This window comes from Pinus tabuliformis, chromosome X (genome assembly GCF_031772625.1).
Source record: "Pinus tabuliformis cultivar Carrire ecotype Pingquan chromosome X, CPIR1, whole genome shotgun sequence".
In the NCBI taxonomy this organism is placed as follows: Eukaryota; Viridiplantae; Streptophyta; class Pinopsida; order Pinales; family Pinaceae; genus Pinus; species Pinus tabuliformis.
Window position 1 is genome coordinate 1,704,890,427 of NC_142308.1, and position 265,186 is coordinate 1,705,155,612.

At 39.2% G+C, this 265,186-nt stretch overlaps 1 protein-coding gene across 6 annotated transcripts; it reads right to left on the reverse strand.

The window, feature by feature from the left end:
• Positions 1 to 26,106: 26,106 nt before the first annotated feature.
• LOC149146555 (protein TRANSPARENT TESTA 9-like) lies at positions 26,107 to 243,005 on the reverse strand. 6 transcript variants are annotated; one of them, XM_089449877.1, is made up of 21 exons: positions 242,439 to 242,995; positions 207,799 to 207,850; positions 207,494 to 207,570; positions 207,238 to 207,371; positions 207,000 to 207,096; positions 206,728 to 206,785; positions 206,236 to 206,344; positions 205,948 to 206,071; positions 205,663 to 205,852; positions 205,156 to 205,493; positions 162,707 to 162,795; positions 162,534 to 162,604; positions 143,695 to 143,805; positions 116,170 to 116,235; positions 115,751 to 115,891; positions 59,899 to 60,004; positions 59,733 to 59,804; positions 59,478 to 59,527; positions 59,038 to 59,197; positions 58,654 to 58,820; positions 26,107 to 26,918 (listed from the first exon to the last, which is right to left on the reverse strand). In XM_089449877.1, exons 1-21 carry the CDS (start codon positions 242,489 to 242,491, stop codon positions 26,619 to 26,621), a joined length of 2,565 nt encoding a protein of 854 aa, XP_089306003.1. In that variant the 5' UTR covers positions 242,492 to 242,995; the 3' UTR covers positions 26,107 to 26,618. The 6 variants fall into 6 exon arrangements, with proteins under 6 accessions (XP_089306003.1, XP_089306004.1, XP_089306001.1 ...); XM_089449878.1 differs by having other exon boundaries at positions 59,481 to 59,527; positions 242,439 to 242,992; XM_089449875.1 differs by having other exon boundaries at positions 59,478 to 59,530; positions 242,439 to 242,992.
• Between the last annotated feature and the right edge of the window lie 22,181 nt (positions 243,006 to 265,186).

A 265,186-nucleotide genomic window follows, 5' to 3' on the forward strand; every position in this document is an offset into this window, starting at 1 on the left:
ACAACAGAAAGATGTGATGAGTTAATGCCAACTTGAAGCTATCGAAACAAGAATCCTCCAATGTTTGATAAATCGATTTTTGAAATTTGTTTCCAAGTATTCCATTTTTTATTTTCAAATCTGTGTGAATTTTGTGAATTTTTGTTTTTTATATATATATATATATATTTTTTTTTTTTTAATATTTTTTTTTTAAACAACAAATTTTAAAAAGAAAATATTAAAAGTAATAAGTAAATGAAAACATAATTTTTTTATTTTTTATGTTGATTTTATTTATTTAGATTTTTCTTTAAACAATAAATTAAAAACATAAATTTTTTAATTTATTATTTAAGTTGAAATTTTTTAAAATCAACAAAATTTTATTTATTAAAACCTAATAAAGAAAAATTCTAAAAATATACTATAACTAAAATGAAGTTAGTTTTTTTTTTAAATAAAAATAAGAAAATCACAAAAAATTATTTTGTGTTGTTTTGATTTTTTTCTTATTTTTTTTTATTTTAATCAACACACAAAATATTATTTTATTTTTTTATTTTTTATTTAAATAAAAAATTAAAAATAGTTGTTTTGAATTTATTATTTATGTTGATTTTTTTAGATTTTTTTTTTAAACAACAAATTAAAAAACAAATTTTTTTAATTTGTTATTTAAGTTGAGATTTTTTAAGTTGAAAATCAACAAAAAATTTTAAGTAATGCACTAGATGTGGTGACAGCAAGTTGAGATGCAATGGAAAGAAGCTTCCGACCTAGTTGGAAAGGTAGAAAGATTACAACACCAAGAAATATCATGTTACTAGCCAGCACCGTTATTGCATTTTCAATCAAATGAAACACAGGACCTTGCATCCCCACAAGTTCATCAAATGGCACATCCTCAATACCATCTGCATCATCTCCACCATCAAACATTTGCTCAACATGTGCCTCAAGTCGTGCCACTTGCATTTCCACACGAGCCGCTACATTTTGTGCATTTCTCCTTATCAATTGCCCTGCACCAATGTTTTCCTGGCCAGCTCCATCTGGTACAGGTAGACGCCTTCCTGCTCTTTCCCCATTTTGCCTGTTGATGCCATCATCTTCCCTCTCAGGATTTGGCCTCTCAATTTCACGAAGATGTCTAAAGAACTCGCGCAGAGAGGTTGCACACAAAAATATAAAAACAATTAAAGCTGACATAAGGAATCCATGCAAACAATCTGTAAACAAAAGAGCAAGAGAAATATGTGTCGTGGAGATACGACTCAGAAACAAAAGACAGCTGCCAGATCCAGAAATTTATGAATGGTATAAAGATGAGCCATATAGAAAGTACAAAGGAAAGCCACAAAATGAAGTGCTGCCGTGCCAAGTAAAACCTCTCTGAAAGGTAATCTTGATGGTGCATTTTCAGCATAAACAGGAGAAAAACGGAAGGGGTGGTTGCAGACCTCACACTACCGCGCGTTGTTGTGATTGAGCCACTGAAGAAGGAAATCCTGATGAAAATATTTGATGCTTCCACTGCATGCACACGGGTAAAACAGAGGATTCTCCAAGTCTCCAGACGTTCTGCATATTCGACAAACATCTTCATCCTCCTCCGTTGTTTTGTTAAAGGAATTGAGACTCTGAGGAGACGAGTCTGATGCCGAAGTCGAGGGTTGGAGTCCCATCCCATCAGGTCCCCAAGTCGCAGGCCGTTCCTGCTGGGGCTCTTCAGCCGCAATTTCCATGGAAGATGGGCAGCGAAATAGCCCCTTCAATAATTCACCAAATCTGTATGGCTATTTCACCAAAAAGAAAACCCAAAACCGCCATCTATTCTGATAATTCCTTACCAAATGCGACTGATCTGAAAAATAAAAGGCCTAACCCTGCATGTCACTTGGCAAAACAAGCATTTGATGAAGCCATTGCAGAGCTTGATAAGTTCATATTGGCAAGAATAGCATGCATAATCCTCTTTGGTAATTGTAGATTTTCTTTCTTCCAGCCATTTAGGATATCGCTCTCTTATCTCCTTCATTGGCTCATGAAGACGCATCATTGTGTCAACAACAGATTGCATATCTTGGGTTCCACCGATCTCCTCGAATTGTTTGATGAGATTTTCAACCAGCTTTTCTTCAGCAATTAAATGCTTTGATTTTCACGGGATTTTTGTCAACCGCTTCCATCTTCTTCGTTTCCCTACTCACCCTACTTATTTCTCTGCAAATTTTATGGAATTTGTTGAGCGCTATGATTTTCAACAATTATCTCTTTGACTAAGAAAGTCCACAAAGGAGGTGACCCTACAACCTAAATATCATACCTATCTTACAAAAACTTCTCTCCCGCCTCAGTTCTTCAGTTGGGCCAAAATGTTGGGCTTATTGCAGCACCATCGCAGTTTGTTCCTTATCACCATTGTGGTCGTATGGGCTACACTCTGTCTCAATTGCAGTGCCTCGTCCACTGTCGCTCGGCCACCGCAATGTCGAGGAGGAGACCTCAGGGCGCTGCTGGGCTTCAAGGCCCGGATTATCGATGATACTTCCGGACGTTTGAAGTCGTGGAACGGCTCCAACTGCTGCCAGTGGCAAGGAGTATCCTGCAATAATCAAACTGGCTACGTTGTGGGGCTTCTGTTGCCGGGGCTCATATCTGGTGATGACTCCATATCAGATACCCAGATGAAGGGCACACTCTCAGACACCTTGGGAGATCTGCAGTTCCTGGAAGTTTTGGACCTGTGGGGCTTGAAACAGATCACCGGCTCCATTCCATCGTCGCTTGGGAAGCTCACGAGGCTGAAGAAGCTACGTCTCAACTCCAATAAGCTCGGCGGTTCGATCCCTCTGTCTCTGGGAAACCTCCACGATCTTCAGGAGTTAGATCTGTCGAAGAACGCGCTCAGCGGAGGCATCCCCATTACTTTTGGAGGTCTCATGAATCTGCAAGTTCTGAATCTCTACACCAACAGGTTGGCGGGTCCTCTTCCTACCACAATAGGCGGTCTCCACAAGCTCACCATTCTGGATCTTCATGGCAACCTTCTCAGCGGCTCCATTCCTCTATCTCTCGGAGGATTGCGTTCTCTGCAGACATTGGATATGTCTTACAATAGGCTCACGGGGAAGCTATCGGATTCACTTGGTATGTTATCAAATCAATCTCTTTGCCTCCTCCACCGCTTTTATACTCAGATTCACGACGGCCTTCACAATCTCCATGGAGTTTGGCTATTGAGATAATCCAGGAAAGCTCGAAACGGTGGATATGCATATTGCCTTGTGCTTTTAAGTTTATGCATATTACATATGTGTTTGTCCATATTGCGAATAGTTTATAAGCTTAGGTTATTGCATTTGTCCTTTGTCATATTGCGCATTATGCAAATGGCTTTCCATATGTTTAAATATATTCAAAGATTTGCATATATTCAAATATATTTAAATATATTCAAATATATAGCGCATTTATTCCAAAGATATGTGGACACCCTTATTATAATTTTAAAATGACTATCTTGGGTCATATTTAAAATTATCACCATTTCTAATCATCGAATTGTATGTGCAAGTTGAATAAAGGTGGAAGGCTGAGCACTAAAGAATGAAGCCCGAATTTCAAACTGGCAAAGAAAAAGAAAGAATTTTTTTTTTTTTTTAATGTTTTGCATTTTTTTAAATATCTAAAAAAAACAAAAAAAATAGTTAGTTTTTTTTGTTTTTTTTTTTTGTTTTTTTTTTGTTTTTTTTTGTTTTTTAATAATATGTGTATATATGATACATATATTATTATTATTCGTGGAAATTTTTATTTTTTTAAATTTAAAAAAACTAAATTTCATCTAAAAATTTAAAGATTTTTTTTTCATTCACAAAATTCTTTATTGTCTTTTTGCAAATTAGTTCTCCAGCAAGAGTATTTTTATTTGAACAAAATCAATAGATTTTCTGATCTTCCTGATCGCACGAAGCGCAGGAAGAGAGCATACTAATCGCTTGATTTGTTTTTATTTATGCAGGGGGGTTTTTTTTTTGAAAAGACGAAATTTAAAACTAGCTAAACACTAAAACATCAGAAAACTCAAACTTAAACTCCTTTGTGAAGATCCTGTTGTCACCAGGTTTCACAAATTATTTTGTCTAAAGAAAAATACTAGTATTGAATTAAATTCCTAATGCCTAATCCCTTAGCACCATCCCCGGCAACGGCGCCAAAATGTTGGGCAATTTATTTGCTTAAATTGCTTTCATTAAATTATCAACCAGGGAAACTCGTAAGCTTGTGATGGTGCCAACAATATATATGCAGGAGTAGGCAACTAACTCTATGTCTAGCTAAATTATTTACGTTTCAATAATAATATGCAAGGGAAGAGGCTCCTAATTAAGGAGGTCATGGTTGTCCTTCCCTATAATATCATAGAGAAATCATTGATTACATAAAACCAAAATACTTGAAATGAAGACAAGAGAATGAACTTTAATTGTTGTTTAGATTCAAAGAGAGAAAAAGACTAACTTAGTCTCTTGATTGTCCCCTCATATACTAATCCAAACTAAACTAAGATTCATTCATAAGCATAAGAAATGAAATAACTTGAAACTTAAAATCAAAAGAATGAATTTCAATTATCATACAAATCAAATGGAGAGAGAGCCTAACTTAGACCCGTGGTTATCCCCTCATATGATACTTGAAACATAAAAGCAAAAAGAATGAGTTTCATTTATCATGCAAATCAAATAGAGGAAGAGCCTAACTTAGACCCTTGGTTGTCCTCTCATATGTTGATAAGATTTAAAACTCATTCATCAATCACAAACAAATCCTCAAACATCTAAGCAATTAAATGAAATAAGATCTAATATGAAATAACATGTTCCTTTGATCCTTCTAGAGTGAACTCAATTCTCCTAAGAACAAAGTGACAAGCTATTCCATATACTACATTAAGGCAACTTATATCTAAAACTACATAATGGAAATATATGTAAAATGAAGCTTTATTCTATTCCATCATAAGTTGGATACATGCTCCAAGAGTCCTCCCTTTGGAATGGAGGAGGTACTCCTATTTATACAATGGGATGAGATAACAAACTCAGAATGATGATCCACTAATATCTTTTTAGTTCCATACATTTCTCAACCATCTAGACACATAACCCTATCCTCCATGATCTCCTCCATGAGGTCCATGATCTTCTCCATGAGATCATGATCTTTTCCATGAGGCTTATCTTATCAAATTCGAATTTGATCATTCAAGGCCACATAAAGATGCCCTGGAAGCTTCCTTTGTACTTACACATGTCAACAAACTCATTCTAATTGTTAGGTATAAGTATAAGCATATTATTTTCTAAAGTTTAACCATAAATCCAATTTAAAATGTTAAGAATTAATAAACTTTGGAAAAGCATAGTTATAACCCAATAATGAGGTAAATGTAATGATGTGGAGGTGTAATGGAGGTGACATGAATGTAAAATGTGAAGGTATTGGTGAATAATGGAGTGAAAATAAGGACTATTTTGAGGCCCAACATAAGAAGATCTAATATGAAATAACATGTTCCTTTGATCCTTCTAGAGTGAGCTCAATTCTCCTAAGAACAAAGTGACAAGCTATTCAATATACTACATTAAGGCAACTTATATCTAAAACTACATAATGGAAATATATGTAAAATGAAACTCAATTTACAAAAAAAAAATAAAATAAAAAAACATATATAAAAAAAAAAAAAAAAACATATACAAAAAAGCATATATAATGGAAGCATAGGTGAAAAATGTATGGTAATGAGTGACATTTTTGGAGCCCAACAAACTGTCACCTCACAAATGACCCTCCATGCTCTTTAAATAGAGATCATGGATCAATTGGGTGTTAAGCCACGGATCAAGTGTCGGTAATACGAAGAAGAGAATGAACCATCGAATCACTTCATGTCTAGAACATATCGTGACCGTCGGATTCTAAGTTACAAAAAGTACATATTAAATAAACACATTTTACCTAACTATACATCGAACCAAGTTATACTTAAGTTTTTCCTATGTGTCGAAATATCCTATCATCCCCCCTTAAGAACAACTTGGGATAGGATTGAAGGATGTACAAAGATGACACAATAGGAGAAGGAAGGAGGCATTAGAGCTTATCCCCCCTCAGTGACAACTTCCTGAACTTCAACCATAAATCGAATTTTAGTAAACTTCGCCTCTGTGAGAGCCTTCGTAAAGATGTCTACAACTTGGTCATTGGTTGAACAATATTGCACTTTAAGAACATGGTCATGAAGGAGCTTTCTGATGAAGTGCATGTGTAGTTCAATATGTTTGTTGATTTGATGTTGGACTGGATCATTTCCTGGTTGAATGGCACTTTGATTATCACACCAAAGTGTAGTGGGCTTCCTTACTAGCTTCAACTGCACCACGATACTTTGCTTCTGTTGAAGAAAGAGAAATGGCACTTTCTTTCTTGCAAGCCCATGTAGTAGGCCCAGAACCAAGAGTGAAGACATAACCTGCAGTAGACTTCTGATCATCAGGGTCATCAGCCCAATCAGAATCAGTGAAACCAACCAATAAAGGAGATGCTTTTGCACTGTAGTGAATCCCAAACTGAACTATACCTCGAACATAACAAAGTATTCTTTTAGATGCTCTCCAATGAATTTCATGTGGTTTTTTCATAAACCGAGCAACAAGGCTAACAGCAAAGGAAAGACCAAGACAGGTATGGGTCAAATACAAAAGTTTTCCAAAAATCTAACGATATAAGGTAGCATCAACTTCAGGGGAAGTACAAGTGACTAAAAGTTTGGCTCCATACTGAAAGGGAGAAGGGGCTAGCTTACAGTCTTCCATGTGAAAGTGGCGTAGGATATCACAAGCATACTTGGACTGGGAAAGGGAAATACCTTCTTTGGATTGCAAGACTTGAAGACTAAGAAAATAATGCAAGTGTCCTAAGTCTGGCATTTCAAACTACTTTTTAAGGCCATACTTCACATGGTTTATAAGGTTGGGATCACTACTAGTAAGGATAAGATTATCAACATAAAGAACAAGAATGATAAGAGACTTACCCACTTTCTTGGTGTAGACAGTATTGTCAGAATGACACCTAGAAAAGCCAGTATCTAAAAGAAAACTATCCATTTTGGCATACCAAGCCAGAGGGGCTTGCTTGAGACCATAAAGCGATTTCTTAAGTCGACATACAAGGCTGAAGTTTGTTTGTATAAAGCCAATAGGTTGTTCCATACAGATTTATTCATGCAAGTCCCCATGCAAGAATCCATCTGATGGACTTCCCATTTGAAAGAGGCGGCAAGGGAAAGAACAAGGCGGACACAGTTTATTTTGGCAACAGGGAGAAGGTTTCAGTATAGGCAATGCCTTCAACTTGTGAAAAACCCTTAACAGCAAGATGAGCTTTATTTTTATCAACTTTTCCATTTGGTCCAAACTTGGTTATGTAAACCCATTTGCATATGACAAGTTTTCGTCCCTTTGGAAGAGGAACAAGGTCCCATGTATCATTTGCTAATAATGAACGATATTCTTCATTCATAGTTGTGTCCTAATCTAGATGGCCTTAAACTTCTGCAAAGGTGTCAGGATCATAATTCGTTGAAGCTTGAGCCAGTAAAGAAGAGGATTTATCGAACTGAGAATGTGTACGACGTTGATCAGTAGGATCACCTGTTGCATCCCGAGTAGCACGGACCCATTTTGGAACCTGAGGAGCTGAAGGAGGATCCTGAGAAGGTGGGGGAGGATTGTCTTCTTCGTTTTCATCATCTGAAGAAGGAATATTTTCAGGAGTAGAGGGATAGAGAGAGGTGGCACATCTGTCGAACTAGGCTCGTAGGCCGATATATTTTCAGCAAACTTTACATCTCTTCTAATGATAACATTTTTGGATTTAAGTTGAAGAAGTTTATATCCTTTGACATCTTTAGAATATCCAACAAAAATACTTTTTTCACTCTTAGGTTCTAAGGCTTTATGTTTTTCATCTAGAATATGGGCCATGCTTCACTTCCAAAAACACAAAAGTGTCTGACATCTGGTTTAATTGAGCTCCATGCTTCTTCTGGAGTGATATTCTTTAAAACCTTAGTAGAAGTGTGATTTACTATGTAATTTGCACAATTAATTGCTTCTGCCCAAAAATTAAGACTAAGTCCTTTAGATTGAAGCATACAATTAGCCATTTCCTTTAAGGTGTGATTCTTCCTTTCAACTACACAATTTTGTTGTGGAGTATATGGAACAATAGGTTGCAATTGAATTCCATGCTCAGTGCAAAAGTTGATGAATTTGTTGTTAACATATTCTCTGCCATTATCAGATCTTAGCTTAAGAATTTGATGTCCAGATTGTTTCTAAACAAAGGCCTTAAAGGATAAGAACATGTTAAAGACTTCACACTTGAATTTTAAGAAGTATACCCAAGTGCGTCTGGAGAAATCATCAATGAAAACTAAGAAATACTTGTAGCCAGAGAATGAAACAACTGAAAGTGGACCACATAAATCAATATGCACAAGTTGTAAAGGGGTTGAGGCGTGTGAAGAGACACGTTTTTCAAAACTATCACCATATTTTATTTACATAGATTTTGAAGGGAGCGATAGTTTAAGTGACCAAATCACTCATGCCAAAGTTTGCTCACTTCATCATTATGAGCAACAAATACCGAGGGAAGAATAGATGACCCAAAGTTGTTAAACTTATACAACCTTGTAGAATCATCAGCAATGCTAGTAGCTAAAATTTGTCTAGGATCTCTTAAGTCCTTAATTACAACATCATCAAGTAAAATTCAACAGTTTTACCTTTACCTGAATGAGTTATCTGATATACAGATAGAAGGTTGCGAGATAAGGTAGGAACACATAATACATCATTAAAAAGACCATTGTCTAGATAAATAGTTCCAGTCCCTACAACATTAAGAGATCTATCATCACCAACATATATATTTTTGGTGTTACAACAATTTAGAGAAGATAACATAGCTTTGTTTTTGGCCATGTGATAAGGATCTCCAAAATCAATGAGCCACTCATGAGAATGAGAAGAAGAAGATACATTTAGTGTATAACCAAACCGAGATGTTTGACAACCACATGCAGAAAGTGTTATTCCTGAAAATGAAGTTGAAGTTGAAGAGTGCTCCAAATGGATGTTATGCTTCTTCATTGTTGCTTCAAGGCTTCCATCTTCTTAAAGAATTTGTATTCTAAGTGCCCATCACAATTACAAAAGTTGCAATGTCTATTAGTCTTCCCCCCTTTATTTTTAGTTGCCTTACCATTTTGTTGAATCGATTTTTCAGTGTGAGACCGAAATTGCTTAGGACCCTTGTTTGGTTTAGGACCATTCTTTTTAGAATGTTGCTTCTTAAGATTCTTTAAACTTGGTTGTTGTTGGGCTGTTAAGGCTTTCTTAGAAGAGTTTTTAACATTGAAAAGACCAAGATGTAAGAGTTTTTCTTGCTCTTTTATTAAAGAATCACAAAAGGCATCAAAAGAGGGGGACTTGTAGGCTTGTCCATGAGAAATAAAGACTTCTCTAGTAGAATGGAAGGTGGAAACAAACACAGAGTAGGTTGATCCTAACTTTAGCAAGAATGGAATAGATAAGGCTACCATCTCTTTCTTAACCTTAACACCTTCCAAGAGAAGTCAAAGGGTCTTGAATTTGGACAAAAAATCTTCAATGGAAGAAAAATTATTAGGGTCCAACGTAAGCAGCTCATTTTCAAGTTAATTAGATCTAATTTCATTTTTACTGAGCTTTTTCATTGCTTCATCAAGGGTATCAATTTCTGCGATATGGAATCTAAGGTTTGCAGAAATAGACATCCCTATCAACCCACACGATTAATATTTCTTATTTTCCCAGTTGGCTTGCTTATCTTCATCTTGAGGTTTAGACTCTTGGCCTGAGGTTATTCTATAAAGACCTTTACTTCTAAGTAAATCCACCATGTAGGATAGCCATTGGAAGTAGTTGGTGATGTTAAGAATAACTAGGCATCGACTTTCCATTTTAAAAGAAACTAATGTTGTATATGTTGAAACTAAGTGTTCAAATGGAAAGATCTCGAAAAATTAGGCTAATTAAAAAAAAGGGCTCTGAAAACAGCGTCCAAATGAAAAAGTTATGGCTTTTTGAAAAAAAATTGTTGAAGATACCAACAAATCACCTGAATGTTTGGAAGTTGATGATAATGTTATATTTAAAAAAAAAAATCCCCCCCTCCAAACTTAATCTAATTAACTCACTTTAAAAAAAAAAAATTACTTTATGTGACTCACTTTTATAAATAAGTGAAAGTCATTTTTGCAATGGTACCTTCTGAACTATCCACTAAATTGTAACTTAAATAAAAGATAAAGTGACTTTAAAATTATAAGTGACTCACTTTTTATAATGGGTGAGAACACTTTTACATAAAGTAACTTTAAAACATAAGTTACACGTGTTTTTTGAAAAAGTAACTCAACAAAAAGAAAGACTTGAACCCAAGACCTCTATTCTCATAAAGTAACTTTAGACCAAGTGAACTAGTCTAAAAGGTTAGTAATTGTTGGAAAGGAGGAAAGGGTTTTTTTTCCACTGAAGCTTTGGGGTGCATGCTTACTTGAAAAACCATTTTTTGCCTACAAAACAAAAAAAACAACCACACAAACCAAACAAACAAACAAAAATATCCAAACCTTACAGCTTAAAGTTAGATTTGGCCGAAAATTATATATTTTCCTCAATGTTTCTGATTTCCCGAGATTACACTAAAGAGCGGCAGAAAAGAGCATACGCATGAGAAAAACCCCTTCTTTCTGTTTTTGGCTTGCCCAGATCACACGGAGTCGCGGGGCAAAGAGCATACGCATAAATGAAAAGTATAGATCCAATAATAAAATAAATTATAGAGGACTATAAACCAAAATAAACATAGAGATAAATAAGTATAACTGCAAATAAAGATTGTATACTTCCATATCTTAAAATTGGCGTAGCTAGGGCTACCGGAAACTTTTTTGCGTGAAACAAAAGGGGTTCCTCACTAGAACAGATGCTCCTAACACAATAGAGTAGTCCTCACAACTCGAAAGCGGTCAGAAATAGTAGATCTAGGAAACGACACTCGGATGCAATTGCATCGGCTTTGGATTTGGATCACCAACGAATATGGCCCTCGAATAGCTCTGATACCATGTAGAAATTTACAGGGTAAGTTCCTTAGATAGAACACCAAATGACATCGCTCACAAACATATCACAGATCAGTACACCAGTGTTCTTGACGTAGTTAAAATCCTCGAAGAGGGAAACAATCCACGGTCTGAGCCAATGCAGCCACTTCAGGAAATTTATTAATGTAAAAGAAAGAAAATTTACATAAGTTTCTCTCATGAATGGTCACATAACAAATGACCCTCCATGCTCTTTAAATAGAGACCATGGACGAACCGGGTGTTAAGCCACAGATCAAGTGTCGGTAATATTGAGGAGAGAATGAACTGTCACATCACTTCATGTCTAGAACATATCATGACCATCGAATTGTAAGTTACAAAAAGTACATACTAAAGAAACACACTTTACCTAACTATACACTAGACTAAGTTATACTTAATTATTTCCCATGTGTCAGAATATCCTAACAATAAATATGCATAATTGGTACTCGTTGGATGTGGAATTTAATTCCTCATCCAACGAGTGTCTACACTTGAAATTTGAGTAAACCTATAAGGAGATCAGCGAAAAAAACAATTAAAAAAATAATTTTTTTTTAATTTTACCTCCCAAAGATTTACATGTACCTCTTTAAATTTAAAGGATTTTGATTGGTTTACATATTATGTACATGAAAAATTCATTGGCACTTTTAAGTTGAAATTTCCTCTAATGTCAAAAGCATGTAGAAATGTAAAGTTGATACACTTTGATTTCTATGGTCACATGCCTATTGTATTTTCCTTTTGTAATAAATATATTGTTACTTCTATTGATAACTACACTATGATATGTTGGGCTTATTTTTTTAAACAAAGATCTCAATCATTTGAGACTTTCAGAAATTTTCATATATGGATTGAAAATAAAGTTTAATCTCATAAACGCTATTCATACTGGTAATGTAGGGGAATACACTTCAAATGAATCTAGAAGATATCTTTGTCAACATGGGATCAAACATCAAGCCATTGTTCCATACAATCCTCAACATAATGCTATACTAGAAAGAATGACCAAGACACTCATGAATATGGTATATTCAATGTTATTTTTCAATAACATGAAGTTGATGTTTTAGATTAATGTGGTTATATGTCCAATGTATGTGAGGAATAGGAGTACATTTCATGCTCTATGGAACAAGACTACATATGAAATATGGTGCGATCACATTCATATCTCAAGGTCTTTGGTTCCACCTATGATGCCTTAATTCCTAAGGGAAAATAAACAAACTTGGTGCAATTAGTTGAAAGTCATCTTCTTGGGTTACTAAAAAACCACCAAGGCATACCATCTTTATGATGAGGTAAACAAAAAAATCATTCTTTCCAAAGATATGGTTTTTCTTGAATCCACTAGGACTGACAAAGAGTGTTGAGTGTTAACTTCATCATTGAAATAGATTCACCAATGTAAAGACATCACAAGTTTGACGATGAGATTCCAAATCTTGCAGAGGAGATCCCTGACTTGGATTAATCTTTGGAATCTCCTTTTGAAGTACCATCTCCCCCTCATGAAGAAGATCCTAAAACAAGGAGTTCAACTTGAAGATGTGATTGGAAGGATTGAAAGGATGAACCTTGATAAGAATTTAGCATCATCTCAATTAGTTGAGCAACTTGTATTATCACAAAAATGTTTAAAGTGACTCATAAAGACACTTGAAAGTGTTCATCTTAATGTAATTGAAAAGACAAGAACCAAAAGCTCGACAAGGCAAGATGTTGGAGGTAATGTAGATAATTTAAATTTAGGTGATTTGAATGATATAAATCAATGTGGAAAAAGTCGAAGTCAGGATTAATTCGGCAAGGGTCCATGTTAGGATATTCCAACACATAGGAAATAGTTAAGTTCAACTTGGTCTAGTATAGAGTTAGGTAAAGTGTGTTTCTTTACCGTTGTACATTTTGTAACTTACAATCCGACGGTCACGATATGTAGTGATCCGACGGTTCACTCTCACCTCGGTATTACCGACACTTGATCCGTGGCTTGACACCCGATTGGTCCATGAGTTCTATTTAAAGCGCATCGAGGGTCATTGTTCGGGTAATCCGTGCATGAGAGAAGCTTATGTAAATTTTCATTCTTTGATTAATAAATTGCCTGTAGTACCCACGTTGGGACAGGCCGTGGACTGTTTCCCTCTTTGAGGGTTTTAACCACGTCAAAAATACTGGTGTATTGATCTGTGATCTAGTTGTGAGCGGTGTCCTTTTGGTGTTCTTTCTGAGGAACTTACCCTGTAAATTCCTACATGGTATCAGAGCTATTTGAGGGCCGCGTCCGTTGGTGATCCAAATCTGAAGCCGGTAGAACTGCATGCGGCTGTCGTTTCCTAGATCTGTTGTTTCTGACTGCTTTCGGGCCGAGAGGACTGCTCTGTTGCGTTCGGAGCATCTGTTCCAGTGAGGAACCCCTTTCGTTTCACGCGAAAAGGTTTTCGGTAGCCCTAACTGCGTCATTTTTCAGATCGAGAGGTATACAGTGTTTTTGCAGTTTACTGTTATTTTCTCTCTGCTTATTTCGGTTTCGGTTTATTTAGCCTTTTTTTTTAACCGGATCTATACCTTTCATTTCTGCGTATGCTCTTTGCCCTGCGACTCTGTGCGATCTGGGCAAATCAGAAACAGAAAGGAAGGATTTTTCTCATGCGTCTGCTCTTTTCCCTGCACCTTAGTGTGATCTCGAAAAATCAGAAACATTGAGAAAAATATTTAGTTTTTTGGCAAAAGCTAACTTTGAGATTTTTTTTAAAATTTCTAGTTTTTTGGCTAAAGCTAACTTCGAGCCGCAAGGTTCGTTTTTCTTTGCATATTCGTGTTGGGTTTTGTGTTTTTTGTTTTGTAGGGAAAAAGAGCTTTCTCAAGGCAAGCACGCAAACCAAGGCCCCCCCCCTCTCTCTCTCTCTCAAATTTTTTGTATAGATCAATTGGTTCAAAGATATTTTAAGAGAGTAGAGGTCTTGGGTTCAAGTCTCCATCTTGTGGGGGCGGATTTTTTTTCATTCCCGCACATTCGTGCACTTTGCCGGCAACTTCAACAAATGTTTTTCAAAAAGCCATAACTTCTTCATCCGGAAGCCTTTTTCAGAGCCGTTTTTTTTAAAACAGCCTAATTTTTCGAGATCTATCCATTGGAACACTTACTTTCAGCATCTTCAGCTTCATTTTTTTTTTAAAATGGAAAGTCCATGCCAAGTCATTCTTGACAGCACTAACTACTTCCAATGGGTAGCCTACATGGAAGATTTACTTAGAAGTAAAGGTCTCTTCAGAATAGCCACAGACCAAGAGAAGAAACCAAAAGATGAAGACAAGGTTGCAAAATGGGAAAATAGACAAGATCAAGCACGTGGTTTGATAGGGATGTCTATTTCTCCTAATCTTAGATTCCATATTGCAGAACTTGAGACTCCTCATGAAGCATTGGAAAAACTCGCTAAAGTTTTTGGGATTAAAAATAAAATTAGAGCCCATCAACTTGAAAATGAGTTGCTTAATTTGGATCCTAATAATTTTTCTTGCATTGAAGATTTCTTGTCCAAATTCAAGACCCTTAGATATCTCTTGGAAAGTGTTAAAGTTAAGAAAGAAGATGGTAACCTTATTTATTCCATCCTTACTAAGTTGGGACCAGCCTACTCTGTATTTGTTTCCACTTTCCATTCTACAAGGGAAGCTTTCATTTGTCAAGGAAAATACTACAAGGCCCCTTCCTTTGACTCCTTTTGTGATTCCTTAATAAGAGAACAAGAAAAACTCTTACACCTTGGTCTTCTTAATCTTGGAAACTCTTCCAAGAAAGCGTTAGCCGCCCAGCAGCAACCAAATTCAAAGAATCCTAAGAAGTCATATCCTAAAAAGAATGGTCCTAAACCAAACAAGGGTCCTAAGCAAACTCAGCCTCAAAATGAAAGATCATTTCAGCAAAGTGATAAGACCAATAAAAACAAATGGAAGAAGACTGATAGACATTGTAACTTTTGTAATCGAGATGGCCACTTAGAATCAAAGCTTTAAGAAGATGGAAGCCTTGGAAGCCGCCATGAAGAAACATAACATCCATGTGGAGCATACTTCAACTTCAACTTCCGGAATGGCACTTTCTGCATGTCGTTGTCAATCATCTCAGTCTGGTTATGCATTAAATGTATCTTCTTCTTCTCCTTCTCATGAGTGGCTCATTGATTCTGGAGCCTCTTATCACATGGCCAAAAACCAAGCCATGTTTTCTTCTTTAAATGATTGTAACACCAAAAATATATATGTTGGTGATGATAGATCTCTTAATGTTGTAGGGACTGGAACTGTTCATCTAGACAATGGTCAGTTTAATGATGTATTATGTGTTCCAACCTTATCCTGCAACCTTCTATCTGTATATCAGATAACTCATTCAGGTAAAGGTAAAATTGTTGAATTTTCACCTCATGATGTTGTAATCAAGGATCTAAGAGATCCTAAACAGATTCTAGCTACTGGTATTGCTGATGATTCCACAAGGTTGTATAAGTTTCACAACTTTGGGTCATCAAATCTTCCCTCAGTATTTGTTGCTCATAATGATGAAGTGAGCAAACTTTGGCATGAGCGATTTGGTCACTTAAATTATCGCTCCCTTCAGCATCTATGTAAAGAAAATATGGTGACAGGTCTTCCTATGGTATCTTGCAGAGATGGTGTTTGTTCCGGATGTGTACTCGGAAAACATCATCGGGACAGTTTTGACAAACGTGCCTCTTGGCACGCCTCAGCCCATTTACAGCTTGTGCACAGTGATTTATGTGGTCCACTTCCTGTTGCTTCATTCTCTGGCTGCAAGTATTTCTTAACTTTCATTGATGATTTCTCCAGACGCACTTGGGTATACTTCTTAAAACTCAAGAGCGAAGTATTTAACACATTCTTGGCCTTCAAAGCCTTTGTTGAAAAACAATCTGGACATCAAATTCTTAAGCTAAGAACTGATAATGGTGGAGAATATGTTAAAAACACATTCATCAACTTTTGCATCGAAAATGGAATTCAAATGCAACATACTGTTCCATACACTCCACAACAAAATGGTGTAGCTGAAAGGAAAAATCGCACCTTAAAGGAAATGGCTAATTGTATGCTGCAATCTAAAGGACTCAATCTTAGTTTTTGGGCCGAAGCAATTAATTGTGCAAATTATATAATCAATCGCACTCCTACTAAGGTTCTAAAGAATATCACTCCAGAAGAAGCTTGGAGTTCCATTAAACCAGATGTAAGTCACTTTCGTGTTTTTGGAAGTGAAGCATGGGCCCATATTCCAGATGAAAAGCATAAAGCTTTAGAACCTAAGAGTGAGAAATGTACTTTTGTTGGATATTCTGAAGATGTAAAAGGTTATAGACTTATTCCATTTAAGTCCAAAAATGTTATCATTAGAAGAAATGTAAAATTTGATGAAAATAAATCGGCCTGCGAGCCTAGTCCGGTGGATGTGCCACCTCTTCCTATCTCTTCTACTTTTGAAAACATTTCTTCTTCAGATGATGAAAGTGAGGATGATAATCCTCCCCCACCTTCTCAGGATCCTCAACTTCCAAGATGGGTCCGTGCTACTCGGGATGCAGCAGGTGATCTTGCCGGTGATCCTACAGATCAGCGACGTACACGTTCTCAGTTTGAAAGAGCTTCTTCTTTACTGGCTCAAGCTCCAGTAAATCATGATCCTGACACTTTTGCAGAAGCTTCAGGCCATCCACATTGGGAAGCAGCTATGAATGAAGAATATCATTCATTGTTGACAAATGATACATGGGATCTTGTTCCTCTACCAAAGGGACACAAACTTGTTAGATGTAAATGGGTTTACAGAACCAAGTATGGACCAGATGGAAAAGTTGATAAACATAAAGCTCGTCTTGTTGCTAAGGGTTTTTCACAGGTTGAAGGCATTGACTACACTGAAACCTTCTCCCCTGTTGCCAAAATGAACTCTATCCGCCTTGTTCTTTCCCTTGCTGCCTCTTTAAAATGGGAAGTCCATCAGATGGATGTTAAATCTACCTTCTTGCATGGGGACTTGCAGGAAGAAATCTATATGGAACAACCCATTGGCTTCATACAAACAGACTCCAGCCTTGTTTGTCGACTTAAGAAATCCCTTTATGGTCTCAAGCAAGCTCCTCGGGCTTGGTATGCCAAAATGGATAGCTTTCTTTTAGAATCTGGCTTTTCTAGGTGTCATTCTGACAATACTGTCTACACCAAGAAAGTGGGCAACTCTCTTATCATCCTTGTTCTTTATGTTGATGATCTTATCCTTACTAGTAGTGATCCCAACCTTATAAACCATGTGAAGTCTAGCCTCAAAAGGAAATTTGAAATGACAGACTTAGGACACTTACACTATTTTCTCGGTCTTCAAGTCTTGCAATCCAAGGAGGGTATTTCCCTTTCCCAGTCCAAGTATGCTTGTGATATTCTTCGTCATTTTCACATGGAAGACTGTAAGCCAGCCCCTTCTCCCTTTCAGTCTGGAGTCAAACTTTCAATCTCTTGTACTTCTCCTGAAGTTGATGCTACCTTATACCGTCAACTTGTAGGAAAACTCTTGTATTTAACCCATACTCGTCCTGATCTTTCCTTTGTTGTTGGCCTTGTTGCTCGTTTTATGCAAAACCCCCGTGAAAGTCATTGGAAAGCAGCTAAAAGAATACTTCGTTATGTTCGAGGTACAGTACAGTTTGGGATTCATTACAATGCCAAAGCAGCTCCTCTATTAGTTGGTTTCACTGATTCTGATTGGGCTAGTGACCCTGATGATCGGAAGTCTACTGCCGGTTATGTCTTCACTCTTGGTTCAGGACCTATTACATGGGCTTGTAAGAAACAGGCTACCATTTCTCTTTCGTCAGCAGAAGCAGAGTATCGTGGTGTCGTGGAAGCTAGTAAGGAAGCCTTGTGGCTTCGTGAGATCCTATCAGAGTTTGGCTTTGAGCAGCAGCATCCAACCACACTTTGGTGTGATAATCAAAGTGCCATTCAGCTATGCAAAGATCCAGTCCAGCATCAGCGCAGTAAACACATTGAACTACACATGCACTTCATCAGAAAGCTCATTCATGACCATGTTCTTGAAGTGCAATATTGTTCAACAGATGATCAGGTTGCAGACATCTTCACAAAGGCTCTCACATAGGCAAAGTTCACTAAACTTTGATATATGCTTGGAGTTCAGGAAGTTGTCACTAAGGGGGGATAGGCTCTAGTGCCTCCTTCCTTCTCCTATTGTGTCATATTTGTAAATCCTTCAATCCTATCCCAAGTTGTTCTTAAGGGGGGATGTTAGGATATTCCGACACATAGGAAATAGTTAAGTTCAACTTGGTCTAGTATAGAGTTAGGTATAGAGTTAGGTAAAGTGTGTTTCTTTACCGTTGTACATTTTGTAACTTACAATCCGACGGTCACGATATGTAGTGATCTGACGGTTCACTCTCACCTCGGTATTACCGACACTTGATCCGTGGCTTGACACCCGATTGGTCCATGAGTTCTATTTAAAGCGCATGGAGGGTCATTGTTCGGGTAATCCGTGCATGAGAGAAGCTTATGTAAATTTTCATTCTTTGATTAATAAATTGCCTGTAGTACCCACGTTGGGACAGGCCGTGGACTGTTTCCCTCTTTGAGGGTTTTAACCACGTCAAAAATACTGGTGTATTGATCTGTGATCTGGTTGTGAGCGGTGTCCTTTTGGTGTTCTTTCTGAGGAACTTACCCTGTAAATTCCTACAGTCCAAAAGTTGAAAAACTCCTTAAAGTCGGGAGTTTTTTGAAAAAGTCGGCAAAATTATAAAAAAACACAAAATTATTCATTTTTTTAATTTTTTTTAACATCTAGAGTCGAAGTCATAGTTTAGAGGTGTTTTCAGTGTTTTACTACAATGTCATTCTTTACATGTGAATTCGATCACTAAAAGCATGTTACACTCTTGCAATGTGCATTCTAAGTGCATTTTATCACCAATGTTTTTCAACATTATCCACAAAAAATATGATCATAACAATGTTGATTCTTGGGAATGTTCTTCAGCTATTTACACTTGCTTGCTAGTCTAAATACTCCTTGTCCTCTTGCTCTTATGTCTCACAAGCATGCTCGTCGAGGTAGGTATGTGCTTCTTTTTCATAGTCTTCTCAGTTTTGTATAGCAAATTTCTGACAGCTTAACCTCTGGCTAATGTCTCTTCTCTGTATTTTTTTGCACATCTCATATAGATCCCTATTGTTTTGCAGACATAACATCCAGCGATACCAAACCAATAATAGCCCTATATGTTTCAACATTCAACAGAATATAGAAACTAAGCAATTAATTTTCTCAATAACACCAACCAACTATAATGCTCGAAATAAAGATTCAACAACAAAACAAATTGCACAGCACAACGTTATCATCAAATTTCTAGGGCTATGTTTGAAAGATTCCACTCTCTGCCTTAAATTAAATAGAAGAAAATTATATCATTTTCGCCTTTGCGACCTCTTTATCCGCGGCGTGGGAGGGAGGCTGACTTTTTGAGTCGACTCCCGATTAAATCGGGAGTATAACGATTAAATCGCGATTTTTTTTCTAAAAAAGTCGCCAAAAAGTCGGGGGATTAAATCGTTTAGTTTAAAAAATCACATTTTTAGGATTAAATCGCGATTTTTTGCAGACTTTTTCCACACTGATATAAATGTTTCATATGCTTGTGAATTGAATTTATCTGCTGACATTGAACCAACTTTGTCTGAAGAGGCTACTTCTCATGATGAGTGGAAAGAGTCCATGCATAAGGGGTATGCTTCTCTTGTCAAGAATAGGGCCTGGAAGTTGGTGGATCCTCCATTTAAAACCAAACCAATTGCCATCAAGTGGTCCTACAACAAGTACAAATCAAATGGTTCTCTTGACAAGCCTAAAGCAAGGCTTGGGGAAATAGGATATAGATAGAAACACATAGAATATGAGGTAACTGTTGTTCGGATATAAAAATGGGTTACCATTTGTGCATTTTTGGCTTTCGAAGCATAGAATAGGTCAATGATTCATCATATCGATGTGAAGAAAACCTTCTTGAATGGAGACTTGAAAGAGAATGCCTACATGTCTCAACTAAAAGGATCTGATGTGAAAGATCAAGAACATAATGTATGCAAGCTCATCAAGTCTTTGTATGGCCTAAAGTAAGCATATTGTGCATGGTATGCAAACTTAATTGAACATTTTTTCAACATTAATTCCAAGCATTTTAATCTCAATGATGCAACTTTGTTTATCAAGGAAGTTGGAAAAACTATTGTATATCTAGTGATGTTTGTAGATGATCTTTTAATAATAGGTAGCAATGACGCATATATTGCATCCATAAGGAAAAAATTAAAGACAGGATAGACATGGGCATCTTCTTTACTACTTGTATATTGAAGTAACTTAGAATCAAAATAATGTATTCATCTCCTAAAAGTACATTGGAGAATTGTTGCTCAAATTCAGCATGGTTAATTGTAATTTTCTTTACTCCAATGAAGAAAAATTTCAAGCTTATATCGAAAGAAGGGAAAGAATATGAAGATGCAACAAAATATATATAGCTTATGGGGAGTCTTATCTATATTACAATTACCATACCAAATATGTCTTTTGTAGTTAGAATGCTTTCCACATTCATGCAAAAACCTTGTGAAAGACACTGGTGTGCTACAACGAGAATTCTAAGGTACTTGAAGGGAACTTGAGCCTTTGGACTCAAATACTCTAGCAATATCAAGGAAAGTGTTTTTCAAGAAGGGGATTGGGTTTTGCTATATGATTCTAGGTTCAAGGATTTCAAGGGAAAATTGATGACAAGATGGTTAGGTCCATACCTGATAGAGAAATGTCATGACAATAGAGTTGTTCAAATCAATACCATTGATGAGGAAGGGATTCCCTTGCTTGTCAATGGCTACAGATTGAAGGTTACAAAAAACCTATGTTCAAGGAATAATTCATCAGCACCATCAGCAGAGAGGTTAATGTGATTGGAAGTGTCATATCTTCCAAGTCACAACATTCCTAGATATTGCTTTTGTTTGTGGAAAAAAAAAACAATAAAAAGCTTGGATGAATACCTTTATGAGGCATCTGAGGCCAACTCCTGGGTTTAAAACCTCCCTGAGGCATTCTAGGAGTAAAGAAAAAGGAAAGAATAAATATTCTTGGGTGAAAACATCCCTTGAGGTGCTTAGGGCAGGCATACAGGTTGAAAACCTCTCTTGAAGTAGCCTATGTCCCTCAAAAAAAAAAGAGAAAAAGAAAAAGGGGAATTTCATGACATGGATCCACAACCTTTCTGTCAATTTTTTTTGTCATTTTGCAAGTTTTGAGGATAGTGGCGAATTTCAGAGCTACATGGCCAACATCCTACAGATTTCATCCACTTCTCCCTCCATCCACTCCATATCCGCCATGCAAACCCATGTCCTCGTCACTCTCCACCATCCTAGTGGCTCAAAAATCCAATTTCAGGCCCTCTTTGGATTGTTGCAGAAAGACCGTAATTGCTACAGGAAGATCCTGTAACACTACAGGAAGATCCCAAAAATATACAGGAAGGGGATCCGATTGAGAAAACCACCAAACATGACCTTGACAAAGGTAAATGAGGTTCTCCCACCTTGATCTACCACCCATCCATCCTTCATACATCCCTATTCACAAGAAAAGTCAATATCTTTCAAAACTAACCCTCCACTCTATCTCATCTTGATTTTTTTTTTAAACACAGAGCACATTCCCTCCATTTTGACAACCCTACACTACTCAATCAGGGCCCTAACATCATCCTCCAAGCCCTCTACACCCTTTCTCATCACTTCCTTGAAGTTAAAAGACCTTGGAAGAGAATAAAAGCGCTGCTACAGGCCTGTGCAACCATTACAGAAAATCCAGAAGCCTAGTTTTTTCCTTCCCATCAAGTTGAGGGGATGATACCATCTCATGAGGCACTCTGCCACTCGAAGAAGGACTCTCCAGCAACATCAACAACACTTGGGATAACAACAAAGGATCTGCTAGTGGGTGGCTTCAAAATAATTGGATAGTTAGATTCATACTTTGATGGGGATAAGGAGAATTCAGAGTCTACTTCAAGATACTTCATAAGTCGTAGGTCAACAACTATCTCTTGGAGAGCATTCAAATAGTTCATTTTAGCATATTCCGCTACAAAGACAGAGTACGCAACTACTGCAAAAGATCCTAAAGGAGATTGTGTGGATCAAGAAGATACTAAAGGATTTACAATAGAAATAGGTGAATTCTACTACACTTTTGATTGACAACACTTTTACAATCAAGTTGACCAAGAATCCTAAATTCCACAATAGAACCAACCACATAAACACTACCACCTAATTCAACATCATGTAAAGCCTAAGACCATTCAATTGATACATTGTTCATCATGAGCAAATTACAACCATCTTCAGACAAGGGCTTGGAAGAGAAAACTTTAAAAAAAATAGAAAGAGGCTTGGACTTACAAACACCCCTTTGGATTAAGGGGGATGATATTAGATACCTAATCCTAGGTGTTACAATATATTGCAAGTATTCTTATAAATATTTAATTTAGGTAAATATGAAGAGTCATCGAACCTCTTGAAAAATGAAATCAAAGGTCACTTTATTTGTATTTATGTATACCTCATTTTAATGAAATTCTTTTCATTCATGGAATTATTCATCCCTAGCTTGTCAAAATTGTATCTTATTATAATGCCCTAATGGTACCAAAAGATTTAAAGACCCAAGGCTTTTATTCAAACCCTTTAGTGAGATAAAATCAAGTGGTCAACAAAATGAAAGTGGTCAACTTTTGTATATATGAACTTTGGCCAATATCATTCATTTTATTTTCTCATGTGTCCAATCTAGCACCATTTGTTTCTCATCCTCTTCAAATTGTTCCTTCTAAAATTGTGTTCATAGTGTTGGTTATCCAACTTCAAACTCATGTGCTTCACTTAATATTTTTTAGATCTTTCAATTCACCAAAGTACATTGTTTCCTTTTTTTGGCCGAGGGTGTCTAATATGACATTATCCTCATTTCTCCTCCTCATCAAATTGTCCCAACTGAAGTTGTTTTCTTAGTGTTGGTTATCTAACTTCAAAGTTGTATGCTTGATTAAATATTTTCATCATCCTTTTTTAATTCTCTAGAGGCAGAGCTTTTTTCATTGATGCTTTTCCATTTTTCGTTAATAGAATTTTAAATTTGTTTTTTGTATCAACAATGTTCTTGTGTTGCCCAAAACATTGCATAGACAGATTGTAGGAGTATGAGTTCTTCACATAGTGGCACAATTATTGTAGTAAATCAAAAACAATGTAGCAATGTTAAGAAGCATTGTAGCAACGATACAAAAACAATGTAATAGTGATAGTGATACAAAAACAATGTAGCAATGTTATGAAGCATTGTAGCAATGATACAAAGCACAATAACAGTGGTAGAGATCACTATGGAAGTAGTACTGATCAATGTCCAATGAGGGATTGGTTTTCTACACTTACACAACAACAAAAATGATGAAAAGACCAAAGCTCTAATACAAATTGTTGCATAGTTTTTAGTGAACATAATTGTAATTTGTCAATTTGGTTTTGCTTGGGTGGTTCGGTGGAATAGTTGTTATCTTCTCTAGGTAGGTTCAAATCCTGCAAAAGTGACATGTTAAGCTCTTGAAAAGAGTAATCTATGTAGCATTTTGAAATGAGTTTATAATGTGGCATTGACATGGTACCAACAAACTCACTCTTTCCTTCGAACTAAGAGAGAGGTTGATTTCTTTCTTCAAACAGTCCCCAATGCTCAAAATTTTGAGTCAAGTCAATTGGGTTTAACTTAAGTAGATGGAATAGTTATTATCCTCCCACCCATATTCAAATCTTGTAAAGTTCTATGTGGTGCTCTTAAATGAGTATATAATGTAGTGTTGGCATGGTACCAACAATCTCAACTCTTAAATGTGTATATAATGTGACCCTGGCATTGTATTGACAACCTCATTCTTGCCTTCAAACTGAGAGAGAGGCCAATTTCTTTCCCTCAACAATCCCCAATGCCCAAAATTTTTGCTTGGAATAAAAATATATACTTGTACACTAAAATATAGAAAGAAATAGTGCAATAAAAGTTTGACAATGAAGCAAATGTCCAATATATAAATACAATATGATAATAAATAAAAAAATTAATAATAATAATAAATAAATAAAAATAAATCATCTCCGGAAGTATTTTATTTTATATTATATTACCATCATTTTATAATATATTATCGTCATATAAAGTATTAAGAATAATATGTAATAGCCCCAAAGGATAGCTCAGTTGGTTGAGTTCATGTTGCTAAATACCTCGCCTATCGAGAGGTCACAAGGTCAAATATCCTCGACGCCCTTGGGGTTAGGCCTTGCTAGTTTGGCTGATGGGTAGATCTATCTAAATTTTCCCATGGAACGACCCTTAAAAATGTATAATTACGTAAGTTATATTTTCCATTTATAAAGTGCATATAATTTAGCTTATACCTAATTTCAAATTATAAAATTAGCATGAATCCTTTAATAGCCTGAAAATTATATTCCTTTATTAGTGTTTGATAACTAATTTCAGCTTTATTGTATAATTAGACCTAGAATTTGGTGAAGTTGAACTTAATTAGTCAAGTGATTCTATCTTTACTAAAGTTCTATCCAAATTTTCCCATGGAACCACCCTTAAAAAAGTATAATTACGTAAGTTATATTTTCCATTTATAAAGTGCATGTAATTTAGCTTATTACCTAATTTCAAATTATAAAATTAGCATGAATCTTTTAATAGCGTGAAAATTATATTCCTTTATTAGTGTTTGATAACTAATTTTAGCTTTATTGTATAATTAGACCTAGAATTTGGTGAAGTTGAACTTAAAAATTAATACATTATTAGTCAAGTGATTCTATCTTTACTCAAGTTCAAATCCCACAGTCACTGTGTTGCTTCTCATGAAGTAAGCATAAGAAAACTATGATTTACATAAATGGGAATCCTTAAACATAAGGATGATTAGACATTCTTAAACATGCGTATAGAAATTCTTAAACATAGGTAGCCTTTAAAAAGAGGTAACCTGTAAAGAGGTCCATTTGTAATTATTTTCATTTTACATGAGCAAACGTTCTTAAAAACTTTTTCCCCGTAAATTAGTTATTCGTTTGGACGAAGGCTAATCATCGAAGAATGGCATAAGCAATCACTAACATCTACTATGTTTTCATAGCATTTGTGATCATAAATAAATAACCAAGTTGAAAAATGACTTTCTTTCATAGTTTTTTATTTACTTTAAATCTAAAATTTCGGGATGGTTAGAGACCCCTGGTTTCTATATTTGATAAAGCGTTTTCTGAATTTAATCAATAAATACATTAGCTGAGTTTAGCCTCAAACAACTGAACAATGAACATTGACCCGACCAGGTTGATCAGGTGATGCAGGAACAAGTTTCACATCCTCTGTTCTGTTATAGCATGTAAGAGACAATTTTTTAGTAAACTTTCGTAGTGTGTTTGACTGAAAAAATGGTTATTGATGGGGTCAACAAAATTGGCTATATTACCCACAAAAAGGAATATTTTGATATTCATATTACTCGTAATGGTACGGCATAAATTAAACATTAAGATCTAGAGTTGCATTCTCTGCAGAAGAACAGAAAATCTACAGATATTAGCACACGTTAGAATAAAGCCACAGTTTTGGCATGGGACATTGTGAATAGGGGAAACTAAATATTATAACGTAAATAATTGACATTTGAAGAAAGATTGTATACATACAAATGTAAATAATTGACATTTGGAGAAAGAAAGTATACATACAAAACCTTCAGCTGCCAATAAAAAATACAGCTGGAGTACATAAATATTATTGTGGCACATGCCTCGTGAAAATAAATATCCAACGAAGCAAAAGTCGCATCTGAAAAAATTTGATACAAAGGAAACAGCTTCACCTCCTAAGCAGCCGACTTTCAGGCTTGCAACGGAGTTACCATTTCGATTGGAGATGACAGATTTCACTAATGTACAAAAGAATTTAACAACTCGCAAACTAACAATCCCACAAACTCCCGGAGAACAACACTCCAAAGGCTGCCTGGCATATAGGAAGCAACATGGTACAAACAATGGGAACAAAAATGCATTTGCAGCAGTGACATTCACTAGCTCCAACAGAAGTTATAAATAAAAGACAGGAGAAGGGGGGAAAGATTAACATACACAATACTTATGATAAATCTTCTTGTGGAAATTTTGCTTGACCATTTGCAGTTGCATCAAAGTTCAGTAAAGGTTCCAGTTCTTTCTGAACAGCAGAACTTTGCATCATCATCTCCTCAAGAACAGCAGACATTGCTGACTTGCATGCTTGCTCATCAGAAAAAGCGACAGTCCATCTCCCATCAACCACCCCCTTTGCTTTGGATCTCGCAGCACTTGTTCCAACTTTTCTAGAATTCAGAGAGGGTAAATTAAATGGTCTAATTCGTAGATGTAACCACCTTGGATGTTTTTCATCAATTCTAGGCTGTCATTGGACAGAATAAATATCAGTATTTCATACCATGATCTCAATCCTTGGTTTAAACATTTCAAATACGTATATTACGAATAAAGTCGGTGGATGGAATCTTTTAACATTTGGACATGGTCGATACTATCACCTGACATCGCCAAAAGGCAGATTGTTCAATTATACCCAAGAGTACAAAAAGAAGCCCATATGTAAAGATTCATAGCAAACAATTTCAAGAAGGAAATAACGAACTGTAATGCACTAACAATTGTTCAAAGCAACGGTAAATACTAAATACAGACAATCATAATGCACGACTGAAACAAAGCTTATATCATCATCCCGACTTAATGAATTAGATTTACAGGACCACAATCCTTGGATGTTGTAAATTAATTTGTGATATAAACACAAACACGTACGTGCATATCAACGCCTAGCAGTTGAATGCCTAGACGATCAGATTAACATCCCAACAAAACCTACAGGTATACATTAATTTGTGATATAAACACAAACACGTACGTACATATCAACGCCTAGCAGTTGAATGCCTAGATGATCAGATTAACATCCCAACAAAACCTACAGGCATACCGATAGGTAAAGGAAAACTGATTTTTTCAACCCAAGCCCAAAACCCAAATTGAAAAACCTATCGGATGATGTTGGCTTTAATAGTTGAGGACCTGTGATACAAAACGCATCTAATGTAGGTTGACGAAAGTATGATGGATAGAACCAAACTTCAAAGCCAGAAAACTGACATTATTGGAAAGCTGAAAGGGATCTGTTTTATACTGGATGTTTTTAAAGGTGATAAAGAATTGAAGCATTTTAGAAACTGGAATGTCTAAACATTAAAACCTATCCCTTGTTGGTGACTACTCGTGGTCTCAAAGGAGAATGGTTGTTCGAATTAAATACAAATTTACACTAATTAAAGTAATAGAATGACATATTGATATCTTCAGCATGGCTAAGAAATTTAGCATTCACAAGTAATATATGGCGAAGTGAACATACAAAACGCAATTGAGTTTTATATGTCCAACGAATTTAGATGACTTCAAAATTTCTCTGTAGTTTAAGTGCCTTTTTGCTAGCAAGTCCCTTGGAAGAAATTTTTCACGCTGGTAGATTTCATTAGGGGAGTTTTGAGGTTTAAAAAAAATCTCTTAACGAAAAAATAAAATAAAATAATAGTTAAAATAATAAATAATAGTTACAATTTTTTAAAGAAAATGAAGGAAACTACTTTTTATATTGTATTTTGAATTTTCGGCTCATCTCCTTGTAGATTTACTCGAATGTCAAGTTTAGACACTTGTTGGATGCGGAATTAAATTCCACATCCAACGAATACCCCCTTTGCATACTTCTGAGTAGACCCACATCGAACAAAATTGAAAATACATGAATAAAATGTGTCATCATATTTTTTCATGTATTTTCATTTATTTCGATGTGGATCTACTCATAAGTATGCATAGTGGATTCTCGTTGGATGTGTACTTTAATTCCACATCCAACGAGTGTCTACAGTTGACATTTGAGTAACCCTACAAGGAGACAATTCCACATCCAAATAGTGTCTACAATTGACATTTGAGTAACCCTACAAGGAGACAATTCCACATCCAACAAATGTCTACAATTGACATTTGAGTAACCCTACAAGGAGATAAGCTGAAAATACTGTTAAAAAAAATTGTTTACTTTTCCCTCCAAAATATTCTCTCCTATGAATGACATCATTATCTTGAATCCTATTGGTTCTTTTAAAGTTAATTTCGTTAGTACATTTTTGTTTTGAGACACATTTTTTACCTCAATATTCCCCTAATGACTTCTTATTCAACATAGTTAAACACTGTAGCGGTTGTTAAAAAAGAAGTTGCATAATGCATGAGGTATCGCATCATTGTGAAGAAAGGGTTGGAGGAAATATAATAGCTACAGAAAAAATAAAATTTTCAATGAATACCTAACTATTATTTCACTTATTTGAGCACAAATGTACCAATACAAAAAAAATTGGTTACATAGATACCAAAGGGTAATGACTAATTCATTTCATAGTTACAAGGTTAAGGTGATTTTCTAAGTTTCATATACCTCAAGGCTTGAACACTCTTGGAGCAAAAGTAGCAAAATATCAAGTTTCCATCAAGTTTCTAGGACACATAGATGTGAGAACAGGCGAAGGCGCAGACATCCAGGGCATATGTAGAAGCGCTCCCCAAATTTTAGGGAAATTATAGGGGACATAGGGTTCTTCAACATAGGGGTCCCCACTTAAAATACTAAAATGTTGAATTAGAATGAGACACTGACCATTATATTTTTCATTATATTTAGAAAATTGAAGAATCAAAGAATATAATATTTTTATAGATCTAGGTGTTCATATTAGTTGATAACTCAGACAAGTTTACAGCATGTATTAAGTGAAAATCAAAATAAATCATACTGAAATAAAAGATGTGAACTTTCAATCGGATCTATCAGGATTCAAAATTTTAAATCTCTTCAGACTTAAAGAATCAAGTCTCCCACAATGTCTCCAACTTAACACTGTGCAGCAGCAATCTCTCCACCAAATGTTGCACGATTGAGTCGTTGACTCATATAAGGCTCGGGAACGACACGTATAAGACTCGTCAAAGTACAAAAAAAACTTGAAATATGGTAAATTTTAAACACAAAAAAGAAACTAATGACAATTTCAATCCTTATAAGTCATAAAAACCACAATATATGCAATAATTCATAACATCATCTCATGTCTATAAGTTTTTTGAAATTACTAAAAAAAAAAACATAAATGAGAGAGAAATTGGCAGAGTACAAATTAGAACTAAAATTTCTATGGTTTTAATGGAGAAGATAAAATAATTAACTACTGGAAATTTTGTTATAGAATACCTGAAGTAGTTTCGCTGGCAACCAAATGTGAAGATGATACTCGAGGGAGGTGCTCAACAAGAAGACATAAATACGAGAGGAAATAAAGTAGTGTAAGATTCAAATTGAAGATTTTGAGCAGTAGTAAATGAGACTGCAAAGAGAAAGAAAAATTGTTGTTGTGAAACTTGAAAGTTAACATGGAAGAAGATTTGAGAAAATTGTCACAAAAGCAGAGTAGGACCCAGTCTGTGCCTCCTGAGGCAGGTATTTTCTGCACAATTTAAACAACAGACAGTGTGTAATAAATTATTAACTCTTTTAGAGTGGATGAAAAAAGTTGAATAGTTGGAGATTGATCTTCAATAATCTAATGGAAAGAGGCATCCTTCAAGTTGCTTGCTCAGTCCTGTGATGTTGAAAGTTTATTTGTCCTCTCCAATATCATTCAATTTATTGACTGCATACTTTGCATTTTGAAGCAGAATTTATCAAGCACATTCAATTGTTAGAAACCTGCAAAACAGTAGAGCCAGATAATATTCCTGGATTTGTAGACAAAGTCTGGCAGTTAAGGGTGGATGATGTTGTGGGCAAATGCAGATCCACAAGTCTAGGGTGCAGACAAAATATGGCACAACTACTGAAGAACCCGTTAGGTTTGGTTGTGGTCCATTTAACAGTTCCATGATTTCGTAAGGATAGGTGAAACCTAGAACGACCACAATGCTTGGTTGCAGATCAAAAGACACCTGCAAAGCTAGGTTGAAAGACAGGAAGAAGCTGCAATGTCAAATTGTGGACACAAGGGTGGTCACAATGGGAGATTGAGAATAGGCAGTAAGCAGAAAAATTTGTGTAGCTGGCATTCCAATTTTCACAGAATAGAAAATGAGTCAAATCGAAGATAAAAAGTACATGTATGCCTAGGCTCAAAAGACATGTTTTGTGACAGCCCAGTGTTTTTTGTGAAATTGTGTTTAACATTTATATATTTCTCAGTGATTAGAAAGGTAAATGTTCACACTCTCTGGTGTGCTCTTTGTGTTTGCTTGATGATCTATTATGTGGTTACTCAATACTGTTGATTGCATGTGACTGTCTGTAGTTAGGCCAACATAACTTATGTATAGCTTAGTTGTGAGACAAGTGAAGCAATGAATATCTCCTTTAGCCTCCTCCAAGAGCTCCTTCACTGTGCAATGGAGTCACTCAACACTCATAGGAATGAGCCAAACACTCAGATGACAAGTGAATGACAAATGGAAGGGAGAGAGGTGCTTATAAAGTATTTGCCTGCCTCCAATTTCCCCTTCCCTCCACCTCATTTCCAAAAAAAATAAAAATAAATAAATAAAACATATAAAATTGCCTTCTAAGGGTCGAAGAGTCTTATAAGACTCTGATATGAATCTTATGTGAAACCCGTGAGCCTTATACGGGTAGACGGGTTTAATGAAATACTCACTGAGTACGGGTCTTAAGTGTGGGTTCTATGTGAGTGACCTGGTTGGCTATAGAACCAGCCAAGACTCGCGGATCTTATGCAGGTGGTGCTACACTGCTCTCCACCATCCACAATCTAGTGCCCTCACCTGTTGAACACTCAGACAGCCATGAGTTGAAGGCTCAAGCATAACACGGCCATGGGTTGAAGGCCCTGGCTAACACAGCCCATGAAATCATCTGTATCTCATAGCGGTAATGGACTTAGGACCTAGGTCTTACATGGGTTCATGGGTTGAAGGCTGAAGCATAACACACAGCCACGGGTTGAAGGCCCTAGTTAACACAGCCCATATTTGTGATATTGTGCAATTATAAATTCCTTCATTATATAGGGTTTTAATCATGACACATATGCTTAAAGTGATTATTTCCCTGAAAATTCCAGTATTTGTGTTGAAAATGCTCCCATTTTGTAAGTATTCATCTATGTTACCCTTTTGTCATATTCTTGTAATTTTTGCAAAGAAGTCTTTTTCTATGACACCTTGAAATCTTTTAAAGAAACCGTCTTTGAATTTGGCTCAACTATAGTAAGATAATCTGGTTTTAGACTTCCACCACATACCAATTATATGCATGACCTTCAGGCTGCATAGAAGCATATTTTAGTTTTTTTTTGCCAAAGCAAATCTTATGCATTTCAAAATATTCTTCTGCTTTGTTGGTCCAACCTATGTTAGAAAATGTAACAAGGTTCAATCTTTATAATGATCATTGTACTTATATCATTGTATATTTAATGCAAAGAAAAAGAAGAAAAAGAATTTTATTATTATTATTAGATAAGCATGTTCTTCATGCTTCTAGACTTTTCTTGAGTCAAAGAGTCAAAGTCCTAATTAGACCTATTGTAAAGAAAAATGAAAAAGAATTTTTAAATATGTAATTTGGGTCAAAAACCCATCTAGATGCCAAGTCGGTCTACCTGTCAAGTTGGCCCAGCCCCAAAGGACATGTCTATTTGCACCGCTCTAGACAGTATATATAGAGGATAATTTCAGCTCATTTGGACACACACAGTTCTCTCAATTAGTTCTGAAATTGTAGAAATTTCTGTTTTCCCACCCCGGTTTTTAGTTTCTCCTTATTTCTCCCATATAGTTAAATGCCCTTTCCCATAACCATACATTTAACAAGCTGAAAAAAATAAATTTGCTGAAAACACAAATTCTGGAAATTTTACAGAATGCTGGAAATTGCAGAAATAAAAATCAACAGTAATAAACAGCGATTAAAACACATTTAAACACTGAGATTTTTTGTCAATGTGACCCTGAAAAAACCCCCTACAACTCTTGGGGAAACCCAGTTTGAGAGTTCTTCTTTATTTCTGAAAATTGCTTTTTTACAGTGAGAAATTTTCAGCAAAAAATCAGCAAGCAAATTTACAACTTATCTCTTTTCCCATGCTTCACAGCAAACTGGAAATTACAGCAAACAGGACAGCAATAAATACTGTACGGTCTCCTCGATTTTCGTGCCCACTTTCAGCATTAAATGCTGTTGTATGGCCCTCGTTTTGCGTGCAGAAAAATCAGCAAACTGCTCCTCGATTTTTGTGCAAACCACTCCTCGAAAATCCTGCCAAAATCTGTCTTTCACTGTGTGCTGAATCAGCTATACAAATCTGCTCAACTGTTGTCTTGGAAGGTGTGCCAAGCTGTTGTCTCTTTCTCCTCCCTGCTCATAAATCTCTCTTGCTCTCTTGCTCTCCTTCTCCCAATCTGCTCATGAAAGAATTGAATCGAATGTGATCTTTTCCTCCTTTTCCTCCCTTAATATAACTCCAAATGACTTTTGGGTGACCCAAGTGACTTTTGGGTGATCTCTAAATCCAATGGCTGAAACAGATTTAGATCAATGGCTGAGATTAAATTCTCATTTAAATCTCACTTTTTATTTTTTTTTAATTCACCCCACTTTAATAAAGACCCACTTAGTCATTTATTTCCAAAGTCACTTTTCCTTTCTAATTTTTCATTGACTTTATAAAAGTCACTTTAAAATTAGACTTAGTAACTTTATCACTTAAAGTCACTTTTAAATTAGATTTAACTTTATAAAATTATAAAGTCATTTTAGGAGAAAAATTAAATTCTTTTGGACACTTTTCCCTAGGCCAAAGATCAAAGCCTAAGGGAACCACCTATCCTCCGGTACCAAATTTCAACACTCCCTCTTACCGAGGAAGGTGTTCCTCACCACACCCATCTTGTCTCTGAAGTAGACATGCTTGCCCCGTGGTAAGGCTTTGGTAAGGATATCTGCAACCTGCTCAACAGTGGAAATATACTCAAGCTTCACAACTCCCTTCTAAAAATAGTCTCTGATGAAATGATATCTGATCCCGATATGCTTTAACCTGTCATGAAATACTGGATTCTCCGTGAGTTTAATGCAACTCTGATTATCACAGTAAATCACTGAAGGTCTCAACTGACCAAATAAGCCAAACAACATCTTGCGAAGCCAGATAGCCTCACAACTAGCTATATACTCTGCTTCAGCTGAACTCAGTGCTACTGACTGCTGCTTCCGGCTGAACCATGACACTACTGCTGAACCCAACCCAAAACAGCACCTTCAAGTGCTCTTCCTATCAGAAGCACAACCTGCCCAATCAGAATCAGTGTATCTTGCCAATCTCACTCCATCTCCCTGCCTGTAGTCCAGACCATAATCCACTGTCCCCTGCAAGTATCGCAAAATGTGTTTTGCAGCCACCCAGTGAACCTTCCTAGGCTCACACATAAACTGACTCATCGTGTTGACTGCAAAACAAATATCTGGTCTAGTGTTGACCAAATACATTAGGAACCAATCAGCTGCCTGTACAATGTGGGATCCACCAACTCGAAATCCGAAGCATGAAGCTTCTTCCAGTTGGTGATCATTGGTGTCGACATGGGTCTACAATCCTCCATGTGGAATCTGCTAAGGATGTCCACAATATATTTCCCCTGCCCCAGGAAGAAATGCCCCTCCTCCTGCCACACCTCCAAACCCAAAAAGTAATGCATCAAGCCGATGTCCTTCATCTCAAACTCCGTCGCAAGATCTCTCTTGCAGTGCTCTATGAGTCTCTCTGCACCTGTAATGATCAAGTCATCCACATACAACACCAGAATGAGAGGCTCCTCACCAATCACAATAAAGTAAAGGTTCGGATCTGCCTCACTCTTTGTGAAACCCATCCCCTGCAAATATGTATCTATCCTGGAGTACCAAGCTCTGGGAGCTTGCTCCAGGCCATAAAGGGTCTTCTTCAGTCTGCACACATGGGACTCCTTCCCATGCACCTCAAAGCCCTGTGGCTACTCAATGTACACCTCCTCATGTATGAAGCCATTGAGAAATGCGGTCTTCACATCCATCTGGTGGATCTTCCAACCCATCTCTGCTCCTATCGATATAATGGAGCGGATCGAAGTATATCGAGCCACGGGAGCGAAGGTCTCCTCATAATCAACTCCCTCTACCTGGGAGAACCCTCTAACCACAAACCTCGCTTTGAATTTCTCAATGCTGCCATCTGCAGCATGCTTTACCTTGTAAAGCCATCTGGAAGTAACCACGGATTTGCCCTCAGGCCTCGGCACCACCTCCCAAACATCATTCTTCATGATAGAAGAATACTCCTCCTGCATGGCCTCTCTCCAGACCTGCTGGCTAGCTGCCTCCTCATAGCTAGAAGGCTCAGAGTCAAGGATGCTGGTAACCATTGCCATATAGCTACAAAACCTCTCAGGTGGTCTACTCTCTCTGACCGGCCTCTTCGGCTCAGCAACAGATGTGGCATCTCTCAAGGTGTCCTGAAGCCACTTGGGCTTTCTCTTCCCTGAGCATGCTTCTCCCATAGGAGAATGAAACTCCTCCTCATCATCACCATCAGTAGCCTGAACTCCTGACTGTCTGTCTGCTGTCCTCCTGCCTGCACCTGAACCTGTAGAAGCTGAGGTACCGTGTGAACTGTCCATCAATGGACTCCCTAGTGAACTGCTCTGTGAACTGCTCTGCATGCTGCCCGGAGCACCACCCCTCTGGCTCGATGAGCCACTGCTCACTGACGGACCTGACATACTCGTAGATGTACCTCTGGATCCTCCTGATCCCTGCCCACTGGATCCCTGCGACTGACTCAACTGCTGCTGAGGGTCTGGCTGATCCAGATACTCTAACTCCCGTGACCTCCTAAAGGCCCTATCCTCCTCGAACTTCACATCCCGTCTGACAACAACTCTCCTCTGTGCAGGAATGTAAATCCGAAAGGCCTTTGAGGTCTCACTGTAGCCCACAAAGATACCCTTCTCTGCGGTGGGCTCTAGTTTGGTCCTCTTCTCCTTGGGTATATAGGAGTATGTAATGCATCCAAAGATATGAAGATGACCAATATCAGGTTTCTTCCCAGAGAAAGCCTCCTCCAGAGTCATGTGCCCCAAGGCACGATGCGAACTCCTGTTCTGCAAGTAAACAGCTGTGTTGCAGGCCTATGCCCACAAGAACAATGGCAACCCCTGATCATGTAACATGGCTTTGGCAGCCCCTATGATGGATATGTTCTTCCTCTCCGCAACCCCATTCTGTTGGGGGTTGTAAGGAACAGTGAACTCCCTCCTAATGCCTGCCTCCGCACAATAGTCAACAAACTCTCCAAGGGTGTACTCTCCTCCATTGTCCGACCTCAAGGACTTTATCTTTCGACCTGTCTGAGTCTCCACAAGAGCTCTGAACTCCTGAAACCGCTTGAAGACCTCACTCTTGGTCTTCAAAAAATAAATCCAGGTCCTCCTGGAGTGATCATCAATGAATAAAACATAGTACTCATATCCACTCAAGGAAACATGAGACATCAGACCGCTCACATCGGAATGAATCAAATCAAGTATCCTCGTCGCTCTGCTGTCACCACTGGGAAAAGGGGATTTGGCAAATTTGCCCATCGCACAACCTCTGCATGTATCAAAGTGATCAGTACTGAAATCTGGCACACCTGTAGTGATCTCCCGCAATGTCCTCAAGGCTCCATGATACATATGTCCCATCCTGCGGTGCCAAATCTCACACAGCTCAGAACTGCTAGCTCTGCTGTCGGTACTACTGCTCAATGCCTGTTGAAATTTGGTACCGGAGGACAGGTGGTTCCCTTAGGCTTTGATCTTTGGCCTAGGGAAAAGTGTCCAAAAGAATTTAATTTTTCTCCTAAAGTGACTTTATAATTTTATAAAGTTAAATCTAATTTAAAAGTGACTTTAAGTGATAAAGTTACTAAGTTTAATTTTAAAGTGACTTTTATAAAGTCAATGAAAAATTAGAAAGGAAAAGTGACTTTGGAAATAAATGACTAAGTGGGTCTTTATTAAAGTGGGGTGAATTAAAAAATAAAAAGTGAGATTTAAATGAGCATTTAATCTCAGCCATTGATCTAAATCTATTGCAGCCATTGGATTTAGAGATCACCCAAAAGTCATTTGGAGTTTATATTAAGGGAGGAAAAGGAGGAAAAGATCACATTCGATTCAATTCTTTCATGAGCAGATTGGGAGAAGGAGAGCAAGAGAGCAAGAGAGATTTATGAGCAGGGAGGAGAAGGAGACAGCAGTTTGGCACACATTCCAAGGCATCAGTTGAACAGATTTGTACAGCTGATTCAGCACACAGTGAAAGGCAGATTTTGGCACGATTTTCAATGAGAGGTTTGCACAAAAATCGAGGAGCAGTTTGCTGGTTTTTTTGCACGCAAAACGAGGGCCATACAGCAGCATTTAATGCTGAAAGTGGGCACGAAAATCGAGGAGACCGTACAGCATTTATTGCTGTCCTGTTTGCTGTGAAGCATGGGAAAAGAGATAAGTTGTTAATTTGTTTACTGATTTTTTGCTGAAAATTTCTCACTGTAAAAAGGCAATTTTCAGAAATAAAGAAGAGCTCTCAAACTGGTTTTCCCCAAGAGTTGTAGGGGGTTTTTCCAGGGTCACATTGACCAAAAATCTCAGTGTTTAAATGTGTTTTAATGGCTGTTTATTACTGCTGATTTTTATTTCTGCAATTTCCAGCATTCTGTAAAATTTCCAGAATTTGTGTTTTCAGCAAATTTATTTTTTTCAGCTTGTTAAATGTATGGTTATGGGAAAGGGCATTTAACTATATGGGAGAAATAAGGAGAAACTGAAAACCGGGGTGGGAAAACAGAAATTTCTACATGGTATCAGAGCTTGAGTGCTGAAGGGCAGTTTGGGACAGCAAAAGGAAAAATTACAGTCGCTGATTTTTCACTCAGAAAATTCCAGCAAGCTGATTTTTTCATAAACAGCAGTTTTATCTTTACTATAGCAGTGCTATTTTCAAGTTTTAGGACAGCAGGATGTCATTGGGATTGAGGGTGAAGGATAGGCTGGATGGGCATATAAATTACAGCGTTTGGAAGGAGAGAATGCAGAGTATCTTTGAAGAGGCAGAAGTCTGGGATATCATGGTGCATACCACACAGAACCCTGTTGTTGTGCCTACTAATGCTACTCAGTTGACAGCTTATAATAAAAAGAACAACAAGGGTAAGAGGCTGATTCTAGACGGAATCAAAGACCATTGCATTCCTCATGTGAGAGGAAAGAGCAATGCCCATGAGATATGGACAGCATTGTCCAATCTCTACCAGAGTACCAATGAGAACCGGAAGATGGTCCTGAAGGAGAAGCTGAAGAACATTAAGATGGGTAATGATAGTGCAGCTGGATATCTCACAAAGATTACTAATGTGACAGATGAGTTGGCAGCGATTGGAGAGGCCATTCCACCTACTGAGTTGGTGTGGATTGCAGTGAATGGCCTCCCCCGTTCATGGTTGAACTTTGCTAATGGGGTTTGTGCACGTGAGACCCTTCCCACATGGGAGAGATTTTTGGATGATTGCATTCAGACCGAGATCAGGAAAGGTCATCTTGGGGCAGCCAAGCCGGTTGAGCAGGATGAGGATGTAGCACTGGTGGCAGGAGGCAAGAAAGGCAAAGGGAAGAAGCAGGCTTCCACAAGCAGTGGTGGGGGCAAAGGCAAAGGTAAAGGTAAACAGGGGAACACACAGAAGGACTATTTCAAGGTGAAGTGTTGAAATTGTCAAAAGATGGGACACTATGCAGTTGTGTGTCCGGAGAAGAAGAAGAAGAAGGGGAAGAACCAGGACGTGGCAGCTTCAGCAAAGATTGAGGACTTTGCTGGTCGTTTTGACCGAGAGTTTGCGTTCACTACGTGTGAGTCCTCTAGTGCAGGATCACCTGCCACACAGGTTCAGAGGGAGCATGCTTTTCCCTCGATTAGCGGAGCATCTTCAGGTATCTGGTATGTGGACAGTGGGGCTTCACGTCATATGACAAGAGTCCATGAGTACTTCTCAGAGCTTTCAGAGAGTGACACTGATATTGAGGTAGTACTCGATGATGACAGAGTTGTTAGAGCAGTCGGGGTGGGGACAGTGACATTTCAGAGGGAGTCCAAACCTCCCTTGAAGGTGTCGGAGGTTCTTTATGTGCCAGGGATGAGGAAGAACCTCATATCCGTCTCAGCTTTGGAAGAAAGAGGATATGAGGTACTGCTCAGGGGAGGACAGGTGTTGATGTATCCCAGGGGCACTCCAGCTGATTCAGCTAGAGTGATAGGTGTTTCAGCCATTGGGATAACTCCCTTAATATAACTCCAAATGACTTTTGGGTGACCCAAGTGACTTTTGGGTGATCTCTAAATCCAATTGCTGAAACAGATTTAGATCAATGGCTGAGATTAAGTGCCCTTGGGATACATCAACACCTGTCCTCCCTTGAACAGTACCTCATATCCTCTGTCCTCCAACGCTGAGACGGATATGAGGTTCTTCCTCATCCCTGGCACATAAAGAACCTCTGACACCTTCAAGGGAGGTTTGTACTCCCTCTGAAATGTCACTGTCCCCACCCCGACTGCTCTAACAACTCTGTCATCACCGAGTACTACCTCAATATCAGTGCCACTCTCTGAAAGCTCTGAGAAGTACTCACAGACTCCTGCCATATGACGTGAAGCCCCACTGTCCACATACCAAATACCTGAAGATGCTCCGCTAATCGAGGGAAAAGCTTGCTCCCTCTGAACCTGTGTGGCAGGTGATCCTGCACTAGAGGACTCACACGTAGTGAACGCAAACTCTCGGTCAAAACGACCAGCAAAGTCCTCAATCTCTGCTGAAGTTGCCACGTCCTGGTTCTTCCCCTTCTTCTTCTCCGAACACACAACTGCATAATGTCCCATCTTTTGACAATTCCAACACTTCACCTTGGAATAGTCCTTCTGTGTGTTCCCCTTGTGGAAGCCTGCTTCTTCCCTTTGCCTTTCTTGCCTCCTGCCACCAGTGCTACATCCTCATCCTGCTCAACTGGCTTGGCTGCCCCAAGCTGACCTTTCCTGATCTCTGTTTGAATGCAATCATCCAAAAACCTCTCCCATGTGGGAAGGGTCTCACGTGCACAAACCCCATCAGCAAAGTTCAACCATGAACGGTGGAGGCCATTCACTGCAATCCACACCAACTCAGTGGGTGGAATGGCCTCTCCAATCGCTGCCAACTCATCTGTCACATTAGTAATCTTTGTGAGATATCCAGCTGCACTATCATTACCCATCTTAATGTTCTTCAGCTTCTCCTTCAGGACCATCTTCCGGTTCTCATTGGTACTCTGGTAGAGATTGGACAATGCTGTCCACATCTCATGGGCATTGTTCTTTCCTCTCACATGAGGAATGCAATGGTCTTTGATTCCGTCTAGAATCAGCCTCTTACCCTTGTTGTTCCTTTTATTATAAGCTGTCAACTGAGTAGCATTAGTAGGCACAACAACAGGGTTCTGTGTGGTATGCACCATGATATCCCAGACTTCTACCTCCTCAAAGATACTCTGCATTCTTTCCTTCCAAACGTTGTAATTTATATGCCCATCCAGCCTATCCTCCACCCTCAATCCCAATGACATCCTGATGTCCTAAAACTGGAAAATAGCACTGCTGTAGTAAAGATAAAACTGTTGTTTATGAAAAAATCAGCTTGCTGGAATTTTCTGAATGAAAAATCAGCGACTATAATTTTTCCTTTTGCTGTCCCAAACTGCCCTTCAGCACTCAAGCTCTGATACCATGTAGAAATTTCTGTTTTCCCACCCCAGTTTTCAGTTTCTCCTTATTTTTCCCATATAGTTAAATGCCCTTTCCCATAACCATACATTTAACAAGCTGAAAAAAATAAATTTGCTAAAAACACAAATTCTGGAAATTTTACAGAATGCTGGAAATTGCAGAAATAAAAATCAGCAGTAATAAACAGCGATTAAAACACATTTAAACACTGAGATTTTTGGTCAATGTGACCCTGGAAAAACCCCCTACAACTCTTGGGAAAAACCAGTTTGTGAGCTCTTCTTTATTTCTGAAAATTGCCTTTTTACAGTGAGAAATTTTCAGCAAAAAATCAGCAAGCAAATTTACAACTTATCTCTTTTCCCATGCTTCACAGCAAACTGGAAATTACAACAAACAGGACAGCAATAAATGTTGTACGGTCTCCTCGATTTTCGCGCCCACTTTCATCATTAAATGCTACTGTATGGCCCTCGTTTTGCGTGCAGAAAAATCAGCAAACTGCTCCTCGATTTTTGTGCAAACCACTCCTCGAAAATCGTGCCAAAATTTGTCTTTCACTGTGTGCTGAATCAGCTGTACAAATCTGCTCAACTACTGCCTTGGAATTTGTGCCAAGCTGTTGTCTCCTTCTCCTCCCTGCTCAGAAATCTCTCTTGCTCTCTTGCTCTCCTTCTCCCAATCTGCTCATGAAAGAATTGAATCGAATGTGATCTTTTCCTCATTTTCCTCCCTTAATATAACTCCAAATGACTTTTGGGTGACCCAAGTGACTTTTGGGTGATCTCTAAATCCAATGGCTGAAATAGATTAGATCAATGGCTGAGATTAAATGCTCATTTAAATCTCACTTTTTATGTTTTTTTAATTCACTCCACTTTAATAAAAACCCACTTAGTCATTTATTTCCAAAGTCACTTTTCCTTTCTAATTTTTCATTGACTTTATAAAAGTCACTTTAAAATTAAACTTAGTAACTTTATCACTTAAAGTCACTTTTAAATTAGATTTAACTTTATAAAATTATAAAGTCACTTTAGGAGAAAAATTAAATTATTTTGGACACTTTTCCCTAGGCCAAAGATCAATGCCTAAGGGAACCACCTGTCCTCTGGTACCAAATTTCAACAGAAATTTCATAGGAGGGCCGAAGTCTGAAGTTGGAGAATGGTTTTTAGAAGTTTTTTCTCATTATCTCTCTTGATGAAGATTTGTTGCTAGTCTCTTGTTGTTGATGGATTTACTGTGCATGAGGGTTTGACTTGGCATCTAGAAGGCTGGTATTTTTCTGTGGTCATGGGTCTTGGATATCTCACTTTAATCTGATTCTATAAAAAGAGATTTTTTCTGGGTTTTGCTCTTATTAGAATATGTCTATTTAGTATTTAATGCTCAGTCTTCTAACTGTTGCTAATTTTATTCTTTTAGCAGTTTCTTAGATGAAACTGTTTGTACATAGAAACCTGATGTTTCTATTATTGTAAATATCTTTGTATTATCATTGCGCTGTTTGCTCTTGCGTAATTAATTCATTCAACATTCTTTTATGGTATCAGAGCAAGGTTAAGAGATTTCCTGAACAGTTATTCTCTCTGCATCTCAATCTCTTGAGTCCTTTCTAAGGTCGAGCCCTCTGTAAGCCAGGTAGCCTTCACTGAGTCTTAGCCTCGGCTTTGCTCGCTGTGATAAAAGCTTACAGTCGTCCATCTCGATACAGAAATGGATTCTTCCCCTGCATGATCATTTTTCCAAGGAATTAACTTTGTGGCGGTGACTGTTTCGTGGGAGCGGGATTTTCTTGGCTGGCCAGTTTGCTTGGAATCGTGAATTGAATCCGGCTATTTTCTTCTTCGCCTGGCGGCTACTCAGCTCGTATCTACGGTGGAATTCTTCGGCAAACGTGACCCAGGTGTTTTTTCTCTCATTCAAAACGCATTTGTTTTTTGAAAATCGGAGTCGTGGTCTGAAAATACGCTCTGCGGGCAACAGTCTTTGTTTGAAACCCGTGGATACACCCTGGCAAATACATCGTGGCAAATATATATCAAACCCGTGGATACGCAACAGTCTATTGTTTTTTTTTTTTTTTAAACCCGTGGATACACCCTGGCAAATACATCGTGGTTAGTTATATTTCAAACCCGTGAAACGTAACTGAGACGTAGCGGGTGGTTTTTTGTTTTGAAACCCTGTGGAACGTAACTAAGACGTAGCTGAGACCCGTAACTGAGACATAAAACTTTGAACCCGTAGCTGATACCCGTATCTGGAATCCGTATTTGGAACCGTGAACTTGTAGCTGAGACCCGTATTTGGAACCCGTGGATACGTGTGTAGCTGAGGCGTAAAAGCTTTGACGGCTCACGTGGGTCCCTGTTTTCTGCGTTTTTTTTTGCCTTATCATCATCGGTTGTGTTTGCCGGCAGTGTGTTACCAATCAGCGGAAACGTGAAGCTGAGACAGCTCACGTGGGTCCTTTTTTCAATCTTCGTATTTGCTGTATTTGTGGTTCTGGTTGCCGGCAGTGTGTTACCAATCAGCGGAATTTTTTTTTTCTCTTGTGATCCTGACAGCCTCCATTACAAACTCAGACCTGAAATTATCTGTTGCCGGTCGGATTATGGTGCAGCTCCAAGGACCTGAAGCATACCTGTGACATCTGTTTATTGCATCAGTATACACTTGTGGTAGACTTGCATTCTCCTGTGGGAAACTGTATTCTCAGAACTGTATTTTGTGCTAGCAGTATTACTATTGTTTTAGACTGGAGAGATATTTTTGCTGGGTAAAAATTTTTTTTAGCAGGACAAAGTCTGTTTTTTAATTTACACCAGGATAAACAGGCAGCTACATTTTTCTTGTGTGTCAGACTTCTGTATTTTCTTTGGGAAAATGGCCACACTTACCAATCTGATGTTAGAAGGAAATCAACGCTTTAATGGCAGCAACTATAACATTTGGAAACAAAGAATGTTGACCATTTTTTAGTACAGGCGTCTTGATCAACTCATTTTGGGCAAAGAGCTTCGTCCCGGTACAGCCGGGACCGATCAAGATAAATTTGATGATCGAAATCGAGAGGCTGTTATGCTTCTCAAGCTCTCTGTCGCTGATGATCAGTTACCACAGATCCCTTCTGGCAAGACAGCTGCTGAAATCTGGCAACAGTTGAAAGAACTGCATGAGACATCTGATAAAAGCAGAGCTTTTTTTCTCAAAAATCAGTTGTTCTCCATCATGATGGACGAACATATTTGTTTACGGGAACATCTCAACAAAATTAAAGACATTCGAGATCAGCTCGAAGCCATTGGTCGGACCATGGAGGAGGAAGATATGGTAGTCATTACTTTGAAAAGTCTACCGAAATCTTATGAACACTTCATTGAAACGCTCAACATTACCACCACAAATGTTGATCTGAAGTTTCCAGATTTATGTACCAAACTTCTGCAGCAGGATCGGTGGAAACAGCAGTTTGGTAGTAGTGCTTCATCAGTGTCCTCGGAAAATGCATTTTCTGCAAAATATCAGTCCTTTCAGCAGAAAGGCTCCTCTCAGCCTTTTGATCCTGCTCGGAAGAAAAGTGTGCAGTGTAATTACTGTCACAGGTTTGGTCACATGAAGAAAGATTGCCGACAGAGGATTGCTTCTGAACAGAGGAAACAGGGAGGGCCACATCAGACAGCAACTGTTGCAGAACATTCCGAGCAGACAGAGTCTGCCTTTTACGCCTTTATGGCTAAAAGGTCTTCAGATCATGTTCCTTCCTCTGCATGGTACATTGATTCTGGCGCATCACGTCATTTTTCTCACAAGCGTGACTGGTTTATTGACTTCTCACCTTTCAGTGATTCCGTGGTATTTGGCGAAGGTGAAAAGTACACAGTAGCTGGCAGAGGTACAGTTCAAATTCATTCTGGTGGACGCACGCTCATATTTCTTAATGTATACTATGTTCCTGGTATGGAGATTAATCTGCTATCTGTCAGCGAGATTATGAGGAATTCTCCTCAGCTTGATGTTGTGTTCAGTGCACACAAGTGCTCCATCATTGAAAGGGAGACCAGTCTAACAGTTGCTGTTGGCCTAGAGGACCATGGTCTATACAGGCTACTTGACACCGGTGACTTTCCAGAAGTGGCTCTAGCAGCACGTGTTTCTCCCATCAGCACTCTATGGCATCAGCGATATGGGCATCTCAATATGCAGTATCTCTCTCAGCTCTCTCGGGAGGGACTTGTGTCAGGATTACCTGATATTCAGACTCAGCAGTTGGGGGTATGCAGCGCCTGTCAAGCGGGAAAGCAACATCGGTCTTCATTCAACAATGGAGAATCTTGGCGCGCATCCAAGGTACTTCAGTTACTTCATGCTGATATTTGTGGTCCTATGAATACAGCTTCTATCACTGCTTGCAAATATTTTTTACTTATTGTAGATGACTTCAGTAGAAAGATGTGGGTGTATTTTTTAAAAAATAAATCTGATGCTCTTAGTACCTTTCAGAAGTTTAAAACATTAGTTGAAAAAGAATCTGGTTGTAATATCATGACCCTTAGGACCGACAATGGGGGGGAATTTTGTTCCTCAGCTTTTGCCAACTTCTGTGATATTCATGGCATCAAACGTCAATTAACCACACCTTACACTCCCCAGCAGAACAGTTTTGTCGAGCGTCGCAACCGCACGGTTGTTGAAATGGCTCGTTCCATGTTACAACACAGGAGTGTTCCAAACAAATTCTGGGCTGAAGCAGTATTTACTGTTGTTTACCTTCTTAACCGATCACCTACTCAGGCTGTTAAAGGGAAGACTCCTGAAGAAGTGTGGTCTGGTCGTAAGCCTAAGATCAGTCATCTCAAAGTTTTTGGCTCAGTTGCATATGTTTGGATTCCATCTGCCAAGCGCTCTAAGTTGGATTCCAAAAGTCAGAAACTCATGATGACAGGTTACAGTGATCATCACAAGGCCTATAGGCTGATAGATATAGCCACTGGTCGTCTTAGCTTCAGTCGAGATGTAGTCTTTGATGAAGACAGAGGATTCTTTCAGTCTTCTTCTTCTGAGCAGCGTTCTGAGGATCCGCCTCACAGTGTTCTTCTCCCAGTCAGTCCACCTGATGGGAGGGATGATGTAGCATCAGGATTTGATACTACTCTATCTGAGCTTCCTCCAGAAGCTAATCCTCCTCTTGCTGTCCCTATTGCTCTTGAGCCTTCTTCCCTTCCTCCTGATATTGGTTCCTCTAATCCTGATATTGGTTCTTCTTCTCTTCGGCCTAAATGGTGGGCTAAAACCATAGGTGATCTCCGGGATGATGAGCTCCTTGAAGGTAGAACTTCTAGACATAAGAACAGACAACAGTCTACAGTCAATTTTGCTCTTATGGCTAACCTTCACAGTATTTTTGAGCCTCAAACCTATTCAGAGGCTAAGGGTACATCTGAGTGGGAACAGGCTATGGAAGCCGAATTCCAGAGTCTTCAGAAGAATCACACCTGGACACTTTTTGATCTTCCTGCCGAGAAAAAGCCCATAGGCTGCAAATGGGTGTATAAAGTAAAATACAAAGCTGATGGAACCATAGACAAGTATAAAGCTCGTCTTGTGGCTCGAGGGTTCTCACAGAAGGAAGGCATCGATTATGAGGAGACTTTTGCTCCTACAGCCAAGATGAGTACCATAAGGCTTGTTCTTGCCCTAGCAGCTCAGTTCAATTGGAAAGTTCATCAGATGGATGTAAAGAGTGCTTTCCTAAATGGTGATCTTCAGGAAGAAGTCTACATGACGCAGCCTCCAGGATTCAAGGTTGCTGGTCAAGAACAGAAAGTGTGCCGGTTAGCTAAAGCAATCTATGGATTGAAACAAGCTCCTCGGGCTTGGTACATGAAAATTGATCAATACCTGACAGATCAGGGTTTTCAGCGGAGCCCATCTGATGCAAACCTGTACATCAAGCATACTGGTGCTGATATCTTGTTTGTCGTTGTCTATGTGGACGATCTCATCATTACTGGCAGCTCTGCACATTTGATCCATGGGATCAAACAAGATCTATGCAGAACTTTTGAGATGACAGACTTGGGACTTCTTCATTACTGTCTGGGGGTTGAAGTTTGGCAGACTGAAAATCAGATTTTTCTATCTCAGTCCAAGTATGCCAAAAATCTTGTGGAACGGTTCAGAATGCAGGATTGCAAACCGGCCACGACTCCTATGGAACCAGGGCTCAAACTTTCAGCACAGTCATCCTCTCCTCTTGTGGATGAAACTTTATTCAGGCAATTAGTGGGCAGTCTCATCTATCTTACTGCTACCAGACCTGATATCAGTTTTGCAGTAAGCTACATTTCTCGCTTTATGTCAGCTCCTAAAGCTGATCATTGGATAGCAGCAAAGCGGGTGCTACGATATGTGCGTGGTACTTCTGATTATGGCCTCTTATATACTCGCAGCTCCAATCCTATTCTCAGTGGCTACACTGATTCTGACTGGGCCGGTTCGGTTGATGATCGTAAATCTACAGCTGGGTATGTGTTTAGTCTAGGATCTGGTGCTGTTACTTGGACTAGTAAGAAGCAACAGGCAGTGGCTCTCTCCTCAACAGAAGCAGAGTATCGGGGAGCAGTTAAGGCATCTTGTGAGGCAGTTTGGCTTCGCCGTATGCTTGCAGATATGCATGTTTTCCAGACAGGGCCTACTTCTTTATTTTGTGATAATCAGGGAGTGCTCAAACTTGCCAAGAATCCAGTCTTTCATGAACGAACAAAGCATGTGGAAACTCATTGTCACTACATTCGCCAGCTGGTTGAAGATGGCTCAGTTCAGTTGCAATATGTTCCCACAACAGAGCAGCCCGCCGACATTTTCACCAAGCCACTTGGTCTTGATAAATTTGTAAAATTCCGAGGATCTATTGGTGTTGTAAATAGATTGAGCATTAAGGGAGGGTATTAGAATATGTCTATTTAGTATTTAATGCTCAGTCTTCTAGCTGTTGCTAATTTTATTCTTTTAGCAGTTTCTTAGATGAAACTGTTTGTACATAGAAACCTGATGTTTCTATTATTGTAAATATCTTTGTATTATCATTGAGCTGTTTGCTCTTGCGTAATTAATTCATTCAACATTCTTTTAGCTCTGGCTTGGAGCCTATATCTTGTATTCTTTTGTTTTCTGTGATCTTCATGTATACGTTTTGGTAATTGTTTGATGAAAATAACTTAACAAAGATTATAAGAAAGCCAACAACATTCACAAACAGTTTGCAAAGAAAGGAAAATAACACTAAATTATAAGCCTCCTGATTTTCCAACAACCTACACGTTTCATTTCATCTCCATCAAATTTGGGTAGTTCAAATGTCAATCTCATTGGATATCTAAATGTTGGTTGAGTTGAGAGGGGTTGTTATTTATTGATGTTGACTATTGGTAAGTTGTTTGGGAACATATTTGTTTGCATGTTCGTTGTGTTTGTAGCATTGGGTTGGTGAGTAGTAATGATGAATGTGCTTGAAGTGTTGGGTTTGTGGATTTGCATTTGTAGGATTAGAATGGGGCATAGTCGTTGTCCTTGATACATTTCTCATGTTTCTCTATTGCAAGGGCTACATGGTTTTGGATTTCTCCTCTCATCTCTACTCTTATTTTATGCATGTTTTAATTCATCTTGTTTTTAACATATGAAGTGATCTGATCTTTGATATTGTGTGCCAATTCGTCTTTAAAATTTCCATTGTTTTATTAATCTATTTGCTTAACTGCTCCCGGATTTTACTAATATTCTCTTTGAGTTTTTTTAACTCAGTTTGGTCTCCTTATCGTGTTTTTCAATTTTTCATTTCCCTTGTTGTAAGATGAGCATATTTTGACTCAATTTTGGTTTAGATCAATTTATTACTATCTTGAATTTCTTAAATTTTTTATAATTTGACCATTATCTCCAAATATATGGCTACTGCAAGAATTAATTTGTATGTTTTGTTAGGCTATAAAAAAATGGTCGAAAGAAAGGGTGTGGTCTTCAATTGAGTTAGAAGTTGTTGGATGCAAGGGAAAGTGTTTGGTGTTGGACAAGACAATGGTTTTGATGTTGGATGGGGCAATAGTTTCAATGGTGGATAGGGATTTGATGTTCGACGAGAGTTTGGCACTCCTCTTAATAAGTTGAATTATGGTAGTACTAGGTAGCGGATTTTGGGATTACAACTACAAGCAAAGAGTAGGTAGCAGTAGCAAGGAAGTGGATTCAACACAGGAAAATGAGGCACACAAAAGGATGCGGAAATAGGGCCAAATACAATGTAGGAACAAAGGCATGAATGGTTTCGTCAAGGGGTACAAATACAAGGAGCACGAATGGACACAATCTGGGCACAAAAGAATGAATGCAACAACCAAGCCAACTCTAATATTAGCTATTAGAATAAAAATTGTATGCACAAAAGCAAAAATGAAATATTTAAATGAACAAATAAATTTTAATTGATGAATATACGATTACAATTGGGGGTCAGGTGGGGTTGGGGTGTTGAAGAATGTAACTAGTGTCGGTCAACATAATTGTATTTGAGTCATGATGTAATGTATTTGTCAAAAAGAAAGAAAAAAATTTATTATGAAAGAAATATTATTTATTAAGCATGGGTTTCATGCTCTATTATTTTATTTTTAGGTCAAAGTCTCCATTGTAGGCTTCTAGGGTTTGTGTCAAGAGTCCTTTTCCTTGTCATCATGTAAAAACCCCTTCTTGGGCTTAATCAATCAAGAAAGAAATTTATTTTGATGTAAATTAGGTCATTTAGGCCTCCTCCACCAAGTCAGCCTCAAGGATGACAAGTCGGCAGAATTGCGAGGCAGAATCCACTATATAAAGGCAACAACTAGACCTCATTTGGAGCACATTCTCAACAAGTTCTATTAGCAGTTGCAGGAGAAGGAAAGGGGGTGTGAAATTCTTGGAAGGAGAAAAACCGTAGCGAAGAAGTTTGGAGAACTCTTCTCTCTTGTGATTCGCACGTGCAACATTCAAGCGTTGCAGGAGGGCCGAAGTTGCAGACTTGAAGCTAGGCCAAAATTATGAAGCAGTAGGGCTGCAATTTTGTCTTTGATGTAGTATTGATCAGTGAAACATGAATCTCTGATCACTCGCGATTAATCACGAGTCAAACTCTGCTCTTCCCTCAAACGATCTGATTCAACTCTGGGCGAGTCATACTCGCGCTAACCGAGTTTGACTCGTGGTCAACGCGAGTTTGACTAGTGACTCACTGATTAATTGCGATTTAGGGGACTACGGCTATTTCAACCCTCAACTCGGCGAGCACAGGTTTTAACTTTTAGGGTTCCCGCATTTTTTGCTTCATAGTTTAGTTAGGTTAAAAATTAAAAGTTGGTCCATAATTGACTTCTCACTGTTCAGGGCTACAACTCATAAGTCGAGAAGGTAATAGAGTCATGGTTTCAGTTTCAATTTACTCAACGTAATAGAGTCGTAGTGTAATAGAGGCGTAGTGTGCAGTGTGCTCCAGTGTAGCTTCAGCGTGTGCTCTGTCAAAGATTTCAGTAGCAAACCATTATCATATCATTTTAGTAGCAATCAAGAGATTTCAATCACTGCTTTTTTACTGATTGGTACGCAGTATTTTATAAACTTTTAGAAGTAGATGCTTCTGGTTCTATGTAGTCACAGGTTAGGAGTGAGGACCCAGTACTTTGGATCATGTTTGGACTGATAACATATATGAGATACTTATTCATTCATGATATTTTGGACATTTATTGTTATTATGCATTGTTTGGACATGGCTTTATTGAATATCAATGAAAAATGTTTTTTCCTAATTCAATATATGTGTATATCTTAATTTATTGAATTCACCGATTTTTCCCCGATCCGATTAAAACTCTTCGCTCTTTTGCCTCGCCGATTTATTGTCGATTCCGAGTCTGGTAACATTGGTATTGATGCACTATTGTGGGAGTTGATCTTTGAAGATTGGAAGGACAGTTTGAGCGTTGACTCAGTGGAGGACGAAGGTCTTTTGGTCTAGTCTAAGATCTTGGATTGTCTCAAGTTTTATTTGAGTCTATCAATGGAAAAGTTTGACTCGATTTTCCCCTTATTAGGGGTTTTATCCCTAGCGGAGTGCCTACTTTTGGTGTCATTGATCTTCATGCTTTTGATTTGAAGATTTCTTGATGAAAAGAAGATAAAAGAAGAACTTAAAGTTAATAAGAATACAAGAATATCACAAGAAATTGTCAACATAAGAAAATATTTCTGCCTTTCTGATTTTCTAATAGGGGCAGGTTGCGTATTAAAAGTCCAACTTGAAAAGTCATAGCCCATTTTACGTTAATAACTTTTTGCTTGTTTATAGATATTTATTTTATTTTATTATTATCTTTTATATATATAACATGGGAAAATAGCACACTATCATTGTTACTTAGGAGCAAATAGAAGAAAGTGGTGATTAAATACATCAGTTCTTCAATAAGTTCTTATCATTCTTGCTGCCAATGAGAGCGAAAATTAGTCCATTTCCACTCATTTCCAATTTGCTCCAACATTTGATCTTCACAAGGTCAAACACGATCATGGTCTTTTTTATGTTCGATGTGGCATAAATGGACATGAGAAAAGACTTGTAGGGTCCCATGGGAGAAGATCACAAAACATCGAGAAAAAAAAAAGAACCTAAAGCTCCTAAACCTACTCATTCTATTATTGCTCATTGCAATACTAGTATAAATGAAGATTTGTTCAAAGCTTCATTTGCTCCTTGAAGAGATGCTTAGTTTCTTAACATTGGTGACACTTCCCACATGATTTTTTTGAGATACATTTTTAAAGAAATGAATGACATTGTTGAAAGTGCAGTAAACTTTGCAGATTGCACTAGTCTTAAACTTGTTACCACTCAAACTAGCAGGCGACCTAAAAGGAAATCCTAAAGGGCAACTGTTAAGTCAAGGGCAACTATGGAGACTCAGCCCATTGTCACCTCGGCTAAGGCTCCCTACTCTTTACGAACTTTCACTGATGGGAGGAGTCTCGGTATATAGAAAGTCACTTATGAAGGGCAGATCAAGCGAAATGGATATGAAGTGATCTCGATTCTCAATGGTCCTTTCCTAGGAGAGACTCAAGAATGGGACTAGCCTACTTCTTAAGTAAGGTACAAGACTCTCTAGGATGAGGGGGAAGGATTTAAGGGCTAGGTTAGAGGAATGTGACTTGTGAAGGAGCTTCCCAATCCTTAAAATCCTTGCAAAACTTGAATTCCCGAGTTGTTCTTAACTTCTTGAAGAATTGACTTTGATGAGAAATAGGCCCACACGGGACCCAGTTGACCCAAGGTTAGGTTGAGAGGAAGGAGTTAACAACCAATGATGATCTTGACCTAAACAAGGAGGAGAAGGGGATCTAAGAAATAATTTTCACTTAAAGGTGCCAAAAGATCCCTATGAGGCACTAGCCTAGGGGAAACCCAAGGAAAAATTCGGTCTCATGGCTAGGGATTGGGATATCTCACAATCCCACCATCGGATTTCCTCAAATTTGGAGGGGACCTTGGAGAGACACCAGGAGAGGCCAAGAGATTGAAGTTTCTCTATGAGTAGTTTGTTGAGAAAATGGCACCCTAGGCAAGACAACGTGGCTAGACCTAGAGAGGAGAGGGAAAAGGTGAAGAAAAATAGCTTTAAGGTGATCACCTTATGGTCGATTAGTGCCTAATTCCTTTGGGGTTATTGGATTCAAGAAGAAGAATGACAATGGACTTCGTTTCTAGCTCAAGATGGCTCTAAGGACAACTTCATTTGGCATTAGGGCAAAGGAGAGTGACCTTAAAGCATGTATACTTCGTTTGCAAATCAATATGGCTTATCAAGATAAATTCAACCATAGAATTACTCCTAGAACAATTCGTTCAACATACATGGTCCATACATAGAGAGATGTTATATAGAAACATAATTCCACAACTTAGTAGTAAATGTGCATACAACAATTAGCCCTAAAATAGCGAAAATCCCATCATCAATGCATGTGACAAAGTAAAAGAAAATAGCATTAGATTCGTACTTACATGTAAAAGAATAGGTCCAACCATCAATAAATTTGCCAATCAAGAAGCTCCATTACAAGAAAAGAATATATCCAAACATCAAAATTTATCCATGTTCCAAACTTCGTCCACCAAGAAGGAATAGTGGAAATCTCAAGAGAGATACTGATCCAATCTAAGTGATGATTCAAAATGAATTCACATCACTTCTATTTATACATTTCTTAGGAGTTCGATTTAGCTAATTAGGCCTACATTAGCCCCTAAAATAAAATAAAGTGCAAAATAACTAACTGTTGGTGACAAGCCCACCAAACTAACTCATAAACAAAATGATAAGCTTCTCAAGAGGTTGAATGATGAATAATACATGTTGTTGGCCCTCTAAGACACCTGATGAAGCCCATAAGTGCCATAATGATGAATAGGACTCTCAAAAGTGATGGACAAGGGGTTGGTCCTTTGTTCTCCAAACAATAAACATGTGGTGCTTCAAGTGGGTGTGGGGGCACACACATAACCTCATGGGTCTCCAGGTAGGTCGAAGATTCCTATAGACCACCTGTAAGGGCTCAGTGATGGTGTAAGTGATGCCACATCAACATACAAATCCAGGGCCGTCTGCCAAGTGCATGGTACAACTGTGGGGCCTGTTACCCACCACCTTGTGGGTGATATCCCCATGAGAAATTTTTCTCCATGATCAACCACAATCGGCGGCTAGTAGCCCCTTGATGCCTCCTACTAGCTCGTTGTACCATCTCTCTGCCACTTCAGCCAGCCATGTGGTCCCTCACCCACCTGTATTGATCGTATGTTTGAAGGTGGGGCCTCTAGAATCTAAAGGTATGTCTTGTCATTTGGTAATTGAGTATTGGGTTTACTTATCAATGTATCATGGATACTTCTGGGTATCAATTGATGGGGGCATTTGGCAGAAAGAGTGGGCTTAATTTGTGCTCTTATCCCTTTGATCTTTTTTTGTTGTTACCCTTGGATTTTAGTCCCGTGGGATCTCCTTTATTGGCCATTTGGTTCTAGAGTGGTACTACTTGGGAAACCCTGACTTTGGGTGTGTGGTCCCGCTCCTTTACCTGCACATATCACTGTCTTTCCACTCACTATACCCCCATTCATCTTTTCTCCCACCTGGGTCCATATTTCAATTTTGGGTCCACATAGGGCTAGCCTCCCTATCCCCTTGCCCCCACCTTGGGTCAGGCCTAGAATGATGCCCCAGAGGTTGAAGCAATTAAAAGAAAAGGTGAAAAGCATAATTGGCCACATTTAATAGGAAATTGTACCACAAAATGCAAAAGATGGTCGGGACAAAATAATCAGCACGTGGGCAAAAGCCAATGCATGAGTTCTACCCCAATCCATGGCCATCACCCTGGTTCCATAGGCCCTAGATGAAACTCCTTTGTCATTGAGGAACCCATGATTGTCCCAACCCTTGGAGGGAAATGAACCGCCCTACCTAAAAGGGGGTAATCATTGCTATATCTTACATATCATGCTCTTGTCCTTTGAGCCCCGAGCAGTTAATTAAAGAAATTCATAAAAGGCAAAAGGCATATAAAGAAGGGTGGAAAAATCAAGGCTGGGGCACCTCATGTACCATGATTTCTCCCTCCTACACATTACATACCCAAGTGTGGGCTTCCCCTTATCTAGCTACCCCTATGCCCCACTATGTGGCCTAGGATTGTCCCTCTCATTCCCTATTCCATTACACTTATTTGTCACTTGCCACTCCCATTAGAGAGAAGTACTTTGGACATACTATCCACTTTAAGGTTTGAAACCACCTAATAAGGTACTTGGCTAACTCCCTTTCGAGCTTGGAGACACTAGCACATGCCAAATCCCACTACGGAAGGGCATGCCATTATGAAGTGCCCAATTTGTTATCCATGATTTGTAAGCTCATTTACCCTATTATTTCAATGACTGGTTGTACTGGAAGCCTCGGGAACGCATTGGATCTTATGCAGGATTACAGGTGGTTTCCATTTGAGTTTGGTCTCCCTATATGGAATCCTAACCCCCAGAGGTCTACATTGGCACATGTAGGGTGTGCATAGAGACCCATGGGCCTCCACAACAATAGACAACACTCCACGAATCTTCATGGATGCTCAGAGACTACTAGCGATCCACTTTTGGGATGATGGTGATATGCTTGGTACATTATGCCCAGCAAGCCCCCACATGAGCCCCACACTCTTGGCAGGTGTCCCAGGACTTGTACGATGTCATGGCAACATTCATTCCACCACTTGGACCCTTGCAGAGGATCTATAGGCATCACCGCTTCATACAGAAACCCATGGGGTCATTTATGTGCCCTCAAACCCACTGGGAGCACCACAAGTCTACTACTTGGAGAACAAGGGGCCACCCCCTTGTCCATCATATTCCGAGGAATTTATTCCTCAATATGGCACTTATGGATATTATTATGCCTTTGGAGGGCCCTACGACATGTACATATTATTATTTGGCCCCTTGTGAGGCTTATTTTTACACTTGTGAGCTAGTTTGGTGGGCTTGTCACTAATAGGGATTTTATTTGCACATTATTTTATCATTAGGGGCTAATGTAGGCCCATAGGCTAATTTGAACTCCTTAGGGGTCTATATATTGATGTTTGTTAAGTTTAGTTATGTTCTATGCTTAGAGAAATTTATTTCAATTTTCACAGTTAGCTCAATATCATTTCCAGATTAGCAATCACATCAGCATTAAAGTAAATTGCAGATAGAATGTAAACATAGATCGCAAAAGACAAGCCAAGACAAGATGACACAAGATGTGGCGCTAGCCAGGGACAACCCCCAATGTGGGGAAACCCTTGATCAATTCTTATGTGTTCTTCAATAGTTCAACAGAGAGAGAGAGATAGTACATTTACAATAGAAGTAAACACTTTGACTTATCTAAATAAGAGCATAGATCGTCTCTAAGTAGATGATACATGAGGTAGCTAAACTCAGTTGAAGACATGCTGCTTCAACTGATTCTCCCAGGTTACTCCATCACCATGCTACACCTATCATTGTGTTGCTCTTCATCATCATGTTGCACCTCTCATTGTGTTGCTCCATGCTGCACCCATCATCACTATGTTGAATCTCATCATGCTTCATCAATCATGACTATACCCATCGTTGTACCGCATCATGTGCCATTGCTGCACCATGTTTGCCATACTGTCCCATGTGCTTGTTGCACCATTCTTTCCACCATGTGCTTACTGCACCTTGCTTACCATACTGTTGTTTCATTGTTAGCATGCCTTTGTTGCTGACCCATTGTTACATTGATGTACCATGCCATCATTGTAACATTGCTGCTATCATGTTGTCATTGTAACATTGTTGTACCATGCCATCATTGCTATCATGCTGCCCATGCATCTTGTTGCACTATCATGCATTCAAACTTCATGGGTCACCTTGCTGTCACATTCCTAGCATTGTTGTCCCACTGTTAGTGATTGTTGCTCCTATGATTGCTTGCTGTCCCATTTGAGTTTGCAGCACCATGTGACCTTTCTGTCCCATCTTCCTTTGCAGCACCATGTGACCTTGCTGTCCCATCTTCCTTTGCAGCACCATGTGACCTTGCTGTCCCATCTTCCTTTGCTGCCAACACACCATACAAACGTTGTTGTTTGTCACTTCATTACTACTATAATTTCAGGGACTGGTTAGGGCACACAACAATCCCTAACGGTCTTCAAATCTGGCCCAGAATTTCCCTTATGAAATGCCCCCTACCCTAGTGTGAATAGACCTCATTTAGATGACTGCATCTAGGGTATTCTAGGACTGCGGCTAGGGATTCCTTAGGACAGCATCTAGGGCTTCTTTAGGACTGCGTCTAGGGCTTCTTTAGGACTGTGTCTAGGGCTTCTTTAGGATAGCGTTAGGGCAGCCTCCTTAGGACAGCATTAGGGCTTGTAGAGGGCAGCGTCTAGGCCTCCTTCCCTCCTGCGTCTTTAGGGCTACTTCCTCCTAGATTTCTCTCACACTAAAACCCAAAACAAGTGGAGAGAAATCAAGAATTAAGTGTGTGTAAAATAACTCTCAAGTCATTTCCTTTTATACTAAAACGTTGAGCACATGTGGGTGTTATTTAGTTGCTGGCTGACCTTGACGAATTGTCTTATAACACAAATAAATTCTTTATCCTTGTAAATTATGTTGTCAAAAGCTCTAAGTCGGCCCTCCCTCTGTAAAGTCAGCTTACATGATCATTTGGCACCTCATGGATGACTATATAGAGCAATAACTTCGACCTCCAAGGGCAGAGAATATCTGAAGAAGAATAGCATGTGTTCTGTGATTAAAAAGGAAGTACAGTCAAGCCATATCTCAAAAGATGTGAAGGAAAGATCAAACCCTAATTCCGAAGAAGTCTGTGACTATTTAACAAGACTAAAACAATAAAGCAGTCTGCAATTTCTGACTAAACAGAAACTTAATTTGAAGTCATCTGAAGTCTACAAAGGAGCCAAAGTTCTATGGTGAACGTCAGGGATTTACTAGCTGAAGTTCTATGATAAAGAGAGTCGAGAGTATGTAGTTGAAAGCAAAAGTTTTGTGATAAGGACTAGAGGTCTACAACAGGAATTTGAAATTTGATTTTGACTTTGACTAAGCCAAGATTCAACTTTTGACTTTGACTGAAAAAGGAGGGTTGACTTAGAGGGAGTCTTTGGTCTTGGGTTGGAACTCTCATTTTCAAATTGAGGGATTTGGCCCTCACTTGAAAGCCCAAATCTCTGTGTCTCTTACTTCTTTGTGACCTTGGAAGAATAGTTCATGTAATTGCTTGATGAAAAAAGAAATATTAAATAACTAAATAAAGAAGATTAACTATCACAAGTAATTGCCGAGTAAGAAAATCTATTTACCCTTGATTTTCTAACAAATCCCACCTTGAGTTTCCTCTCAAATACCACCACCCCACCCCTGCCCTCCGACTAGAGTGGTTAACCAACCTCCTTGAGGCACCCGAGGAATTTTCATTCCAGGACACAGCATACACCAATGATCCAAAAGTCAGCTCTAGGTGACTCCAAAGTTGGGCCCCACTATCCAACAAACCACTTCCTAGGTTTGTTTAAGCGCCAAGATTCCATCCAAAGTTTCTTCCCTACGACCTTAAAAGTTAGAAATGTTGGAATTCCTCACTCATCTAGTCCCCATATAACCATGTATTATTGCCCTCTCAATGCTGACCACTCCCCAGAGGATATCATTTGTCATTGCATTTGCCCCTTCATAATTATTGATGACTCCAATGAGGAGCATACATCAAAGTCCCCTCATCCTCAATAGCGAACTCTAGTGCCAACAAGGCTTAACATTCTCTCTTATACTTAGGACTAAGTCTTGTTATTTCTAGCATCTTTGTTGTAGTTGCACCTTATTTCATATCTTCTCTTAACTAGACATTTAGTTCTTTATCTTTTTTCTACTTTCAATACTAATCTAGGAAAAAAACTTGTACTCCCATTTTGTACCTACATTAAATGTGCTCATTTAGTCCCAATGACCTACTTCTGCGGCCATTTTTTGGACAATAATAAAATTATCTTATCTTATGTTTCCGATTCTTGCTTTTATATGTATATTGGTTTATATCTTAATTCCCTGGATCCAGATCTTGACTTTTCAAAGAACCCATTATATTGGTATCCATTTCTATGCAACTTAGTTTTATTATTTATATGTAGGCATATCAGTAACCACTACAAAGTCCATATTACAGTCCCTTAGAGAAGCATAATTAAGGATGAAAACTGAAGTGTGAGCACTAGCACAATTTTGTGTTAGATATAAAATCTTTATCATAGTGTGATGTAGTCATGAGTTAAAAAATGTAGTCATTAAAAGATTAGGTATTTGCGTAACTACTCCGTTCTCTACTACTATGTAATGAGCCATTGCATCACTCAAGCAATCTGTTCTCTCTTATTCTATGTGCAATCCTGTCTATCCTCTTGTTTCTAAATCTGATACCCTGGGCATATTTTGAAACTGCATAGGTCTCACAAACAAAGCAACTTATCAATATAAACTTACATTTGAACCCGCTAAAGGAGCCATGATACGGACAAACCCTCGGGAAGGTTTTAATGGAACTTCATCAGCAAGCAGCAAATACCCAGCTGTTCCCTTTGACACAGCTAAAAAGTTAAAAGGACGTTCTTTCCCCCTTTCAAATGCAATCCTGCATGATAGAGCATCATCTGCAGTAGCAATGAATATTTAAAACATTTCAGAGACTGTACAGATATGGGACTTACTCAAAGTAACAAGGTGAGAAATATCCAATGAAACAAGAAGTCGAATTATTCAGACCTCCTGTTTGCAACTACCATAAATAAGGCATTAACATCAAACGTTCTCAATGAAAATGATATTACACTTTGTGATAATTATGCCATTAACTTGAAAGATTCTCACCCAAATTCAATTCAGTGCCAATCTTTGGAGTCACAATGTCAAGGCCTGCTCTTCTCGCCCTGGCATTTTCAATGATATCTGTTGAAATACCTAATGGAGGACCATCATTTACAGTCCCTCTCACAAATGAGGTTCTGAGTTGATAATGCAGTAAAAAGACCTGGATATTGAATGCTTATATTTAGAATCTGAATGCCGTAATGATTTACCTATCATATAAATCAGTAGCCACAAATTAAATCCATCCATGAAGTGCAAAATTCCATATGCATTAAGCTTCTCCTTGCCTCTAATGTGTGTATGCATGTACCTAAAAACTACCATGAACACCAAATTTCAAACAATAACAATATTATTTTTTACTAAACTGCTATTGCAATTAGGAAATCGCAAACAAACCCATTCACTTTCATTAACATAGATAATCTGGTTCAACTCACAACCTTGACAGCATCCCGCATTCTTTCTCCAACACAGGCGGAAGAATGGTCTTCTACAAGTACAAAACCATGAACCACAGAATCGTAAAGTATCAAACTTATGTATAAAAGCATAAATTTAATATCTATGTTGTAAGCATAAACAATATTTCCAAGTTCAGTTATAATGTATCAGACTATTACATCATGCTCATATCTATGTAATACGTATAAACAATATTTCCAAGTACAGTTATAATGTATCAGCAGATTTACCATCTGGAAACATGGATTGTGTCTCTGGAACCGCAAGCATACAACCTTCCAGAAGTTCCGATGTTTCAATGGCTGCAACTTAAATGTCAGAATGCATATAGTAGTATAGGGAATATGGAAGAAATGCAATGCTCGAGTCTAAAATAGAGAATTATAATCTAAATACCTTTCTTGCAGTTTTTCCATTCATCTACAAGAACTGCTACAACTAGATCACACCAACGATCTTTAGTTTCTCTCAGAAGGTCAGTCCTAGCTTTCTTATAAGCATCCTGCATATGGGAAAATGCTAAAGGGTTAATATTAGGTAAGGTTTAAAACGTTCAGCAGTCCAATCCTTGTACAGAAGGTTCAACTTCACAATATTTGTACAGAAGTTTCAGAGACAAACATGTCAAGCAATAGAATAATATTTACAGAACATGTGGCAATTCAAAATTAATGAGTACTTGTTCCACTTCTCCTCCTAGGCAGAATCAATTTCTACTTCAATGTCTAGGGATTACTTATTTGGATTTACCCCCCTTGTCTTGTTGTTTTGTCATTTGCACCTTTAGAGGTCTACATCCTTGTCTTTTTGTCTTTCCTTTTCAGGGGATACCAAAGGCATTCATATATTGCCAATGTCAAGTGATGTACTTTTGAGTCCCATTGACCTAATTTGGTCATTTGTGGCCATTAAAATAATTTCTTTCTTTCATCAAAATACAACAATGTATTCAATAGCATGAACCAGCAACACTCAAGAAAAACATTACTAATGGTGAAATGAAAAAAACTTTGGACGTGAACCACAATCACCACTAAATATGTTTCTATGGAACTGCCAAATTTTACTTATGATTACACAATCAAATGTTTAGTGCTGGATATTCAGCAAAACAACAAACAAGATTCTGACCTAAAAAGAAAAGAAAAGAGAAGAACAAAAATTTATTATTTCCCAAAAGGAGATCAGAATAGTCACAGCCACAAATTACATACCAGGACACATAAACTTTGTGGCAGCAATTAGACATGTGTTGAAAATTCACAGCTAAGGGACGAATTTCCTTGAATAGAATTTCATTTTTGACTATTCTAGAGTGACTTTCTAAAATTAGAAAGTCATGTCTATCATTGCAACCATGACTTTCCAAAATTTGTAAGTCACTTGCTTCAATCGGTAATCAAGAATAGATGATGGAAAATCACTTAACTTATCCTTAGTCAATCAAAATTGTTTAATTTTTAATTTAATCATCAATATTATTATTATTACACTTATGATACTATAATATTATCTAAAGAGGAATTACATGTCACCTCTCCTACTTGGCACTCAATCATGCCACTTCACATCTCTCTCCTTGATGGCAAATCGAACTCTCTCATTCAATGATACATTACTCTCTCTCTCTTTCTCTCTCTCTCTCAATGGATTCATTCCTCTCTCTCTCTTTAATGCTCTTACACACCTCTTACACTCTCTTACACTTTAATGACTCATCATAAAAAAATTCCTCTTACACCTCTTTAATGCATATGTTACACTTCTCCTTAATGGCTCGAATTACTAAGGCATGTGTTCTCCTTCTTTATGGCACAAGTCACTAAGGCATGCGTACTCCCTCTTGATGGCATGAGTTACTAAGGCAAGCGTACCTCCTTTATGGCATAAGTTACACTCCTATTTTGGCATATGTAACTTCTCCTCAAGGCATGGGAGTTACTCCTTCATGAATTCGACCTCCTTGCTCTTCCTATATATTTGTGCCTCTCATCCTCTCTACTACTCACTTGTGCATTGTGAAAGGAGAGTATGAACTTGAGAAAGAGAGAACTAGACAGACTAGATAAGAGAGAGAGAGAGAGTCTTGAAGACTAAGCGCAAAACTTGGTGAGCCAAAGTAATTCAGTGTTTGAACCATCTGTTGTTATCAGAGATCTTCTTCAGATTTGGGTGAACTTCTTCTCTCTCTCATTGTATTTTGTATCTCTACTAAACATTTGATTTCTAATAGAAGAAGAATTTGGTTGGGTTTTCCTCTCGTGGGTTTCTCCCTAGTTATTGGACCTAAACTCACCGTGTCTTATTGAGTTCTTGGTTGTCTTCTATTGTATATATGGCTTAAGTTCTATCTACAATTGTTTAACTAATATTGCAGATTAAAGAAGTTATTAGGTTAAGTAATTATTACAGCATAGAACTTCAGAATTTCAACATGGTATCAGAGCTTTGGTGAAAACAAGCTCAAGAAGATAAGTGTTGTTCCAGCCCATTTTTTGCTAAAATATCTCTTATTGTCCACTCTATTTACAACCCATTTTCTGCTAAAATAACAAGTGTTTCCCACTCTAATTGTAGCTCATTTTCTGCTAAAATATCTCTTGTTGTCTACTCTATTTATAGCCTATTTTCTGCTGAAGTATCAAGTGTTGTCCACTCTATTTGCAGCCCATATTCTGCTGAAATATCACCTATTGTTCCTTCTACTTGCTACTTATTTTCTGCTGAAATATCTCCTCTTTTGCTGCTAAAATATCTCATTTACTATTGAAATCTCTTTTTGTCTCTTTCTATTTGCTGCTGAAATTTTGAGTAGATCAAGATGTCTTCCTCGTACTTTAAGAATGAAGAGAAGTTGGTTGATGCTTCAAACTTCTTCCCTTGGAAGGCCAGATTGGATATTACTCTTGAGGAACATGATGTTCTGGAGTGTGTTGAAGGAGAGGTAGCAGAACTCGCTGAAAACTCCAATGTTGCTATCAAGGCCAAATACAAGAAAGGAGAAGTCAAGACAAAAAAAAAAAACTCCTTGATTCTCTTCGAGACAACCTTATCACTTATGTCTCCAACTTGAAGAAATCCAAAGAAATGTATGACAAGCTAATTGGAATGTATCAAATGAACAACTTGATTGAAATTCTTGCTCTGAAGAATTGGCTCAAGGATATTAAGTTGAACAGAGGAGAGACCATTCAAGCATACTTCATGAGGATATCAAAAATCAAAGATCAGTTGTCAACTTTTGGTGAAGTTGTTTATGATAAAGAGTTGGTGTTAATTATGCTTGGAGGTCTTCCTTCTTCTTGGGAAACTTTTACTACTATCATCAGTAACAATCACAAGTTCCCTACATTTGATGAGCTCCTAGGAAAGTGCAGTCAAGGAGAGGCTAGAATGATTTCCAGAGATATGATTCCCAAGCATTAGGAGGGAGAACCTACTATCATTGTTGTCCAAGGCAAGAAGAAGAAAGGAAAAATCAGCATTCAAAAAAGTTTTCTCCCAATAGTTTTTCTAAATGGAACAGAGATTTATCAAAAGTCCAATGCTACAACTGCCATAAGAATGGCCACTATGCCCATAATTGTCCAGAAAACAGAAGAGCACCAAGATCCAACTTCAACAATCGTTCCAACAAATCTAATTATAGAAGAAGAAGAGAAGCTCCTACTCATAAAGAGAGCTTCCATTCTTCATGGATCCCAAGGTATGATAACAATGCAGCTAAAACACAATCAAAATACTTTTGTGTTTCTACTCTTTCTAGTTCCTCTCCTGCAGACTCTTGTGATCGATGGTTGGTTGATAGTGTAGATTTTTTGTAGCACCGGATGCTCTCTAGCCTTGAAATTTGGTGAAGAGGCTAAGGCACGTGAGATCTCCAAGGCCCAGAAATTGTTTGGAGAAATTCCACCCGGATGAGGAGTTATTAAAATAACTAATATTTTTAATGGGTTCTTAAGTCTAAACATAGAAAAATTAGGATATTAATGGGTATTGATAAAGATAAGGGTGAGAAGCTTCTAAGAGATGAGGATCAAGTCTGTTTTAATCTTAGTCGTTGATTAGAGACTTAATCTCAGTCGTTGATTCATCAACAGGAAAAGTATAAGAGAAGACTTGAGAATCATTTGGAGACAACGCCAGATACTCAGTATCCCAAGGAAAATTGATTCTCAAAGAGAAAGAGATCGATTTCAGGGGGAGAGTTATAGGGTGGAGGAAGAAGAGGGCATCAGCAGCAGTCAATGATTGAGGAAGAGGTGACGCTGGGACATAGAGAGACAACATAATGGGAGACGCAGTTCAAGGGAGACGCAGCGATCACGCAAGGCTGACGCAGAGGAACGTAGAGCCACGCTGAGCCATGCATAAGTGACGCGGAAGTGGGAGAAGGGTCTCCAAGGTGTCAGAATGTTTCTAGGGGAAAGTCTCAAGTGTTTTCTCTCAATTTCTCTGTAAAATCATTCCTTCTAAATGTGATTGTTGCTGAAGATTAATAAAACCCTCATCTGTTGCACCGGTTTTCCCAAATTAGGATTTTCCAGGGACAATTTTCCAAAACCGTGTTGATGTGATTGGTTCTTGCGCATGGATTTTTCTCTATGTAATTATGTGATAACTGCAATAGAATTTGTTTTAATATTTGCTGAAGGGATTTCGTAAATAACTTATTGTGAAGAATAAGTAGGTGAAATAAATTAGTAGCTGCAGTAGAATTTCAAGTTGGAAATTTTCACAGATAGTGGTACCTCAAGGCATTTTACTGGCTATAAAGAAGTTCTCTCTAATCTGGCTGAGAGGGAGACTGATTTGAAAATCATTCTTGGAGACAACTCTACATATCCTATAAGGGGACTTGGTTTTGTTTGCTTCCATTTGGATCATGGTAAAACCTTATCTCTTCAAGAACTTTTGTATGTACCTGGTTTGAAAAATAATCTTATTTCTATTTCTACTTTAGAAGATAAAGGAATGAAAGTTGTTTTCATAAATGGAAAAGTTCACTCTTGGCTGATGAGATCTAGCATGAGAGATGCCTTCACTCTGGGATCAAGATGTGAAGGTCTGTATAAAGTCAATGGAAGACCTATTCATGCATTAATCCATGATAGCAATCATCAAAGTGAGCTTTGGCACCAAAGGTTTGTTCATTTGCACTATAAAGCATTATCTCATATGAGAAAGAAGATTTCCGAAATGTCGGAGATTAGATCTGATCATGATGGAGTTTACCAAGGGTACGCTAGTGGGAAGCAAGTAAAGGGACCATTCCCTTCGAGCAAAAGTAGAACCAGTGAGGTACTTCATCTTGTACATTTTGATTTATGTGAATCAATGCTTATAACTTCTCTTGGTGGCTACTTGTATTGTAAAATATTTGTGGACGATTTTTCTCGCAAGACATGGATCTATTTTTTGAAAAATAAAAGTCAAGAATGGATCTATTTTTAGAAAAATAAAAGTCAAGAATTTAACATGTTTAAAGATTACAAAGCTTTGGTAGAAAAATAAATTAGAAAACAAATCAAAATCTTCAAATCTGACAATGGAGGAGAGTTCACTTCAAATGATTTCATTGACTTCTGCAAAGAAATTGCAATCAGGAAAAAGAGCATAGTACCGTATAACCCAGAGCAAAATGGTGTGGCTGAGAAAAAGAATAGAACTATCATGGAAGCAGTCAAAGCTATGTTGCATATCAGTAACTACCAAAGTTTCTATAGGGAGAAGCCACTAACATAGTTGTCTATGTTCAAAATAGATCTCCTCGCCATGCCCTAAACAACAAGACTCCGAAAGAAGTCTTCTCTAGTGAAAAACTTGAGGTTGGGTGTAACGAACAAAGTTTGCACTCTTAGAAGTCAAATACTCTAGAAGACTTGGAATATGAAGATATCCAATGAAGTTACAAGAATATATATTAAAATGTATGAATGAGAATGATGTTACAAATGAGAGTGAGGGTCTACTTATATACCCTAGGAAGGTTTCCCTTTATGAACGGGCATGTTCTTATCGACATACCTCTTCATTAACTAATTAATAATTATTTATGATGTGTTATTATTATTTATATTTATATTATTTACCTGTATTTTATTCATAACATTGCTTTCCTCTTGAAAAAGCTTTGTCCTCAAAGCTTATCGCTGACAAGGCATGTCATTTGTTTCTTGTCTTGTAAACTATTTGCATCTTTCGATATTCTTCGAATTGTCATGTTCATTAACATAAGATGATAAGATCCTTGGAGTGATAAATAAAATTGTCGCACTGAGAATGGATCTGACCATCCTAGATTAATCTTCTGTGGGATCTTTCGATCACTAGGAATTTGTAATGAATTGTTATCATAGGACTGGATTCTGCAAACTTCAGTATTCCTTGGAACATAAATATGTTGCTTCAGTTCTAAATGGTTCAAATATGTAAATTGACTTAGTTGTTTGCTCTTGTGATTCAGATGCTGATAAGGAGTTCTTGCGGTTTGACCTCACCCTAATCTATTTGTGGTGATTTCTTGTTTAATTGAGGGTATCTGATTTCTTTCAGGTACAGAAATTGGTTGATTGATTGTGAGATATTCACTTGAAATTTTTGTTTTTTGACAGCAACTTCTGACTACGTCCTCATTTCAACTGATTTATCCTCTTCTTGAGTTGTGATATTGACTGGATCAGTGTTCAAATCTTTTTCTTCAACTTGGACTGAAGACTTCAACACTTCCTTCGTCATGAATTCTTCTAATTTGTTGTTCAATGATTTCTTATCATTTTTAAGTTTCTTAATTTGAGTCAGTAAACTCTGATTATGAGTTTTGAGGTGTAAGGGTTCCTCATTTTCCAAGTCAACTTTATTTTGGCATTCAAGCTTCTAGTCTCTTAAACACTTGATTTGTTCTAATAGTTTTTTATTAAGGTCTTTCTAGGGCCTTTTCTCCTTTGCGACGACCCTCTCTAGGGCCTTTTCTTGTGGCTGCAAGCCTTTTGAGGTCGACTGCAGCGCTTTGTGGGACTTGTGGCCCTAGCAGCAGCCCTTTAGGGCTAGCCCGTAGGTCTTAGGCCCTGGTCCCCTCAAGCCGCAGTCCTAATTTGGACTGTGACAACCCCTTTAGGGCTTCTTCTCCCCAACTGCAAGCCTATTAGGCTTCTTTTCCCTAGCCGCTGGCCTTTTTAGGCTTTCATCCCTTCATTTCAGTCATTTTTGGGCTATTTTATGAGTTTGGCATTAAATTTGACACTAATCTTTGAGGTTGTAGGCTAAGGATAAGTTTGGCAATTGTTTGAAATTGATTTCTATCATTTTGAGCCATAAATCTTGGATTTTCCTTGCTAACTATTTGTTTTGCAGACTTGTCAGCCTTTTGGCAAGGGTTTCAAGGCCTAAAGTAGCTCAACAAGCCATCAACCAGCCATAAAGGCCCTTGTTTCAGTCATAAGAGAGTTGATCCATTTAAATATAAGCTAACAATTTGTGTTGCAGGAGTTTGAAGAAGTTCTAGTCCATTGGAAAGTCAACTAGTCATCAAACTAGGCCTCTAGGCCTAAGGGTTTGCCTCTTCTACCCTCTTCCTCCTCACTTTTTTGCAATCAGATCTAAAGCGTTCATATTTACAGTGGCATAAATCTGATCTAAACATCCTAAAGAAGCCCTAAAAAACTCTCACATAAGCCTATAATCATTGCACATTTAATCTCAATTGATAAATCAATATTTGTGCTCTTGTGTCATTGATTGCTATAGTGTTTGGGAAGTCTGATATATAATTTTCTGAGTCTGATATACATGCTACAACAGTAAGGAAATACCTCTAAGTTGCAGGAAACGAGGGCAAAGGGTCCGTTTCCATACGGAAACGAAACGGAAATGGGGAAACCTGTACGGTACAGCTCAGAAACGCGTTTCTGGCCGTACTGGCCTGTTTCTCGAGGAGGAAACGTGGCCAGTACGGCCAGAAACGCGTTTCCGAGCCGTCAGTCGGAGTTTCCTCTTGACTTTTTCCTGTATTTTTTTTATTTTTTCGCTTCTAATTTTTATTGGGTGACTCAAATATCCTCTAGATGCTTCTAGATGTCTCTCAAGTTATTAAAAAAAGGATTTTTTTGAGTGGGGCAGCCGAATGTTCAAGCCTATGCCCCTAGTGTTGATATGCAGTAAAAGTGATATTCTCCTTTATTTTTCATTTTCATCATTTTCCTTAAATTTTTTACATTACCATGAAATGACTCAGGATGTTTGAGATTGGTTTCGCCCTCAATTGGATTTCATATGGAGAAAGTAGAATTTTAGATCTCACTCAAAATCCAGCAGATTTATCTGTTTTTCAGGATTTCAGGATTGGGGGTATTGCAATGTTTGCATTGGATTTTATCATGTACTAGGGTATGGAACTTGTATTTAATCAAGAGAACCAAGCCCTCTATGCAGGGGAGACTCCCAATAATCAAGAGCATGTAGGGTACTAGGGTATGAAACTTGTATTTAATCAAGAGCACTAAGGTCGTTCGACTATGTAGGAGGAGACTCCCAATCAAGCACGAGACAGGAAATTAGAAATTTCTTGTGACTAATTTTGGATATTTCTATTTTCATTATGTGATCATTCATGAGTAAATGTGATGTAAATTTAGAGACTTATAGTTTATGCATTGACAATTGACAATTTTATCATAATGTAATAAATTAGAATGTATCATATATGCTTTATGATTGCACATATTTCTTAAATGTCCTTATATATATATATATATATATATATATATATATATATATATTCGCGTTTCCCCGTTTCCAAAATTTGAGGGGGTCACGTTTCGTACCCGTGCCCGTTTCGGAAACTCATACCAGTTTTCCCATTTCGTGCAACTTAGAAATACCTTAAAAGTGCTACAAAGTAATAAGAATTCATTTCATAGCTTAAGGTGTTCTTTTGTCCTCATTTGCAAATGACAAGTGGACTGCTCTCATAGTTCTTTGGTGTCGTGTATTGGGCTGATTAATAAACATAAAAGATCATTGTGCATCTTGCATTTTACACCCTCTTGCATTTGCATAGTGCATTTCACTTCTAGAAATCATTGTTAGTAATCTCATCTCAAAGAAGATTGTGGTCTAATTAACTTGACATTGCTTCATTGAGAAAGCTAATGCTATTGATATCACTTGTTTGCTAATGCTCTTGTAAAGTAATTAGAATACTTTTGTAACCTATTGCTTCTAATTGATAAGTGACATAAGGAGTTGGTTGCTAATTGGATAAGAGCATTATCTTGTTTAACAACACTATAATCTTGTAATAACCTTGTGATATCATCTTCGTTGAGTAACATTGTGATCAAAATTGAGTAATGCTATCCTTATATTGGCAATTGCCAATTGTGTTTTTGAAATCGTATTTTTCATTGGTATTGTTTCCTTTTGTTCCTAATTTGCATATCAAGTGTAAAGGATTCATTGATTTGGTGCTCCCTACTCCTCATTGGTCGTTTATTTAGAGAAGTTGTCATTTTGAGATCGCTAACCATTGGATAGATCTTGAAGAGATTTGTATTGGGCACCCTAGTGATTTTGTTTATTTGTGCATTGCCTTAGTTGAGATTGTTTTTATAATTTCTATCTTTAAGTACTTATTTGTGCTCGTGTTGAACATCATAAGTGTTGAAATTCAACTTAAAGTACTTAAGAGGCCATTTGATAATCTCATTTAAAGCAATCACTCATAACTTGCACTTCATCCTAGGATTAGTTGTGCATTAATTAATTTGCCTCCAAGCATAAGCTTGGTTGAAAGAAGATAGGACCACATTTTTCACCCAACTTGTGAAGTTTAGACCCTCACTTGTGATTAACATAGTGACCTTGCAGTCATCAAGACCACAGTCCATGCAACGCCGAAAGCATCCAGGTGGCTAGAACTCCACAGTAGGTATCGTTAATAAGGCCTTAGCCTTCTTCCCCTAGGTTTCTCTCCACAACCTACATTTGAGACTAGCTTCAAAACAGTTAAGAGAAAGGATTCACTTAGAATAGGCATTTAATCTAAAATTAACCAAGAGTTTGCATTTCACTTAGTTATAGATGTCACATCTCATATAAGATAATTTTCATCCTAGCAACAATTGTTCATTTGGTAACTTGGAAGTTTATCTATATTGACTCCTAAGGCACTAGTCTCTAAATGATAACTTCAATAAATCTAATCAAGTTGTCCTAAATAATTAAACTTGCCAATCTTCACCAAGCTAGTAGGCCATTCAGTTGTGTCTCCCAAACTCATTGTTTCATCTATAAGGACTACCCCTCTTAGCCTATTGTAGGGAGACAACTTAAACGGAGAGGGTGGGGATCAGAGTGACAGCCCCTGCCCTGAGTGTTGTTGCATTCACATGTATAATTTGAGCGACAACAGTATGTACCTGGACAAAGAAATATAGAGTTTAGCAGGGATGTTACATTTGATGAAGATGCGGCTCTTGGAAAGGAAAGGCACACTCCTCTTCCTCCTGCTAATGTTGATATTCAAGATGATGCATTTGAGATATAAAAAAATCTTGAGCCTAAAATTGATCTTGCTAATGAACCTATTGTCACACAAATTGTACATGTGAATTTGACAACAAATCAGGGCAGGGGTTGTCATTTTGGTCCTTGCCCTCTCCATTCTAGTTGTCTCCCAATAACAGGTTATGGGGGGTAGTCCATATGAGATGTGTAGATAACAGACTTCTCAAGAACTGACTAGTTTGGGAGACACAACTGAATGGTCTAGCAACCTGGCTAATGATGGTTCGCAAGTTTAATTATTAGCAAGATCTGATTAGATTATTGGAAAAACCAGTGCCTTATGGAGTCCAATTACTTCCAAAATGTAAATTATTTACCAAGTCACCAGATGAACAATTGTTGCTTAGAATGCATACTATCCTATATGAGATGCGACACTTAGAAACTAAGTGAATGCAAACTCTTGGTTGATTTCAAATTAGATGCTTATCTAAATGAATCCTTTCTCTCAACGGTTTAGAAGCTAGTATCAAGTGTAGGTTGTGGAGAGAAACCCAGAAGAAGATAGCAAAGCCTATATTAATGATACCTCCCCTAGGGCTCTAGCCACCCAATTGTGAAAATTCCGAAAACTGGCATCCTATTGCAGCAACTGGAAATTATTCTCATATTTGTTAATTTATTTATTGTTTGCTATGGCAAATACTGAATAAATCACACTGCAATCTACACAAAAAAATACTGCGGAAAAATAATGTGCTGGAAACTGAGAAATTCTAGCACACACATAAAAATAACACAATTATTTTTGGAAAAAGGTCCAAGGAAAAACTCAACTTGGGAAAATCGATGCAGCAGCGGAGGGTTTTATTATTATGCAACAATGACAAATTCTGCATACAACTAGATGTCGAAATCTAGCAATTCTACAGAGAAAAATACTAGCAAAATTTTAGTGAGGAATTTTCCTCAGTCCACAAGCAATCTCCCAATAGAACTTGCCTTCAGAAATTCAACCCTCTGACTCTCTGCGTCAGCCTCTGCGCAGCCTATTGACCGTCTAACCTCAGATTGGTCTCTGATGAAGTCGTTTTGCCTTCTACTGACTGGAAAGATGTTTCTCCGACCCTCTGGGACTCCTTCCTGGCCTCTGGAACTGAAAATGTCTCTCCCTTTCAGCAATTCAATATTGCCTCTAGAGACTGTTGTGTTGCCCTTGCGTCAACCTATTATGAACTTAAAATTCATAAAAATTAATTAAAATATTAAAATATTAAATAATATTTAAATAAATACATTATTAATTATAATCAATTAATTAACAAATAAGTAGCTAAATGAAGAGACATTAGTCCCCAAAGGACATGTCTATCTGATTAGGAATGGCCAGTCAACTCCTATTTAAGGAGCATCGCCTCAGCGTTGTAAACATCATTCAATATATATATATATATATATATATATATATATATATATATATATATTACATTCAGAATTTATCTGGTGTTTTATTATCATGTTGGGTTGTGTTATATTCTTTCCAAGACTAGCCTATGTAGTTAACCGAGGGGTTAAAGGGAAGGTGGAGCCCTCCCTTCGTTGTGTCGATTGCGCAACAGGAGGGTCACAGGGGGGGTGGCAGCACCCTTGTCCGGGGGGTTTGAGGGGGGCAGGTAGCCTCCCTCTATGGGGTCCGAGGCAGCACCCCAGGGAAATTTTTTTTGGACCCTATATTAGGTTAGGCAGACCTACCTATGGTTTTGTGCATGATTTTCGCACATGGTTTTGGACGCGATAGTTTTCGATCCATGGTATTGAATGCTTCGGCATGTATAAATATGTATTGTAACATTGAAAGGAACATAATGAAAAATCAATTTGGTAGTCCCGGTTTTGGGATCCAGGGGAAAATCTCTGTGTATATGTGTTTTATGTGTTAATCTCTCGCATTGTTTATTTTTTATGTTTTAGAATTCGTATGCAGGTAATTTTTGTAAGGGGTTAAAACCTACATTTGGTATCAAAGTCGTTTTGGCTTCAAGGGCATGCCTTTGTCGCTAAGGGGTTTCGCTCAGGCCTGTGGTAGACCCTGTTCAGTGGGAGATCTGCAGGATCAATTATGGTGGTGAAAGAAGATGGCAAGCAGTGGAAAGATAGAGATCAAGAAATTTAATGGTCAGAGTTTTGAGTTGTGGAAACTCAAAATGGAGAATCTGTTGGTGGATAAAGATCAGTGGATCACTGTAAATCCGGGTACTAAACCAACGGGCGTGTCCGATGAAGAATGGAAGAAGTTGGATCGGAAAGCAAAGAGCACAATACGATTGTGTCTCAGATTCAGTGTTGTTGAATGTATCAGGGGAAGCTATGGCCAAGGCTTTGTGGGACAAGTTAGGGACTTTTTACCAATCTAAGTCTCTGGTGAATAAACTGTTCCTACAGAAAAAGTTGTATAACCTAAAGATGAAAGATGGAGACTCGGTGACAGAGCATCTAAACGCATTTAATACTGTGGTAAGTTAGTTATTATCTGCTGATATTAAAATTTCAGATGAAGATAAGTGCATCAATTTGTTGTGTTCTCTACCAGATTCGTGGGATTGTCTGGTTATTGCAATAGGTAGCAATGCAACTGCCTTGCAGTTTGATGAAATACTCTCATCTTTGTTGACAAAGGAGATGCGACGAAAAAATATGGCCTTGTCCGTATGAGGATTGTCCCAGAACATAAACAAAAATAAGTCATCGAGTGGGAGATCTAAATTTCCAGGAAAACCTGTAAAAGTGGTGTGCTGGAAATGCGGAAAGGAAGAGCACTACAAAAGGGATTGTAAATCTAAAGCTCCTGATAAAGGAAAGGGATCTGATGATGCTCCTTCTACAGAGGCGAAAACCACCTCAGATGAAGGTGGGGATGTGTGCTTGGCTTCTTCAAGTACACATGTAGATCATGAGGCATGGTTGATTGACTCAGGTGCATCCTTTCACTTCACTACCCATAGAGAGTGGTTCTGCGAGTATGAGAAATATGATGGTGGTGATGTCTTTTTGGGGGATGACAGGGAGGCTAGAATCGTTGATCGCGGAAAAGTAAAGTTGAAATTGCAAGGTGGAAGGGTTAGAACACTTCCGGGTATTCTGCATATTCCTGCATTGGCTATAAATCCGATTTCCATAAGCAAGTTGGATGATGCAGGTGTAAAAACAATGTTCGAGAAGGATACCTACAAGATGGTTTGGGGAGCACTGGTATTAATGCGGGGAGTTCGAATTGGAACTCTGTACAAGCTGCAAGGTACCACTGTTGTTGATGGGTGCAACAGTTCTGTGGTTCCTGAAAGTGGAGCAGAAAATCTAGTGGTCTCTGGAGAGAAGACCATGTTGTGGCATCAAAGGCCTGGAAATATTGGAGAGAAGGGCCTTCGAATACTTCATAGTAAAGGTATGGTAGAAGATATGAGTAATAGCTCTCTAGATTTCGATATCTGTGAAAATTGTGTATATGGGAAGCAGAATCAGGTGAGTTTCCCCTCTGGTGGTAAGAGGGCGAAACAGATATTAGAGCTTGTGCACAGTGATGTGTTTGGACCTGTGAAGGTTCCATCACTAGGTCAGTCTATGTACTATGTATCATTTATAGATGACTTCTCAAGGAATACATAGATCAATGTTGCACGAAGCGGGAGCGAAGCGGAAGCGCGGAGCGCGGAAGCGTCATTTTCCAAAAATCTAGGAAGCGAAGCGTCCGCGGAAGCGTCTGCTATATATATATATTTTTTTATATTTTTTTGCATTTATACTCAAAACAAACATCCCAAATACCAAATTAATTGTAGAAGACATGAAAACATGCATATTTTTGCATAAATCAAGATAGATATGGCATCCATGATTCCATTGTAGTTACTAGTATGTACAACAATCATCTATATTCTAGCTATTACAAACATACATCATGAAAACCGACCAACGTAAATGCAGTAAGCATCAGAATCCCCTGGCCCTGTCTTTTGCTCTTTGGCACTTCTTGATTTCCTTGCTCTTTGGCACTTTTTAATGTTATGAAGATACTGTGGAATAAACTATAGTTTATTCAAAGATTTCTGGCTGGGCTTCTAGAAGGAATTCATAGTCACACAAAGGTTCACGCATCTATTAATTATTTTTCATTAAATAGTGTCATAGTCATTGAATTCTCAGTTTCTATTTTCTTTCATACTTTAAGGTAATATGTTGGGATGATTTTTTATTTTTAAATAATAATATGTAACTTGTAACTGTAATTCCATAATACAGACTTTATTATGTCATGTTACAGATTGCATTAGCTCATAATATGTATTTCGGAGTATGATACTGATGGATATATATTGATAATGATTATATAATAAGAATTTATTTGATTAATTTTAATTTAAATAATTTAAAATATTATCTAAAAATAATAATTTTTTATTTTTAATATTATAACAAATTTACAAATTTTTTCCCTTCAAAACCAGGCAAAATTAATAATATAAATTTGAACAAAACCTAAATTAATAATATAAATTTGACCAAAACCTAAATATCATATCACTTACTAACAGCACGTATTTACTTTTAATATCAAATGGAGCCCGAAGTACATTATATTTATTTTACGCCATTCCTCGCAAGTTGCAAGTATATATTCAATTGATTTAATAAACTGATATCTTATTCTATACGTAGGTAACGACGAAATTAGCACACTGCTGTATTTTTCAATTTAAAACAACCGGTAACCTGTTATGCCGCTCTTTCTTATGGCCTCCTCTCCTATCATCACTCGTCATTGTTACGAATGAAAGCAGAGTGACTTTCGACGCAAGTGTTGGGATTTTAATTATTTTTTTCTGTGAATGATCTCATCGCTGAGACGGGGCTCAACCTCTCTCGTTCGTTTCTGGATAACGTGTTAGGTAAGCATTTCAAATAATCATATTGTAACTTGCCTCGAGGGACTCTACACGGCGTTCAACCGTTTATTTCTGACAATGAAATGCCTAGCAAATATTAGATGAAGCTGTAGGTAATGATTTTGCTTCTCAAAAACCAGGAATCGCTCAAAAAATGCGGAATCGCGCTTCCTTTGGCGCTTCCGGAACGCTTCCGTACGGGACGCGATTCCGGCCTAGGATCCGGGGGGGGGCGCTTCCTGCAACACTGACATAGATATCTTTCCTTAAGAAGAAATCTGAAGTCTTTGACAGATTTAAAGAATTTAAGGCTCTGGTGGAAAACCAGACAGAGAAGAAGATAAAAGTGTTGAGGTCAGATAATGATGGAGAGTTTTGCAGCAAGGAATTTGAAGAATTCTATAAGAAGTGTGGTATAGCACGGCAGAAGACTACTCCATACACACCTGAGCAAAATGGAGTTGCAAAAAGAATGAACAAGACGTTGATGGAAAGGGCAAGAAGCATGCTCAGTGGTGCCAGGTTAGGACAGGAATTCTGGGCAGAGGTAGTGGAGACAGCATGTTACCTAGTCAACAATCACCTTCATCAGTGTTGGAGGATAAGACTCCACAAGAGGTATGGAATGGTAAGAAACCCTCTCTTTCACATCTGAGGGTATTTGGATGTGATGCAAATGTACATGTTCCAAAGGAGAAAAGAATAAAGTTGGATAGTAAATCTGAAAAGTGCATCTTTATTGGGTATAAGGATGGTTTAAAGAGTTATAAGCTTTGGAACCCAGTAACAAAGAAGATTGTGTACAGTCGAGATGTGGTGTTCAAAGAAGTGAAAGATGTTATTAAACATGAAGTCCAACCAAAGGAACCTAAGAAGATAGAGTTTGAGGTTAAGGAGGAAGAATCGGACTCTACAGAAGAAGAGGAATCAGAAGATGAAGAGCCATAAACTCCGGGCGTGAGAAGATTAGTTCGAGAAAGAAGGCAGCTAGAAAGGTATAGTCCATCTGCTTTCTATTCAAATTTTGCTTTATCTATTACTGATGATGATCCCAGAACTGTGAAGGAAGCAGTAGATTCAGAGAATGGAAAACTCTGGAAAGAGACCATGGTTGATAAAATGGCATCTTTGCACAAAAATGAGGCTTGGGATCTAGTGGAGTTGTCGGCTGGAAGGAAACTCATTGGCAACAAATAGGTGTTCAAGAAGAAGACAAATGCAGAAGGAAAGGTGGAGAAATACAAAGCTCAGTTGGTAACAAAAGGTTATTCCCAAGCATCGGGAATTGATTTTGGTGATATTTTTTCTCCTGTTGCCAAGGTAGCTTTCATTAGATTACTTTTATCTGTTGTTGTTGCTTTTGATTTTGAGGTAGAACAGATGGATGTGAAGACAACATTTCTTCACAGGGATCTGGAAGAGGAAATCTATATGAAGCAACCTGAAGGCTTCGCTGTGAAGGGTAAGAAAGAACTGGTATGCAAGTTAAAGAAGTCTCTGTATGGATTAAAACAATCACCAAGGATGTGCTATCAAAAATTTGATACATTTATACAGGGACTTAGTTTCACCAGAAACAAAGCAAATCATAGTGTGTATTTTAAATTAATTGGTGACCGTGTTATTTATCTAGTCTGGTATGTGGATGATATGTTGCTGGTTGGAAATGACAAAGAAATTATCCAAGATTTGAAGACCCAATTGTCCTCCAAATTCAACATGAAAGATCTTGGTGCTGCAAACTATATTTTGGGCATGGAAATTAAAAGAGATCGGGCGAAGAGGAAGCTCTGGTTAAACCAGAGGAAGTATGTCAAGACAATATTGCAAAGGTTTAACATGCAAAATAGTAAACCGATGAAAGTTCCTATTCCTGTAGGTGTAAAGTTATCTGTTGAACAGTGTCCCAAGACACAAGAAGAGGAAAAGGACATGTCCCGTGTTCCATATGCAAGTGCAGTCGGTAGCCTGATGTATGCGATGGTCTGTACTAGACTAGACATTGCACATGCAATGGGAGTATTGAGCAAGTTTATGTCAAAACTAGGGAAGGAGCACTAGACAACAATGAAGCGGGTTTTCAGGTATTTGCGTGGCACTAGTGATTATGGCTTGTGCTACCAAGGAAGACCAGGATTGGACAGAGTGTTGGATATTCGTGGCTTTGTTGATGCAGACTGGACTGGAGATCTAGATAAAAGAAGATCTACAAGTATGTGTTTAACCTATTTGGAGGTGCAGTCAGTTGGATGAGTAAGAAACAATTTGTAGTGGCACTATCAACTACAGAGGCAAAATACATGGCAGCCACTCATGCAAGCAAGGAAGTAGTTTGGTTGCAGAGATTGTGTTCAAGTATGGGGTTAGTACAGGAAGCGATAAGGATAAGACTGTGACAGCCAAAGCGCAATTTTCTTGGCAAAAACCTTGCTTATCATTCAAAGACAAAGCACATTGATGTTCAGTATCACTTTGTGAGGGATACGATAGAAGACAAAAAGGTGTTGCTAGTGAAGGTGGACACTTTGAAGAATACTGCAGATGGATTGACAAAATCTATGAGCTCTGAGAAGTTCTCTTGGTGTAGAGAAACAATGGGCGTTGCAGGGCCGAATAAATGACTATGCTCTCTTGTGGCCCCCTATGGAAAGAAAACAACAAGTGGGAGAATGTTGGGTTGTGTTATATTATTTCCGGGGGGTTTGAGGGGGGCGGGTAGCACCACGGGGAAAAAAATTTGGACCCTATATTAGGTTGGGCGGACATATCTATGGTTTTGTACATGATTTTCGCACATGGTTTTGGACGCGATGGTTTTCAGTCCATGGTATTGGATGCTTCGGCATGTATAAATATGTATTGTAACATTGAAAGGAACATAATGAAAAATCAATCAAGTAGTCCCGATTTTGGGATCTTGGGGAAAATCTCTGTGTATATGTGTTTTATGTGTTATTCTCTCGCATTGTTTATTTTGTGTTTTAGAATTCGTATGCAAGTAATTTTTGTACGGGGTTAAAACCTACATATCAGTCAACAGCGATCTAGTAATTTATTGCTAACAGTGGTATCGGAGCTTCATTCGACTGGCAGGACCACACCCCCTGTTGGCCATTGGCCCTGCGGGCCTTCCACACCAATTCGACTCTTTCCCTGCCGCTGCATTGACCCTCGTTGACCGGTTGTTGTGTTTTGTTGTGTTCTTGCAACTCCGCCTACGCATCATGTCCCCTTCCACCCGCCTCCCCATCTGCTGCCACACAACCACACATCAGCGTCCATATCATTTTCATAAAGTTTTTATTATAAACTTTATAATTATAAATTTTGATTATTATTTAATTTATTTTTTTTAAAATAGAGTTATTTGTAGAAAAAAAAAATAACTTTAAAGTTATTAAATAAAATAAAAAAATCGATAACCCTAGATTCAAGATAGTATTACCAAGCGAATTATACAGGCAGAGGTGCCAATGGCGTCGAGTTACATATGCCGAGATGACAAATGCAAACTGAAGGAAACTATCGACAATAAGCTTTGAGGACAAAGCTTCTGAAGGAAGGGGCTATGTTATGAATATAATTCATAACAAATAAATAAATGTAAATATTAAATAATCAAATATTGATTATGTTAAATAGTCATTAAATTAAGTGAAAAGGCATGTCTAAAAGACATGCCTAGTCACGAAAGGACACCTGCTTAGGTGTGTATATATATATATATATATATATATATATATATATATATATATATGGGGGTCCTCATTATAACATTCATGACTTATACATTTTTATATATAATATATTATTATTACAAAATACCTCGTGTATTTTTACATTCAAGCCTCCAAGCTATCAATTTTCATGCTTCAGTAACAGTTTTTATGCTTCATCACTACAGGAGTTCGAACAAGGAACAAAGCGGATCTCGTTGCAATCACAGAGATCAAATCTATTGAAAGTAAGTTTCGGTGTTGTTATTGCAGTAATAAACTTGGATAGGGTACAAGCGTACTCTCGATGTTGTTACAGTAAGATGCTATCACAGTGAGGTGGTATCTCAGTTCGATGCAACTACAGTGATGAAGGTTCAATGCCACTATATAGTGAGTAAGGTTCGATGACACTACAATGAGAATATTTTAGTGTCATCACAGTAAGAAGATCTATGTGGTATTGCAATGATGATGCTAACACAACGAAGGGAAGAAGGGTGACTTGACGGAGGTAGTCTCGAGTCTAGATTTTAAGGGTCATGGTCATCTCATCTTTTGAATCTACTGAAAGAAGAACTTGTGACTGGGTTTTCCCCTCGAGGGGGGTTTTGCCCTAGCAGCGTGCCTATATCTTGTGTTCTCTTCTTTTGTTGCTTGGCAATAATCTTGATGATAAGAAAAGATAATTTAGAGATTTAATACTAATAATGAAAACATCACAAGTTAATGTCATAATAAGGAAAACTTTTAACTGCCACCTCTACGGATTTTCCAACATGGTATCAGAGCTATAGTCAAGGTCAAAGGCAGATTTACATCTTTGAAGCTCTCTCAAGAAGGTCAAAGGCATTTTGTGAAGGGACTATATTGGTATTTCGGTGAAGGCACGGTTTGATAAAGTATTACTTCACTATATGGTTTCGATGCTACCGCTGTGTCTCGGTACAATGACAAGATCTTAGAGATTACAGTTCAGTGCTATGATTGACTACAGTTCGATGTTATGATAAACTACAATTTGATGGTATGCCAACCACACAGATTTGGTGCTCCCACAGTTCAGTACTACCACAATTTCGGTACTACTACAATACCTTGGTCTCGATGCAAATAAGGGTTTTGTGTCACCTCAGTAAGAAGGGATCGATGTTATCACAGTGAAGAAAACTCAGGACTGAAGGTTTGTGAGTATGGATAGTCATTGCTTGGGCTATATCTACAACAAGGACTGGGTTACTATCTCTATAATGACGAAGACAGGGATGACACTACAAGTATATAAATACAACTTTGTCATAAGTTATCAAATAGAACCAAAGCATGAAGTTGTGTCATCTCATCCGAAGTTTGTCCTATAGTCTTGAGGATCTGATTGGATAAGTCTGAAGCACAAGGTACCAACCCAAGGAAAATCAAGTAAGTATTAAGATACACTTAAAATCAGAGGTATGTAATTCTCAAGGTACGTATGTGTTTAAATTTCTATTATCTTAAATGGTTGAATAAGGATAGTACTCCCTAGATATCATACGAAAAACCTCATATTAGAACCTTAATACTTGTTCTCTAGAGTTTACAAATAATCTAGGATGTCAAGTAAAAGGTCCTACTAATGATTGAAAAGATGAACAACTTATCATAGGATTCCATCCTCCATGATTATGTAAAAGATCTAACTTAAGAAGTTAAATCATGTCCTTGGTATCACATGTTGTGCTTGTAAGTATGTACTACAGGTATAAGAGATGATGGCTTAATACAAATAGAACACTTCAAGAAATCCTTATCAGGTTTGCCAAGGAACATCTCCAGGTATGTCTCAAACTATACTCCTTACAAGATTCTCTTAAAGGTATGATCATCTTATTTTTGAAGTTTACATTATATTACTAACATCGTTATGCCTAGCTGTTTTGAATCATAATGATTCTTGTTTTGGGTGATTCATCACTTGATAAATCTACCCTCCTTACATCCTTAATTGTTCTTATAGAACCCTAGACAAGTTCTCTGGAAAACCCTAACCTAAGGGTATGTTGAAAATGAATGAAACCCTAATCTACTTAGGGTTATTGATGGAGTCTAAAGAAATTGCTATTATGTTTGATATATTGATCATGACATGTTTGTGGTTTTAGTATGATCAGGAAAACCCTAACATGTCAGGGTTGAAATGGTGTTGACTAAAATCCTGAACCTTTGAAGTTTTAGTATTGTAGGGTTTTCTTTGCTATGTTATGAAACCCTAGACTCTTAGGGTTGGGTTGGGTCTAAAAGCAAAACCTTTGTTATGTAATTAGGGTCCTAGGAATGAAACCCTAGTTATGTGTCCATTGGTTGAAACCCTACCTTGGTCTAAGTTAGTATATGTCTAACATTTTAATATTGCCTAACATATGATGTGCTTATGATATGCCTAGATATATGTGTTCACCTAAGTGCTAATGGTCATGAGTCCTAGGGTTTGGAAACAAGCCCTAGTCAAAGTTTGATGGTCTAGGATGATGTTTGGAAAATCTAGGGTTTAGCAGCTAAAGCCTAATAGTAGTTAAAAGTTAAAATCTCTGGTATGTATAACCGTCTGGAATTTATGAATCTATATAGTGATTGTTGAGAATTTGAAGATGGAAATCTACGGTTTACATCAAACACTAGTAGATGCTAGTCATGATGTTGATTAAGTTGTGATTGGCTTTGATTGTTGAAGCTCATGAATGAAATCTTACTAGGGAGTCTAACATATGAATTATAAAAGTTGTTAGATTCATTGATTTGATTTGTTTCTAGAGTTTTCTATATAAGGGAACTTGTCATTGAAAGAATATTAAAACCCTAGATATAATGAGTTTGATATCTTATGAATGTGATTTAGGGTTTGTAACTAAACCTGGGCAAGAAGTTGAAGTATTGAAGTATAGTCTCTTGTTGATTATGTTTGTAAAGTTTAAATGCTTCCGTTGTTATAAGATTTTGATATGACTAACTTCATGCTTCTATAATTTTGGTTGTACTTGCTATCTAAGTTGTGTAGGTACATCATCTTCAAGTTGGTGAAGATGATTGTAAGTAAAGATGATGTGATAAGCATGATATATGAGTGACTCTAATAAGAAGAATGGAAGCCATGAAAGATTCTCTGATATTGTATAGAAGAACTAGAACTCCCTAAGTTAAGAGGGAGCCTGGATGAAATCTCCCTAGGTTAAGAGGATGGTTGAGAATATTCTTTGTACAGGAATGATTAGATCCTCTCTGATTAAAAGGGAATGACACATATGGTTCTCTACTACATGTGTCATGCACTAGACTAGGGCTAACAGTCGGAATTTTTAGTGAAGGCCATGAGAGAGAGAAGGAAATCAGAGAATGCATTTTGAGGTGTTGCTGAAAGAAGGAAAGCAGGATCCAATTGAAGAATATCTTGTTGCATATGAAGTAGGATAGGAAAAAGTATGATTGAGGAATCTTATGTCAAAGATTTGGTTGATAATCCTACTATGAAAAGTTAAGAAGCAACATCAAGTTGTCTGGAAGACCCCGGAGGTTTGTATTTGATTATGTACATGTGAAGGTATATTATTGATTGGGTTGTGTTTATACAGGTAAATCTCTCAAAGGTTTTGATAGCATGTTGGTTACCAATCAGTTTGATCAGGAGAGATTTGTTGTCCTTGATGTATCAGATCAAGGGGTGTTGAGGCTTTGAGAGTGAAGCATTGCCAGGGATGACATCTGGCCGATACTTTGTGTTGATATCTAGGTCCCAAAGTTGGAAAGGTGGCGTTGGTCATTAAGCTCTGACACACACTTGGATTTTTGGTTTGATGGTTAGCAAATAAGCTTGAAGGTACCTAGAGAGGCTAAAAGCTTGAGTCCATCTTAGTCCCACCCAGATAGATTGCCCTGGTCAGGAATCTAGTATGTGGCATTGCGGTGCCTAAATTGTTGAGAGACTAATGGATAGATTGCCCTGGTCAAGAATCTAGTCCATGGCATTGCAGTGCCTAAACTTCTTCATAAATGATGTCATTTGAGATCTTCCATGTACCTCTTTGGTTATATGTAAATATGAATACCTCCCTAGTTAAGAGGGAGTGTTGGAAAATGTAACTAGGTTCGGTCTTCATTATTGTACTTGAAGTCAAAATGTAATATATTTGTCAAAAAGAAAGTGAAAAGAATTTTATTATTAAATTGAATTTACTTAGTCAAGCACAGATTTCATGCTTGGGTCAAGCCTCCATTGTAGGCTTTAGGTTGTTGTCAAAGTCATTTATTGTTTGACTCCTCCATCAAGTCATCCTCTTCAACAAGTCATCCTCCTCATCGAAGACTTCAAGTCGGCCTCAAAGGAATTATAATCAAATGAACTCAAGTGGGCCTAAATAAAGACACATTGCTTAATGAACACCTGTCGGCTCATTTATGGGCGAACTACTATTATTACAAGTCTAACCTCTTCGCATTACATCATTCCAAAAGCTCAGTATTTCAAAGAGAAAATTTCGGGTATCTCTATGGAGAATTTCAATGACCACAGAACAGTTTGGATAAGCATTTCAAAGACATGTATTTCGAAGTCACTATAGGAGTTCAGCCAAGGGACAAAGAGGACCTTGGTGCAATTGTTGATTTTGGGTAGCATTGGATGTGCTCTAGCTCCGAAATTTTGTGGAGGGGCAAGAATACATGAGATCTCCAAGACCCAGAAATCGTTTGGAGAAATTCCACTCAGACTGTGAGTTATTAAAATAATATTATAATTAATATTTTTAATGGGGTTCCTAAGTCTACACTTAGGAAAATAAAAATATTAGTGAGTATTAATAAAAATATGGGTGGGAAGCTTCTAAGAGATGAGGATCAAGTCTGCTTTAATCTTAGCCATTGATTAGGGACTTAATCCTGGCCGTTGATTCATCAACAAGCAAACAATAAGAGGAGGCTTGAGGGTCAGTTGGAGATACACCAAGTTGATCAGTTAATTTGATTTTTCTGGGGCGTGGTTTGCTAAGAAAATTGAACCAATGATCTGAGTTGCAGTGAGAGGGCAGAAGCAGAGATTTGGATCAGAAAGGAGTTCCAAGACAAAGAGTACGTGGCAGAGAGGCAACGCAGAGGCCTACGCAGCCCAATAAGGGGCTCACGTAGTGCTGACGCAGACCAAGAGGGTCTCTTGCAATGGCAGTGCAGAGTATTCGTCAGAAGTCTGAGATTTTGGCAGAGAAGCGAAGTTCTGAGCTGGGAGGGTTGAACAATAGGCTTCCTCCAGCTAATCGATCCAGAAGAAGGGGTGACACAATCTCCTAGAGGCAAGACGTTGGCCCAAGCAGTGATTGCGCTAGGATTTCGCAATGTTTTTCGGGAGTTAGGCCACTCAGTGGATCAGTTGTGACTTGGAGAACAAGGTAAACCCTTGTATGTATTTCTTGTTGTCATGATTTCTCTATAAGGTTAGCCGGTGTGAGAGGCAACCTGTTGTACTCAGATTTTGCTTGCTTAATAATACAAACCCTCCATCTGTTGCACCGGATTTCCCACATTGGGTTTTTTCGACTACGTGTTGTCCATAAATAACGGTGTCCCTTGTGTGTTTGTCTCATCTATTGTTTCAGTTTATGATCTATATGTCAATGTAGTTTGCAGTAGTGTTTTTCATCATTGTTTATAAATTAAATAACTTGTTAAATAAAATAACAAGTAGGAGATGCTAAACTAGTAATTGCAGTAGGATTTTTGTGTCTAGATTCAGAAATTTTCACAGCAATCACAGAGATTCAGATCTATTGAAAGTAAGTTTCGGTGTTTCTATTGCAATAAGAAACTCAGATAGGGCACAGGCATACTCTCGATGTTGTTACAGTAAGGTGCTACTACACGGTGCTATCACAGTAAGGTGTTATCTCAGTTCGGTGCAACTACAGTGATGAAGGTTCGATGCCACTACAGTGAGGAAGGTTCGATGACACTACAGTAAGAATATTTCGATGTCATCACAGTAAGAAGATCTAAGTGGTATTGCAATGATGATGCTAACACAGTGAAAGGAAGAAGGGTGACTTGATGGAGATAGTCTCGAGTCTAGATTGTAAGGGTCATGGTCATCTCATCTTTTGAATCTACTAAAGGAAGAATCTGTGACTGGGTTTTCCCTCAATAGGGGTTTTTCCCTAGCAGCATGCCTATATCCTGTATTCTCTTCTTTTGTTGCTTGGCATTAATCTTGATGATAAGAAAATATGATTAAGAGATCTAAGACTAATAATGGAAACATCACAAGTTCATGTCATAATAAGGAAAATTGTTTCAACTACCACCTCTATGGATTTTCAAACATTAACTAGGGACTTATTTCCATGAAGACAAGACTGATGTGTTCTTCTCTCACTCATGGCCTTCACTAAGACTTATAGTTGTTAGTCCTGGTCTAGTGAATAACACAAAGTAGAGAACCATATCCATCACTCCCTCTTAACCAGGGAGGATCTAATCATTCCTATACAAGGAATATACCCAAGCTCCCTCTTAACCTAGGGAGATCAACTTCTTTTCTACGACATCAGAGAATCTTTCATGGCTTCCATCCTTCTCATCAGAGTTATCATGACCATCATCATCCATATAACTTTCTTCATCATGCTTATCATATCAACTTTACTTACAAACATCTTCACCATCTTGAAGATTATGTACCTACACAACTTAGATAGCAAGTACAACCAAATCTATAGAAGCATGAAGTTAACCTCATCAAAATCATACAATAATGGAAGCATTAGACTTTATAAACATAATCAGCAAGAGACTTTACTTCTATACTTCAATTTCTTGCCCAGATTTTGTTACAAGCCCTAAATCACATCAACAACTCAATATATCAAACTCATTATATCTAGGGCTTCAATATTTCTTTCAGTGAGATAACAAACTCTTTTATAACATATTGCAAACCCTAGAGACCAGTATAACAATGCATCTAACAACTTTCAGAGTTCATATGTTAGACCTCCTACTAGGATCTCATACAAACCCTAGATTTCATACATGAGATTCAACAATTAAAACAAATCACAACTCAATCAACAACATGACTAGCTTCTACTAAGGTTTGATGTAAACCCTAGACTTTCATTTACTAGTTTTCAACAATTAAACTGATCAGGATACAATTTCAGGTTTTTATCAACCTTTCATAAATCCTAGATTTGTCAAATCATATACTAGAGAATTTAACTTCTACTAAGGTTTAGCTACAAAACCCTAGAATTCACAAACAATATCATCCTAGAATATCAAACTTCGACTAGGGCTTAGTTCCAAACCCTAGGACTTATGACTATCAATAATTAGGTCAGCACATATGCATATCTAGGATTTCATCATCATGCATAAGCATATCATAACAACATATGTCAAGCAAACCCAATGACACAAACACATTAAAGTCATACATATAACAAACTTGATCAGACGAACAAACATATACCTAGGGATTCATTCCTAGGTCATAAGGGTCTTGCTTATAAACCCTAAAGATATAAGGTTTCAATACATAACATAACAAACCCTAAATTACCAAAACTTCAAAGGTTTGGGATTTCAAATATCACCTTTCAACCCTAACAAGTTAGGGTTTTCATAACCATACCAAAACCCCAAACATGACATCATCAAAGCATCAAACATTTTCTTTAGACTTCATCAATAACCCTAAGTAGTCTTAAGGTTTCACACATTATCATCGACATACCCTTAAGTTACGGTTTTACACAGAACCTCTTTAGGGTTCCACAAGGATAATCAAAGATGTGAGGAGGGTAGATTTATCTTAATGATGAATCACCCAATTCAAGAATCTTTACGATTCAAGAGTCCCAGACACAACAATGTTAGTAATGTAGAATAGATTACCAAAAAGAATGAATACATCTTTATCATGAAGAGAACAAAGCTTATGGGTCTAAGAATTGTTGCAAGAGTCGTCCCCCCCCCAAGGATCTAGAGGCAGAACTGCATCCCATATGGATCGCACACCGATCCTTCTGCGGGTCCGCGGTTCTGCCTTTTTTTGGCGATTCTTGGAAATTTGGATCCGTGGGGACCTGATCTGTGGTTCTTGTTGCCCGATCCGCGGATCCAGAAAGGATAGGGTGCAGATCTGTGGAGTGTGAAAATTCGAGAATCCCACCCAAATCAACTACTGCAACAACTGATTAATCTTCTCCTATCTGTTAATTACTGAACAAATTATCTATTGTTTCCTACAGCAAATTTTGAAGCTAATACAACTGCAACCTTCACTTAACTAATTAATTTGCCCAAAACAAGAACAAAACAATAGAGAAAAATCCACACAAGTGACACAGTATTTTTTGGACAAATGTCTCCAGAACAACCCAATGCGAGAAAACCAATGCAGCAGCTCTGAGGGTTTTATATTATTAAGCAGTAGTTTCTGAATACAACTCTGGATGCCCTTTTGGCAATCTAGTTACAGAGAAAATACACTGGCAGAAGAACATAGTGAGATTACCTCACTTTACTCGGCAATTCCGGTTGTTCCAACAGCTGAACCAACTGTCCCCAGTTATCTTTGTGTTGGCCCTCGTTGGCCCTGTTTTTCGGATATAATCAAGTTTGGGTAAAAAAGGAGGATCGACATAAAACGACTTTCACCACACCATGGGGAACATTTGAATACATAAGAATGCCTTTCAGTTTAACAAATGTTGGGACTACTTTCCAAAGGGCCATGGACTATGCTTTTAAAGGTTTAATTGGAAAATTCATTGAAATATATCAAGATGACCTTACTATTTTTTCTAAGAATTGTATTGATCATATAAGTCATCTTAGGCAAGTTTTTGACAAATTTAGGGAATTTGGCATTTCTTTATATCCTGTTAAATCTACTTTGGGGTAACAGAAGGGAAGTTACTTGGTCACATAATTTCAAAGGATGGGATCAAGATTGATCCTAAAAGGGTTGACGCAATTCAAAAGATTCCTCTGCCCCATAATCTAAAATCCCTCTAGTCCTTCCTAGGAAAAACAAATTTCCTTAGAAGATTTATTCTGAATTACGCAGAAATAGCAAAGCCTATTCAAAGTCTTTTAAAAAAAAAACGCAAATTTTCTGTGGAAAGAAGACAGTAGAAAGGCTTTTCAAGAAATAAAGAATGTTATACCCAAAGCTCTTGTTTTAATCAATCTTATTATTCCAAGGATTTCATGATTTTCTCTTTTGCTTTTGAGGATGCCATTGCTGGTGTCTTACTTCAGAAAAATAAGGATGGGCAAGAATAGCCTATTGCTTTCATGAGTAGAGCGCTTCAGAATTCTAAGTTCAATTACACTACCATGGAAAAGCAAGCTTATGCCTTAGTTAAATCTCTTAAGCATTTCAGGTCATATGTGGGATATTCCAAAGTCATAGCTTATGTCCCACATTCTGCTGTCAAAGATATATTAACTCAAACTGATTTCTTAGGAACCCGTGCTAGGTGGGTAACAAAAATTCAAGAATATGATTTGGAAATTAAACCCACCAAGTTGGTCAAGGGTCAAGGATTAGCTGAAATGTTAACTGAAAATAACGAGAAAGCTCTTGGTTTGATTTGTCTTAACAATCCATCCTCACCTGAGCTGCAAAGGTTAGGAGAGCATGAATGGTACAAGGATATTATATATTATCTATTGAATTTTACATGTCCTAGCCATTTAGTTGCTCATAAAAGAAGGGTTCCTAGATTAAAGGCTTCTAAGTATTGCCTCATGAGGGATGGCCTTGGGTGGCGAAATCCAGAGGGCATTATACTTAGATGTGTTGGTGAAGTTGAGTCTAAAAAGTTGATTTCCAAGTTTCACTTTGGATTTTGTGGAGGGCATTATGCAGCTAGAACTACCGCCCACAAAATCCTTAGAGTTGAATATTACTGGCCTTCAATTTTCACTGATGTGCACAAATTTGGGAAACAGAAGCTAGCTACCCTGCCCCTTCAACCTGTGGTTGTTGAGGCTCCTTTTCAGCATTGGGGTATGGATTTCATAGGGAAATTCCATGAAAATTCTAGCAATGGCTACTCATGGATTTTGACCCCTACTGATTATTTTACAAAATGGGTAGAAGCCATTCCAGCTAAGAATGCCACTGAAAAGGTTATTATGGACTTTCTTGAAAATCAAATAATTACTAGATTTGGTGTCCCTGCCAAGATCACTACTGACAATGCTAAGGCTTTCAGTTCTATGGAACTTTCATCATTCTGTTTTAAGTACAGCATTGTGTTATCTCATTCATCTAACTATTATCCTCAAGGTAATGGCCTAGCTGAATCGAGTAATAAAAATCTTATAATCATTATCAAGAAAATAGTGGGAGATAACAAGCGATCTTGGGACAGTAAAATCAAGTATGCTTTGTGGGCAGATAGGATAACAAGAAATAAAGCTACTGGTAAAAGTCCCCTTGAATTAGTCTATGGCTTGGATGCAACTTTGCCAGTACACCTTAAATTGCCAGCTTACCAACTCCTTCAGCACTTTACTAACAACAAAATTGTTTTCCAGAATAGAATTGATCAGCTTGTGGAGTTGGATGAAACTCGTAAGAAGGCTTTTGATAATATGTATAAGAATCAATCTAACATCACGAAAATCTTTGACAAAAAAACTCGTCCTAGTTGCAGGTTGGAGATATGGTCTTGTTGTGGGATCAAAAGAATGAAAAACCAAGAAAACATAACAAATTTGACAATTTGTGGCTGGGACCATACATCATTCGAAGCATTGTTGGACCCAACTCATTCCATTTGAGCACATTGGAAGGTAAACCACTGGATTTACCCGTGACTGGCCAAATGCTCAAATTGTACTTCAGAGAGGACATCTGATGCCACTGGGAATCCTTTGTATTGTATTCCTAACCCTACACCCTTTCATTTCAGCATTTCATTTTGTAGTTATGTGAGAGTCATGTTTTTCATGTTATTAGGATAGTTAATAAATGAAAAGCTTATATCTTTCATGTGCTTAATGTTATATGATGATTTTTGGATGGATGCTACTTATGTTATCTTGTGTGTTGCGTGGATGCAAATTCTGGATTCTCATATTCCTCTGGTGTAGCAACGTGTCCCCAAGTAGAGCCAGATGTTGACCACTACGTGTCAACGACCCATAGCAGCACACACCCTTTTTTCGCAAAAGGGATAGTGTCTGATCGATGTGTCTGTGCCATCTAGCTATCATCATCAGCCTGATCATCATGTTATAATGTAAACCCATTCTGCATATATATGATGTAAATAATCTCAACAGAAATGTGTCATGTATGTAATGGCCCAAGAAAACCTACATTTCTGGTGACAATCTACATTCTTGGAGGTTTTTTGTCTCACCGATCCATTCTTGAATGGTCAGCAAAGTTTTCCTTCAATCTCACCCCAAAGCCGGAATGTATTTTGTCACTGGGATCTTAGGCGAGTCCTAGTGTTCTAGATCGAGTCTATATGAAAGTGATTTGGGAATAATCCTAACTATTTGGTTATGTTATTTTATTACAGATTGTTTGGTCTGTTGGATTATATTTGTGTTGCAGAAATCGGTAATGAGTGAGGGTCTATTACAGATGCGTTTTCCCCCTTGTGATGTAAAAAATATGAAAATTATGATGTAAAGTGTCTTGAGGGTTGGAAAAATAAATTATCCCCTCATAGGTTGATTAGTTAAATTTTTTGGCCAAAAATTAATTAAAATCCTAAGCCAAAAATTTAATTAATTCTAGGTCCTATGTAAATTTAAATTCTCCAAAGGAAAAATTCGTGGGTCCTTAAAAATCAAATTTTAAAAGGTCCCAGGATTAATGTAAATTAATTATTTTGCTAAATTTTAAGCCTTTGGACCCTAGGGTTAAGTCAAAGTCAAAATTTTGAAGAAATTAATTCAATTTTTATTTTTGAGTTAATTAAAATCTATGTTGCCAGGAAACGTGGGTGCGGGGACGGGGACGGGGACGGCATTTTTGGAAACAGGGTGCGTGGGTTCGTCGGGTATATAATAATATTAAATTTTAATAATTATATTTTATAAATTTATAATTTATAATTAATAATATATATGAAATTTGAATTTGTATATTTTTTCAACTTTAAACAAGAAAACTTTAATGATAATCATTTAAACATGTTTAGTCTCTCCCATATAAAAACACAATTTTTTCATAGGAGATTCTTCTCAACCTGATAGTGGTCTAGACTTTTCTTGATGTCTAATCATCCACCTGCCCCATGCATGGTGTGCTCTGTGGTAAAGCAATCCCAAAAAGTTAAAACAGTGGCAGCCTTACCCTTCCACAAAACACGCTTATTCATTTAGGCATATTTTCCTAGTTTTAATCTTAACATGATGTTATCAGAATGCTGTGAGAAATTGGCAGATTTTGATACTTAATTTAGCCATTTTCCAAAATAGCCCTTCGCCATTTAACAACATCAGCTGATTACAGCTTATGGCTGGTCTCAATCCTACTTTCTATTTGACCGAAAATGTCTGAACCTGTATGTGTGCATTTACAGTTTATAATTTGATGGTTATTAACTTATTTGGCTCGGGAATGAATGTTTCATAAATTCGTTCCAAATTGATTTAGAAGAATCTGCAGGCTCAAATTACAGAGTAAGAGGTCTCTTTTCCAATTCTGGTTTCGATGCCATATAATATTAAAGGCATTGAAGATCCACAAATACAGGAGATTCATAATTTACATTGAGACTCTAACAAACCTTGGGCATAAGTTTTGAAATTGTTTTTATAAATTTATAGCATAAGACTAATGGAGAGACTGATCATAAGAGTCTACTGCGGTAGGAAGGGACTCATGAATGTGCAAACAACTACCCTTTTTTTTCCAACTATGGTCATCACCTTATTAAATATTTCCACAAAGCTACAGCCAATATGATATGATATTCTGCTTGTGGGATTGTACACCCATAATGTTCCTTTTATAATATTGAGATATCATAATCATATATAATTTCAGAATACTGTGTCGCTCATAAGTTTTGAAAAACTTATCACTGTTGATAAATTTTCACAATGATTCATTACCCTTGAGCAGCACGTCATGCCCACAGAGCAATGCTAAGGCATGTGAACAAAGACAGTCTTTGGAAACTGTAATCTTTGGAAATGATGGCAGAAAATTTCCTTGAGAAACATTCAGAAGACCTTACAACCATCTCTGAAGGACAATCCAGACCAATGACCATCAATGACTCCAAAAATGATATCATTCGTTTATGGCATATATTCTATATTCTATGGCATATCATTCGTTTATGGCATATCATTTTTTAAATTTCAATAAAAAAAATTATTTGAAAATTAAATTTTTAATATAGTTTTTTTATGAAGAACCCGAAGAACCCAAAGAACCCAACCCGAAGAACCCGAAGAACCCAAGAACCCAAGCACACGAAGAACCCGAAGAACCCGAAGAACCCAAGAACCCAAGCACCCGAAGAACCCAAGAACCCGTTAAAGGAAAAGAACCCAAATTTTTTTTTTGAAGAACCCGGTTCTTCTGGGTTCGTCTGGGAAGAACCCGTACCCGAATCCGGTACTTGGGTGCGGGAACCCGGGACGGGTTCGAGAACCCCAACCCCGGGTGCGGGTACCCGTGCAACACAGATTAAAATGCATTTAATTGAAAAATTTGAATTTCCTCAAGAATTTAATATTTCAACAGATGAGATTAAAAGAAATTTTAATCCTCATCAACAGTTGAGATTGCTTTGACGAGAATCACTCGAACTAGCTGTTGGAGGAGTTATCTTTAAATAGGAAGTCATTTGTCAGTTCATCCATCCGATCTTTGAGTTATGTACGAAGCATAAAGCTCTTGTGTAATCTTTTTTTGAATAATAAAGAAAGACTTTGGGGTTAATTTTCACCAGTGTTACTCTTCATGGAAAGACTATGAGATGTGTCATTTTCATGCGTAAATTTTTGTTTATCCAATGATGATAGCTTCTGAAGAGTGATTTGAGTACAGGTATCTTGCTCAGTCGTTGGGGTTGTTAGTATCAGTCTTTCCAGCCTTCCTCCAGTGATCAAATATGCTCTTACAAAGTGGTATCAGAGTGTCAAGGTCAAATTTTGTCATTTCAGTGAGTCTTCAAGCAAAATTTGGTCACTAGGCATTAGGTCTAGGGTTTGCTTTCACACTTTTCAAAGTTGTCCAAATGTCAGTCCATGTCATCATTCAGCTGAGCCTATCATCATTCAAAGGGTTGCTATCATCATATTAGGTTCCATTGGGTCATGTTACACCTTATTCATGCTTCAGTTGTGCCTAGGCAAGGTCATTTCCCTCTCCTAGGGTTTTGAAAGCAATTTCTCTTGGATGATCAAATCACCGGCAAAACTTGTTTCCTGATGTTCATACACCTTTCCCTATCCTTAAAGTACCTTATCAAACACTTCCCATCCCTTAGATCTTCCAAATTCCTCATTTTTGCACAAACCCTAGTTTTTAGCTACAACTTGGCAATTTTCTAGGTTTGGCCTGTGTTTTGCCCTTTTCGACCCCTTCCCCTCACTCAATCTCTGAGATTCCACTTTCCCCTGCTTCCTAACATCCCTCCCCACTCCCAAAAATTTCCCCAAGAATTTAGAAGCCCCCTATCCACTTCATTTCGCTACATTTCGACAAAATCCCTTGTTTCACACATCGGGACAAGTTGCACTCAAATGATGTTTCAGAGCAATAAAAGATGAATTTTGGAAAACTGAGAGAGGTTTTTGTCCATAACATGCCAAAGAAGAAAAACCTCCTTCACTTTTTGCACAGGTGTCATGGTTTTAAAGAAATGCCAAAATTACAATCGCCGGATCCAAGGAGTTTGGCCAAGGCACAAAAAAGGAGAAAGAGGCCCGATCCCCTCCATATCTTGGCTGAGGCTTCACTCAAGGATCATGGCACTCATTAGCCTAGCCACAGCTCAAATCCCAAAAAATTCTGAAAGTTTTGGGTAATTTTGGCAATTTTTGGAAATTTACAGGTTTTGGCTTCTCAACAGGGTGAGACCCTTTGTCATCGTAGCTCCGCTTTGCAAAAACTCAACATTTCTAGATTTGTCATGCAAAGTTACACATGCCTATGGATGGACTTGAGTTTTTATGGGGTTTTTGGCCTCCAGAAGGTCAAAATACAGGCAAAATTTGACTTTCTGCCCCTTTTTTGAGTTGCAGAAGCAGTCTTGGGAGAATTGACTTTTGACTGGGCAAATGACCTCCAAATCCAAAAATTCCAGTTGGGTTGGAAAGTAGACTCAGAGACCTTTCCAACGAGCTATCCTGCACCCAATTCTGACACCGGGAAGGCCTCCAAACAGAGCTCCAAAGTGCGCGACCCGTTGAGGAAATGTGCGCGACCCGTTGAGGAAATTTTGCCAGATTTGACCAGTTCAGCCCAAAAAACGCAGTTTGGCTCCAGTTTGACTTTTTGAGGTGGATGGTGGTCCTCTTGGATGTAATTGTGACACTTTTTGGATACTTTTACTTTTGTTTAACTCTTCTAGAAAATTCTTGAATGTAAAGGGTAAAAATTGAATGTATGAACTGGTTTCCAAGTTTATAGAGGCAAGTTGTTTTGACTGCCTATTTTGTAGTGCTTAGTTTAGAAGTGGTTCAAACAGCGCCTAGGATAGTGAGCTCGACCCATGGAGGCAGGGAAAGAGGTTAGATCATCTATATTATGTACTTTCTTGCTCATTTTCATGGTTGGACTCTTGAGGGAGAAGCTATCATTGTATATTTTCATTGTATCTCTGCAATTTTTGGCTAAGGAAGACCAGGGTTTTGCAGTCATCTTTGGGATTCTTGTGGACTCATGTGTTGATGGTGTGTTTTCTCAATGTTCTTGTAAGCTTTGTTATGTGATTCATTTCCTTTCTTTACTGCTGCACATTAAACAAATGAAGTGTTAAAGTAGGAATTCATGCTAGCAATGCTCTGCTTTTAAATTTGTTTAATTTCCATGTTTTCTACTGTCTAAAGGGAATTCAAAGTCATTGTTTGCTCTCTTTAGCTCCTCATCTTTCCTTCCTGATCATCCATCTCAAGTTAAGGCATCAATACTGTTTCCTACCTCGCCCCAAGGAACCCCCTGCAGAAACTGTGTCCAATCCCCACACCCAAAATTGCAATTCCTCAATTTGCCACCAAAAACCCTAAAAACCCCCAAATCAACCTTTTGAAATCAGTTTACTAGCCTAATATCAGTGTTACCTTGTTGGTCATCTCATCCCATTGAAGATCTACCGAGATTGACCGGAGAGAGCCTTCTCCTGCCCCGTAGGGCTAGCTACGAGGCTGAATGGTTTGATGTAGCCTTGAGGTTTACCTTTCTCAGCCTGAGGTGAAATTTCAAGCGCTAACATACTGGCGACCATACTGGGGAGAACAAACTTGTTTGTGGGTTGATGTGTTTGTTTCATAAGTCTTAGACGGAGCCTGAAGTTATGCCAGGTAGCCTTCGAAAACGCTCTTGTTTTACATCAGCGTTAGTAGATAAACGCTGCTTCAGTCCATCTCCGTGAGCTTGTGAATACAGCACTTCATTTGCATTTTACCCCAGTACATGTATCAAGTTCAGATCTGATTGTTGATGGTGAACAACGATCAGACACTGACAAGGCTGAAATCATTCACTGGCGACTCCTTTCACTGAAGAATCCAGCAACCAATGCTTCATGGTGACTTCACTGCAGAGAGATCAGTAGCTTTGAGCCTTTCAAGATGGATCAGATCGCAAGAAGATATGCTCCCTTGAGCCGAGATCACATCCCCGGTTTTCCAAATAAAATTTCGAAGGTAGATTGGTCAAAGAATTTGCCTACATTTAATGATGATGGTAAGAAGGATGTTGCTCTTCATCTGGTTAGATTTCACATGCATATTCGCAAATTCAAGGTCGATTTTCCTGAAGATTGCTTGATGAAGATATTCTTGGCCACTCTGGAAGGTGAAGCCCAATCATGGTATGAAAGTTTGCCGCCTGCTTGTATTTATTGTTTAAAGGATTTTCATGCTATGTTCATTGAAAGATATAAGGACTCTTATCCATCATTGAATTTAGTTCAAGACTGTTGCAAGCATGCATATAGTTTTATTGAAAGCCTTGAGAAGTTTTATGAAGATGATAATTTCATGGATGAAGAGATCATGGAAGCCCTGTATGAAAAGTCGTTTCAGCAGCACATAGAAATCTTAGAGGATACTTGTCAAGATCAGCAGGTTGAAGATGGCCATATGGCTGTAATTGATGAAAGAGAAGAGCTTGTTTCAGATCTGCCCACAGAAGAAGACAGCGTGCAAGGTAGCCAAGATTCAATTTTAGAATGTAATGCAGTCAACTCAGCGATTTCAGATCAAAATTCAAATCATGGTGACCAAGAATACCTTGTGTTGAATCCTATAAAGGAGAACTCGACTGTTGAGATCAGCTGGCATGAAGAAAAAGAAGTTACAAATCTAAGTGCTCCCACCTCACCGGAACTAGATCTTCATGAGGAGGTCATTCAGTCAGCTCATGAACAACAAGGTGAGATCTTTGTGCAAGTAAGTGATGAATCTCCTTTCAATAACTCAGTAATAAATGATAATCCGGCTGTCATATCATATGAAGATGACCTACCATATTGTCAGATTACAGAAGATCAGAGCATACAGGGTTACCTTTCAGATTCTTCATATGTCTCATGTGTTGAAATGTTTTTTCAAGAGGAGATCTGCTCATCTACCTGTTCAGAGTTTTTTGAAGCCCATGAGCATACTTTCACCGAAGCACATGATGAAGGTAGATCAGAATTTGAAACAAAGGATACCTTGTTCTTTCAACGGGAGGTGGCAATGTCAAGTCTTCATGTTTTCCAGGATCCAATGGCAGATTTGTTACAGTCAGCAGTGAAAGTGATTATTGTTGTGTTCAGTGATGAAGGAAATCATGGTCAGCTATGTTTTTGGATGCCCAGTTACCAGTATCTATTGTTGATCATGAGATCTGATTGGGAGAATCAATCAAGAAGGCATCTGCTTGATTGGTTGCATTGGCATTTTGATATAGTTTGATGTATATTGTCTTGTAAGCAACACAGGTGGTTGTCATCATGATTTCAAATCTTGATGGACTGCTGCCCATTCAAAAAGCTTTGTAAAGTCTTGTTTTAAGTCAGTCATGAGTCATTTGTGTTTGGTCTGTTGAGTGAGTTTTTTCAAGTTTTTTCAGTTTGCCATCGAGTCGATTTGAGTCAAGCTTCAGTTAAGTTTCAGTCAGTTTTCAGTCAAGTTATCATTAAATAAATGAGTCAAAGTCTTGTATTGTTTGTCGAAATAATGACTCCATCGCCCAATGGTTGAAAGCACTGGTCTGCTCCCCCAGAGGTCTGAGGTTCTTGGCACCTCCAAGGAGCTACCATCCCCATTGGAGCCAATGTTAGTGTTAGTCTTTCCAGCCTTCCTCCAGTGATCAAATATGCTCTTACAAAGTGGTATCAGAGTGTCAAGGTCAAATTTTGTCATTTCAGTGAGTCTTCAAGCAAAATTTGGTCACTAGGCATTAGGTCTGGGGTTTGCTTTCACACTTTTCAAAGTTGTCCAAATGTCAGTCCATGTCATCATTCAGCTGAGCCTATCATCATTCAAAGGGTTGCTATCATCATATTAGGTTCCATTGGGTCATGTTACACCTTATTCATGCTTCAGTTGTGCCTAGGCAAGGTCATTTCCCTCTCCTAGGGTTTTGAAGGCAATTTCTCTTGGATGGTCAAATCACCGGAAAAACTTGTTTCCTGATGTTCATACACCTTTCCCTATCCTTAAAGTACCTTATCAAACACTTCCCATCCCTTAGATCCGCCAAATTCCTCATTTTTGCACAAACCCTAGTTTCTAGCTACAACTTGGCAATTTTCTAGGTTTGGCCTGTGTTTTGCCCTTTTCGACCCCTTCCCCTCACTCAATCTCTGAGATTCCACTTTCCCCTGCTTCCTAACATCCCTCCCCACTCCCAAAAATTTCCCCAAGAATTTAGAAGCCCCCTATCCCCTTCATTTCGCTCCATTTCGACAAAATCCCTTGTTTCACACATCGGGACAAGTTGCACTCAAATGATGTTTCAGAGCAATAAAAGATGAATTTTGGAAAACTGAGAGAGGTTTTTGTCTATAACATGCCAAAGAAGAAAAACCTCCTTCACTTTTTGCACAGGTGTCAGGGTTTTAGAGAAATGCCAAAATTACAATCGCCGGATCCAAGGAGTTTGGCCAAGGCACAAAAAAGGAGAAAGAGGCCCGATCCCCTCCATATCTTGGCTGAGGCTTCACTCAAGGATCATGGCACTCATTAGCCTAGCCACAGCTCAAATCCCAAAAAATTCTGAAAGTTTTGGGTAATTTTGGCAATTTTTGGAAATTTACAGGTTTTGGCTTCTCAACGGGTCTCACCCCCGGTGAGACCCTTTGTCATCATAGCTCCATTTTGCAAAAACTCAACATTTCTAGATTTGTCATGCAAAATTACACATCCCTATGGATGGACTTGAGTTTTTATGGGGTTTTGGGCCTCCAGAAGGTCAAAATACAGGCAAAATTTGACTTTCTGCCCCTTTTTTGAGTTGCAGAAGCAGTCTTGGGAGAATTGACTTTTGACTGGGCAAATGACCTCCAAATCCAAAAATTCCAGTTGGGTTGGAAAGTAGACTCGGAGACCTTTCCAACGAGCTATCCTGCACCCAATTCTGACACCGGGAAGGCCTCCAAACAGAGCTCCAAAGTGCGCGACCCGTTGAGGAAATGTGCGCGACCCGTTGAGGAAATTTTGCCAGATTTGACCAGTTCAGCCCAGAAAACGCAGTTTGGCTCCAGTTTGACTTTTTGAGGTGGATGGTGGTCCTCTTGGATGTAATTGTGACACTTTTTGGATACTTTTACTCTTGTTTAACTCTTCTAGAAGATTCTTGCATGTAAAGGGTAAAAATTGAATGTATGAACTGGTTTCCAAGTTTATAGAGGCAAGTTGTTTTGACTGCCTATTTTGTAGTGCTTAGTTTAGAAGTGGTTCAAACAGCTCCTAGGATAGTGAGCTCGACCCATGGAGGCAGGGAAAGAGGTTAGATCATCTATATTATGTACTTTCTTGCTCATTTTCATGGTTGGACTCTTGAGAGAGAAGCTATCATTGTATATTTTCATTGTATCTCTGCAATTTTTGGCTAAGGAAGACCAGGGTTTTGCAGTCATCTTTGGGATTCTTGTGGACTCATGTGTTGATGGTGTGTTTTCTCAATGTTCTTGTAAGCTTTGTTATGTGATTCATTTCCTTTCTTTACTGCTGCACATTAAACAAATGAAGTGCTAAAGTAGGAATTCATGCTAGCCATGCTCTGCTTTTAAATTTGTTTAATTTCCATGTTTTCTACTATCTAAAGGGAATTCAAAGTCATTGTTTGCTCTCTTTAGCTCCTCATCTTTCCTTCCTGATCATCCATCTCAAGTTAAGGCATCAATACTGTTTCCTACTTCGCCCCAAGGAACCCCCTGCAGAAACTGTGTCCAATCCCCACACCCAAAATTGCAATTCCTCAATTTGCCACCAAAAACCCTAAAAACCCCCAAATCAACCTTTTGAAATCAATTTACTAGCCTAATATCAGTGTTACCTTGTTGGTCATCTCATCCCATTGAAGATCTACCAAGATAGACCGGAGAGAGCCTTCTCCTGCCCCGTAGGGCTAGCTACGAGGCTGAATGGTTTGATGTAGCCTTGAGGTTTACCTTTCTCAGCCTGAGGTGAAATTTCAAGCGCTAACAGGGGTTTAAGTGATAATTTAAATTTTACAAGAAATAGCAGGTATCTCTATTTATCTGAATTTTATTATTATTTTCTCACTCTATTTTGATGGTTGAATTGAGTTTTGCAGGAAATCTTGATTTTTAGATCATCGAGCATTCGGGGAAGTTTTCAGTTGGACTAGCCAACTCTCGATCCGTGTTTTCTGAAGAGCCCAGTTAAATTTAATCCCGAGTTTATCATAAGATTTTTATTGGTGATGCATGAAGGGTTTCAAACTAAGCACCTCCTTTAAAATTTAAAAATTTAAATTTTATGTGCGAAATTGATAAATCTAGCTTTTGAGAGCCTTAGATTATCAAATCTGGGAGCGGAGTTGGACTCACACTCCTCAGATCTGATAGATCTGCCATTCCTGTGCATAGATTTGTAAAAATTTTGGGTTTTCTGACTTGGGTTTTATTTATTTTTGTATATCTGGGTTCTGGGTGTTTTTGTTTTCAGGTACAGGTTGCAAATCTGAAGGTAATGTTTGATTTAAAGCCAGATCCAGGCCCTGGAGGAGCCTCCAAATCATTTTTTGCAATGATATTTTCCAGCTTTTTTGCGGTCCAAAGGTTCTAAATTTTTTAAATCTAGAAATAATTTTACAAAGGTTTCACTAATAAATCTGAAGCAGATATATCAAATTAATTAAAGATTCCTGGGAAATTTTTTAAGGGTTTTATTGGGCTACCATTTCCTTACCGTTTGCTACATTTTTCCCCTCTAGAAAATTTCGAAATTTTTTTTATTTGTCTGCATTTTGGTTTTTTTTTTGTCTGGAAAATTTTAGTTTTCTTTTTACCCTTGTCTACCTACGTTTTTTTAACCTCTATCTCTCCTCAAACCCTTGCTCACTCTTCCTTCTCTACGGCTCCCTATCTATGTGATTTCCTCGCCCTAACCTGTCTGCAGCCCTCGCTCACATCTGCGTATTTCTCGCTGCTTCGTTCCTCAAACTCTGCCTGCTACCCACGTCCATTTCGAACAGCTCACCGTCGTCCCTCTCCCTCTGCGTGCAGCATCTCTCCCATTGCTCAGATCTCATGTCCTTCCCTTGCCCTCATCTCCTCTCGCTACTCTCCACGTGAGCTCCTTCTCCGACGTCCACTGTATCCAGCTCCTCCATCGATCCGCAGCACCCTTCGTCGAGCTCCTGTCCATGCGTTCTCTGTCGCTGTCCTGCAAAAACAAAACAATGCAAAACACTTTCGATTTTCTTTTTTTTGGAATCCATTTACTTATATTTTTCTTTTAGAGTTCACGATTAGGGTTAGTTTAGATTTTAATACATTCGACTTCTTTTTTCATTCTTTGACTTAAGTTAGATTCATTTTTTTAAATTTTGCTTTTTTGTTTCGACTTTTATTTTTAAAATTTTGATTTTATTTTATTTCACTTTTTAATTTTTATTTTTTATTTTGATTTTGATTTTTTTATATTCAAAAATATGAAAATTTCTAAACTAGAAAATCATAAAAAAATTCAAAAATCTAAAAAATTAAAAAACATTAAAAAAATTAAAAATTCTAAAATCTAAAAGAAAATTTTAAATCTTTTTTAGTGGCTTTGGGATTGAGAATAAAATAAACTAAAAAGGGATTTGCACTTTCATAATTAAATATTTTAATGTGGCCTATGGCCCATTAAAATTTTAATTTATTAACCCTTTTACTTATTTTACTTCTTCATTTCTCATATAAAAGCAGTTTCCTACGGAATAATTCAAATGCTAATTTAAAGTTCCTTGGTGTCTTTGGTGATTAAGTGCAAAATTTTAAATTTTCATGATTTTTCTATGGTCAAGGTGCGATAAATGTTTTAAATTATATTCACTGTTGGAGAAATATTATTTTGCTAGATTATCCTGTATGCTAAAGTTTTGGGCATTTTTCAATTAATTGTTCATGATTGTCGTTTTGCCACATTTATAAGTTTTCTCTAGATAACTTGTTTTATTTAGTCTATGGTTAATTCAAATATTAAAGGCACTAGTCTATAGTCATTTATATCTTGCAATTGTGTCTTATTTTAATCTATCTTAATTGACCGAGACTTGTTTTAAATTCATCAAGTTTTTCATCCTTAAAATCTCCTAGACACTTTGTGCGACAACAAACCCTGCGTCAGCTCAACTGGGAAACGTTTACCCTCTGGAGCAATTTCCAACCCTCCCAACTCATAAATGTTAGTTCCCTTAGCAAACTCAGACTTTTGCGCTGAAAACTGCACAACTTCTACGTGAGCACTCCTGGCTCAGCGTCAAGCTCTGTGTGGGCCCTTCTGGTCCAACATCAACCCCTCCTGGGTCTACAACGCCTCCTCCTTGTGTCTCTCAGCTTCTTTGTTGCATATCCTGCGTCTTGGAGAAGATACTCCAACCCAACTATCCATGCCCCTCACTGCAACGGCTCACTATCAAAATTCTCTCGGCAGCCCCTCTGCTCTGCTTCAGAAAATTGAACTTTTGAACTCTCTGTGTGTCTTTCCACATGACCCTCAAGCCTCCTTAAATAATCTCCTCGTTGACATTCAACAGCCCAAATTAGAAGCAATAGATAGCTAAGATCATTTATGCTTGTTCCTCGTCTTCTTCTAGAAGTTACACCCACATTTTATATTAATACCCTTTAATTATTTTATTTTCCTAAGTTTAGATTTAGGGTCCCATTAAAAATAATTAATTATTTTAATACAACTGTTTCTGGGTAGAATTTCCCAAAACGATTTCTGGGTTCTTTAAAATACACGTGCCTAAGCCTCCCTGCAAAATTTGAGACTTAGAGCACATCTGATGCTACTATAAATCAACATGGAGGTTCGGGCGTGTATCCGAGAGGAGGTGGACAGTTCACATGATTCCGCAGGGCTTTTTTTGTTTTTTGTTTTTTTGAAATTTTGAACTGCTATGTGAGGAACTACACTTTTTGAATACTCCCAAGGTGCCCCTTGATGCTCCTTGGACACTTCCTAGATGCTCCCTAATGGTAATGTTAAATTATTAAAGTAAAAGTGACATCCTCCTTTATCTTTCATTTCCATCCTTTTACATAAATTTTAACATTACCATGAAATGCTTTAGGATGTTTGAGAGTGGTTCCAACCTCATCAGACTTCATATGGAGAAAATAGAATTTCATATCCCACTAAAAATTCAGCAGACTTAATAGTTTTCAAGATCAATGGGATTGTGGCGTTTCATTGGATTATATCATGTATGAGTGCATGTGATTGGCATTTAATCAAGAGTACCAAGCCCTATATGTACCCCAATGTTGGTGTTGTTGATTATTGAACTCCTTTGTCATAGCCTTAGCAATTATGTACCCTTCACTCAAGTCAACATCATTGATCAGGCATGTTAAGCTTTCTCTACCATATTATAAGGCTTGGATTAAACTATTTGATCAAACTTAGGCAATGTTGACTAATATCCCTATAGAATTGAAGTAGAGGCAAAGGCTAGACAAGAGAAGAGGAATCTAGATTCTAGATGGTTGATGCTGGAATAATTAATCATTGATGTACAATGGATGCCATATCTATCTTGATTTATGCAAAAATATGCATGTTTTCATGCCTTCTACAACTAATTTGGTATTTTGGATGCTTTTTTAATATAAATGCAAAAAAATATAAATATATATATAGTAGACGCTTCAATTCCTAGATTTTTGGGAAATGACGCTTCCGCGTCCCCGCTTCATTCAACGTTGGGTCTAAGGCATACCTTTGTTTCTTAACAAACATTGTAATCATAATGTTTGTCTTGTGAGGCCACCTTTCATAATCCTTGAGTATTCAGTAAGTTTTTCCTAAACAAGGAAAATATAAATGTCACTAGTATTTAATATAAACAAACTTCGATAAGTAAGGTAAACAAAATGTTGGACACCTAATCCTCAATGGGTTAGTGTGGAAGCCGAATAGACAAAAGGAAGTCCAAGAGACCTTGGGATGTAGAACCCAACGGTCAAACCATGTACTATAAATGTATATCAATTGTTAATAAAAATTGCACTCTCATGTTTTATCCTTCATATTCTATTGCTGCCCATGTGTGTTTAACATGGTATCAGAGCAGGCGATTGTTGGTCCTGCTCAAATTTGAGCCACTTGTTTTGTGGTCTCTATATACATGTCAGTTATGCCTCTCTCCTAATCAAAGTTGATCAGAATTGCCACCTTATTGAGCGTTTTATTCCTCATTCTGCGCCATATTCTTTCCTACGCTCTCTGCCATAACCGTCGTCTGCCATTAGCTGCCACCCCTATCTATCAGGTCTGATACTTACATGCACCAAGCGGTTTCAACAAATTATCTCTCTGCCATTCTGAATCTGCTTAGTCTTAATAATCTGCTCTCTGCGTGATAATATGGGTAACGCTTGGTATTCCCATCGAATACCTGCTCCTACAGTGTTGTCAGCATTCCATTGCCAGCGTTCCTACAGAGCTGCCAGCGTTTCGGTGCAGTGTGAGGTTTGACAATGGAAGTCTGGTATTACACTGCCCCCAAGCCCCAGGCCTGTCTGTCAGTTTGAATAATTAAATTCCGTGTTAATGATAATGGTAGTTGTTCGTTGGGACTGTGCTTGGTGCCATTGTTGTGGCTGGAACATTGAAATGCATCAAACTGTGTGTGCGTCAGTTGAAGTATTGATTAGTGATATTGCATCAAATTTATATGTGAGTGCTGGCAAGCTCAACACTAGCATACACTAATTCTTTTTATTTTTCAAGTTTGCTATTATTTCATAAATAAGCGTTACTCTCCCTATGCTCACGTTGCATGCGATTCCTCACAATACCATTTGCTCTGCAAGCCTCAAGAACGACGTTATTCTGATCGAGGACAACCGAGAGAGGAGGCCCCTCTGAATAAGGTTTGTTGAAACGGAGGAGCGATACCGCATAAAAGGTATCCTCGACGGGAGTAACAACGGACATGCGAGGATCCCACAAGATTCTGTTGACAAGATACACGAGCATTAATCCAACCACTCCTTTTATGAGTATCTTTTTGAAGATCTTGGAATCAAATTTTACCATTTTGCTCTTAGGCACGAAGAGATTGAGCCACGCGTGAGGCGCATACCAGATACCGCTCTCTCGCTCTGCTATTTCTTGTAGGTGTACACGATAGAGAAAATAGAAGTATGAAAGGTCAGTGCTGAATTGTAAGCCCTTAATGAAGCCAAGCTTCGAAAGAAAGGATTCGATTATCTTATCAATGTCCATTCCAGGGTTGTAGTAGCGGGCAACTTCAATAGCGTACAGCAGCGGGCCGGCTGTGGATGGAATGAGAGACATATCGAAGGATTGATTGGGCAGAAAAGGTATGGAAGACCAGCAATTGACTGAATCATTCGTGCACCAAAATAGAGATCAGGCTGCTTCTGTTCACTGCACGTTATGATATCCCTGCTATCACATTAAAGTCTGGTAGCAGAATTGGGATCGATAGATTCCATGTTTATGGTGACTCTAAAGTATCAATTGATTGGATTAACAAGAAATCCAAAATTTACCCTCCTCTTTTAAGTAACTGGATGCGTCGATTAAAGTTCTTCAAGCTGGATTTCCTGAAATACATTTTTCGCACATTTGCGAGTCAAAGAATTCAGTGGAAGATAATCTTTCTAAACAGGGTCTACTTTGCAATGTGGGTATAATGCATTTTCAAGTTTTGTTTCGGGATTCAGTGCAAAGCTCTAGCACTTTTTCATTTTTATGAATTTCAGGTACCATTCTTTAGAACAATTGTGGAGCACTTTTGAATATATTGAAAATATCAGCGTGAACTTCGCATTTGAATTAGAACTCATTTTATTAATAGCTGAGTGTTAAAAGAAAAGAAAGAATTGATTCTACTCACTAGTGTGCCGGTGCACTGCCCCTTGTGTATAATCTGTAGTAAAATTTAAAAAAAAAAGGGTGGTATATTTGTGTAGTTTGATCGAGGAGTCAATTGGTATGAAAGTGTTGTTCGGTAAAATTTTATGACAATGTTGGTTTTCCTTTCTTGGAGACTGTGGATGTTGGTGGAATATTGATCACTTGTGGAAGACCGAACGACTCTGCATTGAATATCCATGTGTGAATCGACTCTGCTACAGTGAACTGCGTTGAACGTTGATATAGCAAGGGATAAGATTAATTGTTTAAGGGCCAAAATTGTGTCTTATCTCCCTGACATTCCAAGTTCCAACAAAGCAAGCCACAAACGTCCTACAGTGTCCACACTGCTTCAGCGAACGAGCTAGATTTCTCCATGTGTGTTTAGATTGACAGAGAACCGCTGCTTGCACCAGAGGAGAGAAGAGCAAAGTTCGATTTGTTGCAGGAGCAGAAGAGAAAAGGAGAAAAACAGGTGGGAGGTGTGAACATGAGCACTGGTGCAGTGAGCTTCTAGTGTTGTTTACGCGATCTGAGGGCACCGTGAATTCTGGAGATTGCCAAAGCCATCACAACATAAGGAGAATAATTATCGCAGAGCCAACACCATGAGTAAAGAAGCCAGTGATTCCTGTTATTTATAGCCATAATCTATAAAAGTACCGTGAGTCAATGCCATCCATTTGCTGTTGAAGATTTAAAGTTAATTTGTTTACAAAGTCAATCTTACTGCCAAGCAACTTGGGCTCGTTTTTGAGATGACCGGTGAAAAGAAATAGTGTGGTGCTGTGTAAATAAACCTGTGAGTGAGTAACTGCCTTTATTTTTTGCTCTGTTCAAAATTAAGTTTGCGCTGGTGACTGCATGCAATAGCTCTGTAAAAGAAAAAGAAAAAAATCATTTTCCATTTTATAAAATACTGGAGTAATTTCAGTGGTCAAGACTATTATATGTTGAAGGAGTGATATATGGATTCCATGGGAGATGATGGTGATGTTGTGTGTTTTGGTTATCTATGATGAGATGAGCTATTGGTTATTGTACGCTGATCCAACCTATATGCTAGTATAATATTGGTCCTTCATATATGATGAGAAGCGTTGAAGCTAGTACGTTGAAGTCTTGCTTTGTGGAGCACCCTTTATTTGATTTTGGGATTGCATTCAATAATATAAATTGTTGGAAAATGGTTGATGGAGTGTTGAAACTACTAAACAATTTAGTACATCTACTGTCAACAACACAATCAGGATTGATAAAGTCATTCTCAGAAATATTCAAACCTGTTTGCAAAATGCACAAGAACAGATTGATTTTTTGCAGCTTGAATCTCAGCTACAACAAGAAGAACTAAAAAAGAGGATTCATTATGAACATGTTTCTATTCAGAACATTGAGACAGCAACCCATCAACAGCAAGTCAATAATGTTACAGTTCATTCAGATAAAGCAGCAAGGTTACATGCAGATGCAGAGGTTCAGCTTGCACTTCCCAAGCCCATCATCAGACCTTGGGAAGAGCTTGTCCACAACAAGCACAGAACTGGTCTTGGATATGACAAGGACTTGTCCTTTCATATTCCAGACTATTCAAAGCCAATTCAATTTCAAATTGCTGGATTTCTTGAGGATGATTCATCTCCACCTGTTCTTCATGACAGTTCACCTCTAGTTGTTCCAGATTATGCCCCTCTTCCACAGCAGCAACAACAACAACAGATTGTGAAATGCCAAGATTGTGAAGATCACTATTTTGATCTTCATCCATGTAAGCACTGTCATAAAACCACCCATTCTTCACACAGATGCTTCAGAAACAAACATCCTGCAAGAACAAAGATTCATCTTAGATGGATCGCTTCTTGGCAATGGGCATCAACAGCCAAGAAGATATTCCAATCACATGTCAGAACTTGTTCCAGAGTATTGAACAGTCTTGAAGTTGAGTTTTCTCCATCATCTCACCTTGTATCTGACAGGGGGGGAAATGATGGTCATCTACAAGCTTCAAAGCCACATCAAGCGAGCCTGAACCACAACCTGCCACACCAATTTCAGATTTGTAGCCAGAGACAAAGATGCCCCTGAGCATGCCTTCAGTTGGTAATCTGGGACACTTCCTCTATCAAAAGACTTCAACTTCTTGCCAGTTTCGAAGAAGTCCAGGAATAGAATTGGGGACACTTCCTCTAGCAGAGGACACCAGCTTCTTGCCAGATTTGGAAGAGTTCCAGGAATTGCATTAAGCATTCCAGAGTTGTTGGTCATCCTTAAACCATCACAGGTTGAGACTTCCCTTTTCAGGTTGAAGTTCTCCCTTTTATGCGAGGTGAGACCTCCCTTTCATGGTTGAATGTTTCCCTCTTCAAAACAATAGGAGCACTTCCTCTAGCAGAAGACTTCAGCTTCTTGCCAATTTTGGAAGAGTTTCGGGAACTTCACTAAGCGTTCCAGTGTTGGTGGTCATCCTTAAACCACCACCCTTTATACTAACATTTCAAAGAGCACATTCAGCCTAGTGCTGCCATGCATTTTCGCACATTTTGTATTACAGCTCTCTTCTTGGACTCATACATAACCCTTCGGATTAAGGGGGGGAATGTTGGACACCTAATCCTCAATGGGTTAGTGTGGAAGCTAAATAGACAAAAGGAAGTCCAAGAGACCTTGGGATGTGGAACCCAACGGTCAAACTATGTACTATAAATGTATATCAGTTGTTAATAAAAATTGCATTCTCATGTTTTATCCTTCATATTCTATTGTTGCCCATGTGTGTTTAACACAAAATATAAAAGATAATACAAGGAGTAAGATACTTATCTTTGGAAAGCGATGAGGGTTCCCTCTTAATTCAAACTTGAGGGATACGTAAGGGATAGAGTCCCTAACAAATAGGTCTTTGACTTCGGATCCTTCCATCTTGTTCTTCTTTGGTGAAACTTTTTCGGCAAAGTTTGCTTGATCCATGTTCCTCCTTTTATTCCCTGGATTCTCACAACAATTCCTTTCATAGTGACCCATCCCGTGACAATTGTAGAGTCTTGTGAGGTCTTCTTTCATAATCCTTGAGTATTCAGTAAGTTTTTCCTAAACAAGGAAAATATAAATGTCATTAGTATTTAATATAAACAAACTTCAATAAGTAAGGTAAACCAAATATAAAATATAATACGAGTAAGATACTCATCTTGGGAAAGCGATTGGGGCTCCCTCTTAATTCAAACTTGAGGGATACGTAAGGGATAGAGTCCCTAACAAATAGGTCTTTGACTTCGGATCCTTCCATCTCGTTCTTCTTTGGTGAAACTTTTTCGGCAAAGTTTGCTTGATCCCTGTTCCTCCTTTTATTCCCTGGATTCTCAGGACAATTCCTTTGATAGTGACCCATCTTATGATAACTATAGCATTGGCCCTTTGGACTTCTTAAAAGTTCCTTTCTTCTTGTGATGAGCAAAACAGTGATTCGAGATTTTCTCTTCTTCACTGTCCTTGTCGATTACTAAAGATATTCTGACTCCTTAGGCTCATGGCCAAAATCTTTGTTTCTTTAAACTTTGCTTTCTTTGCTTCACTTGATTCATCTGTAGGCTTCTTTACTTTTCCTTAGACTAGATCCGAAAATTAATTATTTTTGAACATTAGATCTATCCTCTTTTTCCATGACCTGTAATTTGTTGCTCCTTCTAATTTGATCTCTCCCTTTATGAAGTTAGACATTGTCCATGAAGGTAGTAAACTTCTTTCCTTCTAAGGCCTCCTTATATGATCCCTTGCTCAACTTCTTGAGATTCCTTAGTCTTCTTTCAATAGATCTTCAACCTACCTTTTTCTTTCTTCTTCACCTTAGCTCTGAGACCATGTTAGAAAATTGGAAAGGCAGAAAGATGTTCTTATACTCGATAATTACTTGTGAGATTCTTGTGTTCTTATTAACTTTATTATGTTCTTCTTTTATCTTAGTTCATCAAGCAATTACCAAAACAATAGCATTAAGATCAAGGACACCAAATGTAGGTGAATAGTCATGACAAAATTCCAATCTTGGGGAAAACCCAGTCAACAACTCTTCCTTCAAAAGTTTTCCTGAGATAATCCAAGACTCTTGACATAGACACAGACTTCCTCCACACCAAGTCATCCCTTTCCTTTTTCAGCAGATGATCACTTTCCAGTATTGTCTTCGACCTAGATGCAACCATAGCAGCAACAGCAGCACTTCAATGCAGTAGTAACTTCAACCTAGCAACTTCGATCTTAATGCAACAGCTTCAACCTTGAAGTATCACTTTGACCTTGATGTCGTACTTCGACCTTGATGCCGTAATAGAACTTCGACCTTGATGCCATAGTCCAGAAAATCACACATTTGAGAGAGAGAGATAACCCAAAACCTTTGATCCTTCAATTCTCCTTCTTCCACTACAACTTTGCACTTTTCCACGGCTTCTTCTAGGAGATCAAACTTGTGTGAGTAATTGTCCTCCAAATCTATCGAACTGCTTCAATATATAGGCTTTTGGTGAGGTTGAATTACCTTTCTTGAGGCCGACTTGGTGTGGAGGTGACATAATTCATTTTTGACTCAAAAATAATTATTTTTACATGATTCAAAAGCCCAAGAAGGGTCTCTTTAAATGTACAATGACTCTATTGACTTAGAATAAATCCTAGAAGTCCTCAATGGGGACTTTGACCTAAAACATGATGACCCAAGCATGAAACCCATGCTTTAATAAGTCATAATAATAATAATAAAATTTATTTTCATTCTTTTTCATAAGTACATTTTATTATGACTCAAATACAATTATGAAGACCGAACCTAGTTACATTTTTCAACAAGAAGCAACGGTAGTAGTTGAAGCAGAAGTGACAGGAATGGCAATGCATTATTGAGTGGCAATAGTGGCAGAGGACAATAGCGACAGAGGATAGCAGTAACGGAGAACAATAGTAGCAGTGAATAGTTATATTGCAACAGCGGTAGTGGTAGTTGAAGTGGACAGTGTTAGCAACAGCAGCAAGTGTGTGTAGCACTGGTCGCTGATGATTGTGGTAGCTGTGGGTAGATTGATTAATTGCAAAGGAGACTAAAGACTCTTGCAGACTTAGTCTGCATATCTTCACACTTGGGGAGTCTTGTACTTCCTTCCAGACTTATCTAGTAAATGTTGTACGCGCTGCTAGAAAATGCAAAGTGACAGTTATTGATTCCAACTTTCCTTAACCTTAATATTTGCTTGTGAACCTAGTCTTGTTTGTGTTCTTTATTTAGATCTTTTCATCAAACAAACATCAAGAACAAAAACGGTAGCAACAGAGGACATAGAAATTAGGCTCTCCGCTAGGGAAAAACCCCTCCAAGGGGAAAACTCGAAAAAACTCCTCTTCTTATAGAATTTTCTTCAAACAAAGACCCAAACCCTAGACCAAGTCCTTCTCTAAGTACCAAGGCAACCATTCTAGCAAGTCCTTCCTTGATCCTACACCAACCAGCTTCAAACTGCAATTTTGACCTGCCAGCTTCAAGACTGCAACTTCGACCCTATAATTTCAATCCTTCCAAGAAGCTACAGAAACCCTATATTTTGCACACGTGAGAGATAGAACCCAAAAACAAAGATTTTGCCTCCTCCTTGGATTCCTCTTGCCTTCTAGGCCTTCTCCCTTCTTTTTTTGCTTCTCCTAGCTACAGATCAAACTTCTTCTTGTGAGATCAAACTTCTTGGTGAGTGAGTCCCAAATGAGGTCGAACTACTCCTTTATATAGCATTCTCAAGGCGTCGAATTCCCTTTGTAAGGCCAACTTGTAGTTGTCAGGGCCGACTTGTACTTTTGGAGTTTCCAGGAATTTCTAGACTCAAAAATAATTCTTTTTCCAATTACATTTTTCCCAGAAGGGTTTCATAAACATGATGTTGACTCCTTTGACTCATGAAAATAACTCCTAAGACCTAACAAACCCTAGAAGCATGAAGAACATGTTTTTACCTAGACGACCATCAATAATGAGCATGAAACCCATGCTTTAAAATAGTAACTTTTTCTTTTGCTCTTTTGTTTGTTACGTAGGATACATATTGAAGTGAGTACATCAACAATTATGAAGACTGAAGCTAGTTACATTCTTCAACATGGACATCATACATAACACAGCACTTGGTTTGGACAACATATTTGGTGTACTATCTTTCATGTGATGTTGCTTTCTGTTCTAATCTAATGCTTTGAATGTTTTAAACTAATAAACTAACCAATTGTGTGTAATTAAAAGGAAATACTAATTCAGCCCCCTCTCAGAATTTCCAACATGAGCTACTTTATCAACGTCACAAAGCTAAGAGTTCAATTCACTACCATAGGGACGAAGATGAAGGATAAAGAGTTGGTATCCATTACTTTTAATGGATTTGCTTCATCTTAGGGTCCCTTTTTCCCAAGGTGTTTATGCTTGTGAACTCACCAAATTTTGCAAAGCTTTAAGATAACCTTGTGGAAGAAGAGATCACATTGGAGCCCTGATTAGCACATCAAAAGGAAGTAGAAGAAGCAGCCTTCATTTGAAGAACAAAGAAAGGGAACAACAAGGGTAAGAAGAAAGACTCAAGTCCAGGAAAGAAATACTTTAGTAAGGTGAAATGTTTAGGTGTCACTAGTTGAAACATTAAGCTAATTAGTGTCCAAAGGAGGAGTAGAAGGCCAAACAAGAACTAATATTGTAGTAGAGATGGATGAGGAATCAAAAAGATTTAGGAGAAAGAAGGACATATGTGTGGAGTTGGGTGACAATGCTACTTATCCTAAAAAAGGATAAGGCTCCATTTATTTTGACATGCCATCAAGTGATGTTATTGAGTTGAATGATATTTTGTTTGTTTCCAGCTTGATAAAAATTCTGCTTTAAATTTCTTTTTTGGCAGACCATCATTGTACAATTGCGTTATTAGTGATTGTAGTCTAGCTTGTCCAAGGACTTTCACTAGAGGTGTGTGACTTGGTGGTCTTCACAGGTTGCTTGTTGATCCTATGGCACTTGTATAGTACAGCATGAAGCTAGATGAGCCTTCTAGTCTTAAGGAGACATATGCAAAGTATGTATGGTGAGATGACATATACATACATTCAAAACCTATTGGGGAATCAATGATCAACCCCAAGCTTGTAGTTGATGAGAGTGGTGGATTGTGGGGATAGGGTTGTTGGATTGTCTCAGGAAGAGGGAGTTTGCCTTGATATTTCTCTAAATATTTTCATCAACTAACCACATCTTTGAATGACTGGTCTATTGTTGTTAGCTCGTTGGTGAGGATGAACTTACCATTATACAAGGGTTTGGCCCTCCATATACCATTCTCAACTATAACCTCCTTAACATTAGTGAGCCTGAAAATACACTACCATGTAACACAACCATGCAACCAATATTTCCACATTTAAAATTCTATCAAAATGCAAGATGCTAATATTCATTTCCAACTCAAAGGAGAATTATTAGATAGGGATAGATGCAGACAGGCCTGGAGTTTGCCCCAATAGTTCTGGAACATATTTATCATGTCCTTCAGATTTTGCTGAAACTCTTGGTCATTTTGATGTGCCTCTGGGAGTTTACTAGACTAGCAACATTACAAAATCGGGGATGTAAGCATCTTTATGGATATTTCCCCTCAAAATTATCAACATGTTGGGTGTAAGCCATTTGCAGATATCCTTAACTGTCCTTGGACTTCCAACATGGGGGGTGTTATCACCAAATTTGACTGGTCATTAACTGGTGGCAAAGGGGGCTATTTCTTGCTTTGTAAATGTCTATGAGACTGAGTATATAAGGGCTGGTATACTTGAAAAAATTTCAGGGCACCTAGCAGCTATTCCACAAGGTGATGGTCAGCAGACATGCAAAAGGAGGTTTGGTTTCTCAGCCAACATATCCAAGAAAAGGGGGCTCTGTTTAGGGTACTTCAAAGGCCGTCCATTAGGCAATAGTTGCTCCAGGAATACTGTGGATAATATAGCCCACAAAAGGAACATAATATCAGATCTTCTTTTGTGTCCATTGTAAGCTGCTCCAGGGGTCTGAGATGTGTGGGAAAGGGTTCGATGCTCGAAACCAGTTGAAGTGAACACAATAGTAGAAAAGGGTGCTACAGTGATTTGAACAGTTGCCTCCCTAGCATCACTGAAGGTACTTTGAGAGTGTAATGTGTCTCCCGTAGGTTGTGCAGTGAATGTCGTGAGTATTACTTCTCCAAGATGAACCTCTTTTACTTAGATAAGCCTGGAAAATTCAAGACACTGGATGAGATCTGGTCAGGTAACATCTGCTCAATCTACACATCCTCAGCTTAAAACAGCAGACTTGCCCTCAGATATAGTCAGCAATGTTGCAGATGCTAATCACCTTTCCACAACTGGTATAAATTTTCCCAAACACACCTTCCCCATAGATTGACTGACGTCTGAACATGAGGATTTCCTCTGTAATTTGGAGTATGTAACTCTGGCCTGTCTGGTATTACAGAGACAGGACACAGGTTTTCTGGGTAAGAAGCGCAAATGTAAGTGGGTGTTTATGTATATATACAAGGGTGGAGTGCTAGAACAATTATTGGTTAGAGCTGATCTGTATTTGTGTTTGAAAACTAATGAAATTTTAAAAGGAGCGAACTTCTGTTGGAGAAGTGTTAAATTTTAAATCAAAGGTACTCGGGAGGGCCAACCTGGAATAACGTCCTACAGCGCTGATTTGGCCCAAGGTTGGATCATTATGGTGGAAAGGTGCCTTTGGAAATTGCCTTTTAAAATGTGCATCCATCTTTAAGCGAAGATCTGAGCTTTTTGATGAAGGAGACCCACCATTTGGGGATTATTGGGGGATGAGTATTCATTTGAAGACCCACTTTCCCATGCTTGGAGCTTAATTTGCTGATTTCATCGAATAAGAAGCGCTATTTAAGGGCATTTGGAGGATGGATGCTGCACCAGCACCCCTTAGTTACCCTTCATTTGTGAAGATGGGTCATCTTTTGAGGACTTCAGACCGCAATTTTTGTAAATGTGCCATTAGAAACCTCATCTTATATTACTTTAGAATGGGACTCCTGCCCCTGCATAGGCTAAAATAGGGCATTTTAACTTAGAAAAAATTATTTTATTGTAATAATGAGTTGGGGTTCTCTCCTATAAACAGAGAGAACTCTCACCGCATTTTCCCATGGAGTATTGGGGGAGAAATCCCACAAGTAGCCTGAAATTTTCTGCAATTCTCTTGTAAAACTGGCTATGGATATTTCGAGTTGAGTAAATTCAAAATGTCATGGAGAGGGTATTGTGATTGGATGGACTTTTCTCTTGGATGGTAAATGGTGATTCTATGTTGGTTTTGTGCAAAATTTATTGTGAGTATCTTATTATTCCTGTACATTTTGTAGAATAAGAGTTTCACTAAATTTCTCCCAAATGTGTTGAATCTTTATGGCTGTAGCATAGCTTCATTGCTCTATATTTCCAATTTGATTGAAAATCTTTGGGATTTGTCAAGTAGAGAAACCCCATTGTAGCTTTTTCTCTCTCATAAATCTCTTCCATCGGTCCTCATCCATAGACTTACACCCCTTGTATAACTCCATATGCCCAGAAATTCATTGATAAGCTAAGGCACTGATCATTCATTCTCCATCACTTCAAAGTTTTTATCTTTTTGTAAATCATAAAAACCATTTTCCTAGGGTTCCAACTCCTGGAAAATTTTGTCATTATGATGTTTAGGGACATATCCTTTGAAATCTAATCCTGATTACTCTAAAAACACTAGTAATCCTATTTTCCACTTGGCTCCTAATTGATTAAATCATTTGATTGGAGTGCGAAGTAGAACTTTTGGGGAGTTTTTGATTGGTGTGACCAGGCCATTAGATCTCTCAGATCTGTAGGGAGAACCCCCCTTGAGTGAGAGGAGAGCTAGCCAGAAGCAAGAAGAGGGTTGGCGTGGTGACAGTGGGCCCCCTCTAAGGTGCAGTGGGACTCACACTTGAGCTTTTGGACTTTATCTCTAGAAGTGCTAGATTTTTCTGTAACAGCGGACAAAAAACAGCAATTGAAATAAAAGACCTTTACATAAGAACAATGTGCATGACATGCTAATGGTTAGATATTCATAACTTAATGGAGAATTTTTTATATTTTTATGACAACATTCTAACAAGCATATCTTTCCAAGTTCAGAATTTGATAGAAAATGTGATTTCACATCTTAAAAAATGCATAAGAGTCGTCAATATTGCTTACATCAAGTAATTGAAGGTAACGATTGCTGAATTTCTGTTTTTCATATGGAAGAAGTTGTCGCAGAAGATAGCCTGCATGCCACAGAACCTCTGCGGCAGGAGGTTTCCTACGAGTGAAAAGCATTATTAATGAATCCAAAACCTGTAAACATAGAAAGAATCAGATCAATCAGAAAATTCAAAGAAATAATTTTAAAAGAATGGCCTCAACAAATCAAGTTGGTATTTTTAAAATTACTTTCACAAAATTATCAGGCATTTAACTTTCTAAAAGAATTGAATTTTGCGCTGCCAGTTAGCAAATTTAGCACACATATCTGACAATCCTGATAAGCTTTCAATCATATAATCTATTGATATGACAATTAGCTTTAGCCTTTATGATGTTATCATATTCATAAAAACGATATTCTAATAGACCTGGTATCTGTTTGTCTGTGAAAATATTCCTTGATGACTATTAGAAATAGGTAGTTGATACTCGCCCTGCAAAATGTATGGCAGAAATCATTATCAGAGTACAAAAACCATGCGCACTAACAAATCCATAACAGAATAGTTGGTCTCATTAGTCAAAGTCATCGTTCACAGCAATATTTCTCTACTATAATCACAGTTCAACAAATTGTCTATAAGGTACCCTAGGAACAATCACCTTCTGTCAAAATGTTTCCAACTTATTAAATTTTGTATTCAAATAAAAAAATTCGTAGGAAAACCCCAAGTGTTAGCTCAATTGGTTGGCGCCGCTGTTGGCAGCATTGACTGCTAAAGTTGAACTTGAAGATATGTCAAAGGTTCCATGATCAAAGCACACTTCAGAGCATCCCAGGGCCTTCAGAATATTCAGAATTCCAGATTTTCATCAGGGCTTTTAAACCCCTTTCTTCTTCTCTTTATTTCATGGTTTAGGTTCCGCAGCCCTGCGAGGACATTGTAAAAATGACTCTAGTATGATGAAAAAGGGTCATTTAACAGGCCTAGGTAGCTTAGGACTTTACTAGCAAATGAGTTCACTCAAAGCAGTTTTTTTTTCATTAGCTAATTATTTGTGTTTTTTAACACTTATAATTAGTTGAGTTTTTCTCCCAAATATACCCCAAAGCTGAAGTGCAGCTTGATGGTAAAGTCTTAGGTGAGTCCTAGTGTCTAAAGTCAATGCATATTACCATAATAAATCATCTCTAAAGTTTCTTGGAATTCAGTTAAGCCTAAGTGTCAACTTTTAATTATTAAAAATTCCCTGCAAGACGGTATTTTAATAAATTTTTGATATAAGATGCAATAAGTGTTGTCTAGAGAAGTTGTAGGGGGTATGAATACTCAAAATTAGACCTCTACACCGTAACTTTCAATTTAGACACACTTACTCAAAACCCAATTTTTCTAGTTTTTGGTAAAAATACTAGCAAATAAATTGGTTGGAAAATAAAAATTGGGAGAAAATAAAAATTCTCTCCAAGTGAAAATGCTAAAAAATGAAGTGGAAATTCCCAAAAATTAAAGTCAACTCAAAAAGTGATGGGAATTCCATTTACCAAGGAAAGATGACCCAAGAAAAAATTCAATGGTCAAGGAGAAAAACTAATGTCCCAGGAAAATCAATTTTTTTAAGGAGATGGTCCAAGTTGGTTGATTTGAATGAGATTTTTTCAAGGAAAAATAAGGAGAATAATTTTTAAGTGGTCCAAGCCACTCCAGCACTGAATTGTCACTCAACCCAGCTACTCCCAAGGAAAAATTCTTTCTCCTCAAGATCTGTGCAGGGGCTAGAGAAAGGTTTGATTTTCTCAAGGTGATATAGTCGTTTCACTTGGAGAAGTGTGCCATCATCAAGATCTCCTCCCATTTATTCTATTAAAGAGAGCCTTGAACTACTCATTGTAACATCATGTAATTCTTGAGCTACTGGCTAGTGAAGCTCTACAAAAATTCTGTACTGGATATTTTTCTGAGTAAAAAAGGACTTTGGGGGCATACTCTTTATGGCAATGTGGAAAAAGTCGAAGTCGAGATTAATTCGGCAAAGCTCCAAAAGTTGAAAAACTCGTCTAAGTCGGGAGTTTTTTTAAAAAGTCGGCAAAATTAAAAAACCACAAAATTATTCATTTTTTTTTATTTTTTTTAACATCTAGAGTATCCACAACATCAAATAAATGCAATTCCACATAAACATGTAAAGAAAGCTAATATATAATATGTATATGAAATCTAATGCTACATCACATATCAAAATAGTGAATCAACTCCTGAATTTTGAGACCTGTCCGAGTCTCAACTCTCAAGAGTCAAAATATCAACAAAAAATATAAATGTATATCATGAGTCATCTAAAAGTCATCAAGTAATCAGTCACTGAGATCCTCTTCCCCTTTTAATTTTTGTTTCTGCTAATTGTATTAAGAAATAAGCCATGCATTTATTCAGTAGATTGTAATCTGCTTGGGTAATAAGGTGTCAGGTGGTAGGTCCAATGAAAATTAATAGTGAGTATCACAGTAGATGTGAAAATTAACGCTTGGTGAAATCCAAGCTGCTTATTTTCTGAGAAAACAGTAGATGTCAGATTATTAACCTAGCCTTGGCATCTTATTCAAAAACTCTTGGAGCTAAAATCCACTTCTGATACATAACCTTTCCCCACATTTATAGGGAATTCATCACTAAAGAAGATTCCCTTTCAAAACCTGCTCTCATTGCAGGAAGGATCTTTGCTGTCACAAGATTTCATAGGTACTTTGTTCCTGTCTGAAAAATGGGTTCTTTTTTGAGGCACTGGTTTTGTTTTTTTTGGACAGATTGTTGCTATTTGATCTTCATTACCTCCTCTTTGTTGTTTCTTCTGGAAGCATTCAACAACTGTAACAATGTTTTTGATGGTGTGGGGTTCTTTCTACGGAAGACTGTTGTATGCCTGTCCTTTTGGTACTTTTGTAATCTTTTGAAGGGACAGTGGTTGTTAGAGTCTGGATCGCTGAAAGCCTAGAGGCTTAGCCAATGTATACTTTGTTTTCTAACTAGAAATATGAAGTATAAAGATTTGTTTTTCCTTGGAAAACAAAAACATATCTTAACCTCAAAACTAACAGATTACAAATGAGATTGCTATGCTCGCAAGAAGTATGACAAACAATACAATGCAATAACTTGAAAATGCATGGATGAAAGCTTCAATTTACAGTTTTTTCACCTTTGCAGCCTCTTTATCTGCGGCCTAGGAAGAGAGGAAGACTTTTTGGGTCGACTCCCGATTAAATCGGGAGTATAAGGAAAAAATCGCGATTTTTTCGTTTGTGAAAAAGTCGCCAAAAAGTCGGGGGATTAAATCATTTAGTTCAAAAAATCGCATTTTTAGGATTAAATCGGGATTTTTTGCAGACTTTTTCCACACTGCTTTATGGTGTTATTCTTCAACTCTTTATGGTAATATTGTTCTAATTTTTATTTGCGCTTAATGCTCTACACCTAAGTCACTTGACACAGGGATTCGGGATTCATAGGATATGGGGATTCGAGTGTTGGATTCAGACACGTTGACCCCCCGGAACAGGACACGTAGGATTCGTTATATATTATTTTATTAAAAATATATATATATATATATTAAAAATTAGATATTTCTTACACAAATTCTCATTTAATGATACAAATTCATTGATTTCAAACATAGATCTTCATCTAGATGTTAGTTTTACTGTTTACAAAGTAAGTTAGTAACATTATAGCATGCATAGTAGATACAAAATTCAAATATCTGCATAAACCCTCACAAACCTCATAAACCCTACCAAACCTCATAAACCCTCACTTTTGTGGGATTCAAATCCCAAAATCGAGACACCAGGTGTCCTAACGGGACACGACCAGGATTCGATGGTGTCCTATTAGGACACGTGGTGTCCCATTTTAGGATTCGAATTCCCATCAAATCGTGTCGGATTTGTCGGATTCGGACACGTGACCTGTTTTGGACGAATCTGGTTTCATAGCTCTACACTAATTGATCTCTAACTTGTTCGCTTCATATGCCTTTGTGGATTAATTTATCTCTTGCATAGATCTGCCTTTTGAAGGCCTGATGAGGGTTTTAAAAAAATCGATTTTGAAAGAGATCTACATTGGAAGCTTGGGAAATCAAGAAAATTACAATTTTGTGGCCTTCCATACCTTTGGTCGTGGACATAATAGAAGGTCTATCTCCCTCTCCTTGTGCAATTCCCTCTTGGAATCTTGGACACCTATCTCTCCCATCAGATGTCTTGGAGGAAATCGAATTTCTTTTGGAGGAATTTTTTCATTATAAATTGTAGAAAACCATTCCAAATATTTTTTCTCATTTTCTTGCAATTTGAGGAAGGGTATTCTCCCTTTGAAACCCTTGTTGTAAACCCTCCTCAAAATCTAAAACCCTCTATTGTCTACAAAAGGGTTTTCTTTTCAAATAATAATAAAATAACTTTTCTGCTTGAGGGAGCTTGGGGTTTTCCCCTTGGTATCCCTATCTCCTCATTTGGTAGGAGGGTCTTTATATAGTTAGTCAAAAACTTGTCTCATTTCTTTTGCTAGCATAGTTTCTTGCACTTTTTTTAATCATTTAATCACTAGATCTAATTTCTAACTTACATTCTTCATTAAGCTAGTTAGCACATTGAAGTTTATTTATCTTAATCGTTGGTATACTAGCTCATATATGGTTTATTTGTCACTGGTATAATTTATTTTGTGGCTGGTATAGCACTTATTTCAATATTCACTTCATTGTTTAACTAGTTTGCATCTCATGTCTTCTAAATCCAAGCAAGTGTGACATTGTAATTGATATATAATTGACATATCAATTCATAAGCAATCTTGTTATGAAGCACTTGTTTTAATTTTGGGTATCATTTACATTTTGCAATATTATTTCTCTAAATTTTACCTCCAAGCATAAGCTTGGTTGATAGATATTTAGGAAACTTCCTCAACTATCATTCAATCTCCTAGATGAGTTTGGATGAAAGGTTAAAACACATGACCTCGCAATTCTCTTGCCTGGCTATGTCCCTTGTAGGAACGAAGACATGCAGGTTGTCTTGAAGCCCTAGGTGTTGGAAATTATAACTAGGTTCGGTCTACATTTAATGTATTTGAGTCATCATGAAATGTACTTGACAAAAGAATAAAGAAAATATTTTTATTATTACTATTATTGTGAGTTATTGAAGGATGGGTTTCATGCTTGGGTCACCATGTTTTAGGTCAAAGTCCCCATTGAGAACTTCTAGGACTTATTATGAGTCAATAGTCATTGTACTTTTAAAGAGACCCTTCTTGGGATTTTGAATCATGTAAAAAGGTTAAGTATTGAGTCAAATGTAATTTATGTATCCTCCACATCAATTCGGCCTAGAAGAGATCAAGTCGGCCTAAGGACACTAATTCGACCTCACGAAGCTATAAATAGAAGCAAGTCGAAGTCATTTGGAGCAACTCATCTCAAGCAAGTTCGATATATCTAAGGAAGTTGGGAAGTGCGAAGTTCGAAGTCGGGAAGCCAAAACAAGTGCGAGTTGGGTGGATTCTAAGGAGAAGAAGAAAAACAAAATTTTGGTGCCTCTCTCTCTCTCTCTCTCTCTCTCTCTCTCTCTTTCGTGCCCTAGATTGGGAGATTGAAGTCTTCCAAGTTTCCTTGATGACAAAAGTTGCCTGATGCCGAAAGTTGCTGCCTAGTCTAAGTTGCTGGAAAGGAGGTCAAAGATCTGGGAGGCTAACTTGGTGTGGAGCGAAGGTCTAGCCTTTCACTAGGGTGAAGAGTCTCAAAAAATACTATTGAAAGGAAGAATTTTCTTGACTGGGTTTTCCCCTCGAGGGGGTTTTTTCCCTGGCATAGTGCCTACATCTAGTGTCCATTATTTTATGTGCTATTGCTTTGATAATTGCTTGATGAACGAAAAGAAAGAAGATATAAAGAATTGTAATAACAAATCAAGAATATCACAAGTAATTATCAAGGATAAGAAAATATTTCTGCCTTTCTAATTTTCCAACATGGTATCAAAGCTTTGGTGAAGAAAGAAGAAAAAGGCAATCTCAAGCACTTGATCAAGGAACCATTCAAAAGGATTATCTCAAGGAAGGAATCTACTATATTCAAGGAAGTTGTCTAACACAATCAAGGGGGGAACAAACTTGAAGGAGCCTCAAACTACAGGTCCTGGAAGAAGAGGATTGACCTCATCCTTGAAAAGAACAAGGTACCAGACTTGGTTAAAGGAAAAGTCAAGAAGCCTACAAATGACTCCAGTGATGCTAACAAAGTGAAATTCAGGGAACTAGAATTGGTGGCCATGACTCTAATGGTAGAAGGAATAACAGACAACCTTGTCCCATTCATAGCCAACATCAATCATGCTCAGGAAATATATGAAGCCTTGTCAAAGTTATTCACTATTAAGAACATTGGTCAAGTAGCAACTTTGAAAAATGAGCTAAGGATCACAAAGATGACTAAAGAAGACATAGTGGCCTCCTCCTTTATGAAGATAGCAAGAATCAGGGATGATCTTTTGGCCATTGATGAAATTGTTCCAAACAAAGAACTTGTGATCACTTCTCTATTAGGATTTCCACCTACTTGGGGTGCATTTGCTGCAGGATCTAACAGTTGGAAGGAAGCTCCCACTTTTGAAGAACTATGGATTGCCTGCAGTCAAGAAGAATTGAGGATCTCTCTAGTTGCCAATCCTGAAGGAGTATCAAATGCCTACATTGCTCAACATGGAGGAAAGAAATCGAAAGGACCAAGGAAGAAAATTGACATGTCCAAGGTAGAATGTTATCATTGTCATAAGAAGGGTCACTACAGGAGTGATTGTCCTGACAATCCAAGAAATAAGAAGAGAGAAAGAGATCAAGCCAACATTGTTGAAGAAGGACACCCAAAGAAAGTCAAACCCAAAGAATCTGACAAAAGGGACTTACACTACTAAGTCCTTTTCCTTTAGTCTTAGTTATTCTATTTTTGATATTTAGAATTTATAGGTTTTAACATGTTTTTGGAAAAGACTTTTTCTTTTGTAAGTTTATAAGTATACCTCAAGCTTTGGAGGGAGCCCCCAACAACTCCCAAAGATAAGTATCTCATTTCCTTACAATTTTTGTTTCATGTACTCATTAGTTTTGATTATATTAAATACTAATCACCATTCTCCCTCTATTGTCTTGATTAGGAAGACATTTGCTATATCCTCAAGGAGTATGGAAGGAAGCCACCCAAGATAAGGTTTGTCAAGAAATAAAGGTATGCCTTAAACTACAAAAACATTGAGTTCTTTAGTAAATGCTTATTCATTTAACAATCGGTTACCCTGATATATCCTCAATGGTTGTTAAGAGCTCACTTTAATAACTGCATGATCGCCTTCAAAATATAAATCTAGATGGAGACTTTTATTGAGCACTTGCCTACTAGATAAACCCAGGGAATGCTTTTTGAAACATTATTTTCCCTCGACTTTTATTCCTCCCTATGTTTTTGACCTAAGCTTCAATATCTCCTAAGAGGTGTTCTTGAACGAATATCTACCCATTAAGCAGTCTTTGCTTTGAATATTATGAATTTCTATCATTTCATTGATATATAGATTGGCCAGTGGCTTTATTTATAGACAATGAACCCCTTGGAATTATGCTTGAGGGAGGTTATCCCGTATTCTGGATTTTGTCCCTTTTGGGTCAGCTAAAGTCTTTCCTAATTCCTGTCATTGATGCATTAAGGTTTTTCATTGGGTTCCCATTTCCATGTTTTAGTGCTATGGCTTTTTGATAACATTATGTTGTCCCCTGCAAATGTATCTCAGATGAGATAGAAGCCAGTGTGGTTGACAAGAATATTATCTCATATTTACCTCTTATCCACATATGTTAACCTCTCATGTATCTGCATCCTCAAATATCAATTTATATGTTAGAGAAATTAGATTTTTTACTTTCCCTACTTGATCAGACATTAATAAAATTATCTTATCTTAGCTTAACCTCTCATGTATCTGCATCCTCAAATATCAATTTATATGTTAGAGAAATTAGATTTTTTTACTTTCCCTACTTGATTAGACATTAATAAAATTATCTTATCTTAGCTTAACTCGTATGCATTTTTTTGATATACATGAATATTAATTGAAGATGGAACTCAAATTAGTAATGATGTATGCTTTATCAATGAATATGTTTCCTCAAATTAATTTTCGTAAACTCAGAAGTTCATGTGACTATTTCCTACATTTTTTTCTTTTTCTCTAGAAAAAAACCCCCTAGGAAACTTTCGGGCAGTTCCCTCATTCTGAATGGTACCAACTGTAAATTGGATGACAAATTTAATGCACCTGACCCGATTGGAATAATCCAGGACCTGCAAAGCACGTCAAGTTACTAGCAATGTTTTTGCCTGTTGTCCACAAAATTGCACACCTAGAAATGTGGGAAAAATCCTCAACCCCACAAGGTGTGAGCTTTCTTGGCATATCTGCTTGATGTGAAGTTGCCCCAATCCTCGAGTAGAGCATTGAGTACTACGATTGTCATTTCTCTGTCAGACATGACTTCTCCTAGCTCTTGAAGTTGATCCCTCATCTCAAAGATCTTCATGAAGTATGGAGCTATTCCTTCCTTTGATATCTTCATCTTATACAAATCATTTTGAAGAGATATCACTTCTCCAGTTGTGCTTATCGAGAATAGCTCTATTAGTTTGTCATAGATTTCTTTTGATGTTTCAAGTTTGGAGACATAAGGAATGAGAGAGTCTTTGATGGATTCTATTAGAATCCTTTGAGCTCTTGTCTCATCCTTATTGTACTTGGCTAAGGCTTGAGTTTGTTCCTTAGCAAGGATAGTGATATTCCCTTTGATGTGTTCTAGAAGTTCATTCTCCTTGAGAAGTAAATCAGTCCTCTTCTTCCATGCAAGGAAGTTAGTGGTCCCAACCAATTTATTGCTTTCCTTGCAAAAAGACATTGATGTATAATCAGAAGGGGACATATACTTACTTGTTAGAGTTTGAGATGTAGTGGACTTGCTTTCTTCTTGAAGACTTGATGGTTTGCCTTCCTTGGATCTTGATGTTCTTCAAGTTGCTTTCTTCAAATGGACTTGATTGATTGCTTGATGACTTGTGCTTGTAGAGCTTTTCCTTTTGAAGATGGTGTGGCTTGATGTAGGTCCCTCCTTGATTTGCTCTTCTTGTAGGTGCCTTTATACAAAAGGCTTCTCCTTTTGCTTTGTAGTCTTCTTGTAGTCCTTTCTTGTCCTTGATGCTTCAACTTTTGTAGATGTCCTTTCTTGATGAGTGTTCTTGAGATGCCCTTTCCTTGATGTGTCACCTTAGCTCTGATACCATGTTGAAGAATCAAGGGCAATAGTGTATAGTAGGATTCTTCTAGACTTGATAACAATTTGTGAAGTACTTTTACAATTTATCTTAGCTTGATCTTCTTCTTATTATTAGTGTGTTTGTTTACTTCATCAAACTGCTACCAAAACATAAGAAACAAGAACACAAAATGTTGGCTCTCTGCCAGGGCCAAAACCTCTCTCTCTTAGAGAGGAAAACCCTTTGGTAAGTTTCTCTTATTGAAGCTTCTTATTGATCAATGCCAAACCCTAGACCCTTGACTAGAATGTCCTCCAAGCACAAGTCAAGTCCTTCCTCCTTTCTACACTTTGTTCCCCGACACTTAGTCTTCCTTCTTCCGGCACTTTTCTCCTTGGCACTTCGTCCTCCTTCTTCGTTCTTTGACTGGAGATAGACCTTGCTTATGTGAGCTCTAGATGAGATGCTTCTCTTCTATACTTAGTGATGTCCTTTACTTATGGAGACACCTTTCTCTTGATCAAACAAGATTCTTCTTGAGATGTATATGTAGACTAATGTGACTGTATAGCAGCCCTAGATTCTTGAACATGTGGAAGGTATCCTTGTGAATTAGGGTCCTTTCACCTTCGCTTGAGAGAGAGTCTTCTTCACTTGAGTAGGAGGCCTTGTAGGCCTGAGTTTCTAGCCCAAACAAAGATGAATGTGTGACTATGATCTTGCTGCTGATATACCCGCAGACTGCCCTCCTTTTCCTCACACGTGTGACTGTACTTTGCCCTAGAAACAGTCCCAAAACTTCGCTTTTCTTCCTTCTTTCTTCACTGCACTTGCAAACCCCTTAAACTTCGTCCTTCTTCAATTTTCCTTGACTTCTCTTGCTTGTTGATTTCAGAGGTGAGTGATGGTCATTATGAGGGAGTGGACAGCCTCTATATATAGAGGATTGTCCCTCATTTAGGCCGACTTGTTGACTGTAGGCCGACTTGGTGTTTCTTCATCACTTTTGCTGCTAAGAGGATGTCGTTGCATGGAGAGGACTTGACTTCGCTTGGAGATATTTCCTTTGACTCCTATACAAGTGTATACATAGTGTACCATGCCCTTAGGGGTCTTCAATAAATACATTGACTCTTAGACTTCCTAGAAGCACTTAAATATGTGCTTGACCTACTTCAATGAGCAAGAAACTCATTGATAAATATAACAAAAATATTTTTTTCTTGAATAAATACAAATATCAAAAGTACATTTACGAAGACCGAGCCTAGTTACACTTTCTTCAACAAGATACGTATCAATCTGCCTTTTTTCTTGCTAATGAGTTTAAAAAAAATGGCAGCCAAGGTTCAAACTAAGCCCAAGTCTGTTGTGTATCATAAAGACCTAATTAAATTATTAGTGGTAGACCATTTGAGGAAATTGAATAGAACCTGGGATCATTTTTTGTTCTTTGGAGGTTTCGGTACAGCACAATGTTGATTTGGGGTAGCATCGGATGTGCTCTAGCCACGAAATTTGGTGGAGAGGTTGGGGCACATAAGATCTCCAATACCCAGAAAGGGTTTGGGCAGATTCTAAACAAATCATGAGATATTAAAATAATTAATAATTTTAATGGAGTCCCTAAGTCTAAACTTAGGGAAAATAAAATATTAATGTGTATTAATATGAATTTGTGTTAGAATGGTCCAAAAGACATGGATCAAGCCAGATCTAATCTTAGTCGTTGATTAGGGACTTAATCTCAGCTGTTGAGATGTCAACAAAAAAAGTATAAGAGGAGGCTTGAGGGGCACTTGGAGAATACACTGAGGGAGACCAGTCAATTCAATTTTTGGAGCGGGGTTTGCTGAGAAATTGAACCAGTGGTCTAGAGAGTAGTCAGGAGGTAGCAAGTACGGAACAAAGAGACGAGAGATCAGCACAAAAGAGGCAGACGCAGAGCTAGAGGAAGCCCCACAGAGGCAACAAAGACTGCGCAAAGCCAGAGGAAGCCCCGCAGAGGCAACAAAGACTGCGCAGAGCCAGAAGGGCCTGCGTCATCCACACAGAGGCTGCAGGAGTGACGCAGAAGCCCAGAGAGGATGTGCAAAGCCTCAGTAGGTTGACATAGAGGATTTCAGGCTGACACATAGGGTTTCAGGCTGTAGCAGAGGTTAGTAGGGCCTACGCTGGGTTTAGAAAAGTGCTGGAAGTTTGTCTATCTGTGGGTAAACCAATTTGGCACCCTGTTGTACAAGAAAATTGCTGAATAATAAAATCCTCCCTTATTGCACCGGTTTTCCCACATTGGGTTTTTTCGGGGACATTAGTGCATATGTTTGTTTTTGTATTACAGTGTAATATCTGCAGCAATATTTATTTTAATGTTTGTTGAAATAATTTCATGAATAACTTATGATAAAATAAGTAGGAAAAGTAAATCAGTTGCTGCAGTGATAGAATTTTCACACTAGAAACCCTAACTCTCTGGTTATCAAAAAAAAAAAGACGAAGAGACCTGCAAAAGGCACATAAGCTTGCGGGAGAACCCTCCTCTTCCACCATTAAAACCAGAAGCAAGGGGAGGTTTTCAGCTCCTAAAACATTGTCCCTGTGCCAGCGTTAGAAAGGTCTATAAAAGGAAAACTAGGAGAGCGAGTAGGACAGAGATGTTATCTCCTCCTCAGAAGCCTGAGCCATTTGAAATATCAGAGGCCATTGAACCAGTTCCTATGAGTCAAATGTAAAAAGATGCAAAGGAGGCACCTAGGGAAACAACGGTGGACAACACAACACGAGAAGAAGGAGATAATGAACCCACATTAGCTGAACTGTATGGGTTTTGAAAGCCTCATACTAGGCTTGTGAATGAACTTCAACTGAGTTTCAAATTTAAAACAAAACCCTTCCTTAGCTAAGGAGGTCATTCAAATAGATGATTCACCAATGAAAGATTTGGTGATAAATAAAGAAAGGGCCTAGTTCCAAGATACAAAAACAAAAACAAAAGCACAAGCAAGGCCCTGTTACCGCTCAAACTAGCATGGGTCCTAGAAGTGGATCCTTAAGGGGAAACACTTAGATCAAGGGAAATAATGGAGCAATAGCGAACTGCCACCTCTGCTAAAGCTCCCTACTCTTTACGGACTTTCATTGATGGGAGGAGACCTGGTGTGAAGGGAATCACTAGATGAATGAGTCAATAAAGGAGAAAGAGTGATTCCTAAGGGCCTATACACAAGAGAGACTCAATTTTCTGATTTGCTTTCTTGAGAAGCAAGTTGTAAGGCTCTCTAAAAAGGGCCAAGGGGATCTCAAGGGCTAGGGTTAGCAAATAGGACTCATAAAGGCGGGGCCTACTCAAAGAAATCCTTGTGAAAAATTGGGTTCCAGGTGGTCTTGGTGAAATTACCTTCAAGAGGTTGTGGGACCACACAGGACCAAGTGGACCCAAAACTAGGTCAAGGGGGTAGAATTCATCAATTAAGGGTATATTTGACCTAATTGAGGAGAAGGAGATGAAAGGATGATTTTTTACCAATCATAATACAATGGTCTTAATGGGGTCACTAGAGGGAATCAAAGGGCAAGAATCAATCTTAAATCTAGGGCTTGAAATATCTCAAGACTCCACTATTGAAATGGCTTCAAAATTGGAGGGCTACTAGGAGGCACAATAGCACAATAGAGGCTAGAAGATCAAAAAAAAATTATGTGTATCTTGTGAGAAGTGTGATGCCTTAGGTCCCCTATGGAGGCTAGGCCTAGAAGAAAGAGGGGGAGGTGATAAAGAGTGTTCTTTATGGCAATCACCTATGGAGGACTAGTGCCTAATCTTTTGGGAGAATCAGACTCAATGAGATTCCAATGCTTGGGATAGTTTCACTTCATCAAGAAGGCCTTTAGGCCAATTTCGCATGGCAATTAGGGCATGGGACAATTGCTTCAAGGTCTTTATACTTCAATGTGCAATATGTGATGACTTATCAAGATAAAAATTTTACAAATATCTCTAGGAACATTCACTTATTCAAACATGGCCCATGACATGATGCAACGCTATAAAAAGACAAATTTCATTATTTCACACAAGAAAGCAACAAATTTCAGCCTCGTATAGCGAAATTACCCAGCAACATGCATGTGACATAAGAAAATGACAAAATAGCATTAAAAGAGAACTTACATGTGAGAAAAAGTATATCCAATCATCATCATATGCCAATATAGAAGCTCCAAGATAAAAATGAAGAGATCCAAACATCAAAATTCATCCATCCATCCAATTTCGTCCTCCAAAAACAATAGCAAAAATCTCACAAGAGAGAATGATCCAATCCAAGTGATGATGAGAGAAAAGAAACGCCTCTAATCTATTTGTACACTCCCTAATGAATTTGATTTAGTTAATTAGGCCTAATTTAGCCCCTAAAATAAAAGAATGTGCATAATAACAAAACTTTTGGTGACAAGCCCACCAAATAGCTCAATAATGTAAAGATAAGCCTCTCAAGAGGGCCGAATGATCAACAAAATGAGTCGTTGGGCCTTTGAGCAGGCCTAATGAAGTCCAAGGAGTGCCATGATGAGGAAAAGGACTCCAAGCATAGTAGACAAGGGGGTTGGCCACTTGTAATCCAATCAGGAACCTGTGGTGCTCCCAAGTGGGTGTGGGAGCACAAGGACATCCTCATGGGTCTCCAAATGAATCAAATATGTCTATAGACCATCTGTAAGCACTAGAGTGATGAGATAAACCATCCATCTGCAGCAGGAGGCATCCTGGAGCATCTACCAAGTATATGGTGCAACTGTGTAGTCGGTTGGGCATGGTGGACCAGGTGCATCATCCTCATCCAAAAGGTGGAACACGAGCAATCAATGAACATTGTTGGGGATTCATGAAGTGATATATCCTACAGTGGAGGCCCATGGCTCTCAACGCTCACCTTACAAGTGCCAATGTGGCCCTCTAGGGGCTAGGACCCCATATAAGGAGACCAAACCCTAAATGAAGACCCACCTGCAATCTTGCATAGGATCCAATGAGTCCCCTTGCCCTCCAATACAACAAATCATTAGGATAGTCAAATAATAATGCTTACAAATCATGGGATCAATGGGCCAGTTCATGGTGGCATGTCCTTCCATAGTGAGCTTTGGCGAGTACAAGTGTCTCTAAAGCTCAAAAGGGGGTTAACCAAGGACCTTATTAGGTGGTTTCAACCTCTAAAGGGAGTGGTTGTCCATAGTACATCCTTTAAGAGGTAGGTGGCAAATGATATAATGATGGAATGGAGTGGGGATAAGGGGAAACATCTAAACCACATGCCAAGGTACATTGGTTAGCTATAACAAGGGAAGCCCACACCTGGGCATATGAGTGTAGGAGGGAGAAAATCGTGGTACATGAGTTACCCTGGCCTTTGTTTTCCCACACTTCTTCATATGCCTTTTGCCTTTGATTATGTTTTTCTTTATAACTGCTCGGGACTCTAAGGAATGGAGAGCATGACGTGTGATATGTAGCAGTGAATATCTGTAAAGTTTTGTAGATGTTCTATGCTAAGAGCAATTTCACTTTTCTCACAGCAATCATACAAGAAGATAAGCAAAATGCAGATAGAACATATAAGCAGATCTTACAGAAGACAAATCAGAAACAAGAAAAATGTATGTGTTCGTTTCGGCGGTCAACAGGATGCTTCAACCAGCAAAGTCACCTTTGGTCAGCCAGCCCAGCATGTGTCACAACAACCCTCCAACCAGTAGATGAGTCAACCCAAGTCAGTTCTACAAAAGTCAACGTTGTCCTGAAAAGTCAACGCAGGGGCAGCAAGCTAAAAGTCAACGCAGCAGCAAAACGGTCAACCCTTTGACCTCGATTTTTGTGCCAGGTAGTACGGCCTTCAAAAATCGAACCTCCCACAAGTTTTCAGCTTGTTTGGACCAAGCGTTGACCAAAGTCAACGCTGGTCAAACTTCTGCGAAACCCTAGCAGCAGAAACCCTAGCAGCAGAAAAATCCTCTTCGTCCTTCCCACGTGTGGTTGAAATTCGTCCTCCAGGTAGCTCGTACTTTTTAGGATGAGAGAGGAAGATGTGAGTTGTGTTGTGATCAAATTCTCTCCAACTTTTCCTGTATATATATCCATCAATGAGGGTGTGTGACACATCTGTTGGGCATGTGAGCCTACATTACAAAACTGGCTGACCTTGCACATATAATTTATTAAGAATAATAAATTCAAAATATAAGTTCTGCTCATCGGATTAAGACTATTTTTATATGGATTTTACACCTCACAGAAAGAGGAATCCAACAAAAATATTAGCCTCTTAATCTGAGCATCAGAACATGGAGTTTGGACCTAGTTGTCCAAATTTAACACTCCCTCTCAACTAGGGAGAACTCCATCTATTAGTGCAATTAACATCGTGAGTCATCCCGCCGAAACTTGCTTTGCTGGCTTCTTTATTTCAGAACAGAAGTGGGTCAGTCACAAAGACATCATTCCCCGACTGACATAATCAGTCCAGAGGTCCCAGACCTCACAAATCTTGATCCCAGATCAAGTGGTTGGACCATGCCATCCTAGATAGAGAGTACGGCAATCTCTGATGCGTCCATCAGTCTTTGCTAATAGTCTCTAGCTTTTCCACACCTCATTGGCCAAATGAGAGGTACTTCCCATGAGCCCTGAACTCAATGGGTAGGATGCATACGGGGCACAGATTAAATGAGTGGCGAACCAGCTCAATAATCACCAGGGTGGGGCAGAAGCATTATGAGTGCTTATAGCTCCGAGAAGCTATCCCCAAAGCCCCCCAGAGCTCCCAGAGCTCATCGTCCAACAGGACCCACATCATAGGGTCTTTCCACGACACCAAGACTCTCACGGAAGGTTAGGAACTTGACCTTCCCCAGGGGCTTAGTGAGAATATCCGCGACCTGCTCATCAGTTCCTATATGATCGAGCCTTACGGCGCCTCGCTGTACCATATCCCGGATAAAGTGGTACCTGATATCAATATGCTTGGATCGGTCGTGGAACACAGGATTCTCAGTCATACGAATCCCACTCTGATTATCACAGAGTATTACAGTGGTATCTAGCACATGTTGGAACAGCTCACTAAAGAGCTTCCTCAACCAAACTGGTTCACAACAGGCCATACTAGCAGCAATGTATTCGGCCTCCGCGGTGCTCAAAGCCACCGACTTCTGCTTCCTGCTCATCCATGAGATCGAAGCAGAACCAAGATTGAAACAGCATCCAGATGTGCTCTTACGATCCACCACACTGCCAGCCCAATCGGCATCAGTATATCCCCGGAGTATCACACTCCCGGCAGTGTATCTCAGCCCATGGTTTATCGTGCCCCGAAGATATCTCAAAAGATTCTTGGCACCAACCCAGTGAAAATGATGAGGCTCAACCATCTGTTGACTCAAAGTATTCACTGCAAAACATATGTCCGGACGGGTGTTCACTAAGAACATCAAAGCTCCTATGAGTTGACGATACTCAGTAGGATTGGCCAAGATAGGCCCTGCAGCGCTGCCACTCAACTTCTTAAAGTTGAGTTCCATTGGTGTCGACACGGACTTACAGTCCACCATCCCAAATCTTTCCAGAAGCTTCACAATATACTTTCCTTGAGAAAGGAAAATCTCTCCAGGTCTCTGCCAGACCTCCAGGCCTAGGAAATAGTGCATCAGTCCTAGGTCTTTCATCTCGAACTCAGCAGCAAGCTCCCTCTTACATTGATGAATGAGAGGGTCATCACCTGTCAGGAAGAGGTCGTCCACATACAGCACTAGAATGAGAGGCTTTTCTTCCTCAACCTTAAAGTAAAGGTTTGGATCAGCATTGCTTCGAGTGAAGCCCAGCTTCATCAAGTAACTATCCATCCTCTCATACCAAGCTCTGGGTGCTTGCTTTAACCCATAGAGGGCTTTCTTCAACCTGCAGACATAAGTGTCTCGATCTTGAACTTCAAATCCCAGAGGTTTCTCTACATACACCTCTTCCTTTATTGCACCATGCAGAAAAGCGGTCTTGACATCCATCTGATGAAGACTCCATCCTTGCGTAGCAGCAAGGGCTATGATGGAACGGATGGTGGTATATCGAGCCACAGGTGCAAATATATCGTCATAGTCAATTCCTTCCTTTTGAGAGAAGCAACGGGCAACAAATCTTGCCTTAAACTTTTCAGCACTCCCATCAGATCCATGTTTAATCTTGTAGAGCCATTTAGCGGTGACAACAGATTTGTCCTTCGGTCTCGGGACCACATCCCAGACATCATTCTTCATAATAGCCTCATATTCTTCATGCATAGCATCCTTCCAGACTTGATGCTTGATGGCTTCCTCAAAAGATCCAGGTTCAGATTGTATAATAGTACTCATGGCAGCTAGATACCCTTGGTATCTACACGGCTTCTTGCTTTCTCGGAATGTTCCCCTTGGGGCAGCATGACCCTCAGCATCTTCGAGGGTGTCCCTGAGCCATGATGGCCTCTTTCCTAGAGAAGGGGAAGGATCAATAGGGTCCATTGGCCCTTCAACATCAGGCATAGTCTCATCCTGGGGTTCTTCCAGATTTCCAGGTCTTTCTTCATGGTTTTCTTCAGATCTAGGAAGATCTACTACTTTCTTCAGGGAAGCATCTTCGTCAAAAGTGACATCATGGCTTATCTCTACTTCCCTTTGACCAGGTACATAGACTCTATATGCCTTAGAAGTCTCACTGTAGCCCACAAACATTCCTTTCTTCCCAGTAGCATCCAGCTTACTTCTCTTTTCTTTCGGCACATGAAAATAGACAGGACATCCAAAAATTCTAAAATGTGAGACATCAGGTTTCTTACCAGAGAAAACCTCTTCGGGAGTTTTGGAGTCCAAAGCGGAATGAGGGCATCGGTTTTGAATGTACACAGCAGTATTTGCAGCTTCTCCCCACAGAAACTTTGGAAGACCCTGGTCACATAGCATGGCACGGGCAGCTTCCACAATAGTCCTATTCTTGCGTTCAGCAACACCATTCTGCTCAGGAGTATATGCAGTGGTAGTCTCCCTCTTAATGCCAGCTTCTCTGCAAAAGTCTTTGAACTCATTTGACTCATATTCAGTGCCATTGTCAGTCCTCAAAATCTTGATCTTCTTTCCGGTCATATTTTCCACCAAGGCTTTGAAGGTACGGAACCACATGAAAGCCTCATCCTTCTTCTTCAAGAAGTATATCCAGGTTTTGCGAGAGAAGTCATCAGTAAATGTCATATAGTAAGAACATCCCCCCAGGGATGTTACAGGCAACATACCGGAAAGATCAGAATGGACCAGTTGCAATATCTCAGATGTCTTTGTGACACTTGAGGGGAAAGGTCCCCTTGTATGTTTTCCTTCAGCACAGCCCTTACATACACCTTTATGATTATTTCCAAAATCAGGCATCCCTGTCACCACCTTCCTTGCTTCGGGAAGAGCCTTGTAATGAAGGTGTCCAAATCTTCGGTGCCATAGTTCGGTTTGACGGATAGTATCACAAGTCATAGCTCCCAACAGACTCCCTCCAACCTGGTAGAGTGTACCAACTCTAAAACCAATTGAGATAGCTTCCTTGAAGCTCTTCTTCCACATGAGTACCTTTCCATCAGAGAAAGTTACATTGAATCCTTTGTCTTCCATGGCAGATACAGACACAAGGTTCTTCTTCAATTTGGGTACATAGAGTACATCTTGTAGATGGAGGACTTGTCCTTGAGACAAGTGGAGGGTCACAGTCCCGGTCCCTTTCACAGGATAAGTGGCATTATCCCCAAGGATAATTTCTAGATTAGTATCCCTTTCAACCATGTCAGAAAGTGCTTCCTTGAATCCGGTGATGTGTCTTGAGGCACCACTATCGATTAGCCAGACATCCATAGTGTCGGGCGGAGATGCAGCTGAGAGAGCAGATATTAGAATATACTCATTTCTTTTATCAACAACATTAGACTCCTCATACCTGGTATTTCTGGTCCTTTTAGAAGGTGGATTGTTTCCTTCAAAGTGAGCCTTCCTCTTTCCTTTGGATTTGTCATTTCTTCGATTCCCATTCCTTCGGTTGTTGTTGTTGTCGCCACTATCGGGAGAATTCTTCTTGAAGGGGCATTCTCTAGCATAGTGTCCAGTCCTATGGCAGGTGAAACATTTACCCTTCTTCTCTTGAGTCTTAGTCCTTCCTTTGTCCTTAGAACCACCAGAGTTCTTCTTTCGGGAATGAGCAACATAGGCAACATTTCTTTCATTATCAAATTCCTTCATCCTTGTTTCTTCTTGCATACATCTAGACAGAAGCTCATCAAAGTTAGGGATGGTATTGTTGTTGAGAATGGTAGTTGTGAATACTTGCCATTCATATGAAAGTCCTCCAAGTGCGGTGAGAACCATCTCACGATCAGCTATTGTCTCCCCAATAGCTAGCAGATTGTTCCTGGTTTCGGTCAACTTCATAAAGAAAGTTTGAATAGACTCGTCTCGGCCCTTCTTCATATTCTTCAACTTGTTCTTGAGGAATAGCACTTGGTTCACATTGTTTACTCGGAACATAAGTATCAGTTTGTCATACATCTCCTTGGATGTGCCTAGTTCAGATATGTAGGCAACCAGACTCTTATTTATGGATTCCCTGATCAGCAGCTTTGCTCTGATTTCTCCCTTCTTATACTTGGTTCTAACAGCAGCAGAGGCATTTGATGGAGGTTCTTGAATCTTCCCTGTCACATGATCTAGGAGATCATGATCTTCCAATTTGAGATCTAATAACATCTTCCAGGCATGGAAGTCATCACTTCCAGTCAGCTTGTCATTCTCCCTGAATTCAAGCTTAGAGGAATACATTTCCTTCGATGATGATTGCTATAGATAGAGTTTGTCTTCACCTCAGCTCTGATACCATGTAAAGTTTTGTAGATGTTCTATGCTAAGAGCAATTTCACTTTTCTCACAGCAATCATACAAGAAGATAAGCAAAATGCAGATAGAACATATAAGCAGATCTTACAGAAGACAAATCAGAAACAAGAAAAATGTATGTGTTCGTTTCGGCGGTCAACAGGATGCTTCAACCAGCAAAGTCTCCTTTGGTCAGCCAGCCCAGCATGTGTCACAACAACCCTCCAACCAGTAGATGAGTCAACCCAAGTCAGTTCTACAAAAGTCAACGCTGTCCTGAAAAGTCAACGCAGGGGCAGCAAGCTAAAAGTCAACGCAGCAGCAAAACGGTCAACCCTTTGACCTCGATTTTTGTGCCAGGTAGTACGGCCTTCAAAAATCGAACCTCCCACAAGTTTTCAGCTTGTTTGGACCAAGCGTTGACCAAAGTCAACGCTGGTCAAACTTCTGCGAAACCCTAGCAGCAGAAACCCTAGCAGCAGAAAAATCCTCTTCGTCCTTCCCACGTGTGGTTGAAATTCGTCCTCCAGGTAGCTCGTACTTTTTAGGATGAGAGAGGAAGATGTGAGTTGTGTTGTGATCAAATTCTCTCCAACTTTTCCTGTATATATATCCATCAATGAGGGTGTGTGACACATCTGTTGGGCATGTGAGCCTACATTACAAAACTGGCTGACCTTGCACATATAATTTATTAAGAATAATAAATTCAAAATATAAGTTCTGCTCATCGGATTAAGACTATTTTTATATGGATTTTACACCTCACAGAAAGAGGAATCCAACAAAAATATTAGCCTCTTAATCTGACCATCAGAACATGGAGTTTGGACCTAGTTGTCCAAATTTAACAATATCCCCTTGAGGTGGGGCAGTTTATTGCCCACCAGGTATTGGGACAATCACGGGTACCTTAATGATGGAGGGGGCTCATCTAAGGCTCCTAGGAACTAGGGTGATGGCCATGGATAAGAGGTAGAGCTCATGTTTGGCTTTTGCCCACGCGCTAAATTTGTATGTCCCAACCATCTTTTGCATTTTGTGGTACATTTGCTATTGAGAGTGACCAAATTATGCTTTTACTGGACCAATGGAGCGAAGAAATTTCAAACCCCACTCCAATTATTAGTTTTCCTTATCACTCCATGCATTATATTTTAAATCCAAGCATGATAAAAATTTTAAAATCTCGAAATGACAACAATTTTCTGAAAACACAAATTTAGAGATTTCACAACTACTTAAATTGCATAAATAAAACACAACAAAATTATGATAGCCACACAGAAAATAACACAGTGATTTTTGGTCAATGTGACCTTGAAAAAACCCGCTACAACTCTTGGGGAAAACCAGTTTGAGAGCTCTTCTTTATTTCTGAAAATGCTTTTATAGAGAAACTGAAATACACAGTAAAAATTCCAACAACCACAAATTACAACTTATCTCGATTTTCGTGCTTGAACTCTGCCTTGAAAATCGTGCCAATCAGCAAACAGCCAAAACAAAAACTCTCCAACAATAAAACAGCATTAAATGTTGTACGACCAGCGTCAAAAACCGTGCCCTTGCTGTTGTCCCTCTTCCTTGATTTCTGTGATGTCCCTCTTCCTCGATATCTATGCCATTCTCCTGTTGTACGATTTTGCCTTGGGATGCATGCCAATAAATGTTGCTGCCCAGATTTGCTGAAATGTCTTCTTGCTAATCTCCCTCACTTCCTCACTGCTTAGAAATTTTCTCTTTACTCTCTCTTCTCTTTCTCTCAAATGCTCATGAAAGAATGAATGATTTTTTCCTCTTCTCTTCTCATTTTATTCTTTAAATGACCTTTTGGGTTACCCTGAGATCTAATGCCTGAGATTCATTTAGATCCAAGAATGAAAATAAATGTGCATTTAATTCTCACTTTCTATTTTTTAACTCACCCACTTAAATAAAGACCCACTCAGCATTTTATTTCCATAGTCACTTTTTCACTTTCTAATTCTTCATTGAGTTTAATAAAGTCACCTTTAAATTAGAATGTAACTTTACCACTTATAAAGTCACTTTTAAATTAGAATGTAACTTTACCACTTATAAAGTCACTTTTAAATTAAATTGACTTTACCACTTATAAAGTCACTTTAGGAGAAAAGTACAAATAAATTTGGACACTTTTCCCTAGGCCAAAGATCAAAGCCTTAGGGAACCACTTGTCCTCTGGTACCCAAATTTTAACATGGAGCTTGATTTGGTTGATTTTGATCACTTGCAGGCATCTCATGAGATCTCTTGAAAGCTCGATCTTCCATGAACTTTACGTCCTATCTCACTACAATCTTCCTATTGCTAGGGATATAGATCATGTATGCCTTGGAGGTTTCGCTATACCCAACGAGGAGCCCCTTTTCTACAATATAATCCAATTTGGTGCACTTCTCATCTGACACATGGCAATAAGCAATGCTACCAAAGATCCTGAAATGACTAATTTTTGGTTTCTTCCCTATGAAGAACCCTTCTAGCATTTTGTTCCCCAATGCTCTATGAGGAGTCTTGTTCTAAATATACATTGTTGTGTTACATGCCTCTACCCATAGAAACATGGGCAAATCCTGGTCATATAACATTGCTTTTGTAGCCCCAACTATAGTTTTGTTTTTCCACTCCGCTACCCCATTCTGCTATGGATTGTATGGAATTGTCCACTCTCTTCTAATGCCTTCCTTCGTGTTGAAGTTTCTAATTTTACTTAGTTTAGAAACCCTTCATGCACTTTATCTGATTTATTCCTACCTACTTGTTATTTTTCCTTAACAAGTTATTTACAAAGTAAATACTGAAAAAAAAAACACCAATGCATGCTCAACATATTACAGATCAGCAACTAAAAGAAACAAGAACAAACACACCACATGACACCATTATTTTTGGACCAATGTCCCTGGAAAAACCCAATGCGGGAAAACCGGTGCAGCTATCTGAGGGTTTTTCTTATTAAGCAATATCAGAGTACAATCTGGGTGCTGAAACTGGCCTACCCAACAAAGAATTTCCTTAGCGGCTATACCTCAGAGTTTGAGAGAAATCTCCTAGTTGAAACCCTGGAAAATCCTTCTGACAGCTCCTCAGCACAAAACTGCTTTGCAGCCCCAGCGTCTACCCAATTTGGACTGCGTCAGCGCCTCTCTGTCTCACACTGGCCCTACGTCAGCCTTTCTTGGTCTGTGTCAGCCCCAAGAGGCCCTACGTCACCTTTATGGGCCTCTGTGTCAGACACGCTGGCCTCTTTGTTGCTCTGCGCATCACTTGGCTGCCTCTACGTGGCCGTGCGTGAGCCCCTGCTAGCTCAGCGTCACTCCCCTTGGCTGTTGCACTGCTTTCCCGGCACAATCTTTGCCTTCTCTGTTTCTCTATACTCATGCCCCTCAGCTGTTCTCCCGATCACTGATTCTATCTCTCTTAACAAACCCCGTTGTAGAGAATAGAATGGCTGATCATCTAGTGTATTCTCCAAGTGACCCTCAAGCCTCCTCTTATACTTTTCCTGTTGACATCTCAACGGCCAAGATTAAGTCCCTAATCAACAGTTAAGATTAGATCTGGCTTGATCCATGTCTTTTGGACCACTCTAACACAGATTCATATTAATAGACATTAATATTTTATTTTCCCTAAGTTTAGACTTAGGGACTCCCTTAAAAATATTAATTATTTTAATATCTCTTGATCTGTTTAGAATCTGCCCAAACCCTTTTCTGGTATTGGAGATCTCATGTGCCCCAACCTCTCCACCAAATTTCGTGGCTAGAGCACATCCGATGCTACCCCAAATCAACACTTCGCACAAAAATCTGTGAAGTCTTTATCAATATACTCTCCATTATCTGAGCAAAGCACCTTGATCTTATTCTCTATCGCATTCTCAACAAGAGCCTTAAACTCCCTAAAACAATTAAGGACGTCATCCTTGGTCTTAAAGAAATAGATCCAGGTTTTCCTAGAATAGTCATCAACAAAGGTAACGAAGTATTCGGCCCCATTGAGAGCTCTAGTGGACATTGGGCCACAAATGTCTTAGTGTAAAGTCCTGAGACGCCATCTGCTTTGTTGTCACTTCTTGGGAATGTTGCCTTAGCATATTTCCCAAGCACGCACCTTTTGCACACATCATCGTATTCTGTGCCAAGTTCTAAAACCCATGTTACTGTCTCCTTGAGCATCTTGAGTGCTCCATGGTGTAAATGTCTCATTGTCCTATGCCATAGCTCATTCAATTCCTTCCCACTACTACTGTCACTACCTATTAGTGGCATTGGAGTGTCGAGCTACAATCTGTACAACCTGTTGCTTCAAACTACAATCTATCTCACCTTATTCCAGCGAAAGTGTTTGACAAACACCTTCTTCCCTACAAGTGGATATCATATCCCTTATCCTATAACTGGGATACCGAAATCAAGTTCATAACCAATCCTGACACATGCAGTACATCTGTAGCGTTGGTACTTTCTCCTAACTCCCATTGAAAATCGATGGTACCTCTCCCCACAGGAAGACACTTTGTTAGGTTTCCCATCGTAATTTGGAAGTCCATCTGCTCCTCCTTGTAGCTAGAGAAATATTCTCTAACCCCTGTCATATGAGTTGACACTCCATTATCTATATACTAGAAATCCTGTGAAGCTGAGTCTGATAGGCAAGCAAATTTGTCCTCCAACCTGGAAGACAAATCTAAAGCCCCCTGAATGTCAACTTTGCCCATGGTCATACTGAAGAATTTACTGAAGACAAATTTGTGTTATTCCTCTTCCACCTGGCACTGATTTTTCTCTAGCAACCTACTACAAAACCTTTTGTGCCCAGACAAGCAAAAACCGCTCAATGAAAATATTGATCTGCTTCACCGGAAAAAAATTCCAGGCTTTTCTATTGCCTGCTAGAACTGTTATTGGGCTCTGCAAACTTTTCCTGCCAACAATAATGGAAAAAACGAACCCTCTACCCATCAGGTCCATCTACTAAGCCATCCTCTGCGCAAATCTGGAAATCATACTGCCAGGCTCCCTCTGAATCTAGACAATTTCTACCTTTCGCTTCTGAGCTTCCTGTCCAATCAAAATAGCTCTGATACCACGTGAAAATTTCAACTATTGCAACAACTGGAAATTATTATTCTAACTGTAAATTTAATATGCATTTTATTTTCTATAGCCAACAATGAATAAAATCACAACTGCAATTTTCACCATAAAAATGATGTGGAAAATAAAATGTTGGAAACTGAGAAATTCTAGAGAACACACAAAAAATTTGACACTGTTATTTTTGGACAATTGTCCCCAGAAAACCCCGATGTGGGAAAATCGGTGCAGTAGTATGAGGGTTTATTTTATTATGCAGCAGCAAAAGTCTGAGTAACATATTTGGATGCTCTACCCACAATCCAATCTAAGAGAAATACTGGAAAAATTATTGTGGGGAATTTTCCCCACCCCACAGCGGATTTTTGTCCCCGGATATGCCTCCTCAGCCACACGCAGAACCTTCTGCGTCAACCTCTGCGTAGAGCTTGCGCAGGCTCTGTTGTAGTTGCCCCTAGAAAACTCTGAAATCTACAGTTTTGTCTCTTTAGATCTAGAACTGACTCATTGGATCATCAGACCAAAATCCTGACCTCCAGTTGTTGAATCACTAGCGTCTCTAGCTAGATCGCATTATTCTGTTGCTATGCATGTGCAAACCCTCTGGGAATTTCGCACTCCCTCTCACTGCCTCTTCCAAATCTGGAAGACTTCATCTAGAAATGTTGTTGACCTCCTCTGCCACCTGCTACTCACCCTCTGGCTCGATCTTCTGAATCTCTGCTACTGAAAAACCGAACTGCCTGGGCAACTGAGTATCTGCATTGATGTGTTCTCCATCTACCCATCGACCTCCTCATATAATCTCCAGTTGGAACTCCAACGGCCAAGATTAAAACATAATCGATGGTTGAGATCAATTCTGGATTGATCCGTGTGAGCTTCTAGATGATTCAGAGCTTATCTCAATTAATTTTGATTAATTAACCCATTTTCCTAAGCTTAAACTTTGGAAATAATTAAAAAATAGGCTAATAATCTAATTGAACACTTTTAGATGGAAGCAATAATGATTTATGGGTAATGGAAAACTCCTGTGATTTAGCATCTCCAAAAAGTTTCGAGACTAGAGCACCTACGATGCTACAGAAACTAACACCATCCAGCTGCAGCTAGTGCACAAGGTGTTGGAGCACCTTTAGGTTGGAGTATGTAAACCATAGCATTGGAGTGTCTTCCTAGTTGCAATTGGTAAATAGGGCGTAGGAGCGTCCTATAGGTTGGAGCTTGTAAATCAGGGGTTGGAGCCTCCTTCAGTTGGAGTTGAAAACTAGACAAATGTTTTGAAGAAAAATATTAAGAAGTGTTCGTGGTTTGTGTCTTGGAGGGGTTTCCACCTAAAAATCTTTGTCTAATGTTTCTATTTGTTATGCATTTTTGAATGGTATCGATGATGTTTATGTTTCTTTGATGCTAATAACAATTAATGCTTATGTTTCCAACAACTTCCTTGATGGTTACAAAAGACGCTGATAGCAAGCCAGTGCCCAGTTTTCCCCCTCGCCCTCAACCATCAGACTCAGGGGACCTTCACATCATCAGCCCCATTATCTGATCTCCCTACCTCACTCTCTCTCTCTTGACAAGTTCTTGTTTTGGGTTGTCCACCTTTCAAGTCTTGGACAAACTCACATAGTGTTTTATATCATCATATCTTCATCACAGTTTTATAAATATATGTAAGCTTCTTTCTTTGTATTATTTTTTTGCATTTTCTAGGAGTTGTGATGGCACTCCTGCATTGTACTCAATGGTTGTACTTATCAGTTCCATTGACCTACTTCTTTGGTCATTTGTCGGACATTAATAAAATTATCTTATCTTATCTTATTCCAAGGGCAATAGCAACTATTGTTCTTTTTACTTACAATCTATTCTTCTTCTACTTGGAGATTGCATTGGCAGTTGGCTCCCTATAATAAGTAGGTCTTTACTTCTTGTTCTTCTAGCTAGGGTTTCCTTTGTACTAATGGCAGATGAGTTTTGCACTCCACCTACTGCATGTTTGGCAGGTTGTACTTTCATATTCCGTTGACCTATTTTGGTCATGAGTAGGCATTAATATAATTTATTTCCATTTCATTAGTAAAAATTAATTAACAAGGCAGCAAATAAATCATTTGAAGAAAAATATTCAGGCATCAGATTCCACAAAGTCATTCTGGTGGTCAAGTGTAAAGTTAATAAAATATTGTTTTCATCATTTATAAACTAAATGCATGGCTTTACCTTCGCACAAAGCATGCTCTTAACCACAAATATATCAGCTTCAAACATAATTATCCATAAGTTCTCTAAGATTTTGTAGGCAAAGCTCAAGCTCATTATAAGCCTTCTGATAAACAGGGCAGTACATCAATCAAAACAAACAGAATAATCAGACTTAGATTTCACAAAGGCACAGAGATTTTCAATTGTCATATTAGTGAGATTCTATCTGCATCATGCATAAGCTAAATACTTGCTTTTACCTCCATACATAACATCCTCCTAAACAAAGAAATCAGCCTCAATTAGACTTATCCATGATACCTTGAGGTTTCTTAGGCAGAGCTCAAGATCATTATAAGCCTCGTCGTTCCAACCCGATGAAGTTGGCGAAAACAATTGTTCCTCATCAGATTTGCTGCCCATTAATGCTTGCTGCATGTGCAGAAAACAAGACCCAAGCATTGTTTAGTAATTTTTTTAGTTTTATATATATTACAAAATTTAAAAAGCAATATACATTTGCACATTCTAAGAATCAAACCATAAAAAATGTAATAGATTTTTCACCATAATAAAATTATTACCCAAAAAGTGAAGAAGAAATACTAAAACATTTTTCTATCCCTATAATATACAAACAAGAAGCAAAATGCTGCAACCAAAATCTTAGTAGAAACATGTCTGGAGCCCTAAAAAAATTTATCTATTTTTTATAGTCGTGATTTTTGTTGAAATACAAAAATGAAAGCAAGGAATCGAACGGAACCAAAAACCAACCCATATTCTGCATAAGTCAATCACATGTGTGCCCAAGAGAGAGTGTAATATCCCCAGTTTTGATTTTTCATTTGAGGAGATTAACAGAGTTTATTGGGGAGGTGCTCGACATAGTAAAATTTTGTAGTTCGAGTTTTGGAGATGATTTCAGCTTGAGGAGCTTAGGTGAAAACGCAAGATTGCAACTCATTGGTGGTTGGGGGCCACAAGAGAGAGGGAAAGGAAATGCGCACTTGTGGAGCAAGAGAGAGAAAAAAGAAAGGGGGTCAACTACTGGATAGTGGGGGCCACCAAGGGAGAGAGAAGCGAAGACAATTCGTGTTGTTTAGCACAAAAATTTCCCATACGGGAATTCTACTCTACCTTCGGTGAACTCCGAGTGTCACCCTAGGAGAGCAGAGAGGAGTCCAGTCAAGACTTTTCCAGGAGCTTAATTGCAGAGCACACTTCAGCTGGTGCGTACTACCAAGAGCATAGAAGCAGAATTCGTGCAACTTATTAGAACCAGTTTAGTGGGTGCTTTGGATTGGGATTTTGTCGGGAGATTCCTTTTCTTTGGAGGGCGGTTTTGGAGCATTCTTGGGAGCTGAAGTGAAGGGGGTTTTGGGGGATGAATTTCTTCACAATAGTCAGTGCACAGGAGTTTCTGAAGAGAGGTTGTGCACGGGTAGAAGCAAGAGGAAATGAGGGGAGTCCAGGCTAGGAGAAAGAGGGGAGTTCTGGAGCAGAATTTCGCTAGAGTTGGGAGAAATTTCTTGTGTTGGATTCGCACTTAATTCAGTTGTATTTATACTGGGGCGTTTTCTGGTTATATTGGGCAATTCGCACTTGTTAAGGGTCACCGGGGAGAAGCGGATTTAGCCCAAACCTAAGTTGCACGAAACGGGGAAACGGGTACGAGTTTCCGAAACGGGAAGCGATACGAAACGCGACCTCCCCAAATTTTGGAAACGGGGAAACGCGAATATATATATATATATATATATATATATATATTGAAAATATTTAAATATATATATATATATATGTGCAATCATAAAGCATAAATGATACATTATAATCTATTACACTTAAACATTACGATTTAATTTACATCACATTTACTCATGAATGATCACATAATGAAAATAAAAATATCGGAATATCCAAAAGCAACCTTTATTATATATCCAAATCTCAAAATCAGCCTTTATTTATATTAATATATGAGGCTGCAAGTACAATAAAGACTATAAGGCTGCAAGAGAGAGATCCAAATCAAGATTTTCTGCATCCACATCCCATTCTTTAGAAGGACCACTATTGTATTGGGAGTCTCCTCCTACATAGTCGAATGACCTTAGTGCTGACTTGATTAAATACACGTTTCATACCCTAGTACCCTACATGATCTTGATTATTGGGAGTTTCCCCTGCATAGAGGGCTTGGTTCTCTTGATTAAATACAAGTTCCATACCCTAGTACATGATAAAATCCAATGGAAACATTGCAATCCCTCCAATCCTGAAATCCTGAAAAACAAACAAGTCTGCTGGATTTTGAGTGAGATCTAAAATTCTACTTTCTCCATATGAAATCCAATGAGGGCGAAACCACTCTCAAACATCCTGAGTCATTTCATGGTAATGTTAAAAATTTAAGTAAAAGGATGAAAATGAAAAATAAAGGAGAATATCACTTTTACTTTAAGAATTTAACATTACCATGAATTGCATATCCCTAAATTCTAGAACATCCTGGAAACCCTAAAAAAATTTAAAAACAAATTAAAAAAAAAAATTAAAAAACAACTGTTTTTTTGGGGAAACGTGGCCCGTACGGCCTGGAAACGCGTTTCCGGCCGTACGGCCACGTTTCCGTTTCGGGAAACGTGGCCGTACGGCCGGAAACGCGTTTCCAGGCCGTACGGTACGGGGAAACGCGTTTCGTTTCGTTTCCCCTGGGGAAACGACCCCTAGGGCCACGTTTCCTACAACTTAGGCCCAAACCCTTTCTGGGTTTTTGTGGGTTTGGTGGGAGGAGGCTAGGATTAATTTTGCAGAATTTTTTTAGCACTTCTAAGGTCAAACTTGCAAGTTCCATTCAGCAGCCAGCAGTAAAAATTGTTGGAGGACAAGGTTCACCCTAGGACCATTTCCACCACTTGGGTCTGGTGTGGAGAGCCTACATGTAATTTTGCAGAATTTTTTGAGTAGATTCGAGGGCCGAAATCTCAATGCGTCTACAGAAGCAATGGCAGAATTTTTTTGGGCCAGCGCAAAGGTTTTTAGTGGAGTCATTCCAGCACTTGGGCAACACAATTCCAAGCTAGGTTTTGCATAGCTTGTTGTAGCAAGTCCAAGTTCCTCTTTCCATACTCATTTGTACTCCATTTTGCTCATAAATAAATAAATAAAATGGCTCAGAGTTCTGGTGCATTTCCTCTTGTGTTTTGCTTTCTGTGTATGTGTTGAATTTCCTAGTTGTTATAGTGCATGTCTCTGTTATTCACTTAATATTTAAGTGGTATCAGAGCATGATCTTGGCCAGTTGTGAAGAAGCTAGCAAGATCATGAAGGTATTGGGCATGCATGCATAGTAATTGGTGGAGCCATAGACAAACCCATGACTCAAGGAAGAACCAATATGTGGGAATTCTAGGGTGGAATCCGTTGGAACGATGAGGTTGGCATAGTTGAGGAAGGTGACGGACCAGAGCCATCCTCATCCTTACAGCAGAGACACTACAAGTGCGCAGGCAATGGGGGTGCACCATTTACACCATGTGGGGAAAGTCGACAGAATCAGGGCACCAGACCTCCTCAAAAGGAGTGGACAGGACAAGGGCAATTAGAGGGTGAGACCAAGGGGCACTTCTACTAGTGGAGACCTACTTTAGATATCAGGAGCTTGAGGAGGAGGTTGAGCATGAGGCAGAGGACACGCAGGAGTGTGAGGAGCATGTAGATATACCCAGTGAGATGCGGGAGTCACCCTTGTTGGAGATCCCCTTGCTAGCTCCGGTTGACACCTTAGTGGAGAGAGTAGAGCATACACTCAAAGGGCCATCTATTGAGGAGGTGCCACCCATGGATGACTTGCCGACAATTGATGAGGTACCCAACATTGTGAATGAGTTTTCAGACAACGGTCGCCCACGGCAGATTGATGAGGTTCCTGGTGACATATCTGTCGTTAACAAGGTGCCAGAAGACACAGAAGGGTCCAAAGTTGTGATTGAATTTACAGATGATATCCGCCCATAGCAGTTACATTAGTTTCAGGTTGGCCTTCTAGCATTGAAAAAGAAGGCCACGACAGTACGAGAGGCCATTCTGCAGTAGAAAGAGGAGTTGGAGGACATGAGAGCGGTTTGTGCCAAGTCAGCGGCCAAGCTGAGTCGCATTGGGGAACAGTTGGATTTCCTAATGGTACAGCTAGAGTACACCTTGTAGCGTCGAAGCAGCCCTCTTCATACATACATAGATGTGGCTTGTAGCACTAGTAGGTTGCCTCTGCACGTTGGAGAAGGAGAGGCAGAGTCACCTCGACAGATTTTATGTGTTGACCAAGATGATGAGATGAGGCAACATGAGTTGCTCGGGGTGATGCATTCGCAGGATGGAGGTTCAGGTCTTGTACTATGTACGAGAGTTCATGCGTTTGATCCCTCTCTTGGAGTTGGATGGTGAGAGATTCTAAGTTGGTACCCAGTGGAGTTGGCTAGGTGCATGGATATATCCATGGCCAGTAGCATAGTCCAATAGGGGTCGTGGGTTACCAAAGGAACCTAAGGGCTTGATGGTTGTTGGGATCTAGGATGGATTCCCTGATACAACGTGGGCTTGGTTAACGGTGGTATTAGCGATGCGATGGATTTGGTGATCGAGCACCCACAGACTTTTAGATCTCTATCAGCACTAGCGATAGGTTGGATTGACAAGAGAGCAGGTAGACTCCTTAGGTTGTCATGGGATGAAGGTTGTACATGGGATCACCAGATGATTAGCATACTTTGGCAGGAGTTTGTTGGAGGTGGCATTAGAAAGCCACCAAGCAGTGCCTTGTATGGGGTCGAGGGTTCTCCCCAGTTATGTGGGGCATAGTGGTCACAGAGGAGCAACACAGTGGTGGCATCGCCACTGGTACATATGGGGATTCACTTCTCATGTCTCTCAGGGAGGATTTGGAGGCCAGGCCCATGCATCAAAGGGTATGGTGATGCAGCAACAGAGGTGGCGATATTGGTAGGGTGTGGGCTGACGTGTATTGTCTCAGCTTTAGATCATGGTATCCAGTGGAGTGTAGGAGCATACAGTGTTGAGCAGTGGTTTGCAGGTGAGCATGGAGGTGCATGGCGATGTGTCGCAGTGCATGGATTTACACCATGGAGTAGGGGTAGCGACTCACACCACATTGGGTTTGTTAGTGGAGTGACAAATGCATTGGTGCATATGGGACACCCGACAGTACAGGGTGATATAGCTGGAGGCAGGGTAATCCAGTAGTGTATAGGGGCAAGTCGTGTACAGTGACATGTCGTGGAGTACTGAGATACTTGGTGGTATGCAGTGGCATATGGTGCGGCACAGCGGGCTCTTGGAGCATTGCCTCCAAGGAGACTTATGGACAGGAACATTAGGTGTACCATTGGGTGCAGCTCACCCAGGATTGATGAGGACATGATTGAGCATCTAGGTACGCCATGTTCAGTGGAGACAGGTCTTCGATTGGGTTATCAACATGTTCGAGGTAGAGAGAGGGATGTCCATAGGATTGTTCTTCATCCTACCCTTGGGAACCTACCCACCCATCGCTCTCCAGTGTTGCTCACAGTCACAGAGTGTTTGGTTGTTGCCCGTTAATGCTCTCCGTACAGGCAGCGGGACATGGGAGGTTCCCCTTAGGCAGTTGGATGAGACACAAGGTGTCATGTGTAGGAGGGAAACGCTCGAGTTGAGACATTTTGTGGGTGCATGAACTGACAGATACAAGCTTAGGGATGGCGTGGTTTATTGTCGAGGTAGCATATGTTCCACCCCCTAGATCACACTTTGGGGGATGATTGCAAGGGAGCTCCATGATGCACCTTTGGCAAGACAGCCTGAGGCATTATATGAGCATGAGGTGCAATGTATAGTAGACCTCGTCTACAGGTAGATGTTTAGACTCCAGGCAGTATCGAGGTGCGCTTTCGGGAGACAAGATAGCAAAGCTCACAGTGTAGTATGGCAGGCGCAGGGCAATTTTGCATGCACTAAATTGATTCATTATAGGTGGAGTCCATATATTAATTGCATGCACGAAGCAGATACGTGAGACATGTGGATTCCAGTAGTCGTCAAGACCATGCAGCAGCGGATCTGGTTATGGGATCCAAGGATTCAGTTGGCTGACAAGTTGCTCCATTTCGTGATGAGCAAGATGAAGGCAAAGGGTGATCTAGCTCACTTTGGGGTTGACACATGGGGGATCGTTGAGGCCTCCATTGTATGGAAAGGCAGGTTTTTCCAGTTCCCTCTCATGATCGGGATTGACGATGGATGGGAAGGTATTGACATCATGGAGATACCTAGGCAGGATGAGCTTGGCCTTCATTGATATGTCGCCCCCAAGTTCCAGGAGAGGAGGATACAATGTGCGCTCGACAAGCAAGTTGTGAGAGTCGAAACAGCGCAGCGACAACATGGTGACATCCTTTTGGGACTACCATGGGATACGGGCAGCACAGTACTTGACAGCTCAGCTACACTTAGGGATGAGCTGGCTACCACAAGAGGAGATCATTCAGATCTTCCATTGGGCTTTAGTGATTCGCTGATGGCGTGGGGGACTACATCAGCATGCAAGTTGGTCAGCAAGAAGATATCAGGGGAAGCTCATGCGAGCAAGACTTTATCTCTGCATGGATTGGGTAGTATCTTCAGGAGTTTACTCTTGGAGTGTATGAGTTGGACTACTCAATAGGGCAGCTTCATGAGGAGTTGGACAAAGTGCTACATTATCATGATGCACTACTCATTGATGATATGCAAAGCGCCTCTCGTACTTATACCTGGCAGGATAGTGAGTGGAGCAAGGGGGGCTTCATGTTGGACAGGATGGCTTGGGATCCTGATATTAAAGGATTCCTTCATGACAGGACAATGCAAAGATCGGGGAAAATTTAGTGGCGCATCTCGGACCTTGGCATAGTTTGCAGTGACAGTGGGGATCAACAACTAGAGAGAAAGCTTGTTCAAGCATTGCTCGAGGACAAGCAATTTTTGGTGGGGAGGACTGTAATATTCCCAATTTTGATTTTTCATTTGAGGAGATTAACGGAGTTTATTGGGGAGGTGCTTGACATAACACAATTTTGTAGTTCAAGTTTTGGAGATGATTTCGACTTCACGAGCTTAGGTGAAAAGGCAAGATTACAGCTCATTGGTGGGTGGGGACCACGAGAAAGAGAGAGAAAGGGAATGCGCACTTATGGAGCAAGAGAGAGAAAAAAGGAAAGGCAGTGAACTAGTGGAGAGTGGGGGCCACCAAGGGTGAGAGAAGCCAACAATTATAAATAGAGCAAGGAGGCTTTCATTTGGACATCTTGGATCATTTTAACTTTAATCACTAGTTCTCTTGAGTTGCTAAGCCAAGACAACTCGTGTTGTTTAGCACAAGAATTTCCCATGCCAGAATTCCACTCTACCTTCAGTGAACTCCGAGTGTCACCCTAGAGGAGTCCATTCAAGACTTTTCCAGGAGCTTAATTGCAGAGCACACTTTAGCTGGTGTGTACTACCAAGGGCGTAGAAGCATAATTCGTGGAGCTTATTGGAACCAATTTAGTGGGTGCTTTGGATCAGGATTTTGTTAGGAGATTCCTTTCCTTTGGAGGGTGGTTTTGGAGCATTCTTGGGAGCTAAAGTGAAGGGAGTTTTGGGGGGCAAATTTCTTCCCAGTAGTCAGTGCGCACGAGTTTCTGAAGAGAGGTCGCGGAGGGGTAGACGTATGAGGGAAAAAGGGGAGTCCAGGCTAGGAGAAAGAGGGGAGTTCCGGAAGAGAATTTAGCCAGAGTTAGGAGAAATTTTCCATGGTGGATTTGTACTTAATTCAGTTGTATTAATACTGAGGGGTGTTTTCTGGTTATATTGGGCAATTCGCACTTGTTGAGGGTCACTGGGGAGCGAGGATTTAGCCCAAACCTTTTTTGGGTCTTTCATGAGATATTTGCATGAACCTGGAAAGGATCCCAACAACAAATGACATATTTGATTTGGTGGTGGCAAGGTAGATCAGAGTTCCCACAAGTTACCTACACTTAGTTGCCTCATCAAATTCATTCCCTTCTTTTGATGTGAAATCCAGATTCTATTCCACTAGAGTAGGAGAGAGGCTTACACTTTTCCATTGCAAACTCGTTCAATTATTCTCCAACGTACTTATTTTGGGAGATGAATATGTACTACAAACTTTGAGTCACTTCAATGCCTAGGAAGAAATGAATACGTCCCAAGACTGACATATCAAAACCTTTCTTCAATACTTTCTTCATCAATGCAATATAGCTTTCATTGTTCCCTATTAACAACAAATCATCTACACACACCACAAAATAGACAACAGTTTCTTTCCAATATTCTTGACAAATAGAGTTGCATCATCAAAATTACAGTGCTTGAAATTCAATTTCAAAAGATGCTCAGTTAATATTCTTGTCCCTTCACATAAAAACCTTCAGGCTTGCCCCATTTAGTTATGGGGGCAATAGTCTCCTCATAATCAATGCCTTCTTTATATGCAAATCCTTTTGCCACAACCCTTGCTTCGTGCTTATTTCGTGAGCATCTAATTTATATTAGTTCTTTAAGACCCACTTGCAACCAATTGCTCTGATTCTGAATAGAGGGTCCACTAACTTCCATGTCCCATTCCTGATGAGAGCATCATAATCCTACATGGCTTCTTTCCACTCATCATTGCAAGCAACTTTTTCAAAGGAAGTTGGCTCAAAGTTAGAAGATAAATTCAATTCACAATCATATGAAACATCCATATCATCTACATCATCTAAATATGAATTATCTGCATATTCCTTTTTGACTCAACTACCATGAAGAAGGTTGACGTGACTCTAGTTTCATCTTAACATTGTTGGAACTACTACTCACCCAAAGTGTGTGAACCCATAGGAGAAAAAATTTCTCCCACTTTAGATAGCCAATGAGCCAAGAGTGCTACATTTGCTCAAAATATGATGATATGCCACATTCCTCTGCCATTTGCACCATTTATACACCTGTAGTTTTTCTCTAGGTGATTGACCGATCTTGACTGTAAGCTTGTTCTCTCACATTACTAGGGGGGTTACTCTTTGACCCTAGGCCAATGGGACCTCCTTCAAGGCCTTAGAGTTATAGGAGGGGGCACTACTTGGGTAACTTGGATTGAAGTAGTGTGTCCACAACTAGTCCATACTTACCACTTTTCATCATTCCCATGATTTCATGTCCATCCTTTGGGTTTGTTGTAATTGGTTCATTACATTGGTTCATTAGGATTGGCACCACATCCTTGAGTCCGGGCTGGAAAGCTTTACCCTGGAGGTTGATGCAGCTAAAAGAAAGATAAAAGCATAAAATGGCCACAATGAAAGAAAAAGAAAGGTCAAAATGCAAAAGATGGTCGGAGCAATAATGAGCATGTGTGCAGAAGCGTAGCATGAGCTCTACCCCACTCATTAGCCATCACTCGGTTGCTGAGCACTCGGTGCTCCATCACATAATAAAGGAACCCTTCTATATCCCAACCCTAAAAAAAGAGAAGTTGACTCATCATTGAGGGTTAAATAAATGTTATATCATTAAAAGAAAGCTTGAACACCTAAGCTAAGCTCCTTATAAAAGCATTATTGAAAAGAAGTAAAAAGCACACTAAAGAGGTGGAAAAAGTAAGTCGAGGAAAGTGGTAACTCACACCTCCACGACTACTCCCTCCATACATCTATACACTCAGGATGATGGACCTCCATCAGCTCTTCCTTTCAAATGCTTTCGCATTTAGATGGATTGAAGAAAGGAACAATGTGGACCTATACAAAGGCTTTCTCCTTGTCAAGAAAAATGGACCTGAGACTATTAGAGAATTTAACCAAAGGTTTAATCATTTAACAGCTATAATACCCTAAAAGTTAAAACCCCTCAATGAGTTAGTTCTCTCATCATACCTTCAGGCATTCAAAGGGCAAATAGTGTACTGCATTAAGAATAAAGAACCTACAACAACCTTACAAGCCCAAGACGGTGTTATACAAGTATATGACCTCATGAGACAAGAACATAATGAACCAAAGATAGATTGTGTATCCCCAATAGATTTCACAAAAAATGTTTTAAGCATGTTTGGTAAATGGATGCCTATTGTGATGAAAAATTATAAAGCCATCACAACTGAAGTTAACAAGATTGAAGAAGATAAGCAAATTGGGCAATCACTTCCCCAACAAAACCATGCAAAGCCTTATGTGGATGAGACTAACCCTCTTACTATTTTATACAAACAAAAGTTTGATGGTGGGCATCTCCCAATTTTCATAACCCTTGAAATCCAATGGTTTCTTGCTCCACAATTGCATGCTTGATTCAGGGCCATCCACCAACATTAAATCTTTGAAAATCATGAAACAATTAAGGCTAGAAACTACAAGGCCATATAGAGATGTGATAAGGATTAGCTCCAAGGATGTTGATGTTAAATCTCCTAATACCAGTCTAGATTTATATTCTCATTGCAATTATTTATTCCCAACAATTTATTTAATTAACAAAATAAATCCTAAATTACCAAAATAAAATTACTAGTATTTTAACATTTAGAAATATATGCAGTAGAAATAAATCGAAGAGATCAATCACACATTGCAATAAGAATAATTCACCCACAACAATTCTCTGTGATTTATTAATCTAGAAAATCAAGGTTTCAACCCAAAGAGAATTTACAAAGAGAAATACAGTGGCGGGAACCTGCAACTCAACCCCACTAGAATAATTCAGCCCAAGGAAAATCAGCCAACTAGAAATCGGCCTCTGAAGAAATTCAAACTAAAGAAAATCAGCCCACCTCTCACTAGAAAATTGGGCTCTATGCCTAGCTCTCACTCGGCGTCTACGCACTTACAAATCGGCCTCCCCAGCAACTGCAGCTCCTTCTCACTTCAACAATTTGGCCTCTCCAATTCTCGGCAAATTGGCCTCCTAGAAACACCACAAAATTATCCCTGTATTCTTATTCCTTCTCCTCAGTCGAACTGAGCCTCTCGCTCCAGAGAATCCGCTCTCCTTCTTGAGAAAATCGCTTTCCTAAAAATTTCTAGCTGCCTCTCTCTCTCTCTCTTGTGCTCTTTTATCTTCACCTCTTTGCTAAACTTATTTTATACTCTTCATTAAGCCCAAATCCCTAACCCTAATCTCCCTTCTAGAAGATCTTGGAGACCAATGGTTGAGATTATTTAAGTCACTTAAATAATTAAATTATTTAGAAGATCTTGGAGACCAATGGTTGAGATTATTTAAGTCACTTAAATAATTAAATTATTTATCCTTAGAAAATGACTTAATAATTATCGTAATTTTCCTAAGTTAGACTTAGGAAAGAAGACATAATTCACTTACTCCACCAAGCAAGCACCTAAAGAGGCAATAAATCATCTTCCACATGCTAAGACACCAAGACTATGCAGAAGACCTTCCAAAGCTACCACAAGCTTCAACACTCCCTCCTAGCAAGGAAGGGATTTTCCATCATCCCCAGATTATCTTAGTACTTCACAAACTTCCCTTTCACTAGAGGCTTAGTGAGAATCTCTGCCACCTGCTCCTCTGTGGAAATGTATTGTAAGCTCATTGCACCTCTCTGGACCTCGTCTCCGATGAAATGATATCTAATCTCGATGTGCTTGGATCGATCATGAAACACGGGATTCTCAAAGAGCTTAATGCAACTCTGATTATCACAGTGAATCACCATTGGCCCCATCTCTAGATCAAATAGTTCTGCAAGCATCTTGTGAAGCCACACTGCCTCACAACTCCCCATACTCGCTACGATGTATTGTGCCTTTGTTGAACCACTTATTCCTACTTCCTGATGTACCACGAGATCAAGGTATATCCCAAGTTGAAGCAACATCCAAACGTGGATTTTTTGTCCACAACACTCCCCACCTAATCAAAATTTGTGTAACCTTGCAGCGCCACTCCTCCAACATTGACATATCCCAGTCCCAATTCAACCATACCTCGTAGGTGTACTTCAGCTCATGCTCCACTGCCACCAAATGAACCTATCTCAGCTCCACCATGAACTGGCTGAGTGTGTTCACAGCAAAACATATATTCGGCCTAGTGTTGACCAGATACATCAAGGAACCTATTAACTGCCTATATAGTGTGGGATCCACCAACTTGCCTTTAGAAGCACTTAGCTTCTTCAAGTTAGTGATCATCGGTGTAGACATAGGCCTGCAATCCTCCATCTTGAACCTCCTCAAGATCTCAACTGCATACTTGCCCTGTGACCTGTCCAAGGAAAATCTCTCTTAGTTATTGCCACACCTCTAATCCCAAAAAGTAGTGCATCAAGCCAATGTCCTTCATCTTGAACTCTGAAGCAAGATCCTCCTTGCACATCCCTATGAGCTTCTCTGATCCTGTCAAGAAGAGATCATCCACATAAAGTACCAAGATGAGCGGCTCACCCTCAACAAGTACATAGTATAGTTTGGAGTCTGCCTCACTCTTGGTGAAGCCAAAACCAAAAAGATATCCATCGATCTTGGTGTAGCATGCGTGTGGAGCCTTCTTTAGCCCATAAAGGGCCCTCTTCAACTTGCATACATGAGACTCTCTCCCATGCACCTCAAAGCCCTAATGTTGCCCAATATGCACCTCTTCCTCAATCACCCTCTTGACGAAAGCAATCTTCAAATCCATCTGATGTATTCTATCTCTGAAGCAATGGAATAATTGCTCTAATGGATGCATATTTGGTGATAGGTGTGAATGTCTCCTCGTGATCCACTCTCTCTTGCTTAGAGAACCCTCTCGCCACGAACCTCGCTTCTTACTTCTTGACATTGTCATCAACTACATGTTTAATCTTGTAGATCCATTGAGAAGTGACCACATACTTTCCCTTTGGTCTCAGCACTATGTCCCATACATCATTCCTTGTGATCGAGCAATACTACTCCACTATGGCATCCCTCCAGACCCGCTCATTTGGAGCCTCCTCAAAGGTGGAAGTCTCAGACTTGTTGACGCTGCTCGACAATGGAAAATAACTAGAAAATCTAGTTGGTGGTTTGCTTTGCCTGAAGGTGCTACTAGGAGCCTCCACATGCTCCTCAGTATCTCTTAAGGTCTGCTCCCATCTCAGCCTCCTCCTAGTAGAGCTTAAAGGAATATCTAGCTCATCCTCTATATCTATAAACTGTCTTTATTGTTGGTGTTGTTGGTCCCTGTTCATCCTTAGGAGCTCTCGCTGCCGATCCTCTACCCTTGATGGCTCTTTCTCATGAGACCTCCTAAGGGTCCTTCCCTCATCAAATCTAACATCCCAACTTAAAATAACTTTCCTCTATCCTGGAATGTAGACTCGATAAGCCATTGAGACCTCAAAGGCCTTTGGAGACTACAACGCCATACACTCCCAAGCAAATTGGTGTGGTTGAAAGGAAGAATCGCTCTATTATAGAAGTTGTTTGTGCCATGCTTCATGATCAAGGCCTTTCGAAGTTTCTATGGGCTGAAGCTACAAATACCGTCGTGTATGTTCAAAACCGATGCCCTCATCAAGCATTGGAATCCAAGACTCCCAAAGAAATGTTCACTAGTAATAAACCCGATGTCTCTCATTTTAGAATTTTTGGAAGCCCCGTATATTTTCATGTGCCGAAAAAGAAAAGAAGCAAATTGGGTGCATCTGGGAAGAAAGGAATCCTTGTGGGCTATAGTGAAAATTCTAAGGGATATAGAATTTATGTGGCTGGTCAAAAGGAAGTTGAGATAAGTCCTAATGTCACCTTCAACGAAGATATGGCCCTCAAGAAGATCAACAACCTTCCTATCCTAAGGAAGGGCAATGAACCTAACACGGGAAATCAGGGTGAAAAAGAAGACGATACGATGCCTAATGTTGATGAACCTATGGATCCTATTGATCCTCCTCCTCATGAGCCCTCCTCCTACAAAGGGAGACCCTCATGGCTTAGGGAGACTCTCGAAGATGTTGAGAGGCACATTGCACCAAGGGGGACTTTCCGTGAAAGCAAGAAGCTGAACAGATATCAAGGATATTTGACCGCCATGAGCACTATCATTCCAAATGAGCCTTCATCATTCGAAGAAGTTGTGAAACAACAAGTATGGAAGGATGCTACGAATGAAGAATACGAGTCAATTATGAAGAATGTTGTCTGGGATGTGGTCCCTAGACCCCAGGACAAATCAATTGTCACCTCTAAGTGGCTCTACAAAATCAAGCATGGAGTTGATGGAAGTGCATAAAATTTCAAGGCTCGCTTTGTTGCTTGAGGCTTCTCTCGAAAGAAAGGTATAGATTACAATGAGATATTTGCACCTGTTGCCCGATACACCACCATCTACTTGATCATAGCCCTTTCTGCCTTGCAAGGATGGAACCTACATCAAATGGATGTCAAGACCACCTTCTTGCTTGGTTCAATCAAAGAGGAAGTCTATGTGGAACAACCCAAGGGGTTTGAAGTTCATGATCGGGAATCTCATGTATGCAGGTTGAAGAAAGCTCTATATAGATTGAGGCAAGCACCCCGGACTTGGTATGAGAGGATTGATAGCTATCTGATGAAACTGGGATTCACTAGAAAATGATAAACCTCTCATTCTGGTACTTTATGTAGACGACCTCTTTCTGACAGGGGCAAACCCTCTCATTCACAAATCTAAGAGGGAGTTGGCTTCTAAATTTGAGATGAAGGACCTAGGACCGATGCACTATTTCCTAGGGTTGGAGGTTTGGCAAAAGCTAGGTGAAATTTCCCTCTCGCAAGTAAAATATGTTGTGAAGATATTGGAAAGATTTGGGATGGTGGACTGCAAGCCTATGACTACTCCGATGGAACTTAACTTTACGAAGTTATGTGGTAGTGCTGCTAGACCAGAATTAGGAAATGCTTCTGAGTATCGTCAATTCATAAGAGCATTGATGTTCTTGGTGAACTCTCGTTCGGACATGTTTTGCAGTTAACACATTGAGCCAATACATGTTTGAGCCTCATCATATACATTGGATTGTCGCCAAGATTCTTCTAAGATAACTTCGGGGCACAATCACTCATGGACTGAGATACACTACCAGAAATGTGAGGTTGCATGGTTATTCTGATGTTGATTGGGCTAGTAGTGTGGTGGATCGCAAGAGCACTTCTGGATGTTGCTTTTCTTTGGGTTCTGCTTCGATATCCTCGATGGGCAAGAAGTAGAAATCGGTTGCCTTGAGCACTGTCGAGGCCGAATATATAGCTACTAGTATGGCCTCCTGTGAAGTTGTCTAGTTGAGGAAGCTCTTCAGTGAGCTGTTTGGACATGTGCTAGGTAACACCGTGATCCTCTACGAAAACCTGAGTGGGATCTGATTATCAGAGAATCTCGTGTTTCATGATCGCTCCAAGCATATAGATATCAGGTACCACTTTATCCGGGATATGTTACAACAAGGAGCAATAAGGCTCCATCACATTGGGACTAATGAGTAGGTCATCGATATTCTGACAAAGCCCCTAGGGAAGGTCAAATTATTGGCCTTCCGAGAATGACTTGGAGTCCTAGAGAGACCCTCTTATGAGGGTCCTGTATGAAATGGGCATTGAGCTCTGGGAGCTCCGGGGGGCTTGGGGTACTTGGAGTGGTGAGCAACCATAGTGTGAGTGGTTCAGCCTTCCCCTAGTGGTTTTCTATGTACAGGGTGAGTGGTTCATCCTTCCCCTATGATACCCAGGACAAGTGGTTCATCCTTCTCTTGTCGGGACATCCTACCCATGCAGTCTGGGACAAGTGGTTCATCTTTGGTGAGATGTAAGCAAGACAAGTGGTTCATCCTTCTCCTGTCGAGACATCCTACCCATGCAGTCTGGGACTCATGGGAAGTACCTCTCATCTGGCCAATGAGTAGGGAAATGAGGATAGGGACCATAGTACTACCGATGGACGCATCGTGTACTACTGTACTCCCTATGCTAGGATGTCTAATATTGATCTAGGATCAATGGGAACTAACTTCGGGTTAGTAAGAGTGGTATGAGACACTCTCTTTTGATTGGAACTGACTTTGGGTCAGTAAGAGTGGTATGAGACACTCTCTTTTGATTGGGACTGACTTCGGGTCAGTAGAGAATGGTATGATACATTCTCGATCACTTCTTCTTCTTCATAGTTCAGCAGAGCAGTGCATTGATGGTAGAGATAGTACAGATTGGCAGATGGATTAGCAGATGGAGTTCTCCCTAGTTGAGAGGGAGTGTTAAAATTGGCAACTAGGGCCAAACTCCATGTGGGTCATCTTATTTATGACAGCTGATATTTTTCTTGGATTCCTCTCTCCGAGAGGTGTAGGATTGATCTAAAGATCATCTTATTTTGACATGTACAAATGAAGATATGAATTTATTTATGTTATGGACAAATTGTCAAAGTCGGCCAGCAAACTCATGTATGCTCAAAAGCCCAACAAACACGTCTATTCATCCTCCACATTAGCCTATAAATACATGATGCCTCATCCTCATTTGAACATCACTCACATTCATCTCTCTCTCTCATTGTTTGGGTAGGGATTTCTGGGCAGCAACTCTCTCCACACGTGCGAAGGAAAGGAAGGGCATTTTGTTTCTGCATTGACCAGGTTTGACCGAATTTTTAGAGGTTGTTTTTGGGCTGTGTTGACCAAGCGTTGACCTGTTCTGCTGTGATTTTGGGTGGAGGAATTCTGTCCTAGCAGGCCGCATTTCTGGGAACAGAAATCGAGGCAATCCGTTGACTGTTTGACCAGCGTTGGTTGTTGCTAGGGCTGACCACAGGTTGACCATTTTACCAGACTTTCACTGGGCAAAATTCGTCTGTTTTGAGGGCTGTTTCATCTTGCTGTTTGGAGGCAAAGTTGACTAAAGTTGACCAAATCTTTAAGGGTCAAATCTGCCTTGTTGACCAGCGTTGACTTTTCTAGTTAGGGCTCTTTTGCTGCTGTTATAAATTATCAGAATTTGTAAATTGTACTATCTCTCTCTGCTGAAGGTTTCCCCACATTGGGGTTTGTCCCTGGCTAGCGCCACATCTTGTGTCCTCTTGTCTTGGCTTGTCTTCTACTGTTTATGTTATGTTCTATCTGCATTTTACTATCATGTTGATGTGATTGGTAAACTGGATATTGATATTGGGCTAATAAAGAAATTGCAGTAAAATTGCTCTAAAGCATAGAACATACCATTGTTGCCTAAAATTAACATATTGTCTTCATTTCAATATGTAAATTTCCATTTCTACTTGATATCAAATTTGAAATTTCACAGTGAATGTTCATATTCAAGTCTTTAAATGATTTATTTTTCTTGTTGTAAGTTGGAAGATTTCAAAATTCATGTATATTATAATTTATAAAATGTATAATATATATAAATTATAATATACCCCTGAAGAACCAATGTAACCTGTTTCAAAAAGTGACGCACCCATCCCCGCACCCATCCCCAAACCCACGTTTCCTGGCAACGTAGATTAACACCAATTCACTTGGAATATAACCAATAGAAATACATCAACTCATAAATTTCTCTTATCCTTTCTTCACCAAATTTGGCTCAAAAATCTTTCTTGTTTCATATCATGATTTTCCTTTCGAAACCTAGGCCTGTGATCCCTGTTGAAAGGCTAAATTATTCATGTTTCTCCACTATTTTTGCAGGATTGTCACCTCTGTTGAGCATAACACCTCCTGCACACTTTTCTTTTCTAGAGTATATACCTATAAGTTGGAGAATATCCCTATGCTAGCACATCCTTCACCATTTCATAAGTCTTGGGTTTAAAGGATAGAGTCCATAAGGCTGGGCTCATTGACATCTTATCATGTTCCAATTTTGAAAGTGTTTCTCATAAAAATTGTACTATTTTGACATGTCCATTTGGTTCTTTCTCTAATTTATTCACTAATGATGGATGGAAGTCTTGGAAAAAAATTGTTCTATGTCAATGCTGTTCTCTCGGTGGGACATAAATTATTGTTTTCATGTTACATCTGCAAACATTTCATCTTCGTGAGTCGCATCTTTCCAGGACTTTTCGAGAGGAAAACGCACCAGGGACGTCATCAGAGAACAGCCCGTGTATATCATAAGACAATCATCTGAGGTTCGCGGCATCATTCTACAACCATTTTTACAAATAAAATTATTTGTAAGACTAAAGTAGACCATGAGCAAGGTAGATCAGTCCACGTGGAGGGATAATATCCATAGCTAGGCAGTCTTCCTGTATTAGTAATCTCTCACTACATGCTATTATGGCCCAGTCCACAAGTATAATTTTGTCGGAAATGGACCAGGATAGGTCTGCTAACTAGGGCAGAGTTAGTTCAGGGTCCTAGAGAAACAAAAAACCAATATAATAACGCAATAGACAAATTTCTTATCAGGAGTAATCATAGAGATCATATTGATGATTAAAGTTCAGGCAGTGATCAGAGCACTAAAGAAGACTCTACAAATGATTGATATTACTTGCCCTCCTATTTGTCTTGATAAATATATTTTAGCCTTATAAATGGAAATAGACTACCAGTGAAAGAATACAACATCAATGAAATTGGTAGTCCTATTCAGTGTTTCTTCCACAGCAAAATACAAACAAGTACTGTCAATGTCACCAGGCATTTATTCAGTGTTTCTTTTTCACATCCAGATGCTAGCAGCTAAAGCTGTGAGTGATTTTCTCATAATTGAGTTTTAATTTGCCAAATTCCTTTGGTCACTTATCAAAAGATCATATATCAAGTGGACTGGCAAACATTCAAAAGCGGAGTTATTCTCCACTTGCTGAGATTCTGGAGATTTTTTTCAAGCTTTCCAAATTGACCTTTATATGAAGATAATATTCCTCACCAAATTTAATCACCAACCATGTGACTTATTTAAACACTATAGCTAACTCGCATTTATGAACATTTGTTAAATTAGGCAATCTAGGGATAAAGCTCAAGAATCAATTCAACAAAACTATCTGAAAAGAGCTAGAATTGCAATAAAATTTCTGGGATTAATGATTGTAATAAAAATGAAATGGTTCAATAAAGGAAAATGTTCACTGAATAAGTATCACAATCTTCATACCAGCAAAAGTTGTTTATGTTGCTTCCTTTGGGGTAGAATTCCTAATGCATCTAGTAAAGAATCATCCAGTTCTGCAGAGAAGAATAGAAGGAAGACTTAGTAGTAGCCAAAAACAAACAATGTGTAACTATCTGTTGCAAAAATAGCATAAACAAAAGAAACAAACTTCCCACCTCTGTTTTGTACCAGGGCAATCAGCATACCCAAGGATCCCAGAACTAGTTTGTCATCCTCACATTTAAAATAGGATAATAGAATGTCCCTGTAAAATATTGCTTATCCATTAATGTAATGAAATAGCCAAAGCCATGGAATGTTTTGAACAGGAAAGTTTGAATAATATTACAAAACACCCCATGCAAACATACTGGATCAGACTCAATGAACACCAAACATCACAGGTCAGAATGGAAACCAGATTCTCTTACAAATTTGGAGATGCTCAAAATAGATATGGACGATAACATCAAAATGAATTTCCATCCCACCTAATTTTCACCATTGTCTATTTATTTTCAGGTCAGATTAAATTGAAACTATGATTTTGAACTCAGAGAATTGAATATACTTTAGTCAAAATGAATTATCATATAATGTAACTTTTACCAGTATCCATCTCTTTTCAGGCCTAATTAAATAAAAGCCATATCACTTCGAACATCCTAATATTCTTTACACATCCCACAATTGTTAAGAATCATCTCTAACCCAAGTCAATTGATTAAAAATCAAGATTCTTTTTCAAATTGCAATTCCAAACAAGATCTTGCCAAGAACTTTTTCAATTCAGTTGCTTTGCCCTGGAGTGTGGGGCACCAAATATAGTAAATATGTTGTTGCAAAATTGTGTTTGACTATAGAGTTAATCAAACAAAGGACTATGGGAGTCACTAGAGTGCTACAAATCCTCATAATGTCGCTTGTAGCACATACCATTATACAAGGAGGGAAGGAAGTTGAAAATGTGTTGCTCCATAGCAAACGATGGTCTCAGAAAAAATTGCAGATGTGGCCTCTAATTGTGAGGCTCTGATGCCAAATGATAAGAGCAAAGATCAAGCAAGTTGACATGAACTCCCAAACAAAATTTCAATGACACCAATGAATGCCACAACTTGCTGAAAGAAATAATATTATCTTATCAAATTTAGAGAGTTGAACATGGCAGGAGAGATCCCTTCAGTAGAAAGTATAACTTTGTTTGAGAGCCATGCAGCTTCCTTTAATTGTTCAAAAGTGTAGCGACAGAAGGTTTCCTCTGTGTGTGTGCCTTAGCCAGAGAAAGACCATGATCTGTCTTCCTTTTACCATGGATGAGTTCATGGAGTTAGTAAATTTGTAATATTCCTAGGGAAAATTCACAGTAAATATACAAAGCAAACATACACAAAAACACCATAAAACAATGAACATACAAATCAGACCATGAACTGCACCAAAAACTGCATTGTTGAGCTCTTTTATTGATAAATTAAGGGTGTACAATATGGTGCTGAAAGGAATGCACCTGGTCTTGCTCAAGGCAAGCTAGCAAAGGCCCAAATGATAAATAAGTCACCCTTATGTTATCTGCTTCTGCGCTGCTCTAGCTCTGTGCTGAAGATGCCCAGAAATAGGTTGTTGGCTGAATGGAACTGCTGCTAGGGCCCTCTCTGGTGCTCAGAAAATTCTGGGAAATTAATCCCGGTCTCTCCACCAAATACCCAGAATAACCCACGAAGGATTTGATGTCGATTGTAGCACATGCCATTATATAAGGAGGGAAGGAAGTAGAAAATGTGTTGCTCCATAGCAAAAGATGGTCTCAAAAAAAAAAATGCAGATGTGGCCTCTAATTGTGAGGCTCTAATGCCAAATGACAAGAGAAAAGATCAAGCAAGTTGAATGAACTCCCAAACAAAATTTCAATGACCCCAATGAATGCCCATGCAGCTTCCTTTAATTGTTCAAAAGTGTAATGATAGAAGGTTTTCTCTGTACGTGTGCCTTAAACAGAGAAAGACCATGACCAGTCTTCCTTTTACCATGGATGAGTCCATGGAGTTAGTAAATTTGTAATATTTCTAGAGAAAATACACAGTAAATATACAAAGCAAACATAGACAAAAACACCATAAAACAATGAACACACAATCAAACCATGAACTGCACCAAAAACTGCGTTGCTGAGGTCTTTTATTGATAAATTAAGGGCGTACAATATGGTGCTGGAAGGAATGCACCTGGGCTTGCTCAAGGCAAGCTAGCAAAGTCCCAAATGGTAAATAAGTCACCCTTATGTTATATGCTTCTGCGCTGAAGATGCCCAGAAATAGGTTGTTGGCTGAATGGAACTGCTGCTAGGGCCCTCTCTGGTGCTCAGAAAATTCTGGGAAATTAATCCTAGCCTCTCCACCAAATACCCAGAATAACCCACGAAGGATTTGGCCAATGATTGACTTCGGAAATTCGGCCTTATTTCCATCAATGGCCCAACTGCTGGGCGATTCGACCCACCTATAAATCCTGCTGCAAATGGCCTCCAAAATACCTGCAATCCTCACCAAAATACTTCCCCGACCTTCTCTCCAAGTTTCAGCCCCAACCACACCACACTCCTCAACCTCCCAGAGTGCCTCCATGATGAAATGCGCAATCCCTATGCTGTTGTAGCTGAATCTCTCCCTGAAATTGGACCTCCTGCTATTGGTACGAAATGACAAAGGTAGAATTCCCTCCTTGGGATGGCACTCAAAGTCCACCGAAGCAAGAGTTGAGATCTTCACTCGGAAACACTCGTGTGTTGAACAGCACTTGCAGACTTGGCTTCAGCTCAAGCGTGTTCTTGTCAAAAGATAGTTTTGCAAATGATGAATGAATGAGTAATTGAGTGTCTCTTCCTCCTTTTGTCAAAGATGCCTCCAAAATGCCCATGTGGGCCTAGCTCGAACTTCCCACACCAAATCTGCTCCAATGAGAGCGTACTCCTCATGTGGGCTGAAATTCTCATGAGGTGGCCCCCACGCTCCACTAAGGCTGCAATATTTCCTCTAGCTCTAATGTTTGCTTGTGCTCTAAGCCAAAAATCATGCGTGGGACCTCTAAACCCACATTTCCTAAGTGCAACCGTGCAATATAGCAAAAATGATCAAAATTGATATTTCACTTAGCAAAATGCTAAAAGTGGGAATATCACAATCCTCCCCGCCAAAACGTTGCTTCTCCTCAAGCAACTGCAACGAAGGATGCTGAAGTATTTGCTCCCCTATTATGAATAAAATATTCATAGCAATATTAATTATAAAAATAACATTTTAATAATTATTAATTAAATAAATAATTACATAATTATAAAAGCATTATTGTGAAGAGGTAAAATAGTCAAAGGACATGACTATTCATTCCTCATGGCTAGTCACTACCTATATAAGTAAACCCCCACGAGGGTATTGTACACACTCAGATTTTTATGAATATAAATAAATACTTACTTACACATAATTTACACATAATGTATCTTTAATTAGTAAACACCAGTGCATAAATAAATACTTACTTACACAGAATTTACACATAATGTATCTTTAATTAGTAAACACCAGTGAGCAAGAAGTTTTTGTTTCAGTGGTATTAGAGCATCTAATCCTCCCACCTGTGTTGGTTTCACCCATCCATCCCACACATCACTCATAATCTCAACCCTACCATCGTGTCCCTCTCGACCCCCTGTCCACCACACTGTGTTTTCCCAGCATTGTTCCTTGTACATTGTTGTGCTTGTCGACACCTTACCCATGCTGCGCGTGCTCAACCCCAACATTGTCTGTCCTCTGTCGCGTTCCGTTGTGACCACCGGTTGCATCGTACTCCACTCCCGACGTGACCTCCGACACCTCCCAACAACCCCTGTCCGTTGTCCCGACGTTGCCCGTACGCGGTATTTTGTTCATCGTGTTGGCCCCTCCCCTCGACATGTCTCGCCACATAAACCCGTCGACACTCGACTCACTCTGCACTGTTACCAACACCTCCCAACGTTGTATGTTGTCGAATTTGCAAGTCGTTTATCACGTGGTCAAACGTTGCCCAATGATTCACCATTGCCTCGACATTTCCGATCATCGTCTGTCCCCCGCTAACCAATCCGCTCCACGTTCCACTTGTCGGTCGACAATACCTCTGTGTATATTCTTTGCACTACGTCGTTAAAGATTGTGATGTTCGGTCAACAGGCGTGGCTCAATTCTACGTTTCGACAGATTATATAAGTCAAACACTATATAGTTGCAAATAATCAATTATATATTTCCTAATAAATCAATTTTTTAACTAAATTAATATTATTTAATTATTTAATTTATAAAAAGAATAATAATAATAATATTATTATTATTAATTAAAAAAATAATAATAACAATAATAGTATTATTATTATTTTATTTAAACAAATAAAAAAATTAAAATTGGGCCCACAAAGAAAAAAAAGGAACAAAATGGGAAGTAGCAATGATGATATGAATTCAAGGAGAATTTAGGAAGAAATCAATAAAATGCGTCAACGCCTTGACAACGTCGAAAGGAAGCAAGATGAACTAGGAAAAGACCAAGAGAGGTTAATTAGTAGTCAAGACAAAATAGCAGATGATATCAAAGAATTGAAGAGCATGATGAACCAGTTTATGGGAGGAGTCAATCCACCCTTTAATCCCTTAAGCACACAAGAGTCACCACAAAGCCCCAAGATGCCAAAAGGCGAAGTTTTTCCAAGTTATGAGTTCCTGTCAATGCACGAAATCACACGAATACCGCATATATAGTTCCAAGGAAGTCAATACTATACAAAATTTCCCGAAAGAAACTTCCACAGAATTAAAAGGGAATTACCCAAGTACGATGGTAAAGACCATAAAGGTGCCATTGTGTGGGTAAATAAAATGGACGCCATCTTCGAAGCAAACCCGCCAATAGGTGAACAGGAGAAGGTCATGACCACATCCAACAACCTGGAAATTGAAGCATTAGATTGGTTCCTATGGTGGTCCAACAGATGCGAAGCTCATGCATTCAACTGGAAAAAAATTGTGAAAGCTCTGCTCAAAAGGTTCCATGACGAAGAAGAAGATGATGTTTACGAAAGATTTGTTCACCTTAAACAAAAAGGAACTTTAAGCGAATACACCCACAAATGGAAAGTATTAGCTATAAGGCAAAGAGGGTTTTCCAATGAAGAGCTACTAAAAATATATAGATGTGGCCTTAAAAAGTATATTCGAGAAGAATTAAAACTATATAAACCCAAAACCATTGAAGAAACTAGACATGCAGCAATAATTATTGAGAGAACACATAAGCTCAAAATGTCATCATTCAAGGAAGATGGCGATCAACAACAACACTCGGGGAAAAAAGAAACTAACAAATGTAGGTATTGTGGAGACAAATGTACATCAAAACACAGATGCCTTAACAAGAAATTATATACTTATGAAGTCGAGAAGGAATCAGACGCTTCAAGTAATAAGCCAGAACAAAAAAAAAAAAAAAGATTAAAAAGAAAAATTATTGTCCAGATGTGGAGAAAATTGGACGCCAGGACAAATATGTGAAGACACATCTGTGTGCTACTATAAAATAGTAGATGGGAAGCAAATTGAAGTACAAGAATGTGATGAAGGAATCGTTGTCACACACAGTGAAGATTCAAATTCTGAAGAACCGCCATTTGTTGCAATCTCATGTGACCGGAAAAAACTTGATGAAAATAGTAACTCTCCCAGAGATCAAGAACAAGAAGCAACTACTGAATACGTTTCACGACATCTTCGAAGGAAGAGGAACCAATCTCCAAGAAGGAAGATTAAGCTTATTAATCCATCAACAAACATGAGGAGTAGATTATGTCCTAAAGCCCTAAAGCTCAAGGGACTCATAAGAGGCAGAAATGTCAATATACTTATAGATGCTGGTAGTACTGACAACTGTATAAACATCGATATTGCTAAACAACTGGGAAAAAATTCAAGGAAATAGGAGAATGTCATAAAGCTTCAATCAAAATACAAGAACTGGAGCTACAAACAGATCTATTTGCCCTACCACTCAAAGAAATGGATGTAGTTCTAGGTGCGGAATGGTTAATACAACTCGGGAGATATACTACAAGTACAAACCTTGCAGAACAATTCATGGAGTTTAACTGGCAAGGACAACATTATAAATTAAATGGTGTTAACACTCCTAGCTTCAAAAAAATACAAATACTCAAAAAGATTTCGCCAACCACCACAAAGATGTCGCTCCATAGCAACATGTTCAATTAGAAGAACCCCTTTTGGTTATGCTTTGAGAATAAAGCATCTCTAAAGGGGGTGGCAATTTTATGAATAATGTGAAAATTCCTGAATCTAACACATCAGAAACCCCTACTGCAGTTACTGGTTTACAATCTCCTACTTGTTCTTTACATTAACAAGTTATTTAATTGCATAAACATTGAAGTAAACACTATTGCAGCCTTCACAAATATACAAATCATGCACTGAAATAAACTGAGACAATAACACAAGGGACACCGTTATTTTTGGACAATTGTCCCCGGAAAAACCCAATTCGGGAAAACCGGTGCAGCATATAGAGGGTTTGTATTATTAAGCAAATTCGTGAATACAACTAGGGTGCCTTTAATGGCTCACCCAACAGAGAATATCCTTGGCAGTAGTACCTCTATCCAGAGACAAATATTCCGGCAAATCAGCAACCGGATGATCAAACCCCACAGCAACTTCGGTTGTTCCTTATTTTGGACAGCGAAAGCTGCTCCAAGCACTGCTCTGGAACTGCATCACTCCTTCAGGAGCTGCGTCACCCTTTCCCAGTTCAGAATCTACTGATCTGCTCCCAATCTGCCCCACAGAATCTCCCTAGCACTGCCTCTGAGGCCTAGTGTCGGCCTCTACGGCTTCTGCGTCAGCGTTCTGCGTCCTCTACGTCAACTCTTCGACCTTTGCGTCATCCCTTCTAGGGCCTGCGCTATCTCTCCGGGCACTGCACTGCCTCTCTGTTATGTATTCTTTAGCTTCGGATGAAAATCCCTTGTTGAACTACCCCTCACTGCAACTGATCACTCGTTCGATTTCCTCAGCAAACCTCGTCCCAGAAAATCAAACTGACTGATCTCTCTTGGTGTGTCTCCAACTGACCCTCAAGCCTCCTCTTATACTTTTCTTGTTGACGAATCAACAGCCGAGATTAAGTCCCTAATCAACAGCTAAGATTAGAACTAGCTTGTTCCTCGTCACTTAGAACTTTCTCACCCATATTATATTAATACACATTAATATTTCTATTTTCCTAAGTTTAGACTTAGGAACCCATTAAAAATATTAATTATTTTAATAACTCCTCATCCAGGTGGAATTTCTCCAAACGATTTTTGGGTCTTGGAGATCTCATGTTCCTTAGCCTCTCCACCAAATTTCATGGCTAGAGCACATCCGATGCTACCCAAATCAACAAATAAAATATTCATAACAATATTAATTATATAAATAATAATTAATTAAATAAATCATTACATAATTATAAAAACATTATTGTGAAGAGGTAAAATAGTCAAAGGACATGACTATTCATTCCTCATGGCCAATCACTGCCTATATAGGCAAACCGCCACGAGGGTATTATACACCCTCAGATTTTTATGAATATAAATAAATACTTACACAGAATTTACACATTAATGTATCTTCAATTAGTAAACACCAATGAGCAATAAGTTTTTGTTTCATCCCCCTCCCAGGTAGAATCCTCATCTGGCAGATTCCTCCATCTGATCAAACACTCCTTGATGACCTGCTTTCTCAAGTGCCTCACCTGGGTATCCAAAATGGTCTCTGGATCCAGCACTAAATGCCCCTCATTGTCCATAGGAGGTAGTTTTGTAGTTGTTGTAACCTACTGTCCTAGCGCCTTTTCCAGGTAAGGTACATGAAAGATGTTGTGCACCTAACTCCCCAGGGGTAGCTCCAGCTCATATGCTAACTCCCTAACCCTTCGAGTGACATGATATGGTCCATAGAAGCGGGGCTTGAGCTTCTCATCCCCTTTTTGTTTGAGCGAAGACGACCAATATAGTTGAAGCCTCAAGAAGACCAAGTCCCCTACTTCAAACTGCGTCTCAACTTTGCCCCTGTCTGCATAAAGCTTCTATTGGTTTTGGGCCATCCGCATGTTGTCTTTAAGAGCCCTCAAAATGTCTTGGCTCTCCTGTATCCAATCCTTGGCCCTTGGGGCCCTAATGTTTCCAAACATAACATCAGCAAAAGAAAATGCATCGTAACCATACAAAGCTCGGAATGGAGACATACCTATGGACATGTGGTATGTAGTGTTGTAGCAGTATTCACCCAAGTGCAGCCACCGTACCCATGCTCGTTGTTGACCTGTCACATAGTTACGCAAGTATCCCTCCAGCCACTTGTTAACTATCTCCGTCTGCCCGTCTAAGGGTGATAGCTAGTACTCGGAGTGAGCTCATTGCCCACTAACCGAAATAGCTCCTGCCAAAATCCACCCATGAAGCGATTGTCCCGGTCACTGACAATGGCCTTTGGGAGACCATGTAGCCAAAACACTTCCCTGAAAAACAATTTGGCCACCTGTGAGGCCAAGTACTGGGCTAAGATGGCGAAGAAATAAGCAAACTTCGTCAGGCAATCCACCACCATGTAAATGTAGTCCTTGCCCTGTACTGTGGCCAACCCAATAATGAAGTCCATCTATATGCTCTCCCATTTACTCTCAGGGATGGGAAGCATCTGCAATAGGCCTGCAGGGTGTGATTGCTCACCCTTGTTCCCCTAGTATGTGTCACACTCCCTGATATGCCTCAGAACATCATCCTTGAGGCCCCTCCATGCAAAAAACTCTCTAATGGTCCTATATGTCTTCGTGAACCCGTGGTGCCCTGCTAGTGGTCAGCCATGGGCAGCATGTCGAATCTTCTCCCTTAGTTGAGAGTTGGGTACCAAATAAATCCAGTCTCAGAAGTAGATCACCTCATTCATCACCCTGTATCGGTCATCTGCCACCATCCCATCAAGGACCTCACACGCGAACCGATCCTTGGAGTACTCCACTAGTAGCTACACCCTCCAATCCGGGGCAATACTCGTCAAAGAGAGAGTGGCTGACCTCCTGGACAACGCATCAGCCACAAAGTTGTGTTTTCCCTTTACATACTCAATGTCAAAGTCATATGCTTAAAGCTTGCTCACCCACTTTTGTTGCCTCTCTTGCAATTGTTTCTGCTCCAAGAAGAACCTAAGGTTGTTGTGGTCTATCTTGACTTTGAACCTGTTCCCCACCAACTACTTTCTGAACTTAGCCAGCGCATGCATGATGGCCAGCATCTCCTCGTCATATATCGAGTACAGTAGCCCATGGGGCAGTAGCTTCCGAATCTAGAAAGCTATGGGGTGCCCTCCCTGCAACAACACGGCCCCCACACCTGTTCTCGATGCATCGCACTCCAGCACAAAGGACTGGGTGAAGTCGAGGAGTGCCAATACCAGACAGCTACTCATGACCTGTTTGAGGCGCTCAAAAGCCTCCTGCGCTGTAGTGGTCCCACTCAAATGCTGGGAGAAGCCCTTCACAAACTTCCTGTAATAAGTGCGAATGCCCACAAATTCCCTCAACTTTGTCACATTTCGGGGCTCTGGCCAATCTTGGATAGCTCGAATCTTCTCCTCATGTACTCTCACACCGTCCACCCCAATGATATGCCCTAAATAGAGCATCTCAGTCAACCCAAACTCGCACTTGGACAGTTTAGCATAAAATTGTCGCTCCTCCAGAATGCGCAGCACTGTCTCAATGTGCTACAAGTGCTCCTCCCAAATTCGGCTATAGATCAGTATGTCATCGAAGAACACTAGCACGAACTTCCTCAACTACCCACGAAATACGTGGTTCATGCATGACTGGAAGGTAGCTGGCGCATTGGTCAGCCCAAAGGGCATAACCAAGAACTCGAAGTGCCCATAATGGCACCAAAATGTTGTCTTTGGGACATCCTGGTCCCTCACCTGGATCTGATGGTACCTCGACCGCAAATCAATCTTCGAAAAGAACTTAGCCCCCCTCAGCTCATCTATACGTGGGATGGGGTAGCGGTTCATTAGTGTCTTTTTGTTGAGGGCCTCATAACCTATGCACATGCGCAAGGACCCATCCTTCTTCTTCACCAGTACAACAGATGAAGCAAAAGGGTTGGAACTAGGCTTGATGTGACCAAGTGCCAACAGCTCACGGAAAGCTCTCTCTATCTCATCCTGATATGCCTTGGGATGTTGGTAAGGAGAGGTGACCATGGCCTGTACTACCGGCTCCAGCTCAACAGTATGCTCAAACCCCCGATCAAGTGGTTAACCCGATGGTATGTCGCCAAACACTACTGTGTATCTATCCAAAATAGCATGTATCTTTGGATGTGGTGGCTTGGGCTTGCCCCCAACCTCTGAAATCCTCAACTCCACAGCCCACTCAATGTCCCAGTGTCTCAAATCAACCTCCATCATGTGGGCCGAAACAATCTGCGGTGGCTAGGAGTGCATTCCCCGTAGCAACATTAGCTTGCCATCCGGCCCTACAAACTCCAGCTCCAACTTCCTCCAATCGGTCGTGACTCAACCAAGCGAATAGAACCACTGTACTCCCAACACCACGCTGGTGTCCGGTATGTCTACTACAAAGAAGTGATCTATCATGGAGTAGTCCCCATGGTCACTGTCAAGGCTGGCACGTAGCGTGTGCACTGCATGGTCATGTCCCCAAGCACAAGAACCCCTCAAACTCCTCAGTTGTGATGCCCCTCCTCTAAACCAATTGGGCATCAATGAAATTGTGGGTAGCCCCACTGTCCACCAAAACTGATACACACTGCCCCTGAGCAATGCCTATGATCCTCAGGGTCAAAAACTTGTGTACCCCGAGCAGTGATGCAAGGACCCCTCCGAAAGGTGCAAAGGAAACTCCCCCTCTCGATGGTGGTGGTGGTGGTGGCCCTCCCTCGTGAGGTGTTGCGTTGTCATCTCCACCCATCTCAAAATATGTCTCATCCTCTGCATCGTTGTCAGAGAAGACCTCGATATAATAGGCCTTGCCCGCTGCACATTTGTGGCATTATGCCCATAGCTCCTAACAGGTGAAACAAAATTTCCTCCTCTGTAGGTATCTCCGAGTCTCCTCGTCTAGCTGCCCACGCCCCTGATTGGCCGTCAGTGGTGGAGCCCTTATGTCTTTTCCCCTTTGTTGGAAACCCTGTCTGGGGGTAGTGGTGCTCGAGCCCTAGGTAGGGCATCCTATAAATCTCGTGCTCTCCCTACTGCGTCCTATAATGTAGTGGACCTATTGGACCTCACTAACCCACGTAATGGCTCTACTAGCCCCTCCACAAACATGTAGATTCTTCAATATGCTTGAGCCTTGTCATCTCCCCAAAGTACTCGTGATATTTCTTCTCAAACTGCTCCTGCACCCTCATGGTAAAATTATAAGCAGCCACTCCTGCATGCCCCAATGTGGTCATAGCATGGAACCACCAGTCGTGGGCTTCCCCCTCCATCTAATTCACCTGGAAATAGACATCCAAATTTTCGACCCACGCCTTGGCCGAGCTCTTAGAAGAGCCATCGAAAATTGGGAGAAATAGCCTCCCCACAGTGAGCTGCAAGTCTGTCCCCTGCATGTAGCCTCCTCCTAATTTCCCCTTGGGCCTATTATTGCCCTTCAACTCGCAGAAATCCTTGAAAGTAATGGCCTTCCCAAAATTAGGTCCATATCACTGATACTCCAAGAAATAGTCCCCATAAGGTGCATCCTCATGCTCTGGTTGCCCACCAGCTCCAGATGTTAGAAATGTGGGAATGGTAGACCTAGGAGGTGTGGTTGGAGTAAGTGGCATGTTGGGATTAAGGGATACGTGGTGCTGCGAAGTAACAGATCCTTCTACAAATTGGAAATACACTTGGACTCCCTTACCCTTATTGTCGTTGCCATTCTACTGGCACATTCCTTCAATATTCCTAGACAAATCCTGCATTGCCTTCAACAAAAGATGGGCAAATGTTGAAGTTTATAAGTTTACTTAGTTAGAAACTGTAAAGTTTTGTAGATGTTCTATGCTAAGAGCAATTTCACTTTTCTCACAGCAATCATACAAGTAGTTAAGCAAAATGCAGATAGAACATATAAGCAGATCTTACAGAAGACAAATCAGAAACAAGAAAAATGTGTGTTCGTTTCGGCGGTCAACAGGATGCTTCAACCAGCAAAGTCTCCTTTGGTCAGCCAGCCCAGATGTGTCACAACAACCCTCCAACCAGTAGATGAGTCAACCCAAGTCAATTCTACAAAAGTCAAACTTTCTGCGAAACCCTAGCAGCAGAAAATCCGTACGGTCTGTCCTCTTCGTCCTTCCCACGTGTGGCTGAAATTCGTCCTCCAGGTAGCTCGTACTCTCTAAGATGAGAGAGGAAGATGTGAGTTGAGTTGTGTTGAAATTCTCTCCAACTTTTCCTGTATATATATCCATCAATGAGGGTGTGTGACACATCTGTTGGGCATGTGAGCCTACATTACAAAACTGGCTGACCTTGCACATATAATTTATTAAGAATAATAAATTCACAATATAAGTTCTGCTCATTGGATTAAGACTATTTTTATATGGATTTTACACCTCTCAGAAAGAGGAATCCAACAAAAATATTAGCCTCTTAATCTGAGCATCAGAACATGGAGTTTGGACCTAGTTGTCCAAATTTAACACTCCCTCTCAACTAGGGAGAACTCCATTTATTAGTGCAATCAACATCGTGAGTCATCCCGCCGAAACTTGCTTTGCTGGCTTCTTTATTTCAGAACAGAAGTGGGTCAGTCACAAAGACATTATTCCTCGACTGACATAGTCAGTCCAGAGGTCCCAGACCTCACAAATCTTGATCCCAGATCAAGTGGTTGGACCATGCCATCCTAGATAGAGAGTACGGCAATCTCTGATGCGTCCATCAGTCTTTGCTAATAGTCTCTAGCTTTTCCACACCTCATTGGCCAAATGAGAGGTACTTCCCATGAGCCCTGAACTCAATGGGTAGGATGCATACGGGGCACAGATAAATGAGTGGCGAACCAGCTCAATAATCACAAGGGTGGGGCAAAAGCATTATGAGTGCTTATAGCTCCGAGAAGCTATCCCCAAAGCCCCCCAGAGCTCCCAGAGCTCATCGTCCAACAGGACCCACATCATAGGGTCTTTCCACGACACCAAGACTCTCACGGAAGGTTAGGAGCTTGACCTTCCCCAGGGGCTTAGTGAGAATATCCGCGACCTGCTCATCAGTTCCTATATGATCGAGCCTTACGGCGCCTCGCTGTACCATATCCCGGATAAAGTGGTACCTGATATCAATATGCTTGGATCGGTCGTGGAACACAGGATTCTCAGTCATACGAATCCCACTCTGATTATCACAGAGTATCACAGTGGTATCTAGCACATGTTGGAACAGCTCACTAAAGAGCTTCCTCAACCAAACTGCTTCACAACAGGCCATACTAGCAGCAATGTATTCGGCCTCCGCGGTGCTCAAAGCCACCGACTTCTGCTTCCTGCTCATCCATGAGATCGAAGCAGAACCAAGATTGAAACAGCATCCAGATGTGCTCTTACGATCCACCACACTGCCAGCCCAATCGGCATCAGTATATCCACGGAGTATCACACTCCCGGCAGTGTATCTCAGCCCATGGTTTATCGTGCCCTGAAGATATCTCAAAAGATTCTTGGCACCAACCCAGTGAAAATGATGAGGCTCAACTATCTATTGACTCAAAGTATTCACTGCAAAACATATGTCCGGACGGGTGTTCACTAAGAACATCAAAGCTCCTATGAGTTGACGATACTCAGTAGGATTGGCCAAGATAGGCCCTGCAGCGCTGCCACTCAACTTCTTAAAGTTGAGTTCCATTGGTGTCGACACGGACTTACAGTCCACCATCCCAAGTCTTTCCACAAGCTTCACAATATATTTTCCTTGAGAAAGGAAAATCTCTCCAGGTCTCATCCAGACCTCCAGGCCTAGGAAATAGTGCATCAGTCCTAGGTCTTTCATCTCGAACTCGGCAGCAAGCTCCCTCTTACATTGATGAATGAGAGGGTCATCACCTGTCAGGAAGAGGTCGTCCACATACAGTACTAGAATGAGAGGCTTTCCTTCCACAACCTTGAAGTAAAGGTTTGGATCAGCATTGCTTCGAGTGAAGCCCAGCTTCATCAAGTAACTATCCATCCTCTCATACCAAGCTCTGGGTGCTTGCTTCAACCCATAGAGGGCTTTCTTCAACCTGCAGACATAAGAGTCTCGATCTTGGGGTTCTTCCAGATTTCCAGATCTTTCTTCATGATTTTCTTCAGATCTAGGAAGATCTACTACTTTCTTCAGGGAAGCATCTTCGTCAAAAGTGACATCATGGCTTATCTCTACTTCCCTTTGACCAGGTACATAGACTCTATATGCCTTAGAAGTCTCACTGTAGCCCACAAACATTCCTTTCTTCCCAGTAGCATCCAGCTTACTTCTCTTTTCTTTCGGCACATGAAAATAGACAGGACATCCAAAAATTCTAAAATGTGAGACATCAGGTTTCTTACCAAAGAAAACCTCTCCGGGAGTTTTGGAGTCCAAAGCAGAATGAGGGCATCGGTTTTGAATGTACACAGCAGTATTTGCAGCTTCTCCCCACAGAAACTTTGGTAGACCCTGGTCACATAGCATGGCACGGGCAGCTTCCACAATAGTCCTATTCTTGCGTTCAGCAACACCATTCTGCTCAGGAGTATATGCAGTGGTAGACTCCCTCTTAATGCCAGCTTCTCTGCAAAAGTCTTTGAACTCATTTGACTCATATTCAGTGCCATTGTCAGTCCTCAAAATCTTGATCTTATAATGCTGCCTATGCATCATCATCATGCTGTCCTATATATCATTGTCACATCACAGCCATATAAATCACTGTCATACAAGAATCACTTCCATACATCAAGAAACATTGTCCAAATATCACTAAAGTTGCTGCCCAAACATTATTGTCATAGGCACAAATATCTCTTCCATATATCATCTCCATTCATCACTTGTCAAGAGAACAATATCACTGTTATGCATAACTGTCATAAGAGTAAGTGACACTACAATAAGTGCAGAAGATCACTGTCAGAAAACTCTGTCATATTGTCATATTTCACTGTCATACGTACAGAAGATGGGGTCTGATAATAAGCCCACTTGACTACCCTTAAGCTCTTCCATATATCCATTTTTAAGACTCCAAATCATCTGCCTTCTAACAGCCCTTGTTGTCCCTCTCAAGGGACTATACTTGGAGCTTTACCAAGCATCTTCTTACAGCCCATTATACCAGAAGTGCAAACTGTCTAATCTGGACCATAATATCTGGCAAATTCATCATTATAAAAGACAAGCACATACCTGTGATAGACGTCATATTTCTGTCCACAAATACATTTCGGCCAATGCACAGGATCCTGAAATTTCGGCCCTGGTTAGGGCTTTCTGTGGCTGCTACGACAGCCCTACTATACAGCCTTCATACCTCTTTAATTCCTGCGTTGATGGTCAAGGGTACTGCGGCCTTCTTCCAGCTCCTTGCTAATGTGCCCATCATGCTGCATCATGCTGTCTCTTTCATCATCATGCTGCTGCTATACTTCTGTTGCTTCATCATGCTGCAACTATACTTCTATTGCTTCATTATACATCCATATGTATATCAGCCTTAGCTGCTTGCTATGGCTTGCAGCCTAGCAAAGCAGCTAGGCTATAGTTCCAAATTCCTAGACCCAAGGTATTAGCTTAGCCCTATGACTTCTAATCTGATGATAGTTGCTCCTAAACATATCTCATCCAAGTTACTGTCATATACAGTCATCACTTTTATGCACTAAGGTCACTGTCATATCTGAAATTTCTGTCATGGATAAACTGTATCACATATCACTGTAACATATTTTGATCAAAATCCTTGTCATATAACCATATGTCTCTGCCATATGAACATTCATAACTGTAATGTGAGCCTAGCCATATTGAATACAATTCGAGTCTACTGTAGTGTGATGCGATGCCAGAGATAGAGAAAATTCAAGCCACATAAATTTCGTGCCAGAGAGAATATAGTGACCTTGCTGTTGAGATTAGAACCGTAGATATATATGAACCATGAGCTTCCAAAATTGCATGTCTCAGAGATCATTAGTGTGCCACTGTAATTCAAATGCGTGCCTCAATGTATATTAGCGTGCCATTGTAATTCAAATGCGTGCCTCAGATTATATTAACGTGCCACTGTAATTCAAACGCGTGCCTGCGTGCCTCAGAGTATATTAGCGTGCCATTGTAATTCAAATGCGTGCCTCAGATTATATTAACGTGCCACTGTAATTCAAACGCGTGCCTGCGTGCCTCAGAGTATATTAGCGTGCCATTCGCATAATATTTATTTCCATTTGCTGCGTGCCATTCGCATAGTATTTATTTCCCCTTGTTGCGTGCCTGCGTATAATATTTATTTTCATTTGCTGCGTGCCTGCGTATAATATTTATGTTCATTTGCTGCGTGCCTGCGTATAAGAGGTCATTGTGAACAGCGATATGTCATGTGGTCAGCGTGTATATATATGAACAGCGTGTTAAACGTATAAATGTCATGATCAACATTCCATGACAGCGTACAAGGTTTTGCATCCTCATAAACCTGCGGCTTACTGCGGCTAGGGCTACCAAAAACAGCGTATTACATTTCTTCATTGCTGTGCGAATTTCCTAACTGCTTTTCCCGTATAGACAGCGGGTTCCATATATCACTGCGTTTCCTAACTGCGGCTCCGTATATCTCGCATATGAACGTAACCATGAAGAATGCGGCTCTTCATCATCTGCGTGTAAGAATCTCCAGGACTTGTGTATCAATGACCAGTGTATAATGTTATGTGGTCAGAGCATTGAGTTTCCACTGCGGCTATCCTTCACAAGCGTATAATGTTATGTGGTCAACGTATTGAGTTTCCATTGCGGCATATATACAATTGATTTCATTTGTGACTGCGGCTAGGGCATATTAGGCCAGCGTGTATCAATGTCCAACATTACGTTGACTGTGTAGAGAGTGTATATATCATGAACCATAAACAGCGTAATATGTCCAGCGTATAAACACTGTTTCACTTCCACACTTAACACTGTTTCACTTCCTCAGATATGTAGGCAACCAGACTCTTATTTATGGATTCCATGATCAGCAGCTTTGCTCTGATTTCTCCCTGGAACCCATTTCCTTCGATGATGATTGCTATAGATAGAGTTTGTCTTCACCTTAGCTCTGATACCATGTAAAGTTTTGTAGATGTTCTATGCTAAGAGCAATTTCACTTTTCTCACAGCAATCATACAAGTAGTTAAGCAAAATGCAGATAGAATATATAAGCAGATCTTACAGAAGACAAATAAGAAACAAGAAAAATGTGTGTGTTCGTTTCGGCAGTCAACAGGATGCTTCAAACAGCAAAGTCTCCTTTGGTCAGCCAGCCCAGATGTGTCACAACAACCCTCCAACCAGTAGATGAGTCAACCCAAGTCAATTCTACAAAAGTCAAACTTTTTGCGAAACCCTAGCAGCAGAAAATCCGTACGGTCTGTCCTCTTCGTCCTTCCCACGTGTGGCTGAAATTCGTCCTCCAGGTAGCTCGTACTCTCTAAGATGAGAGAGGAAGATGTGAGTTGAGTTGTGTTGAAATTCTCTCCAACTTTTCCTGTATATATATCCATCAATGAGGGTGTGTGACACATCTGTTGGGCATGTGAGCCTACATTACAAAACTGGCTGACCTTGCACATATAATTTATTAAGAATAATAAATTCACAATATAAGTTCTGCTCATTGGATTAAGACTATTTTTATATGGATTTTACACCTCTCAGAAAGAGGAATCCAACAAAAATATTAGCCTCTTAATCTGAGCATCAGAACATGGAGTTTGGACCTAGTTGTCCAAATTTAACAGAAACCCTCCATGCACTTTATCTGATTTATTCCTACCTACTTGTTATTTTCCTTAACAAGTTATTTACAATGTAAATACTGAAAATAAACACTAGTGCATGCTCAACATATTACAGATCAGTAACTAAAAGAAACAGAAACAAACACACCATATGGCACCATTATTTTTGGACTAATGTCCCCGGAAAAACCCAATGTGGGAAAACCAGTGCAACTATCTGAGGGTTTTCTTCTTAAGCAATATCAAAGTACAATCTAGGTGCCGAAACTGGCCTACCCAACAGAGAATTTCCTTGGCAATAAAACCTCTCAATTTCTGACAAATCTCCTGGCTGAAACCCCAAATAATCCTTCCGACAGCTACTTAGCACCAATCTGCCCCAGAAGCCCCAGCGTCAGCCTCTCTCTGGACTGCGTCAGCCCCTCTCTGCATCACTCTAGCCCTGCATCACGCCGAATGGGTCTGCGTCAGCCCTAGGGGGCCCTGCATCAGCCCTCTGGCCCTCTGCATCAGCGACGTTGGCCTCTCTGAGGCTCTGCACAGCTCTCAGCTACCTCTGCATGGCCCTGCGTGAGCCCTAGTTGGCTTTGCATCACTCTCCTTGGCTACTGCGCTACTCCCCTGGCACTATCTCTGCCTCTCTGTCTCTCTGTATTCAAATGCCCCTCAGCTACATCTCTCAATCACTAATTCTATCTCTCTTAGCAAACCCCGCTCCAGAGAATAGAATGACTGATCACTCTGGTGTATTCTCCAAGTGACCCTCAAGCCTCCTCTTATACTTTTCCTGTTGATATATCAATGGCCAAGATTAAGTTCCTAATCAACGGCTAAGATTAGATTTGGCTTGATCCATGTCTTTTGGACCATTCTAACACAAATTCATATTAATACACATTAATATTTTATTTTCCCTAAGTTTAGACTTAGGGACTCCATTAAAACTATTCATTATTTTAATATCTCTTGATCTGTTTAGAATCTGCCCAAACCCTTTCTGGGTACTAGAGATCTCATGTGCCCCAACCTCTCCACCAAATTTCGTGGCTAGAGCACATCCGATGCTACCTAAAATCAACACTCCCTCTTAGTGAGGACTGTGCTCTAGCAATACTCCTCACTAAGTATTACTCTGATCATCCGGCATCAATACCTGTGCTGATGCTAGGCCTTCCTGCCCAACATCCTCTGCACTGTTGCATCTTGTATTGCTGCCCATGGTTCTGCCACTGCCACTGCTGCATCTGTACGACAGCTCCCTCTGCATTTGTGTTGTCATTGGTCCTTTCTCCCAGCACTGCACCCGCACTGCACCTCCTCTCATCATGTTGCATCGTGCTACCCACTGCTGCACTGCAACTCAATCACTGAGAAGTAAATAATTGATCTCCCAATCTGACCTCCCTGTTGGGCTAGAGACACCCACTTATGTTGAAGCTCCCTCTGCCACTGACAAGTGCTCCCTCTGCCACTGACAAGTGCTCCCTCTCTGACCTCTACGCTACTGCAACAACTCCCTGCATCTCACACCATTGCACACCTCTTTGTGTCATCCTGCACTGGTGCAACATTCTTGTGCCTCTCGCACTGCTGCAACCTGCTAGCCTCGCGCTGTCTCGGGACTTCTGCACTGTAGCTCTCTCTGTTGCTCCATCCGCATCCGTCTCTACCCGACTCAGCGAGTCTTGCTACTCCTCTTTGGGACTCCCATAGCAAGGCCTAATCCAAGAGGTTGTGTACCTCGAGGATCCTGCCCCTCATCGCCCGTAGTCCTCTACAGCTCGATGTCTCCCCACTTCTTCTCAAGTGGTGCGTGTGCACTCATGGCACAATCATCGTCTGTCAGAACTTCCTTCTTTGCCCGTGTTGTCGCTACCTTAGTCTCGGAAGACTCTCCCTTACTCTTCTTCCTTGGACACTGGGTCGCATAATGACCCAACTCCCCACAGTGGAAGCACTTGATCTTGGAGAGATCTTTCTTCTTCTGCTTCTCCTGCTTTCCCTTAGATGCTAGGGCCACATCTTCCTCCTCCTGCTTGACTTTGATCCCCTTGTTGCTGCTACCCGTCTTCGACTGCCATCTGATCTCTTCCTGGTGAAGAGCTGCCCACATCTCATCCCAAGGTGGGAGAGTCCCTCTGCCCAATATACTCTGGAAAAACACCTCCCAGTCTTTTGAGACAGCATTCAGGGTTGTCCTCACCATCAGCTCCTGATCCGGTGTCGCCTCTATAGCAGTCAACTGATCTCGGATCTCATTCAATCCTCCGAGGAAGGTGTCAATCGGTTCTCCCTTCTTCATCTGATACGACCTCAACTGATTCTCAAGCAGCATTCTTCTCTGCACAGAAGTATGCTGGTACAACTTCTTGAGAGCCTCCCACATCTCAAATGTTGTTTCCTTCTCAGCTATGTGTGGTACTACATGATCCTTGACCCCGTCAAGGATAATTCTCTTGGCCCTCCACATCGCCTCCTCGTACTTGTTATTATCTTTGGGGTCAACTGGGACAGTGATTACCTTCAAGGCGAAGTTTTTGACAGGATTCCTGTCAAGTACGGATAAGATTCTAGCCTTCCAGACTGCGAAGTTCGATGCTCCGTCCTGTCTATCCTAATCTCTTACTTTGTGTAGTGCCATGACGTTCCTCTACTTCCCTCCTGGAAGTTCTCTGTTCGACTCCTCTGAGTCTCTACTTCCCATCTGGAAGTTCTCTTCTGGACTCCTTTTAAGTCCTGATTTCCCTCCTGGAAATCCTTTTGTCGCTATCGAGATGCCCCCTACTCTGATCGTCTTGTGCTACCGCACCACTGATCTGGGTTCCTCGACTAGAAACCCTCGGTAGCAACTCCTCTGGCCTTGCTCTGTCAGGTAATGTTCTGACTACAGTACCTCACCAACTCCACTCTGCAATATTCCCGCAGCCTTCTAAACCCCAGCAACCTAAAGGTGAGAGCTCCTAGGTTCTACGCAATCTCGGCACCAGCAACCCGACCTCCTCAGCCAACTGCATCAGCCCTCCCAACTACTGTGTGGCTCTGTGTGAGGCTTCTTTTGCCTTCCTTAGCCTCTGCGTTGCCTCTTCCCGGCTCACCCTTAATGACGTAGGCACTGCGTCACCCTTCCTTGTTGTTGCTTTGCTAGAAACAGCGTCTGTCAACTCGGGATAGTTGTTTTCTGCTGCTATTGCTCCACTCGACTGATGTCCTTTAGTCCTCCTGTGATCTGCAATCACGCTTTGATACCATGTTGAAATTTCTAAGTTTACTTAGTTAGAAACCCTCCATGCACTTTATCTGATTTATTCCTACCTACTTGTTATTTTCCTTAACAAGTTATTTACAATGTAAATATTGAAAATAAACACTAGTGCATGCTCAACAAATTACAAATCAGTAACTAAAAGAAACAGAAACAAACACACCATATGACACCATTATTTATGGACTATTGTCCCTGCGAAAACCCAATGTGGGAAAACCAGTGCAGCTATCTAAGGGTTTCCTTATTAAGCAATATCATAGTACAATCTGGGTGCCGAAACTGGCCTACCCAACAGAGAATTTCAGCCCCTCTCTGCCTCACGCTAGCCCTGCGTCACCTCGGATGGGTCTGCGTCAGCCCTGGGAGGCCCTGCGTCAACCCTTTGCGTCAGCAACGCTGGCCTCTCTGAGACTCTGCACAGCTCCCCACTGCCTCTGCGTGGCCCTACGTGAGCCCAGGCTGGCTCTGTGTCACTCTTCTTGGCTACTACATTGCTCCCCCGGCACTATCTCTGCCTCTCTGTCTCTTTGTACTCAAATGCCCCTCAGCTGCATCTCCCGATCACTAATTCTATCTCTCTTAGCAAACCCCACTCTAGAGAATAGAATCACTAATCACTCTGGTGTATTCTCCAAGTGACCCTCAAGCCTCCTCCTATACTTTTTCTATTGACATATCAACGGCCGAGATTAAGTCCCTAATCAACGGTTAAGATTAGATTTGGCTTGATCCATGTCTTTTGGACCATTCTAACACAGATTCATATTAATACACATTAATATTTTATTTTCCTTAAGTTTAGACTTAGGGACTCCATTAAAAATATTTGTTATTTTAATATCTCCTGGTCTGTTTAGAATCTGCCCAAACCCTTTCTGGGTATTGGAGATCTCATGTGCCCCAACCTCTCCACCAAATTTCGTGGCTAGATCATATCTGATGCTACCCCAAATCAACAACAAACTCCCTTTTCTCGCTCCTTTTGTCTCCCTCATTGTCCCCCATGTTGGTTTCTACAACCTCAGGCTCGATTGTCACAGGTTCAGGGGTAATCTACAATTGCCTCTCTCTGCTCCTATACCTTTGCCTTCGGTATGTCACGTTGTGCTTATCCTTTGGTGTAAAAGGTTGCATTGCTCCCACAAGTTGTGCCAAGTCTATCAACGCTAATACCACTGTAATATTCCTAGGGAAAATTCATAGTAAATATACAAAGCAAACATAGACAAAAACACCATAAAACAGTGAACACACAATCAGACCATGAACTGCACCAAAAACTACGTTGCTGAGCTCATTTATTGATAAATTAAGGGTGTACAATACGGTGCTGGAAGGAATGCACCTGGGCTTGCTCAAGGCAAGCTAGCAAAGCCCCAAATAATAAATAAGTCACCATTCTGTTATTGTTGTTGCGCTGCTCTAACTCTGCATTGAAGATGCCTAGAAACACGTTGTTGGCTTAATGGAACCACTGCTAGGGCCCTCTCAGGTGCTCAGATAATTCTGGGAAATTAATCCCAGCCTTTCCACCAAATACCCAGAATAACCCACGAAAGATTTGGCCAATGACTAACTTTGGAAATTCGGCCCTATTTCCCTCAATGGCCCAACTACTAGGTGATTCGACCCACCTGCAAATCCTGCTGCAAATGGCCTCCAAAATAGTTGCAATCCTCACCAAAATACTTCCCCAACCACACCACACTCCTCAACCTCACAGAGGCCTCCACCATGAACTGTGCAATCTCTGCGTTGTTGTCGCTGAATCTCTCCTTGAAATTGGACCCCCTACTGCTAGTACGAAATGACAAAGGTAGAACTCCCTCCTTGGGCTGGCACTCGAAGTCCATCTGTTAAATTATCATATGTTCTATGCTTAGAGCAGTTTACTTATTTTTCTTCTTATTAGCCACAGATTAGGAATCACATATACATTAAGTTCAGTCAATTTGCAAATTTCTGAAGTAAACTTGCAGCCCTAAAATAGGGCAGTCAACACCGGTCAAATCACCTCGATTTTCGTGCAAAAAATTGTGCCCTGCCTAGGAGAGGCAACCACACCCAATCCACACTTCTAGAAGGTCAACGTTGGTCAAAGAGATGACCTGCTGCCCTAGCGTCCTTCTTTTTGTGTCTTCCTTGCCCTCAGATGTCTTCCTTTCAGCCACACGTGTGAGAGAGAGAGAGAGAGAAGATGAGTGAATTGAACTGTCCAAATGAGGAGAATGCTCCTTGTATTTATATGCAAACATTGAGGTTGAATAGACATGATTGTTGGGCTTCTGAGCCTACATAAGTTTGCTAGCCGACCTTGACAATTTGTCCATAATCAAAATAAATTCATATCTCCATAAATACTTATCGAAATCGGATGATCTTTAGATCAATCCTACACCTCTCGATGAGAGAAATCTAGGAAAAATATCAGAAGCCATAAATAAGGTGATCCACATGGAGTTTGACCCTAGTTGCCAATTTTAACACTCTCACTCAACTAGGGAGAACTTCCTCTGCAATCCGTCAGACCGTCGCTACTATCCATCCATCAAATGCATTATCCTGTACAGCTTGACCCCACTCTGCTCTACTCTGTTTTGCTCTGCTCTGCTCGAACTATGAAGAAGTCAGTCTTAGAGTGTGAACCAAAGTCAATCTCAGAGTGTGAACCACTCTCACTGATCCCAGATCAGTATCATTGATCCCAGATCAATGGAGGTCATCCTAGCATAGGGAGTACGGTAGATACAGCGATGCGTCCATTGATAGTACTACTATGGTCCCTATCCTCATTTCCCTGGTCATTGATCAGATGAGAGGTACTTCCCATGAGTCCCAGACTGCATGGGTAGGATGCCTCGACAGGAGAACTAATCATCCTGTCCACAGGAGAACGAATCATCCTATCCAGTGGATGCCACGGAGAACTAATCATCCTGGCCTACAGGAGAACTAATCATCCTGCTCCACAGTCGCCACAGAGAACGAATCATCCTGGCCCACAGGAGAACTAATCATCCTGTTCCACAGTCACCACGGGGTGTCACAGGGGAAGGTTGAACCTTTACCCTATACATAGTGCACCACCAGGGGATGGTGAGTTGCCCTGTGGTCACATGTCGCTCCAAGAAGTACCCCGCGCCCCCCCTGGAGCTCCCAGAGCTCAATACATCATACTCGACCCTCATAAGAGGGTCTCTGAATGACACCAAGTCATTCTCGATGAGGGTCTCTGAATGACACCAAGTCATTCTCGGAAAGTCAGGAATTTGAACTTTCCTAGGGGCTTTGTGAAAATGTCGGCGACCTGTCCATCTGTACCGATATGTTGGAGTCTTATTGCTCCTCGCTGCACCATATCTCGACTATAGTGGTACCTGATATCGATATGCTTGGAGTGATCATGAAATACAAGATTCTCTGATAAACGGATCCTGCTCTGGTTGTCACATAGAATCACTGTGTTAATCTAGCAGGAGGCCTAGGAGGGGTTCCAAAGGGGCACTACTAGATCAAGTGGTAACAATGGCACAAGGAACCACTGTCACCTTAGTCGATGTCCCCTGCTCTTTTCAGACTTTCACCGATAGGAGGAGTCTCGGTATAAGGAAAATCACTATTAATGGTAAGTCAATGATGGGGTAGGTAGTGATTTCAAGAGCCCATTCACAGGAGAGACTCAAATGATAGGGTTTACTTGCTCAAGAAGCAAGGCGTGGCGCTCTCTAAGAAAGGCTCAAAGGAGGCCTAGACCTAGGGATTTGAGATATTGCCTGATAAGAGATGCCCTAGACCAAAGATTCCTATGAGAAGAGGATTTCTAAGGTGGCCTTGTGAAATAATGAATGATGAAGGTATGGGACCACAAAGAAGCCCAAGAGGACCCAAGCAAAGCCTAGGGTTTTAGGTGAAACTTCAAACAAAAGATCTAGACCAAGCAAGGGAGAAGAAGAGGGTCAATGAAATATGAATTTCACTTGAGTTTTAGTGCAATGACCCTTGAGGAAGCCACTAACCAAGGAAAACCTAGGAACAAGAACGACTTTGGAGCTAGGGCTTGGGATATCTCCAAATCTAGCTGTGGAAAATGCTTCAAAATTTGTGAGGGCCTAGGGAAAGTCCAACTCACTCTCAAAATGGATGGCTCCAATAAATTTCGCTTGATGCCCTAGGAGACCTCTAGGGTTAGGGCTTAGGGAAAAGAGCAAAAGGTGAAAAGACATAGCCTTTAAGGTGATCACAAATATTAGATCAGTGCCTTGCCTACTCGGAGAGATGGAGTCAATGGGCTTTCAATTTTGGAGTTCTTTTACCCAACCAAGGAGTCCTAATGGTTTCTAGGTGACCTTGTGACATAAAGAATGATAAAGATGTGAGACCACAAAGGAGCCTTGGGAAGGTCAAAGTTTGACCTAGGGTTTATAATTTTTATCTTGCTTTCAATGGTCATGCAAGGTCAAACAAGGAGGATGAGAAGGGCCTCGAGAATGATGAACTTCCTTTGAATTTTTCTAATAATGAGGCCCTTGAAATCTACCTTAACCTAGGAGGAACCTAGACAAGTATGGTCTTATGGCTAGGGCTTGGTGTATCTCCCAATCTGACCGTGGGAATGACCTCAAACTTAGAGGACCCCTAGAGGACACACCAACGCAGATAGCTGCCAACTCGCTCCAAAATTGGATGGCTACAAAGCAATTCACTTGATGCCCTAGGAGACCCACTAAGGCTAGGGTAAAATTCAAAGAAAAAGTAAGAAAAGAAAGTTTTGGGGTGATCAACAATGGATTGTGGACCAGTGCCTAGCTTTTTGGGAGAAATGGACTCAAATGATCTTGACTAAAGCAACTTTGATGCTTCAAGGAGACCTTGAGGGACCTCGCTATCAAATAGAAGATGGCAAAAGAAAAACCCTCATGAATTTTATACTTCCAACGCAATGTCAAGATGAAGTTTCAAGGATTTAATCATACAATTATTCCCCTACGAATATTCTCTCTATATTTGTCAAATGAGTGACACATGCAAAAATCCCAACCAATTTCAATGCTCCAAGCACTTTTCTTTAATTAGGTCATATCCAATAACAAAAAGAGAAAAACTCCATGCATTAGTAATTTATTATGGCAGAAATAAGAATCATAAAGCACTTACGAAACAAGGAGAGAGTATATCCATCCCTCCAACATGCAAAAAGAAGCTCCAAGAAGAAGTGTGAAGTTAATCCATACATCAAATTCATTTACAATCTCTAAAACTCGTCCAAATTGCAGGTCCAAGTTCTCTTTTAGAGACAAGTTCCGAATACAAGTGACGATGAGGAATGAAATGATCCTCTCATTAATATATGTGATCCTCTAAGGGATTCGATTTCCCTAATTAGGCCTAATGATGCCCCTAATAATAAAATAATGTGTAAAATAACATCCTTTGGTGACAAGCCCGCCAAATAGCTCTATAATATGAAAAATAAGCCTCTCAAGAGGGCCAAAATGGTAATACAATAGATAGAAGGGCCATTGAAAGGCCTAGTGAAGTCCTTCATGTGCCAAGATGAGTGGAAGGGCTCCAAAAATAGTGATGAAGGGGATGGCCCCTTGATCCCCAAGCAAATGGCCTTTGGTGCTCCCAAGTGGCTATGGGGGCACAAAATCATCCTCATGGGTCTCCAATTGGATCAAACAAGCATGTATCCCATCTGCAAGGCCTGGAACAATGATGCAAGCCCTCCATTTGTCTCCCATGGTGAGACATAGCCTCATCTGGGCCCTAAATCAACTGCCAAGTGTGTAGTGCAAGTGTGTAGTTGATTGGGCAAGGTGGTCCAAGTCCATCATCATCATCATATAAATGGGACATGAGCGAACAATGAACGGTGTTGATGGATCCCATGGCATGGCTATCTACTCTCTGCTATAGTGGAGGCCCATGGCTCTCAACACTCACCCTACAAATACCAATATGTCCCTCTAGAGGGCTTGGACCCCATATAGGGAGACCAAACCCCAAGATGAATACCCACCTGCAATCCTTTATAAGATTCGATGTGTCTCCTCACCTTCCAGTACAACAAATCATTAATGCAATTGAGTAAATGAGCTTACAAAGCATAGAAACAAGTGGACACTTCATAGTGGCATGCCCTTCCATAATGGGCTTTAGAGTGTACAGGTGTCTCCAAGTTCAAGAAGAAAGTTAATCAAGGATCCTATTAGGTGGTTTCAACCTCTAAGGGAGTGACAAGTCCATGGTACATCCATCAAGTGGCAAGTGCCATGTGATATAATGATGGAACGAAGTGGGCCATCAGGGGAAGGCTCCAAGCCACATGCCATAATACAAGTGTAGCTATTATGAGTGAAACCCACACTTGGGTGTATAGATGTAGGAGGGAGCAATCGTGGCGCATGAGTTACCCCGACCTTTGTTTTTCCACCATTCTTCATATGTCATTTTCCTTTTTTGATTTATTTTTAGAACTGCTCAGCGCTGCAATCTCTTGGAAAGATCATCGATCTCAGTAGTAGTGGCGACACCTGTAACCTCCTTCCCCTTCTTCTCATTATCTCCCTGCTTCTTCTTCAGACACCTCATCAAATAATGACCATACTCGCCACATTTGAAACACTTCAACTTACTCAAGTCCTTCTTTTGCTTTCCCTTCATCCTTGCTACAAAGAGCCATGTCATCACCAAAAGCCTTATTCTTCGAATGAAGCTCCTCGTCTCGCAATTCTTCCTTAATGAATTCATCCCACAACCTGTTCAAGCCCACCAGCATCTCTCTGGTGTGAAAAATAAGTTACCCAATTCCTACTACAGCTACTAATGTTAATTCTTCTAATTGTTAATTCGATTAAACAATTTACTTGTGTGCTACGGCAAATATCGAATTAAATACATTGTAGCCTACACAAAATAAAACTGCAAAAACTAAATACGACACAGGAAAGAAATAAACATCATAAACATCTACAGTTATTTTTGGACAATGTCCTCGGAAAAACCCAGTGTGGGAAAATCAGTGCAGCAGCTGAGGGTTTTATTATTATGCAGTAGTAATCTGAGTACAAGTCAATAGATGCCCAAACTGGCAATCTGATACAGAGAAACATTGACAATGAGATAGTGAGAAAAATCTCACACTGTCTGCCGATCTAAATTTGATCCAGGCTTTGGATGGTTGGTGGCCCTACACTGGCTCTGCACAGCCTCTTTGGAGTTTGTGTCACCTCTTCCACGGATCTCCTGTTGTCTGGAACTTCGCTCTTCTGGCCCTCCGGTCTCACACCCCGACTTCTGGCTCTGGAACTCAACTTCCCAGCTAAATATCAGACTCCCTCTAAAGCTCTACGCTGCCTCTCTGACTCTCTCTCTGTCTTCTCTGCCTTGCACTCCCCAGATCTAGAAAACTTCCTCCAAGCTACTATCCCTGCCCCTCTCTCACTGCTTCGACTTTACTGAATCACTTCCGGCAACTCACAACTGCTACTCAAGAAATCGATTCTCTGGCAAAATCGCACTGCTCAAGTGTCTTTCTCCAACCACATCAAACTCCTTATAATCCCTCATTGGAGCTCCAACGGCCAAGATTAAATCATAATCAAGGGATAAGATTAATTGCAAGTTGATCCTCGTCTTCTTCTAGAAGATTCACACCGGATTTAATTAATACCCTTTAATTAACTAGATTTCCTAAGTTTAGACTTAGGAAACCATTATAAAGAGTTAATTATTTTAATTAAACCATATCTCGGTGGAATTTTCCCAAACGATTTCTAGGAATTGAAGAATACATGTATTCTAGCCTTTCCACAAAGTTTCGTGGCTAGAACACATCGGATGCTACAAAAATCAACATCTGGCAATAATCACTTTGATGAAAAACATCGATTCTAGAGTAAACCCCTTCAAAACAATCCTCACCATATCAGAGTTTGTAACAGTGTTTCTAATGGCAGCATGCTCATCTCAAACTTGAGACAATTTTATCAGATATGAAGTCACTCCTTAACCTTGCATCACCTTGGTGGACTTCAACTTATCCTGCAATACCAATTGTCGCTTCTCGTTCTTATTTTGGAACAAATCCTGAAGAGCTTTCCACATCTCATGGGCACTGCTCTTCCCCGACAAATGAGGTATCAAAGGATCCCTGAAACCATCTAGGATGATTAACTTGGCCTTTGTATCCATATCTTCGTACACTTCTAGCTCCTTAGGTTCAGTCGGCTTCTTGATCTATTTCTTGGCAAAGTCTTAGATCTTGTTCACCATCAAAACTAACTTGATCCTTTCCTTCCACAGTCTACATTTAGATAACCCTTCCAACCTATCCTCATATCGTAAACCAATCGACAACTTCGACATTGATATTAGCCCTTCAACAACAATATAACCAACTCCCTCTTGAGTTGTACTTGTTTTGCACACTCGAAATCACTGGCCCTTCAAAGTAGCTCTAATACCATGTTGTTTTTCCATGGCACTGGAGAATCTATATTAGGGTCTTAGAATCTCTGACACAACCAACTCAAATGCCACAACAAACTACTTTGCACAACGAAATATATACAGCTGTAAATCAACTAGTGCACAAATAAACAACGTTTTTACAAATTTTCAACAACCCAACTTTGTTATATTATCAATCTATAAAACAATTGTTTAGGGGTCCCATACCAGGGATCATGGCCCTCATATAATCACTAATATAAGAACACAAACTAGGGTTTGGTTTCAACAACTATGACCAATAATTTACCCTGAACAAGATACCAACTGACCTACTAGTTGATGTAGTGCACTTCACAGCTTCACTTGGTTGTATCTCGAACACATTTGTTGGTCCCGCTTCCAATCTGCAACAACACCAATCTACCTCTATCAATGAATCCTGCTCTATGTCAATGAACATGGCTCACCAATTTGCCTTCTAGTTGATTAATAGTCCACCAACAAATCAACACACAGGGTCTTCTTGTGAGTTGTTCACAACTTCGTTTGTGAACAACTCCTAAACTACCCATTGTCGCTCCTCAACACTTTGGGACTTCTTCCCTCTATTCCCTTTTTGTATTGCTTCAATGAAGACAAACTTAGGGCATGGAGGTTGCCCACTTTAACTCTAGATATTCTTTCTTCAACAGTAGACTAGGGCCGATTCATAAGCCTACTTGGCTGCCCTTATTCCTCCAAGAAAAAAACCCTTAAGCTTGACTTCCTCTACCCTTCTTACCGCTCTCAATGTCCTCAAAAAGTTGATCTATGGCATCAAAGACACCTTACTACTGCACTCCCAACATACCTTCAAATGCCTTTCAATATTGTCCAAACTATGACCCTCATCCACTAGCAACAAAACAACTTGAAAACATCCAACATACCTCAACACTTGAAGTCTATTCCAACACTATTCCTGAGCATACCTCTGTGGATTTCCATCCCTTGGTTAGGGCACCATAAACTATTGTACGTCAGTCGCAAACTCAGCTTCAAATCCACTCAAAATATGCGTTGTCTACTTCTCATAAGCCCTTATCTCCTACATTGCAATTATGAGATTGTGCAACCCTAAAACAGAGCTTCCACCTAGACACAATGCCTCAGTCCTGCACTTGAACAGAGGCTCAACCTTCCTCCTCAGCTTCGGTAACAAATGCGGCCTATACACAGAGAAACAGACCTCCTACGCATGCCCAAATTCAGCCCCTATACTTTGGCCTACACTCTTCCAAACTTGGCCTCCAACCTGTCACAAGAAAGAACCAAAAACAACCCTTTCTCAACTTCAACTAGAGCACCAATGGAATGTGGCCAGATCAGAGATCTTTTACCATGATTCATTGCACTTGGATGTGAGAATGAGGCTCCTTCTCATCTCTATTTATATGCTTCTCTAGGGTTAACGGCTAGCCCATCCAAAGGGTCTCCTCAAGTCAAGGTCGACTTGAATCTCTAACCATTTAGCCCACATGAAACACAAAAAATTAATCTCTCAACCAACAAGGGAACTCTTGGTGCTTGATGCAACCCCTTGCTCCTCTAAGGGTCTCTATCATCTCCAAGTGCCAAGTCATCAAAATACATCTTGGTTTCACACCCACAAGCTTGGGTGTAAAGCCCACATCTTAGGTACTTTAGCCCACAAAGCCCTTGTGTGGTGCAAAATCCCCCACGACCCTGTACCCTAGGGTTTGGAGTACCTCCCAAGCTACCAATATCAACACTCCCTCCTAGCGAGGGAGGTACTTCCAAGACTAGGAAGTAACTCTTCATCACTATCACTGTTGGCGACACTACCCCAACTCCCGGATCTCACCACTCTAGCATACCCTGAAGCATGAACTACACCCTTCTCGGAAGTGTCACTGCCACGAGAAGCCTCCTGACACTTGCTTCTTCTTCCCCTGAAATGCTTTCAAGCCTTCCCACGGTTACTTCTTGCAAGCTATAGAAGCACCCTTGCTCCACCAAAACTCGGCTCCCTTTGAACCTCTGGAACCTGGACCTTCTCTTGCTTTCGCTTCTCATGATCAATAAGTTTACCCATCAGTCGATATAGACCATGCTGCCTAACTCCAATGACCACTCCACCAAAGCTAGAGCCTTTAGGCATGAGCTTCGCTTTCCTATCCTGGAAAATCACATCAACTACCTTATGCTCAATCACTGAGACAGAAAATTTGTTACATTTGAGCTCTAGTACATATAGTACATCATGAACTCACATAAACTGATCTGACTCCATTCTGAATGGCATGACACCCAATCCTATGATCTCCTTCTAACTCTTGTCGACCACCACCATGTGCAACTTTGAGTCCCACTCAGCGAGAGTTTCAAGTACATCACGCGAACTTGTCATATGCTTCGACGCACCACTATCCATGTACCATGCAGCCTCGTTGATGGCACCCTCAGAGACATGAGAAATCAGAGCAAAATCCTCACTCTCCAATCTCTTGGAAAGCTCGTCTATCTCAATAGAAGTGGCAACACCTGCAACCTCCCTAAATTTCTTCTTCTCACCCTGCTTTTTCTTCGGGTAATTCATCGAATAATGACCATACTCACCACATTTGAAACACTTCAACTTACTTAAGTCCTTCTTTTGTTTGCCCTTAATCCTTGTTGCAAGAGCCATGTCATCATCAGAAGCCTTCTTCTTCAGATGAAGCTCCTCATCTTGCAATTCTTCCTAAATGAAGTCATCCCACATCATGTTCCAGTCTGGCAGCTTCTCTCTAGCAACGATCCCTTTGATGAATGGCTTCCATTCTAGAGTAAACCCCTTCAAAGAAATCCTCACCATCTCAGAATTTGTACCAATATCTCTGATGGCAACAAGTTCATCTCAAACTTGAGACAATCTCGTCAGATACGAAGTCACTCCTTCACCCTGTATCATCTTGGTGGACTTCAACTTATCCTGCAATACCAATAGCTAGTTCTCGTTCTTATTCTGGAACAAATCCTGAAGAGCTTTCCACATCTCATGGTCACTGCTCTTCCCCAATAGATGAGGTATCAAAGGATCCTTGACACCATCTAGGATGATTAACTTGGCCTTCGTATCCATCTCTACATACACTTCTAGCTCCTTAGGTTCAGTGGGCTTCTTAATCTCTTTCTCGGCAAAGCCCCAGACCCTGTTCACCATCAAAACTAACTTTATCCTTTCCTTCCACAGACTATAGTTACACAACCTTTCTAACATGTCCTCATATCGTAAACCAATCGACAACTTCGACATTGCTATTAGCCCTTCAACAACAATATAACCAACTCCCTCTTAAGTTGTACTCATTGTGCACACTCGGAATCACTGGCCCTTCAAAGTAGCTCTAATACCATGTTGTTTTTCCATGGCACTAGAGAATCTAGGTTAGTGTCTTAGAATCTCTTACACAACCAACTCAAATGCCACAAAAAACTACTTTGCACAGCAGAATATATACAACAGTAAATCAACTAGTGCACAAATAAACAACTTTTTTACAATTTTTCAACAACCCAACTTTGTTATATTATCAATCTATAATACAACTGTCTAGGGCTCCCATATCGGGGATCATGGCCCCCATACAATCACTAATACAAGAACACAAACTAAGGTTTGATATCAACAACTATGACCACTAATCTACCTTGAACAAGATACCAACTGACCTACTAGCTGATGTAGTGCACTTCACAGCTCCACTTGGTCGTATCCTGAACACATTTGTTGGTCCTTCTACTCCCAATCTGCAGCAACACCAATCTGCCTCTATCAATGAATCCTGCTCCTTTAGGTCACTGAACACGGCTCACCAATCTTCCCTCTAGCTGATCATTAGTCCATCAACGAATCAACACATAGGGTCTTATTGTGAGTTGTTCACAACTTCGTTTGTGAACAACTCCTAAACTGCCCACTGCTGCTCCTCGATAATTTGGGACTTCTTCCCACTATTGCCTTCTTGTGTTGCTCCAATGAAGACAATCTTAGGGCATGGAGGTTGCCCACTCTGATTGTTGAAAGTCCTTCTCCAACAATAAACTAGGGATGATTCATAAGCCTACTTGGTTGCCCTTATTTCTCCAAGAACCAAACCCTTAGGCTTCACTTCCTTTTCCCTTCTTATAGCTCTCAAATTCCTCAACAAGTTGATCTAGGGCATCAAAGACACCTTGTCTTTTCCCTGCAATAGACCTTCAGATGCCTTTCAATATTGTCCAAACTAAGACCCTCATCCACTAGCAACAAAAATACTTGAAAACATCCAACATACCTCAATAGTTGAAGTTTGGTCCAACACTGTTCCTGAGCATACCTCTTTGGATTTTTGGCCCCTGGACTGGGCGCCATAAACTGCTATACACCAATCCCAAACTCAACCTCAAATCCACTCAAAATCTGCATTGTCTACTTCTCATAAGCCCTTATGTCCTGCGTTGTAGTTATGAGAATGTGCGGCCCTAAAACAGAGCTCCCACCTAGATACAATGCCTTTGTCCTGCACCTAAACAGAGGCTTGGCCTTCCTCCTCAACTTAATGCGGCCTATAAACAAAGAAACAGACCTCTTAACATGCCCAAATTCAGCTCCTAGACTTCAGCCTACACTCTTCCAAACTTAGCCTCCAATCTGTCACAAGAAAGTGTTGAAATATGTAACTAGGTTCAGTCTTCATAATGACAAATGTAATCATGATTTTATGTATTTAATGAAAAGAGAAATAAATTATTATTGTAAGTCTTGAGGCATGGGTTTCATGCTCAAGAGAATTTATTTATAGGTCAAAGCACCCATTGAGTGCTTTTAGGTTTGTTATAAAGTCATTGAGTCCTTTTCATGTATGAATGACCCATTTGGGCATGTTACATATTGGAAAGAAAAATTTATTGAGTCATAATCAAGTCAAAAGACCCTCCAAGACCTCGTCATGGCACAAAGTTCAAGTCGGCCTAAGGAAACTTCTAGTCGGCCTAAAGGAAGCAATTCAACCCTATGCGAAGCCTATATAAAGAAGACCTCAGCCTCATTTGGAGAACACACTCTCACTCACACCAGTTCGATCTTAAGGGCCAAAGGAAGTGCAAAGAAGTGGAAGAGTAAAGAAGGAGAGAAGTCGAAGTTTGGATTTGTTTTTGGGCTACTTCTCTCCACACGTGCAAAGGAATTAGGGCACATATTTTTGCAGTGAAGCCAAGTTGCAGAATTGAAGTTAGGTCACCAAGAAGAGTTGTTCTGGAAGTTGAATTCTCCACAAGAGAGAATCTACCCAAGTGAAGGAGAGAAGTGGAAGTTTCTAGGCATAACAAAGTTGCAGTTGCAGTTTCTGGTTGCCGTCGAAATTGAATTTTCTGGTTGCAGTCGAAGTTGCAGTCTCTGGACAAGTAAAAATTGCAGTTTCTGGGCAAGTTTAAGTTGCAGTTTCTAGGCAATTCGAAGTTATAGTTGCAGTTGTTGAGTAGGTCAAAGTTGCTGTAAGGAGAAGTTATTCAAAGAGGAAGCATTGACTTGGTCTTGGAGGGGTTCTTGGTCAAGGGTCTAGGTCTTGGAATTCATCAATTGAAAATTCTATAAGAAGAAGAATTCTTGTGGGTTTTCCTCTCAGGTTGGAGAGGTTTTGGCCCTCGCTGATCGCCTACATCTTGTGTCATTTGTCTCATTGTTCTTTACGGTTTGGTAGCTATTTGATGAAGAAGAACACATAATAACAATAAAGTTTAAGAAGAAACTAATTAAGAAAAGTAAAAAGTCCATACAAGCAGTTATCATTATAAGAGAAATCATCTAATATCATTGGCCTAGATTTTTCAACAAAAAGAACCAAAACCAACCCTTTCTCAACTTTGGCTAGGGCACCAATGGACTGCAGCCAGAGATGTTTTACCTATGATTCGTTGCACTGGGATGTGAGAATGAGGCTCCTCCTCACCTCTATTTATACGCTTCTCTAAAGTTAATGGCTAGCCCATCCAAAGGTTCTCCTCAAGTCCAGGCCAACTTGAATCTCCAACCATTTAGCCCACATAAAACACATAAAAAATTAATTTATCTCAAACGACAAGGGCTCTCTTGGTGCTTGAAGCAGCCCCTTGCTCCTCTAAGGGTGCTCTATCATCTCCAAGTGCCAAGTCATCAAAATTCATCTTGGTTTCACACCCACAAGCTTGGGTGCAAAGCCCAAATCTTGGGTACTTAGCCCACAAAGCCCTTTTTTGGTGCCAAATCCTCCACAACCCTGTACCCTAGGGTTTGGAGTACCTCCCAAGCTACCAATCCCAACATAGAGAGAGTGTGCATCATATATAATGTTTCATGACTACCTATAGTTTTGTTGTGAGCTGGTGTGTTGTATTACAGAGATCAATGGAAAAAGGACAGTGCACATAGATGAAGCGTAAAATAACATACTCGTGCGCATTGTATGTGTGGCGACCAGTGAGCAGAGTGTTGCTTGGATCAGACACCTATAGCAGAGATCGAGGCAGAGCTTATTCTCTGTTATGTTGAATGAGTGCGCACTATGCCAAGCGATGGTACATTCACATTATGGTTGTGATATGGATCTGTAGCAGTGCGTAAGGGAGTTATGCGTTGGATGCATAAGAGCTTGTAAATCAAGTGTGCATGTCAGAGACCAAGTGCGTTGAGTCCAAGATCTTTGGTTGGGACAAAGCACAGTAATGAAGCAATGCGAAGTGCGTATAGTCCAAATATCTGTTGGTGCAAGCTAAATGCTTTCTCGTCAACATTTCTAGGAGTCAACAGTCGAATGCCTTAATTTATCAAGAGGCCAAGTTCACAAGAGGATAAGCCATCCTGTTTGGTTGCCAAGTGGGTCACTTGAGATAAGGGATGAATCAGGAATCATAATAAGCCCACAATTGTCTGAAGTTTATTTTCCCTGAAATGTCTAAGGCCGAATTGTTACTGTAAGGAGGCCGCAAATTTCTTCAACAAAGGCGTTTTTTAACCAAAGTTTGGTTGTTGCTGAGAGGTCTATGTGATACTAGTCAGTAAGGCTTTCTCATGAGCAAAGTATCTATGGTTGAGCTCGTGGTTTGGATAGATTTGTGTTGCAAGGAGCACATGCTCATGAAGCGTTGTGTTGACCATTGTAGCAAGGGGGAAAGTTATCTTCCTGAAGAGGCCAAGACCATCCTCAGTGGACCGAATAAACCAGAGACTGAATTTGACAAAGTAATTGCTTCTCAGAAATTTCCAGCAAGTCGTGGCTACAGTATTGTTTATTGGAGGGTGAAATTCTCTTCATTATTAGGGTCGAGTTCATTGGCATCCTTGGATCGAATCTACCTTGGACTAGAACTATAACCAATCATTTTTAAGTATGGTTCATAATACATATGTGAGTATAGCATTATATGCAACACTTTGGGACAAACCTATATAAACTTGCCATTTTGACCTGAGCGCATTCATGAAGCAAATTTCCTGAGATTAACTATTTGCATTGGCTGGAAATTGTTTTTTCAATCGTTTCCTGAAGCAGAACAAAGTGTTCTAGCATATTGGAGGCCAGAAGACCGAATTGAAGCAGACAATGCAATGTCAATAGTTTAAATTTGTTGTCCTCTTATTTGTGGTTCCCCATTTAATGGTTGAATTTTTCCATCAATTCTTGTCATTAAAATGTTGATGTTAGTAAGAGTTATTTTAGGTATCAAGGGATTGCATCTTAAGAGATTTGCATGATTGTATGGGTTTAATAGTATTATTGTTGAGCAGAACTATTGTGACAGAGTTGATATACGGAGAGGTTGCATGTATCTTGGCACAAAAAGTTGAGTGCTTGATTATTGGGTTGTTATGCCATGTATGCTACTAGTAAAATGTGAGAGGTCTATGTATTGAGTTAGCTGGTCATATTATTGTGATATTATTTTGTAATTCTGTTGTGCTATCAGCCAAAGTCATGTATGAGTTAATATGATGTACTTGTTATCACTGGGCTAAACTATGGAGAGACTCACAAAACTCCTGAACCACCATGCATAATTGGACCAAAAACACAAGCAAAACAACAAACCTTTATCAAGGAGTCCATGCCATTCTTCAAGAAGAGCAACCAAGGGATTTGCAGAAGGGGTCGGAAATCGGACACAAAATCTTTGCACTTGGGACAAATCTGAAATACATGAGGGTTACAGTGAAAGCCCTTCTTAAACTAGAAGAACTAGACTCACTCCTTTACAAGGCGAACCAGTCAGAGGGGAAAAAGTTAAGTGCGGAGTACCCTTGTGAAGGGGTCAAACTTCCAATTACAACCTGTTTCAGTAACATCATGACGTTGACCGCACCTATACCCCTTACAACAATGATATTATGAGGGGACATTTCAGACTGATAGTAGAGACATTTCGGGACTTGAATAACACTGTGGGTCCTACCTTTGGAAAAATGCTCCAAATTTTAGAAATCATGGCCATAATCAGATCATATGACATCATGTTTGATCTAGAGTGTAATGACTTGATTCTTCAAATGTTCCGATGCTTTTTCAGCATTAAGGAACATCATCCTGACACAGTCAAAACAAGCATGCAATCCATTTTGTCTTCAATTATGGGTGGAAGAGATCCCATTTGCAAGAAGTTGCAGTCTAAGTTGTTGGCCATTTGGAGGAAGGGACAGTTGGTATCACTTGCTGCTTATGAACTAGCCAAAAGGGTGGTTGAGCATAACATAAACCTGTTCAGGGGACAGTTGACCAAGGAGGATTTGTTGAGGATTTGTAGACCATACAACAAGAATGAGTTAAGGAGACAAGGGCTTTGCTTCATCTACAGGGGACATTAGGGGCCTAACCACTCATGCTTGAGTGACACAAAGGAGATGATGAAGGTAAACCAGGAGGAGGTTCCTTCTTACGATTCTGATGAAGATCACACTTTTGTAGTTGAATCCATTGACCTCCACGAGGATACCTTTGAGGAGCATAAGCAGTCATGTGGAGTTGTGGACAGCAACCCAGATATGCATCTGTGCTCAATGGGTAAGTATGATGAGTCACTAGTGATGCTTCAGCATGAGCAACATATGGTGGAGCATGAATCAAATGAGGGAATTGATATGCCCAGTATGCATGATGAGCCATCTTTGGAGAGCAATTTGGAGACTCAAGTTGGAGACATGGCAGAGATGGATTCAGCCATTGTTAAGGAGCAAACAGATGCACAAGCAGCCAGCAGAGATGTCGCACTTTTAGACAACAACCCTCTCCAAGGATACATAGATAGGGGCTTGCAGCACGGTTTGCCCACTTTGGTCCATTAATGTTAAAGGGGTCGGGTTTTCTGTTGATTTTGGGTAGCATCAGATGTGCTCTAGCTCCAAAATTTTGTGGAGGGGCTAGAATACATGAGATCTCCAAGACCCAGAAATCGTTTGGAGAAATTCCACCGGATGAGGAGTTATTAAAAATAATTAATACTTTTTAATGGATTCCTAAGTCTAAACTTAGGAAAATAAAAATATTAATGGGTATTAATAAAGATAAGGGTGAGAAGCTTCTAAGAGACGAGGATCAAGTCTGTTTTAATCTTAGCCGTTGATTAGAGACTCAATCTCGGTTGTTGATTCGTCAACGGGAAAAGTATAAGAGAAGACTTCAGGATCATTTGGAGATACACCAGTGGATACTCAGTATCCCAAGGAAAATCGATTCTCAAAGAGAAGGAGATCGATTTCAGAGGGAGAGTTGCAGGGTGGAGGAAGAGGAGGGCATCAACAACAGTCAGTGACTGAGGAGGAGGTGACACAGAGGTATTGAGAGACAGCGCAAAGGGAAGACGCAGTCCTCACACAAGCTGACGCAGAGGGACACAGAACCACGCAGAGTGACGCAGAAGTGGGAGAAGGGTCTCCAGGGTGTCAGAAAGTTTCCAAGAAAGGGATGAACCTTGTCTTAGGTGTTTTCTCTCAGTAGTGTCTCAGTTTCTCTGTAAAATCATTCCTTGTAAAGAGATTATTGTTGAAGATTAATAAAACGCACATCTGTTGCACCGGTTTTCCCACATTGGGTTTTTCCGGGGACAACTGTCCAAAAAGAACTGTGTTGATGAGATTGGTTCTTGTGCTTGTTATTTTCTCTATGTAATTATGTGATAACTACAATAGAATTTATTTTAATGTTTGTTGAAGGGATTTCATAAATAACTTATTGTGAGAAATAAGTAAGTGAAATAAATCAGTTACTGCAGTAGAATTTCAAGTTAGAAATTTTCACATTTCCTAGATGGATCTTGTTGATTGACCGGGCCAAGCTGCATGAGTTGGGTACGGTGCAGCATAGTGGGCTTGTTCCATATACAAGAGCCCATCCATCCAATCTTTCCCACAAGATGGATTGGCGAGAGATCATGAGTTGGTTCAGGGGCATATTACAACAGGGGCCTTTAGACATGAGGGATGCTACAGGCACCAATTGGCAATAGGAAGTAGGTTGACAGCTCATCAACATTCCAATTGCACTAACCCTACATCAACATAATGGGAATGCTCTTGGGCGGTGCCAAAAGTTGGATTGGACAAAAGTGATTAGTTGGTAGTCGATTGATGGAGTCGCACAGCTAGAGCCATGGCTTATGGGTGTTGATGATTGGCCATGGTGGCATTAGGATCCAGGAGGATTTGTTGATGGCAAGATGAGTCAGAGATTGGTTTGGAATCCGAGCATTGAGGAATCCATTCATGGTTGGGTAGAACAAAGGCATGGTATTGTACAATGGTTTGTATGGGATCCGGGAGTTGATCCTCAGTTGCACTAGACCGTCAAACTGGTAGACACATGTGAATTTCTTGAGGGCAAACAATCTTGGGGCAAGAGGATTTTTAATGTTCCTTTTCCTGGATTCCCTTATGGTGTGGTCAGGATGGACTTCCACGATTGGTGGCAGTCACGTCACCGAAGCAAGTTTACTCCATCAGTGGACCCAGAGGCTTGTGGAGGGGCTTTATGGGGTTTAGCAGTGTTTGCTTGCCATATTCCATTATCAAGTTCAGTGCCACACAGCTTGCTTTTGGTTTCGTTGCATTCCAATAATTCCCATAAAATCGGGTTATTATTGAGCCTAACTTAATTAATTACGCTTAAGGTAGCATTCCAGGAGGAATAGTTGATACTAATAGAACACCTTAGTGTAATAGCTCGTTGGAACTAGAACGAGAATATCTACAGGATGGGATGATGAGAAGTGACTTTCAGTGGCCTGAGGAGGGATGGTGGCTGATTTACCATTTTCCCAGATTAAAAAGTTGGTTTGATTAAATAAGAGGGAAAGTACTAAATGGAGAAAAAGGCCAAGTGACTAAAATAATAATAAAATAAAGGCTTCTAGAGGGGTCCATCAAATCTATAAAAAGAGTAGGAGGAGATGATTTGGGAACATCTTGGAGTTGAGTATGTTTCTTGTGGAGAGGTTCAGAGAACCGAGAGACGGAAACCCTCGGGTGATTTGGTGAGAGTGGGCAAGGACCCATCTCTTCCCTAGGTGAATTCATCCAGAATTCACAGGTGCACTCATCAGTTTAGTTCAGTTCGGTTATGGAGGGCCGGTGCAGCATTGGAGCGGATTGTTTGGAGGTCAGTCTTCTGTCTTCTGTCTCGGCCATATCAGTATATTTGCTTGTAAACCCTATTCAGTTAATAAAATAAAGCTGAGTGTATTTCTGTTCATTGTGTTATTGAATTGTCATGTTCTGTGTGTTGCATTTTATTGGCAATTTTCTGTTAAATGAACGAAATTTTATATGAAGAATTGTTGTTGAATGAAGTCCCGGAAATTAGCCAGATATTCTGTTCTGGAATATTACAACAGATGCATAGCATGCTTTTTCAATAAGGTCACATGATGGCTTCCTACCCAAAACAAAATGTGGAGAGTCAAGACTAACAAGTCTTCCAAGAACCCCCCTATAGAAGAAAGATTAGAAAAAGGAAACACAGACCCACATGGTGGAAGGGTATTGAATACCACCACTGCTTGATAGAAATGTTAGGGTCCACCAAGGCCATGAAACTCAAAGAAGAAAAGGAATTGCCTAGCAACAAAAACTCGGAAGAAGTTGCTAAATGCAGAGCAGGCTATGGTGCCTCTCCAGCTTTGTATTGCGCTAGGGAAGAAGAAAAAATGGGGAGAATTGACATCAATACACGAAAGAAAAAAAGGCATCACACCCAAGAATACGTCTGAAGAAAGTCATCTTTTTTAAAGAAACCAGAACTGATGTTCACATTGGCATCAAATTTGGAGTTTGCAGAGGTAAGTAGTACCACATTCATTAAAGAAAAACAGTCAGGCGTCTCAAAAAGGAACCTTCTCAGCAAACAACTGATCCTGCAAATTCAACAGAATTGAGATCTGGTAAAGCATACTAATAGCGTATTTTTTCTCTTAATTTTGCCATCTAATATATTGCCAAACAGGTATAGTTCGGACGTTATATTTCACTCTTTCTTCTATTTTAATAGAAAAAGTGGATTCGTTCCTGTCTTAAAAAAGCTATGGTAAACATTTATGTAGCATTCCCAGTTAAAATTTAAACAACCACCCTAAATGTTAAAATTTAACAAAAATGGAAACCAAAGCCCTAACAAAGAGAATGTGAACTATGATGTTGATAGAATGCATTAAAAACAATAAACTGGTACTGGACAAGAGAATGGTTACAAGCACTCAAAAAACAAATATTGAGAGCCAATGCACATTAACTTACCTCAAGCTAAGATTCTGGTCCAACCCACATTCCTCCAAAATTGCAATATTCGGAGAGTGAGTTACAGATGACTCATTAGCATTATGCAAATCATCCTGCTTTTGCATATTTGCATCCATGTTCCTAGAAGAAGATGTATCTTGATCTAACTTTTTGGTCCTGGGTGACCATTCTTCAATGGATTCATGACCATTGCACTCAATATCAAAATGCATACTAAACACCACTGCTGGGTATAGAAGAGCAGCTCCAATGCTATTCACCAAGCCTTTGAAACGGACTTCTTTTAAAATGAAAGAAAGTAAGTACAAAGATGTATGAGCACTTAGCCGAGTACCCTGCATATAGTGAGTAAGTACAAAGATGTATGAGCACTTAGCCGAGTACCCTGCATATAATGATCAGAGCACAGTCCCAAAAGCTTAAGTTTCATTATGCAGAGTGAGTTAAAAGGATATTTAGTTACAAAATATCTTAATTCATGCAGAGCAGTCAATTAGGACTTACAGTGGTAGAGGATGAATTAAGTGAAGGCAGCAAAATAGGTAAAACCAATGAGTGCAATAAATGATGTGTCATTAATCTACTCAAACAAGCAACACCAGCAAAGATGACGTCATTGCAATAGCAAAGGTTGTCTCCAATTTCTGCTAGTACCACAAGCAATTTCTCAGTAATCTGGGTAGAATCAGAAGCCCTGCATCAGAATCAAATAGGTAGTTCATGAGACAAGCTAAACACTGTAAGAACAGAAACATGACAGTTTTTATCACAGGCTATTGGCATACTTACTTTGATGCATCCACAACAAGAGCATCTAGATTTAAGCACTGCTGCTGCAAAATTTTCACCAAATTCAGGAAGTATCCCGCCAGAGGAGGACTCGTGATGAATTTATGAACATACTCATCAGTAACTGTGAACAATAAAACAGAAATCCAATTAACTATAAGAGATGCCATTCTTTCTCCAAAGTTCAATTGAAATGTGCTATATGACCAAAAAAGTACTAATAAATAAGCACTAGTGGAATAGTCACACCAATCAACTGCATGACTCCAAAGAGACGAACCACGTTACCATGGTATATATTCAGAGTCAAAGCACGCACAGCTATGCGGACCATGTTCTCTTCATGATGAACAAATTTGATAGCTTCACTGTACAATGGAAAGGAAATCACTTCATCCTGTGAAGCACAAAACGACATAAGCCAACTCAGAAAGCATGACTTCTGTCTATTGCTACTAGGATGGAAGTAATATGAAAGCAAAGCAAACGCAAGAAATTCAAATAACATTGTTTTCAATTTTTAGATAATTTATAGTGTATAAATTTCTTGTTATAAACTTGGACAGACACAGGGCCACCCACCTTTAATCTGAATAGTTTTATAGCTAATTACAAGACATATGATCCACACAAACAGCATTACGACTATTTACTAATAGCCCAACAAACAACTATTTACTAAAATCCCAAACGAAAATGACAAACTTGTACCCTTCAATGCACAGCTTGCTTTACACGAAATATACTAATATTTGATAAGCAAATAGAGGTTGCACATACGTCTTGAGTCTTTACAAGGAGAGAAATTGTATTCTTATCCAGCTTTCCACTTACTGCCCTGTCAAAAACCAGAACAGAAGCATGAGAATTCACAATGTCTGAAGACAAAAAAAAACTATAAGGATCCTTAAAAGGGTCATTCCTTGAAAATCCTATATACACTTGGATTAACCAAATTTTTTGCAACAAAAAAAACCAGAATTAGACTAAAAAATTAAAAATTAAAAATTTACCCCAAAAAAAAAAAAAACTGAAAAACCTTTTTCTCAAACCTTAAAAAATATATGTAGTAATTGAGAATCTCTTCATTCTGGACATCAAATGGATATAGGATGAGACCGTTAATATGCTCATTGCTGAACAAATAATCTGCACAAATTAACAAACTCCACCTTTAAAGCAGCATTGACAGTCTTGATGTGTCACTCAATTCAGAAAACATTTTTTAAAAGATATGATGAAGAAAAGCCTGCACGATTATGTGCTCTGGATGGTCTTATTTTCACTTACAAATTGCATGTTCACTCTGCAAGTTCTGGATCATGATGCTCAAGGTCTGTAATAACTGTACTGCAACACTTCTGGTTTTACTGATTTTTAGAATACGCAGGAACTGTGACATTATCTGCTTCTCCATGAAAAACCTACATGCATTGAACACAAAAACTTGGTTTGCATGGAATATGCTATTGGCTGTTCGAATGCTAACAGTCTACAAAAAATTAACAAATGAAAAACAGCTGTAATGAATTGGAAAAGATCTTACTCAAAAATGGATGAATCATGTTGGTCACCATAAGTCACTAGTTCAGCTATTGACCTCAACGTCTCAATAACAAAATCCTAGCGACAAATTACAATACAGTAAGAATGCTTACTCTTTAGATATGGCTGACAATGAATAAATGGTTATGATAAATAAACGTTCAGAAAATTAGAAATAAGGAGATTTTACAACTTGCAAAGTTTATAATAAAATTCCAGGAAAAATGCAAGTGCATGTACAGAGGGTTGCAGTTTGTCATTTAGAGGCTGCATTTCCAGGATAGAGATACACAATGCTATTCTTACCTTGTTTGTATCATTCACGATTTGAACTTTTTGCAGCTGGTCATTTAAGTGTCTGCATTGGCAATAAAGTATCAGTTACAAGCACAACGAATAATTATATAATAGAACAATACTAATCAGAAGCTGCAAAAACCTGTTAAAAATGAAAAACCATTTGTGCTAGCTACACAAAAATGGGAATCATTAATTGAATGACTGGATAAGCAAGCTATGTGAAAAGAAAGGCCAACACTTCAGCCAAGGGACAAATTAAGAAAATTGGTTTACAGGACTTAGAACAGTTTAAGCCTGTTTGGGATATCATAAAGAACAGGACCCTTGTTGCAATCTCAGATTCTCAAGTGAGTCAATAAATGCTCAGATGATACTGTGAACATAAGCACCTAAATGCACACAATCTTTTTCGAGTTCAAGTTGATGGCAGAACCATTAAGACGTAATACAGTAACTACTTTATTGGTTGTGAGTCATTTCACAAGGTCATCCTTATAGAAACATCATTAGAAGCTCCTCATTTGTAACACCTAGGAAATGATGATGAGCTCCAGAGGAGTAATAATATCAGAAATATCAATGACAACTAAAAAGTAAGCAACTTTTGTCTTCGACAACTGTAGACTAGAAACCTACCTAACTACTAATGCAGGTCAGAGAAGGCCAAAGGACAATATAGACGATAGCCACAGGTATGTGAAGTGTGTTTTCTCATTGGATTTTATTTATGTTTTACATCATCAGCAAAACCATTATAATATAATTACTTTATCACTTTTTGGTCACAATTCCAGGCACAAGGTTGTCCTTATGGACACTTCATCAGGAGGTTCTCATTAAACAGCCCTTATTAGTTAGGTGAACTGTTGTGTCACCACTTGCCATGTATTAGGCATCCATATGTGTAATAAAATCCCATTGTGCAGCATGTGTTACCTTCATCCCCATTAATTCATGTTTAAAGATGTGAATAAACTGTCAATTGAATAATGATCTTACAGATATTGCCATTTTGTCTCTCGTATTTACTTCGATAATGTGCAACACATCCTCTCTTTATTCTTAACTCTGAAACAATAACCTCAAGAAAGATCCACAAATGATGTTTTTGTTGGCATTATGGCTAATGTGTTCTCCTTGATGGCAACTTGCTTGATGATTGTAGAACTAACACAGATATCAGGAATATTGGTACAGATGGTACAGAAAATATGGACAAAGAAATGGCAGTTAAGGTACAGATTGATGACAAATTTAAAGTTTGAAAAGCATATGCGGTCGCGTACATACGCAGGTCTTGTGAGCAAAAGTTGCTTACATAATCCGAACCATGGAAATTTGGATACCGGGGGTCATTACCATGGTATTTTCCCATAGTCATTGGGGCAGCAATGTTTATTTGATCCCGTCAACAAATGCTAACAACATTACCAAGGAATTTACCTAAGGTATTGGCTAAGGCAAAAGCTATATAAGGAGATGGAGATCAAGGTGTTAGGTGTGCAAGCAAATGGATTATTAATGTGTGAGCTGATCTAGAATAGGGATGCACCTACGTTGCAGGAAATGCTGGCAGGGGAGGAGTTTCCGTACAGAAACGGAAACAAAACGTGTACGGTACGGCCCAGAAACGCGTTTCTCGCTGTACTGGCACGTTTCTTGAGGTGGAGACATGGCGAGTACAGCCGGAAACACATTTCTGAGCCGTATGATGCCGTTTCCACATGTAACTTGACTTTTTAAAAAAAAAATTATTAATTTGTCTTTTAATTTTTAATTAGGTTTTTCTAATGCCTTCTAGTTGCTTCTAGATGCCTGTCTAAAGTTATAAAAGTGAACTTTTGCCCTAGTGTTGATATGCAGTTCATCAGGAAGTTTGAGGCATATGCAGTTCATGGTAATGTTAATCCTTTATTTTTCATTTTCATCCTTTTACTTAAATTTTTAACATTACCATGAAATGACTCAGGATGTTTGAAAGTGGTTTCGCCCTCATTGGATTTCATATGGAAAAAGTAGAATTTTAGATCTCACTCAAAATCCAGCAGACTTATCTGTTTTTCGGGATTTCAGGATTGGGGGGATTGCAATGTTTCCATTGGATTTTATCATGTACTAGGGTATAGAACTTGTATTTAATCAAGAGAACCAAGCCCTCTATGCAGGCGAGACTCCCAATAATCAAGAGCATGTAGGGTACTAGGGTATGAAACTTGTATTTAATCAAGAGCACTAAGGTCGTTCGACTATGTAGGAGGAGACTCCCAATCAAGCACGAGACAAGAAAATAGAAATTTCTCGTGGCTGATTTTGGATATTTCTATTTTCATTATGTGATCATTCATGAGTAATTGTGATGTAAATTTAGAGACTTATAGTTTATGCATTGACAATTGACAATTTTATCATAATGTAATAAATTAGAATGTATCATATATGCTTTATGATTGCACATATTTCTTAAATGTCCTTATATAGATATATATAGATATATTCGTGTTTCCCCGTTTCCAAAATTTGGGGGGGTCACGTTTCGTACCCGTGCCCGTTTCGGAAACTCGTACCCGTTTCCCCGTTTTGTGCAACCTTGGGATGCACCAAAGAGCGAGATGATTCAGATCAGAAAGATCTAAAGATATGTTGAAATATGGTTGATTGATTTACTTGTTGCAAATTTTTAAGTAGCTAATAATGATGGATATGTGATTATAGTAATGTTGTGATCTGAATGAGTTTTCAGAAGTCAGTAGTTTTGACAGTGAAGTTTGTGGAACATAAGTTGTGTTTGCAACGAAGGTATGTTTTAGTAATTCAAGCTCTATATGCTAGTTTGCTTCTGGATAGTCGCGTACATACGCGGATATATTTTTGTTGAGTCGCATATATATTCCAAGATTTTTTTCAGTATGTTGAGATTTGTACGCGGGTGTTACACATTATAAGAGTGTATATACGCAGGTCTGACGAATAACAATCTCGTATATATTCTGAGTTAGATCTGGTCAGGGTTTATAGTGTTGCTTGATGATAACAGTTGATGAGTTATGTTATATTTGTTGTTGTCTGTCAATGATGTCTTGATCTGGATGGTTTATATCTGCTATGATTTGGTTAGCATTGATCTGATGTAGTTGCAGTGATTGATTCAGTGTTCAGTGAGATGATGTTACAGTGATTCAGTTAGTTCAGTGATTGTATTTTAGATTTAGTATTCAGTTTAGTTTGGGCTTATTGTTGATGTGGGTCCAGTGTGAAAATTTGATGAAAGGTGCCCTACAAGCTTTGTGTATATGAAACAAGTGGATCCAGTCTAAGACATTCTGAAATGTGGTCCACAAGGTGTTGAGGGTTGGAGCCTTCAGTAAGAGAGTCGAAGCTTCCTTCCAGTGGTAGTTGGTAAATTTGTTCAAGGGGTAGGTGCTCCCTTCTGGTAGAAGTCAGTAAACAAGATCAGGGGATTGTAGCTCCTTTCCAGTGGGTGCTAGAGAACAAGTGGAGGTTGTAGCCTCTTGCAGGTGGGTGCTTGCGCACTGGTAAGAGTCTGTGCCAGTAAAAGAGGTAATGAAGCTTTTCTTTATAATAAAAGAAGAAAATAGAGACGATGGTAGTGGTGGTTTTCGCCCACATTAGGTTTCCACCTAAAATCTTGGTGTTCTATGTGTGTTGCTTATGTGTTGTGATTTATATGTTCTTTATTGCATATTGAATGGTTAATGGATCAATAATGCAATGGTTAAAGTTAACTCGCTGATGGATTTATGATAAATTAAGTAAATTGGTTATATGTTGTTATCCTTCTTTGAAATCGTGTACACACGTTGGTTGCATAAAGAATGATAGCGTACAGAATTCAGAATATGAAATGAAAAGTTAATGTGAATTAAAAATATTGATTTCCCACCCCCCCCAACCGCTCCTCTCAGTATTTTTCCTAACAATTGGTATCAAAGCAAGTCCCACAGAAAAAGCAGTCAAGAGGGAGTATTTTCTTCCAAGCCACCCTTATTTAATGGAACTAACTTTATATTTTCGAAAGTCATAATGAGAGCATATTTTCAAGCACTAGGAGTTGATGTATGGGCAATTGTTGAAGGTGGATATCAATACCCAACCTCCATTCCCACAGATAATGCAGGAAAGACGCAATACGAGAACAACGCAAAGGCAGTAAATGTTATTTTGGGAAGTTTGGCTAAATTTGAGTTTGTGAAAGTCATGCAACTGAGCAACACAACGGCAATATGGGATAAGCTTGTCCAAAGCTATGCAAGTGACACTAAGATAAAAAGTGCTAAACTTCAAACATATAGAATTCAGAATGAGAATCTTAAAATGCATGATGATGAAAGCATTGTAAGATTTTTCCTTAGAGTATATGGAATTGTTAACACAATGAACAATTTTGGTAACAAAATAAAGGAAATTGTTGTTGAAAAGATCTTGAGATCACTAACTCCAAAGTTCGATTCCAAAGTCTTCGCTATTGAAGAAATGCGGGTTTGAAGAAAATTACCCTTGAACAACTACATGGGATCTTGAAAGCCTTTGAGATGAGAAAAGGGGGTATATCAGGTATTAGCGAAGCAGTCTCCAAAGCCACATATAAAGGGAAAGAAAAAGAAAGGCCTAGAGATACAAGCTACATTTCAGATGAGGAAAAAGCAAATTTCGTGAGAAAGTTGCAAGTGGTAATTGGTAAATTCAAACATAAGCTTCCCTTTAAATGTTTTTCTTGTGGAACAGTAGGTCACTATGCATCCAAATGTACATATAAAGAAAATCATGATAAGAAAGAAAAAGGAAAGTATGTTGACAAGACGTTATGAATAAAATATAGATATAAATAATGTAAATATAAATAATAATAACATATCATAAATAATGATTAATTAGTGAATGAAGAAGTATGTCCCTAAGGACATTGCCATTCATAAAGGGACACCTGCCTAGGGTATATAAGCAGGCCCTCACTCTCATTTGTAACAACATATTCTCATTCATACATTTTAATAAATAGTCTTGTATCTTCAATGGAGATCTTTATATTCCATGTCTTATGGAGTATTTAACTTTTGAGTATACAAACTTTGTCTGTTACATTGGTATCAGAGTTGTTCGATCCTCTATCCATTCAACTATTGCACAGAGCCAGTTTGATCCGGCCTTTGGCCATCGACTTTTCGTTAACTTCGTTGATGTCGCAATTCAAGCGTTTCGCTACACAAGTTTTTGGAGATTCTCCATTAAGCCATCAGGGCTTTGGCCATTAAAAAGAGAAAGATAATATATATATATATATATAGAAAGAAGAAAGAAAAAAATTATTTTAACGTCCACGAGGCTAAAGATAGCCTATGGAAGAGATTACTTCTTCATCTGCTTGATGTATTCAGCCCTTTTTCAGCTTGATATATATATAAGCTATAAATTAACAAAACAAAACAAAAGGAATTAGAAAAACAACAAAGAGGATTATATACCCATAAAAAAAATTAATATAAATATTATAAAAAGGGGGTCAATATATATAGAGAGAAAATAAAAAAAGTCAAAATATATACATAATATATAAAAAATTAAAAAAAAGTTATATACAAAAAATATATATATATATATACAAGAAAAATAAAATTACAATAAATTAAAAGTTAAAAGACCAAAAAAAAAAGAGAAATCAAACCAACTGCTACCCGACGAGCTGCACAAATGGCACTATCGCCGACAGGCTGCACATCCTCATCTGTCGCACTAGGTCCACCAATTAGCTGGCAAATTTGCCTCCGCGGGTCGCTACAGAAGTAGTCAGCCCTATCTGTATGATTTGAAACTATTAAAGGTTGATTGTCGCATCAGTTGACTTTTAAAAAAAAAGTGAGCCTCGAGTTACTAGAATCGATCGAGACACGCGGGTTAGCAAAGAAGACAAAAAGATCGTGTCTCTAGCTATCGCTCCCACCACTGCTGCATACTGGTTTAGTTGGGTTGTTTCGTTTTTTAGTCGAGACAGAGGACACTAATTCAAGTTGTTGTCTTCTCATCAGCCACAGATTCGTCGCACAACTCCCACCGGCCATAGGCGTCAGCCTTGTCCATACGATTTTTTTTAACTACACTCCAATTCTACCAATCAATAAAATTCCAACCGCTGAAGTGGACGCAACCCATCACGAGAGTCACATCTCATCATTTATGTTAAGTTTGGAGAAAACGTATAATATTAAAGTTGCCACTAAAATAAGGTGAAGATTACTAGACCTATTTATAAAGTACACATAATTAAAAAGTACTAAAGAGAATTAGTTAAAAATATATATATTTGAAGTTAAATACATTATAATAAAAAAAAGGAAAGAGGAAAAGTTTATAAAAAGAAATTTTATTCAAGCTACATTTTTTTAAAGAAAAAGAAGGGTGATTAAAAAAAATTTACCAAGGAATATAGAAAAAAAAGTGTAACTCGTTGACGAACGCAGAATAGAGTCAATCTCTGAAGGAAGAATAAATGGAGATTAGTGACGAAAGATTTCCTAAAACTTTTAGCATATGTGTCAATGCGCTATTTAAAATCAAAGGATCACTTGCGAGAAGGATGTTATCATCTCTATCGATCCTACTCAAAATAATAATTATGTTAGTACTGAATGTCCTAACCAATTTGGGATCCCTGAATCGAATATAATTGAAACGAATTTTGTTGACACAAGTGACAAACAATACGACATAGGCAATCTACAACTAAGTATTGGGGACTATATTTTTGTCTCGCAATTCACAGTTAAAACCTTATTTTGCGACAATAGTGATATAATTTTGGGTTCGCCTTGGATGGAATCACTAGGGTCATTCATCCTAAATACAAAGAAGAAGTTTTTGACATTTTCTTACAAACAAACAAAAATTAACGCTACAATATGTTACAGTGAAGCTGAATTTAGTAACACTAGAAGACATACTAGATATCTCAAAAGTAATTTCTCAAGAAAGTAAAAAAGCGATACAAAATATGCAAAGGGGAATTGACAAAATCACCATTGACAAAAATGAAGAAGTTACTTGCCTCAAGGACCACAACAAGAAATTATTGACGCAAATTAAGAAACTTAAAAATGACAAGAAATCCTTGAAAAACAAACTAGAAGAACTCAACATGAAAGACATATCGAAGTCTTCAGACATAACCATCCAAGTTGAAGAAAAAAGAACGAATACTGAGCTAGTCAATATCAGAACTCAAGAAGATGGAAACCCAGTTGAAAGGAAAACATATTCAGAAGTTGCAATTCAAATGATGAAAAACCCAAGTGAAGATTCTGTAACCAACTCGACGACATCAAAATCTGAAGAAAAAAAATTAGAATCTCGCCACAGAAATGATAAGGAAAGGACAAACCAAAAGAACTCCTTATCTACATCTGAATCACAAGAATAGACATCTCAATCAATCTACAAATCCGTATCACTCATAACATAAACAACAAACTTATGTTCTGAAGAACTTTGAAGTTTGCACAATTCAATTCGGTTATAACAATTCATCACAAGTTTCCAATAACTGCAAGATTCCACAGAAGATTGATCTAGGATGGTCAGATTCCTTTTCAGTTCGGCATTTTTATTTATCACTCCAAGGATCATATCATCTTGTATCAACGAAGATGACAGTTGTGAGACGAGAAGACATTCGAAACAGAAAAAGAGATCAAGCCTTTTCATCAGCAAGCTTTGAGGAGGAAGGTAGTGCGAATTGACCTAGGATTTTTACCTAATTGGCCTATGATATAATTCGCCTCTGATTTTTACTACATAATAGTGCATAAGGTAGTGCGAATTGGCACAGGTTTTAGGGACGAATTGGTAAAGAGTTTAGGGCTCATAACAAGGGTTGAAACATGACTAGAACAAGGTTGAATTAGCACAGGTGTTAATGCTTAGATCACAGACCGAGACAAAGCTAGAACAACGCTGAAATATGGCTTAGACAACAGATCATGGAGGGCCAAAATAAGCAGACCCTGGATGGCCAAATCAAACACGCACAATACAAAGGCCTATACCACAGAAATTGGAGAGCCAAATTTGCACAAAGCTTAGGCCTAAATACACCACAATTGGAGGGCCAAATTAAGTTGATCAAGGATGATTTTTGCACAGAGTTTTAAGGCATATACCTCAAGTCAAAACAAGGGCTACATCTCTAATTATAGAGGATCGAGCAATCACAAAATTTAGAGGATAGCAAAGCCCTTTCATTCCCAAAAAAACAACCAAAAATGTAGCCCTAACCAGAACAAAAGCATAAATTTCCTCACCATAAAAAGCCCATAAGGAAGCCCTTTAACCCAGAACAAAAACAAAGATATACCCCACTGCCAACGCAACCCTAAATCGAAGAAAAAAAACAGAAGATATCATCAAAAGACCTATGCCTCCAGCGAGAGTTGTGAACATAAAACAAGAGGAATGACGACAAACTTCCACAAGGACCGCAGTACGGCATAGAAAATTACAAAGGATCTGAGCGAGTTGATTGATTCATTATGGGGAGGTTGAGCCTCTATTTATAGAGGCTTGAAAGGCTACAATAGGGAGGCCGACCTCACCATTTGGGGGGAGCCAACTTGGAGGGAAAGGCACTTTAATTTGAATTTTTAAACTTCTTTTGAAGCCAAACTTTGTTGTCCTTTTAAGGCTGACTTGCATTTGGAGGGAGGCAATTTTAATTTTAATTTTGAATCCCACAAAATGTTTAAGTTAATTCTTCAATGAAGGTCCTTCTTGGCCTCATAATTTGGGCAATTTTTTAGCTAATGATAAACTACCACATCATCTCCTTTTGGGGACTTTGACCACAGGAAGGGGTTTTGACCATTGATCGAGCATATCTCCCTAACCAAGATGAATCACGAGGCATGCCATATACCGTTGGAATCATCATGACGAGGACCATCATTTGATGAAAGTCTCCAGAGGAAATTCATTGATCTTCATTCCCAAAAACTTCAACAAGTGCGGGGCTTCTAGGGTTTTTTGCTTTCCTTCTAGGACTTCTTGTCTATTGAAGTTTCCAACTGATGTAATCCAAGACGTATATTAAGAGCGTTCAGGAACTGACATTGGCATCAATGACAACACCATTTAGCACACTTCATAGGTACCAATTTGTACATCAAGCCACACGTTCTCAAAGCGTTGAAGAGATCATCTCTTAACAGATTCAAACCTCATGTCTGTCAGACTACCTTCCAAACCTAGAGGAACAACCAAAGATCAATTTGGAGTTTCCTTCTTTTGACCTCAGATGCCAAAAGTATCCCTTTGTTGTACATCCCCACATGATCATGCAATTGGTACCTTTCATGGTTCCAAAGGACTCCAACAAAAAGCCAGTGCCCTATTTACCCCCTTGCCCTCAACCATGAAACTCACGATACCTTGACATCATTGACCTCATTGTTCGATCTCTTTCTCTCTCTATCTCGAGATTCTTGAGTTGTCCACCTTTTCAGTCATGGACAAACTCACATAGTGTTTTGTATCACCATAGATTTTGTCACGATTTTATACAAATGTTCTAATGATTATACTTATGTAAGTTTCTTTCTTTATATAATTTCAGCATTTTCTAGGAGTTGCACTTGCACTCCCATATTGTATACATATTGGTTGTATTCTCCAGTTCCATTGAACTACATTTGTGGTCATTCATCAAACATTAATATAATTATCTTATCTTATTTGATAGCATCCCTCTACTTATCAAAACACATGCTTCCCCTTCTTTAGGAGATGTGTTTTCGAATCTCATTAAACACCAAATCACTTTTAGGAATTTGGGCAAGCTATCCCCTTATGAGCATACCCATTCTAAGGCTACCTCTAAGGATACTTCCAAATTCTCAAAGAAGAAGAGAACAATGTGGCCATATTGCAAAAAAGGAGGGTCACATTTTCAAAAATTGTCTTTTCCATCTTCAAAAGATTGAAGATATTGCTTAGAACACAACAGGAACAATGTTGTATTGAAAGATAATAAGGATAACTCTACATATTTAGTTGTGCACCTTGATCTATGGTCCTTCACCTCTGCACTAGAATGGATTGTAAATTCTGGGTAGAAATATGAAGAAGCACAAACACCTCCTCTCAAATTATAGTGATCAGAAAACTCTACAATCTAATCATATGAGAGAGTAATCTAAATTCTCATCCTAAATTCTCATCAAATACATCCTCAACATGACTAGACTCAAAAATAGGATTCTAGCTTGAATATAATCTTAATTCTCATCAACTACATCCTCAACATGACTAGACTCAAAAATAGAATTCTAGCTTGAATCCCTTGTCCCTAAAGATACCCATCCAACAACAACATTTAGATCCTCTATCTGTGGAAGTGGGTACATTACCTCCCAAGGGGTGACTACATTAGAGGCACACTAATATGGATGTTTCATTGCTAATTCCACGAGTTTTCTTTCTCCATCTCTCCAAACGCATACAATTCTCTCATTTTCTTCTTCAGATATGTTAGAATATTGAGACATATGAATAAACATACAATAGTATAAAACACCAAAACTTTACTACTCTATCCTCCTTTGAATATAACAACACCATTTAATTTAATTAACGTCAGAAAGAGACAAGAGACAAAGAGGATTAAACCAAATATACATGGTAAAACCCCAATCAGGGAAACAACCACGAGAAGGCAATATCGTCTTTGTTAGTTTTTAGAAATCTCCAATCTTACAATTGACAACACCTCCACAAATGCTTTACCCTTTGTGATACTTGTTCTCTATCCATTGTGTTTGTTTGATGGGTCCCCCTTACTTCTATTATATACCAACAGATATAGAAGAATTACATCCCAAATTCCCAATAATACATGTGGTATAAATGTATTTTCACCTCTTTATATGATAAATGATAACAAGGGTACTCTACTCCAAGATGAACGTGGGACTACTTTCAACAAAACAATAGACATTATTACCTTCCAAAGGGAGACATTCCAACAAGATACAGTGTTGTGCCAGCTCAATTGTGGTATATCATAATCAAATACTCCGCCCTCACCTCTCCTATTTACAAATGCACTTGTGACATACAAAGTTCGCTCACACACGAAATATTCCAAAAGTTGAGAATATGAAAATATCCATAAGGATTAAACAATTATATATATAATTTTTTGAGTACAATTGATATGATATGATATAATGAGGGTCTCGTATATATACCTAGGTAAGATGCCCTTTCATGAATAGTCATGTCTTTCAGACATGTCCTTTCATTATACTAATTATTATTTAGTTATGAACTATTTAATTATATTATTTTATATATTTGTTCATAAAAGCACTTGTGGATGGTAGAGTTTGGTTTGGTTACATGTTCTACTTTGATTTTCCATTTATTGGTATTCTTGCTTGGATGTGGTGTTATAGCTTCTCAATCTTGATGTGAAAGTGATAAACCCTAATGAAATTTGATAACACATCATAACATTATAGTTTTATTCTTTGTTTTGTTGTGTTACGAGGGATATGGTTTTTTTTAGAAGTTGTCATTTCTCACGTCAAGTTGTACTACTAGGAAACTAATTAATGTAGCGTCTTACACATCCCATCTTGTCCATAGAAAAGACTTTTCCCTTTTATGTTTGACTTATCAAAGATCACAAATAGGGCCCAAATGAAGAAATGCCTAAGTCATTAAGGCCAAAAAGGCTAAGAGGTGGAGAGCCAATAAGGTTAAAACCCAAAAAAATGTGAAGCTATGAGGCCATTGCCCTCAGTCCCATAGTTGTCTATGAATATCTAAAGAAAAAGGGACTTGCTCAATGAAATGAGCACTTAGAGAACAAGGAAAAATGGGTAGTAAGAAACAGTTTTGAGGAAAGGCAGCTCAATGTTAAGCTCCCTCTCTAAAGACTTTTGTACACAAAAATGCTTATCTCTTAAAAGCTAGATGATCAAAGTATAAGAACTTTGAATCATTACTTGACTTTGAAGGTCATCACACGAAGTTCTCCCCTTCCCCATTCATGATTTTTCATCACATCACCTATCTTTTACTTGCGGGCTTAGAATACACATTTTGTCCTAGGACTTGAAATATGTACAAGGGTTAATTGATGTTCCCACATGGTAAAGTTTAGACAAACTATAAAACTAACCTTTGTTATATGTTGTGTTTGAAGAAATCACTAAGAATATGCCACCTAATGACACATCAGCAAGTTGGACACACCATTACAAGTGGGTGCCTAGCATTACGATCCATGTACCATGCCTCAAGGTCTCTGTCATATTTCTTGGGATACATGTCATCACATTGGGATTCGTGACAATTCATCGAGTGATGACAAGGATTGCCATATCATTAGAGATGACACATGGACCATTCAAAGATGCCTTTCTAGCCTAGATAGGCACCTTATCATCATACATGCATGATTATTGCTCTGTGGACCACATGTGGGAGTTTGTTGAGACATTTGAGGGCTCCTAAGAGGTGGTTACCTAGGGTCAAATGTAACAACGGTTAGATATGACACTAAGGAGAGAGTTTACTTAAGGAGCCACACGTGTCATTTAGCATTGGATTCATCATTGGACGTCCCACACATGTTGGGATGGTGTCGCACTTCTTCACTCTTGGGAGTTGATTGGAGGAGCACCCTAGTATTTGGGCCCTTGTTTGACCTTATCTTCACCTATTTTGAGGGTTGTTGGCCACTTTTGAGGGAGGCACACTTGACTTAACCTTTCTAGGTTTACACATGTGGGAGTTGATTGCATCTTTGACCTTGTTTGATGGGGCAATATTGTATTGGAGTTTGATGAGGGTCTTATGTGCCCAATTATTGTACTTTTCCATTAATTGGACAATTGTTTTTGCACATAGTTTGAGCTAAAGCACATTGTATTACACCATGTATTGAGGAGGCTCTCTATATGTATTAGGAGGAGACCTCTCTCATTTTTATTTGTTGGAGATTAATGAGAAAACTTGGTTGAAGAGCTATTATGAAGCTATATTTTTTCCAAATGATGATTTAGTTAATGTTCAAGGGTTAAACTAGGCTACTTTATTTTTTTCTTAGAGGGCAGAGCTACATGTTGGAATCACTGAGAGGGGGGGTGAATCAGTCTTTCTTTCAATTGTTATTTTATGTGAGTTAAAAAAATTTATCACAAAATGAACCAAAACATAAGAGAGAACAAGAATAAATTTATTAACCAAAATGGTGAGGACTCCAATCCAATGTTGCAGTTATCATTATCGGGATATTATCAGTGAGGGGAAAAAATCGGAAAAAATCGTAAAAATCAGGAATAATCGGGAAAAAATTGTAAAATACAAAAATATTCTTTTTTTTCAATTTTTTTAATATCTAAAGCATCTACAACATAAAATAAATACATTGACACATAAATATGATAAAAGAACTAATATATAAGATGTGTAATATCATTTCTAGTGCTACATCACACATAACAGTGAATCATGTCCTGAATAGTAAGTCCTGACTCCTGAGTCCCAACTCAGCCTCAAAATATCAACAAAAAATATAATAATGTATCTCATATCATGAGTCATAATGTCATATACAATGAAATGAACCAAATAACTAGAGTCTAATACTACTAATTTCCTCTGCCCCTCTTGCGAGAAAATGCAATGGCTTTCCCTTTCCCTCTAGATGTAGATGCTGGTGGAGTTGGCAGTGGACTCTGCTGTGCTCTAGAAGCTGAAGAACTAGGAGCTATAGGAAATAGACCACATCTTGTACTAGTGACAGGGGTAGCGTAGGTAGGTTGTGTCACCTCCTCCTCCTATTGCTCCTCCTCCTCATCAAAAAATTAGAGAATTTTTTTTCAAAGATTTGTTCCCAAAAAATCACGATTTTTAGGAAAAATCATGATTTTTTCAAGTTATCGCGATTTTTTGTGAAAAGAAATTAATGTAGAAATCGAGCGATAATATCGCCAAACTCAAAAAATCGCGATTTGTCGATATTATCGTGATTTTCGCAACACTGATCCAATCCTCTTGTACAATGAATCAGGCTCCAACCTGTACAATAAATTCTTCAACTTCTCCAAGGCTCCAACCTTGTGTGAGGACTCCAATCCTCACTTTAAATTCTAGTACCAACTAGATCTCCTTGAGGACTCCAATCCTCTCAACTACTCCAAGTTCCAATGGGTCAATTCAAATTTTTCAAAACAATATTTACTTCAATCAGATCTTCAATGTTGCTTCCACAAGTCTTCAATGAATGTTGCTTCTACAAGTCTTCAAGTCTGAGCTGATGGTAGGCTATAGGTCTGAAGGTCTGGGCTTCTGGTAGATTACAAGTCTGAACTAAAGGGGGTCACAGATATGAGTTCATAACTCTATTAAAGAGATGAATAGGTCTATAAAGAGAACCAAGTTGCTCTACTCAAAACAGAAGTAAGTGCCCAAGGTTTATCCACAGAAATCACAAAGAAACCACAAGAGATTCACCCAACAGAAATGCCAAACTTCAAATAGTCTTCGTCTTCCTTAGCTTCCTTATTTCACGAGTTGCAAACTCTTTCATTCCTTCTTCTACACTTTTATATATATGAGCCGAGTTTTATGGCCTAGAGTGAGAGGTTGAATGGCTATTTAGCCAAGATAGCCAAGCGTGAAACGTGTTGAGAAATCCATTAAGGTGGCAAAACTAATTGATTTCCCTTATTATGACATTATCTTGTGATGTTTCATTATTAGTTCTCTTCTTTCAATTTATCTTGTTCTTATCATCAAGACTAATGCCAATCAACAAACATAGGAGGACACAAGATGTAGGCATGCAGCTAGGGGAAAACCCATACGTAGGGGAAAACCCAGTCAAGAATTCTTCCTTCAGTAGATTCAAAACAAAATTGAGATGACCAAGACCCTCATAACCTAGACCAAAGACTTTTCCATCCATCAAGTCAACCTTGTTAGATTATACTTCAATTTTGAGTCTTGTATTCAGTATTTCGTTCTTCAATACTTTGCAAACACCATCTTCTTGTGCTTCTATTTTGTGGCAGCCTTCTCATGTTTACATAAGCCTTGCTGTAAGCCTTGCGGCAGCCTTCTTGTATTTTAGTCCTGTGACATCCTTACCATACTTCGAGCCTGTGGTAGCCTTCTCATATTTTAGTCTTATGACATCCTTACCATATTTCGATCCTATGGAAGCCTTCTTATACTTCGATCTTGTGGCATCCTTACCTTACTTCAATCTTGAGGCAACTTACTTTGGTTTCGGTCCTGTGACATTCCTCATTATGCTTTTGTCATACTTTATGTGCGTCACGATTCAGTTTTGTAGTGGCATCATAACTCGGTCCTGTAGTGGTATTGTAGTTGTATCATACCTCGGTCCTATAGAGGTATTGTAGTGGCATCATAACTCGGTCTTGTAGTCGCATCATAACTCGGTCCTGTAGTGGCACTATAGTGGCATCATAACTCAGTCCTATAGTAACACTGTAGTGGCATCATACCTCGATCCTGTAGTGGCATTATAACAAAGATATACTTCTGTCCTACAATGACACTTCGACCTTCTGCACCATCGAATTATCCTTCACGTAATTCATCGAACTTGTGTCTTGTCTCTCTCTATTGAGAGAAGTCTACATGCCTATTTATAGTTGTTTCCCACTGAAAATGAGCCAACTTGTAGAATATTAAATATCCTTCACTGTAATTCATCGAACTTGTGTCTTGTCTCTCTCTATTGAGAGAAGTCTACATGCCTATTTATAGTTGTTTCCCACTGAAAATGCGCTGACTTGTAGAATATTAATTTGGAGGCTGACAACAAGGTGGCTTGATGGAGGAAGCATTTGACATAACAAAATAGATTTTGACTTAGACTTTAAAAATCCTAAAAGCCTACAATGGAGGCTTGACCTATGACAATTGACCCAAGCATGAAACCCATGCTTTAACAAGTCAATTTAAATTAATAATAAAATTTCTTTTGCTTTCTCAAGTATAATTATGAAGGTCGAACCCAGTTACATTCTTCAACACTCCCTCTTAACTAGGGAGGTATTCATATATCTATAGAGGTACATGGAAGATCTCAAACCACATGATCTATGAAGAATTTTTGGCACCGCAATGCCATGGACTAGATTCTTGACCAGGGAAATCTATCCAGGTCCTTAAACAGTTTAGGCACACACGGTGCCACAAACTAGATTCCTAACCAAGGCAATCTAAATGGGTGGGACTAAGATGGACTAAATCTTTCAACCTCTCTAGGTACCATCAGGCTTACTGGCTAACCATCAACCCAGGGATCCAAGTGTGTATCTGAGGTCAGAGCTCTATGACCAACGCCACCCTCCCTACTTCGGGATCCAAACATCAACACATAGTGTTGGCCAAATGTCCTCACAGGCAATGTGTATCACACACAAAGCCTCAACACTCCTGATTATTCAAATCGGTAGCAAATCCTCCCCAATCAAACAGATCGGTAACAACAAATCTCTCTCGATCAGATTGATCGGTAACAACAAGCATGTAAAACATGCTATCAAACATCCGAGAGATTTACATATATAAACACAGCCCCAATCAGTAACAAACTTTCAAATGGACATAAACACAAACCTTCGAGGTCTTTAATCATCTTGATGTTGCTTCTCAATTTATCACAATAGGACTTAGAGACTTCCATACAAATCTCGACAAAAGATTCCTCAACCATACAACTTCCTTTCCTACTTCACATGCAGCAACATATTCTACTACCAAATCCTGCTTTCCTTCTTTCGTCGGCACCTCAAAATGCATTCTCCAATTTCTTCTTTCAAGGTATCCATCATGACTACAATATGCCCTCCCTCTTAACTAGGGAGATTTCTTCTATCCAGGCTCCCTCTTAACTTAAGGAGATCAACTTCTTTTATGATATTGGAGAATCTTTTATGGCTTCCATCCTTCTTATCAAAGTTATCTCTATCATCTTCCTACATCATGCTTAGCAAATCAACTTTCCTTATGAATATCTTCACCATCTTTGAAGATTATGTACCTGCATAACTTAGATAGCAAGTACAACCAAAACCATAGAAGCATGGAGTTAACCTTATTTGAATCATACAATAATGGAAGCATTAGACTTTAGATACTAGATACCTAACCTTAGTTAGGTTCATAGTCAGCAAGAGACGCATACTTTTATACTTCAACTTCTTGCCCGAGATTTTGTTACAAACCCTAAATCACATCAATAGCTCAATCAAGATATCAATCTCATTATCTAGGGCTATAATATCACTTTCAAAGATACGAAAAATCTTCTATAACATATTGCAAACCCTAGAAATAGTTCAATCGAGTACAATTCGACAATGCATATAACAACCTTAGAATGTGTTAGACTTCTACTAGGATTTAATACAAACCCTAGATTCCATCTATGAGACATTAAGCCTCAACAATCAATACCAATCACAGCACAATCTAAGGTTTCAACAATATGGACAACCTTTGTAAATTCCAAACTTACACATCATCACATTTAAAACATTATCATCATATCCTAGAATATCAAACTTCTACTACTGTTTAATTACAAAACCCTAGATTTCACAAACTATGATCAACAACAATTTGGTTAGCACATATACATATCTAGATATCATACCCATGCACAAGCATATCATTACAAGTATCCAAACATTAAGGTTAGACATATAACAAACTTGATCATGCTAGGGTTTCGATTAGATGGACAAACATACACCTAGGGTTTCATTCTTAGGAGCTAACTATAGATATTATAAGTGTTTTTCTCATGAACCCTAAAGACTCAAGGATTTCAATACACAGCAAACCCTAATGGACTAGGGTTTTTACAATAGTATCAAAACCCCAAACATGTCATTATCATCAAAACCCTAGAGGACAAGGGTTTCTATAAAAATACCAAAATTCTAAACATAACATCATTAAAACCCTAAACATCAAAAGAATAGTTTTTTCTTAACCCTAAGTGGATTAGGGTTTTTCACATAAGCTCCAGCATACCCTTAGATTAGGGTTTTACAAAGAACCATTTTATGGTTCCATAAGAATAATCAAAGATATGAGGGTGGATTTATCTAATGATTAATTACCTGATCAAGAATCTTTATGACTCAAAAGAGCTAGACATAACACTTGTTAGTAACATAACTTCAAAAGATAATGAGCATACCCTTTATAATAAGAGAAATTTATAAAGTGTATAGTCTATGATGTACCTAGAGATGTTCCTTAACAAACTTTGTAGGGATTCCTTGAAGTGCTCTCTTTGTATTAAGCCATGATGTTTTATACTTGTAACAAATGCTTTCAAGAAAAACATGTGATACCAAGAACATGAACCTTATATATATCAAAAACCAAGTTATCTTTTCTTCCAAACAACACTAGGATTTTACTTGACATCCTAGATTACCTATAAACCCTAGAAGATAAGGATTAAGGTTCTTGTATGTCATCTAGGGATTACATACCTCGTGTTTACATACCTTTGATTTGATAGTCCATTAGACTTGTTGCATATGCATTTGTTAGGTAAGGTGACAATAGTTACTTGATTTCTTTGAGTTGGTTCCTAGAGCGTTGAATACCCTTTGTTTGATGAGACTTCAGGATTAGATATTGTCCAAAATGTTGCTAGGATGACTGTCCTTTTTTGTCACAAGGATCAGTTTCTCTCATTCAGATTTTTGTCTGTGTTAACTTGGATGGCCTTCAATGTTGGTGCTGACCTAGACAAAGGATACAGGCCTGCAGTTCTTAAACACTAGAAGTGATCAAATCCTTTTGCTAGTCCGTTAAACAGCTTCATTGCCCCTACTTGAGTATTTGACTTGCAAAAAATAGTTTAGGACTCAAAGCCTTCCTCATACTTCCTGTAATAGCCAAAAATTTCAGATCATAATCTTCTTTTTCTGTGAAGACTGCATTTCCTTCTTACCAACAAGGTGATCTTCAACCATAGCTCTAATACCATGTTGAGAAATCCATTAGGGTGGCAGATTAATTGATTTCTCTTATTATGGCATTAGCTTGTGATATTCATTATTAGTTTTCTTCTTTCCATTTATCTTGTTCTTATCATCAAGACTAATGTCAATCAACAAATAGAGGACGCAAGATGTAGGCACGCAGCCGAGGCAAAACCCCTAGGTAAGGGAAAACCCAGTCAAGAATTATTCCTTCAGTGATTTCAAAACAAAATTGAGATGACCAAGACCCTCACAACCTAGACCAAAGACTTCTTCCATCTATCAAGTCAACCTTGTTAGATTATACTTCAATTCTGAGTCTTGTATTCAGTATTTCGTTCTTCAATACTTTGCAAACACCGTCTTCTCGTGCTTTTGTTCTGTGGCAGCCTTCTCATGTTTACATAAGCCTTGTAGCAGCGTTCTCATATTTTAGTCCTGTGACATCCTTACCATACTTCGATCCTGTGGCAACCTTCTTATACTTCGATCCTGTGGCATCCTAACCTTACTTCAATCCTGAGGCAGCTTACTTTGGTTTCGGTCCTGTGACATTTCTCATTATGCTTTTGTCACACTTTATGTGCATCACACTTCAATTCTGTAGTGGCATGTAGTGGTATTGTAGTGGCACCATACCTTGGTCCTGTAGTGGTACTGTAGTAGCATCATAATGCGGTCCTCTAGTGGCATTATAGTGGCATCATACTTCGGTCCTGTAGTGGCATTATAACAAAGATATACTTTGGTCCTGCAATGACAATTCGACCGTCTCCACCATCGAATTATCCTTCACTGCAATTCACCGAACTTGTGTCTTGTCTCCCTTTGTTGAGCGAAGTCTACACGCCTATTTATAATTGTTTCCCACTGAAAATGAGCCAACTTGTAGAATATTAACTTGGAGGCCAACAACAAGGTGACTTGATGGAGGAAGCATTTGACATAACAAAATAGATTTTGACTTAGCCTTTAAAAATCCTAAAAGCCTACAATGGAGGCTTAACCTATGACAATTGACCCAAGCATGAAACCCATGCTTTAACAAGTCAGTTTTAATTAATAATAAAAAAATCTTTTGCTTTCTCAAGTATAATTATGAAGATCGAACCTAGTTACATTCTTCAACAAAACGACATGTCCCTTGGAGAGGAAGGACGACTTGAGTTTAGGTAGGCCGACTCATATAGGCTTCGAAAAAGTGGTTTTCCAATGTAAATTCAATATCTCTTCAACGGAGAGGAGCTAGGAGGTGAGTAAATACTCATTGGAAAGGGCTTGAAGTCCTCTACGATCCTATGACAATTTCGTTCTCAGTTGAAGTCCCTTTGACATCAATAACAGTTAATTTCTTCAACACTACAGAAATGCAAAAAAAGGGCACCTCAGTCCACTTGGAAGGGTAACTCAAGGTATGGCTCTCTTGCCTTTGCCCTTTCACAATTGAATACTTGTATCATTGCATCGACTAAGGATGTCCTAGGGCTCTTCCCTCTTGCCTTGGCCAACCTTTGAGATCACCTTGCTTGTACTTGGAGAGGATTCTTAGTAGACCAATCCCCCCATCCATCCCTGAAAGGAACCTAGTAGCCCTAGACAATGCTTGAGACGCAATCCTCTGAATGCCCTTAGCATTGTTACATTCTAAACCATAAGCTTCACTTGGAGTTTAAGTAGTGTCTCCATAGGGCACTAGTCCATCATTTTCTCCAACCATAAAACCCAAAAAACAATCTTTCGTTTCCTTATTTTTTGTTTACAACTTAAGGTTTTAGTTCTACCTATATGATCTTGGATGTAGGTTGCTTGATTTATGGGCATTTCCATTGCTATATCATTCTTACATTAGATCTTCCTATGCTTACAAACTTCTCAAGACTTATCATTTGAATTTAGCAGCACTTAAGTTTTGATCCAGTCTCTCGGGCTCATCTTTTGATCTAACGTTGGCTTAAAGAGTATCCTTGAATTTGTTTGGAATTTATTTAGTTGTTACTCGAATTCATGTTTGGAAATGCAAATTAAAGGCACTTCTCTCTTTGGAATTTAACATACAAGGGTTTTATTCTAAGCATTGCACCATTTTTATGATCTACATTTTTGAAAGGGCCCAATCGATTGCAAATCCAGGCAATTAACTTGCACAATATGTGTTACGACTTGCATTTCTATGACTGCTCTGTTATCCTTAAGCTTGATATCCAGGATTTTAATGCTATGGTTCAGATCTGGATGCATTTATGGTATAAAAGTATTGATATCTCACACAATGTAAGCTTCAAACTCATTGCTTGAGCATTGGTTTAACAAATCTTGCACAAGGGGTAATCTGAAAACTGTCGAATTCACCCCTATAATGCTAAAAATAAGAGCTTAATAATTCTGTGGTATGGTTTGAATACCTTGTCTTTCCATAAAGATTGCCATAGACTGATCCAATCCTTGACACAACAACCTAGTTTCTCATGCTAATGTCACATTATTTTCAGCTCTGCTCTGGGTGTCTAATCACTGGTTTGATGTTATCTCACACACATAATAACTTGTGCCTTCTAACTGGTTTCACTATTGTGTAACTTGCATGTATTAAGTGGTGTTAACCCTGATTCATCTTGGTAATAAATCACTATGACTGCTAAGTGGTCTCTGTTATGATGGTTGAAAATTTAATCCAAATTTACAGTGCCAATCTCATTATTTCTTGGGCATTTCTTAGATAAATCACAGTATTTAATGACATTAAAATGAACTAATATCAAACAGGTTATTCTATTATCATAAGTCCAATTGCTCTATTCTTGAATACTGTGACAAAGGGTGCCCTTATAACTGATATCATCTGATATTTTTCTGTGTACAATTGGCATCTAATTCTTGTGGTTTCATATCTGCTCTGATAAATTCTGTGGAATGATCTATTTCTGTTCGAACTGCTCTTCATGGGTTTACAGTTGCTTTGTAGATTTCTAGAAAGATTTTGACACGGTTCCAAGAGAGGCATTATTCCAGAGACTCTGTGACATTGGCATATTAGAGATCCTCTTAACTGCTATCGTGAGACTCTATGAGTCAGCACTGGAGCGCCTCAAGATGGCTCATGGTCTTTCAGACTTCATTCAGCATACCATTGGGTTGTAGCAGGGGTGTCCCAGCTTTCCAACTCTCTTTGGGATTTATATTGATAAGCTTGAATCTTTCCTCCATTAGCACATACAGGACGGTGACGGCTGCCTTCCGCACCCTGTTTTGATCTCCTTGCTCCTCTTTGTTGATGACTAGGTCTTGTTGGCCTCTACTCCTGAGGGATTACAAAAACAGATTGACACATTGGCCAGTTTCTGCAACCTTCAACAACTGAGGGTCAACCTCCGTAAAACTAAGGTTCTAATCTTCAATGCCTACAAGAACTCTATTACAGACCTACACTTTTATTATCGTAGGACAGAGATTGAGATCATCATATTTTACACCTACTTGGGGGTACAGTTCACAAGGCCCAGATTTGGTATGCGACTGTCAACAAGCACTCCAACCTCGGCTCAATAAAGATTACAGCTCCCTAGCCCTCATCAAGCAGCAGTGCTTCCAGGCATAGTTCCAGGACATCTTGTCTAAACTCCACCTCATGGAGACCATTAACAGACCCACGGTCCTCTATCGTTCCGAGATTTAGGGACCCAGTTTGCTACAGTCAGATTGAGCCACGATGGAGAGAGTCCAAACCTTGCTTCTCCAACATATCATCTGCTACAAACGCACAGTTCCGCATCACATTATTCAGGCAAAGTTCAGGGTACACCCATTTCGCCTTGAGGTCATTTCCCACTTGGTATCTTTCCTCCATAGAGTCGGGGCTTTCAGAGACTCTACTACCAAGAGACAGAAATACCCCTATCTTGCACTTTGTTCTTCGAAGGCCATCGCTTCAGAAACTCCCTCAGGTCATGCTCATGGATGTTTCACAGAGGCATCTTGGCTCCTTCGGTCAATGACCATCTCCCCAGAGCTCCTTCATTTAGTTTCTCCCTTGATGGACCATCACATCTCTTATCGACTCCCTTGGTGCGCCTTGGATCAAAGATGTCCTTCTACCTAGAGCACTTTTGGAGTTGCAGGATGGCCTCATTGTTCGCCCCCCCATACCCATAGCCACTAGATGCACTCACTCCGGATCCCACTAGGGTAGCTTCGAGTTGGGTCACATCATCTTCGAGTAGAGACAGATAACCATACACCACGATATGATAGGAACTGCCAGTTGTGCCACCTATAGGAACCGGAGACAGAGATTCACCTCATCTTTCAGTGCCCCATATATTATGAGATCATAGGACGATATCATTGCCTATATAAGGAGTCAGGAGGATCCCTCCCTACCTTCTTCTTGTATCCTAACTAGATATGTCTGGCCCTCTTCATCAGGAAGATATTTAGACACAAATCTCAAATCCTACATACCCCACCTCACTCAAAGACAATTCAAACGATCACATCATACTTTCAGGTTGCTCTGGCTGATTGGAGCAACAAGCGATGAGCTAAGTTCTAAGGTATTTCAAATAGTAGAGCAGTGAGACCTAGAGTCTTCCCTCAACGTCCCCCTTTGAGAGGCTAACCGGTACCCTCAAGACTATTGCGGAGATGCCAAATAGCACATCAATTCACTCACACCCAGAGCATCAAAGGGTTTAGTACCAGACAGTTTCCGAACAGTCCCCCCTCCCAACATGACGAGTTCCTCCCCAACCCTAGCGGAGGAACCAGAGACTTATCCAAAGCTTCTTTCCTTTGGCCTCAGATGTTGGGAGTATCCCTCACTTCTACATCCCCCCAGGATCATGCAGCCAAACTCCTCATTGGATCCAGAGGACTCTGATACTGAGCCAACGCCATTGTCGCCCCCTTTGCCCTCGGCTACCAAATTCGAGCACTCTTGACATCATCGACCTCCAGCCATGGACTTATCCACTTAGCCTTCTACATGATCCGATTATATACATGTTCATGAGGTTGTGCTATTATTATTATTCTATCCTTCTTTACTTCATTTTTTCCTAGATTTAGCTTTGGCATTTTCTAGGAGTTGCATTTGCACTCCCACATTGTACTCATACTGGTTGTATCCTTCAGTCCCATTGACCTATTTATGGTCATTCATTGGACATTAATAAAATTATCTTATCTTATCTAAGTTAGCTTAATCAGCCATTGTTGATTGATGTGATGTCGGTGCATGGACTAAATTGTATCTCTGGTTTCGACTAAAAATTACTATCTGCTCAGGATCACTGTGATAAAGGGTGCATATTTATTGTTTGAAAGTTCCGTTTTCATGGTTTAAATAGGCCTAAGTGTACTTATTCATACACACACTGTTGCAATCATTGCTGATAACAGCATGCCTAAATGGGGTTCATAAATGCTGGAAGTGTACTGTGATGAATGTACCCTAATATGCTTCAAGAACAAGAACTCAATCACAGTTTAATGCTCCAAAGGATCCTCTTAACATCATTGCAAAACCCGTTCCTAAAAGCATTGTGATGTATGCTCTTCATATAATAATGGTAAATACTTGCTCCAAATATTTAAAATTCACATGATCAGCATGTCTTAGTCACTGTGGGTAATGGTTGGATATAATTGCTTTGCTTGGATTTTTTTTTCTGAATGGCGATGAAGCTCTTTTCAATACAGTAGCGACATGGTTTAAAATTGGCTCTAAAACTCTGCAGTAGCTTCTCACTTCTGAGTTTTCATAAATGACAGGATTTATCTCTTAGAATTCTATTTGACATATCACTGTTTTACTACTATAATGTGAAATAATGAATAAAACCAAGGAGCTGGTACGACCATTGATTTCTGAGCACCTTTGTAACTTCAAAACTGTAGTGACATTTCTATATTGTTCATCATAGTCGATATGCTGGTCTTATGGCAGAACCTCGTTACATATGATGTTGATGGATCCCCTTTACCTAATCACTAGCCATGGTACATGATATATGCTCATGACACATTAAAGTAATGTGTTTGTTCACTTGATGCTTTCTACTTTGTTCCAGGCCACTGCTCACATAATGGTGGTGATTTTGTTAATTTGATTTCATAATGATGATAAACAATGGTAATGAAATAATAACATGCAAGCCAATTATGTGATCCATTGTACCACTAGTTCCGACTCTCTTTGATTAATCATTCGTGTATTGTTTATTGGGCAAAAATTTATTCTTTTCATTTTACAAGAATTACATTGAATAAGCAATTGTTGGTCTAAGTTAAACTCTTTTCCTGTTTATCCTCATTGGTAATTCAATATGTTTGCATAAGCATTTCCTTCATCTTAAGAGCGGGTATCAACTTGTCTTAGTCAATCCTAGCTAGAGGAGCCTCTCCTCTTACTACACGACCTAGCTTAATTTGACCCTTAAGGAAACCCTCCCTTAGGTTATGAGCTTTAAAGTGAGAGGCAAGGCCACCAAGGTGGGGCTTCCCTGATAGTTGATCCTTGCCTCTCCTGCTGGGGTTTAGGACCTTTTACCTTACGTGAGAGTTTGAGTCACAACAAAGTCCGAGTCCATCCAATCAACTGCTACTGGCTAAGTCTCCAACCCACTCTAATAAAGGATCAATATCATCCAAGAGTATGCTACTTGATTCGAGTGGTCCCCATCACCAACTGTATGGTTCACTGTGGAACTGGCCAGTTGTGGCCTTTATGGCAGGTTTTGAACAGATCAATTCTGGTACGAAACCAGCCAGTTCGATACAACACTGGTCATTTCTGCTTTGAATCCTTCAACTGGACCAATATGACCCCAGAACCGGTCAAACCAGTCAGTTTTGAGGAAACCAATCGGGTTTTGACAACAGTGCTTGGAATATGCAACTAGTGGCCACAAAGCCCTCAACACCACTTGGTCATCATTGCCAACCTTTCTCTTGAAACTACCTTGAATATGACAAACAAAGTTCGCTCACACACAAAATATTAAGAATTACTGAAATATAAAGAAATCAATGTGGACAATACATAAAATATATATAAGAATTTGACACTAGAAAATGTGATATGATGATTTGTCTTTCAATCAGAATTCTAGACTATACAAGGCCAAAGGTGGTCAAGGGTGAATGGTGGTCAATGACCAGAATTAGAAAAACACCGAACAGATGTGATTGTGACCAAAAGCCTAAAGTTATATTTCCAAGGAATGAAGCTTTTTTTTTGACTAAAGATCGAACTTCAAACTTCTTGTGGCCAAAGACCAGGATCAGACTTTTAAGGATAAACAATAATATATATAACTGTTTGAGTACAATTGATATGATGTGATACCAAATGAGGACCTAGTTTTGGGTCAAAGACCTTGAGTTTAGATAAGTCTAAATAATTGAGTGGCCAATGAAATGTAGTTATGTTGCTAAGGGCAACAAAATTTTGACCAAAGGTCTAGCAGCCAAGAGCCTAGATCAGACTTGGCTTTGATACCAAATGAGATGAACAAAGTTCGCTCACACACAAAATTTTCCAAATATCAAGAATATGAAAATATCCATAAGGATAAACAATAATATATGTTGATTTTTAATGTACCTTGGACAAGTGGTTTCCTCTGGGTTAGTCTCTACCTAGGGAAAAGTGTCCAAAATAAATTTTTCCCCGAGTGTGACTTTATAAAGTGAAAGTCACTGTATAAGTGGTAAAGTCAATGTTAAATTATAAAGTGAAAAGTGACTTTAGACATAAAGTACAATGTGGGTACTTTATTTAATGGGTGAGTTAAAAAATAGAAAGTAAGAATTAAATGCACATTTATTCTCATCCCTTGATCTAAATGAATCTGAGCCATTAGATCTTAGGGTTGCCCAAAAATCATTTAGGAAAACAAAAGGGGGAAAAGAAAAGAGAGACTGCATTCATTCTTCATGAGAGCAGATTGGAGAAAGGACGCTGAGAGTTGGAGAAAAGTTCTGAAGGAGAAATTTGTTGCAGCAAGCTGAAGGAGTGATTTCTGGGCAAAGATGGGCACGGAAATCAAGGCATAGAAGACAGTAGAAGATACAATACGAACAACATTTAACGCTATTAGATGCACATCATTTGAGAAAAGTTTTTGAAAAAAATGAAAAATCCGTACAGTACAGTTCATATCCGTACAGTACATATTTTTAGCTTCAAGTGGACATGGAAATCGAGACAAAGTGGGCACAGTTTTCAAGGAGTTTTGGGCTGAAGAGATAAGTTGTATTTTGTTGTTTTGATTTGTCTGCAAATGTATTTTTCCTGAACTTGAAAGATAAATAAATTTGAAGAGCTCTCTAACAAGTTTTCCCCGGAGAAGATTGAAGGGGTTTTCCCTGAGTCTAAGTTGACCAAAAATCTATGTGTATTTTTATGTGTGTTGCTGGTCTGTTTATGTCCATATTTATTTTCAGCATGCGTTGACAGTCCCATGTGTTTTAATCTGAAATTTTCATTTCCATAATTCTATATGTTGAATGTATGTTTATGGGCAAGGGAATCTAACTGAATGGTAGTGATAAGGTGAAATTAAAACCGGATTGGGATTGCATGAAACTTTAGTCATCAAATTTCAACAATATATATACTGTTTCAGTACAATTGATATGATGTGATACAATGAAGACCCCGTATATATACCTAGGCAAGATGCCCATTCATGAATAGTCATGTCCATTGAGACATGTCCTTTCATTGTACTAATTATTATTTGTTAATTATTATTTAATTATATTATTTTATATATGTATGTTCATTGTTAGTTTTTTGGATATGGTAGCAAAGAATAGGTGTTCTAGTCTTAGATTGTGTCTAAGAGGCTAAGGAACACGAGGTCTCCAAAACCCATAAAAGGTTAAGTGAGTTGCCCAACGGAGTAACAGGCAATGCAAGTTCCGGAATCTGTGCCTAAGAGGCTAAGGAACACGAGATCTCCAAAACCCAGAAAAGGTTCCGCGAGTTGCCCAGAGGAGTAACAGGCAGTGCGAGTTCCGGGAAAAGATTCCGAAGGCAAGTGCGAGTAGCCCAAAGCAGATGTACACAGTCCAGAGAGTAGTGTGAGTGCAAGGAGAAGGTCGGGTTAGTTTGCCAAAAGGAGAAGGAGATTTCCCCGATCAGTAATTCTCTAGTTTATTGAGTTTTGCAATTTTTTCAGAGGAGCTGGCCACTGCAAGACTCAGAGATCAAGGGAGGTGGATGGAGCCTCCAACTTTTGCATCTGGAAGGCCAGGATGTTATTCCTATTGGATGAGCACGGTTTGAAGGAGTTCGTGACAGAAGTTGTCGTTGTACCAGTAGATCCTATCCTATTAAATGATTACAGGAAGGACATGGCCAAGGCTAAGAGGATGGTCCTCGACAGAGTATGAGATTATATTGTCTCGGATATTGTAGAAAAGACAACAGCAAAGGAAATGTAGAATGCCATCAGCAAGTTGTACCGGGATCCTTTTGAGAGTCAGAAGATGATTCTCAAAGAGAAGTTGAGGACAATCAAAATGCAGAAGGACGAGAATGTAACATCCTATCTCACCAGAGTTCAGGGTGTTAGAGATGAACTTGTAGTAGTTGGAGAGAAGTCAGCAAAAGACAAATAGTGTGTACAACTCTAAATGGGCTTACCAAGGAATGGCGAACCTTCGTTCAAGTGATTACTAGACGAGATAAGCTACCATATTGGGAGCACCTGTGGAGTGACTTCTTAGGAGGAGTTGAGGCTCAGTCTCGTTGATGGTATTACTAGTAGTAGCGGCAAGGGACCGAAGGTAGAGAAGGATGAAGAAAACATCACTCTTGTAGGGAAAGGAAAAGCAAAGAAGGGTCCCAACCAGGGACAAAACTCTAAAGGAGAGAAGAAGAAGAAGAACATATCCAAGGTCAAGTGCTTCTGATGTGGTGAACTTGGTCACTACATCAACCAGTGTCCGAAGAGGAAGAAGTATAAGAAGGGGAAGCAGACAGCAGCTTTGACAGAGATTGATGACTTGTCCACCAGATTGGAGGATGAGTTCTATAGGTTTGCAGCATTATTCTTAGATGGATCAGGAGTATGGTATTCCAGTATGCTAGATCGGGCAAGGTTCGAGGGAGAAGCAATAGGAGGTCTAGGTCTAGCCAAGGAGGGTTAAGATCAGATCTAGTTGTTTTGAGTTTTCATATGGATCATTAGCTATGTTACAAGAGCCCGACGAGTTATAGTAGCTGGATGATCGAAGCGTCAGCAAAGCGCAGTCAAATTCTCGAGAGGCAATGAAAAGCTAGTTAGGCACAGTCAAATACTCGAGTGACAGGTGCAAAGCTAGTTGCAATGACTCAGTGGATCAATGAGAGTTTGAGACTCAGAGGGATTCTAGCTTCAAAGGGAACATCCCTATGGAAGCTTGGATCTTCAGGTTCTGAGAGATCATTACACACAGGTGCAGTGATGACTTCAGCACAAAGGTATCAGCAATGTGAGATCAGAGTATGCACAGTAGCATGGTGGACAGTGACTGCCAAATTGTTTTGTTCACAGAGATTTCCAGTGACAAGGAGTCAGTTCAGCTTGAAGATGTGAAGGGAGGTATCATTGATGTCAGACACCAGCAATGTGGATTAGTTCGACTACAGCATGTTCCCACGGACCAGCAGGTAGTTGATATACTCACGAAGGCCCTTGGGAGGGCAAAGTTCGTTTACTTTAGAGAACAGATGGGTATAGTGTAGAACACCTTCCTTGCTAAGAGGGAGGGTTAGTTTTCTGGGTACGGTAGCAGTAGACAGGTGTTTTAGTCTCGTATTGTGTCTATGAGGCTAAGGAACACGAGAACTCCAAAACCCATAAAAATTTTGGGAGTAATGATTTAAAGACACCTTAATTAAATTAATTAGCCATAATTAAAATATTTCCTAAGTCTAACTTAGGAAAAGTGGTTAATTAAAGGGAATTAATTAAGAAAGTTTGATTTTGCTCTAGAGGCTTCTATTGATGAAGTCAAATTGATCTTAGCCATTAGTGGAAATGTAATCATGGCCATTGAGACTCCAACGAGAGATTATAAGAGCAGGTTGAAGGGATTAGAGAAGACACGATATATGAGTTGAGTAGTTCGACTACCCAGTTGCAGGTATTCAACAAGGGCGCAGTTGAAGCTAGGGAAAGCATTAGAGCAAGGGTTAAGCAAAGATTTGAGAGCAGGAGTCCAGAGGCATTTTCCTTAGTACTTTCTAGTGTCCGGAGATTGGAAAGAGGAGGTTGAATTCTTCTACAGAGGAGGCCGAACACAGTTGTGCGAGTTGCCGGAGGAGCCACATTTCAGTTGTCAGTGGTCAGATCAGTGTCCGAAAGGTAGAGTAGGTGGGTTTCAGAGGCACAAGGAGGCAGGACAACTTTCCTGGAGATGATTTTGGGGCTATACAAATTTCTCCTCAGCCAGATCTGCACATTCCAGAAGAAAGTGAGAATTCCAAGAGGAGGTGTGAGTGGCTAGGAGAGGCCAAGTTGATTGCAGAGGTAGACAAGGGTGCCTTCCAGATTATTTTGCCAGTAGAGATTGTCAGAGCCTTGCCAGATTGGCAAGCAGATCATTGTACTCTTGAATTTGCTAAAGATAATAATAAAAGCCTCTTTTGTTGCACTGGTTTTCCCTTCAGGGTTTTACCAAAGACTTTTGTCCAAAAATAACTGTGTCAATTTTTATGCGTGTGTGCATATTTTTCAGTTCTGTATTTTATATTCCGTAGTGTTTTTATTGTGAATAATGCAATTGTGAATTTATTGTTATTTGCCAAATAATAATTCAGAAGAAAAATAAACTACTAACAGTTGGAAGATAATATTCCAATTATTGCATTCAAGGAATTTTCACATTCATATCATTGAACTCTCTCTGCAATATTTTACCCAACACCCTTAAACAGCCCATTAATAAATAGACCAATTAAAACAAATTTCCCAGTACTAGATCTAAATATGTCATATTACTAGTCATTATGAACCTCTATATGCCACTTAGACATCAAGACCATTCCTTTATCGAGCACAGCTACTTGCTCCCTCTGTACAATTGTTTCCCTGAGAACTCAACAACCTTCAAGACTATAATACACCTAAACTCTATATTGGCATCAACAAGTACACCTATCCATGTCTACACATGCAGGCAAAGCAATTAAACGTTCTTGTCCTTCATTTAAATTACCAGTATAAACTTATGAACAATGTTTTTAAAACCGGAACCGGTGACCGGACTGGTCCACCTAATGAACCGATTTACCGACCGAAACCGGTCTAACCGGGACTGGTTTGGTCTAAACGAACCAGTTTTAGAAAAATACATTAAATAATTAATTTTTAATGAAACAAAACTATTTTTAAGATTTAAAACCATGATTCCAAGCCAATAGAGACAAAATATGCAAAGTTTGCTCATTTATATACTATGTAAAGGTGAATATATCAAAATGGCACTGAGTGCAATACATATCATCAACAAAATAGCAAAATACATAAGCAATGAGGCTCTAAATGGTTTATAAATTTGAAAAACAATGTTGCAAGCTATGAGGCCATTGGCCTACTACAAGTCTACAGTGTACACATGATCAATCATCAAGTTCATCACCACTACTAGCCACAAGATCATCATCAGGAGCTACATAGACATCATCTGGTTCAAAGTCTGAGGATGCCTCAGCCTAATCTGCAACCTCAGTAGCAATGCCACCAATAACAATAGAAGTGGACCTAATCGAAGCACGAGTTTGTCGACCTGGAAATGCAAACTAGCTTCCTTAGCCTCCTCTTGAAGATGCCAACTCCACTGACAGCTACAAACTATCTCCAAAATAGCTCCAACTCCAACTCCAAGATGACTACTCCAGCAAAAACTCAACACTCTCCAAGCTCCCAAGCAAACTCACAAACACTCATAAACACTCCAAATCAGATGTGTGAGACAAATGAGAGGGAGAGGGGCCTCTTAAAGGCTTGGAGAGGGTGTTTTTGGAGGGAAAGCACCCTTAATTTCCCTCCAAAACCCCTAAACTACCTTGGAAAAGCCGCACTGTGGGTCCTCGGTGGGCATGGCAGGTAACCGGCCGGTTAGGACCGGTTAGGGCCAAATTCTCACCACAACGCCTCCTTAACCGGGTTTTTCAGTCGGTGGCCCTGCTCACTGGCCAGTTAGACCAGTAACCAGTTAGCTAGGCCGGTTTTAAAAACTATGCTTATGAACAACATAATTTAATTTATTGATCGCTTTGGGAACGCTTAGAATCAATTTTAGGTCAAAACTAGCCAGTTCAATACAAAACCGGCCATTTCCGATTTGAATCCTTCAACTAGACCAATATGGCCCCAAAACCAGTCAAACCGGTCAGTTTTGCAGGAATCAATCTGGGTTTGATAACATTGTTTGGAACAGGTCATGCAACTAGTGGTTACAAAGATCTCAACCACTTGGTCATCATTGCCAACCTTTGGCTTGAAACTACCTTGAACTCTCTCTGCTATATTTTACCCAATACCTTTAAATGGCCAATCATTAAACAAACCAATTAAAATGGATTTCCCGTGACTAGATGGGAATATTTCATATGACCAACCACTATGAACCTCTAGATGCCACTTAGACATCAACACCATTCCTTTACCATGCATTGGCACGTGCTTCCTCTGTACAAAAATTTGCCCGAGAACTCAACAACCTTCAGGACCGCAATACACTTAAACCCTCCCTGTATTGGCTTCAACAAGTACACTTATACATGTCTACACATGCAGGCAAAGCAATTAAATGTTCCTATCATTCATTTAAATCACCAGTATAAATGCATTAACAACATAATTTAAATTATCGATCGCTTTGGGAACCCTTAGAATCAATATATGGGCCTGCATATTAGCACTCGAGAACATTTTCTAAATAATACATAGGTCGGCGTTTCATTTATTACATCATAAATAATTCACATACAACAAGTCATACTTCATTGTTCATAATCAAAAATGGTCACATACAAATCAATGGGATCTAGTCAACCTTGGTCAAATAGGGAGTTTGACTCGCGTGATATCTTTGGTGCGTAAAAGGTAGGGCACTACATTCATATACTTCATTTCAAAGCTCCCAAACATGCCACTAACCTGAAAAAGTGGTTACTAACTTGAAATGTTAGATAGTTTGCTCGTTGTCTCATACTTGCAGAGGAAAGCTCCCGGCTATGGCACTAACCCTAGAAATTAGGTACAACCTAAATGCTAGATTCTTGCTAGTTGTTCATTTGTTACGGACCAAGTGATTTAATCAGTGTTGATAATATCGGTATCGGCAAAATATCAGCGAGGGTCCAGAAAACATCTTATCGGCAATATCGGCAAAAATATCGGCAAATATCAGCAAGCATAAAAAATCAATTTTTACAATTTTTTAAACATAGCCAATATTTTCAAAATATGGCAGTATTTTGCCGATATTGTCAAAATATCGCGATATTTGCTGATATTTTCTCGGCGATATATCGTTTTGCCGAAAATATCGTGATATTTTCGAATATCGCCGATATTATCAACACTCATTTAATAGATAATAGAGGGTAAGGGGTTCAAATTGGACAGCCACTATGTGTTCTAACTTCTGGTAACCACAAAGGCATGAAATCACCAGATCCATCGGAAAAAGAATCCAAGGTCTCTGTGGACATCTTCGGTAAAAAAGTGACGACTGGCACTTGTATTAGCGCATCTATGTGGTAAATAAAAGTACCCAACATAAACTCCTCGTGAAGAAAGTTACCCATCATGCTATTGAGATCAATTTTCAAAAGATGAGAATGCACAAATTGCATAAACACGGGAAACTATGTCCTCACTTTGGGAACATCGAAGTCCAGCTAAATCTACCCTTCTATTGTAGCCTAAGGGGGGAATACAAGTTATTTCAACCACTCATGGAAGTTCAATCAGCTCTGGACATATAGATTATTGTGACAAATCTTATGCAAGCTTAAGTGGCACAGCATAATAAACAGTAAGTAAATGTCTGTTGCCTTTTTCAAAACATTGAAACATTATATTCACAACATGTTAGTACAACTAATCAACTATTTTGTTGTTTCAACAATACTGATATCCTTAATGATGTTCCAAAAATGTAGAAATTTAGAAGTTAAAACAATAATGGGGCATCAAGATCGCTTATCAGACTCTGCGAAACTTGTGAGACTTCCAATTGCTAGCTTTATTCATACAAGAATCCGGAATTTTCTTTAGGAACCAGTAATTGGGCATCCCATGGATAAATTAGACATGACAAACGGCTGAAAATGGAAGCTAAAAACAATGCACCGGATCTGCAACCCCCATTTTTTCAAAACTCTTAATGCATTTCATTCAGAGTAAACAAAATATCCAATGACTCAACAAATTAAACAATTGGATGTGTAATGAATGGATTTAACTTTAAGGGAATTTTAATCAAAACTCATCGCAGTGAATCAGAATTTTTCCAAAAAAATCAATGCTTTAGGGCCAAATTATTCAAATAAACGCGTAATAAATAAATAAAACTGAAGCATACTTGAGCTCGTCCACGGAGAAGCGATTTTTCGATCGCCAGAAGGAGAACCACATGGTTGCTCAGAAATGCGAATTCCCTGCGGTACCAGCTAAGAACGGCGGAAAAGGAGAATTCATCAAGCCCCCCGGGATTAGAACTCTCACATGACCGTGGTGCTAAGCGCCCCTGAGAAGGCGATCTAGGGATCAATTCCGGGGTCCTGCAGAAGAAGCGCGGGGTCATGTGGGTTGCTCTGTGACTGGCCGTATCCCACCTTCGCCTATCTGTAAGACCACCATAACTCCTCTAAAAGTTATCTTATTTTGGCCGGAATTTAACCAAGTACCTCGTATTTTGGCCCAAATTCAACTGAAAACCTTTTAATTTGGGTTGATCTTCTGTTGCTCGAAGAAGAATGATGTTGTTGTGTGGGCTGGACCCGTGGATCGCCTGTGATTCAAGTATATCATCCGTCCTATTATTACCAAGTGTCTTTTCAGCCTGAGTCGAGATGTTGATGTGCATATAAAATATTGAAATATAAAAAATGATGATAATTAATCTATTGATGCAGATTTATGTAAGAGAGGCTAATCGCTATGTCAAGCGTATGAGCGGTGGAGATGTGTCTATCTCTCTTTATTTGCACTTACATACAGCGAGAAATAAAAACGTGCCGTGGTGTTATTTCTTGGGTGATATTTCTATGTGTTTCCTTTTCCTACGGAGCGACGGGGGCTGATGTAATATTTTTCATTGTTTTTTTATTATTATAATGGAAATACGTGGAATTGTATATTTATGGTTTTTTTTTCAAGTTTGGTAGTTTTCGGTAATAATACGAGATTGGTGTTTTTAATTAGATTAGTGTAAAGAAGCTATAATTTCCAAAAGTCTGGTAGTTTTGGGTAATAATATGAGATTGGTGTTTTTAATTAGATTAGTATAAATTTTGGAAACTTGAGGCAATAATTTGGAAATATTGGTAAGATTTTGATAAAATCTAATTGAATTTTTTGGAAATTCTGATTATAATTGTCAAATTTCAGGATTTTGGATGCTTGAGAGGTTCTTGATGATGTTTTCCACAATAAAAAAAGTTATTCAAACACTCCAGCAATCAAATTTTTTTTTAAATTCTCACCGAATTCTAGCAAGACCTATCAAGTCCCGAAAATTTGTGGCCACAATAGACAACGTCTTTCTAATTAATACAATGATTAATTAATTGTCGAATCAATACAATAATTTATTTGATATGTATAATATATTGTAATAATATAATATATCTATTTTGTAATTTTTTACAATCATACAATTTTATTTTATTTTCAAATTTGCATTAACATAAATATTGAAAAAATAAAAGATTATATAAAAATATTCATCGATCATTTTGAGCATGAAGAAACTCTAATAAGCATACATAGCCACGCCCGAAAATGGACCGTGAGACTTGTGAGGACCTAACTACCAAAACTCTAATAAGCATACATAGTCACGCTCCAAAGTGGAGCGTGAATCTTGTGGGGACCTAACCACCACGCATCTATTACACCATAATAACAAGACTAAAGAAATTAAAATATAAATCATGAATAATTAAACTTAATATACATAAATAAAGAGTTTTGTTTGTTAATATATATATATATATATATATATATTCATGTCATCTTTTTAACCATCTATCTTAAAAACAAAAAGAAATTTAAATCTTCTCAAGTATAGAAACTCCATAATATCAATATACTAGAGTTTTCTTTTTTAAAGAAATCATACTCTCAAGAATAAAAACACCATTCATTTCATTCATATTATAAGCAAATACATTTTTAGTTGTGTAATATCAAAGACTGACTGTCAACTTTCTATAGCAACTATTGTCAATGATCTAGGTGCCTAAATGAAAAGCACAACAATTTAATATTGGATTTAGCCTATAATAAACTAATGGTCCTGCTACATATTGTTTCTGTTGTTTTCTTTTTATGTCACAAGATTAACCAAAAGATACGAATAATCTACACCTCTATTTTTGAACCACAATAATCTACACCTCTGTTTTTGAACTAGTTATCTATGTATTAATGTAGTTTTCTCTCTCTCTCTCTCTCTACATCTTAACACACACACACACACACACACATATGACTATTGAGGATAGTGAACAATGTACACATTAATTATAATTTTTGATAATAGAGTAATGAGGAATTTTAATGATGGTGAGTTAAGGTCAACACCAAACTTTGATCCCCTAACCAAGTTATCGTTCAATGCATGATTGAGTTAAATTGTATGTGTGTGTATAAAGTCACGATGGGATTGTAGAGTTTAATTTACAAGCATGAATTAAATTAATAATTCCTACTCGACTTCCCATATGTGGGTGTTTAAATACAGTTGTCTTGATCGCACTTAATGCTATCAGCAATCTGCACCACAAGTGGTGCCAGCATGCCATAATTCTTCCCTTTTGGCGAGCATTCCCATCGATCCCTATGTATTCTTATATAATGTTTCATATCTCTAGTGTGATCCTCAAGTATAGAGCTCTTATGCCTCATTTAATTCGTTTCCCACTCCCAAGATGATGGCAAATTTTCAGGATTTCCCACTCCTTCATGCGCAGCCTTATATCCATCTCCTAGAGAACCACCATTACTCCCTTTGCAGTTATGCTCCTTTTGTCATCCTCTGGTCTTATGACATGGTGCATGAATGTGGGCATGTTAGGCGGGGCAGCAACAGACACAGTCGTGGAAGACCTCCACATGTTGCAGGTTATGATACATGTGGATATTGGTGGCCACCCGCCTATTCCACTTGGACCCCCAACACTGTTTCCTTTCAGTTTCCTATTTTCTAGCATACTTTTTATTTTTAGTAGTTTTTCGGGTCCTGAACTTTTGAATCCATTTTGAAGCCCTAAACAGATTTTTTTTTAGGAAACGGGCAAATGAGGGTGAAAGGTTGGTTGTTTGTGGTTGAAAATTGTTGTCCTCGAATAGACCTTTCTAACGGGCTATCGTGCGCACCAAATGGAGATCGTATGCCAAAGTTACGGTCTTGGGAAGTTGACGTTCCAACTAACCCCATTGAGGCACACAAATTTTCGGTGCTTCATCCCATACGGTTAGGTTTTTGGATGTTTAGGGTTTCTCATTGTTTCTTTATGATAAAAAGGCCTTAGATCCTCATTGTAACTCGGTTCAAAAGGCATGTAGTCGTCACATCTCTTCTCATAGATAACCTACCATCGCCTGAGTTAGTTTGTTTCTTTTCCGCATGTAAACAATTTTCAACATTTGTTATTTATAATTTGAAGTTTTGTTTCATTGTATCTTTGTGTTTTTGTTTAAATTTTTATTCATTTTGTTCCTTCATACATTTGAATCAAGTTATGATGAAGACTCCTTGTTCTTTGATCATGATATTACATTGAGCATCCATCGTAATGTTATCTCACTCGCGGCTGAGGAACACAAGCACTCCAATGATGGTGATTGGGCTCTCTAGAACCTTCTTTCCATACACCTCTAGATGCAGCAAAGGGACAAAGATGTTGCCCTGCAGAAAGTCACAACGGAAAGTGCATAGGTAAGCAGAGTTCGTAAGTCTCTGCACCAACTATCTTGCACTCTTAGTATATCTTATCCTCTTGTTCCACTCTTTGTTTCATCTTCTATCTCCCATGGTAACACTGCCTCCCCTTCCACCTCGTATGTTTCGCTCTTCCCCTCTGCTCTAATGGAAGTTGCAATGCAACCTCAAGAACAAGCTCATGTTCCTACAGTTCAAGAGTCTCAAGCTCAATTGTAGCTTTCAAGATTTAGTTTCAGTTGCCCCATTATTGAGGAGCCTCTAGAGGAGGTGGCACAACAAGGGTAGATTAGCATAGCGTCAAGCAACACCGCAACTCTCAAAGGTAAGCAATTTTTTTAATTTTCCTTCATCTAGCTCTCATGCACAAATTTCAGACAACTCATCTTACAAAATTTTATTTTTTGACTTATAGTTCCACCAGGCATCTTCCTTAGCTCAATCCAAGTTTGTTTTTTGGACAATTATAATGTTTGTAACTCAGTCCTTTTGCAATCATGCTCTAGTTCAGGGGCCTCCTAGTTCTCTCATGTATGGAAACAAGACCCATATGGACTCAAACCAGAACTGTTATGTAAACTATGTACAATATTTTGGCTAATATAAAGATTCAGACTTGCTTACAACAAAAAAAAAAACTTCGTCGTCTCCCCATAGGGGATGCCCACCCATCACACAAGGCAATGATAGTGATGAGGTTAACACTTAGTAATGAAGGGGAGCAAGGTGCCTCTACCTGATAACCTGCATGGCCACCCCGTCATCACAAGGAACGATACACAATTGGTAAGTTTGTGACTACTGCACTAGCGCAAAAAGGAAGCATGTGAGGAGTTGGGAAGGTACACCGAGAGCGCGATTTGCACATTCAAGAACACAGTGCTAAAAGTATGGTAGAATATAAGCAAGGCCATGATAATTATATAGAGTAATGGGAAGAAGGCCACAACATAGTGGGTAGAAGGTACCCTGATCAATTTATAAGCCACTAGCCATGGCCGAATTAACCCAAGATTCACAACTTAGGGCCATCAACACTGCTTCATGGAGCACGGACAAACAGAGGCTTTAATTATCGCTAGCCAGCTCCACTACTCTAGATTCTCTTCATGCTTGAATGTTATTCCTCTATGTGGAACCTTCATTTTCAGGTTCGACTTCTTCATGATCCTTCCCATCAACTCGTTTTCAATTCTGCAATAGTTTTTACTTCCTTATTTTTCCTCTATATGTTCATTTAGATATTAGGTGTCAATCCTTGTTCTTTCCCCGATGTATCTGAGGGGCTACACTTCACATGTTTATCTCTGATTCTTCTCCCCTTCTACGGGCCCTCCCCTACTACCAATTGGTCCCTTTACTTGCTCCCCTTTTTATTCTAGCCTAACCTGTAGATTTTCCTATAGATTCATAGCTTATGCAATTTCCTAAAACACGATACAAGGATCTACTCTACTCTTTACAGCGAAAGCCCGTAAAGAACAATGAAAACAGTAATCGACAAGAGGGAGATAATCAATGGCACATAACATAATATGTATCCTGGGAAAGCCACAACAGAAAACCCCTACTATCTATATTGCATTAATCAGAAATCCAAGATGAGAATATAATGCTTGTTCTCACAAGAACAATCCATGCACAAGTATAATCAACTCTCAGCTCACAAACTAGCTCAAACCAAACTCTAGGCCTATTCTGCAGCTCTCCAAGCCCCTATTTCCTTGCACCCTTGGTCAAAGAATTTGGATGAATACAATATGCTCTGCTCAACCTTGAGCTTAACCTGCACAAGTATTTCCTATCCTCCACCTGATGACTTCCTTTGGTCAATACTTAGCCAAATTTCCAAGCCTCCAAGCTTCTAATTCTTTTCACAATTCCTGAGAGAATTAGCTTGTATTTAAAGGGAAATTCCTCATCCATAATTGTGCAATCCAAAATTAGGTCCTTCTTTGATTGCATGCATGATATTTACAACTCAGTAAATCATACAACTAATAGTACACTATCCTTGCACTCTAGTCTCAACTGGGTCTTTCTCTGAACTGACATGCATGAGTTTCTGATGAGGGAATCTTCAGTTAACTGGAGTAACACTTGTGGATGCACTAATGCACCAATTGATTGCTAATCCTCTATTAGTTCCACAAACAGTTAGAACTAATTTAACTGACCATAACTCAGTAAACTGAGTTATCTAATTACAACTCATAAATAAACTCATCTTGGACCCCTAAAACTTAGGGATCACACTTACATGACTTCAGATAGACTTCCAACTCGAAATTCCTAAGTTAACTAAGTCAACTTAACTTAGTTAACTATTACAAGTTGTTATGAGAAAAGAATTACAATTTTAATTCACAATTTAATTCAAGGACAAATTAAATTGGAATTTTTGGATTCTATTTTTAACATTTCTTGTTGTTATTTTCAACACTCCCTCTCAACAAGAAAGGAATTCAACTCGATCTCGATCATGAACCTTTGGAATGTTTTGCATGCAACACTTCTCTCTAGTGTTGTTGCTCCAACAACTCCATAAACAAAAAAAACATCTAACCTGAATCAGTATGATGCATCTGTCATCAAAGTCTCCGACTGTTATTGCTTCTGTCGACAAAAAACTTTGCACTTCTATTGACTATGCATTTCTGCATTGTTGTCAACCCTTCTTTGTGCTCTTCAATATCTGACTGCTCAATCCTCTGTCACTATGATCTCTAACTGCATCAATCGCCACTGATTCCTCCTACTACTATGTACTTTGGGATCTCGTATCAAGGTACGATCCATGAGATAAAACCTCTCAATGGACCCTGCCCAATTTCTGTAGGTTTTAATCTCGTACAGAAATTACCTGCATACGATTTTTTAAAACATAGAAAATAAACAATGCGAGACCATAACACATAAAACACATATAAACATAGATTTTGTCATGGATCCCAAAATTGGGACTACCAGATTGATTTTTCATTATGTTCCTTTCAATGTTACAATACATATTTATACATGTCGAAGCATCCAATACCATGGACCAAAAACCTTCGCGTCCAAAACCATGTGTGAAAACCATGCAAAAAACCATAGGTAGGTCCGCCCAACCTAATATAGGGTCAAAAAAAAAAATCCTCGGGACGCTACCCTGGACCCTGTAGAGAGGGGCTACCCACCCCCCTCAAACCCCCTGTGACCCCCCCCCCCCCGCTGCGCAATCAGCGCAACAAAGGGCTGGCTCTGCCCCCCCCCCTCTAACCCCCCAGTTAACTACGTAGGCTAGTCGTGGAAAGAATATAACACAACCCAACATTCTCCCACTTGTTGTTTTCTTTCCACATGAAAGCTTAGTCATTTATCCAGCCCTGCAACGCCCATTGTTTCTCTACACCAAGAGAAATTCTCAGAGCTCACAGATTTTGTCAATGCATCTGCAATATTCTTCAAAGTGTCCACCTTTACCAACAACACCATTTTGTCTTCTATCATATCCCTCACAAAGTGATATTGAACATCAATATATTTTTTCTTTGAATGGTAAGCAGGGTTCTTTGCCAAGAAGATTGCACTTTGGTTGTCACAGTCTATCCTTATATCTCCCTGCACTAACCCCATACTTGAACACAATCTCTACAACTAAACTGCTTCCTTGCTTGCATGAGTGGCTGCCATGTATTATGCCTATGTAGTTGATAGTGCCACTACAGATTGTTTCTTACTCATCCAATTGACTGCACCTCCAAATAGGTTAAACACATACCCACTTATAGATCTTCTCTGATCCAGATCTCCAGCCCAGTCTACATCAACAAAGCCACAAATATCCAAAACTTTGTCCAATCCTGGTCTTCCTTGGTAGCACAAACCATAATCACTAGTGCCACGCAAATACCTGAAAACCCACTTCACTGTTGTCCAATGCTCCTTCCTTGGTTTTGACATAAACATGCTCAATACTCCCACTGCATGTGTAATGTCTGGTCTAGTACAGACCATCGCATACATCATGCTACCGGCTGCACTTGCATATGGAACACGGGACATGTCCTCTTCCTCTTCTTGTGTCTTGGGACACTGTTCTGCAGATAAACTTTACACCAATAGGAATAGGAACCTTCACCGCTTTACTATCCTGCATATTAAACTTTTGCAGTATTGTCTCGACATACTTCCTCTAGTTTGCCAGAGCTTCCTCTTTGCCCAATCTCTTTTAATTTCCATGCCCAAAATATAGTTTACAGCACCAAGATCTTTCATGTCGAATTTGGAGGACAATTGGGTCTTCAAATCTTGGATAATTTCTTTGTCATTTCCAACCAGCAACATATCATCCACATACAAGACCACATAAATAACACAGTCACCAATTAATTTAAAATACACACAGTGATCTGCTTTGCTTCTGGTGAAGCCAAGTCCCCGTATAAATGTATCAAATTTCCGATACCACATCCTTGGTGATTGTTTTAACCCATATAGATACTTCTTTAACTTGCATACCAGTTCTTTCTTACCCTTCACCGCAAAGCCTTCAGGTTGCTTCGTGTAGATCTCTTCTTCCAGATCCCCGTGAAGAAATGTTGTCTTCAAATCCATTTGTTCTACCTCAAAATTAAAAGCAGTAACAACAGATAAAAGTAATCTAATAGAAGCTACCTTGGAAACAAGAGAAAAAATATCACCAAAATCAATTCCCGGCACCTGGGAATAACCTTTTGCTACCAACTGAGCTTTGTATTTCTCCACCTTTCCTTATGCATTTGTCTTCTTCTTGAACACCCATTTGCTGCCAATGGGTTTCCTTCCAGCCGGCAACTCCACCAAATCCCAAGCCTCATTTTTGTGCAAAGATGTCATTTCATCAACCATGGCCTCTTTCTAGAGTTTGCCATCCTTTGAATATACTGCTTCCTTCACAGTTTTGGGATCATCATCAGTAACAGATAAAGCAAAATTTGAACAGAAAGCAGATGGACTATACCTTTCTCGCTGCCTTCTTTCTTGAATTGATCTTCTTACACCCGGAGTTTGTGGCTTTTCATCTTCTGATTCCTCCTTTGTTGTAGAGTCTGATTCTTCCTCCTTAAGCTCAAACTCCATCTTCTCAGGTTCCTTTGGTTGGACTTCATGTTTAATAACATCTTTCACCTCTCTGAACACCACATCTCGGTTGTACACAACCTTCCTTGTTACTGGGTTCCAAAGCTTATAACCCTTTAAACCATCCTTATACCCAATAAAGATGCACTTTTAAATTTACTATCCAAATTGGTTCTTTTCTCCTTTGGAACATGTACATATGCATCACATCCAAATATCCTCAGATGTTAAAGAGAGGGTTTCTTACCAGTCCATACCTCTTGTGGAGTCTTATCCTCCAACGCTGATGAAGGTGATATGTTGACCATGTAACATGTTGTCTGCACCACCTCTGCCCATAATTCTTGTCCTAACCCGGCACCACTGAGCATGTTTCTTGCCCTTTCCATCAACGTCTTGTTCATTCTTTCTGCAACTCCATTTTGCTCAGGTGTGTATGGAGTAGTCTTCTGCCATGCTATACCACACTTCTTACATAATTCTTCAAATTCCTTACTGCAAAACTCTCCACCGTTATCTGTCCTCAACACCTTTATCTTCTTCTCTGTCTGGTTTTCCACCAGAGTCTTAAATTCTTTAAACCTGTCAAAGACTTAAGATTTATTCTTAAGGAAATATATCCATGTATTCCTTGAGAATTAATCTATAAATGATACATAGTACACATAATTACTAGTGATGGAACCTTCACAGGTCCAAACACATCATTGTGCACAAGCTTTAATATCTGTTTCACCCTCTTACCACCAGAGGGGAAACTCACCCGATTCTGCTTCCCATATACACAATTTTCACAGAAATCAAAATCTAGAGAGCTATTAGTCATACCTTCTACCATACCTTTACCATGAAGTATTCGAAGGCCCTTCTCTCCAATATGTCCAAGCCTTTGATGCCATATCATGGTCTTTTCTCCAGAGACCACTAGATTTTCTGCTCCACTTTCAGGAACCACAGAACTGTTGCACCCATCAACAACAGTGCTACCTTGCAACTTGTACAGAGTTACAATCTGAACTCCCTGCATCAATACCAGTGCTCCCCAAACCTACATTTGGTATCAGAGTTGTTTTGGCTTCAAGGGGACACCTTTGTTGGTTAGGGGTTTCGCTCGGGCCTGTGGTAGAACCTGTTCAATGGGACATCTGTGGGAAATTACCTGCATACGAATTCTAAATCATAGAAAATAAACAATGCAAGAGAATAACACATAAAACACATATACACAGAGATCTTCCCCTGGATCCCAAAACCAAGACTACCAGATTGATTTTTTATTATGTTCCTTTCAATGTTACAATACATATTTATACATGCCGAAGCATCCAATGCTATGGACCGAAAACCATCACATCTAAAACCATGGACCAAAAACCATCGCGTCCAAAACCATGTGCAAAAATCATGCACAAAACCATAGGTAGGTCCACCCAACCTAATATAGGGTCCAAAAAAAAAAATTCCCCGGCTACCTGCCCCCCTCTGACCCCCCTGCTGTGCAATCGGCGCAACAAAGGGGGGACTCTGCCCCCCCCCAAAACACATCACTGTGCAGAAGCTCTAATATCTATTTCACCCTCTTACCACCAAAGGGGAAGCTCACCTGATTCTGCTTCCCATATTTACAATTTTCACAGAAATCAAAATCTAGAGAGCTATTAGTCATACCTTCTACCATACCTTTACCATGAAGTATTTGAAGGCCCTTCTATCCAATATGTCCAAGCCTTTGATGCCATATCATGGTATTTTCTCCAGAGACCACTAGATTTTCTGCTCCATTTTCAGGAACCACAGAACTGTTGCACCCATCAACAACAGGGTTACCTTGCAGCTTGTACAGAGTTCCAATTCGAACTCCCTGCATCAATACCAATGCTCCCCGAACCTACATTTGGTATCAGAGTTGTTTTGGCTTCAAGGGGACGCCTTTGTTGCTTAGGGGTTTCGCTCAGGCCTGTGGTAGACCCTGTTCAATGGGACATCTATGGGAAATTACCTGCATACGAATTCTAAATCATAGAAAATAAACATTGTGAGAGCATAACACATAAAACACATATACACAGAGATTTTCCCCTAGATCCCAAAACCGGGACTACCAGATTGATTTTTCATTATGTTCCTTTCAATGTTACAATACATATTTATACATGCCGAAGCATCCAATGCCATGGACTGAAAACCATTGCGTCCAAAACCATGGACCAAAAACCATCGCATCCAAAACCATGTGCGAAAATCATGCACAAAACCATAGGTAGGTCCACCCAACCTAATATAGGGTCCAAAAAAAAAAATCCCCGAGGCGCTACCTCGAACCTCGTACCTACCCCCTCTGACCCCCCCCCCCTGTGCAATCGCGCAACAAAGGGCCCCCCCTCCCGGTTAACTACATAGGCTAGTCATGGAAAGAACATAACACAACCCAACAATTCCAACCCCCTTGGGACTATCACTTCACATCGCCCCACCTCTCACTTAGAGGTATAGCTCATGTGCTCCCTCTATCCACCTGGCTCGAAATTTCCCCCTACTGGAGGTCCCTGCATGAGTGGATGCCTCCACTTGGTCTCATCTTGCTTCTCCAATTGTGGTTGCTCCACAATTGTTTGAGATTGCTTATGAGGCTACATGTTGAGAGGTAATTTACTCTCCCTCTCAACCACCAAGTCTCTAACATTTTCCTTGCTCCTCAAGGCTTTGCATGCATCTTGTACCTCAAGAGCATATAGGTTCTTGGCTCACACACCAATTTGTTTCATCTGTCCCACCGTCACAAAATTTTCTGAAAGAAAAAAAATGATTTTAAATTGGCGATATCTCCCTCATCCGAACTCTGATTCAGACGATTTTTTTTTGAATCTGGGTATTTTTTCCCAAGAAATCTAGATATTCTATTTGTTTTTGAAAATTTTCAACAAAAAATTTCAGATCTGCTCTGCAAACTCGCTGCCCATAAAATTCCTGCTCCTCAATCTGCCCAATAACAACCTTCTAGCTCCATTAAGAAGTATGCACATAGGGTCTTCTGGATCTGCCTGGACTAGAGCTCCATCAATCTGCAAGGACAAATTCAAATTATTCTCTTCTATATTGTATTCAGCTCTGATACCATGTAGATTTTCCTGTAGATTCACAGCGCATGTAATTTCCTAAAACACAAGATAGGAATCTACTCTACTCTTTACAACGGAAGCCCATAAAGGTCAATGAAAACAGTAATCGACAAGAGGAATATAATCAATGGCACAAAACACAATATGTATCTGGGGAAAGCCACAGCTGAAAACTCCTACTATCTATATTGCATTAATCAAAAATCCAAGATGAGAATACAATCCTTGTTTTCACAAGAAGAATCCCTCACAAGTATAATCAACTCTCAGCTCACAAGCTAGCTCAAGCCAAACTCTAGGCCTATTTTGTAGCTCTCCAAGCCCCTATTTCCTTGCACCCTTGGTCAAATAATTTGGATGAATACAATATGCTCTACTCAACCTTGAGCTTATCTTGCACAAGTATTACCTATAATTCGCCCAATGACTTCCTTTGGCCAATACTTAGCCAAATTTCCAAGCCTCCAAGCTTCTAATTCTTTTCACAATTCCTGAGAGAATTAGCCCGTATTTAAAGGGAAATTCCTCATCCATAATTGCGCAATCCAAAATTAGGTCCTTCTCTGATTGCATGCATGATATTTACAACTCAGTAAATCATACAATTGATAGTACATTATCCTTGCACTCTAGTCTCAACTGGGTCTTTCTTTGAACTGACATGCGTGAGTTTCTGATGAGGGGATTTTCAATTAACTAGAGTAGCACTTGTGGATGTACCAGTGCACCAACTAATTGTTAATCCTCTATTAGTTCCACAAACATTTAGAACTAATTTAACTGACCATAACTCAGTAAACTGAGTTATCTAATTACAACTCATAAATAAACTCATCTTGGACCCCTAAAACTTAGGGATCACGCTTACATAACTTCAAATAGACTTCCAACTCGAAATTCCTAAGTTAAATAAGTCAACTTAACTTAGTTAACTGTTACAAGTTGTTATGAGAAAATAATTACAATTTTTAATTCACAATTTAATTCAAGGACAAATTAAATTGGAATTTCTAGATTCTATTTTTAACATTTATTGTTGTTATTTTCAACATAACCCTTCCTATTTATATCCCATGTTACGGTGTCCTCACCCCTCACTCGATTCTCCATTGTTTTCTCCTACTTGCACCCATCTTCCTATGCTCGTTTCTCCATCCTCAATCTCGATGACATTGTCTCCTTCACCACTATGGTGAGGTGTCGTCTCGTTGAACCCTCCCATCGAGGTGAAGAGGCAAACTTGGGGCTTTACCCTCTTTGGCTTCAATCCTCCAACTTTGAGAGGCACGTGTGCCCAATCATTTTCTAGGGCATCCATGGACAAATACAAGGATATTATCTCAAAAGTTGTCCAAAGGGCAATATGTGATGTCGAGGAGCAAGTTAGACAAGCTTGTAGAATCATTTCAGATACACATGGAGAGGGAGACTAGAGATTGGATCCTTGATGTTGGAGGACCAAAGCATTTTCTTATATGCAAACTGTCAACCTATATTGGCACAGTAAAACTGTATCGGGAGAGTTCTCACAAACAGAGTTGACACTCAGCAAGAAATTATTATTTGCATGGATGAGCTCCTAGAAAAAATGGATTACACATCAACAGGAAGATCTCTCTTCTAACTAAGTGAATCACACACATAGATCCCTAATCGTTAAACACCGATGGTGATCCTATGCCCCCATACTAGGTACATAATTCAACTAAATGAAGGGATTCATGGCTCATGCTCAAGCTAATATTTTATTTTCCAATGTAACAATGTCTTCCAGTTTATGTAATGTTTTCTATGTAAGCCTCTTTGTTAGTTTTTTTTATCAGTTCAACATATTAGGAACAATACAAACAATCAGAAAAATTCGAGTTTATGCTACTATTCCATTTTCCCTCTGTAACAACCCCCGTTAAAAATCCATGTAATAAAGTTAATAAAGGCAAAAGAAGACAAAGTTGAATGTTGGGCAAAAACATAATGATGAGGATTTCTATGGAAATTGGCAAAGGCACTCGCAAAGTCAAAGAGGCATTAATTGGCATTTTATTTATGAAATAATGGAAAATAGGAGAAAAGGAAGGTGAAAGGTCACAAAATTACATATGAGGAAAATAGAGAAAAAATGAAGAAAATAGAGGCCTCAATGATAAAAAGGCTTATGAGGATCAGTTCACAACTTTTATCAATTTAGTCTTTGGCACTCTCATTCTATTCTATCTCTCTCATACTCTTTCACACTTAGAGTTTCTGGGAGCATTGTGGCATATTTTTTTGGTTTGGAGAAAAAAGGCAAAGGAAAAGTAGGAACGCACAAGATGACAACGGGATCGAAAACTACAACGAGTTTGCTTTGTGGTACCGAGTTACATGTATGATTTCCTTGCTAGTTTTCGTATGCATGGCATATGCATGCAGTTATTTGGTTGTGATCTGTTATTGGCATGGAGGATTGCCTGGATTGATAGTGGTTTTACCTAGCCTTGTCATTTCCTAGATATCCATGGTGTTGTGGGTTTTCCCATTTGTTTTATGTGTGGTGCTTATGTTCCTTATGGTTGTGCGTTGAGTTATTAGTTCCTTGGACCTTGGTTGGACAAATGCTCTGGAAGCCCTGGAACAACTTGGGTTGAGTTACTAGTCATGGAAGCCTTGGTTGGACAAACACTTTGGAGCCCTTGGTGGGTTGAGTTACTAGTCCTAGAGCCTTGGTTGGAAAAATGCTCTGGAACCTTGCGATAACTATGGGTTGAGTTACTAGTCCTGGAGCTGGGTTGGGAAAAATTCTTTGGAGCCCTGAATAACTTGGATAGAGACCAATCTGGTGATGTTCAACCGTGAGGTGGAACCATTCATTGAGGGTTGAGGTGGTTTGGCCTCTGGAAGCCTTGGTTTGGTTTTGGTTGGTTATTTCCATGAGATCCCACATTCATGCTTGGAATATGACACAGGGGTGATTGGCTGAAAGGAGATTTTGGTTCAGCCCAATCTATGGTCAAGTGGTACGTGGAAGTCCTTGACTTGTTTGGATTTGCATATGTTAATATGAGCTCTATTCCTCTTAAATTTTCATGAGTATTTATGCTTGTTCAAGGTAAGAAGAAGGCAACATCAGGTAAAATGGTTACAAATATGCAGGAAAATCATAGTCACAGGAAAGGTAAGGATTTTGAGGATGCAAAGGCCTTCAATAGGTACCCGATTTTATAGTAGTTTCAAGATACGTTCCCAACAGAGATTTCAGAATTGGTGTCTCACGAGGAAGTGGACTTTTCTATTGAGTTGGTACCAGGAGCAACACCTACATCAAAGGCACCTTACAGGATGAGCACTCTAGAGTTAGTGGAGTTGAAGTTGCAATTGAAGGAAATGTTGGACAAGGGATACATAAGTTAACTGTGTCGCCTTAAGGTGCACAAGTGTTGTTTTTGAAGAAGAAGGATGATACTCTCGGGTGTGTATTGATTACAGGCAGTTGAATAAGGTGGCGATTAAGAACAACTACCCTTTGTCAATCATTGATGACTTGTTTGATCAGTTGAGGGGAGCGGCCAGGGGTTAAATTTGACAGGTCCCCCTACCCATTAATTTTCTTTTTTGTTGCGACGGTTCTACTTTTAAACTTCCCTTCAGGTGACTTTTAATATTTATTTTTACTCTACATAATATTTTTCCAAACTAGCAATGGGAGACGAAAAGGACTCTGGAGACAAGATGTAGGTTGGTTTCGTGAGCGAACTACATTTATCCTCGCATCTTTCCAACAAATAGCCCAGATTTGGCACTATTTTGGCTACCCTCTTCCCTTAATACTAAGATTGATAATTAAAGCAAAATAATTAATAAACGATGGAATACTGAAATTAATTCACGTTATCTTATTCTAATTAAAAATATTAAATTAATGAACTATGAATCACTGTATCTGCTCCACGTTATGCCATTCTATCCCAGATTGGACGTATCAGGCACTTGGATTAAGAACTCCCAAGCTGGTTGGAGCAAACTAAACTTCTTCAAGATCGAACACAATCATGATTTGGATAAGAACTCCCGAACACAATCATGATTTGGATAAGAACTCTCGGTTTCATAGACTGGTTGAACAACCTAGATTTATTCCAAGTTAAACTTATTTGGCGAAACTGATACAGTGGACACTGAATAGAGATTTTCATCCACATAGAACCAATATTTGGAGATTTTATTTTTATTTACTGAAAGTGATCTCTCGCTAAATTTCCTTATTAATCTACACCAATTATGTCCAGTGGGACTGTGCTAATGTTTACTTTTGCATCTAAGCAATAAGCATTGAGGAGTATTTGTTGTAAATTCATCTAGCGGGGAAAAATATTTTGAAGTCTTGCGGAAATAAGAAAATAGAGCTAAACATGACGTGGATTCGTGACTCTTTGCACTCGTTCTGATCACAAAGTGAGTAGATTTTGCCATACGCAACATAAAGCGCCTTTGTGGTCACGGTTCTATTTTCCCAAAAACAATTTCCAATCCAATTCTAAATCAATAAAATCGACACTTCAAGTTCCGGTGAATAACTAACTTACCACAAAATAATAGGAAACTCCAATTTTAAAAATATTCACTACCGTGTTCCATAAATATAGGGAAAAACAACAACAACAGTGAAGGTGTGATAAATATAGGTAATTTTAACTTATATCTCTTGAATTTAGAATCGATTGTGCAAAACAACACCTCCCTCAGACTGAATTGAATATAAAATAGTACTGAAAATGCATAAGAAAATATTCACAGGTAGAACTTTGTGCGTCGGCCTTGATCTAGTTTGTTTAGGGTGATGGATAAAATCCTTGGGAGAGGGACTTGCGATAAACTTATGTATCATGTCTCCGGGCATCTAAACAGACAGAATTCCACACTATGATTAAAAAAAAGGCATTTAAATTTCTTTTATTTTCATAAATTGTTGAAAACAATTTGGATAGACAGGTTGTATTAGGTTCTAATTGGTAGCCAGCAAAGGGAAATAGAAGCATCACCTACTTAATAGTGTCCTTCGACGACGAAGAAGTTGACATGCATTGGAAAATCTTGAACTGGGGTAATAGATGGATCAAGAAACCAGTGTTCGTGTATCGACTGTGTAGAGTCCTCAACTTCTCCCAATGGTAACAACATGAAAACAATGCACTGACGCCAAAAACTATTAACAGAAACAGGGTTATTCATGAAGGAAACCCAAGAGCCACCATAAGGTTTCCACCGGAATAAACCAATGCACACAACAGTTGCAGTAGGATACCCAAAGCACCACATCCAGAGGAAAATGAGAACAAGGATGCGAGCGATCAACACGACACTCAAAGGAGAATGAGGACAATAAATTTGATTCAAAATTCCAACAATCCGTATTCAAAAAGCCACCAACCCGTATATATTTTGAAAAATGGCATTAAATGTGATACCCAGTGCCAGACTAACTGAAATAATTATATAAATATATACATAAAATTTGAAACTTCTGAATTTTTTATCTGCCCATCATTTTGACATTTTTCTAAATAATTAACCCGTCAACAATGACGTGTTTATTTGGCAATCAACTGTATTTTACGCCTAAAAAAAGGCAAAAATGAGCAAACGAGTGTCAATTTTAAAGCCTGTGAGCAACAATGTTCTTGAAGATTTATTTGAGATTGGGATACCATTAGGTACACATCAAAGAAGAGGACATCTACAAGACAACTTTTCAAACCAGGTATGGGCATTATGAGTTTGTTGTAGTTTCTCTCGGTCAAACTAATGTTCCAACTACTTTCATGTGTTTGATGAATAGTGTGTTGTGTCCTTATCTAGACAAGTTTGTGATTGTATTCATTGATGATATATCGATATATTCTAAGAATGAGGAAGAGCATGTCGAACACTTAAAAACAATTTTAAAATTGCTAAGAGAGCATCAGTTGTATTCCAAGCTTAGAAATGCAATTTCTTTCACATAGAGGTACATTACTTGGGGCATGTTGTCTCCAAGGAAGGCATAACAGTGGATCCAGAAAAGATAAGAGCTACCATGGAATGGGAAACTCCTAGGAATGTGGATGAGGTCAAAACATTCATGGAATTAATCGGTTATTATAGGAGGTTCATCAAGAAATTCTCACAAATTGCATATCCTATTACCTCCTTGCAGAGGAAAGGAAATAAATTTGAATGGACAGAGGAATGTGCAACAAGTTTTGAGTGGTTGTTGACAAATGCTCCAGTTTTAAAGATTGCTGATCTAGATAAAGAGTTTGTGGTGTGTACAGATGCTCGCAAGAGAGGACTTGGTGGAGTCCTGATGCAGGAGGGACATGTAGTATGTTATGAATCAAGGAAACTGAATGAGCACAAGCAGAACTACGCAACGCATGATCTTGAGTTGGTAGCTATCATTCATGCATTGAATATGTGGAGACGTTATCTTCTTGGCAGGAGGTTGATGATTGAACATAGTGAGTTGAGGTACTTGTTTGACCAACCTAATATGAATGTTAGACAAGCTAGATGGTTGACTACGATCAGTGAGTTTGACTTTGAAATCAGGTACATTAAGGGTAAAGAGAACATAGTTGCAGATGCTCTTAGCATAAGAGTATAGGTAAATCACATAACAACTATGAGTTCATATGGGATAGATTTACAAGATCAGATCTTGTAGGCAGGACAGTAGGATGACAGGTACTAGTAGCGTAGGCACATGTTACAACAAGAGGGTACAAGTGAACAGGATGTGGACTATCATCTCAAGGCAGATGGTTTGGTGAGATTTAGGGACATTATCTATGTGTTGGACAACAGTGAACTCAAGAAGCTTATGTTGAGGGAATTTCATGCTAAGTTGTATTCAGGTCACCCAGGATATCAAAAGACATTGACAACAGTTAAGAGGTTATACTATTGGCTGAATTTGAAGAAAGAGGTGGCAAATATTGTCGCAAGGTGTTTGTATTTTCAACATGTAAAAGTAGAGTGTAAGCATCCAAGTGGTTTACTACATCCAATTTTGATTCCATAGTGAATATGGGAGGCCATTTCGATGGACTTCATCACAGGTTTGTCGAGGGCCCCTAAAACATCATTCTATTATGTTTGTGGTTGACAAAGGTAGCTCACTTCATTTTAGTAAAGTCTACGATTTCAGCTAGTGAAGTAGCACAGGTCTTCATCAGAGATATAGTAAATTTGTGTGGTGTTCTAAAGAAGATTGCGTCAGACAAAGACGCTAAGTTCACTTCCAGGTTTTGGAAAGAGTTATTTGTAGGTTTGGGTACAAATTTGGCCTTTATTACAAATTATCATCTGCAGATAGATGGACAAAAAGAGAGGATCAATAGGATTTTTGGAGGACATGTTGAGGATGTGCGTCATGCATCGACAACAAAAGTGGGAAGAGTATCTTCCAATGGTGGAGTTTGCATATAACAATGGGTGTCAAGAATCTTTGAAGATGAGTCAGTTTGAGGCGCTTTATGGGCGGAGTTGTAATAATCCTATCAGTTGGAGCGATCAAGTGAACAAGTTATTAATTGAACCAGACATGTTAGTAGAGATGGAACATGAAATGCAGGTAATCAAGAATAATTTAAAGGTAACACAGGACAAGTAGAATGTAAACCCCAAGTTAAAAGTTCATGTAATAAAAGTTAATAAAGGAAAAATAAGACCATGGTCAAAGGACACTTATTCCAAGCTGAATGTTGGGCAAAATATCCTAGTGGGCATCACTTGATGTGTTTATGGCTAAGGGGAAATTGGCAAAGGCAGTGGTTAAGGCTTTGAAAAGGCAAAGAGGCATTAATTGACATTTTATTTATGAAAATAATGGAAATTAGGAAAAAAGGAAGGTGAAAGGTCACAAGTTGCATGTGAGGAGGTGGTGAGCACCAGTATTGCAGCAATAATGCTGCAACTCCTAGGGCTTCCTACTTTACTTTTATCAACCCGGTAGCAACGGTGCTATATGCACAAGTACTAGTTCTTACTGCAGGCTGTCACTTGGTCAGCTGGTGCAAGATCACTAGGAGCTCAAGCCAACTTCTATGAGTTTCCAGAAGAAGCTTTTAACTGTGATGAAAGAAAGCTAACTCTACAGAGACTATTCTACTTGCAGAAAGAGAAAGAAGACTGGAGTGTAAAGCAAACCCTAGCAAACCCTAATTTTCCCAACTAACCCTACTTTTGCAGAAAGAGAGGTGAAAACCCATGAAATGAATGCCATTACCTACTGAGAGAGCATACTACATCTACTTAAGCTATTTCTAGAAGAAAATGAGAAAAGAACATCTTTTTGAGTTTTTATGTGTTTTATGTGAATTGTTATGTATGTGATTTTGTCTGTTTTGTGACTGTGGCAGAGGTTTGGTGGTGATGGAGGGCGGCTTTGGTTTTTGCAGAGGTATAGGAAGGTGTGGAGGGGTCCTTAGAAGCCTCTAGTACCCTTCTGAAGACTTCCCTTGCAATCAGACTTTGAAAAATCATTCACAGGAAATTCTACAGGAGACTACAGGGGGATGCCGAGAGCTATTTTTAGAGGTTTTAAGAGTGGAAAAATGGTGGAAAAGGGTAGCTGAAGGCTACAGGGATGTGTTGAGGTGTCTGTGATTATCAAGGAGGATCAGGAAAGAAAATTATGGTTGGATTTTTTCAAATGACGAGAGGGAAGATTATGGAAAAAGTGTAGAAATTAGGGCAGATTCGTGAAGGACTGTGGATAACTTGTGAAACCTGTGAGAAATGAGCTGATGTTGGTTGCTTTATGGATGTATGGTGAGCTGAGGTGTGTTGTAATAGATCTGCACATCTAACTACCGAGCTGAGCAAGAAAAGGACTAGCTGCACCACGAAAACAGAACCATATCTCTTGTTAACCTAATTTCTAACCGAGAAACATGAAATGTTGAACAGTACCTGATGAATAGAAAAGCTTGCAAAGAGATTTATTACAGAAACATGAAGCAATCTTGGTAAAATGAATATGAAGCAACACATTAACTTTTCAGATCAAACTACCACACTAGAAATTGCATGGAAGAAGCAAAACTGTGTTTTTTGTGGCAGCAATGGTGCCTTGACCTCAAATCATGGTCCCAGGAAGGGAGAAAGGAGATCAGGGCCTGTTGTTGGCCTTTTTGAAGCTTAGCCTATCACTGTATTAACCTACTTCAGCAACTGAAACAAAAGCAGCTATGCAAACCATCAAAAGCAACCTATTCTAAACAATGTAAAATGAATCTATGTAACAGAAATTAATTCATGAATTGAAGCAAAAACATATAAGTATAAAGCAAGAGGTGTTGGACAGCTTGGGTTGGGCCCTAACCCAAGAGCTTCAGTCCTCTGAAAGAAATCAATGCTGGCTCAGAAAATGCTTCATCTCCATTATCAAAATAATAGTCACATTACATAAAAATTATTCACAAGAGTAAGCTCGAGAATGAGCTGAGCAAGAGCTGCACAAAAGTGCGAGAATTTGACTAATAACTGACTAAATAAACTATTGAGCACCTAAGTCCTCCTATTTATACCATTGGAGCATCCAAAAATTCTCCTAAAATCAAGGAGGCTCGACTCCCAAGACTAGAGATAGACAACAATGCTGCTTCACTTGCTCTGCTGCCCCTTTGTTGCATCAATATGGTTGCTTGTGCTCTGAGTTTTCTGAAGGAGGATTGAGGTAGGGGGTCATAAATGAGGGGGACACCTCCTACAAATCCTCTCCCTTGTTTTCCTCGAATTTTGGCTGCCAAATGCTCATTAAACCTTTGACTTTGCCTCAAAATTGACCAAAAATCTGCATAAAGCACACATTAGACTTCATGGCATAATGACTAACCCAATTCACTCTATTAACATAAATATAATAAAAAACATGCAATAAACTAATGAGAATGGCGGTTTAAGCTGAGTTAGGAGGCCAAATGAGCCCATATAATTACCCATTTCTGGGGCTCATGAGGAGGAAAATAGAGAAAATAGAGGTATCAATGATAAAAATGATTTTGAGGATCAGTTCACGACCTTTTGTCAGTTTAGTGTTAGAATTTGTCTCAAAGAGGAGAAAGCACCAAGAGGAGAAAGAAAGTAAGCAAGCAAGGAAAGGAAAAGCAATGAAGGAAAGGAAAAGCAAGGAAAGGAAAGGAAAATCAAAGAAGGACAAGGAAAGCAAAGGAAGGCAAGGATCAAGCAGCTTCAATGGGAATACATGTAGGTAACATATTGGTATATGGTTATTTTGTTGTCATTGGCATGGATTTTGTCGGGATTCGACAATGGATTTTAGCCTAGCCTTTAGATTTCTGGATAGTCATGGTGTGATGGGACCGTTCTCGGTTTGATCTTTGGGTTGCCGGATGGTTTTAGAGTTTGGGGTGAGGTGGTCTCGCGAAAATTCCCAAATGCCTAGGAATCCCTTGAGTGGTAATGGCAAGATACAAGGTAAAGTATAAGGGTGGAGACATGAAAATTACTCAAGGATGGTGAAGAATTTATGAGGCATCTAAGCTCGGTTCAATTTGGTGATATCGACACCGGTTTAGATGATATCACAGTATGGAGAGGGTGGAGGTGGTTTAACCTCTTTGCATTCCCTTGGTTGTCTTTGGATTAGTTTGTCCCATGAGATCCCACATTCATGCTTGGAATATGGCACGGGGGTGATTAGCTAAAAGAAAATATCTAGTTCAACAAATCTATGGTTTGGTGGTTCATGGAAGTTCCAAAGTTGGTTGGATTTTGCCTATGTTTAATAAAAGCTAAGTTTCTCTTACTTTTAGTGAGGAAAGTACTAGTTATTATGTTGCTTTAATGGTTGTTCTCTTATTGTTATTTATCTGGTTATATGTGGTTATAAGCATGGTTATATGACAACTAATGTGAGAAGGCAATGACCCTTCTTGCTAAACCTCAGATAAGTTTTCA

Coding starts and splice junctions, on each gene's coding strand:
- LOC149146555 (XM_089449875.1), bottom strand. CDS start 242,491: ATGTGGTTCTCCTTCTGGCGATCGAAAAATCGCTTCTCCGTGGACGAG. Junction 162,605..162,706: donor TGCCCTGGTACAAAACAGAG/GTGGGAAGTTTG, acceptor TCTTCTCTGCAG/AACTGGATGATTCTTTACTA. Junction 143,806..162,533: donor AACATAAACAACTTTTGCTG/GTATGAAGATTG, acceptor CTGCACATGCAG/CAAGCATTAATGGGCAGCAA.